Source organism: Eulemur rufifrons, chromosome 18, assembly GCF_041146395.1.
Source record: "Eulemur rufifrons isolate Redbay chromosome 18, OSU_ERuf_1, whole genome shotgun sequence".
In the NCBI taxonomy this organism is placed as follows: Eukaryota; Metazoa; Chordata; class Mammalia; order Primates; family Lemuridae; genus Eulemur; species Eulemur rufifrons.
Window position 1 is genome coordinate 4,707,968 of NC_091000.1, and position 288,358 is coordinate 4,996,325.

Below are 288,358 nucleotides of genomic sequence, written 5' to 3' on the forward strand. Positions count from 1 at the left end.
TATGATGATGCCACTGCTCTCTAGTCCCAGCAAGAGTGATAACCTGTCTCAAAAAAAAAAAAAAAAAGAAAGAAAGAAAAAAGAAAAAGAAAAAATACCTATTTTTTTTCCTGTTCATTTAATATAAATAAATAAATGCAGAAGAATGCATAATAAGCTGCCGACATGGCCAGCATTGTTTCAGCTACTGTGTATTATTATACGCAACATCTGTCCTACTGCACTAAACACATCTTTGCAGTATGCAAATTAAGTGATAGGAATTGGGGTATCTTTCTCATAGCAACTACTAGTGGTTCTTTTGATAAAGCAAAACAGAACTGAGACCGAGAATCTGTCTTCACGTAACACTTGATGATGATGTCCAAGGATCGAACGATTCGGGTATACTCACGCACATGGCACTGTGGCAGGATTGGCCAGGTTGTGACAAAGTGACAAACTCCAAAATATCAGTGGCTTAAAGCACAAATTTTACTTATTTCTTGCTGTGCTATGTTTCTATGGCAAGTTGGAAGCAGGCCCCTGCCTTTGGTGATCGCGCAGGGACCCTGGCTGGTTGAGCAGCTGCCAACTTAAATATTGTCAATCACAGAGCCAGGGGGAAAACAGAGGCAGTGAAGGAGACATTGCCTCGTAAAGCTTTCGCTTCCTCCAGCCAGAGAAATTAATTGCCGCACCTAAGTCCAAGCGCACAGGGCAGTACAATCCTACCATGTGCTGAGAAAGAGAGACAGTCTAGGATTCGTAAACGGCCATGATCACTACCACAGGAGCTCTGTTTACTAATTGTTTTCTTCCTTCCCAAAGTAATACGACTTTCAGGTGTTCAGAATCTTACTCTGACAATTATGCTAATATGATCCATTGGTGCAATTTATAAAGTGCATTAAATTTAGGAAGTTGTTATATTAACTGTCATCATAAATGATACATCATAATACATCTGGAATGTAATCTCTAATTAGATATTTCACTTCTTTTAATGTCAAAGAAGTAAATCATTTTATACTTTCATAATAGAGTGACACTGATATAAAATACTTACGTCTCTGCGAGGTATGAATAAGTCTAGAATGATGTGGGACGTTCATGGTTTTTCAGTATATTAGGATTTAGGAATTTATCAACTGTGGACGATTTTGGTTGGCCTGAACAGTGAGGAGTGACAGGACGTTTTTGTGAACTCTTCTGCTTGGCATTGGATACGGGATATTGGAGTCCTTATAAAGTGAACCACTCTCTGGAACTCACTTTGTAAAGAAGCGTCTGGCCAATAGTCTCCTCAGGCTTGTCTTTCTTTTATAAAAATTCTGTTGTAAATAACATTGTATTTTCTTGATACTGTTCCTCTCTAATGAACCTGCTTTTGATCTTCCTTTCCTGGACTCCTGCAGGCTTTATGGCTAGTGCCTGCTTTGTTTGTGTGGATGCTCTATTGCTCACACGCTGGATAGAAGTGAGTATTTTTCCCTTATTCTTTGTTTAATACAGAAGGCTGCAGTGTGCACTCTCCTCTGTTACTTGAATGCATTTCAAACAGTCTTTCAGAGCTCCCACATGAGGACGACAATGAAAATAGTCAGTAATTGTTGATGAAAGCTTTGCAACTTCTGCATCATACAACAAAATTGAATCGTTAAGAACAAAAGCTGGTCTCTTAACCTCTTTTGTATTCTGGGAAGGTTTACAGGAAACTCAGGTGTAGTCAAGTTATGTTATTCTTCCAATTTAGCAAATGTAATATAAGACAGAACTTGATAAAAATTAACAAGATAATGTGACAAATTTGATCTTCATATGACCAGAAAATACTACCTCTTACTGGTAGGTTGTTGAGATTATATGGTGTTCAGATATTCCAGAACTGAATTAGTTGAAGATTTACCCGTCTTTGCATTCATTACTGCCATAAAGTCTCCATAAATTACCCATTGTTTATTATGAAATTTTTACATATATTTGAAGCCTTGAGTTATAAACACTTAATTGTTGGGAGCATATACTAACTCTAATGGTTTGCCCAGCTTATTTATTTATTACATTTCCCATTCATTGAAAATACTACAGTAGATACAAAAAGAAAACAATAATTGAGAAAATACAGGATATAAGAAAAATATGAGTGAGAAAAATAAGGCTATGACAATCATTAAACCAAGAATGAAAAACTTAACCTGGCCCTAGATCTCTGACTCTCTGTGTTACTAAGTTTTGTACTAACACTTCAAAAATAATGACCTTTATCAAATCACATTTCTCTCACTAAAAATTCTTGTTAATACTATATTTAAGAGCAAAAATATCTTTGTTATTAATAAATACTATAAAATAATTAGTATCATATCTTTACTATATTCTTTTAAATATTTAAAAATAAGTATAATACGATAGCAAGGTAGCACTTGTACATAATAAATACATCTGGAGGGTACGGCTAGTAGAATATGCTGATAGCACTGGTAACAGCTGGGGGAGAGCTAGACCACGAACTTTTGTTCTGAACAGTGAGGGTCGGGCCATGATTACATTTACGTTATGGTGGCTGCATGGAAGACAGATCTAAGAGGAAGACCAGCTAGAAAGTAACTACAGTAGCCCAGATGAGAAATGATAAGGGCATGGGGTGAAGAGCAAACAAAAAAGGAGGGCGGGGCAAGTTTAAGAAATATTTAGGAGGGAAAATCAATGGTTTACTAGATACAGGAATTGTCTTACTTTTGCAAGCCTTATCCAGGCTAAATCCCCAATGTGTAGACTCCAAACACGGTTCTAAAATATTTTGTTGTCAAATATATCACACACGAAAAGGGTTTATAATATATATGCACAGCTTAAAGAATAACAATAACATGAAAACCCTTTCTTCTCTACCACCCAACTTAAGTGAGGGAACATTACCAGAAGCTTGGAAGCCCCTGACTGCCCCTCACCAGTCAGAGCTCCTGTTCTACTTTTAGAACTAACCGCTGTGCTGAACCTCGTGTTAAGCATTCTTTTGCTTTTCCTCAGGGGAAAAGCATGTGATTATACCATGTGTATTACAGAAATGGTATCTCTGAACAATGTATTGTTTAATTTTGCCTTCTTTTGTTTCACGACGACAGATATACAGATACAACTGTACTGTGTGCATTACTGTGACTTGTGTCTCTTGTTCTGCCTGAGATTCCTGAGAGCCATCCGTGTTGACACATGTGATTGCACTGGAGCAATTTTTGCTACTTAATGCTTTCCATTGTATGATTATACCACAGATTATTTATCCATTCTCCTGTTGATAGTTGTTTTTAGCTTTCTGCTTTTAAGAATAATACCCTATCTTCCAGTTAACAGTGGTTGTAAAAAAGAAAAAAAAAATAAAAGAAGAAGAAGAATGCCCCATCAACATGCTCCTGGTCCGTTTGTGTGTGATAGGGTGCACCTAAATGTAAAATTAGTGGGTCATGGGCTATGCACACATACGACTTTACTAGGCAACACAAAATTGCTTTACAAAGAGAATGTACTAGTTTAGACTTCTACCAGTAATGAGAGTTTCCATTGTTTCATAACCTCAATAACATTTAGCATTATAAAACCTTTCTGGGGGGTTTTTGTTCCCAGAATGGGTCTATCATTATCTTTCATTTGCATCTCCCTGATGACTGATGTGTCTCAGCATTTCTGTTCTATGTTTATGGGCATCTGTATTTCTTCTCCTCGGGAATGCCTATTCATATCTTTTGTCCAATTTTTTACTGGGTTGCATGTATTTGTGAGAATTCTTTCTATTCTAGATATTAATCCATTCTCAGTTATATGTGTTACAAATATCTTTTTCTAATTTGTCTTTTCACATTCATTAAACTCTATTTTGATGAGAAGTTCACAACACAGTCAGATTTTCCACTGTTTTCCTTTGCATCCATTTCACACAAGAAATAGCAACCAAAAGAAACTCCTTCAGTTTGACTTGGTGATATTTCGATTTGCTCATTCACACAGAAATATTAAGGTATGTGCAATATGGAAGATAACCTTTATATGCTAAAAGGGGGGGAAGACATATTATCTATACCCTTCACAATAACCATGACATTATACTGACCAATCATTATGTAATTTACTGAAAAAATTATGCATAAAAGGTAGCATAGGTCTCTCCAACATTAATGCAAACACATTGCCATTCCTTTTGAGGCTGGGTCCCAGGTAAAGTGATAACTATAATGAAACTTAGTCTGTCTTTTTTCAAATCTATTCTGAGATCTCAATGTTCTCCTTCAAATATTGCCACCTTAGCTTCTCCAATTTTTTCTGTTTTCACCAGGTTGCTCAGAACCAGGCTCTGATAGTGGGAATATGTAAGCCCTGCTGTGTCTGTTAGGAAGTGTGTCCCGCCTGCTCTCCCACCCTGTCCCTCTTCTTGCATTCCTCCACTTACATCACTAGGAACCTTATCCCACCAACCAACATCCTACCTCTGAGGGCGCAACTTTCCTAGTCATTCTAGTTGAGGGAAAAGGAGTGGGAAAGTAAGATTACCACCATGACCGAGATGGAGACAAGTTAGTACCATAGACAGGTTTCCAAGATCAGCGAGGCATGGAGACCACAGAGGGACACAGCTTGGAACTACCGTCTGGACCCATAATTTGAGACTTCAGCCACTCCAGTTCCCTTACGCCTAATAAAGCTTCATTACTCTGGGGCTCCACTAATCAAAAATAGTTAGAATTCACACAGGTACTCTACTGAAGTTGAATTTTACACCAAGAATAATGACAGAGATTGCAAACAATATTAGTAGTATAAAGGGGGATGTTCACAAGAAAAAACTGTCTTCAAGTACTGCCAAAGAACTTGTTTGTTTATAATATTATGCTTAAAATGTATGATAAAGTCAGTTCATCTCAGGAAATTCTACTAAGCAATTATTATGTTATTAAACAGTGCTACAAAGACATGATAGCTTTCGGACTAATTTGAAGTAGCTTTTCTACCAAAGAGTTCCAAAATTGTATTTTTCAATAAACACAAAGACACTGCAATACTGTTGAGTGGGTTTAATAAAATGGAAAATAATGCTGTAGTTACATTTTACTTGCCAGAGCTAATTGGTAATTTTTTAAATGTCCTGTTGATAATCACTCTTAATATGTTTTACTGCAGAAAGTAATTCTGAGGAAAACAATTAAGATGGAAACAGAAGTGTCCAAACTTGGTAACTTTTTGTTTATGTCTGGCACTCATGTGGTTTTGCTATTTCTATATTCATTTTCACACAAGTGATACTGAATTAGTGGCAAACTATAAAGGGAGGGTATTTGCTGTCTCATTCTCCTACCCACTACCTTCCTTTACCAACTGCATCATTCATTACATATTAACTGTGATGATAAAACAACCCAAACCCCAGGGGTATGATGCAATATAGGTCAATTTCTTGTCCACGTCACAGTCCAGTGCAAGAGCAGTGCGAGGAAGAGGGGAAAAGCCATTCCACACACTCCCTCAGCGTGCTTTTCCCGTCCCTTGGACCTCGGTCCTTCCCTGAATCCTGTGCATGTGATGGGCAGACAACACAGAACTTTGGGGACTATGTAAGATGGGTCTTAGGGGCCAGGTGTGCAAGTGTGGTACATCATTTCCATTGGTTAGAACTCAGTGACAGGACCCCGCTGAGGGCACCTGGGAAATGCATGGAAGCTGTGTGTCCAGGGAGGAAAGGAGATGGATTTTGGCAAAGGAATAGTCTCTGCATTCCACCCCGTTACTCTACCCAGAGGATGTGAATGTGGGCTCTCACGAGCCCTCTCCCACAAAACCCTAGTAATCGGTCTTTCAATTTATAATTCTCTTGTATTGCATGCTTTGGAACAGTCATTCTTCAAATTTAGAAATAAAAAGAGACTTCGCTGAATCTTAGTTAAAGCTTGCCAGTAAGCTCGGAACTGAGTGGTAGACAGCATGCTTGGAATGAAGGGAAAGGACTAGTTTGGAGCTGCTATGAGTTATTGAGTGAGTTGTGGTATTATGATTAATAAAATCACTTGTGCTCTAACACTGGGAGATCAATAAATGCAAGTTTATGACAACTCTAAATGGTAAAATTCCTCTTTTAATGTACTGATCTCAAAGCACGAGAATGCATATTTAAAATGATGTACAGTTTTTAAAATTGTCTACTTGTACTAGGCAGTGTGAATTCTTATTCATAGCAACTTCTACCTGTGCAATCAATATTTTTATAAACCTTTAAAATAAAACAATCTTCACTTTAAAATTTACATATAAAAAAATAAAATTTACATATATAACACTATGCATTCAATAAACTATCACTTGAGACTATTTGAAGAAAAATGTTATAAAAATTCGAATTTCTAATGCTGAGATTTCAAAATTAAAGAAGTTAAATAAAATCTAAAACCTGAAAAGCAACAAATTAGAACTGCTATTTTCCCCTTTGATAGATTTGCTTTTGTTATTAAGCATTAAATGACTTATGAAATCAGACATCACAATTTGCAATCATTTATTTAATTGACCTATTTCTGGGCAAGAGACATCATAGTTCTAGTCAGTTGGTTGGCTTTACATGAGCAACTGGTGGCTGAAATTCATTTAATGCTGAATTAAAGAATTGCAATAAATTATTTCTTCTGGATAACACATCTACTTCAGGATCACCTCAATCCTTAGGCTATGAAATTGAGAATTTTATTTAGATTGCACTATAAACTGTCTGTTTTCCCAACTTTGCTTAAAAATAATTGTGACTCATCATACAATTCTATCCATATTTCACTTTTACTCATTTCTGTGTTCCCTAATTGCTGTTCCTTCAAAAATTGTACTTAATTTTTCTTCTTTTCTTATTATACATCTTCCATAAAGAGCTCCAGGGATAATTATGTTAATTGGCATGTCCTTTTTTCTTTCCTTCCTTCCTGTCTTTTTTTTAAACAGAAAAACTCACCAGGATGAATCACAGCAGTGAACTTCCTGGTAATTTCATGATGTGAGCCATTATAGCATAGAACTAGATGAAAGATATCCAGAAAAAGTGTTTTCACACAATTCTAATAAAAAAAGATATATTTGGAAATACTAACAAACTATTACCTTAAATTTTTAATTAAAGGTAGTAGTGAGAAGAATGGTCAAGCAAAAGAAGTACCTTTTTTTGTAGAAATAGATTTAAAAAAAACTTTCAGCTGGACGCAGTGGCTCATGCCTGTAATCCTAGGATTCTGGGAGGCCGAGACGGGAGGATCGCTCAAGATCAGGAGTTCAAGACCAGCCTGAGCAAGAGAGAGACCCTGTCTCTACTAAAAAAAATAGAAAGAAATTAGCTGGACAACTAAAAATATATAGAAAAAATTAGCCGGGCATGGTGGCACATGCCTGTAGTCCCAGCTACTTGGGAGGCTGAGGCAGGAGGATTGCTTGAGCCCAGAAGTTTGAGGTTGCTGTGAGCTAGGCTGATGCCACGACACTCTAGCCCAGGCAACAGAGCAAGACTCTGTCTCAAAAAACAAAACAAAACAAAACAACTCCACCAACTTTCTGTAACTATTAATCATTCCATTAAGATTCTCCAGACTATAAATGCCTTAAGGGCAAAACTTTACATCCTTAGTCTGACATAGTCACTCAATATTTGTTGAATAAATATATCAATGAAATCATATATGAATGGCAAGAGTTATGATACATTTGTATGTTTCAAATAAAACCAGAAACATTTTCATGTTGTTATATGAAAATTGACATGTAGCATTTAAGAGCAAAGCTATACAAATGCTTTTACTACTACAAATAAACTTTTTTAAAAAGAAAGCAAACTGGACATTCTTATAAAGTTTCGTGGGATCTAGTCCATTGGTTGATTTTCTTTAACTTGTGCTGACAGAAAACTCTAATCACACTGAAAATGTCTCCATTTGACTAAAACAGTCTCATTTTTGGAATGCAATTTGCTGCCTGTTCCTTTTCTGATTACCAAAAGACTAATACTCCAAAGAAAAAAATGGCTCATTACTTTTATTACTTTATTAGACATCTTATTCTATTTAGAACATTTTAGAAGTAAATAGGAATGTGTTGGATTTCAATCATTTTATTTAAAAATGTGTCAACAGAAAGAAATGCAGGAAATACATTCCTCTCATTTTTGCAGTATGAGAGAATAAATGAAACAGGTTTATGAGGTTGCCCACATTAACTTCTTCTAACATTTTCTATAGCACGTCTCACATAACATATTTGTTCACATATCTGTAGTCCCCACTTGTTTGAACGCTTCTTAGAGGCCAGAATAATGTCCTCAATTTGTATCCCTGGTACAATGTCCGGCATATGATACACACTCATATTTTTAAGCAAAAAGTAATTTGCTATCTGTAACATAAAATTGAAGCTAGTTATTAATCTTTTTAAAACAATGACTTTAAAAGCCAAAAATTCTCTTATTCTTGGATATCATCCTGAGATCGACTTGGGTGTGTATTAAAACATTAAGCAGTCTGCATGATACCTGTTAATAGGCAGGTCCAGTTGTCTCATTTCATTTTGTCCCATCTTCCCGTCAGATTACTGTGAACAAGGGCTCCTGCTTCATTTATAATAGGCAAGCAGCTACTCAACAGACATTTACCTGCTCATTGGGTCTTCAATAGTGCCCAGTGCAGGGGGTACATGCCCTTGAATACATCAGATATTCCATAAATATGTTGAATAAACTGAGGAATAGCATCAAGTAAGAGAGCGCTGGCTTCTCTTGCCTCCCGTCTACTTTCAGGAATATAAATACACATGTGGTCTTAACATTATCAGCTAAAATGAGGTGAGGGACCCTAACCTGAACCAGGTGCATTCCGGGGTGTTTAGCTAATGCTAATGCTCTCTGGCTCTCAGGACACATCCACTGATAGTCTGTTTCCCTCCCTTGCCCCGTCTTTAGGATTATCTCTAAAATCCTTGCTTCAGCTTTTGCCCACCCTGGAACATGCACTCCAGACATAGGGGGCTTCTTCCGTTATGCATCTCCTCTCAGGCTTTCTGCACATTCTCTTTCCCATTCCACCCCCTTGCGTGAGTAACACCTACTCAGCTGCCAGTGTCCTCTCAAACACCACTTCTTCCAGGAGGCCTTTTTTGGATCCACTAGAATAGCTGAGATACCACCAGGTGCCTCTGGGGCACCCTATACTGGATCATAAATATCTCTTATCATAACATCCATCATATAAATTAACGTCTGCCTTCCCTCTGGGCCTGTAAGCTTCGTGGAGAGCAGAGAATTTTTCTTCCTTGTCCATCACCATATCTCTAGCACCCATGCTCAGTGTACGGTTACTTAATTAAATCAGACAAACTAATCAAACTGATCACGTCTTCAACTTGAAATAGGAGACCCAGTAAGGAGACTGGAGTCTGTAGAATTGGGTTTAGATCCCATTACCAGCATGGTGTGGCCATTTGCTTTGACCCTGGCCCCCTTCTTCCCCAATATAGCATTTGATTATGAACTCTAGCCATTATACCTCGGTGTCAAAACAACTGAAACATACATTTGTGGGTCTCTACGATTTCCATTTAAAGTCTAATGAGGTCAGTCAAAAGTGGGGCCAAATTCACCATGTATTATTTACAATTTATATCCAACTTCAAAAAAGATGAGGCAGTCCAGGGTAGTATACACACAAAACAGGCTATTTAAATCACCTAGTAAGATACTGTTAGGGGGGAGAATGGCATGTCCTCGCATGGAGCTCCACATCGCAGGAGTCAGGGCTCAAGCATGTGCGGCAAGGGGCAAACGGGGCATTTGCTACGGCCCTTGATCCAGAACATCTCATTCCCCTATTTTCTTGTTCTTTCCCTTTATCTTGTAGATGTGCACATATTTCTTTTTAGATGTCAAAAGGGGGAAAAAATCAATTCATAGCTCCTCACTAGTAGGACAATACAGAAGACAGAGATTTCTTTTTAGGTGTCCTTTCCAATTATTCATTTTTTTTTGGTTCAATAATTAAAATACACACAAAGATTGAATCTCATGATGGAAAGACTACATATAATGGAAATTCAGTCACCCATTCGTAATAATAATAAATAGCTCAGCCAATGTGTTTACGGCCATCAGTATGCAGGAAAGGGCTTATCCAAAAGTCTGGGCCCCACCATGAATGCTAATGTTCATTTGTCAGCTCTTGTTTTACGAGCTCCTCCATGGCTTTTGTAGGTAGGGTTTGTGCTGAAGGTTTTTATTTGTTTTAAAAACAGAGGAAAAGAAAATCTTATAGGTTTTCTACCATAATCTACCTAATGTAAATTCTTAAGTCATTTGGCTTGATAACTACTTGGGTACGGATCACAATGATTATATTGCTGACTTTACCCTGTCTTGCTTGCCTTGCTCCCACCTCTTTCTTAATACCTGGCTTAAAAAAAAATGAGACACTTAACCATAATAACCGCAAAGGCAGAAATAACCTAAAAACCACATCCATATTTTCAGACAACTCATAAATCATCATAAACAGGTCTCTATCATAGGGACTTCCCCAGATAGACTCCACAATTTCCTCTGTATTTTTTAAGTGTTTCAAAACCCAAAGCTTGCCTTTCTTTATCATCTTAAAAAAAAAAAAACCCTTTATCAAAGTATAAAATTAGTGAGTAACATTTTTTTCCTTTATTTTGGTTACCTATCTTTTCTGGGAACAGGATTATGATCTCAAGAAACAGTAGTCACCTCTGTATTTTACTCATCTGAGTAAAAGTTTACAAACCAAAGAATTCTGGACTTTAAAAAATGTTCCATATGTTAACCAACTTATTAAATTTTGCCATAGAAACATTCTATATTGTATCAGGGGACTTCCACTGAAAATGGGGTGGTGGGAGACAAAGAATTGATTTTTAAAAAACAAAATTGGCATGTTAAAAAAAAAGATCGCATCATAAAGCACCTATTAAAACATTCACTTTTGGGTACCTGTGTATAAACTAAATCATGAAACTAGATCATAAATCATAAAACTAGACGCTAGCTGGGAAAAACGTAGGTTATTCACAGTCCCCAAACACATAAAAGCTTGAACCTAAAACATTAAAAAGGTAAATACCACATATTATAAGTCAGTTATTCCCCAAGTGTGGGGTGTAGAAAGATGATTACGTAGAACACAATAACATATATATTTTAAATTTTGACAATTATATATTTAATATGTGCACAAAAAAGTAATACCATACTCCTGTGATTTTACTGGTATCATTGTTCAAATCAAAGCTAAATTTAGGTTTATAAAAAGTAAATGGTTTTTTATATACACACCTAATGGATGCGGTGTGCACAATCTGGGGGACAGACACACTTGAAGCTCTGACTCTGGTGGGGCAAAGGCAATATATGTAACCTAAACATTTGTACCCCCATAATATGCTGAAACAAAAAAAAATTTTTTTAAGTAAATGATTTTAATGAAAAAGATTTTTTAAATCAATAGTATATTGTTACTCCAGGTATGACTGAAAACGGCATAACTAGCACCGAGATGATAAAGTTCAGCAAACACTAACACAGGTGACTCACTAGCATTGGTGTCACACCTACAGTATGACTTAAGTGTTATAAAACTGAAATCAGGTAATCATATAAAAAAGAAAGTGTGGTTAATTTGATTCATCAGTTACCACATTTTAGATAACATCACTAGGGAAATAACAGTTCCTTAACGTCTGTTCTTAGGCTTTTTATATTTAATTATTCTATTAAATAGTACATTGATTCAATCAATGAATATTTATTAAGCATCTACTATGTATAAGTCCTCTGATAGGTAATTTCTGGAAATATAGAAATCTTTTAAAACTACACTATTTTCTTTCTTTTAAAAACTTGTTGGTAATGTTTACTTTTAAAAGTATAGTTTCACTGTTAATAATGCAGATAATATTAAGAAGTTTCCTAAGAACCTACTATTCAGATATAGATCAAAATGCTAATAGGTTATTTTTTAATAGTTTTTGAAAATGAAAATACATAAATTTCTTTTAAAAAGAGTTTGAAACAGTGTGTTTAGTTTTACATGTTTTTTTCCCCACTTAATATTTTGTTTCCTTTACTAAATTTTTTTTTTTTTTTTTTTTTGAGGCAGAGTCTCACTCTGTCACTGGGGTAGAGTGCCGTGGTGTCAGCCTAGCTCACAGCAACCTCAAACTCCTGACCTCAAGCGATCCTCCTGCCTCAGCCTCCCGAGTAGCTGGGACTACAGGCATGTGCCACCGCATCCAGCATTTTTCTATTTTTAGTAGAGATGGGGGTCTCGCTCTTGCTCACGCTGGTGTTGAACTCTTGAACTCAAGGGATCCTCCCTCCTCAGCCTCCCAGAGTGCTGGGATTACAGGTGTGAGCCACCGCGCCCGGCCTAAGACTGGCTCTTAAAACACCTCCTGGTGATCCTGCCCGGTTCTTTTTTAATTTTCAACTGCCAGCTAGTTGCAAAGTATCCAGCTGAGGACTTTGATTTCCAGGGTATGGAAGATCTACTACATGGAAAGAGTCTTTTCCCCAGCCCTCAACCAATCCACAGCAAGAAAGTAACTAGGACAAAATAAATTGTTATTGCATTAAGCCCCTAAAATTTGGGGGTTGTCATAGCAATTAGCCTACCGTAGTTCATTTATATTCTTCCTCTAAGTCTTAAAAACTTCCAAACCCCTGTCCCGTTGCTTTGTAGCACTTTTTCTGTGGGCCTTATTTTGAATTTTTTCATTTCATTTAATAACAGATGAAGTCGTCTATCTAGTGCTCTCCTGGCCGTGTGAATTCACTTGATTTCACTTACTGCCACTTCTCAAATCCAAAGCAAGACAGTAGGTTGCTGCACACATCACCTAAGACTTTTTTTTTAACCAAGGATTTATCTAATATGACCCTGCAAGATGTTCTTCTCTACCATCTGTCGAGTTTTCTAGCACTCTGTACCAACAAGTCCAAGAAAACCTGTAATCTTCACGATGTACTCCGAACAGGGCACTGACACTGCGGGGTGAGTGCTTTATTGGAGGATGCAATGAATTACCACCTTTAAGGGTGAACCATCAAAGCTTTTTGCTTCAGGAGTGATATGATTGAACTTACATTTTAGAAAAATAATTCTGGTAGTGCTAGGAATAATGGTTTTAAGAAATAGGAGGTTAGAAGGTGGGAACATGATGAAGGAAACTGCGAGGGACCCTGAATCACAGCTGTGGGAATAGATGCAAAAGGTAATAGCAATGATAGAGTCGTCCCGACGCGGTAACAACTAACGCTAAGACGAAAAAGGAGCAGAAACTATGGAATATGTCTTAGAAATTTCTTAAGTGTCCATGACCAAATCAGGAGTCTACGAAGACAGATTTGGTGGGAAAACAAATGAATTCAACTCTGGAAATGCTGACTCTGAAGCGCCAATGGAACCTCCAAGTGAGAAATATCCTGGACGTCTAATGCTTGGGAAACAAACCTTACAAAAATGTAGGTTTGGAAACTAGTAACATACTGTAGTTGAAACCTTGTGAATGGGTTAGTCCAGGAAAAGATTAAGAACTGAGGAAAATAAAAACAGCTAGAACTGACTGAATTCTAAATAATGCCTTCTTTTTAGAGATAGGAGAAGAATTAGTGAAATAGACTGCTAATGAGTGGCCTGAAAGAAAAATACAATGGAGCCCAGATGCCAAGAGATGAGGAAATTTCAATAATAACAATTCTAATGTGCAGTTTAACCCATCTGTTAACTTTTAAATTTTAAATTATATTTTTTATTTCTGGAAATTATGTCTTTTCTTAATTTTACTCATATTTTCTGAGCTCTTTTTTCACTTATTGAAATGTATTAAACATACTTATTTTATGTTCTGTCTGACAATTGCAACTGCTAGTTTTTGTATGCATCACATTTGTGGTTTATTGTTTCTGCCGGCTCTCCCGCATGGAGCCCTGGGTGTTACAGTGACTTTCAGCTGTGAGTCACTCATTTCATGGACCACATGAACAGAGTATTTTTCTAAGTGTGAGGTGAAGGGGGTTCTTTCAAAAAGGGTTTGTGTTTGTATTTGTAATGCCTTGTGACGTTATTGGCCTGGGACCACTTTTAACTAAATTCTTGGTTTAAGGTTTTCCTAGCCATCCAGGTAGTATGAATTCTGGCTGCCAACCAGAATGAGGGCCAATTTATGATGACTAATTTCTTAGATGATGCTGTGGGTGTGTGTAGAGGGACATTTCTCCTCAAAGGGGAGGAGAATGGGCTAATTTTAGTTCTCTTTCACCTTGGGGAGGAAACCTTTTGGGGAGCCTGGTTTTTGCAGTTCTATTAAACTTTCCATTTTGGGGTGGGTGCTGAATTTGTGTTTTGTTCCCAAACCCACCAACTCAGATCAGGCCTGGCCACAGCCCTTAAGGCAAAAGCCAGCTTCAGTGCTCAGCTTAGCCTCCTTTGGTCAGTCTTTGACCTTAGCATTCTTTATTTTCTTGTTGCTCATGGATGCATTCAAAAAGATTTAAAAAATATTTTACCTGCATTTTCACTTGTTTTCATCAGATCAATTGATCCTGGCACCTAAACTGCCATTGTTGCACGGGAGATTTAATCTCTAAACACAGGTTTTTGCATTTGAAAATACACTGTATTGTATGAAAATCTAAACAAAAGATGTTAAACAAATTGCCAAGTAATTGCTTGCATAGTTTCTTTAAATAATGTGTGCTGCTAGAGCATTTAGAGTTTGCTTTACAGGTTATTAATTTAACTACTTACAGAGAGTCTGGAATCAAAACAAGAAGTTAAATTATTTGGAACCATAATAGCTGGGGAATAATCAAAATATGTCCACATTCTGACCTATGCTACCCACCTACTGTTAAAAACCTAATCTATGTTACTACAGTCTTTCACCTGGATTATTAAAATAGCCTCCTAAGGAGTCCTTGCTTTTATCTTTGTTCCTTTCTGGCCCAAACCCGGAAACCGGAGGCTGCGATCCTATTTCGAGGTAAGTGACATCAGGCCATCTCTGCACCAAACCCTCCCTGGCTTCCCCTCTCACTCTAGATAAATGCCACAGTGGGACTCCGATCTCATGCTCTCCCCTGTATTTCTCAGCCACAGCTCTCCTCTGTCCTTGCTTTTCCTCAAACAGGCAGGAACACTCTTGCCTTAGGCCCTCTGCATTTGCTCCTTGTAGTTGGCACCACCCCCCCTTAGGTATCCATTTGGCTGTGCCCTCGTGCCCTTCGGGTCTTGTCCCAATGGTATCTTCTCAGTGAGATAGTCTCAGACTATTTAAAATGGAAACTTCCCTCACCCCTCTCCAGCATTCCATATTCTACTTCTTCACCGCATTTATCTTCTAATACGCTCTATACTTATAATGTACTATCTAAATAAATAAGTTAATCTTTGAAACTCTTAGAACAATGCTTGACACATAAGTGATATAGCAGTTTGTTTATTCAATAACAACATGTAATAATTTACAAATTTGGTTTATTGTCAGACTCCATGAGGACAGGGATTTACGCTCTTTTAGTTTGCTGCTATATTGCCAGCATCTAGAACAATGGCTGGCACATGATACATGCTTAAAAAAATATGTTGAATAAATAGAAATATCTAACAATATATAAGAAAATATCACAGAAAAGGATTCAATTTGTTAACAATCAAATTATATGGTTTGAATAAAGAAGCTATCCCATAAAACCAAGTCCTCAAAGACCACTCTCCAAAAAGAAATGTAATTAAAATTCAAATTTCAAAACTCTTTGCAATATGCCAAAAGGTACATTTGTCTAAATGACAGTATTTTGAGCTCCCCCTGAAGAGCAGAACTCTGGGCTCACAGCTGCTGGGTGAGGCTCTCCAAACAGTCCTTTAATACAGATCCGCATGTTCAAACAAAAGAGGAAATGTCCTTGCTCAGTTGCTAGACAATAACTAAAGAAAAGAGGAAATTTCCGGACATCAGCAAGATGCAGTATGGCATAGTTAAAAGACAAAAGCTTTGGAATTAACACATATCTAGTCCCTGGCCAGCTTCTAATTCCTGGACCATTTGGGATACTCTGTCTGCATAATCTCTCTGTAGTCTCTATCTTAGTTTCTTTATTTGCAAGCAACTCTGTTTATCTCTTCTCAAATGTCTAAAAAAGGACTGGAGGCATAGTCCATTACCAAAAATAAGCCAATCTTATTTAAATTAGTCAAAAAACAGTCAGAAGATGGTGCAAAGCACCTCTTTGTTGTCTCCATCACATTGCCTTTTGGGCTCCAGATCTTGCCTTGGACAAGCACGGGAATGCCCCTTCCTCCCTGGCCCCTGTCTCCAGGCCCACACATCTTCCCCTCCCTCCAGAGATCACTGCTAGGCCCGGTGTGGACCAGCCAAACCTCTTCATTCTACACATGGCAGGGCAGGTTCTCTGGCCCTTTTATTGACAGTTTCTTTCTATTGCACCCGTTGTGTCAAAGATATGCTCTAAGTGATTATCAATATTAAGGAGAGAGGTTAGTTTGCCTTGGTACCAGGTTCTAGGAGGAGCTGGGTAAGCAGGATCTCTGGAGAGAAGAGATGAAATGATAGCTGTTTGAAACCACCTGTCTTGCTGGTGCGGAGGTTTATGTGTACAATACCTTGACAAATAGCAGTTTTGAAGACTTTCAGGTCATTTGACTACTCTGCTGACAACTGAAGTCTTTCTTCAGTGAATGTCATACATTAATTTTATGAAATTTTAGAACTTGAAGGGAAACTAGAAATTTGAGTCTAGCCAAATTCCTCATTCTACCTATGGCAGGGAGGGTCCTCTGGCCCTTTTACTGACATAGCTTCTTCCCATTCCGCCCCTGTCACATCAGTTATGTTTTAAGAGATCATTGATAGTAAGAAGAGAGAGGCTAGTTTGTCTTAGAGGTACCAGGTTCCCACATTTTCCTTCAGTGAGCTGATAGGTAGTTTCAAATAGCCATCAGTTTCTTATCTAGGAATGACAGTACTCATTTCCGTCGGATAAAACGTAGAATAGTGTATCCTTCTTTCCTAACTCACAAATACGGGCAAAACCATCTGCCTGTGAAATACTTCTGCAAAACATTTAGATATTATTGCCTTTTAAGATATGTTAGTTCATAATTATTAAAGGATGCTTCCAAACTTATCTATGCTCAAATCAGCAAACACATGAAATATACTTTCACTGACCCACCCTCTCACATACTGAGCAACTCTTCTGCGCCAAGCACTGCCAACACCTAGAAATACAATGCCACATGAGAACACCGTCCTTGCCCTTAAGAAACTTGGCCTAATGAAGGTAACAGACAGTTGAATAACCAGTTACAAAGTAGAACTCTACATCTCCGAGAGAGAACTTACAGGGAGCTCTGAGGGCAGGAAGCAGGGGCTCCTGACCTGGGAAGGCGGTGGAGGTTTCTGGAAGAATTGATGCATAAGCTGAAATCTGAAAGGTTAACAGGAGTTTTGGTGGTGGTGGTGGGGGGATTGTTTCAGAAACTACCAAAAGAGTTTTCTAGGCAAGAGAGTAATATAAGCAAAGGTAAAGAAGTGAGAAAGAACTTGGCCTGTTCCAGAAATAGAAAGAAAATCGACGTGGCTCTAGTTTACGCTGGGCAAGGGGGCACCTGACCGGCTGCGGCGGGAAGCAGAGGGAAGCTCACAGGGTCTTCGGAATAAATCGAGGAGTCTGGGCTTAATGCAAAGATCACTAGGAAGCTGCTGAAGAGGTTTCAAACAAGAGTGGTCAGAGAGAAAATCTGTTTCAATCACCTCTTAAATAAATGGTTAAATTAGAAGAGCACTTCTGAATTATGGGAGTCCAAAAACAGTGCCAAATTATGAAGAGGTAGTGTTCTATTATACAATGTGAAATCTAAGAGGGCTTTTAAATAAGTATTTTTGCTTTCAAAACACTATAGGAGACTATTAACCTCATCAAACAGAAGTCCTTGACAACAGTCTTTTATTCCGGATGAGCACAACTCAGGAATTATCTCTCTCTTAAGCTTAGGATAGAAATAGTAATCCACATCAGAAACGAAAAGTATAAGGCAAAATTTCACTTCATAGCATCCCACATGAGAGAACAAATGTAAAAGTCTCAGCCACATATCAACATCATATGACAATCTCAGAATTTCTGTATTGGAAGGGATGTTAAAGATCATTTGGTCCGACACCTTCATTTTATAGATGAAGACAGCACACAGAGTATTTCTTTGCAAGATCATCAGAAATAGGCAATTACTGAAGACTTGGATTCTTTTTCCAAGTTTTCAGTGTCAAAATGGTAACTGAATTACCACAATAAATGAAAAGTTTAATATTCTGACCCAGACATTTGATTGCCAACACTGTTCCTTAGCCTCCAGAATGGCTCCCAGAGAGCCCACCTTTTCACATCCTGTGTGGGCCCATCTCCTCCCACCTCACACGAGACCCTGGGTTCCGTCTTGCGCTCGTCCTCCCTCAGAGCTCTCACGCTCGGGCAAGTCAGCTTGCTATGCCATGAGCAGCTCTGTGGCGAGTCCCCAATCCCACATGACAAGGATCTGAGGCCTCCCACCAACCGCCAGCCAGTGCCTGCTGGCCACCGCACTGAACTTGGAGGCAGGTTTCCCAGGCCCGGCTGAGCTGTGATTGTAGCCCCAGCTGACAGTCTGGCAAGAAGCTTGTGAGAGACCCTGAGTCAGATTCCTGACCCTCAGAAACTGTGTGAAATAAATATTTGTTGTTCTAAAGTGCTACATTTGGGGGTAATTTGTTAAGCAGTGAGAGATACCTAATAGACACTACACAAAATTACATATTCTTAAACTTAATCTACACTGTCCTTGATACCTAAATAGTAATTATTTTCTAAATGATAAAAAGAAACCTTCATTTAAAGATACTATCAATGATGTTCTTTAAAAAGACATGATTAAATCGTTTACAGAATAGGTAATAGAATATTTAGCTAGTAACTCATAGGGCACTGATTCTAATTTAACCTGAGTTCTTGGCAACCAGATATAGTTAAAATTTGGTTGCAAATAGTAATTGCTGCACATTCCCATTTCAATACTTTTTTTCCCTTAAAATCTCAGTAGATAAAAAAATATGAATTTATATTTAAATTAAAACAATCACTTTCTTCATATTTCTAAGTAGCCTTAGTAGGATGTTCAGTAAGGGGGAAACAACCCTCAATCAGTTGATGATGATCATGACATGTAAAATAATCACTTCTCTAATTAAATAAAACCTCCAAAGTTTTATCTTTGGAAGGAAAACCTCCAGGTAAGGAGGAAAAGCAGCTGAAATAACCCTGACCTCTCTTCTAAATTTCATCTGCCCTTTATGTTCTCAGTCCAATTATTCATTCAACATTCCGTCAAAAAATACTTATTGAACTCTTTCCACACTTCAGACACAGGGATACAGTAACCAATTAGATAGGCAAGGCTCCACCCTCATGTACCTTTTTATTTGGGAGCAGAAAAAAGAAATTAAGCAGTTACAAAATAATGGTAATTACTAGGGAAGGAGAAGAAGACGGTGCAGAGGAAGCACCTAGTAGGGTACCTATCCCGATACATTGGTGGGGAGGGACTTGAGGAGTAGGGTGGGATGTGGGAGAGAGTCTAGAAAAAGCTTTTTGTAACTGACATTTAAATTTAATGTTAAGGTGTCAGGAGATATTTCCAGCAACAAAAGAACTCCCGGTACAAAGGCCTGAAGGTAAGTGAGTTACATTAAGAAACTCAGAAGTTCAGCTTGGCTGCAGCACAGAGGGAGGGGACAGGCAGGCAGGCGTGTTGAGAGCCTCAGAGCGCAGCCCAAGAACAGGCACAATTCCGTGTGGTGGGTTCCCCTTTAAGAACTGACATGGGGAAGAATGTAAAAACAACACATCTTTACACCCTGACTACATCCTACCTGAGAACACTAATTCTATGCCCAGAAGGCTAGTCCCGTTTGACAGCGATTATGTATGTAGTGGCAAGAACTCTGAGGTTAGAAATATCTGCTTTGAATCTCAGCTTGAGAACAACAGTAATGCCAAACTCAGGTTGTATGGAGGTTAGATGAAATAATGTATGTGAAACATCCTGCATACATTAGGTGCTTAAAAAAACTCTTCCCTTCAGCCCAGTGCGGTGGCTCACGCCTGTAATCCTAACACTCTGGGAGGCCCAGGTGGGAGGATCCCTTGGGCTCAGGAGTTCAAGACCAGTCTGGGCAAGAGCGAGATATTGCCTCTACTAAAAATAGAAAAATTAGCCAGGCATGGTAGTCCACGCCTGTAGTCCCAGCTATGGGAGGCTGAGGCAGGAGGATCACTTGAGCCCAGGAGTTTGAGGTTGCAAGTGAGCTGTGGTGACACCACTACACTTCAGCTGGGCTGACAGATTGAGACTCTGTCTCAAAAAAACCACAAAACACACAAAAACCCTCTCAGTTACTTTGTTTCTGAGCCCTCAGCTGGCCTCTGAGTGGAAGGGCACCATGTCACCATCCATGTGTGACCCCATAACCTGGCAGAGGACAACCCTTCTCTTGGCCATCCCCTATGTCCCTCCCATTCACTTCTAGTCTCTACCCTCTTTCTCAGATAACATTACCTTGGGTTTGCACAACAATCCCTGTCAAACAGCAATAACTGCAGCACTTATAAAACAAGAGTCACCCCCATAAATAACTGAGACTTGCCCCATTACATCATCTGTACTTTATATTTTCATATGTACTTGACCTCACTTATTCCTTCTGATGATACGGTAAGGTTGAGAATCGTAATCACTATTTGGCAGATAAAAGCCCTAGGTTCAGGGAGGTTATATGACTTACCCTGACCTAGGCTTTGAACTTAGTTTCTCATTTTCTAAAGAGTTCTATCAACTCTACAAAGGCTGCCTCCCAGCAAAGGTTATAATGGACACATATTTTAAGGTTTACTTGCGGTTTCTTTTTAACATTGTTAGGACTAGAGAAACATGGGCTTTTATAAATGCATACCCATTCATCAGTAAACAAATATATGACCTTTCACGCATATTTTAAGTTCTCTACATGCAAAACTAAAGGGGGTGGTGGTGGTAGGATGTTCGTATAATGATGACTGCCAAAGAACCCTCCCATCACTTCAGTGATAAGTATGCTTTCCATTTGCCTCCCTGCCCAGCTGTGGTCATAATAGTAAAAATAAAGCTTCCTATTGCCTTCATAATAAAAAAAAACCTGCCTTCTTTAACTGCGAAAATAAGAGTACAAATGAAAGGTTTAATTACTCAAGTAGACGTTAGCTGTTTATTTAAAATGGAATTATTCCCTCATGTGATCAGAATAAGATACCTTGTAGGTCACCTGTTCCAAGCCTAGTATTTACCTAGGGTGCTGTCTCCTTTGCAAAGGCATCAACTTCACTTCTGAACAGCTCAAGTTGGGTCCACAAATGAGCCTATTTCTGCCTTCCAAAGTCTTTCCCAACCCCTCACCTTCCTTTCGGTGTTCCTCCTCAGGTGATGCACAGATTAACTGTATCAAAATTACCTAGCTACTTATTAACAGGAGATTCCTGGGTCCCAATATTGACCTGAATCATCACCAGTGAAGGGGCAGTAGCTTTTTAGCATCACATTACCCAGCAGATTCATGCTCTGTCAATCACGTATTCTGTCTTTCTCACCAACAAGAAAAAAAATGGTTTTGGGTGAGGTCCTCCTTATCTTATGCGTAAAAGAACTGGTTTTTAACCTAAGTGGCTGATAAAAATGCTAAGTCAAACAGTGATTTAGGTTTGACACCTGATGCCCCCTCTTCCAAGCATTCTATACAGTGGGCTTTTACACAATACTGTGTACAACTATTTAGCCAACCAAGAATACTCTTAATTAAAAGCCATTCTACATGTCTGAAACCACGTTGTTCACAAGGATAGCACTTCAAATATTTTGCAGAAATTCTGAAATTATGGCATCTATAGAATCCTCTAATATACGAGCTATTGTAACCCAAACCTGAAGTACATGAAGTTAGTTTGGTACAATTCTTTATCTTGATGATTCAAATTCTGTTTCAATCTAAAATGTTAAATAGTTGGGTTTTTTTCTTGTTTTAAAGCAAAAAAAATTACATATATGAGAAAATATTAGGGAAAAGAATCAACTTTCACCATCATAAAACCCAGGATAAAATCTTAAACATCCTGTTCCCCTTAAACTAGGTAGCCTAGGGCATGACACACTGATAATGTAATTACATAATTACACACACTCCGTGATATAAAGGGATTGAGATCTTCACTGGGAGATGTGGGTGCAAAAGTTATTTCCTTAGGGTGGGGTATTTGGTTAAAGTCCACATTTGCCAATGTCTTTTCCTGTATAATTTAAGTAACACAGGCAGAAAAGGCGTTTGAAAAATCAACTGGCAAAAATCAGGTCTGAGGGAGGCAAGGAGGATGCAATACTGTTTTAAAAACCCGAAATCCTTGCTCCTCCGAATTGAAACTTACAGCCCGTGAACAAGGCTTTAGCCTGACAGACTGGCTTTCCGCTCTGTAGCTGGAGAGAAAGAAACACTGGCTTTGCAAGTGAGCTCCTCCAGTTCAGTGCTATTTGCACATCTCACCTGGGCCTACCGGTAACAACTATAACCCCTTAAGGAGCCGTGTGAGAAAGCAAGAACAATCAATAAAAAAAAAAAAAAATCCTGCCAGCTATAAATCAGCCACGTGGAGCTGCTGCTGCCGCAACGGTAGCCCCAACTTCCTGGTTCGCTTCCTGCAGGAGGCTCGGGGGGCTCAGGGCGGAGGGGGTGAGGCAGGGGGTAGCAGCCGAGCCGCTCCAGGTCCGGAGGGGGCGGCTGGCCGGGTGGGGGGTCTGGAGGGCACAGGCGCTAAGGACAGAGTTATGGTCTGTAATTACAATAAAAGTTTGGGGATCTGGAGGCTTTGAGGAGCTTAGCTGCGGGGCGAGGGCTGGGGCCAGACCTGGGGAAAGTGTGAGTTAGAGCAAGGCGACGGGGCTGCCAGGGGGCCCGCGTGCACGCGGAGGGCCGGGGACTGCGGATCCGCAGGGCAGGTAGAGGGGAGCGAGCTCGGAGGACCGGGCACGCGGGCCGGCCGAGCTCTGCGGAGGCCGCGCAGGGGAGGGGAGGGGGCGGCGGGGAGGGGCGGGGAAGGTACGGCCGAGGGGAGTTCCGGAGCCGGCGCTGGAAAGGGCAGGCGGCAGAGAGGGCGGCAGCCGGAGCGGCCGGGCGGGGGCAGGAGGAGGAGAGCCGAGGAGGGGGAAGGAGGGAGGGAGCGCTGTGGCGGCGGCTGCGCCGGGCTGTGTGTCTCTCGCCGCCGGAGGAAGATGAGGCTGAAGATCGGGTTCATCTTACGCAGTTTGCTGGTGGTGGGAAGCTTCCTGGGGCTCGTGGTCCTCTGGTCTTCCCTGTCCCCGCGGCCGGACGACCCGAGCCCGCTGAGCAGGATGAGGGTGAGTGACCCGCCCGGCCCCCTCCGGCGGCTGCAACCTACAACTTGTTTTGTTCGCGCGCGCGAGTAGCGGGAGCCCGGGCGGCGGGGTCGCGGCTCGGCTTGGGCGCTGCTCCGCAGGTGGTGCGGGCGCGGCGCGGGCGAGGGGGCGCCGAGCCCCACGCTCCGGTCCCGCTGGGCGCCGCCGGCCCGCCCCCTCGCCGCCCCTTCCTCCCGCTCCTCCCCGCCCGGCCCCGCCGCCGACACCCGCGCTGCGGCGGCTGGGCGGCCGCTCTCTTGCCGGGACCGCGGGCGAGGCGGGCGGAGGGCCGGGCCCGGGGATCCCGGCCGAGCAGCGCCCGACTCTGTGCTGCCGGGACCGCCGCTTTCGCGGCCGGGGGCCGCGGGGTTGGTCCAGGCTGCGGCCTGTGGCGCGTGCAGGCCTGAAGGAGGCGAGATGCCGCCGCCGCCACAGCGGGGTCGGTGGGCCTGGCCCTCGGTCCAGCCTTCCCTCCCGCCACCGCCCGTCCGGGGGCGTTCGCAGCCGGGGCTCCCCCGGCCCGCCCGCCGGGGAGTGGGAGGGCGATGGCGCCCCGCCTCCAGCTCCTGGAGAGCGCCGCCTCCCCTCCGCCCGGGGCCGGGAGACGGGGCGCGAGGTGCGGCCGAGGCCTCGCACTCACCGGCCGTGGCCTCGCACTCACCGGCCGTGGCCTCGCACTCACCGGCCGTCCCCCGCTTCCACGGACAGGCAGGGCGGTTGGCGGGCGATGGCGGAGGGACGTCCGTGGCCGGGGGGCTGCGCCCCGGCCCCCCGCGCCTGGGGAAGCCCCTTCGCCGGCGGCGCTCGGCACTGTCTGGGGGTCGGGACCCTGTTCCTCCTCCCGGGCTGCGGCAGGGCTGCTTGGGCCGGAAAACTAACTTGAGCCGGCGCTCGGCCACCCCGCGCCCGCTGCCCGCGCGCCCGCTCGGGCCAGCGCCCCCGGCTCCGCTGGGACGCATCAGTCTGCCGCTCGAGGCGCGCGTGTCAGCTCTGACACTCCCTGGCTCCGGAGGGTTTAGTCAGGCGCCTCGGAACATTAGTTACCGGAGCCGCGCAGCACAGCGAGGGGCCGCGGCGACCGCGGCTTCGGTGAGCCGGCAGTTGGCTGCGCGCACCCGCCTCGTCCCAGCCCGACTTGCTTCCCCGGGACGAACCGTCGCTCCCGCTCCGCCCTCACCTCGAGCCTGGGCAGCCCCTGGGCAGGGGAGGGCGCGAGGGCTCAGGACCCCAAAGGCGACGGGCGGGGGAAGGAGTCGCCGTCTGCTGCAAAGTGCCTTTTTACAAATACAAATAGGATCGGCACTGCATCTATGTAATCCTTATTAACTTTCCTTCTGCAAAGTTAGCATCAGGAAGTTGGGTGAAAAGGCTTGTGGCGTCTTCTCACGAGAATCTCCGGAGGAGATTTTGTTTTTTTTAATCAGCTCTTGCCTGTATCATGAAATTAGATTTAATGTGCATATTTTAATATTTAGAGTCTTCACTGCAGTGGAATCCCTTTGTAATATCTGGGGTGGATTCCCATCTAAGTCATCTAAATTGACGATAATAAAAAGTATCAAATTTTCCTTTTCAGTTTGTTCTCAGTTCCACTGGAGTGATAGGGACTTTTTCTTGTGATTTTGCTCGTAAAATGATTTATTGACAAAGAATAACTGAATATTGCAGTTGTCTGAGAGTATTTGTTTTACGTCATCAAATGCCCTTTTACATAGAGCTAGAAATGTTAACCCCCCATTTTCTGGTAGAGAAATTGAGGAGAAACTGACAAAGCTAGCCACGTTCAGAACGTCCTGCAGTTCACATGGTCAGGCTTTTCAAGAGGTGGTGGAACATCATCACCACTTTCCAACTCTTGAAACATTTTATTAGTGCAGAGACAGGGTAGGCCATAATGTCCATTTAATAACTCTAGGGTGATGGTGCAGAAGGTGGTGGTATCTTGATTTTTGGTCCAGTATATTTGCTAAAGCTTGTTGGTGGATCCAGTATGATTTCTATTACTTGTCAAAGACAGAAGCTAGATGTTAAAGACTTACCAACTTATTTAACATTAAAAAGAACGTTTGAGTATCAGGAGAGGAAGACCTTTTTATTGGCTTGCCAGGCAAATAGTAATCTAAGCAATTTAAGGTTTAGTTTAAGAGTAATAAGAGTGTAAATAAGAGACTACTGCCTCACTTAAATAGAAACTAACCTGAGAACTTTTGAGATACAGCGCTGGAAGAACATCGTCCTTAGGGAGGATTCTGATCAAGTCCTGAGATTCTGAGTCCTCCCCTTTGCGGTTCTTTTTTTCTTTCAAGATGCATTTTGCTCTGTTGCCCAGGATGGCGAATGGTGGTGTGATCATAGCTCACTGTAGCCTTGAACTCAAGTGATCCTTCTTCCTCAGCCTTCTGAGTAGTTAGCTAATTTTTATTTATTTATTTAGAGATGGAGTCTTCCTATGTTGCCCAGGCTGGTCTCCAAGTCCTGGCTTCAGGCAATCCTCCTGCCTCAGCCTCCCGAGTAGGGTTCTTTTACTTTGACTGTGATTGCAGACACTTCCACCCATTCATTGTGAGCGCCCTGCTTCTCTTTAAAGCTCATCCACCCATGGACTTCTTTGGATCCTTTTAAATGGCTTGAGACAGGCTAGAACAATCCAGTTTACCAAATATGGGTTCTGCCTCTACTCCAGCAAGCTTATGCTTGTGGCTCTGTCCTCCCTGTGCCCCTTTTTGCTTTGTCTTATCCATATTGCGGATATTAAAGTCTGTTACGACCTGGTCCTTCCTTACCTGGACTATTTCTTTGCTTTAGATCTGCCCACCTTTGAAGTCAAGACAGGAGAAACATGTTTCTTACCTCCTTCTTGTCTCTGGGCCTCTTGCCCTTTCTCTGAGGTGGATGATGTGAAAAATCACCTTATTCCAATCATTCTGTTGTGTAATTTTTTTTATTGATTTGCTCAAACATTTTTGAGTGCTTACTGTGTGCCAAGCACAGTGTAGGTTGTTAAGGAAACACTCCATGCTCTTAACCTCATGGATCTTGCAGTCTAGTGTGAAAAACACATTAATCAAACCTCCACAAGAGCGGTAGAATGATGCTACAAAGGTAAGTATGGGACTTACAGACCCTGCTAAGGTTTAGGTCTTAAGAGCAGTGAGGAGCCATTGAAGGATTTTAAGTAGGAGAGAGACATGATCAGATTTCGGTTTGAAAAGATCACTCTGGTTGCCTGCAGGAAGTATATACTTGTCTGTAGAGCAGATAGGAGGAGTCCTGTTGGCAGTTACAATAAATAGTTAATGTGGGACGCGACATTGCTTGGGTTGGCAGGGTCGTAGTAGAGAAGGGAAAACATAAATTGATTCAAGAGCTATTAAAGATGGAAAGGCATCAAGATTTGGTGATTGGATGAGGTAGTGAAGGTGTCGGGAAGCTGAGGATGATAGACTATTGGTTATATTATGGAAAGTTCTCAAGACAAATGTACAGCTTTTTTTTTTTTTTTTTTTGGAGATAAGGTCTTGCTCTGTCACCCAGGCTGCAGTGCAGTGCTGTGAACATAGCTCACTGCAGCCTCAAACTCCCAGGCTCAAGCCATCCTCCTGCCTCGGCCTCTCGAGTAGCTAGGACTATAAGCACACACAACCATGCCCAGCTAATTTTCATACACACTCTTATATTGTGTTTCTTTTGGTGATAAGAAAGCTTTTTTGGCCTTTGTCCCCTGGATATTTTAAGGTCAGCATTTATTAAGACCATCTGTTTAATCTTACAAAGTGCAAAAGTTCATTTAATTAAATAAATTGTATTAATAGTATGTTTCATACAGACACCATTTATCCCAGGTTTTAGCCCTGAGTGACTGTTTCAAGTTGAATCATAAATCTCTGAAAATAAAGGTTTATAATGGAAATGTTGGCAGATCTTTGGCTTCAGTGGTTCTATTAAGACTCTCAGTACTGGTGAGACACTTTGTGTAAAGTGATGGTTCTCTGTATGTGCAAATGCTACTTTAGTCAAACCATTAGTGCCCCTTAGGTTAGGGCACATATAGTAGAAACTAATTCAGGAGCTATCCTCGGCCACCAGGTTTTATGTGATAAGCAAACTGACAGGTTTGAAAGGAATCTGGCTTAAAGGAGGACTGTGGCTGGATTGCTTACCATGTATGTGCACAGTCAGGTTCCACCTTCCCAGAGCCATTGTAGCTCAGCGATGATCTGTTGTAACCTGAAAATTCTGCCCTTGACCATAAGATTTTATTTCAAATGGAAGCTCCGTTTATGCTATTAGGGATGGAGCTATCACTTAGTGAAAGCATGTTGTCTTAAGTGGTCACTGTTCTGTTTCCCAGGCTACGTGCCTCAGGATTGCTTTTTGTTTTCTTAGCTGTTCTCCATCTCCCATCCTCCCCCACCCTACACACACAATAGAAACAAAACAAAACAAAAATCCAACATCACCAAATCTAAGAAATCTGGGGTTTATAGACCTCCTGAAATTAATGCAGACTTTTATGTACATGTGCATTTTTTTCTCGGTTGAGAATCAGAAGCTTTCATGTTTCCTAAAGTTTCCTGTAAACCAAACAAGGCCTCACACCACTGACTCTGAGCTCTTTGGAGGCAGGGTTCATGTTTCCCGCTCACTGAATACTCCCCCCAGCTCTCCTGGTGCTGAGTTCACGGAAGGCACGTATTAAATTTTTGTCAAGTAAAATAAGGTACATCCATTTATGTCTGCCCCATTGGTCTGGACACTCTGGAAATGTTTGAATTCTGAGGAATTACTGTATTCGTCAATTCTGTGGCAGTGCTTCCCGTCTGGTGGTCTTAATCCAGTGACAATATAAGGAGATAACGAGAACTATCATGAGGATATGTTTTGTTAATAATCAAACTAGTAGGTGGAGAAGGTTTACAATAGCCTTTTGGGGAGTGCACATTACTAAAGAGAGAATGAAAACTTGAATAGTGGTGGAAATTGGATCATTACTTTGTAATTTAGGCTGGCTGCACAGAATGGGAGAGATGATGAGGGATACATCTTATACAGAAATTTGGGTTTCTGTGTAACCTGCATTAGATCAGTCAATAGTAAACTGGAGAAAGAGGGAGAGAGAAAATAATGCGTCATGAATGAAAAGTAAAATTCTGAGCTTGAGCCATTTGTAAACAGAATGTTTGTAAATTCTGACTTCAGCATTTATAGAAAAAAGAGTTGGTCAGCAAGATTTGAGTAGCTATTGAATGCAGGAAAATGATTGTGATTACTCAAATTTAAACTAGATAATTGTTCATATTTTGAATTCTTACTCTCATTCCTGAAGAATGGATGTACAATTTGATAAGTAGCTAAATTAAGGTTTTCAAATTTCTAGAACACGATACAGAAGGCTATGAAAGGAATGATTTTATAGTTATTTTGTATAAGGTGGAAGAGGGGCAGGGATGAGAAGGTGAAATATATATTAACAATGTGGACAGAATTCTTTGTAGGAATTGGGAGATATATTTATAAGCATGACACTCATTCACTCAACAGATATTGCAAATTTTTTTGTTTACTAAGTGCCATCCATCCCTGTAGGCACTGGAGATAGGTACTGTGCAAGAGGTCAAAAGTTTTGACATAGTGAAGATGTTACTCAGGTCTTGACCCAAATAGGTACACAGTAGCTGCTGTGTCCATAACAATAGTAATTTTCTTTTGATATAGCTTCTCTTGATACGTTAAGTCAGGCCTTTTTCTAACAACTCTCTACCCCCAACCTTCCATTTGCTCAAAATAATGAGCTGAGAGTTTCTTCCCACAAGGCACTGGGCTGGGCACTAGGGATGGAAAGATACCAAGGATGTAGACTCTGATCTCTTCTCTTGAGCGATTAAGCTGTGTGAATATGTAACAGTCACAGAAAGGAGGTTCTTACAGAGCTGTCGGAGGTCGGTGTTCAGAGGGAAAAGAGCAGAGCGTGGCGTTTGGCTCGACCTGGAATGTCAGTGGGATTTGACCATGTGGAGATGCAGGGAAGAACATTCTAGACTACAGGAGTGTGGTGAGACCAGAAAGAAGTCCAGTTTTACTGGTGAAAAGTGGTGGAATTCAAGATTGGAAAAGTAAGTTTGGGCCACATTTTGAAGGGAATTAAATGGTAGGCTAAGGAATTGAATTGGAGTTTTATTAATTTAGTGGTCAGAGAAGCTTTTTGGAGGCTTTGAAGTGGGATTGAGGGAGTGGTGACATTCATTTACCTAACTCTTGAGTCAGTCATCACTCAACAAATATTCAAATATTTATGCAGCATCTTCTAAGGGCCGTTGCTCTAGGCATCGGGGATGCCATGGAGTAGTAAACAATAACAACAATAGCTTACGTGTATTGAATGCCTCCTCTGGGCAGGCGAGTACTCTCTGGGTGTATGTTGCTGAATTGTAACATACACTTGCGTCTAACGCAAGTCTGATCTAATCCCCACTCCATAGATGAGGCCACTGTAGTACAGAGAGGTGAACTCTTTGTCCAAGGTAATTCACTTAGTAAGTGGTCAGGATTCAGTCTCAGGTGCCCTAACTTCACAGCTGTGCTCTCTCACCTTACACTAAAGTTTTAACAACACAGACAAGTTCGTATGGACTACATCGAAAGATGGATATATAGACACTAGCAGTATAACATTAGAGAAATACTGAAGACAATACAGATGGTCCCTGACTTAGGATGGTTCAACTTAGAATTTTTTGGTTTAGGGTGGGTTTATCAGGAGTCAAAGAGCATCTCAACTTGAGATGGTACAACTTACATTTTCAACTTTTACGATTGGTTTATCTGCATGTAATCCTACTGTAAACTGAGGAGCAGCCGTACAGGATAGTATGAAAGAGAATGGGGCAGAGGGGACCGCTCAGGGAAGGTCAGTGAAGGTGAATGAGTATAAGCCTGTCATGCAAATCTAAGGGAAGAGCATTCCAGGCAGAAGGAACAGGAAGTGCAAAATCCCTGAGGTTGGAATGAGGCTGGTGTGTTTGAGAAACAGAAGACCAGTATGGCTAGAGCATGTTCAGTTTGCAGGGAGTACAGTACTTGATGAGCTTGAAGATGTAGTCAGAACTTAGATGATGGAAGTATAGTTTTTGTGGTCTGTTATTAGGGTGATAATTTATTTTAGTTTACATTCGTTATCCTTTACATTCGTTATCCTTTAGCTATTATTATCTTTTTACTCTCAAAAGTATTCTGGGTTGGACGTTAAATTATATGGTCGTCTCACTTAATACGCATGGTCCTAGATAAACAAAATGAGTAATAACCTTTTTTGGCCACAGGCTTTTGGGCCAGACACACAGATAAACAATTGCAGTGGGTAAGACAAGAACTGTATTTGAAATCCACCGGGTCCTGTGGGATCACAGAGCGGCCTCTAGTCTACAGAGCTGGTGCTGTCAAAGAGCTTGTCTTAGAAAGGGACGTGTTGGAGAGATGAGGACATGAGAACAGAGAAAACTCCAGACGCATGAAAGATTGTGGCCAGTCCTGGGGCCTGCGTGGCTGGAAGATTGGGTTGGGAAGGGGAGCAATGGAAGAGAGGACCCCAAAGGTACAAGCTGAGCCACGAAAAACTTTGAATGATGTGAAAAATAGAGCTAGGCTAAAAGGAATAATCTGGAGACAGAGTGCAGGCTAGATTTCAGTGAGGAGAGAATTGTCTCTGTAGGATATAATGAGACCTGAACTAGGAGAGGGACATAGAAACTGAATACAGAGGAGAGATTATAGAAGTTGCCCAGTGGGAGGGAGAATCATGCCTGATGGAATGGGGAAGGAACATCACTGTCTCAGGCAATGGTCCTCAAACTTTTGCAGGCATCAGAATCACTAGAGAGTGTATTAACACAGGTTAAAAAAAATTGGTTTGGGCATATAGCATTTTATAGACCAAGGTAAGTCAAACGAAGGTGTCTAACAAGTAGGTAGAGGTCAGAATAGAAATCAGAAATGGATGCAGAGTGCAGAGCATTGGCAGGGGCACAATATCTGAATCTCAGGGAGCAGATTGGTATATTCAGGGAGCAGATTGGTATATTAAGGGAGCATGTGTGGATGAGGAGAAAAATGTGGGTAGAAAAGACCTTGGAAAATACCTCCTTTACGGCACCAGGAGGAGGAGAGATGAGTTAATGCGTAGGCATTAAGAAGTAAAATGATTTAGAGAATGTTGACCTACATAAAACGTGGACAAAAATAATTTAAGGGCAGGACCGTCAAAAAATATTTGAGAAAGAACTAATTAGAATTAAGGATAGAGCAAGTGGCTGGGGAAGTGTTACCTGTCTACTAAACTAACCACGTGTACTCTGGTCTAGAGAGGGACTGCAGTAGTGTCTGCATTGGCATCTCCGTTAATATTATGGCCCAGAAAAACTGGCTCAGATGATAAAGAAGTTCAGGTGGTGAACAGTTATCTTTACTCTGTGAAAAATACAAATAGAAGAGAAAGAGTTTTATTAGAGAACCATAAGTGTCAAAGAGGAACTTAACCCATTTTTGGTTATATTTGTGCTACCATAATTAGGTACCTCTCCCCCTCTCCTTCCCTACCACTGTTGTCTGTGAGACACATATGTATGTATATTTCAAATTGAATCCTAATCATGTAGTTGTGATAATATATGATACTGTATATGCTAGATATTGTAATATGTTTATAATACATATCAGGCATTTTTGTGCACTTTTGGTCTGAAATCCAGTGATTTGTAAAGCTGCAAATGGAGAAACAGCTTAACATTTGAAGTTGGAAAAGAAATTTTATCCTGAGAATATTAGGCAATTTTTAGTTTTTAATACATTAATTTGGCTGATGTGTAAAGAAAAAACAGAATGGCAAAACTGTATGCTCAGCATTTCAATTATCTTAGTTGTTAAAAACGAGGTTTACCATTTAATTCTAGTTCAGCCCTGTGATCTGAAAGCAACACTAACACAGCTTGAGCTGCAGTTACTCAGGGCTTGGGTCTTTCTGGAGAGGAAGAACTAACTTTCAGTTGCTTTGTTTGCTAAGAATCCTTAATATTTCAAGATGAGAAATGTTCTCATTTCTGGGCCATTACGAATTCCCTTCTGGGCTCCCCAGCCTGCACAGCATTTCCCAGCTTTGCGCCTGAGAAGCATTTAAACGTGCTGATAGGGAGACCTGATTCAGTCCACTGAATGCAAGAACTGGTACACTGAAACTTGAGGAAAAAATTAACTTTATATTATCTAATTAGGTTTATAGAATTGCTGCAGAGCAGCCTGGTTTCCCAAATCTAGAAGGTACAATTAACTGCAGTATTCTGTCAATACCAACTAGTCTGCTAATAGGCTTCTAAGCAAAGCAATTGGAATTTGTTATTACCAAGAATATTTTAAACTGGATGAATTAAAATTAAGTCACACACTATTGGGAGCCATTCTGTATGAGAATAAAATAGATAACCTAATCCTTCTTTTTCATCTTTAATTTTTATTGATTCCCAGGGTTTAGGAATACATTTGGGCCTCAAAAGGTATGCTGCTCTCTTCAGTGGTCAACTTACATGCTTAATGATCCTCTGGCTTAAGGGTGATTTGGTATTTGTAGTTCTAAACTTTATGAAATTATTTTATGTGCTTTAGTGCTTAAGTATTGAGTTACTTACTGTGAAAATTATGTATTCACTGTTAATGTGTGTACCTTATAAAAAAAAGTATTAAAGAATATGTCTTAAATAGGCATTAACTAAGAAACTCACAAAACTTTTTGTGGGGGAGGATCACTTTTAAGAGAAGGTGGGTGTGTCTGCATTTCCATTTATCAAACTGTTTATAATTTTCCTTTGACTTCTGATTTTCCTTTTAATAAAAACACCAAAGGAAAAAAGCCTGATAAGATACTGTCCTTAACGTGAGCAAGATTTGCAAGTAGCCTTTACAATTGTGCAAATGCCTAACTCCTCCTCCAGCTGGAAGCCTTGATTCAAAACCAACCCATTGAAACAATCAGGTACAATTGTACATTGCAAAAGTGAAGTCCCTATGTCTTGATGCTCGAGGTGCTCTAGAGGTTCTTTACTTGTCAGCATGTACTGTTGCACCTTTAAAGTTTTTATTCTGTTGAATTTGAAGTGAATATTTTATATTCATTTTTATTAACATCTATTATTGCAAAAATAGTTCTCTTATAGCCCTAATGTAAAACAAAACTGTGAATATACTTAAGTGAATAATGCAAGTGTCATTTTGCCAGAATATATCAAAGATACCTGGGGTAAAGATGTTCAAGTATAGAAAATGGGAAGGGAGGAGTGTGGTAGGAAGATTCCCATTCAGTGGAGTAATTGTGTAAACATTTCAGAAATGACTCAGGAACAACCTAGTGAGCTTAAATCAATTAAGATATTTTATTTGCTTGATTATTTAATATTGCTATGAAAAATACGTATTTATGAGGGAAATTGTTTGCCTAGAAAAATTTGCCATGCACTATATTGTACTGTATACTAGAGTTCTTTGTCAGTAACAACCCTGTACATACGAAATCAAAGGTACGCTTTGCATAGCCATTTCAAAACTTGTCTTAGCCATTTTCTAAGATATTTATTTTATTAGGTATAGGGTTTTGTATTTTATTTTATTTTATTTATTTATTTTTCATTTGTTGCTTCGTTCAATGAAATAGGTATAGGTCTTAATTATGCTCACTTGGGATGACTTACATTCTTACCCTTCCCCTGCAAATTTTTCCTGTGGCAATTCAGTACTTTGCCATGCAATTCTTATTAGACAATTTGATCTTTATGTTTCTTAACGTTTAACTGATCTAACAGATTTCGTCTTTAACCTTTAATATGACAACGTGTGCCACATAAGTCTCAGTATTTGTTACTCTTACAATCTGTTTGCAGGGTTTTACATCTTCCTTTTGAAAGGGAGTGTTTAAAACCCCCTCTTCAAAGGTCTGTAATTCTTGCCGGAATGATTTAAAATGAATAAAAAAATCCATTAGATTTTTGGCAAATAAGCTCTCAATTATGATATAGAATAAATGACTACAAAGTGCTTTTTAGAGTAATGGAATAAAAATAACTGAAATCTTATTACTTTATACATGCATATTTTTCTACTGTGGTAGATGTTTAGTTTTTAAACTAAAAGATCATTGTCAAGATTGGAAAGTTTGATCACTTAACATATATAATTATATTTTCACATTGCTAGATTGAGGAAATACAGGCATGCAGTTTCATTAACTGTTGCTCTTGTGTAATGGTGATCAATTAAAATAAATTTGCTTACAGTCCAGGGAGATCATGGTAGTAAAGAAAAAAAATACTTTTAGCAAACAATTTTCTAAGCTTCTCTATTCTAAAAATGTACTAGCAGAGGATGATTTCCAAATACCTTAATATTTTAAAGAAATTCATTTTCTGTGTGAAATTAAGGTAACTCTTACTTCTCTTCTTGTAGCTAACATTTAGACTCTAAATCACTGCACATACAACACTTCTTTTTAAAATAAATGTAGGGTATGTGAAAACACATTTGTTAACTTTGAAAATTTTATAGAGTGGTATCGACCTACAAACATAATACCGCCTAAAATACCCTTCCTTTTCCCAGGTCCTGCTGTTTTCTTAGCTTGAGATAGGAGCTGCTGGCCATCTGTCAAGATACATATGCCCTACCTAGTCACTCTCGGATTATTTCTCACAGTGTCCTATTTGAAAATCTGAGGAAGGTTTTGGTGAATGTGACTTATTTCACTTTCCATTAGTTACTGCTGCAGGAAGAGTGCCAGCCACTCATCTCACCAGCCTATACCTCTGACTACAGCGCAGCAAATCGTGGCCTGAGTATCAGAAACAGCCTCATGGTGGGACAGTCATGTTTCCTAAGAGGCAGTTATCGTCTTTGACGGGAGGGAAAAGTAAATGTTAAAAATCTTTGTTGTACTTTGGCAAAAAATCACTTCCTAAAGATGAAGGAAATGGCTTGAGACGTTCTGATTTGCATCTGCTTCTTTAGCTTTAGTGACAGGTACTTGTGTTTAAAAGTAAACATGTCTTATGTAATGATTTAAGATTTAGAAGGGCTGATAAAATGCAGAAAGAGTAAAAGGAAGTTGTAAGTGACAACTAAGGAATAGATGATTTTTCAAAATACAGAAAATCAGAAAACTTAAGGTAATAGCAAAAGTAATATATATTCAGTATTTTTGTTTTCTAATGAATTGAGATAGTTTTCCTACCATTCCTTAATTCTTTGTGAAAGTAACTATAATCTGTTTAGCTGTTTTCTTCTCCCTGGGGAAAGAGGATTCCTTTTTCTGATTATGAGGCCTGGCATTTGTTGAGTGATTGGTTGGTCAGTTTCTTCGGGTCCTAGGGAATACTTAAATGTGAGAGTGATTCCTTTAAGATTAAAAATGTCAGTTGTTTGGGAGGCTGAGGCAGGAGGATCACTTGAGCCCAGGAGTTTGAGGTTGCAGTGAGCTATGATGATGCCACTGGACTCTAGCCCTGGCAATAGAGCAAGACTGCCTTAAAAAAAAAAAAAAAAAAAAAGGTCAGTTGTCTATTTTATCAACTACAAGGTAGCTGGGAAAACCAAGCCTGACATTTGGGCACACAGCGTGTTGCCCCTGAATGATGAGGCTAGCAGGTTACTCATAATTCTCATACAAACACATGGAGAAACTGCTTTTTCTGAAAATACTGATTCTTTTTAATTAAAGATAACCGAACCTTATAACTCTTGTGATGAGCCAGTGCTAACAAGGAAATAAAATTTCATTTCTAAAATTAGAGATAATGAACCGTTAAAAAAATTTGTGCTCTGTGTAATCTCTGTGCACCCCCTCCCCAGGACTCCTCTCACAGGCCTCACTTTTTGTTTTTTTAAAAAGCTGCCTTAAGAGGCTGTTGCATCCCACGAAATACCACAGATCTTGAGAGGGATGAATAATGAAAATTAAAGACCCGGTGATTGATGAGGGATTGGGGAAGACTGGGCATGTGGTTTTCTGGCATGAGACTCCTTTCTGTCAAAGGACTGCAGATTTTCCTGGGTTGTCGTGGGCTTAATTTAAAACTGCCTCATGTATGCAGTGATGAAAATCAAATTTAAATTACCAAGTGGAACATCTTCTCGATAATGTTAAGAAAAACTGTTTTAGAACAGTGGTGTTGATACTTTGAATTATTAATATTCTGAAAGTTGAACGCTGATGTCTCAATCTACTTCTCTCCATGCCCGCTCCCTCTGTCAGCTGACTGTAAGCATTGGGCCGCTTGTCACAGTTTTAGGCAGTGACTATTTTCAAGTGGTAAAAAATGATCAGAAAATGTAGAGTGCCTTATTAATGAAGTTTCTGATTTATTTTTAGTGCTTTACATTTAGCTATATATCTGATTTACTTATTTCATAGATCCGTGGGCCGGTACTAACATTAATGTGTCCTTATTTAGGATTTCACATGCGAACGTTTAAAAACATTGGTAATAGATGACTGACACTCAAAAGTGAAAAAACAGAAACCACCACGCTTTAACTGTTTTGTGGTGAAGCAAATGCATGAGAAATTTGCTATTTCACTTTGCTTATTATCTGTCAGAAATCACCTTTGTGATTTCTGCCTTGTTCGCCTTGTTCGGAGAAGACTTAGATTGGCTGCGTCCTCCAGCACTCTGTGAAGTGTGCGCTGCTTAAACGTGTGTACAGAGTGCATAGTGCACTAAGTGGCACCTGGAACTTGAAAGGACAGTGTTTCTTAGATGCTTAACTTACCACTGCAGTGAAGAAGATTAATAAATCTAAAAAAAAAGGTGGAAAAATTCACGTTGGGAGAGGAAGTTAGTATAATCCAGGATTTTGATTACTGCAATTCCTTCATTAAGAGAAATTTCCTGATCTTATAAGAATAAAGATACTGCATTTCTATGATTTTATAATACTGCTCCAGTGCTTCCTGTCCCAGGCAGTGTAATGAATTAAAATGTGTTGGCTATTTAGCACAAGCAAAAGGAACCTACAGCTCAGGAACACTAAATTTAGAATTTTGTATTGTGGTTAGTTACCAGGAAGTAGTGGGGATGAGATCTGTGCTGCTGGGAAAGTTTTTCATTTCCTTATATAATAGGCCTCAGAGCCTACCCATCTTCTGCTGTTGCTGTTGTGTGAACCGTGCTCTAGTGAAGTAAGAGACACAAGCACTATTTAGGTTCAGGAGCTTTAGCGGATCTCATGCTTTTAGGATAAGCTGATATTCTAGCGGTATTTTCTCGTCACTATCTTATTGGGATTTTGAAAATCCCAAATATGTACATAATTTATTCAAAAGATTGCTAGGGAAATTACATTCCACTTCATTAGAATATTGCTTACTAGAGCCTGGGCGTAGGGCAGGGAGAATGAGCTTTAAGATGCAGGAAGAAGATAAGCACAGGCCACCTAAAGGGACTAGGGACTTTGCTATATAGTTCAAAGTCATGGGTTAGGCCAGGCATTTGTATTGGGGTTGAGGAGTAGGAAGAAAGAGAAAGTCTAAACCACATACATGTTTTTTCTTTTTTTAAAAATATAATCAGGCCAATAACCATGAATATTAATCCGCATGAACACTAAATATTCTGGAGAAATTATATGAATGTGTAATTTTCTTTACTGTGTAATATGTAGCTCCCAAGGACAAGGTGGAAGCTCGCAGATTAAAAATAAAAGCTAACATCATTATATGGTAAAAGTACACGTGTCTCTGATGTGGGTTAAAATCCTGGTGCAGTGACTGTCAATAGCTTTAGTGAGCTTGGCCTAATGACTGACTTTCTCCAAACTTCCTTTTCCTTATCTGTAAAGTAGACATAAAACCAACTTCATGGCAATGTTCTTTTGCTTTCATTAGGTAAGTTTTCAAGCTTCTAGGACAGGGTTTAACTTTCAGTTTTACACATACTGTTTTTCCTTTCTTCTTTCTCTTCCTTCTTGGATAAGCATAATAATTTGTATATAGTTTCAAGGGTACTTAACAGAGTGAAAATACTTCTGCAAATTTGTTATGAATTCATTATTTTGAATTGCAAGTGAAAAGGGCTGAGTATTGTCTTTTATCCTGGACTTTTAAACTTTTGACTTAAAAGTTATATCACAGTGTTCTAAAATGGGAAAAGAGGAAAATATTACCATTTATTTACTTTTAAAATACATTTACATTGAGAAAGAAAGAATGTGTGTTCACTGTAGAAACTATAAAGTGAAAGTAAGAAACTAAAAGTTACCTATAATCCATCTTACCCAAAGATAATTATCATTAGCTATTTAGTGTATTTGTTGCCCAAATTTAAGTACTATATGTAAACATAGATCACGGTATATATATATATATATATATATATATATATATGTATATATATATATATATACACACACACTACTTTGTGAATTGCCCTTTTGACTTCACTGTAGAAATATTTTAATTGTTTTTGGGATACATAACTATTTTATAAGCTAATCTCATTTTACTAACTGGTCATTTTAACATTGAGATAGTTTAAGGAAAGAGGACATTAGAAAAAAAATACCTGTGTGCTGGGAATTACAGGTCTGAAATTGTCATGCATACCACACTTGCAAAATTTTTTTAACGTACCCTTCGAAAAAAGCTCAGGCAGGATTCTGAGTTATATAAGATGGTTTATAAGATTTTCTGCTTAAACTTTGAGTGCTTTCTGGCTAAACCAACAATCAAATGAAAAAAAACAACTATTTTATGGGAACAAGAGCAACTATTTTATGGGAGTTATTTGTTTCACTATCTCTTTCTTATTCTTCACCCCAACATAAACCTCAATATAATTTTGAGCTATGGTTGCTTAATACTTTAAAAGCTTTTAAACTTCTGCCTTGGAGGCCGGGCACGGTGGCTCACGCCTGTAATCCTAGCACTCTGGGAGTACGAGGCGGGTGGATCGCTCGAGGTCAGGAGTTCGAGACTAGCCTGAGCAAGAACGAGACCCCGTCTCTACTAAAAATAGAAAGAAATTATCTGGCCAACTAAAATATATATAGAAAAAAAATTAGCCGGGCATGGTGGCACATGCCTGTAGTCCCAGCTACTCAGGAGGCTGAGGCAGGAGGATCCCTTGAGCCCAGGAGTTTGAGGTTGCTGTGAGCTAGGCTGACGCCACGGCACTCACTCTAGCCCGGGCAACAAAGCAAGACTCTGTCTCAAAAAAACAAAACAAAACAAAGAAAAACAAACAAACAAACAAACAAAAAAACTTCTGCCTAGTGAGTTAGGTACTGCCGTGGGTTAATTATGAGGTTTAGTAAATATATTGTTTTCTGAATTTACTTATTAGTCTTATTCCTGTTGTCTCTGCTGTGAAGAATGCTTTCTCTTTTCTTTCTGCTGATTCAACTCAGCCACTTGAGGATTTTCCCAAATATTTTTCTCCATATTATGAATATTTAAAGATTAAAATGAGGTCGTTTTAGTCATTGCGTAGCTGGACTACACCTATTTCGTGGTGCAGTAATAGGGCTCTTATTTTCTATGGGCTTGAATCCTATTTTAGATACATGTCTTTATTTACATTTAATCATAGTAATGCAACAGATCAGCGCAGTCACTCCCCGGCCATGAGGGGAGCCAGACTCTAGTCTGGAAATGGATGGAGCATCACACAGTAATAAGTAACTTTCATTGACTCTTACTGCGCCCTCTGCTAGGCATGCTTACACTCTCCGTTTAACCTTCTGACATTTTACAGATGACGAAATTTGTGGCTTGGAGAAGTTAACTGCCTTGCCCAAGTTCACTTGGCCTTGTAGGTAATGGAACCAGAGTTCAAACCCAGGCTGACTGCAGAGCCCGCCCTCTCAGGTGGGATTCGGTACCACCGGGTAGCACTTTCTGAACTGCGTTCTGGGAACCAACATGTATTAGCAGGCATTACTTTAAAAAGGGGTCTGGGGCCAATAAACTTGAGAAATATTGCATATTGTATCACCTCCTTAAAGATTCAGCACACATCGGTATGTTAAAAGTCCTACAGAAAAGGAGCTTTTAGCATTTTGGCACATGTTTTATAAACTGACCTGGTTACTGATCCGCTTTTTAAAAAACATCTATTTTTCTTTAAAGAACTTTAGCATCCTGGTAGAACAGTTTGCTGATAGCTGAATCAAAGTCGTGAGTTACCTGGGTGATATTATTGGCCAGTGCTCTGTGAACAGACGTACTTGTCTCCAGGGGAGGAATCTAGCTGCCTGGGCTTGCTGAATTGTGCCTTGAGGCATACACGTTCGTGTGTGACGTGGCATCATCCAACTGTCTAAATCTTACCATCTTTCAAGATCAGTTCCGAATCTACCTGTTCTCTGCAGCTTTCCCTGACTACTTTAGTCCACACTGATGTATCTGATCTCAGAAAGGCTCCTCATGTTGGTACATGATTATGACTGACTGTAATCCTCTTTAGCATGTGACTGTTTCCCAGTTGGTCCCTAAACTCCTTGAGGGCAGGCATAGCCTGCTACTCCCTTGGTTCCTTGCTGATTGGCCCCTGGTCCAGGTGCTCTGCTGGCTTTTGCTCATCTAAAAAATACTCATCATCTCCCTGGTCATGAGTCCCACTGAGGCCTGCAGTTCATTTTTAATCCTCAAACTTGAGCTGCTCATGTAATCACCTTACACTGGTCTCAGCAGGTGTGCTCCCTGTGTTGCTTTCCATGGGAACACAACTCACTGATCTTGCCCTGTTACTTATCAAAAGTGATTTCAGTTCTGTTGTAGGTTTTTATATACAGTGTATTTTACAATTACAGAAAAATTCTACTCATCAGTTAAGATAGATTTCCTTAGAAAACTCCTGGTTGCCAGTGACTTCTGTCTTGCTACATTGCCACAGCAGTGTGACGAATCTGCTAAGTATCTGTATTTAGGAATTTCTTTTATACAGGGAACCCCAACATAAGTGATTCCTCAACTTTGGTTGTGAGTCACATGGTTTTAAGTATAAATCATATTAGATTCTTATTCATATAGAGATAGATGTTCAATGTATAAATTATGTTTCAGTTATTGAAAACTCATTTATATGATGGAAATATCAAAATGGATCCCCCAAACCAAATAAATGCTTTCCATAAACATTTTGCCAGCATGTAAAATCAAAGCCATATCGTGTATATTACATGGATGAATTTTTCTGCATAAGCAAGACTGAAGTGTCTTAAAATATTAGTCTAATAAAGTTTGCACTGAAAGCACCACCTTTTGTTTTGGAAACTCCCTGCAGTTATTGTGGTTATTCTTCCCTTGCTCCAAGGAACTCTGTGTTCAAAATTAACATCATCTGTCTTGAACGTTTTTATTCCCTATTCAGTGTGCACAAATGCCTCTGGAAGTGTTTGAATGGTACCTGCTGGGAAGCATTATTTCTACCACATCCTAACCTACCTTGTGGAAATATGGGAAGCTGGACCATCAGTTACAGTTGGCGCTATTGACTGTGTGAACTTAAGGGATGATAACTAGGTATTTGGGGTTTATGTTAAGTAGAATATGGATTTGGCTACTGTAACAGAAATCCAAAAAGTTAGATGTTTTTTTGGGTTAAAGACCCACACTGATAATGGCAACGCTTCGTAGTCCTATAGGATATCTTCAGGGGGCCGTGCCCCTTCTCTCTTGCTCCTCTGTCATTCCTAGAGAGTTGCTCTCATCTACCTGGCCTGAGATTTTACTACCTTGTCCACATTCTAGCAGTAGGAAGGAAGGAACAGATTGGGGAGTTTGCTTTTTCAACTGTACATATCACTTTCAGCCACATCCCATTGGCCAAAATGTAGTCAGTCACTCTGAGGGAAGTCAGAGATGTGTTTTTATTCTAGATGGCCATGTGTGTAGCTAAAAACGGGAGGTTAGAGGGTTGGTGATTAATGAAGTAGGATGGGAGAAAGGATATTGGAAGGAATAGCTGTCTTTGCCACAAGCTAATAGCACAGAATTTTTTAATGATGAAGTTGTAAAAGCAAGAGTCAAAAGTCACTTGTAGCTCAGCTTCTAGTTCTTCCTAACATCTCTTGCCTAGAAAGGTTAACATGGTTTTGGTATTTACTGTAGGTTTGATCTTAGTACCCAAACATTAAAATTTGTCACTTTTTGTATTACTTGATTAACTGTAGATTCCAGGTCTCTTTTCAGACTTGTGTCCTAATCTCACACCAGCAGGGCCAGGTTTTAAGGTTTTTAATACACTCATTTTCACTAAGTTTTTTAACATAGGTATTCAACAGATTATGTCACATTGAATTGTGATGGTTCATTAAAATTCTACTCCTTTTTTTTTTTGGTTGTTAAGAGATTAAATGGTCTCTCATCTTTTTTTCTGTCAACTGGAACAATCCCTACTCCCTGTATCAGATGCTGTATCCACTATCAGAAACATTGGGGTGTGGAACTCAGAGATACTACGTTACCACAAAGTCATCATCAGGCCCCTTTGCCGTTGGCTGTCAGGGGGCCATGGAAAGGGTTATGGGTCATTAGAGGGATAAACAAATTCTGTGGATTCGCACAGCAGCATTGAGAGGTAGGTCTTACAGTGGGCAAGGTATACTGGAGCACTGAAAAAATGAAATATTGAGGAAACACAGATGATTCCAAGAAGAATTACCACCTCTAGGGCTGGGGGAATAAAAAGAGGAGATTGGGATTATCAAAATTCAGAAGCTCTCAACAGGGCTCTGCAAATTGGGTGTCAGATCTCTGGGGGTGGGCTGGGGAGTGCTGGCTGGCTGTTGTATATCTAGAAAATAATGAGGCTGGTTTGTGGGGTGAATAAATGCTGAAGATTGGGACCACTCCAGCTGACACGGTGGGTTGCCTTTGAGCAGCAAGCCGAAGAACAATGTCTTCCGCCAGCCTTTCTGCTTCTCTGTGGTGCTCCCTGTTGAAACCTAACAGGGAGACAGTTGAAAGGAGAAATTTTTACAAATTTCCAGGCTCAGTTTCACAAAGCAGAATATAGAAGGGTGGGTTTGGAGCTGAAAGATAATAGTTTAATAACTGGCGCAGCACTGGATGTAAAGTCTTCCTTTGGGAGGTTCATGCTGGAAGATTTGGGACCAAACAGGACTGAGAGCAATTAGAGAGGTGGATCTGGGCTGGACGTGACATGAACGAGAGACACTCCCCTTCCAAGGGCCACCTGTTTGCATACCGAGTAGAACAGTGGTCCGCTCAGTCTTGTGTTCTGTCTTACGTCCCTTCCAGGCCACTTGTGTGTGTGAAATCATGCCTCCTGTCCCACGTCCTCGCAGGCTAAGAATGCAGCCTGAAGTTGCCTTTCTTTCCTTTAGAAATCCATTATGAAACAATTATTCATACATTTCCATGAGCCTTTCTTGGACTTGTTTGTTTTTAGTGTCTATGACTCGTCAAAACTATTTAGTGAGTTTTTTTAGGTTTCTTGTGTTATATTGGGCCTTGAGGATACAGAGATGACAGACACAGTCTCTGTCCTCGGGGAAGCCATGACCTAGTTTGTGGTACAAGGTGAATGTGAAGAAACGAATATTATATATTAAGTGTTAAAATAGAATGAATCATACCCGGGAAGTGGAACAGGGCAGGTCTGTGGGGGAATATTAACTTCCGAGCTCATCCTCCACAGTGGGACTTTGCCAGGCTGTGCGAGGGCGTGTGCGGGGTGTGCTGTGGGCGCGGGCGGCAAGTTGACACGTGCCACGTGTTTGCCAGTTGCTGGGTGAAGAAGTGTCATTCGTTTGCCATGAAAACTTCCTTGTTTTGGCTTCAAGGATTCTCCTTGTTTAAGAATTTTGAATTTGACTCACGGCTTCACCCTGTCCATTAGGATTTTTTGTACTTTAGCCACATTCTTGCTGAGATACTCACCTTTATAAGCAAAAAAGTCCCATTTTTTCACTTGATCTTCAAATCGAAGCTGTCTCATCCCTGTATTTATATTAGTTGCTCCTGCGGAACAATTCCTAGGTTTTGTATGTGGGGCCTCCCTACTTCTGAAAGGTTGCCTTTCAAACAGTGAAACATGCCCCAGCTGCCATGCCACCAGCAGGGTGCATATGATGTCACCTTTATCTGTACTGTTGAGTTCTTGAATTATCATTGTTGCCTTGACATGCTGTAGAATTAAATTGTTGGGAAAGAATCAAAACACACCTGCCTGAGCCTTTCTCCCTCCATCTTCCTGTTTGTGTTCAGTGGCTAATGTTATCCTCTGCATAACATTTGACTTCAGAGGGACCTTGTAACACAGATGCCTGTTTCATTTTGAGCTATGTCTCATGCTCATGTCTCTGTCCCTGTCTGTGGTTTGGAAGAGACGACCCTGTGCCATGGACACTGTTGACTGGAACCAGGAGTATTGAAGCTAGATCAATTATATTCTTTGTCCTGGGATATTTGAGTCACGTGTTGGTGTCCACTAGAGATGGTGCCGAGTTGGTCTGTAGACACAGCACCAGGGTCAGCTCCTTAAACATTAAAGTCACATACAAGGCAAAATTATGGGGGAGGAAAACCTAAAAATCTTACCAAGGAAGCTAGTCTGCAGAGAAAGGAATGAGGTAGATTTTCTTTCCAGAAGCAGAGGTGAAAGATGATCTGGAGAGGGACAGACAGAAAAAAAGATTCTGCCTCTGCCTGAGAATCTTCTAATTCCCATGAGACCTACTGTTCTTCCTGCTGATTAGGTTCTATAGCATTTGCCTGAATCCTCATAATCAATACCATTTACTTAAGCTGGCTTAGACGGGTTTCTGTAACTTGTACACAGATCATTCTAGAGTAACATGCACCTCATACAGCAATTATCTCCTGCTTTAACCTAAAGGAATTTACTGTTAGGGAACTTCCTATGACAGCCAGAAAGGGAGACTGTTGAGCAGGACGCCCCAGTCAGATACCTGAGGCTGATGCTCAGCCGCCTCATGCCTCCTGTGGCTACTGCTGTCTTCTCTCTCCCCACACCCCACCACTTTTTTTGAGGTGTCACGGTCAAGGAAGATGAAGCCTGTTTTCGTACAAGTGTAGAACTTGTTTTTCTATAATTTTAAAATGACGCCTGGCTTTTTGTTGATCTTCTTTGACAACAAAGAATCATTAACTGTGATACATCGTATGATATTTGTAGAAATTTTGGTGTAAATGAGTGATAAATCAGAAGGTAACAAAAGACAAAAAGGGATTTAGTGAATTTCTAGATTGTTGCCTTTATTTAATGTAGTTAATGAGTAATGCATTTGCTTTAACCAGAATCCCAAAACTTTTATATTTTGAGAGGATTAAGATTTTTATTTTTTAACTTCTTTTCTAAAGAGTATTAATGTAATGAGTTTGAAAATTACTAGGGAGCTATCTGAATGGCGTATAAAATAGATGATTGTACCAAAAACTATAAATTAAGTTTTAAAAGGAGGCCAAATATATTCATTTGTTGACAGTACTAATTTACTCCTTTATTTACTGAGGTTTTTAGCTAATGTAAATTTTGTTAATATGCCTAGGTAGTTACAGATAGTGAAAGCAATTAGACTTTAGTTTTCAACTTTCCTATTTGTAAATGGATTTAAGGTCCTTTTGATCGTCTAAGAACCAATTAAATATTTCTTTAATGATTCAACTAATTGCTTCATAACTATTATTTATTTTACTGTGTTTGCTTAGGGTACAGAGAGTTAAAAGCATTAAGAGATAATAGAAGGTTAAAGAGACTAATGATGTAAATTAATTGGGTTTCTTATTGTCAGATTTAATATAACAAGATTGAAATTATATTTTAATATGTGGCATTTATACAGAGACATGTTTTGTACATACCTTAGGTTGTTTAAATGGGTAATTTAAATTTAAAGTAGGCAATTTACTTATCAACTTGGAAAGTCTGTCTTAGTGCCCAAGGGCTAGTATACACCATATTGCAACTTTTAAAAAATGTTTGGAAAGCTGTTGGGAACTTTTTTTTGTCACAGGTCCACATATATAGTAATATTCTATGGCTTTGAATGTAAATTCAGGAATTCACTGTGTTCACAAATATGGGAGAGGTGATATTTACTGATAAAATGAAACTAGTTTTGAATCCAAGCACTTGTTTTGGAGGTGGTTTCACATGAGTCTTTGATTGGGATTTTATCTTATTGAAGGTAAACTTAATCTGGTTTTCAGCCATAGGAACATTCAGACTAAATCTTGAAAACATCCTCTGTACTTTTTGTTGCTATTGAAGAGATTGATGAAGGATTTTGCAAACGTGAGAACTCTTAGATTTCCTTAGCTAAATTTCAACCTAGAATCAGTGGGTAAGTAGCAGATGATAATTTTTAGTGCTAGTTTAATAATAATTTGTTTATATGATTTGGTTTCACATGCACATAAAGTATTTATAAAGCCATTTATTTCCTTTAATTTCAAGACCAAAATACAAAGTCTGCCTTTGGGATTTGGAATTAATATTCAGTGTTTTGGGCTTGATGAAGTGTCCTCAAACAAACCTGTCATGGCTCTTATACTTTTATTATTTTTATTTCTTTATCCTCTTCTCTAAGTATTTGTGACTACTTCCCTTGTGGCTATTTTAGTTATTTCTTAAAAGGTGATGAAATGATCTATAAAAGCAGGAGGCACAATCTTCCAAAGATTGAAGGGGACCTGAGCAATTGGCTCTAGGCTAACTTTGAAATGCCTTTCATATTTGAAACAGTTCTCTGAACCTAGTACCTTTCCATCCAAAAGATGTTTAAATGCTTGAGTTGGCATTCCATCTTGTCTGGAGCAAACTTGACTGTATAATTTCTCCAGGATCTTAGTGTCTTTCTGCAAAGAAATAAAGATGACATAAACCCCCCCCTCTACTTCCTCGTGCCTTCAATACCTGAGTGTAAGCCAGAAGCATATTTTCTTCTCTAGGAACAGTGGATCCTGAAGATAATCTCAGGTAGGAGCAGAGTTGTCCTCACTTGGCTATTCTCTTTGGACAGTCTGCAATTACTGTCAAGAACTCTGTTCCATTCCATGCTTACGATGACTCAGATGAGATGACTTAGATGAGATAGGTAAAGGAACATATGTTTGGTTTACTTATGTGTCGTTGTATAGTGAAGATACTAGATCTAGCATGTGGGATTTAATAATGAGGACATAGAGAGTGCATACCACCATGTGGTTTCTACTGACATTTTAATTGAAGCTCTGAAACTAAAACATGCCTCTTACTAATGTTTATAGTCAAAAGAATAGCTACCGTCAAGTAAATATGGACATGACTAATAACCTCAACTACTTAACTTTACTTGCTTTTAGATGTGGATGAGATGCTTAAAGTTATTTGATAATTCTCTATTAATGGGGAAAAATATCTAACTCTTAGACAGTACAAACTTATATTACAGTTTCCTAGTTCATATTTTAATAGTGAAGGGACTCCGAAGTTAGAATGTATTTAGTTGTTTAAAATGGAAGCATTTTATGTGTTAAGACCTTCTAAAAGGAACTTGGAATTTGGAGCAGAGATAAGGCACTATTATCCATATTGGATTTTGCTTTGCTTCCTGAATATTATTTTCATTCATTCCTGTTGCTTAAAGAGCAGGTTTATGCATATAAAAGTTGGGTTCTTTGCCCAGACATCCAGAGGTACATTTGAAAGGTACATGTGTCTCAGAGAAGGTGAAATTTTTAGATCCTCTTTTTTTTTTTTTTCCTGGCAGGGAAACAGAAGAAACTATATCATTTGGGGTTGTCATGATGTGGGTAGCAGAGATCTAATTCCATGAATGCCTTCTCTATGCAAATTCTTAAAAGTAACCCCAGAGTTTCAGACTCTTCACTGAAATTATATTCCTTTCTTAAGCAAAATAGTGCTGCTATGCAGGCTTTCTGTAACCTAAATTTTTTAAAAAAATAAGTTTATATTGCATCAAGATGGTAGTATCTAGAGCCTATCATAATATGTTCTTTAAAAGGGTAAAGACATTTCATGTATATGAAGGAAAAGAGAAGGATAAGTTTGATTAAACCCTGGACTAGACTTTTGTGATAAAATTAATTCATTTCTTAATGAACTTAACAATTCAGCAATAGTTAGATAAAGACCTTTCTTTTCTGTCTCAGATAGTAAAGGGATGAAAAATGGTTGTACTACCGGTAATCAGAGGTGTTCCTAGTTTGTTCTGATGTGTAGATTCCATAGTCCCTAATGTTGTTGAATATTAAGAAAAAGTTTCTCCATTGTTAGTTTGTTCTTGCCTAGGAACTGTACAAGCAGCAGGTAAACACGTGTAGCGGAGGGTGAGATGCTCTCCTCTATACCTGCTCTAGCTTGACTAGCTGCACCTCACTTGGTCATCCCAGAGCTCAGACCCGGGAATGTCCAGGCTATGGTGGGAGAGAAGTGGGGGTTGAAGAGGTGGAGTGCGCAATAGTGGGAGGATGGGCTTTGGAACCAGAGAGTTCTGAATTTCAGTCCTGATCTATCCTCTGGATACCTGGGTGAATTGGGGCGTATTACTTCATCAGTCAGGCCTCACTCTCCTGACCTGTGAAACGGAGATTGTGCCACCCTCCCAGGGCTGCCCTAAGGGGTGGACAGGCCAGTAATTACAACCTGGAAGCCCTGCAGTGCGCCACCTTTCGTCCTCACCTCACGGCGGCCCTGTGAGGGGGACGCAGCTTGCTCTGTTTGCTCTCACTGGACCTGTTTCTCCGCTGCGGAAAAGACTGTGGAGAAGGGCACTGCTTAAACCAAGGTCCACAGTCTCTCACGTAATTAATCCATCTTCATGTGGCTCTTCCCAGAGTGCCCTCCTGTGAAGAGATCCATTAAAAACACAAAAAATTCCAATGGCCAAATAAATTCCAATGGCCGAATAAGTTCTGTGACCAGACAAGTTTGGCAAAATCTGTTTATTACACTTGCCTCTTAAAAATTCACAAGCCTGGGAAGTCTTGAAGGAATTTAGCTTTCTCTAACCCAGAATTTCACAAACTTACATGAAAACAAACTATTTAGTGTGATAACCTATTAACAGCAATTCATTTGTTATTTCAGTGAATAATGTTTGAGAACTTGCCGTGGGCCACAGACATAGCCGTGGGCGCCCAGGGAGGGCGGGAGGTAGAGGGAGAGGTAAAGAGAGCGAAATGATGATTCCAGGTAACGATACTGAGAACATGATACATCAGTGTGTGGGTACCGTGGGTGAGAAGTGAGAGCTGTTTTAAACCAGATGGCCATAAAAGGCCTCTCAAAAAGGTTATATTTGAGCTGGAATCTGAATAATTCAAGTGAACTGGTCTTGCAAAAATCTTGGAGGGTAGAACCTTCTAGGCAGAGAGAAAAACAACAAAGGAATTTGTGTTCTTGGGAGTACACTTTGAGGACAGCTGTTACAATAAGGGCAAGGAGCATGTGCTTAAGAAATATTTCCTAAGAAAATGTTTATATATACAGTATTTGTGAATGTAATTTGTTCAGCATTATGTGCTAGATATTGTGTGCTTCGGACACAGAGAAGACATCTTGTTACATTTAAAGAGTAGAGCAATCCAGAGGAGAAAGTAATTCAGGTGACCAGGGGGCAATAAGTTGTGTGATGGAGGTAACGTGTAGTGGCTGAGGCTAGGGCCAGACTGCCCAGGTTCAAATGCCAGATCTGTCACTTACTTTATAACCTTGCTTAAATAACCCCTATGTCTGCGCATTAGGGACATTAATAGTGCCTCTTTCAGTAGATTGTTAGTATATACAGAGTTCTTAGAACAGTGCTTGGAACATAGGAATGAACCGCTTGCTAAAATAGAAGATGATGGTGGTGATATTGATATCCTAATGTAATCATTGTCATTTTTATGGTTAGCATCACTGTAATCTTTTACCTAGTGCCGTGGCCCAGCCCAGATGCCTAGATATTCTTTATCCCTCCTAAGGGGACCTGGGTCTGCGCATGAGCGTCCTGTACAGTATCTTCCACCACGTAGGCACGATCCTTACTCAGCAAAGAAGAGATTAAAACTTGCTTCATCTGTTTTCTACTCAAGTTGACTTCGTTCAGTACCCCTACCGAAAGCAAAACAAAACAAACCGCAGAGTTTCTTGAGGATTTATAAGTCTGGTTGTTTTCTATTTTGGGCAGGGTGATAGTGGGTAGTGGTGGTGGTTGGGTTCAGGGTAGGATGGAACAAATCAGAATCTGCAATGAGCTACTTGCTGGAAGAATTGGGTTAAGTGAGAACCACAGTTCTGTAATAATAGTGGATTATCATCAGCGGTGGCACTAAAAGATTCACCGTGTTCCTTCTGAACCAATGAAAGTTAAAATTTTCCTGGAATAGTTTAGTACATTATTGGTTTCTAATTCTTAGAAAATTGGCAATCTATGTATAGAATAAGAAGTCTCTATTGCTGCAAAAATTCATAACCTGAAGAACCCATTCCCAAACCATTTTAGATAAATGAGAGTTTTTTTTAATGAAGCTAAAGAAATTATTAAAATTCTATTTGTGTGTGGAAGAAGCCATTTAGCTAACCCATTATATACCTAACTTCTGTAGCAGCCCTTTGGAATTAATCTAATTGCATGCTATTCAAAGTCAGTCACCTTTTGCAACATGACAATTTTATGCCAAGGGAATGAAAATGTCAGGGCTTTCCATTACAGAGAGCCACGTTTTTCCTTGATTGTTTAAGGCAGAAAGAAAGCCACTCAGATTAATCTGTTTAGGACTATTTTCAGTTGTCTGTATATGTCATATGTGCTGTCATGTTCTAATACCACTTTGTTCTTGGATACTGCTTTCCAAATCCATGGGATTCTACTCTTAAAAAAACAAAATCTCACTTGACATATCATTTGATTCTGGGAAGCCTAATTAGCACGCTAATATCAGAGAGCTGACAACCTCCTACATATTATTTTAGGATTCAATGTACAAGACCATGTTATTCTAGTTATTTGAATAGCATATATTCTCCACAGCTTGCTAACAGCAGTTTTATCTGTCTTTTTAAATGTATGCCTCTCTGGTCTTCAGGGTATGCTGAGGAGTGGGAAGTGAATTTGTAATCCTAAAGAATGTTGCGGCAAATATATCTTTTCAGGATACAGCTATTTCCATTTTTTTTTTTTTTAGTACAAAAATCCTATAATCTTGAAATTCTGTATTTTAGATTTTTGTGTTATGTGTTGCTTTTTATTTCAGTGAGACAAAAGTAATACTCTGAATGAGAAAAGAATGAGGGTGGCATTTCTCAAATGTCACTCTTGAACCTCAGATTAAAAAGAGAGATTCATCACAGAAGAGATTAAGAGAAAAGAAAGAAATATTTATGGAATAGCTAATGTGTGCTAGGGATTCTACTAGGTGCTTTCATAGAGGTATTTAATTCTTACAATAAACCTTCAAGATTTGTAATATCTATCACAAATAATGTGTTCAGATTAAGTGTATGGCCTAATGACATTGTATATTACTGTTTTTGACTTGGCTTTGAACATCTGTGAAGTTCAGACCTAATATTTTATACCTACTTTTAGCAATTATATGGGACCTTTAAGAATAAATTTTGTGCTTATCTTTTTTTCTCCTGATTTTCTTGCCTTCATTTTTCTTTTCTGCCTGATATTTTAAAAATTATATTTTACTATAGATTTTTAGATAAGCTACCTCATGTCCTTTTCAATATAAGGTATGGTTATTTAATGAATTAACTAATTACAGACTTGGCCAAAGTCAAACAAGTAGGAAATAGTAGATCTAAATATTAATATAAACCCAAATATGGTAAATTTCAAAGTTCCCATTGCATCTTGCTGCCTTATGGAATCAAGATAAAAATAAAGAAAAAATTTAAGTGCTTTGAAAGGGTTCACAGCTATTTGTATGACTAGAATATAATCTATTTTAAGAAAAGAGAATTGGGTTATATGCTGTATCTAGATTGAGCCAAACCGGTAAGTCATTTTCAGTCTGTAGGATTCAATTTAACATTGTATTAACATTTGTGAAAATGCCAACTCCCATTCAGAGCAGATGACCAGCAGGCAATAGCAGAGAGGAAGGACATCTTAGAAAAAGGACCCTTTTTCTAGTAACTGCTGATTGCATCCTACAGCCTTCTGTGTTAATTAGCTTGTAGTGTCTCGGTAACGTTTCCGCCAGGCTGCCTAGAACACTGCAAACATCTTTTCCTCAGCCTCTGTTACGGTGCCTTGTTGTGGCCTTTCCTTAATAAGAAGGCAGAGAACTTTTGGACCCTTCTGTCTGTTAGTAGATTTAAAAAGTGATGGCCTTTTTGTAAGTAGATACCTGGGTCTTATGAAGAGGGGAAATTCTTACCAAAAGAAAACACAGAAGATTTTATTTTTATTAATTGTTTATTAGGAAGTCTGGTTTTGTTTAAGGCAGCTGTGTGCTGGTCTAGAAAGTTCATTATATATTTTTTTTTCTTCTTATGATTATTATTGCTATTTTGTAACAATATTGATATTGTATAATAGAAATTGTTTTATTTTGCCACAGGGTTTTACCCTGTATTTCTGAAAACTAAAAAGCAAACAGTATTTAAAGTGCTTTTTTTGGTTCATCCCCGGTGTCTGGCACACGACATGGTTCTGACAAAGTCCTCTCAGATATCCAGGGTGAATGAGAATTCTCCGAAAGAGAAGCACAGATCCCTGTGGGCCCAGCTCTATGCCAGGCATTAGAGAAGGTGGACACCACTGCTACCTAAGCTTGCAGGACACTGGAGGGAGGAGAGTTTGTGAAGGTGGTTTGCTAGTGCAGATCTGCAGTAGCCATGGAGCTGAGAAATCACCGGAAGGCAGGGAGAGGGATCTGCCTGCCTAGCTTTGGTCATGCTGTTGCCTGTTCTTAGATTCCTCTCTCCATCCTTTTCTGCCTCTTCAGTCTTTATCTATCTGTCAGTGTCTAGCTCATTCCTACCTCCTCCAGGAAACCTTATCTGCTCACCTCACGTCAAAATTATTTCTTCTTTTTCTGGCCATTTACAGCATTTGCTTGACCACACAATCTATCCCGTAATACTGGTATTTCCTAATAAAAGCTATCATTTTGTTGAATGCGGACTATGTGCTTGTTTTTATTTCACAGCAGCCCCATGAAGTACATACTGTCATTGTCCTGCATTTCAGCCCGTCTCTCCCTTCAGGTCTATAGATACTTGCTTCATGTATTTGGTGCTCTGATGTTGGGTGCATGTGTATTTACGATTTTATGTTCTCCTGATGAACATTATATCTTTATATAATGACCTTCTTTGTCTCATTTGACAGTATTTTACTTAAAGCATATTTTATCTAAGTATAGCTACCTTCAAAGTATGGCTTTTCATTTGTTTGTTTATTTCCATTTGCATGGAATATCTTTCCATCCCTTCCCTTTTAGTCTGTGTGTGTCCTTACAGGTAAAGTGAATCTGTTGTAGACAGCATATAGTTGGGCCTTTTTTTTTTTTTTATCCATTCAATCACTTTACATCTTTTTATTGGAGAATTTAATCTGTTTACATTCAAGTTAATTATTAATAGGTAAGGACTTACTACTGCCATTTTGTTAATTATTTTTTAGTTGTTTTGTAAATCTTTCATTCCTTTCTTCCTCTCTTCCTTTGTGATTAGGTGATTTTCCCTAGTAGTATGCTTTGATTCTTATACATTTTTGCTTTGTGTTATGAGGTTTACATAAAACATCTTATGGTTATAACAGGCTATTTTAAAGTAATAGCAGCTTAACTTTGATTGCATTAAAAATACTCTACATTTTTTATTCTACTTGCTCCCACATCTTCGTATTTTTGATGTTATGGTTCACATCTTTGTATATTTCACTATTGCAGTATTAGAGTATTCTGAACTTGACTGTGTACTTACTTTGACCAGTGAGTTTTATTCTTTCTTATGTTTTCATATTACCAATTAGCATCCTTTTCTTCCAGCCTGAAGTACTCCCTTAAGTATTTCTTGTAAGCAAATGTGGTAGAGATGAATTCCCTCAACTTTTGTTTGTCTGATAAAGTCTTTATCTTTCCATTTTTGAGGGCAACTTAGCAAGTAGAGTATTCTTGGTTGGCAATTTATTTTTTCCTTCAGCACTTCAAATATATCATTCCACTCTTTCTTGGCTTATAAGATTTCTGCCCAAGGAGTCTGCTGCTAGCTTTCCTGGAAATCTCCTTAATGTTATTTGCTTCTTTTCTCTTGCTATTTTCAGTATCCTCTCTTTGTCTTTGACTTTTGACAGTTTGATTATAATATGTCTTTGTGTAGTCTTGTTTGGATTGAATCTGATTGGAGACCTTTGACCTTCCTGTACTTGGATATTTATATCTTTCCCCAGATTTGGAAAGTTTTCTGCTTTTTTTTTTTTTTTTTTTAATAGGCTTTCTCCCCCTTTGTTTCTTCTTCTCCTTCATGAATTCTTAGGACTGAATTCTTTGCTCTTTTGATGCAGTCCTGTTAATCTCATAAGCTTTCTTTATCCCTTTTCTTTATTTTTTCTCTTCTGACTGTATGTTTTCAAATAACCTGTCTTCAAGGTCACAGATTCTTAAATCTACTTGATCAATTCTGTTTTTGATACTGTCTATTGTATTTTTCATTTAATTCATTATGTTTTTCAGCTTCAGAATTTCCATTTGATTTTTAAAATTTCTGTCTCTGTTAAATGACCAAAATGAGAAATTTATTATTTTCTAGATTTTACTGAATTATTTCTCTGTATTTTATTGAAGTTTGCTAAACTTCCTAAAAATAATTAGTTTGAATTCTTTGTCAGGCAGTTCAAATATTTCCATTTTTGAGGAGTCAGCACTTGGGAGGTTACTGTGTTCTTTTGGTGGTGTTATATCTCTTGGTTTTTCATGTTTCTTTTTCCCTTATGTTGGTATCTGCACATTTGAAGAAGTAGGGACTTATTCCAGTCTTCGCAGACTGGCTTTGTCTAGGAAAGCCATTACCAGTCAGCTCATCCAGAGATTCTGGGCAGACCACCTGATGTGATTTTCCAGCAGGCTAGCTGCTGGAGTCCTTGGGCAAGTTGGCCTGTGCCTGGGTCAGCAGATGGGTGGTCCTGGTGCCTGGGTTTATGGGGTTGTGCCCAGAGCCTGGATCCCCTGTGTTGAACCTATTCATTGGGTATGCAAGGGCAGGTATGGAGCCTGGGACTATAGGGGCTAACCTGGTGCTTGAGTGGGCCTTGAGCTTGAGTCTGCAGGTGGTGACCAGGTAGTAGGATGGGCCAAGCCCCTGGGTCCACTGTAGTGGACCTAGGGTCTGAGTCTGTGGGGGCAGGGCTCGGTCTTGGGTCTGCAGAGGTGGTCTTGGAGCCATGGGGGCCAGAATGGCAGTGGGGTCTACTGGGATGGGCCTGGACCCTGGGTCTGCTGGAGCACAGGGCTGCAGGGACCAGATTGGCACTGGGCAATCTTGAAGCCTGTTCCCACAGATGCCAGCCTCATGCCTGAGGTCAGAAGTGCTGACATATTGTCGGGCTGGTCCAAAGCCTGGGGCTGTATAGGCAAATCTGGCTTTGGGATGATCTGAAACCTGGGGTGGACATGGAGTGTGGGGCTTTAGAGGCTGGCCTGGTGCTGGATGGGCCCAGAGCCTATACCTACAGGGATTGACCTGGCCAGTTGTTTGGTTGTTGGCCTGATGACTAGGGCTGCAGGGCCAGACTGGCACTTGGGTGGGCCTGAAGCCTAGTGTTACTGGAGCCGGTCCTGTGGTAGGGTGGGCCCAGAGACCGAATCTGCCAGACTTCCCTGGAGCCTGGGGCTGCAGGGTCCCGCTTAATGCTGGAGCAGACTTGAAGGCTTAGTCTGCAGGTACTAACCTGGAACCTGGGGTCACAGAGGCTGGCCTGGTGCTGGGTGGGCCTGGATCCTGTGTCTGTAGCCTGGAGGCTGGGTCTGTGGGTGCTGGCTTGATGACTAGGGCTGCAGGGCCCAGCCTTGTACTGGGTTTTATTGGGGCAGGCCTGGTTTTCCTGGGCAGATCCAAGGCAAAGTCCAGTGCTTACCTCCTTCTCCTTCCTTCAGTGGAGGGTATCTCTCTCCATGCTGTGCTGCTTGGGGTGGGGGGAGGGGTGATATACGGGATGTAAAACTGTCCTTCCTACCTTCTTCAATGCATCTGTACTTACTTTTGTGTTACACCTAGGTACTGTAATCTCTCACTTGGTTTCCTTAGCTCTTGGGAAGGTATGTTCCTTTGTGGATAGTTGTTCAAATTGATGTTTCTCCAGGAGGACATGTGCTGGAAAGCCCTGTTCTGCTATCTTGCTGACATCAGATTTGCAGATGAAGTAACCGAGGTTCAGGAAATTTAAACCTTTTGCCAAAGACACAGAACTAGTTAGTAGAGCCAAGGCTCCAACTTTGGTCTTCGTGACTTCAGAAGCTGCTTGCTTCCACTGTGGGGATCTGAACTCTAAAACAAGGCTTTAGGTTCTTCAAGATTTTTTTCCCTCTCTTATGTTCCAAGAAATAGGAAGTAGCAAAGAACAGTGAAGGATGAGGGAGAATTGTCCCTGAGTCTGCACCATGCCCAGGAGTTCTGTTGCTGAGGGAAGGGGCGCGAGGGAGGTTGTGCCCAGCTGAAAGTCTTTCTCCCACTGGAGTGGTTTCGGGTTTGGTGGACTGTACTTGCAGCCAAGGTGTGACACTGCCTCTGGCTGCCACTGCCTGCCATTGCCAGGCCTTTGGAAACTGCTGTTGTTGCTACCAAGGCCTCTGTGAAAAGGGCACTTTGCTTTCTGTCACGGTGGCCACACCAGCCTCTCCATTGACAGCTCCTGTCGGTAACGGCTGGGGTTTACCATCCAGTAAGTGGACTCCACAGCGGCCATCTTTACCTATGTGGCCTCGTATGTTGGCTTGAGGCTGGGGTGGTTATTTGCCTCCCCCAGGTCTTTCTCACAGCCGTCTGGTTTACACTGTTTGCAGTTCCCAGACTCTGCAGGGGCACCGAACTTCTCCAACGGGGACTGTTGCCTTTTCGCTGGAGCTGTTTGTGTGCACTACCAAAAATGTTAGCTAGCCTCTAGCAAGAATACCCCTTCATAAGCTTTTTTAAGTCTTAATTCAAAAATAAATTTTTGTAGAAAATACAAGAAGAATAAAATAAGAATTACCACCCAAAGATAACTTGCTAAACTTTGGTATGTGTTATGCCAGTATTTTCCCACAACTATGTATATATATTTACATAAAGAAAACAAACTTTTAAAATAAAATGGCTCAGTTTTTACCTACAGCTTAACAGTCTTTTAAAACTGTCTTCCATATCATTAAATACTTTATTGTTTAGTAAAATTATTAAGCTAATCCTCTAGTGAGTTGTTTTCTACCTCTCTGGTGTTGTAAACAGTTCTGTGATAAGATTTGATGTAGCTAATTCTTTGTGCACATTCTTAAATACTGTATTTTCCCCCTTTCTTTCTGGTTCCTTTGTTTTTCAAGTAATATATGCGCACAAAGGAAGTAACTAAGTTGCTCTTTCTCCTGATTCACAGCCTCACAATTTTCCTACATTTTTGGATTTTAATTGTTGGATCAAAGGGTGTGCAAAAACTTAAATCATTTGCCTTCTAGAAAGGTTATGTAAGTTTGCTCTCTTACTAGTAACTGAAAACCCCGTCAACACTGGATATTATCACTTTAGATTTTGTCAGTTTTGTAGGTTAGGAAAGGAATTTTACAAATTGCCTATTTTTTGTTTTTTAAAAGAGATGTGTTTATTTTTTCCTATTAATTTGTAAGAGCTTTTTTAGGGGGGGCTGGGATTTAAAAATAACAAATTTGATTTCATAAATATTATAAATATTCCCCCTAGCTGTTTATGTTTTCATTTTATTTGTGATATTTTAAATTAAAACATTATTCAAGGTTACGGAAGATGTAATTGTTAAAAATGAAAAAGTGTACCATTTTCTACTTAACAGCATTAGAAAATATGCAGTTCTTCCTATTTTTTATTTAACAATAGAAAATTTCTATGTACTCTTTGATAGAAGAGATGCATATTTGACCTCTTTCCCATTCACCTCTCATCCTATCAATATTTGAGATTTTAAAAAATTCTTCTCTAGTTTATCTTTATGACTTGAAATACACCTAATTCTCATTTTTAAATTTCATTATCATTTAACAGCATCTGTTGACTCCCTTCTTTATGAAGTGAGAATATTAGCACGTTTACCCTTTCTGTCGCCTCCACCCTGCAGACGCAGCCCAGAGCATTTCCAGAAGCTTCTCCCTCCTCTGTAGTCTACACAGGACGGGCTTCCATCTCCACTGCAGCTCTTTCAGCCAGTTCATCCGCCAGCTGGCTCTCATCGGCTTCTTATCTTTCTGCTCTTTCTCTTTGCTACAGGTTTTCCTCCTTGGCTGTCTTTTTAGTTAAATGGGTTCTCAAAAGATGAAAGGCCAGTGTGTCTACCTGTCATCTTGAGCTCTGAACCTTGTGGTGGCTTTGGATGTATAGAATTTTAAAAATTTTTATGTGATCCAACCTACAAGTGATTCCTTTTGGTTTTACCTTTGATGCCATGTTTAGAAAGTCCTTCTCCAATTTAAGATTATATATCTCTAGTACTTCTATGAATTCTTTCTTTTAAATCTTTATTAATTTCCAGAAATTGTTTTGGTGGGCAGAATAGATCTTTTGTTCAAATGGTTAGCCAGTTGCCCCAGTATCTTTGATTAAATAATGCAAAGTTTTGAAGTACCACCTTTTATTAAATACTAAATTCTTACACATTCGTGTCTGTTTCTGAACTTGGCTTCATTAATCTGTCTCTGTCTACACTGGTGCCAAACTTTTAATTATTGCGATTTCAGAATTCATTTTAATATCTGGAGGGCAGGTCTTCACCTTCCCCCTCAATTGTCGTCATTCTTTTTCAGAATATTCTTAGCTCATGTTGTGTTCCCTTTTCCCTCTGCAAGAAGAAAAGCTTGCTGTAGTATACATGTTTGCATAAGGCTGCCTGCATCAGCCTGTCCCTTAGCTCTTGAGTATTTCTTTCCAGCTTGGTGGTGGGAGTAAAACTTCTACGTTATACTAGTTTTCTGTTCCACCCAGGTTTTGTTCTCACTGGCTCTCAGGTCTAGGTAGGGTTGGAAAATGCAGTACATGCCAAAAACTCTAGTGCTCTCTGATCTGTGAACATATACCTTCACTGACATTTATGTGTAGTTATGTGGAGCCAGTAGGAAAGTGGTTACCTAGCCAGATTTCACTCTCAACGCTGCAGGTGCGCTTCCACTACCTGGCACCTGCCAGTGCCTCCCAGCCACCCAGCCGATCTCCTTATCTCTGGCAATCTGACCCGGCCTCCCTCAGGAATGTGTAGATGGTCTTCAGCCGTTTGGTCAGGTTCCTCCTTTCCCACCCTATCTGCCAGCCTGCCCTTGGCCTTCCCAGCTCCCTGGGTGTCAGCACAGAGAGTTCCTGACCTCAGGTGCCTTGAACTAGACACCTAGCAATTTAGGAAATAACTAATTTAATTATGCTTACATAGAAACATTGCAGCATAAACATGACTGGCTCCAGCCAGAAGAATGAGTGCTTGTTTCCTGGCAGGAAGGATGCCAGGAAACCTGTGCTTTGGAGTCTCTGTGGGCATGGAGTCTGTTTGAGGTGGATAGAATTTCAACCGTCAGAAACTCACCTTCATTGACTCTTTTATAAACATACTTAGAGCTAAGTGAAAATGGTCACCTTTGCACAAATCCCTATCAGATGCCAAGGAGAGCAGAACACTACTATTACTACTTTTTCCTTTTATATTTTCTGTGTTAGTCCCATCCTTCTTTTTGATTCTGCAACAAAAAATTCAAATGTTAAATATTAAATATTTTCTTAGAAGATACTTTATTGAAATTCTATTTTAGTTCTATCCCGTAGAAAAAATAAATGCAAGTCACAGATATAATTTTAGATTTTCTAGTAGCCATATAAAAAAAAAAACAGTTTTAAAAACCCAGGTGAAATTTATGTAACGTAATTATCTAAAATAATGTATCAGTGTAAGTTGATATAAGGAAATATTGAAATACTTTACATTGTTTTTGTCATTTGAAAGCTGATGTGTATCTCACACTTATAGCACATCTCAGTTTGGACTAGCCACATTTTAAGTGCTCAGGAGCTACACGTGAGATCCCTTTACTTCCAACTTCTGGATTATTTTATTGTGTCTTTATATTGAAAATGACCATATCCAGGAGTTCCTAATTAGAAGTACCTGTCTGGAATCACCTGGAAGCCTTTTCTAAATATGCATCCCTATCTGCACCTCCACTGGGTCTATTGTAAAAATCTCTGCATGTGAGCCTGGACATGTGTGTTTTGAGAAAGGAACATGTTGACTTTCTGTCAGTTTGCGAAACAAACAAGAAAAAGAAACGTGATTTTGACTTTGGTGAAATCTCGGTGAATCAAATACCTTGGTGAAATCTTACCTAATGGATACAGTGCACACCATCTGGGTGACGGGCACACTTACAACTTTGACTCGAGCAGTACAAAAGCAACCCATGTAACCAAAACATTTGCATCCCTTAATATTCTGAAATTAAAAAAAATTACAGCGCCCCCACCAAAAAAAAAAAAAAAAAAACAAACAAACCCAAAAACCCCCGAGATAGTCCAGTTTCTTCATTTACCTGTGACTGAACACACCCAGTGTGATCAAACAGGTTTCCCACAGGTGGTGACGATACAGACCCGAGTCTTCTACTGACAACCCTGCCGTCCTTTCTGCTATGCCACTCTTCCATTTCTAACATACAGGATCAGAAAGTAGACGAATATTGTATGCAGATTTTCTAATAACAAGGTTGGCAACAAGCGGGATTTTCAGATTAATCTTTAGATTGTCAGGAATTAAATGTAAAGTACCCTACCAGCACCCATGTGCTTGCATGTGCACCCACACACAGGTGGCCTAAACAATCTTGTTAATTGAGGACTAATTGTGACATGACTATAGATTTCACATGTACTTCCATTCTCTTGATACCGTTCAGACCCATCTTACAGACTAATGCTTTTTTGAAACTGCTTTTAAAAATCTATATCAAAATCGCAATCGGGGGTTGTTGTCATTACTTTAATGTATCTCCAGACATCATGCCCTATCATAAAAGTTCTTCGGCCTATCAATTTTCAAAGCGTCAACTCTGGAGTTTTCAGGTTAAAATTTCATGTTTTTACTGACAAGACTGCCAGACATCAGCAGGCAGTGTGGTTGAGCATGCTGCAATTTTATGGGAATTCCTTGTAGGGTGAGTCACGATGGCTTTCTTCTCTGTCACCCAGAGCTGACGAGGGCAGCACATGTGCTACACTAAAAGGTCATCCAAAGGTAATTTGAGGCTTATTTTAGATGAGTTAAAGATATGGAGAAAAATGTTTGTTTTTTTTAACACTTTGTATGAAGTGACTAAACTTATAAGATTATCCAGTTTTGTTCCAGGGAAGTGAATTTAACAAATATTTTCATATTTCATTAATCCGTGTCCATGCTTATTAAAAATCAGTTAAGTCACAAGTCATTAACAAGGCCTATTAAATAAAATAATGGTATCCATGGTATCCTACAGATGACTACTCGATTCTGAAAAAGAATTTTAAAGTCCAAACTGTTTAAACATTATTGAACAGTAATCAGGATGGTTGTTCGGCTCCCACTTAAAGAGGCTTCCATGTAGATTGTCTAGACTGTTTTTTCAAACTGAGAATTCAGACTCGGATCCACAGAGGGCAGGGGTTAGCGCCGCTCACACACCGAGTCTCCCACTGCTGGGTCCCCACTGACTTGATCACTTGGCTGACTTTTCTTTTTCATAGCTATGATGACTTGCTTTTGCTGGAATGTAATGGCGTATTAAGGTGTGGTGATTTCCTATAACAAAATTATTAGAATATTTTGACATGCCTGTTGGACTTATCAGTACAGTGGAACAAAGACAACAGCAGCAGGACTTCAGTGCCTCAGACTTCGTGTGTATTTCCTTCTGGTTATCGGCCATAGGGCGTTAAACAGAGAAGGATCATTTCTTTAAAAATCAGTTTCTTAGGGCTGAATGCAAGAGCCAAATTTTAAAAATACCTGTTTTGGAAAATACTAAAACTTAGCACTATGATACTGTTTTTTCTCTTTTAACATGCTCACTTCTTTAAAAAATCCACTTTAGGCAAGTGTATGTAATTCTATATATGATGCACAGGAAGTACAAGTTACTATTGATTGACTTCTGATGTATTAAATATCTGAGAAAAATGTGTATATTTTATTAGTAATTTTAAGTTGACCAGATAATAGAAAACCCCTTATATGCAGTGCTCTGATGTATTCTTAGTGTTCAGAATCATTAAACAACAAAAAAATGTGAATTCTCTTTTTATAGTCTCCTATCTAGTGTTTTTTTTCTTATGTGGGACAATGATTTTTTTTTTTTTTTTGAGAAAGAGTCATCCTAGGTACAGTGCAGTGGCATCATCATAGCTCACAGCAACCTCAGACTCCTGGGCTCAAGTGATCCTCTTGCCTCAGGATCCCAAGTAGCTGGGACTACAGGTGCTCACCACGACACCCAGCTAATTTTTCTGTTAATATTTTTAAGAGAGACAGGGTCTTGCTCTTGCTCAGGCTGGTCTCCAACTCCTGAGCTCAAGCAGGCCTCCCGCTCCGGCCTCCCAGAGTGGTAGGATTACAGGCGGGCGCCACCACGCCCAGCTGACAATGATTCTTTTGTAGAATTAAAACTGATACACCTGATCCTCAACTCGGTGTACTATTCAAGTTAACCCGAGTGAGGAACTGTTCCCTATAAACTTGGGAGTTGGTTATAAGCTACTTCATTCAGGAGGTTATTAGGCTTAAGCAGTTGCCATTCAAGAGAGTTAAGGAGAATGAGGCTGGAAGCTGGCACAAAAAAAAACCAGTTGTTATTTCTATGCCAATGTTTGTAGAACCAGTCAGGCAAAGAGATGGTAGTCTTTACTATTTAAATAATAAGTGAGCTGTGCTGGACAAATATGAGTAATCATATACTGTCTTAGAAGAGTCCTGGATTGATATTTTTATTAGATATTGTACTTGCAAACAGTGGTATCCATAAAGTAAAGGAGGAACAAGTAAAGGAGTCTGTACATAGCCTAAAAGCCATAATTTGATAACCATACAGTGATTATTTCTTAGTAATTTTTGAAGGTCTGCCAACCAAAAACTTGTAAGAAAATTTAGTCTTATGAAATTAAAGATTAAATTACAAAAAACAACTGTTCAATTGGAGAAATATATATACAAGATAAATATTCAGTTACTGACAGGCATACAGTTCATCAGTTCTATTTGTTTGCTGGCCATTATATTTTTTACCAATTCAGTTTTAAAAATCCCATTTTTCTCCTTGAGTGAATTACATGAGCATCCTTTCCTATTATTACTGAAAAGGATTCCTCATAATTTTTTATACCACATTTGATTTTAGACTGAGGCCGCATAGATAAGCTTAAATAGATTCACCCACTATGCGTTTCTAAAATGTTGACTGCTGCACTTTACTGACATACATTTTACTTTATAAAGTTAATATAGGGGCTTTTCTATGGCTCCAGGCATATTTAGTAAACATCAGACAATCTGTGGTTTGTAAAAAGATCAGGATGCTTCTGGAAATAACACATGACCCAATTTTTTTTTTTTATTGGCAAGACATAACTGGACACGTGATGACTATACTGTATCCTTTGACTTCTTAGTAGAAGTTCAAGTGTTGTGTCCTTTACCAGTGGTCCCCAACCTTTTTGGCACTAGGTTTCATGGAAGACAATTTTTCCACAGACCCGGGGTTGGGTGGGGGTTTCGGGGAGAAGATGGTTTCGGGATGATTCAAGCGCATTACATTTATTGTGTACTTTATTTCTATAATTGTTACATTGTAACATACAATGAAATAATTACACAACTCACTATAATGCGGAATCTAATGCCACCGCTGTTCTGACAGGAGGCCGAGCCCACGGGGGGATGCCAGCGGTGGGGAGTGGCTGTAAGTACAGATGAAGCCTCACTTGCTCGCCTCCTGCTGTGCAGCTTGGTTCCAAACAGGCCATGGACCGGTACCGGTACCGTCCTCGGCCCAGGGGTTGGGGACTGCAGCTTTAAACAATTAAGTTCAGTTTACAAGACAGAATAAATGTAAAGCGCGTTAAAAACTCTTGAGTTCACCTTGTGTTAAGTATTTCAGCCTTTGGATTTTGATAACCTAAGAAGCTTTATTTTGAGAAGTCATTAACTTGTGGTTTGGCCCAGATCACTCTGTAAGGTCATGGTAGCTTCAGGCCTTTTACCTCTAACTAGCCTGCCTCCTGGGACCCAAAGCGTGTTTCAAAAGAAAGAGCATGATCTCAGTGTGATTAAATCAAGTCACAGGGGACTGAGAGCCTAAGAAAACACCAGATTTTAAGAAATCTTTATATCGAAAAGGAACTGACAGACCCAGATGAGCCCCAAGGAAGAGTGAAGTGCTTGGTCCAGGGATATTCTGTGTCCGTTCTCATAGAGATGTTCCAGCCACTAGTCCGAGTCCAGGTTCTCAAGCCCGGTGGGGAGTCAGATTTCTGGCGCTTGGTAGCAGAACGTTTGTAGAATGCCTTGATGGAATCAGGAAGTATCCTGTTGCCCTTGCCTTCCTTTTGCTCCCAAACTCACGCTTTATGTATTTCTTTTTTAAATTATATTCCTCCCAGCCCCAGTAGTTGGACAGCATTTTTCAAAATGTTACTCAACACTTCCCAAATACCAGAGGCAGCACCAGCACATCCTGGCGTCGGGCCCACAGTTGTACTGCAGGATACACCGGCTGCCGCGGTGCTGGCTAAATGCCAGGTGATGTAGCCAAGTTGTGGTTTGGACGCGTGGACCCATTCCCTTCTGTAACCCTATCATAATCACCTGCTTGCTTTCTCACCCGCCAGAATCTAAGCGCCTGGAAGGCAGATGCTGTGACTTTTACTCTCTGGTATCTCTGGAGCCAGGTCTGCTAGAAACGTGGTGGGTGCACATAGAAAGTTAGTGGAAGGAGCACATCCAGCTGTCCAGAGGGTTCTGAATAACCCCTCACACATCCACGTTTCTCCCTTTGATACGTCCAGGTCCTGGGGGAACTGGACTAGGGACCAGAGCTGCCAGCTGGCGGAGGGTCCCTTGTGACCCTAGTTCTGACCTGACCTGGGAAGTCCGGGGTGTGGAGCCTCAGCAGGCTCAGCAACCCCTTCACGGAGCAGTGGTTTCTGACAACGGAACCATCTAAAACACACAGTTCTTTTTGTCAAGTAGTTTGAAACTGGCTTTAAAGTGAACTAGTAATGATATCTGTATGTTGTTTCTACAGGAGATATTTCAATATGTTCACTCTTCTGTCTTTTAATATTGTTTGAACCACTGATTTACTTTAGCAGAGACTTTCTAAAGGTAAACTTAAGCCTTGTAAATAATTCTAAATCAGTAGAATCTAAATGATTTAATACCAAAATAAATGCTTAAAATAGATAAGTACGTTCTTCCGTGTTGTGGAAATTGTAAGGAGGTAATGTGTTGCTAGAGAAAGTGTGGGACTTTTGACATCCAAGATGCCTGTATTCAAATCCTGGTGTTGTCATTTATTAATATTAGTTATAGTGACTTGGACAAATCACTTTACCATTCGAAGCCTCAGTGTTGTCTTTTATAAAAACTATGGTTGTCAAGAGGATTTTGTGAGATGATTATCTGTGAAAGCACCTACTAGAATGTGTTCTTTAATAAACATCAGTATTTGGTTCCTTTATCTGGCAGGTGCGTGATGAGTGTGTCCCCCAGGGTACAGGCGTGAGGGTTCCTGAGTTGCAGTTACTGTGTCTCATGGTTTCAGCGATTTGGTTTCTTGTGTACTAGTCTTATTATATTTTATATGTAATAAGTTTAGGAAATTTAATCTGTGGGAAATCTGGTTCTCATTTTTGGGCCACATTTTCGACCTGTCATTCATCCACTGTGAAGACACTGAGAGGAATACATGGCCAGTGAGCCCAGTTAACCAAGGAATGGTACCATTAAGGAAAAAATAAATGCTTGTCAACGGGTGGGCACGATCCTCATGTGGATTACTTTGTTAGCCCCACGGTTGTAGATCAAATCCTGAGCCATCATCCTTCTTACAAATGTTACCCTGGCTATAGTGGCGACAAGTTTGTCAGTGAGGATAGCATGATTGTAATAAACTGTTACTACCACTGGAAAAATTTCAAAATATAAAATTATGCATCCTACTTATATAAGTCAAAAGGTATCATTTAAAAAAATATCATTTTAATATCATATGCTAATAGTCTATTAATTTACCCTAATAAGATTGGGAGATTTTTTGACATCTACTAGAACATAAGGTTGAAGTGAAAAGCATGTTTAAGTTTGTTCATTTTTAAACAATTTTCTGCAAAGTAAAAATAACCAGAATTACCTTACGTGGTCTTCTTATTTAAGGTAGACTTAATATCTGTATTGCCTGAAGATTCAACTGTTGGAATCTTCCACATTCCTTTGCCTAAGTCATAGGAGATGGTGGTTTTGCCATTCATAATTTTTATTAAACCTTCACGCCCACGTTTATTCGTGTGCCCTTTAAGGCACACAGTGCGGGTGGAATTTGATACACAGCAAGCTCTGTGCAGATTTGGGGAGACACATATTTTGCACCTGCCGTTCCTCTGCTGGTCACTAAGCAGTGGGCTGATGAACTTGCAATCTTGCTTGTGGAAGATTGTGCCTATCATAAGACACTTCCTCTAAAAGGAAAAAAATGCTAAGGGTGCTGACAGTTGTTTATAAAATACAATCATAAAACCCTCAGGCTCCAGAGAATTCTCTGATTAAATTTCCTAACAACTTTAGTTTTTCTGACTGAATCAGTTCGTTAAATTTCCTCCTGGCTTCTGGAGACAGAGCAGGGAGACAGATTAAATTTTAGTGCCTCCTGCTCGTTATTGGGCTTGGCAGAGTTTCTTTAAAAGCTTACATGATAATAAAGATAGATTAGAGACTCTGGTTTATCCTCAAATCTTGGCATAGACATTTTCTGTAGATTAGAAGTCATTTCATTTGTGAATGAAATATGCTTTTTTATATAAAAAGAAAAATGAATCTTATTCAGTGTCCCCAGGATTAGAAGACATTGTTGGAATTTGGGGGTTGGGTAGTAGTTTTATTATAACTACTACTCTAATTGAATAAACATGAGGTTTTCTAAAAAAAAAACTAAAAAGCTCTAAAAGTAGAAAGGATTTTTTTTATGATGTAGAACATGATAGTATCATACTTACCTAAAATTCTCCCTCAATATTTTGTTTTGTTTGCTTTAGAAACAACATCCAGCAGTGGCCACTGAAAAGAGCGTGTGTGTGTGACTGGAGGTTGTTTGAAGGAAATGCTACACATGTACTCTAAAAAGAGCAACTCAGGCAGGCTTCTCAGCCACTCAGATTTCCTGTTTCTTTTTAGTCTGAGCATTACTATTCTCACTGCATCGACTGTAGAAGGATTGATAGTGTCTAGTACAAACAATAACAGTAAAATAAAATTTCTGCTTAGAGTTAGTTTTAGAGTAAATATTAAAATATCTTAAATAAAGAGTGATAAGCATATGCATTCTTTTACATTTTGGCAGTTGCCCAGTACTCCCATTCGTTTATCACTTGTTGATTTCATTCAACAAGCGTTTATTGACACCCTACTGTTTATAGCACACCCATCGGTACTGTGCTGGGGGCTTGGTATACAAAGACAAATGAGTCATGGCCCCTCACCTCAAGCTACCAAATGCCGGTCATTTTAGTTGTTCTATTTTTTATTTCTTTTCATAAATATTCTGTCTTCCAGGAGATCTGCTAGGTGGTAGGGATATAACAGGAAAAATATAGAAATAGTCTCTTCCCTTATGGAGTTACTCTCTAGCCCAGAAATAAAAGTCAACATGAATAAAATACAGAAGCAATCAATACTGAGCTAGCTTTTTAAAATAGGGTAGAGCTAATAATCATATTAGTATAGAGATACAATTCTCTGATAAGAAGCTAATTAATATATGAAATAAAATACGAGGGATTTTTTTTTTTTTTTTTAAGAGACCAATTGAAGTTAAGGAACTACCAAGAGAAACCAAGAGAAAGAACGAAACCGTATTCCATAATTGCGGTTTCTAGAGTCAGACTTGGAAGATTCTAAGTTAACTTAGCAATTGATTTATCAAGAACTTTAATATTTCAATAGTATTAACTATTAAATAGTTACTAAATTAACTATTTTAACTTTGAAAAAGTTAAAAGACAATATCACAGTTCTAAAATACAGCTCTGACTAAAACATTGGTAAGTTTTATTGTCACATCCAGATTTTATTATACAGGCAAAGATTTAAATTATTGACAGTTACTTCAATGGTGTAATTCAGGTTTATTCAACCCTACTCACTCTTTAATTACTATTGCTCAGAGAGGTTGATCTAACATGAGATATACTTAAATTCTAGCATGACTCATACAAGGGGCCAGAAACTTTGTTTTCATTACTTCATGCTCCATAGTAGTGTTCTCCAATTATTAGCGGCAAAAGACCACGTGTGGTTTCTTGTTTGTTTTTTAATTTCCATCCAGCCACAAACCAGTACAATAAAATAAAAGTGAATTAATAGAAAAATGAAAATTTTAAAAGCATGCAAAATACAGGCCCAAATTAGATTCAGAAGACATAAAATTAAGTTATCAAATGCTTTAAAGCTTCTCGGTGCTGATTTTTACTGTCTGTACGTACCCCTGCGTGGACCCGGAGCAGTTCCCGCAGAGTCGTGCTGGTCTGCAGCTCCGACACGTGCTCAGCAGACCCTCAGTAAACTTTCGCACGAATGCAGCATTGGTTTCACAGAGAAGATCTCAACATTATTTTAATAATATACACTCCGTACTTATGTTTGGTATTGGTTTGTTTTTAGATCAATGTTTTAAAATTATAAGTTTGAGACAATGAAGATTTATACATTCCAAACACTTCTTTAGAAATTTTAAATTATACCCGCCCATCCCTAATCTGTTGTGTTTAGATAGGACTTGTAGGTAAAGTGCTCTCCCACGTTGGACAGTTACTGTCCCCGTTTTACCAGTGGGTTAATTGCTGTTTACCTGCGATTATGTACCTAATCAATAGAAGACATTGCCTGGTAGCTAGGATGTGTGACTCCTACTTTAGAGCTGAGATCAATCCCCTCCTATCATCAACCTCCATCAGTGTTTTAAATAAAAATTCCTGCTAAGGTGAAAGCGTCAGACTGCTAGTTTCCGCCTCCAGATTGTTTTTTGCCAACAGTAGTAGTATGTTTCTTCTCAGTGAGAATCTTCCTTAAAAACAAGCCAGCCAACCCATCTTAGCCTCCACATCAATTCCAGGAATCACTTGCACTTAGGTGGACCTTCCTAAGAATAAGCAATTGTTTTAGCAAAGATGAGCCCTTGAGAAGCTGCCTAATGAGTGAGTGTGAAAGTTGCGACTGTTGATACTCTAAGCATCAAAAAGTCAATCACACAGTCTCTGCATTCTGCATAGGACTCCATTCATCGAGTTTTAAATGCGGTAGACTTCCCCACCCCTTTTTTATACCAATCCTGCCTTGTTCTAACCCATATTAAGTGTTCAATAAATTTAGTGAATAAATTAAGTAGTAGAGTTTTTAATTAGAAAAGCAAGATTTCTAAGCTTGAGTTATATTGGTATTTCACTTTAAGAGAAGCAGATCATACTAGCTCTTATATAAAACAATTCTGTAATGGCAAAGGAACTCTATTAAGTAATAAAAACATTAATATTGAATTAAAACTTCACAATACATTCTGTTTTGTATGTTTTCTTTAGGAATTCTTTTACTTCACTTTTGGAATAAACCAAACTCTGTCTCATAAATGAGACCCATTCCAGTCCAAAATTTGTCAAGCTAAATGATTAAAATCACTTTCAGAATTTTTGAAATGTTATTTTCTTAAGCTTTTTATAATTAAAATTTTCTTTACAAAAAGTTGAAAATCTAGATTCAACATTTAAGTATCTCCTAGATTCAACAATTGTTAATATTTTGACAAATTTGCTTTCTTACTTTCCCTTCCTCTCCCTCTCTGTGTATATACATAGACCTGTCTATGTAAGTCCTGGCTTCATATGAGTTTAGATAAAGAATTATTGATAAAGACATTTCTTCATTGATAAGTATACATCAAGTGGCAAATGATGTCAGATTGTCTCATTATTAGTGATGCCGTTTAATCACTTCTTTATGGTGGTAACTACCAGATCTCTTTTTGTAAAAAAACACATGTGCCTGAGTGATACTTTGATACCTTGTGAATATCCCATTCCCCAACATTTCACTTAAAGGTTTCAACATCCTTTGGTGGCTGCCAGAATCTGTTATTCCATCAGACTCTATTGTTCTGTCCACATTGGTTAGCTGGCATTCTTCTGTACAGGTGAGCATTTCCTCATGCACTGTGGATGACCTACAGTTCCTTCTAAAAAGTTAGGGTTCATGCCTAAGTCTTCTCCTTTGGTTACCATGTTTTGAGTGGATCTCACCAAGTCAAATTTCTCCCTTTTTTGTGTGTGTTATTAATACTTATCTTTCTGATACAAGTAAATTTGCTCACCTTCTAATTTTCTGCCTCAGACCTAAAATCAGCCATTTCTTCCAGGAGCCCCCATTCCTTTTAGCGGGAGGTGGCATTTAGAAATCAGGATCTAGGTGTTGGGCACACCTATCGCACTGTGTCATTGCTTCCAGACCCTTTCAGTGTACAGGGCAAGGAGATATGTTTACTTTTACTTATGAGTTCATACTGATATTTCTAATTTAAATTCAATGTTAATTTTAAAATCATATTTGTATCTCATTGAAAATCTTGGTTCTTATTAATATATTTGATTCACATATACATATGTATGTAATTTAAAATTATAGTAACATTCTGAGTGAAGTTTAAGATTTCTTTACAGTTCTTTTTGTACCTGGGGATTTTTTTAAAATACAAATATTTGTGTCCATTTCCCCCAGATCTTCTGAATCAGAATCTTGGGGAGAGAACTGTGTCAGCTTACAGGTTTGTATTTTTAAACTGACAAATCAATGATCTCTTGCCCTCGTCAGTCTCAGGACTGCTGGGATATGTAAGCTTTGTTTTGCTTTGTGTAGTCTCTCTCTACCCTCCCACCCCCTTTTTGCCTTCTAAGACATTTTTATAATTTTGTCGTAATTGTTGAATAACTGGCACAGGGAGAAGGGTGTGAGGAAATGGGAAAAGGATTGACAGGTAAGCAAAAGGATGCATCAGGAATTTGCAAGGAAGTGGTAGAGGGAGCTTAGCTCTGCCATCAACGGTAATTTTTTATATTTTCTGAATCCCATTGTCCTCAGCATCTTCTTTATAGTTTTTCAGAGGATTTTAAATAGTAATCCTGTTTTGAAAAACATTGTAGGATTTATTTAATAATGGCCTAACATTTATTGCATATTTAGTGTTGCTAGGCACTCAACGTGTTTTATATATTACCTCATTTCATCCTTGCAAGGAACCTTACTGTGCTCACATATTAATATTCCAATTTTGTAAATGAGGAAATTGACTTAAATATATGTACTCTTGTGCTTATTGAGCTACTTTTCAAGGAAAACGCATTTTATCTTCTGCCACAGGTTGGGTTATGCAGGAAGCAGACCCCTGAGGTGAGGATTTGGGTGCCCGGTTCTGTTAGAGGGGCTTGGGGATCAACGCCTTTGGAACAGAGAGACACATGCACAGCTGCGTGGAGAAGTCGAGCTGCGAAGTGCGCTCTACCGAGACCTCAGCCGGCCCCCCAGAGCGCTCTGAGCTAGGATGGTCCTCAGTTCCAATGTGGGGCGCGAGGACCGGGCCTTCCCGCCTCTGGCCCGTGTGTGCAGACTGCCCCGGGAGGGAGGCTCGGCCTGGGATGGGGCCGGCTCTCAGCAGCCGCGGGGAAGCGGGGGTCCTTCAATCTTGAAGGGATTCTGGGGTGGTCGTCACAGTGGCCACCACATCTCCAGTAAACGTGCTATAGTTTCTCCAAAACAAACTGTTCCTGACAAAGTCTTTTTTTTTCCGTATTGTCTATCCTTTTCATGTTTCCTGTTGAGGAGGGTGTGTTCAAAGAAGTTTGCCCTTAAGTCATTCACCATAAACTGAAGTCTTTCTTTTAACCCAGTTTATCAGCTTTTAACTCCTTGCCTTGCACTGTATTGGCTGAGTCAAAATGTCTACATTGAGATAATTTTTGCTGTTTTCTATTTTAAACATCAGCTGTTGAGCATCCTCATCCAGTCCTCAAAATCTCAGCCTGCTCGTCTTTGTAGCCACGTTTAAGGTCCTCAAAGAGGTCAGTGCAAGAAAGTTCTTACACTAACCCACGCGCGGGCGCCTCTGACTCTCAAACCCTGCTTAGTGAAAAGCACCGTCCTTGGCACTCAGCACCTGCCCTTCCTCCCGTGACTGTCTGACGGAGAAAGTCGCTCGCTTTCTCGGCCTGCTCCCCTCCTGTCCCAGCAGTCTGTCCTCAGTGTGGACGTGGTGGCAGCAGTGCTGTGTGCTCTGTCACCCCCTGGTGCAGAGGGGACCGCTGCCACCTGCTCCTGAACGTGGGGACGCAGGGGCTGAGCAGGGCCGCTGCTTCCCGCACGCCGCCTGCTGGTCTACCTTGTCCCTTGTGTGTGGAATCATGTGCTCTCAGCTAAAGAGATGCCTGGTTTTTTTCCTTTGAGTTAGGTCAGACTGTAGATTATAAATGTGCTATTTGTTATCTTCTTGCTTTTAGAGTATATGTGCTCTTCACTGTTATTTGAGGATCTCAAAATATTTAAATATGTTTGTTCTGTAGTTTTTAAAAATAAATCATTCCTGAGTATATTGAAATTCACTATCCAGCAACATAATTTCTTTGCTTAACAATTTTTTCGAAACTGGAATTGAAATGCTTTAGAATTATGCATCTGCCAAATATACTTTAATATGTGGTTGAAGGCCAATCTATTGAGATTACATAACTTAAAAATTAATGTTAGAATCCAACCACTCCTTTTAATTCTTTTTTTCCTAATTTACTATATATGCCTGTCACTTTGGAGGAAATTAAGATAAACACTATTAACTTCACTTCTTAATTTTTAATTTAATTTTTAAGTTTAACTCCATTTAAAGAAGAATCTTGAGGCAGATTGAACTGGGAGCAGGTAAGTAGGAGAGATCGGTAAAGAGCAAAGGGTAATGGAAAGCATCTGCTTTCTTTTTTAAAAAATGTGTGCATTTTCACAGAAAGTACTGTGCTGAGCAGGACTTGGCTTCTCTGAATGTCCCATTTTAGAAGATATCATAGCACAAAATTCTCTTTGCTTTTAAGCAAAGAGATACTTGATTGAATATTTAATCAATCAATCAAGTTGACACTTGATTGAATATTTAATAATTGACTTCACTGCATTCTCTGATTTTATGCCTTTAAAAAAATAAGCTGGATTTTTTACTTTTGAATTTTTAATGCTACTTACAGTTTGGTTGTATTCTCAAATGAAAAATATTCCTAGCTGTGCCCTGTGTGTGAACTTTCAGCCTAATCCTTTTGTGGTCCTAAGTATTGTTTCTCTGAGCCCTCTGTCAACTGTACTAGCCATGTGCTTTCTGTTTGGTCTTTAAATAATGTCAAATGACCTCTTTAGCAATCAATAAATTTTATAGCTTGCTGTGATAAAGAACTTCCTATGCGAGAAAAATCTCCATTATTATATAAACCGTTTTCTAACAGGTCAATTTTTTTCTGAATAAATGCTTTTTAAAACAAATTCAATAGGAAGCTTAACAATTTTTTAAAAATGTATATAAATGTGCTCAATATAGGAAATAAGGAAAATCAAAAGATAAAAAAACTAACTCCTAAAAGTTTACCACCAGAGACAGCTACTGTTAACTTTCTTCTAGTCATGTCTGTGCCTTTATTTATTTTTTGCATATTTGAGGTCAGTAAGCAGTATGTATATTCAATGTGTATATTCTACTTTGTAAAAACTAACATCATATTGTAAAGGTTTTGCACAAAAATTATTTTTCTTAAACATTTTATAGTTATATACTGTTCAGTTATGTTAAGTGTACCATAATTTTCTTGACGATTCTCTCATTATAGAGTATTCTGTTTGTTTCTACTATATTTGCTGCAGTGAACATTTATGCATAATGTCTTTTTGGTAATTAAAATTATCTCCCTAGAATATACTCCCAGGTCTGAAGTTTTGCAGTCAGGAGGAATGAATACTGTTAAGGATTTTGATACATACAGCCAGATGGCTTTGCAAAGAACTCTACCAGCATTATACTGTCTATGCTTTTTTTTTCTTCCTTAAAAGAGGGCCTAAGATCTTTGTGATCCTAAAAAGGTTAAGAGCCACTGATACGTGTTTATAACAAGAGGTTTTATGCTTCTTGAAGACATCACTGCCTTTTAATTCTGGAAGCCTAGCACTTCAGGTGTACCCTGAAGTAGATGTATAAGAAATTTGTCGAAAATACGAGACCTGCATGTGCCCAAAATTGAGGATGCCTTTTAGGAATACTAACAGGAAGTGGAAATGGTGGCAACTCTTCCTTGGTGTCAATTTGCAAACTTTATTTTCTTTACTTCATATTTGTCAGTGGCAGACAAATGATAGATTTTTGAAAACCATTCTATGTTTCTGTGAAATCAGAATATTAATCAAAATAGCTCAGTTTAATGGTTCTATGTGCCAAAGTGACTAGCTGAAAATAATTTCTTTTTTCTCTGTATGAATCAAATCACATGAGTATATCATCCTCAGCATATTACATTTTATTATATCTTGATATTCACCTAGGCTAGTGGGCATCATAGTAAATTATTACCAGCTTTTGAAATACTAATTGGATTTTCAGAAGTTTACTTCTATTAAACTGTCCCTTTCTGAACTATTTTATTATCAATTCTAGTTAATTCTAATTCAGTTAATTCTAATTCATTGTATTGGTTTGAAAATAAAGGAAATTTTTATGGAAATTAAAAGTGATTCTAAGGAACATATTTAGGTTTGGGGATTTTAAAAATCTTAAAAGATATCTACCAACTTATTTAGCTAAAAGTTCCCTAAAAATTCTGGTTTAGGGTATGAAAAACGTGAGTGCCTTTCTCCCTGGAGAGGGTAAAATAGTTAAGATGGTCTGGAGGCAGACCTTGGGTTTGAATCCTACCTTTACTGCCTCCTTGGTAAAGTTACTTAAACTCTGAGCCTCAGGTTTCTCAGCTGTACAATGGGATAATAACAAGGGTTATTGCAAAGACTAAGAGAGATGGGAGTAATGTGCTTGGAACAGAGCTTGTTACCTTGGATGGGTTCTTCTACCTCCTTCTCATCCCATTATCATCTTTGTAGTAGTCATCATGATGGAAATCAGTGTTCAATAAAGCACTTTCACTGATAAATTGATTTACCTCTGTTTTTTCCTTTTGTTTTTGTCTCTTCCATTTTTCTCGTCAAGCCATTGGAGGCTCTGTGTTAAGCTGACGGTGCTCTGACTGACGCGTTGGCAGGCTGTCTTCAGCGTGTGCTGTGGTAACAGTGTGCTGCTTTTTTCATGCGTTGGTTGGCACCAGGATAAAGTGTTGCTTAACTTCATTATTCTAGGTAAAGAAGGGAATATTGTTAATAGAAAACAAATAAACAAAAAAACTCTGGAGGACTTAGAGTCATCAGAAGATTGTGGCAAAATAAAAGTGAGATATTTAGCTAGACTTGGTCATTCCAGTGTTATGCATGTTATTTGCATAATTTCACCTTCAGTTGCAAAGGGATGGTAGATTTCAGTTGTACCATGTCGACAGCATATGTATGACCAACTGAGGTTGGTTGGAATGTGTCAGACCTGCTAAATTTGGGCATATGTGATCGACTGGCTTCTTTCAGCTGATTGGTAGAGTTGCTTCCTGTTGCTCAACAGCTGCTGTGTCCTTCCTTCAAAGTGCCAAAAAGAAGCTCTGATTGTTTATTGTTCTAGAAATAAGTATAAATCTTATGAACATTGTCATGATAGAATATTCTAACATTTAAAAAGTGGTGGTTAGCAAGATTAAGAAATATAAATAGAAAGAAATGGAAAGTTAATATAAAGTTAACTGTATTGTATTTTTAATGTTCTAATATAAGTGTAATCTGTGTAGTACATAATCAGTCAGAGATTGAATTAGGAAAACATCCTGTATTATTCGCCATGAGTGTGGTGTCTTGATATACTACTTGGATTCCATGGTGAGCATCCTCATGTATCCTAGAAAACAGGCTATTGATTGTGTATCCGGGTAAGTTCTCTATAAAGGTTTTCCCCTAATCTCTTACTTTCTTTAATTGGTACCTTTTACACTGTGGGAGGGAAAAAAAATGGAACTCTGATCTTGTATGCGGTTAGCATGTCCTGAGAAATATAGTAAGATCTTCTGTGATGGTGTAATTATCTTCTGCTGTCTTTATGGGACCAAGTATTATATTTGATAAAATTTTTGGTTAGAGTAGAATATCAAAGCAACCATAATCATGGGTTCAAATCTTGAATAATTTGGTTTTCTTCCATAGCCACAGCAATACTTTTGGTCACAAAAAGGCAAGAATATTCTTTAGCAATGGTTTGAATAGCTCATAATTCACAGTATTACGTCAGTCAGAACAGTCAGCTTAACACGGGATGAAAACCACTTTAGTCCTTACTTATGGGAGAGGCTGATTTAATTCTTTGTGTAAAATTGTTCGAATGTTTTCCCTTTTATTTCACTTGCTGTCAGGGGAAATCATAACCTAACACAATGAAAGAGCAAAAAAAACCTTTGACAAGGCAGATCTCATTGTGCAGAGTGTCAGAACTGGCCACTTTGGTGTAAGTAGTTGCCAAAGACAAGCTTTATAATGTGGTTAAAAAGCAGCATAAAGAGACATTAGAGGCCGGGCGCGGTGGCTCACGCCTGTAATCCTAGCACTCTGGGAGGCCGAGGTGGGCGGATCGTTGGAGCTCAGGAGTTCGAGACCAGCCTGAGCAAGAGCGAGACCCCATCTCTACTAAAAATAGAAAGAAATTATATGGACAGCTAAAAAATATATATATAGAAAAAAAAAAAAAAAATTAGCCGGGCATGGTGGTGCATGCCTGTAGTCCCAGCTACTCGGGAGGCTGAGACAGTAGGATCGCTTGAGCTCAGGAGTTTGAGGTTGCTGTGAGCTAGGCTGATGCCACGGCACTCACTCTAGCCTGGGCAACAGAGTGAGACTCTGTCTCAAAAAAAAAAAAAAAAAAAAAGAGACATTAGAGAGTGTATTCTAATTGGACATCAAGTTAATTATTTTTGTAAATTTCTGGGTTTCTAGAAAGTAGAAACCATCATCAGGAAGTCTTTTTGAAGTGGTTTAGCATTGTGGCTAAATACACAGACCAGGGTTCAAATCCTAGATCACTTACTAATTATATGACATTGGACATGGTATTTAATCTCTCTAATCTTTGGCTTCCTCAACTATAAAATGTGAGAGTAAAATTACAGGACCTATCTCACTGGATAGTTGTGAGGATTGGAATATGTAACATACTTCACAGTGTCTGATTATTTGACTCTTAAAAATCAAACTTTGCATTGCTGTCCCCCCTCCAAATGCATCTAAACAACATAAGGCATACACCTTCCTTTAGAGATATGGAGGCCAGGAAACATCGTGTTTCCTATTGTATAGGTGTTATTTTTTTTATGTGAGAGTAGGAATAAGGAAAATATAAATGGCAGATGATTTAGGAGAAAAGAAGATACATGATAGAAATTCTTACTGTGCAAAAAGAGCAAAAGACTGCATGACTCTCTTCAATTAGAGCTTTGTAGTCTGGTTGGGGAGGAAAACCCAACATATAGGACAGTGAGAGAATTATAAAGTATTGAGTAGAAATTCCTAAGAGGGAAAAATATCACTGGAACTAGAGCAGATGGTGGGGGCTGAATCTTTCTAAGTGGAGTTGGAACTGAACCGAGAAAGAGGAGGAGGAAAGCAGGACAGCGCTGCAGGCTAAGGTGGCTAACATGAGCCAAACCCTAGAGGCAGGACTGAAGGTGGGTTTTTTATATGATCTCTAAAGGAACATGACTGACTAATGAATATGGGGACAGCTTGAGCGAGCATGCAGTGGGTGACATCGGAATGCTAGGCAAGAGAGTTTGAGCCTGATGTGTTAGGAAAAGATGGGGAGCCTTTCAGTCCCTTAAAAAATACCTAACATACACTAGGAATCAGTGGTTTTTTTTTTTTAATTTTTATTGATACATAATAGCTGTACGTATTTTGGGGGATAGGTGATATTTTCATACATGCATACAATGTGTAATGATCCAATCAGGGTAATTAGGATATCCAGTACCTCAAACATGGATCTTTGTGTTGGGAACATGTCATATGTTTTCTTCTAGCTATTTTGAAATACACAATAAATTGTTGTTAACTATAGTCACTCTGCTGTGCTTTTGAACACTAGAACTTTTTCCTTCTATCTAACTGTATGTTTGTACCCATTAACCAACCTCTCTTCATCCCCACCCTCCCTTCCCAGCCTTTGGTAACTGTCATTCTACTCTCTACCTCCATGAGATCAACTTTTCTTAGCTCCCACATATGACTGAGAACATGTGGTATTTGTCTTTCTGTGCCTGGCTTATTTCAGTTAACATGAAATAAGCCAGTTCCATCCGTGTTGCTGCAAATGGCAGGATCTCATTCTTTTTTATGGCTGAATAGTATTCCATTGTGTATACATACCTCATTTTCTTTTTTCATTCATCTGTTCATGGACACTTAGGTTAATTCCGTATCTTTGCTATTGTGAATGATGCTGTAATAAACATGGAGGTGCAAGTATCCCTTTGATATACTGATTTCCTTTTCTTCGTTTTTTGCTTTTTGTTTTAAGACAGGGTCTCACTCTGTCTTCCAGGCTGGGATGCAGTGGTGTGATCATAGCTCACTGCAGCCTCCAACTGCAGGGCTCAAGTGATCTTCTCGCCTCAGCCTCCTGAGTAGCTGGGACTACAGCACATACCACCACGCCCAGCTAATGATTTTCTTTTCTTTGGATAAATACCCAGTGGTGGGATTGCTGGATCCTATGATAGTTCTGTTTTTAGTTTCCTGAAAAACCTCCATAGTGTTTTTCCATAGTGGCTGTACTAATTTACACTCCCACCAACGGTGTGTGAAAGTTCCCTTTTCTCTACATCATTGCTAGCGTCTTTTTTTTTTTTTTCTTTTTGATAGTAGCCATTCTAATTTGGGTGAGACGATGCCTCATTGTGGTTTTGATTTGCATCTCCTTGAAGATGAGTGATGTTGAGCATCTTTTCATATACCTGAAGTGTTTAACAGGCAGGTCTGAGTGCAGTATGCAGACTAGATTGAAAAGAGGCGGCTGTTGGAGTGATTCGGACAGCAGTGGTGAGGGTTTGGAAAGGAAAAATGCCGGTGTCTGCTCCGATCCCATCCTTGTGTTGCAGCAGAGGGACTGTCCCCCTGACCAGGCCCCGCGGACCCCGCACAGCTTTGGCTCCACCCCTTCTATGTTCTCAGAAACTTTCTACTCTCGGCCCCTTCTCTCATGTATTTAGTATCTCACCCTTGCCTTTGCTTTTAAAAGTGCTCAAGACTTTCCCATTGAAAACAAAACAAACCAAAATCTCTTACTGCACCTCCTATTTCTTCCAGCTACCTCTTCGTCTCTGTTCTTCCCTTAACAGGCAAATTTTTCATGAATGTCTGTTCGTGCTTGCGCTGTTTCTACACAGCCCAGCTCCACACTTCCACCCACTCCAGCTGGGGTCTTGACACCATTACTCTGCCAAGAAAGCTCTCACCAAGTTATCGTTCAACGTCAGCTTCATGTTACCAAAAGCAATCCTCACCGTACTTGGCTTCTACACAGCGTTTAACACTGTTGGCTGTGCCCTCTGTCTTGAACACAGTCTTGGTTTTGGGTTTTCTGCCTACATACTGGGATCGTCCTCTAGCTCTTTGGTCCCCTAGCTCACCCTCTTCCATCAGTCTTTTAAGGGTTGGATCCTCATGGCAGGATCCAAGGCCCTCTCCTTTTCTCACTTTATGATCTCTCCATCATTTGTTTTATCCAGGTTTTTGTGTCAGTTATTATCTGCATAAAGATGTCTGCCAAATTATATTCTCTAGACCTCTTCACTGAGCTACAAATTCTATTTCCATCTCCTCTTGAATGTTTCAGAAGCACTTCTAACTCAGCATATCTAAAAAGGAACTCATCATCTTTAATTCTGGTCTATTTCCGTGTTTCCTCTCTCAGCGAATAGCATCTACTTGTATAAGATAGAAATCTTAAACTCATCCTTTATACCTCTCTCTTCTTCGCCACCCATATCCAATCCATTATCAGATTTGTTCATTTTACTTCCTACTTACTATAGTTTGAATGTCTGACTCCCCCAACCTCATGTTGAAATTTGACCCCCCCGTGTTGGAGGTGGGGCCTAATAGAGGGTGTTCAGGTCGTGAGGGTGGTCTCCTCCTGGACCACGTGGTCCTGTCTCGCTGTAATGAGTGAGTTCTCATTCTTCCTGTGAGAGCTGTTAAAAAGTCTGGCATCTCCCCTCTTGCTCTCTTGCTTCCTGTCCCACCATGTGACCTCCGTACCCACTGGCGCCCGTTCACCTCCTGCAGTGGGTGGAAGCAGCCCGAGGCCCTCACCAGGAGCAGATGCTGGCACCATGCCTCTCCTACAGCTTGCAGAATCGTGAGGCAAACAATCCTCTTACCCAGCCTCACGTGTTCCTTTATAGCAACACAAAGACACTACTGATGCCTCGAATCTGCCCAACTTTAGGGTTTACTACCACCTCTTCCTTTATCTATCCTCATCCACCCTGGCCTGCTTTTAGTCTGTTCTCTTATGCCTCAGCCAGAGGACTCTTTTCAAAGTGCTCCTGTCCCTTTCAAGGTGCATTGAAACCATTAAATTGCTTTTGACTGCTCTCAGAGTAAGACTGAAGTCGTTGCCATGGCCACCAGTCCCCGCTTGGTCAGGCTCCTGCTATCTTTAGCCTCACCTGGCCCCGGGCCCTTCACTCTGTGCTCCAGCCCCAGTTAGTCCTTCTTGCCATGGGCCTCGCTGCTACAGGGACTTTGCACAACATGTTCCCTATTTGGGATACTCTGCCCTCCTCTCTTCACCTAATTAACTTCTCATCTTTCGGATCTCTGCTCAGTGGTGTGCTCATTCTCAAGGAAGCCTGTCCTAACTTCCTAGATTGGATCAACCATCTGTAAAGGCTCCTACAGCACCATATTGATGTGATTATTTGATTTTCTGTCTCCCCCACTGGACAGAAAGCTCCGCAAGAGTAGGAATGTATTTGCTTGTCTTTGCATCCTTGTAACCTGGTACATAGTAGGTACTCAATACCTACTTGTTAATCCATCACTTAGGCATCTAAAGGAGTGTCTAGGGCAGACAAGAGGATCACAGAAATGCCTCTTGTCTTCTAGATGAGAGAAAATAGTACGATACTTCCACCTGTGGCTGGGGAGGAGGAAACCAAGGAGTCCTGAGGCCTCTCTGGGTCTGTGCTCCTGGGCCCAGGCCACCGCGGTGCGTCAGGAGCCAGTGATGCTGCATAGCTGCCACCAACATGCGTCTCCAGCCCGTACCTTCAGGCTCTGCAACTGTTCATTCAACATCGTAACTGCAGTGTTTAGCCCTGTTGACCGCTCCCTTCTTGAAATTCTCCCTACATTGCCTTCTCTAGTATTTTATTTTTAAATTTTTTCTATCTTTCTGGAAGCATCTTGGCTTCTCTTCCCATTCATTTGCTTCATCAGAGCTCATTCCAAGATTCAGCTTTGCTCTGGCAAGCCTCCCTCTCATGGCTTCCATTTCTGAGAGGATAAAGTCTGAACGAACCTCTTGGCAGTTCTGAAGACGCCCCCTGCGGCACTTCCAGTATCTCAAGTCCCATGTCCTGCCCCTCCCCAGCTGTCCCTGCACTCCCTATACCGAGTGATTGGGAGTTCCCTGCACCCTCCGTGCCCTTATGCTTTGCGCCTTTGCCTCAGCCTAGAGGGGTGCCACTCTCCGTCCCCACCTCCTTACCCCCCCCCAGTCACCCGCCTTGTGTCCTGGAGCCCCTCCTGTTTTCATCATGTATTCCCTTCCCCCGGGCTGAGACTCCCTTGCAGGTAAGGCCTGGCATAGAGTAGGCCTGTAATAAATATTTAGATAACTAAAAGGATAGTTCTTTTATCTTTTCATGATGCCTATATATACTAACCTGAATGCCAAATAACACTCCTGATAAACTGGAGGATCACTGGAGAAGCATTCCCTCTTGAGATCATGCCTGCTGATAGTTGAAACGTAAAATGTCACAAAGTTTATTACAGAAATAACCTTGATCTACTCTGAATCTATTTTTCTGTCTCACATAATTATGTTAGCTTGTCACACCCTCCTAAAATGGGTTTCTAGTCCTGACATGGTAGTAAAATGTTGTTCTGTGCTCCAAAATGACATATCTGCCATGACAACTTTGAAGTATTTTCTTTCTTGGAGTGATTTTTTTTTTTTATCAGATTTGCAAGAGAAGGTTATCATATACCGGTGAAAGTATACATATTGTAAAGCCGCACATTGCTGTACTTTTTTTATGAGCTGTTAGAAAGCCACGCTCTAGGGCAAAGCAAGGAAGCAGGAGAGGAAAAGCTGTTTTATGCATTTCCAGCTGCAGAAAGTAGTGACACTTCATGTGGGAGAGCTGTATTCATTCCCGGATTCTCCCCTAGAGGGATAATAGGACATTGCTTTTTTGGCTTTCGAAAGGGTATTATATTCATTCTCTCCTGACACAAATGCCACATTTGACCTCATTCTGCTCTTACTCGGTACAAAGTTTTCCTTAATGTCATAAGAATTATTGATGATTCTGTTGGTGACATAATTTCCTATCAGGTTTTCAGGAAGATTTGGAAATCATTATGTGGTTTCACTGGGTGTGCCAGATGTGGAGGAGGATTAAGAATTAAACCGTCTGCTTGGCTTTGGCTAGTATTAGGTTATAAAATGCGCTGTGATACTGAAAACAGGAATCAAAAGGATAGGACTAAATAAGCACTTCCCTGGATTAAAAAAAAAAGTGTTGCGAGTGGGTCCCAGGGGTTGATATTGGGAGTGCTTTTTAAAAATATTTTGAAGATGATCTAGAAAAGAGAAGAAAAAAGAGAATCTTAGCACTTCTCGGTAAGAAAGTAGGGTTGATTGGCACAAGCTGAAAGTTCCAAAACATTATGTGAGTGGGCAGGAGAAGAGCAGATGTGACCTCATTTCCAATCAGTTCAGCCTTTAAGTAGCTCCTCTTTCCCCACCTGATGAAATGGTGAGATTGTTCTTTTGAAGGGTGCGTTCAACAGAGTTAATTTCTTATCCCACTAAATCATTTGGTTTTTAAAGTACATTTCCTTTCCCCATTGCATACTTAATATATATATGCATACATAAATATTCATGTGTTTAAAAATCTTCACAGATTTTATTTTGCAATCTTTCTCTCATTACTGTGCTTTCATTTTTTTCCCCCCTTTCCTGATAGCTTTCTTACTTTTAGGTCATTTTGTAGGAATAATACGGTCAAGAAATTTATTGAAAAAGATTGACAATGAAACTAACTTATTATATGTTATTTTTAGAATAAAAATGCTATTTAGGAGCTTTCTTTTTAAAATTCAGGAATTGCTTAGCTCCCAAACATGGAGAGTTAAAAATCTACCCACTATAGTCTCTTATGATTTCTAAGAAGTATTATAATTGGCCTTTTACTACCTGTGGGAGATGGGGCTTTTAAATGGCATTGGTATGCCTGGTATTTTTAGCCCTGTGTTGACATATGTGCTCTTACCAACAGAATGATGGCATAAACTTTGACAAATACAGCTTTATCACCTTTTGAAATATACCACAAAACAATGTACTGATCATTTGTTTAATACTCATGTTTGACTCTTAAAGTGCAGTTCAAATCAGCTAAGGAGTTAAATAGTCACGATAAGAAATATTTTTTAAGACTGTAGTGTATATTTATGATTCAGTTCATGAGCTAAAGCATGAATTTTTATAAGGTCTCTAAAAGAACTTATTTAGATTTTTAGAAATATTTTTCAATTTTATGTGTTCCATAGACTTCTTGATTAGTTGTCTTATGATAATAACTGTGATCTGGGCCAATTAAATAGTCTTATGAATAAAAGTTTTTTTTTTTGTAAAAGGATAATCAATTTGCTGTTTGTTATTTCCCTGTTGTAAAAATTAACCTGTATTTTGGTCCTTTAATTTCCCGTTTCTTCTTTTAATTTATTCCCCCTTGAGTATTACCTAATATTTTTCTGACCTGATTTAGCAGGAATCTGTTTGCAAGATAAGTCGGCCTAGAGAGCTAAGACCAACATCAGCGGATTTACTTTCTCATGTTTAAATAAGGTACTCATTTTCCATGAAGTACCAAATTTTACTTGCAGACACGATTTATCCAAATCTGAAAAAGAGAAGAAACTAAAAAAAGGATTATTCAAATTTTAGATTTGTAGGGAAAGTAATGTTTTCAGTTATGTCATTTGGATTCCCAAAATGCTATCTTAAACCAAGCCAAGCAGTAGCATAAGATAATAGGTCTAAAGTCAATTTATATTCCAGCAGGATAATAGTAGACGACCCACAGCTAGATGTTCTCTGTTTACTTGGTCCATGAACAAACGTGCACTGAGTACCCACTGTCTGCTGGGTGCTTGGGACACACAGATAAATAAGATACACTATCTGTCCTCAAAGAGCCCTGAGTCTGGGGAGAAACATGCAAGGCAGTGCAGGAAGAGCAATGTTAGAAATATTCACAGCACTGTGGGAGGAGGGAGGGGGCGGTTTCCAGGAGCTGGTTCCTGAGTTTAAAGTTGTTGGTTTGAACTATTGTGTGCTTAATGGTAATTTCACATTTAGAAATAATAGTGTTTCATGTTAGACATAATAGCGTTAATACAAAGAAAGATTTTGTGTGAAATTTCTTTTTCCAGTTTTAATTTATATGTAGACAGTTGAAAGTTTTTATTACTAAGAAATTTGCAGTTTACCCTGATACCTTTAAAATATGCAATGCATTGACATGGTTTTTTAAAAGTAAATTTTAGGATAATTTTAATAAATTTGATCACCTATTTTGGATGAACTAAATTTTGTTTAAAATTATACTATATACTTCTGAGTACATATAGTGGATTTATTACCCATGTTTACTGATATCACTGCCAAAACCACTTCTTTACTATACCTAATCACTAGAATAATCTAGAGTTCCAAAAGATCAAACTTAGAATATTTTTATATTTCTGAAGTTTTTCTTTTTATTAATAACATAACCTCTTATCTCTGAAGCACTTTAAATAAAGGTATATCCTATAAAGAAATTCATACTTGTCCATTAAGATGGGGTTCTGGTAAAATGAAGTTAATATTTCTGGTCAGTTGAAGAGTGATTTTCCTAAAATCACACACACACGCACAAGTGTACTCACTTGCAGTGTCCAAGGCTATGTGTGGGATTAAATTTTAAAAACTTACTGAAGTATCTACTTGAAATAGAGATGGCCATGGAAATTAGGCACTGGCTAATTTAAAACTGGGGATATGATCAGTGGATAATTATTATCCAAAGAGAGAACATATGGTACTGATGTGTCAATACTTTTTTATATCCTAAATTGAAGTGTTAGCCTGGTAGGAAGAAACTTGTTCAACCCTTGTTTGGTTTCCTAGATGATTTTACATGCTCAGAAGGGATAAAAGTTTCCCACTGTGAGCATCCAGGTCTTACCATTTACCTGGAGGAAGAAGCCTTGCGTGGATCATGAGAAACAGCTGGGATGACTATACCTGCCTTTGTCTTCTGCTTAAAAAGGGAATTCACAGCCTCCAAAGGGAGCAGACTGGAATGGATGCTTGGACCAGGCATCAGAAAATCTGGATGGTTTTAGATAACCTTCCTGAGGTTATTGTCAATAACTCAAAATAGTTGATCGCCAAAACAATTGTTGATATCTTTCTACTGAGCATATAGTATATTTAGCACATTTAGTTTTGGCATTAAATCTGGCAAATCACAAAGTTATCCTAATGATGGGGAAGAAATTTTGTTAAAACTGGGGAAGAGAGCTCAAGACTTAAAACTTGCCATATCTAGATATTCTATAGTTGACCATGATTATCGTATAGGATGCACAGAGATCTTCAGAAAATTGTGTGCCAATGCAGATGGATATCTCTTAAGAATACTAAATAGTATGTATGAAAATCCAAAGATTGGTTAACTATTTGGATAGCTATAAGATTTATTGGGAGGTTCTTATGTAATGGCAATCTTCCTTTTATTCAGATGACTAAATGTTCAAAAATGTGATACAGCCAACTTTTTAGGAAGACACCTATTAATTTCAGTACTATTCACTATAGTACAGGATAGATCTATATTATATACTGCATTTTATTTGCTTATTTGGTTAAGGGGGTGGTTAGCATTTACTTCAAAATGCCCCCTTATAAACCTGATAAAATCTTTCTAGTAGGTGATTAAAAGTGTAGCACTAACTTACACACTTGTAACTGTGGTTGCCATAGAGTGTCAGAAGTCTTGAGAGAAAAATAAAAGAAATAACCATTAGCTATTATATAACAGGCAGCTCTCCATAGTCAAGAGTCTGATGTTCCCATCTCCAGGGTAAGTTTGGGTTGAACTATAATAGTTTACTGTACCGTACTCCGCCCGGCTACCCTGCTAAAGTCTAACATGCAGCGTTAGAGTTGCTGACCTGGATTTCTGTTGGTGAGGCAGTCACATGATGTTGATCTTGCTGTTTTCTCCATTCTGTTACCTTTGATTTATATCCTGGCCTGCTACTTAAAAAAGTCAGAAAGAAAAGGAATCCCTCCTAAGCGAGTCTGCTTCTTTGAGCAGATAATTTTTCTCAGAATGTCATACTTTATCTTATTAAACCATACCCGGAGCTTGTATAGAACTTTTATATTTATATAAAGTTACCTAAAAGCACACTTTCTCCATTTTCAGGTCTGCCCTAGTTGCTAACAGAGGCATTGCCCTTGGAAAGTGGCCTTAAATCTCTTCCTAGTTTAGGGGTATTAAAATATCCTTGGAATAGGGCCCTTTCCTGTAAGGGATGACACCCTGGATATTCAAGGACTGGTGAAGTCTCTGTCAGACAAATTCCTTGGCCCCTGCCCCTCCCCAGCCCCAGCAGGGCCCCAACTCCCAGTGCAGTCAGCTCTCAGTGCTCTGAAAGGAGCAAGACTCGAAGGTCTTCTGTCAGCCCCAACGTCAGGTGGAGTAGCTTGCGTTCCAGCAGGAGCTAAGCGGAGGGAAACGAGGCACCGAGGCTGGAGGGCCGCACCGTCCCACCCACATCCTGCCACGCGTTGCTAGGAGTCTTGGAGCGCAGCCCACTAGCACGCCTGGTTCCCTCTGAACTGCAGCCTGTTTATTTTTACCACACCTGCCTGCTCTCTGAGCCTGTTTCTTCTGCTCCTTCTAAGTGAGTAAGTGCCTCTAGAGAAAGGATGCTGATGGGATTTTTCTAATTAAAGGTGTTTTTGATTGAGAGTTTTTAAATTCAGAATGAAATTTGGCTTGTTATACTTTTAAATTCTGTGGCTCATGACGAATGATAACCAAATAGTGTGCATATTGTTCAGCAGTGCCCACTTCCTAAAGCTAAGTCGTCATTTCTCAAGAGATCATGTGACTGCATAAGCTCATCATAAAGGCTTTAGTTTTGCATGGTCCACCGATGATTTCAAATCCAAACAAGCCCATGTTACTGCCATTTGCTCTAATGACCATTTTTTAAATCCCTTTGGATTTATGTAATTTCTTCCAAGGTATGACTATCTTGGAAAATATCACACATAGTAGAGTTTGGGGGTTGGGGTAGGGGGGCTTTGTCAATTATAAGGTGGATAGTGACTAGTATGACTTTATTTATGGTAATCCATATTGCTATCTGGTGATAGTGATTATATTTTTCAGTCCATTTCTATCTTTATGAACACACTGATCTTGGAAAATTATCTACTAGTCCTCTTTTCCATTTCTAGTCAGCAGCGACTCATTGATTTTGGCTGTACAGTAAAACAGCTGGTGGTTATGAAGGTATCATAGTACCAGTGAGTCACAAAGGCATCTGCTGATTCTCATTCACTCTCAGGAAGAAGGAGTGTGTAGAAGGATCTCAGGGGAGTGAAGTATGACTCTGCTTTTAGCCATTCTTTGAGTCATACGGTATTAAGATTTGACATGATTATTCTTAATTGACTTGGAGTTAGACAGTTCTCATACTTGGTTTTGCCTTCAGATTAACGACATGCAAATTTTGAGAAGGAGCAAGTTCAATTTTTCTGGCCTCATATAGCATTATTAAGAGTGTAATGCACAGAGAATACAGAGGTATCATTGGTGGATTCAGTAAGTGTTGCCAGTAGGGTCTGTCTGATCCGAGCTCCCCTCTCCCATTTCATATCCTCCATTCTCTAACTGTCCCTTTTCTTCTCAGTGTCTCTCTCACTACTAAAACAGAAATTTTAGGTTTCATTCATTTGTTCAGTAACTATTTGTTGAGAATGATGTGCCAGGATAAGCACCGGCGATGCAGTGGTGTGTTTGGTAGACAAAGCCTCTGTACTTGCACAGAGTTTAGTCTAGTGCAGAGATCCAGGGACTGGATCCAGCCCACACCTGTCTTTGTAAATAAAGATTCACTGGAACACTTCTATACCCATTCATTACATGATGACTGCTTTCACACTACAAAGGCAGACTTGAATAATTGCACAGAGACCCGTGGTCTGTGAAGCCAAAAATGCTTAGTACTTGACCCTTCACCAAAGAAGTTAGCTGATTCCTGCTCTCACGGGTGATGACGGAGATGTTACGTAAATGCAGGCTGGAGCCTGAAAAGCCCCGTCCGCCCTATCAAAGAGTGTAAACTCTCCTCAGGGCAGTGGGCCTGGTGGCATGTTGTGAGCAGGGAAGGTAACGTGTTCATATTTGAGTGTTAGGAAAGTCCCTGTGGCTGTTGTGTGGGGTGTTCATGCATTAGGATGAGAAGCACTGAGTTGTGGTGGCTGAGAGTATGGACTCTTGAGCCAGGCTGTTGGGACTGAAATTTTGTGTACCAGGTATTGATTCTGATCTTGGGCAACTTCTCTGTTAGGATTTCTGTCTATAAAATAGTGATGGTAATCAGAGTACCTAATTCATGGGATTAAAAAAGTTAATATCTGTGAAGCACTGAGAATACAGTGTTCACAATCGTGACAGTTGCAGTAGTGCTGCTTAGAGGTGACAGTGGCCCGAGGCAGTGGCAGTGAGGAGATGAGAAGTGGCCAGGCTCAGGGGTTATACAGGTGATGGAATTAACAGGGATTCCTGATTGATTGGTGTCAGTGAGGCAGATAAAAGAGAACAAGAAGCTGAGGGTGAGTTGTGGGTTTTGGGTGTACTCAGTCGAGTGAATGGTGGTTCCAGTCCCTGAAGAAAGGACGACAGTAAGTGAAACGGGTTTGTGATGTGAGGCGAATGGCAGGTTCAGTTTGGGGCACGTCAAGTTTAGGTGCCAGAGGGCTACGCATAGAAATGTTCAGGAAGCAGCTGACTGTGAGGTCGGCCATCAGAGGGGTGGTGTACGCTGGGGAAGTGGATGTAGGAGTGGTCAGTGTAAAACTTGTCACCCAGCTTGGAAGAGAACGACATAACCCAGAATGAGGATGGAATGACAAGTAGATTTCTAACGGGACCTTAAAGAAACTGACAGTTTAAGATCACACAAGGAGCCATTAAGTCAAAGAAAAGATCAAAACAGTTTTTGGAGGAAGAGAAGCATGGAGCTTGAACCCATTAAAACTTACTTCTCTTGTTGAAGTGTGTGAATTTCAAAAATATTTAAATTTGCAGTTTTTATATTAGTACCGTCATGTTCCATATTCTTCTAAGACACGGTTTCCCCCGTGGAGCAGTAAGTACCCGAGTGGATGCCGTGGCTGTGGATGTCGGCATCTGATGGGCGGTTCAAACTGCTCTTCTGTTTGTAGGGACATTTCCTTTCTTTCATTTTTTGCCTCCCATTTACCAATTACTGGAGCTGTGACGTGAAAAATTGAAGTGGAGGAGAATGTCTTTCTCTTTTTTGTTGTTTTTGTACTTGGTTTAGCATCAGCAACTTGGGTTTGGTGTCTGACAGCATTTTATAATGATTTCTCTATTTTAATTTACTTACAATACTGCCATAAGTGAGTGGCATTTTGGAAAGATCCAGGAGACAAATTGAAGAAACAAACACTTTTTCCATAATCAGAGTCACCCCTCAGCCTCAATGCTCATCTCTCTGTTAAAGGCTCCTGCTCACCTTACACTTGTCTTGGCATTAGTTAGTTCCCAAGAACCCTCAGTCCTTCGTGAATGTAAGATTTCTGGCAAGACAGCCTTCTACCTTTTTACTTCTGACTCATAGTGGAGCTCACAGGTTAGACTCAAGCTGAGTCCCTGCTACTTAGGTGTGTGGCAATAGGAGCCTGATCCAGAGGTTTTATTGACCTATTCCGCATATCCCTGAAGAAAGTTACCGCATTTATCTGGTCAGGCTGTGTTGCTTTTCATATTTAGTATTGTATTGTAGGGGAAAATTGTGGAAAACTTTGAAACGCGGTCTTCTTTTGGGACTCAACTTCCCAGGTTACCTCACCCTTTCCTCCTTGAGCTATTTTACAATCTTGTATGTTGTAGAAAACAGACAGTACTGCAGAGGCTTCTTGACCATTGAGACGGGGGTTGTGTCTGGTGGGACGCAGCTGATTATCGCCCTGTGCGTGCTGACCAGCTTAACTAGTTTGGCATCTGTTTGTAAGTTCTTTGCAGTGTTCTTGATGTTTATGTGTTTGTTCTTTGGCTTTATCTTTGAACCAGTTATACATCTTATGGGTTCTCTTTTTAATGCATTAATTAAACTCTATGCCTCATCCTCAAAAAAATTGTGTTACATATACACATGTATGTTGAACACATGCGTGTACCATCTCCAGGAAGGTTCAGAGGAAACTGCCGCTGTGGGCGCCCCTGCAGAAGGGAACGGGAAAGCTCGCTCTTCACTACACGCTTCTGAATCTGGTGTCGTATCTTATGTTACCTAATTGAACAAATAGATAATTTTTTAAAATCCCTTTTTAACTCCCCAGAATCATCCTTTGTCATCCCTTACCTGCTAAATTCATATCTGAAATAATTTTCTGTAGAGATTTTTGCCTCTAAATAAACTATCGGCAGACAGCAACCTACACATCAACATCGTACCTAGAGCCTTACCTCTGTGTTCCTGTGTTCTTTAGAGCAAAGTTTTCAACCTTTTCAAGGTAGTTCTAACGCTGTGGAAAAATTTTGGTCAGATGGTGCTAATTGTATGATTAACATCTTAAGGAATCGCACAGTCGTGGGTGGAGGGAGGGCAGACCTGTCAGCCTGCTTTGCCGTGTTCCAGGTGCGCCCTGCCTCGTTGCCAGCCGTGCGCTGTGGCCGCCTGTCTAGTTGCAGTGAGCAGCTCTCCCTTAAGCTAGTGATTCCCAGGCTCAGGTGCGTAGTAAAATCACCAGGGTGCTTTTTAAAAACCCAAATGCCCAGACCAATTAAATCATAGTGTCTGAGGGTGGAACACAGATACTAGTATTTAAAAACTGCTGACGTGATGCCAGCATTGAGAAACAACTGCTTTGTGCAAAGACTGGTCCTGGATTAGCAAAAACTTAACATATGATACTTCAGAAGCAAAAGCACTCAGGATTTAGGCCTGAAAGAGGTGCATAGGTAATGAAGGGTCCAAACAGAAAAGAGAGGCACCGTTACTGTGAGTATCTTTGTATGCGGAGTCTACTTTTACCTGCCCACCTCTGGAATGGGGCATATTAGGTGTTGGGTGTGGCCTAAAAGCCCAAGCTGACTTGGCTACAGTTCTTAGAGGATTTGTTTTAATAGTTCTGAATGAGGAAAAACTCTAAGTAGAAAATACTGAATCGGGACTGTTGAAAACATATCCCCACCTTGTTGCTCCGTCATGGGCCTTGCGAGGGGTGACATCCATCTCACACCACTGCCACCATATGGCCGTGTTGCTGACAAAAGGTTATATTTATCATACACCCGATGACTGGGAAAACCGCATGCTGTACAACATGACCTATCAAGTGTCTGTTTTAATCAAAGATTCTAGAACCTCATTGCGCCATCCCTTAACAATATGCTTTATGAATAGGTCTTTGATAGAGTTAGGTTTATAAAGGGAGAAGTAAACAATGTACCCATTCACTTATTTTGGAATAGTAAGATGAGGAAACAGCCTATTTCTTGGTATTTCCTTTCTACCCTGAAAGATATCCTTTAATGGGAAGTCCTGATTAATGGCTTGCTCATATTTCACATTTTAAACTGTTTTGTTGCCTCAGCCTATTTTAAAACATGAAAATTGGTATCATGAACTCTACTGTGGTGGTTTGCCTTCATGTACTCATTGTATATCCCCTCCCTTTTGTATAGGAAGACAGAGATGTCAATAACCCCATGCCTAACCGAGGAGGCAATGGACTAGCTCCCGGGGATGACAGATTCAAACCTGTGGTACCATGGCCTCATGTTGAAGGAGTAGAAGTGGACTTAGAGTCTATTAGAAGAAAAAACAAGGCTAAAAACGAACAAGAGCACCATGCTGGAGGAGACTCCCAGAAAGACATAATGCAGAGGCAGTATCTCACTTTTAAGCCTCAGACATTTACCTACCGTGATCCTGTGCTACGCCCAGGGATCCTTGGTAACTTTGAACCCAAAGAACCTGAGCCTCATGGAGTGGTTGGTGGCCCTGGAGAGAATGCCAAGCCATTGGTTTTGGGACCAGAATTCAAACATGCAGTTCAAGCCAGCATTAAAGAGTTTGGATTTAACATGGTGGCAAGTGACATGATCTCACTGGACCGCAGCGTCAATGACTTACGTCAAGAAGAGTAAGCACACATCCTCTTCCTTCTAAAATTGGGGCAGCTACGGTTTTGATAGATGTGGAGGTTTAGTTAGAGTGTTAGAATGGAGAGATTATTTATGCCTTAATTTCAAGGAAATAAAAGGTTCTTTGATCAGCAAAATGGCCAGAAGGAGGAGGTACCTCCATTTATACCATCTTACTGAAGGTATGGTATATAAAATTCTGGGGTCTTCTGCATCAGTGGTCCCCAAACAGGTACGTTCTATCAGTTTTTTGTTACCAGTCCACAATGAGAAAATGAGCTGGCACCAGGGTGTAAATCAACTACACTATTAAATACTTTGTTTAGTTCAGCTGACAATTTTTTAATAGCAAAACTCCCTTGATGTGTTGGTTTTCATTCTGGAGCAAGCTGCTTATCTTGCTGTGGAACAATAGCAAATAGTAACAGTGCTCTGCATGTCTCATGTCATGCACTAGGTTTATGTTTGCTGTAATGTTTCTCTCGGTACTGAAACTGGGAATTGAAATACTTGAATGTATGCAAAAGGAACACTCAGGTAAAACTGTGGCCTAAACTTTCAAATTCTTTTCACATAGTAAGATTTTAAAATGAGGATTTCTAGCTCTTACCTTTTAATAGACACTGATTATTGAATGAACTCGAAGCTTTTCTCTTTCAGGTGGTTCGATAACCAATTCTACTGCTATAGGATCTAAATAGCTTTCATCAATGTGGATGCAAATTTAATTCACTGCTGTTAAAGAAAACACTCAAAATGTATTTCTGATGATGTACCGTTAGCATCGTCTTCATTTTAAAAGGTTAACACAGCAGGTGCACACATGCCCACACCCAGCCGTGTACACACACATACATGCATACACGTGTGTATTCACTAGCATTCTTTATGACCACTAAGTAAAATTCCGTGTCTAATACAGTGCCACCCAATAGACTGTGGACGTTCCTATACATTTATTGGTAAGTGAGAGGGATGAATGAGATTTGCAAAGGAAGTAGGGGTGGGAGTATAGCACCATGCTGGTGATGGTGAGAGATCTAACCTCTAATACGGAGAAGAGTTAGAGCATCTCAAGGGGCGGTGACAGAAGAATCTTGGAGCAATTTATTCCCAATAAAGTAGAGACTTGCCTGGTTGTAGGGTTGCCAGATTTAGCAAATAAAAATACAAGACACCTAATTAAATTTGAGTTTCAGATAAACAGTGAAAAAAATTAGTACAAGTTATATCCCAAATATTTCATGGAATGAATGTACTTAAAAAAATTTGGTATCTGAACTCCATATTTCACTGGGTGTCCTGTATGTTCTGGTAACACTCCTAGTGAGGAGTGAGGGTGATTGTTGCCGAGTAACAGTTCCTGCCACCGAAATACAGCCGGGGGCATTTCTGAGGTTCATGTCTTCAGTCTCTGCTGCCACCGCTTGAGTCCATGTAACCATCTATTCTCCTAGAATCCTACAAAGTCTCCTTATTAGTCTCTCCATTTCTACTACTGCCCCTTACAGAAACCAGTGTGGTCTTTTAGAAACCCAGACACAGCCCACTAAAACCACCCTACGCTTCCATTGCACTTAAAGTGAAGCCCAGACTCCTAACCTGCTGCAGCCCCATGCTGTGACCCTCCCTGCCTGCGGACCTCCTTGCTGCACCACTTGCCCACGTCCCTGCAGCTGTGTGGGTCTGTCTCAGGCTGGTCCCGCGTCCGTGAGCGCTTGCCCCCTTCGTCCTGTGCCTGGCTCCTTCCCATCCCTTATTCCCATTTGGACCTCTCTGTCCAGGCTATGTGATGGGGTCGTGCCCCGCTTTACTCTCTAGCACCGCTCTCTGCTGTTTCGTTCATATTGTTTGTTGACCTTCCCCTGAGAGCCAAGACTGTGTCTGTTGCGCATTCCCAGCAGCACACACAGGAGCTCAGCAGTAGCCGGTCGGTGAGTGTGTGTTGAGAGGGGGAATGGGTACATGGACGGGTGGAGTCTGCCAGAGTCCAAGCCTTAGCTCCCTTACAGGCTGTCAGATCTTTGACCAGCCACTTACCCTTTCTCAGCATCAGTTACCTAATCCTTAAAACGGGTCTGACAATACCAATCTTTCAGGACTGGCATTAGAATTAAGTGACATAATAGACCAGAAGACTTTTATTACAGGCCTGTTGGTTAGAAACTTAAGTATTAGCTGTTTTTACTCCTGTTACTGTTTTCAGTATCTTCTTGTCAACATTTGAATATTTTCAGTTACTGTTTAACTTTGATACTCTCTGTTGCTTTTTGGAAAACATAAATGTCACACACTGTCTTATCCACATCATCTTCTTGTACCTTCTGTGATGGCAAAGCCTCCACCTTTCCTTCGAAAATTTCAGACACAATTGTCATCTGAACCTCCCATTTCTCTGAGTCCTCACTGCTCCCTGCAGTTCTCTTCCTGTCATTTTTCCTTTCCTTTTTTCCTTTCTTTCTCTCTTTTTCTTCGTTCTCTCTCTTTTTCTTTGTTTCCTCCTTTCCTTTTTAAAATTTATTTTTATTTTTTAGAGACTGGGTCTTGCTGTGTTGTCTAGGTTGGCCTTGAACTCCTGGTCCCAGCATCTTCCCGCCCCGGCCTCCTGAGTAGCGGGGACTATAGGCCTGTGCCACTGTGCCTGGCTCCTCCCTTCCTTCTTCCCTTTGTTTTCTTTTCTGCTCTCCTTCCCTTCCTTTCTTCCTTTCTCTTCTCTTCTCTTTCTTTTCTCCTTCCTTCCTGCCTCCCCGCCTTGCCTTGCACAGGCCACTTGTTTCCCTTGTTCTTTTCTCTTAACACAACTGGATCAGTACCTAGAAATAGGAATTTGCCTGTTTTGTGTGTCATTTCTGTAAGTATTGTATCTCCAGTCGAATAAAAGACTCAAGACTTTCTTTGAAATTCTATCCTAGTGATAAAACTCATTTAATATTTCAAAATACTCAAATATAAATAACCCCCTGAAAAATTTTTTAACTGAATCCAAATTATTTTTTAAATTGGACTCTTTCAGACACTTTTTAAAAAGTGAGATAGGCTTCATTCCTCTTTGTACACTTAAAATTCGATGTAGAGTATACAAATAATTTTTAAGTAAAGTTATTCATGATTCAGAATGTGGATAATCTTAGGATTTTCTCTAAGAAAACCAACAATGAATAAACCTCCCTTAAGTTTTGCATGTTATCTAATAATGCATTTTAGCACTTTTCTGCTTTTATTGGTAACATTGAAAACAAGCCGTACATCTGTATCACGCACATGCACCCCTCCCACCCTCATGTGCTCTGGAGCCCCTTCCGCCACTGGCGTGGTCTGGCTGCTTTTTGCAGCTTTGGAATCTAGGCCTTTACAGCCTGTTCTCCTGCCTCTGTCAATCATATAAATGAGCCACCTGCCAAGCTTTGAAACCAAGCTTTGCGCTGTTTGTCCAGCTGCGACATCTGACACCGTGGTTAACTTGTTCGTTCTTGTGGCTGTTCTGTAGTCTTTTCAGATGAATGTTCTCTACCCGAGGAGCAGGAAAGAGCTGCCCAGCTGCTGGTGTGACTCATACTTCTGTATGTGATAGCTTTGAATTACACTCACTCACTGAGTAATTTACTGGCTGTTGATTGCTTGTTAAGAGAGTGAGTAACAGTATTTTGAGTGAACTGGAGGCCTACTTCTTTTTTAAAGACTGGAGCCAAGCATGACTTCACCTGACTTCACACTTCTTTCTATAAAAAACAAATATGATTTTCTTCACAGTTCAACAGATACTGAGTATCTCTGTCTGCAAGGCACCGTGCTAGCCGCCAGAGGATGCAACAGTGAGAAAACTTCGTCCTGCCTTCAAAGGGCTCAGGGTCTATCCTGGGGAGAAAGGCAGGAATGCCGGAGTGGAAGGCAGAGTATAATGGCCGTAGGAAAAGTCTGAGCAAAATGACATGGTTCTGTGGAGTGAGAGGCCATGTCAAGTTACAGGGAGTATCAGACTAGTGGGGAGAGGTATCTAGAATGGATTAGGGGTGAAGAACTGTTAAGGGGCTAGTGGCATTAGAGCAGGAACTTGAGTGGAGTTTAGAGAAGCAGGAAAAGGAGACTCAGTGTAAGAGAACAGAAGAGTTAGAACCAGTGGGCTTTGGCAGGCGAACCGGTGGAAGGAGGAATCAAAGATAGAGCCAAGGATTTGAAGCTCAGTCGCACACAGAAGAACGGTGCCAGGAACAGACGGGGTGGTTCGCATAGAACTGCCCAGGCTCCTTTACTTAACCAGTTTGCTCCTTGGCTTCAAGTGAACTCATGCGGAGACAGTGAGGATAAGGAGCTTGTTTATAGGAAGAGGCAGAAAGTTCTATTTCTGGATATGTTAGATTTTCTTCTGATAAAGTTTGGGATTTTATTTCCTTTAATGTGAACTACAGATACAAACACATGGAAATTATTCTTACCCTTTTTCTGCCCAAGAAGGCAGACAATCAGAGGTATATCATCCAAGCTATTTTGTTTCAAACAAATGCATTAAATATTTTGACTTGTTGAGCAAATCCATCTGCTTCTAATATTTAACCTTTTTTCACACCTACACACCTTTTGCATTTCTGTTTTGTAGAAAGCTATCTTAGTTGCATTTACAGAGTGAAATAATAGATGTAAAATGCTTTGAAAATTCTGAGAGCTATACAAATATTAATATGATCGTTAATATCTTTCTTAAGCTTGTCTGTGTGAAATAGTTTTTTAAAAGATATTTTATATTTATACTCATGCCTTATACACCATATAATTTTTTTTCTTACCTGATGCCAAAATAAATACTTAGTTTTAGACTCTTATTTAAGGTGAATCGTGGTTGTGAGCTTTTCTCATTCTCTATCTATGTTAAAGGCTCTCATTGATATCTAACAAGTTGTTTAGAACATAGTGCTATAATTTATAAAATGTTTGCTGTTTTTAAAACATTGATTTAGTTGAAATGCTATAGCTTTCCTTTTCAGTTTTTACACATCATGACCCATAGCTGTTAGTTAGGCTAACTACAACTTTAAAGTAACTCACAGAGGTTAAAACAGATATTTAGAATAATATATAAATCATATACACACATATATATGTGAATCATGAATATATGTGTGTATTTCAGGACTTTAGCCCCATTTCTGTGATCAGAGTATATGTTGGTTCTTTATGACCACCCAGCCTCCGCCAATGACAGTTTTTAACACACAATCTTTTTCTCTCATAGACTGCTCCAAATATTTTTCATTTCTGAGACTGCAATTCGGCAACTTTTTCAGACTACAGTTTGGCAACTTTAGATCTAATCTGCAGGAAGCACATTTGAAAGTGGTTTCCGATGACCCATGATGGACATGTTGCTTCTTTAGGTACAAAAAATACTTTCTAACTGGCCTGAAAATGTTTACTCTTGGAAACTGGGGTACTTTGTGATTTTCAGGGGTTTTCCAGATTAACTTCAAAAATAAATTGCATTCTGATGCCTAGTTTCTTTTCTTCTTATAGGTACACAGATACAAACACAAAAACATATATGTACGTTGCACTTTGGAATTTTCTCAATTATGGTAGCAGAGCTGATTTTTGCTTAAGGTCCTGGGTGACAACAGATGTATTTAGGCAAACTGAAATTATTATGGAGATCGGGGGTAACTATATCACCCCAAATTTCTGCAGCAGTTTTGAGGGGTACCATGTTCATGGAGTGAGGCTAAAAAACTGGACATAATGTGATGCTCTAAGCTGCCATTCGTAGAGAGCAGCAATCTTGGATCCTTCTGTCTCTGAAGTGCCATCTTTCCCTGGGTAGGATTCTGGGAAGGCTCACTTCCCTCAGTGGGATCATTCTCCTGCTCAGACTTCATTTGTTTGGGAAGGACCTTCCCATTCTCTGGTCCTTGTCCAAGTTAGCTTCATTTCCCCTCCCTTCCTCCGCCCGACCCCTGCCACCAACGTTACAAATCATAAAATGTGCCTGATAAAATGTTATAAACTCACATTGCATTTATTGTTTTTTCATGGCCCTCTATCCCCAACCAGGAACTTAGAATAAATTCCTCGGGGAATAGTTTGAAAAATATTTATGGTGGCACCACTAGATATCCTATCACATCCCACCCCAATGACAGACAATTTCAGGAAAATCTTGATTTTTTTTTTTTTTTTTCTTCAGAATAAATTTCCTTCCAATGGGGAACACTGACACGGACATTAAGGGATGTTTTTTGTACCGTTTCTTCCTCCTGGAGCATCTCAGTTTTGGAGCTAACAGTGTTTTCAATGTCCTCTACTAAAAGGTTATCAGTTCCTCTGAAAAGAGAGCCTCTGCCAATAGACCCGGACGTGCTGAGTGCCGTGTGGCTGGCAGAACCGAGCCCCTTCCGTCCGTGGGTCAGCAAGGTCCGTCTGGTGGTTTAGCAGTTTAGACTGTTAGATGTAGCCAGAACCGTCAGATACAGCCTGTTTATGGCAGTGTGTGTTTCTTTAATGCATAGTGGCTCTTGTGTTTGGTAAATAGGGAAATGGTATCAGTTCAGTGTAGAAGTCCTGGTGGTTTATAAATTTCCTCTTGCATGTTAATGTTTGGAAGTGATCAAGGGGCCAGGTTGCTCACAGCTAGAGAGACAGGCATAACAGTGTACTTATGAAGAGCTTATGGGGAAAAGTATCAGTTCTGCAGAAGTGTCTCTCTTTAGTGCAAGAAGTGGAGGAGTTTAGTGGCTTCAAGACCCATTACGCTTGCCACTGTGTTAAACTGTCTGGGGAGGCTGCAAGTGCATCCGAAGGAGCTGAGAAGGAAATTGATGGATGAAGAAGGCCATTCTTGGATTACACTTTTAATGTTGGTGAAATTGCTCTGTATTAGAAGTGAATGCCTCCAAAGACCCACAGAAAGGAAAACCCAAGCTCCTGGGTTTCAAGGCTGTGAAGGGTGGACTGTGATGTGCATCGCAAACTCAATGGCGATTTCACTGTGCTGATTGCTTTTGTTCTCCTTGCGGCCCTGGTCCCAACTTCTATCCTATTTTCCCCGTGAGTCCTATTTTTTTTAATGTGTGATTTTGCCAAACAAAGAGTTTACCAGGAATATATTACATATATGGCATTGTAGAAGCACCTGTATTGTGCCTAAAGGACAGTCAAAGCCAAACCGCTGGATATAGGGCCATAGTATGACTGCAAACCACACTAAAAGAGGAAGAAGGGGAGAGATTTTTCACACTTAAGATGAATAATTTACAGGATACTGGCTAGCTGGTTAACCAAGCATAAATCAACATTTAAGGAAAAGGAAGATCCCCTATCTTTCCATTTATTCTAGAAACACAGCAACTACTCAAAAAAAAAAAAAAAAAAAATAGCTCTCAGTGAGCAAGTATTCACATTGGGCCACACACTTGGGGAAACTTGGACCAGTTTAGAGCCAGGACTCGCTATTGCTGTGATAGATGTAAAATCGCGAGATGGCAACCTCACCGCGTTCACAGTTAGGTGTGGGGCTCTTACCTCTGGAATGTTGGGGAGGAGACACTCTTTAAAATTAGTTGAACCAGGCCTGAGGCAATTAGGAAAACCACCTTCTGGAATCTCAGAATGAGTTTCACGCTCCATGGTCTGTGGGGACAATTTGTGACAGCTTCCGTGGTAAAGGCAAGGTGTTAGAGAGCTGTCAGGCAGGAGCATCAGCATCAATTTTTTTTCTTCAGCAAGGATTTTGGAAGTAATAATATGAATAATTTGTTGTATAACTTCTTGGATGCACCTTTGAGTAAATTAATCATCTTTGCTCAGTTTAAGCTAAATATGTAAAAGATACACATGGTATATTATAAATAGTATTGTTCTTTCATCATTCTTGCAATATATAAGGTGACTGTGCTAAAAAGTAAAAAGAGCCTAGCACCAAAGCCAAGCTAATTACATGAGTTAAAATTATATAAATAATATGATTCGATTACATTCAGTAAACTTTTAGTGCATCCCTGGGAAAGGGCCCATGGCCTTGCTTTCCTCTTCCCTGAATCCTGAGAGAGATTCCACATTTCAAAACGTAGCTAATGTGTAGGAGGAAAATCACATTTTTGATAACCTAGGACCTTATTTCAGAATGACGCCCGCCATTTTAATCAAGTGGAAAATATTCACGCGCCCTCCAGAACAGGAAGGCCCAGTGAGCAAATCAAGAACCAGGATAAAGGGCTCTGGAGGAAGATTTGAGAATCTAAACTACCCTGGAAATGCACAGCCGTCACTTTACAGGAAAGAGTTGTAAAGTCTTCGGTGAAAGATGTGGGCGACAGTGTGCCTCGTCTTTTGTGAGGCAGGAGCTCCCTCCAGAGCCAGACACGCCAAGCCGCGGCCTGCGGGAGTGGGCCCATGGGGAAGGTTCTTAAGGTTGATTTCTTCTCTGAGTGAGAGGGCACGGGCAGGAGCATAAAGGACAGAAAAAGTCTGTCCTGAAGTCTGTGTAAACCACAGCTATTTAGGAAGCAGCACCGGGTGCTCTTACTCAAATCAAGTGCAAAGGAGAAGCTCTGGTCCCAGCAGACAACAGCACAGTAGATTAGGGTTTGGCCGGTTCTTGACCTCGTATCTATCTTTTGTTGGGTGGCGCTAGTCTCTGTCTCTGCAGTCGTATGCCGGGCGTTGGGGCCGGGCAAGGGAAGGGCTGGAATGAATGTTTAGTGGTAGTGTACTAGGGGCATGCACTGCAGGTGTAAAATGGCACAGAAAGGCAAGCTCCAGCCCCAGGGTATGTATTCCACGTGTTGATATGGTTTTCAGGAATATTTTTCATTTCAAACGAAGTATAAGCTGTGTCTTCCACTTCCACCTCCACGTAATTCACTATGTTGCTGTGACTGCTTCTTTCCCTTATTTCTCTATTACAGCAGCTAATGACAGAGGCTGTTCAGTAAGTGACAGTAAGGATTGACAGCATTGATGTCCATGTATTGGTCACCTGCTGTATACCTGGCAGTGTGCTAGGTTTTTTTGATACACTATCCAATCCTTATAACTATACTGAAACAGTATATCTTTATTTTGACTATATTTTTAGATGATGGAAATGAGGCTCAAAGAAGTAGATAACTTGAAGGTTACACAACTAAAAGATGGAATTCCTGGGACTCAGCTTCTGGCTCATGCACCATGTTACCTTGATAGTGATGCTAAACTAACGGCCAAGGGCTTATGGTCCAGTATGCTACAGGATGTTAACTTTTTAGAGAGAAAAACAGAGGAAGTTATTAATAGAAAAAGGTAAAAGGCAAAGGCTTTGTGTCTCATTGTGCAGAATTTTTTCTTGTCTCCAAGACGGTTTCTCGCTCTCTGCACTGTTGACATTGGGCTGGATCATTCTTTGCTGGGGGCCGTCCTGTGTGTCCCGCAGCATCTCTGGCATCTACCCACTGGGTGCCGGGAGCACACACATGTACCCGCTTCCTCATCCTGAGTTGTGACAATGAAATCTCCAGACTTTGCCACATGTCCTCTGGAGGGTACAGTCGCCCCTGATTAAGAATCACGGTCTTAAGGGGTCAGTCAAGGTAATGTGTGGGAGGGGGATGACACAATGAAATGTACAGGGATGGGATTTATGGCATCGAGGGGAAGAGTCAGGTCAGCCTGGTGGAATGGGACGTACGGAGAAGGAGGCTTAGTCCTGGGTGACGTGACATTAGTTGTTAGACGTGGAGGGTCTCGTGAAGGCTCACAGGCTACATTGTGGCAGGAGAGCTGAATATTATCAGTTGTAATGCAGTGATCATTGGACTTTTTTACTTTTTTTTTTTTTTTTTAATTTCATCTTGTTATGGGGGATACAGAATTGCAGGTTACATAGGTTGCTCCTGTACCACCTTTCCCCCCAAGTCAGAGCTCCAGGCGTGTCTGTTCCCCAGGTCGTGCGCGTTGCACCCATCGTGTAGGTATATATCCCTCACTTTTTTACTTTTTTAATGACAAATACTGGGGGTAGAGTGGAGGGAGCTGCCCTTTTTTCCACTATTAAAAAAAATACCAAAAGACTCAATCTTTCCTGCCTTTTATCTAGTTCCACCTCTCAGTCAGTGGTGGCCACTGATGGTTTCAGAATTTGGTGCATATTTGTCCAGACCTTATCCTAGGTTATTAAACCCATTCTCCTCTTGAATTATTCCGCTTATTTCCATTTCTTTTCTTTTTAATTGTAAGAATTGCTAATACTTGTGGGGGGAAATTATTCTAAGTAACAAGAAAAATATTGATAATGCTTAACGTATTAACCTTTGAAGATAATTTTACAATATACTTATCAGCACCATTGTGAGAAATTGACTCATAAATATTGTGGATACATATCAGCAAGGGCCAGAATTGATTATATAAGGTAAAATGTAACAATACAGTAAGTCTTCTCAGTGTCGTCAATAGGTTTTTGGAAACTTTGACTTTAAGCCAAATGACATACAACGAAACCAATTTTACCATAAGCTAATTGATGTAAATAAGAGTTAAGTTCCTATGGCATATTTCTGGCCACAAAAACATCACCAAACTTCTAAATAAAGACCAAACACTTTTGATATTAAATATTTAAATAAATATGACATACATACATTTAAGAAAGATGAATAAAAACCAGATTTTCCTAAAATCAGACCCCCTTTTACATGCTTAAAAACTACTGAAAGCCCCAAGTTATTAAGCTTTTGTTTATGTGGGTTAACTATCAAAATTTACCATATTGAAATTAAAACAGAAAATTTTAATTGCTTACTAATTGATTTTTAAAATAATACATTCATTACATGCTAACATATTTTATGAAAATTAAATTTTCCAAAACAAAAAAATTTTAAGAGTGGCATTATCTTGGATTTTAATCAATTTCTTTAATGTCTTGCTTGTAGAAGAAAGCTGAATTTTAGTATCCACCTCTGTATTTGGTCTTTGCCCTTACATTGTTTTGGTTGAAGTATATGAAGAAAATCTGGCCTCACATAGATATGTTATTGGAAAAGGGAGGAGTATTTTAATAGCTTTTTAAGGTAATTGTGGATATTCTTTTTTGATGCTATACTAAAATTCAACAAATGGGAGTTTTTAAAAAAGTAGTAGCAACATTCAATCTGAAACTGTATAAATTAACCTTTTATGCCCTGTCATTAGACTATCTTGCACTCTTACAGGGTATTTTATCCTTATATGACATTATAATATCATGTGTTGGTCATCTGGGAAATACTGGTTTCCCAAGTAATGCAGATCTTTCAAATATTGACAATTTCATTACATAATGATAGCAACAACACAATATCACCATCAATCTCATCAGAAAAGTATTAATTCCCAGAAGGCTATCATATTTCCAGATTTCTAAGTTTTGCCTGAAAGCTTAAGTTTTATCATTGGCAACAATTATGTCAGCTGTTTTCCTTGGAGTGACAGACCCCCTTCATTCATGTTCAAAAACATGCTGGATAACCAACGCTCAATGACTATAGTTTGTCCATTGATTCTTTCAAGTAAAAAATGCCATTTTATGGAAAAAAATCATAGAAGCTTTTTCAGCTTGAAACTCAGTCTCTCAGGAGCTTTTCCATGAAATGACCATCACATTTCAATACGTAACAGAAGTGCTTTATGCATACTTGCCATTTTGTTTCAGAACTTTAAAAAGGCATGTACTCAAGGAATTTAATAAAATTAATAAATCTTCAAGAAGACTTACTGTTTCATCAAGGACATTCAGTATAAGTGGTATTTGTTTTACTTTTCGTGTGTGGCAGTGAAGAATACCATAAACACAAGTACCCTTTGGTGTCATTGCCTTCATTTGTGCAAAGGCATCAGCAGTTTTACCCAGCTTTGCTTTGGAAATATCAACATAGTGAAAAAGGTAATTAGGTCTTTGTATTATCATTAAAATAATTTTGACTTAACCAAACTCCTGAAAGGGTCTTGGGAACCCCAAGAATCTGTGGCTCATACTTTGAAAAGTACTGCTATAGATTTTAGAATGAACTAGATGAATGATAATGAAACTCTTCAGAAAAAGAAAAAAATTATCTTCAGTCTTATAATTTGATCATTGACAAATACAATGTTATTTTTTATAAAATTAAATTAGATCTCTTATACATGATTCATTGGTAATTTCACTAGATTCCCTGGTTAGCAATGATTTAGATAATTAAGATGCTTAATCCAAAATTATATGGAGCCCTATTTTTTAATTAATTGATAAAGAAGAACTTGATTTTATATTACAAAAGTGCAAGAACATCTGCAAAAGGGTAGATGACCTGATATTAGGAAATCCTATCTCTATACTAATTACTTAGGACTTATGGATGAAATAATAGCAAAACTTGCCCAGTTTTTTTTTTTTGTCCTGGGACAGAAATGGTTTCAAATGGTACAATGCAACCAGCCTCCAAATTGGAAGGAGTACTTTACTGTTGTCATAATAATTAAAATTAAAGGAATTCATGAGCGCAAACAGGAATTCAAACCCAGAGATTCAAAGTTCAACAATATATGAGTTGGGTACTTTATTATACTATCGATATTTTGTAGTGGTTGTATTTGGAATTTCAGGAATTCATAACAAGGAGCCCAAAAATTGTCCATATTTCCTGTAGTACAGAGATGGTGCTAGGAGAAGCAGCAATACGTTACATAAACACATCATAAAATAAGATCAATAGTATTTACATGATGAAAACCTTTGGTCAGATGTTATTATGATGACTTAAGTTCTAAACTGCTAGCTCATTTGTCCAGGACATCTGCAAAGCTATTCCATGCAAGACCTTCCCCTTTAACAAATTACTAGACATAAAAGGGGATTTTATCATAGGTAGTGTTTATATAGACAAGTTTTGAAGTTAAAGTTAGTCTTGGGACCAAATTCTCAGTAGGAAAATATAGAAACTTGAGGGTATATTTCGATTTTTCCACCCCACCCATCCTTCCATTTTTAAAAGAAAAATATCTGCTATATGATACCCTGTATGACACCTGAGTAGTCGGAAGGAGCTTATTATTTCTATTCTAATGACTGTAAAACTAAGCACATACACAATGGAGTAAGAAGAATGCACCCAAAGCCAGGGTAACTAAGACATGAGTAGTTCTGATACCAGACAGAGTGTTACCAGACAAAGCCAACCCTACAAGATGGTGAATTAAGTCTTCTTTTCCCCATCAGTCTCCATTGTAAAGTACAGCGTGTGGCATGTACACCTTTGGTGCAGATTCTTGTGGTTTTCTCCTAACGTGGCGTGAGTTCTCTGGACGCAGTAGGATCTAGTCTGAATCTCAATGTCCTTATCTGTAAAAAGGGGGAGTTGCGTTTTTAATTTATTTTAGCCACAGAATCCTTCTCCAAATGACTTCCTAGGCAACTGTGTACTTTTGTTCTTGGCCCCTGCTTACATCCCGTGGGCTCCTCCAACCAGTTTGGAAACCACTGGCCTAGATATCTTCCAAGGTCTCTCCCACTTTAAAATTGATTTTGTTCTGTGTTTCTACATTCTTCCCTGGGTGTCCCGCAATGTTCCTCTAGATAGAAAAGCTGAATAGACCCCGCCAGCAAGCAGCTGGTGTGCAGCTGTTATCACTCGAGCGTAGCCGCGTGCTTTCTGTTTTGGTATTGCCTCGTCCCGCATCCTGGATGGGCTGAGGTGCCTGCCAGCCTCTGGGCCACTGCCAAGTGTGACGGCTCTTTTTGGAAAGTAACAATAGATGCAGCATCTACTAACTTGGCTATGCAGTGTTCGTGCAGAAGCTAGCGCTGCTCTGATTCCAGCACAGCAGTTTGTACTGTCTGGCTAACCTTGCTCTTGGTGTCCAGCCACTTGACACTGTGCCCCACCTAGCAGAGAGGGCATCAGACTGGCAGCCAGCGTGCCAGGCTCATCCTCCTCAGTGTCTCCAGAAGCAGGCAGGGGACCGGTACGGATTAGCTAGAAAACAATCAGCCATTTTATATTGCCAAGCTCAACCCTGCTAGCATTTCCAGGATATGATCCTGTTGTGGGAATGTCTCCTAAGAGGAGCCTTTGTTGTGCCAGCTCCAGGGGTGGAGGAAACCCACGTTGTCACGTAGACCAAGAAGGGAAAGTCCTCTTTTTCCCTTTCCAGAGGCAGCTACTGTTTGGTGAATTTTTGTCCTGTTCTTTTCCCATACATCTATACACATTCATGATTTTTAGATCAGAATTCTCATCACTCCCCTATGCTTCCTTATGCTTCAGCCTCACCAGCCTTCTCTACGTGGCATCAGGCTTGTGACATGGTCACCATACTGCCTGGCACGTGGCTGAGCAGCAAGTCCATGCTAGCCATTTATAGTAGTAGTGATGGTGGGGTAAGCACTTCTCTCTCTCCCTTCTCCTTCTCTCCAGCAGTCTGGGATTGCCTTGAGTGTCTTCTACATTCCTGTCCTTAGTTTTTGCCTTTTCCATCTCCTTCCTCCAAGTCTAGGTATCTGCTTTCATCTTACCCCTCAAATGGCCCAGATAAACTGCTGCTCAGAACGGGTGGCAGCCTGGTGCACAAGGTTGCACTTTTGGAGTCACGTGGTAGCTTGTAAAGGGAATTAATTCCTTGAGCACTTCAAGAACTTTGCTCATGATAGATTAAATATGTTATAGACTCAGAATTTTAGAGCTGAAGGGGGCCAGAGAAGTGCCTTGGTGTGCTATGAGAGATCCTTCATTTATGGATAAGGAATCCCAAGTCCAAACAGTAAGTGACCATCCAGGATTACGTGGCTGCCAGGAGTGAATCCCAGTTTTCTAGGACCTTTCACCATACCAGACAAAAGATCAGGAAAGTCTGTTTATCAGAGCAGTAGTTTTAAATGTAGTAGTTGTGGTGCATTCATGAAACATTTTTATAGTAATAAAAATTTTTGCTCAGCAGCAAAAGAACTATGTTACCAACCCCAAAGTGACTCTCTCTTTAAATGAAATCCCAATTATGTGTAGAAGGGCCTCTGCTTAAATCTAAGTTGGAAGGAGTCATATTAAGAAGAGAGCAGGCATGAAAAAATGAAGTCTTGTCATTTGCAGCAACATGGATGAGCCTGGAGGACGTTCTGTTAATTGAAATAAGCCAGGCACAGACAGCCAAGTATCACAGGTTCTCATGCACATGTGAGAGCTACAGAAGGTGGTCTAACAGAGGTAGAGAACAGGGAATGGATGGTCATTACCGGAGGCCGGGAAGGGCGTGTGGGTGGGAAGGGGGAAGTTGGTTAATGGGCGCAAACACACAGTTAGCTAGAAGGAGTAAGTTCTAGTGTTTGATAGCACCATAGGGTGACTATAGTTAACAACAATTTACTGTATATTTCAAAATAACTAGAAGAGAAGATTTGGAATGTTCCCAACATGATGATAAATGTTTGAGGTGATGAATATCCCACATACCCTGATTTGATCATTACATATTATGAAAACATGTATGAAAATATCACGTGGACCTCATAAATATGTATAGTCACTAGGTGTCAATTTAAGAAAGCAGGAAGTCGCCTTGGTAGGGCCCAAGGGCAGAGGATCAGTACTGAGGGCATGGGCAGGTTTTCCCAATGTGCCATGCGTGTCACTTAGATCAAGCCTGAGTGCCAGGGAGATGCCATGGAAGAGCTTTTCACTAAAACGTCTGTCAAGCTCTAGGATGGCAAATTTCCACGCTTGAGCGTGTGTTGAAGCTGTGGGCAGGTCGTTAGCCGGTGGGTTCTGCAGTGGCGGGAAACCGTGGCCAGGGCACAGACTGGCCTTGCCTCAGCGTAGGCCCAGCAGGGGCGTCACAGGAGCAGAGGCCGCCTGGCAGCTGAGCCCCCTCTCTGCAAGCCCGGGCTCCAGGAAAGCGAGGGGTGCTGCGCGTCACCTGAGAGTGCTGGTTCCTGAGGACAGGTGAGGTACACCTGGGGGGATGCCACAGAGCCTTGCGAGAGTTACAAGCGAGATAACCAGCATTTAGTGAGCTTTTCTGTCCTCTTCTGGCAAATGTGGAAAATAATACTTGGCTCCTAAAGTTACCGTGAGGAACAAACGTGATAAAGAGCGTAAAGGCCTATCACACGGCAGGCGACGTGGACCCCTCGTGTGGTGTGGAGAGACCCAGGGAAGCTTTCTTCTGCCGTCTCTCTTCGCGCCAGGCATGTGGCATCCAGCCTTACCGTTAGAGTGTCTTACCTGAGCATTGTCGTTCATCCCGCCTCCTACCGCAAGAGAGAGGAGGAGTCCTAAAGAAAGTGAGAAAATACAAAGCCTTCTTAATACCAACATAAGATAAAGAAATACTTGCTTGTAGGTACCGGGTGATTGAATCTATAATTTGTATCAAGGGAAGTGAAGACAAACATGTCACAGCTGTAGGGTTTAATATTTAAAATAAACACTTCGTAATAATGAACACCTTTGTCATTTCTGAAAACATACGTCTGTTTCCAATTTAACCCTATAATTCTTCTAACTCTCGGCATCTTTGTAGCCTGGACCGTCATTTAAACAAGAGACCACATTGTCCTTTGAAGGGCAGGTTTGTCTTAAAACAGGTTCATTTCTCTGTGGGTGGGGCCTGGTTACGACTGCTGCTAAGTGGTGCAGACCTATCTCCCTCTCTCCCTCTCCCCCTCCCCCTCCCTCTCCCCCTCCCCCTCTTTCCCTCCCTCTCCCTCTCCCTCTCTCCCTCCCTCTCTCTCTCTTACTGTTTGCAGCTTCCTGCAGTTTTCAGGGCACAGTTTTATACAAAGCATCACTGAACATTTTACAGAATATTCCTGGCTTACCCTGATTTTTAATGACCCTATTGATTAAAGTCTTATTCTCTAGCATAGTAATTGTCTGCAAAGGATACATTTAATTTTAATTAAGAGGATGTGATTCAGTCTGTTTCACTTACATCTTGCAGGTAATTTTAGCAGCCAGAAGCATTTGCCCATAGAATTGAAATATATCCACCTGTCATGCTTCCCCTTTATGGTGGGCAGTCCAAAAGAGTGACAAACATTATAGCTGACCTTTTGTAACTGTCCTTACTATGAAATGTAATTTCTGGGCATCTACATGTCGATATACAGTGAATTCTCATTCTTGGTAGTTATGTTCTATAAAGTCATTGTGAACACGGTATCAGGATTACTGAACCTCTGTTTCTAGGAGAAAGACAGGGTTAGGTTCCTGCAAGCCTTTGGTTACATTTTCAGCTGATCATGTTTCCATTTAAAGATACCTTATCTGACGTTGTATTGGTTGATTAACATTGAACTGCGGGCCAACGGCACTGTAACTCCTGTCTGCACAAAGCTTATCTAACACAGATTTTCCCCCGAGGCCCAGCACAGCCTTCTTGTGCTCAGGAATGCCAGGCAGTATTGGCACTACACCTGGGGGCTGTTTTAAACTGCAAAATCACCAAGGAAAAGCACAAAAATGAGAAAGGTGTAACAGCACATAGACTGCAGAAAGGACGCGTGAGCAGAAGCAAGAAGCAGGAAGTCATCCTGGGAGGGCCCGCTGGGCGGCCCCAACTACAGTCCACGTTTGTGGACACAGAGTCCGCAAATGATAGGGATCCACTGTGTTTTTATATATTTGAGTATGGAACTCAGGTTAATCACAGAAATAGTCAGTATATAGTTAAAGGGAAAAATGCCCAATATTACATTATAGAAAATTCAAATTTCAGTAATGCTGAAAATGGTAATTCTAATACAGCAAATATTTTTTAATTCATACTGAAAATAAAATCCTATAATGGCTTTTAGAAATGTCAAGACCAAAAAGCATAGAATATTAAGCTTTTCTGTCAAGTTTGAGTCTAAAATGTTGGTTCTTGACATGCTCATGGCTGAAGAATGACCAGAAACGCCAAAGTAAGGCAAGCACGAAAATGCGGTTTATTGAGGAGAGAAAGGTAGGATTGTAGGGCAGGAGCCAGGAATAGGTTTCCAGGGCATGGTGCACACGCCACAGATGACGACTGGACCCACGGCCACAGCAAAGGGAGAGCAGAGGAAGGGCACACAAAAAGGGGCTGGTTATGGTTTGCGTCTTGTCTTATAGTGCCCGGATTGGGACCTCCCTGTGGCTCAGACGTCACCATGGAGCCACTTTGATGGGACAGTTGGGAGCTGCATGACCTAAGTCTTCCTGCACATGTGGGTCTCCTGTCAGCCTCCCTGAAAGCCCATTTGGGGGGTGAATCGCAGCAGCACCCACTTCGTCCCTAGGAGACCCGGAATCCCTCGGTATCCACCTAACATTTCCATTCCAGGAGCAGAAGTAAACAGGGCTAGTTACTATGATTGTACCCCCATAATTCATCTCTCTTTCCTCCTCCCCACCTTATCCCCCACCTCTTTTTGTGGATGTCTTACTGCTAACGTGGGCTCGGGCGGAAGGTTGGAATCGGGCCAAGATGTGCTCAAGGGAGGCCGCTGCAGTCGGTGGCACGAGTGAGGGACACCGGAGGTTTCCACACTGTTTGGAATATTTATTAGATTTAGTGCTGCAATAAATAGTCTCTGTGATTAGCAGGCCTGAGCTGAAACTCAGAGGTGCTGAGGGCCGTGTAAATGTGACAGTCTCATACTCTCAGGCCCCAAGTGCGTCACCCTTCCTAAATGGTTAGATGCTGTCTTCAATCTTTAATTTCCTGATAACTGGCCCTGACTTTTATCAGGAATATTTATTAATTTTAGATTTTATCTCCTCACCCCCCCCCAAGAGAAGTAATTTAAATTCTTTCCAGGTAGCAATTGCACCTTTTTCTTACTTCAGTCTTGGTCTCAAGCATACAACAAAATCCTATGGGCGTGGCTGTGGCCATAGCATCCAATTGCAATAATGCAGTTAAAGAAAGGAATGTTTTCGGAGGATCAAAGGTCGCAGCACGGTGCGAGGGGGTGTCGCATGCAGTAAAACCAGAGATACCGTCCCATACCCCACCGCAGCCCAGGTGGTTGTGGGGAAGTTGTTTGCGAAAATCATGTGAAGAAAGCAAGGTGATACAGATCTGTATATTTCTAGAACGTGAAAATGTAAAATGCTAATAAAGTGTACTTTGAAGTACGGCCGCCAGTTCTAACAGTTCTGCAGCAGCACAGAGGAACTGTTGTTGGCAATATGTAACATTGGATGATTTCATGGGGAAATCTTGGAAATTAAGACGGGAATAATCTGGAAGTAAATACAGGGCAAACTTTTTTCCCCTTTAACTGTGACAATAATCCTTATAACTGCCTGTGCTCCCAAGAATTAAAGTTTACCAGATTGACGTCAGTTTCAGAAAACAAAACATTACGTATCCAAGGGATTCGATCCAGTGGCTCCTGTGAAGTCTTGAGCCGTCGAAGGTTGAAAAAAGAATGTTTTCTTTGTGACAAGTGTTTTGGGGAATAAGATTCTAGGGGAAAAACTGATGTTCTGCATTCTAATACCTAATGAGGAAGCTGCAGAAATAGCTTCCGTTCTTGAAGGCAGTGCTGTGACGCTAGTCTCCGGCGGTCAAATGTTGCCGCAAGCAAGCTGTCAGGAGCATTCAGACGGCAGCAGAGGCGCTGAGAAGTCAGTTAAATGCATTTAAATAAATACTGTTCTTTAGATATCTGTGAAGTGATGTCTACTTACAGCTATTTAAAGGAATTTGAAAGTCAAACTTTTTTACACTTGAGAATCATAATTGAACCCATCTCCATTGTTGCTTCAGAATATCTAGGATTTCTAAGGCACTATTTGATGGATTTTTCCATCAAAAGATACAATTTTTCCACCACATGAAATACTTTATTTTTAAAATGGTGATAATTAGACATATTTACTAGTAATATTTGGGACTTTATATTGGAACTCAGGAAGAGCTGGCTTTCCTATTTGGGTTTATAAACCACCAAAAGTTGGCAACTGGCCCTTGTAAAAGATACTTCCAGCAGAGCTCTTATATCTTTGTTTGTGTTTTCCTTTCCCACTTAAGCACGTTTATCTTTGCTTCTAGCGGCTCCAGGCCTCTGAGACACAGTAGTCTTCTTGGCAGCTCGGTCTGTGGAGGCTCCTGCTCCGTCAATAGGACGACTGTCTGTTTGGAAGGGCTGTGTAATTAGAGGGAGTAGCCAGCTAGTAAGAGAATGGAAAAAACTGGCATAAATTAAGTACAGATGTACCTTAAGCATAATTTGCAAATCTTCCAATTATCTTATTATTGAATAAAAATGAGAATGGGTATAAATAGGAATGTTTTCTAAAATGTGCCTTTGCTTCTTACACTAGATGCATCCATCCAGCAAAGCCAATTGCAGGGTGAATACCAAAGTTTACTCTAATTCTGTTAGTAAAGTGGTGCTCTTGTTCTGAAGAAAGCCTTAATGCAATAATTTTTATGAGAAAAGAGGTACTGAGATTAGCTCTCTTGCCTAAGGGTTTGCTGCTGTTTACAAAGCTGCCAGAGTAATGTTCTGTTTGCTCGTAGTGGTCTTAAGTAGCAATTTTATTTTTAAACATTTTGAAAAAAGGTAAGAAATACATACGTTTAATAGAAAATTTTAAAGAATAAAGTAAAAATCACCTGTAAGCCAACCACCTAGGTAGTATTTTTTTTTTTTTTTTTTTTTTTTTAAAGATGAGGTCAGGGCTGGGCATGGTGGCTCACGCCTATAATCTTAGCACTTTGGGAGGCCGAGGTGGGAGGATTGCTTGAGGCCAGGAGTTCAAGACCAGCCTGAGCAATAACGAGACCGCATCTCTACAAAAAATTTTTGAAAATGAGCCAGGCATGGTGTTATGTGCCTATAGTCCCAGCTACTCAGGAGGCTGGGGCAGGAGGATCAATTGAGCCCGGGAGTTTAGGTTGTAGTGAGCTGTGATGATGCCACTGCACTTTTTAAAAAAAAAAATTTTACACATTTTTATGTCTTTAAATGTTTTTCCCACCCACGACACCATTTGCTAGCTGTGTGGTCCACTGCATGAAGAACCACATTTATTTCACCAGTCCTTTATTTTGGAACATTTGGGTTGTTTCCAGTTTTTTACTATTATAAATAATCTTGTGATGAACATGCTTGTGGCTCAGCCTTTGTGCCCATCATTGATTATTTCAATAGGACAAATTCCTAGTGGAATCACTAGATCAAAGGATTAATAACTCTTACTTGGTAGTATTTCTTCAACTCTAGAGTTCTCTGCTGCCACCGTATCCCTGGTCTACACTGCTTCCACCTCGCACAGAACAGATTCGTGTCGCTCTTTCCTTTATTCTTTCTCCCCTCTTTTGATGATGGTCTCCCCGTGCATATGGACTTATCTGTAGACTATTAGACATCCAGGGACTCTGAGGAGGGAGCAAACTGGTACTGTTTTAAGATGACAGTTCATGTAGCTCACTTGTAATGTTCACATATGTTAAGTCCTTGGGTTCCCTGCCAGATTTTAAGTGAACTAAAATGTTTTCCAAAATTTTGGATTGAGATTTTTCTGGCATTTCCCTTCTTCAGGGTGAAAATTAACATACCCTCTCAGTTCTTACTTCATAATTCCATCTTTGAGCCATGAACTAACTAACTGATAACTAACTTCAGCTCACTCCTGGTGACTCATTAGCCTCAAAAGGATTTGATTTTCTGGAAAATTATAATGAAATAAACATGTAAGAGAGAAGTAAAAACTCAATTAATGCCAGAAAAGAGGTAGACTAATGATTTTTTGAAATAGTATAAATAAATTTTCTGCTCTACAATATTTGTTGCACATCTCATATGTATCAATTATATTATCTGCTAAATGAACTACTTGGTTTTCTAATACCTTTAACAAGATAAATTACTAAATATAGCCAATTAGAAATTGCCTATTCTATGAATTAATAAATGCTAACTCTTATATATTGTATACTCTTTTCCACATTTGTAATTGGAGTTTTATAGTTGAGCAAGTCTTCGAAAATGATCTATGCATCTCCTCATTTTGGTACTTACATTGATTAATATGAATCAATGTTCAAGGCTTCCATAAGTAAATATTATACAACTTGCCTTGATAACTCCTACAATATCTAACAATTTTCTATTGGGAAATTATTTACTAACCCCAACCTAAAGTTATACAACTACTGTAAGCTTATACTTCTTCTTCAGTTATTAACAGTGTTGAAATTTACTTTTGGAAATGAATGTCCTCATGTGGTTATTATAATTAGAGAACATTGGGAAGGCATATAATCACTCACCGAGTGATGAAACGTGGACTAGAAGATGACTCAATAAACATTTTAAGGAATGTTTGTAAAGTGTGATTTTCAAATCTGTGTTGAACTTAAATTCCCCACTTGTTCTCTGCGCAACTGTTTTTACTGACTTGCACTTTGGTACGATGCCATCGGTCTCCACAGAAGCCTTCATGAAAAACAGTCCAGCAAAACTCATTACTGCGTTTACCATAAGGAGGCCCCCTATTAAAAAGAAAAAAATCCCATCTGGTCTTCACACCAAGAATATTGTACTTCTTCTGAACAACTGATTTGTTAAACACAGACCTGACCAGGTTTTCTTGCTAGAAAATTCAAGCCAAACTATGGCTCCCTGCACAAAAAGTATCTGGGGACGGTAGGGGGGTGCCCAGCCCACCATGCTGCACAACTCAGGTGGCGCCATTCATCCTGTTCACTATGGATGGTGCCCCAGGGTTGTGCACACAGGAGCCCAGCGCCCTCTGGTGTACACTTCTAAACCCGCATTCTTAATTCCTCCTTTTTCCCCTCCTTCATTCTTTATCCATCTTTTTTTCCTCCTCCTCTTTTAACTGTTGTAATATTGTTTCATTTCATGTGTAAGCTGCCCACAGTCCTTTGTGGAATAAATTGCAGCATCGATTGTTAACTAAGTCAAAGACGCAAACCTGTATTTCCTCATGCTGTTATAACGTCTTTACGTGCATGCTGGCACCCAGTGTGGCTCCTTACTCCTGTTGTTTCGTGTTTGATAAGCTGTACTTCTGTAGCACCGAGTGTGGTATGTAAGTCATATTGACATGAGAGTCCAAGATAGCTATAAACATATGGCTCACACTGTGAAATGTTCTTTTTTCCTTTCCCAGTGAGTTTTGAAGAAACATACAAGAACATATGTCCATTCCTAGGACTCCCTGCCAGATTTTTTTTCTAAATTGTGGTTTGAGATGTCAAATAATTAACTGGACACATCTGTCAGAGCTTGCTTTCCTTTTCAAAAAAAGGAAATTTGAAAACAGCTACCCAAAAGACATAATTCAGCATTCTTAATTTTCCTTAACATATTTAGTGTCCACAACCCTTAAAATCAAGCAGAAATCCTCTGAGCTGCGTGCAGTCATTTTGTTAGTGGCCATACGTTCCCTGGGGATGGGGTGAGAGCAAGGAATCCATTTTCCTGTTTGTTTTTTAAGCATTTATTTATATTTAATTCTTAGTAAACCTGTGGTTTAGAGAAAGAAACTTGAAGTTAGAGTCAAAGGATTCATTTCTAAATCTCGTCTGTCACCGTGTGACTTTGAACAGTCATATAACCTAACAATGTCCGTTTCCTTATGTAGAAAATGAAATAATAATAGTAATGCCTGCCCTCTCTACCTCACAGGGTCACTGTGAAACTCAGATGGACTAATACGTATGAAAGTGCTTTGGAGAAACAAGAGCTGTTAGAACTGCATTTCCCCAGTCTGGGATAAAATGAGATCACAATAACTAATAGCAAAATCACCATTTATTTGGCTCAAACACTGTCTACTCTGCAAGAATTTCAGCTCTTTCAAATTCTTCACAACTAGTTCTGGGAGTCAACTCAGGGTGTTGAACACATGCTTGGGTACGAACCCACGCCTGGGTTCCCACCAGGAGCTTGTGTTCTCTCTGGCTCACCGCGGTGGTCTCTCCACTCTGCTCATGCAGCCAGTGTGCGCTGACCCGTGGCCTGAGCCCCCGATGCCACCGACATCCTCACCAAAGGGAACTAGAGTCATCCCCTGTAACTGCTCTTAACATCTGTCACCTGTGACATTCTCGCCTACATCTTCTCTCACAGTGTCTCGGCCTGGAGGACACACCCTTCTCACCTGGATGGGCTCCTTAGGACTGTTTTGGGAAAATTCTCAAACCATGTTTTTTTCTCTGTTTTCACACTGCAACAATCAACACAGAAGACTTCTGTGACCAGATGTGAGGGTTTTTCCCCACACACCAGCGGACCTCAGCTGGACATGTCTAACTCAATTCCAACACTACCTACCTGGAGATGGCATCAGATCCCACAGGGCAAGGGCTCAGGCCCCAAAACTGCCACTCCCTTCAGATACCAGTTGTAATCCACCGCCCTTCAAGTTGGACTTCCCATGACCCCCTCTTTGGGTTCAGTTAATTTGCTGGAACAGCCCACAGAACTTGGGACAACACATTTACTGGTTTATTTTAAAGGATATTACAAAGGATACAGATGAAGGGATGTGTAGGGTGAGGCATGGGGCGGGAGGCAGAGCCTCCGGGCACCCCACCCCCTAGGAAGCTCCGTGTGTTCAGCTATCCAGAAGCTCTCTGAACCCAGTCTTTCTGGGTTTTTATGGAGGCTTCATTACATGGGCATGATTGACTAAACCATTGGATCAACTTGACCTTCAACCCCTCTCCCCCCAACTAAGAAGTTGGGGGGGGGCTGAAAGTCCCAGCCCTCTAATCATGCCTGTGTTTTTTGGGTGGTCAGCCTGTCCAGAAGCTGTCAGTCAGCATTCGCATATAAAAAGATAGCACTTGGGAGATCCCAAGGATTTTAGGAGTTGTATGCCAAGAAACAGGGATGGTGACCAAATATATATTTCACAATACCACAAGGACACTAAATAAGGAGGAGCATCAGCGGGTGGTAGAGACCAAGGTGTTCTCTAAAGCTGTGCTGGAAGGTTTCTGCCTGAGAGTTTGTGCACCTTATTTAAAGCTGGGGCAGAGACTGCAGGCTGAGTGGTCCAACGACAGTGTAACAAAGCCTCTGGCTGTTTTGCAACTGTGAATTCTGACCATACCATGAGTTTGTTCCCATACCGTGATTTTGTTTGAGGATCCTTGGCAGCTGAGTTCTGGATGGGAACTGAGGGAAGAAGGGTGACATCATTCATGACTAATGGCTGGACAGCTGTATCCCACTTAAGGGGTGGGGCGGTCAGGGGAGTGTGAGCCAGGAAACCAGCTACCTCAGGGACTAATGTTAGAGAAAATGGAAATAAATACAAATACAAGCTTTTCAGTGAGCCCCTATCAGAGGAGGCCGCAGTGGTGCGGGGAGATAATGGCGCTGCTCTTTGTTACATAAGCTACATAGAGCGATAGTTTTTACAACTCTTTCTGTAGCTTTCCAGCCTTAGGGTTCAGCTGCGGTGAACTTGCGAGTTTCTGGTCCTAGTCGTGCTGCTCTGCTGGACACGGCCCCTTCCCTCCAGCCCACTGATTGTTTGGACATGAAATAAATCTGTGCATCTCAACTCTGTTTCAGAAAATGAAATCTGTCTGGGAAAAGTTTCGACGTAGCAAACTGGTTGGAACTGGGGACATTTGTCTTAAAGCTCTGTCAACCAAAGAAATGACAAGGTTCATAAATTTGGCAAGGAGAGCTTTATTTCTCATAAAGGGTTGCAGCCTGTAGGTGGCCATTCTGACAGGCTGGGAGGCAGAGCCTCCAGCCAGAAGCTAGAAACACATGCCTGGAGGGAACAGTATAGGAAACCGGAATTTATGCTGAGCTGGGTGGCCGTATAGTCACATTTGATAAGCTTTGGGGGGAGTCATGAATATTTATGAAATGAGATGCGTGCACATGTACAACTGAGCTTCACGCCCCTTCATGGGGTCCATATTCAGAAAATGGTGGCCTTAGCATGATCCGAGGGTGGAGATTTTGACCCTCTGATAGCAAAAGATGAAGCAGAGGACATGAAACCTTTACTGTGCATACTCCATAGACTGGTTGGAACCACTCTGTGGTTGGTGGCCTCCTACCAGCAGAGAACTGTGTTCAGCTGTTGGAGGAGTGGATCAGGAGATTGGTTTCTGTTTAGCCCTCAGGGAAGAAAGCCCGGTGGCTGTCAGTGAGGGAGGGAGTATAATGGCGCATGTCTGACCTCCCCTCCCGTCATGGCTTGGAACTCAGGTTAAAGGTATTTCTGGGGCCTCCTTGGCCAAAAGGGGTCTGTTCAGTTGGTGGAGGGCTTAGGATTTTATTTAAACTTACAACCCTGCACATGTGGCAAACGTGTGTTTTATTTAGGTTGAGCTCATTAGGAGAGGTGGGCCTGGTAGGGATTCTGGACCTGGTGAGTTAAAGCCACCACGGGCCCCACCTTCATACTTGCTCTGGTCTCCTGCCTTCCAACTGTGGCATCAGAAGTTCCTTCCAGAGAAAGGATTATAGCTAACAACCATGCTTTCTTACGTACCTAGTTTCATCCTGAAAGTTGATATATTTGAAAAACTTCTGCAAGACCAACCAACCATTAATTCTGTGTTTGTTCATTTTGACCTTCAACCTTAAATAGTAGAGCAGAAGTTAAAAATGTATTATTCTCCTTTTAACTAATATTTAATTCATTAATGAATAAAAATGGGGATGGTCCTCGATATAGTACAACATTGAAGAAAGAAATATTCCCTGAAAAAATTTTGAAATCAAATCAACAACTGTGTATTGAGTATTGACATAATATGTGAAAATGCTGTTCTAAGAGCAGAACTTCTGATGATTAGCTTTGCTGACATTTTCGTCTTGCAGATGATAAGGAAGAATGAGTTTTGCTATTCTAGACTGACTTAATGTTGACCTTGAAGGGAGGTCTGATTGATAAGAACATTAGGGAAAAGTAACTAGGTCATCTTAGAGTTTTAATAGTCAAGGAAAAGAATACAAGCAAGTATTCATAGAATACTGAGAATCAAGGTAGAGTTTGAGAAAACGATTAAATAAAAACAAACTAACCTCAATTTCATTGTGCCTAGTCAAAAGAAAGAATATGCAGTATTATCAAGAAGGGATAGTCTACATGGGGGTTAGAATAAGGGAGCCAAAGAAAAGATATGATCACTGTACCCTAGCTGTCCACTGGAGAGGGGGCCTGAGTTGGCCAGGATGAATTTAGTCTGTGCAGCAAACCCTGCTGTGGAGGAAGGTGTGTGGAGCTTTCAAAACTGCAAGGCACCAGCCATTAAAACAGATTCTGTGCTCACCAAGCAACCTTCTGATTATAACCAGAATTTGCAGGTAGTTTCTAGCGATGACTAGGTTACATGAAAATTTGTTTTATTTTTTCTCATTTCAAATAAATATTTTGTATATCAGTTTCTTGTTTGGTTAGCATATGTAATTCTCTTAAGCTTAAGCAATTTTGTGCATTCATAAAAATTATTTTTGGGACCTGCCAAGTAATACCATCTAGTGCAGCCATCTCTAATTCATCTTTTTGTACTTTCACCAATGACCATAGAGAAGGATATTCAATAATCTCAAATTTTAAAAGAAGATAGATTGTTTGATTAAAAGTTAGTGGAAAGCTCTATGTTTAATTATTATTTGAAGACATATACACAATGAACTAAAATTTACACAGATCTCCAGAGTAGCATCTTAGGCATGGATTATTTGCCCAGAAACAAATCTATTTAACTAGCTTAAACTAAAAATGGGGGAGGAGGGGCAAGCTACTAATTGAAAGGATGTAGGAGTATCTTATAGAACCCAAGGCCAGGAAGTACACGTGACAGCCCTGGGAGACTCCAAAGCAGGAATTGAAAGTTGAAAATTGAAAAATCGAGAACCAAAGTCACATGCTCTCTCTGAGAATTCATGAGCTCTCATCTCCACTTCTCTCTTTCTCTGCTTCTCCATGCAAATAGCTGCCCAACCCTTGCCTAGAGCCTAATAGAAACCAGCTGGAATCTCAGAAGCTCAAAATTCAGAGAGTGGGACTCTGATTGGCCGAGCTCAAAGAGGTGTTCACTTCTAGTCCATTCTGTTGGCCCAGGGATGACATGATATGGTCTCTTCTACTCAGGAACTGCCCTTTAAGGGGTTCTGAAGAGAAGGGGACCTCCACAGGGTTGAGTGATGGGCAGCTTTCAGAAAAGTAGATGTTCCAGATATACATGCCAAGTGGTATCTGCAGAGATAATAAAAAAATTGTTTTAAAATTCAATTTGGAGTAAAATAATGAAAAAGCAAAGGGAAGGCAGATTATTAAGGCATATTATATGATTTTAATATATGAGAAAAAAACAGACGTGTAATACTTTTTTATTGCCTTCTTAGTTATCTGCAGAAGTGGTTTCCATATTGAAAGTTTTATAACATCTTTAGAGGGCATTAGATTTGCTGAGGCCTTTAAAGCCTCTTACAGCACCAGATATTAAGGAATTTGCCAGATGAGTTTCAGAGGAAGTGCTGTCAGTAATCCAGAGGTATTAGGGAGAAAAAGAGAGATTTTTAGGAAACTGGCGGTGGGAGAATATTGGCTTTTATTTTCCAAAGGGGAGAGAAAAAATTTAGTTCTGAAAACTTGACATTGATGTGCAGTAAGATCCTAAGGGAAATCATTTAGGCGTATGTAAAAAGTAGCCATTAGGCCGGGCATGGTGGCTCACACCTGTAATTCCAGCACTTTGGGAGGCTGGGGTGGGAGGATCATTTGAGGCTGGGAGTTCATAGCAAGACTGGACAACATAGCAAGACTCCCCCAACTCTACAAAAAAAACCAAAAACAAAAAACCTTAAAAAATTAGCCAGGCACAGTGGTGCGTGCCTATAGTCCTAGCTATTGGGGAAGCTGAGGCAGGAGGATTGCTTGAGCCCAGGAGTTCAAGGTTACAGTGAACTTGATTGTGCCACTGCACCCCAGCCTGGGCAATAGAATGAGACCCTGGCTCTAAAAAAAGAAGATAGAAAAAAGTAGCTGTCACTAGGTGCCAGCATGGGTGTATGAAAATGAGTCAGATCAAACTCATAACTGTATCTAAAAGAAGACATGAGCTTACCCTAGTAACCAGGAGACTGTGTGATACCTAATGCGTCTTGATTTAGTAGGATATTTAAGTAGTCTTAAGATTCCTGTGGACAAGAGAAAAAGATGTAGTTTGAGAGGCAGTGCAATTAGGTAGATTGATGAATGGAGTGATATCAGTCTCTCAGGAATAACGCCTAGCTTTAAAACACAATATTTGACCTCATATTCATCCATATAAATAGTAGATGAAGTGAAATTTTAATATCCCAGTTTTTCAAAATTGAAAACTGGAAGGGGTGGTTATATACAACAAATGACAGATATCATCAAAGAGAGCAGAAGCTGCTGAAGCATGCACCTAAACCAACAGTATAAAATACAATTAAGTGCAAATATGGTATTTTATACCAAGTTCAACTGCAAAAACACAAAATGGAAAACACTGGGCTTCCAGTAATTTGGAGAGAAAAATTCTAGGGATTTGTGAGCTAGCAATACGATATGGTGGGAAAAAAATGCAGTGCCAATATAATTTTGGATTATGCTTATACAGGAATTACATCCTTACAAAGTGCTATAGGTATTACCCCCTTATATCAGCTAGTCCCAGCCTTCCCTGGGAAATACAAAAATGGGGCATTTCCAGAGAGTGACGATGAAAAGGTTTAACCTATCAATTTCTTTTGATGCTTAGATTTACTCTGCTTGTGTAATGCACTGTGGGGAGTAAACCCTGCCATACCCTGTTCTCAAGGGGCTTACTTTGTATGGTTCCAATCACAGTGCATAGAAACTTAGCACTTAGCTAAAACCCACTCCCCCTCCGCTGTTGAGTTCGAGCAATTCGGTTTAACAGGTGGTAATTCTCCTTTTGTTGAAAATGTATATTGATTTCTGAATGCTAAGTTAAACTTTGGATTCTACATGAGCAACTTACTCAGCCATTGGATGTCAACACTGTTTCATGTAAATTGTAAACATTTTTCCACTTCCTTTTATCATGGGAATGAGCAAAAGAGATTTTAGATGAAGGTAGGAAAGGTTCTCAATTTATTTAAAAATAAAAGTGGACAGTTAAAAATCAGTTTCCCAAATTGAGGATTTGTTTCCTATTCCTAAAGAATCTTCCCTATTATATTTAGGTGGCTTACAGAATTAAGGGAAGAGAATCCAAAATGACTGTTTTTATTGAGACTGTGAGTGAATGATCTGGAAGTAAGGTGCAACCCTTTAAATGGGGCGAGACGAATGACTTCCACACACAGGTACAAGTGCACACATACACACATTACTGTAGATTCGTGATAGTACATATGGATGGCACACAGGCTGAAAATGTTAAGTTTTTCATGTCTGCTGAATTAGATATTATTTAGTGATAAAGTCTAAATACAACAAGGCTCTATATCAAACTACAGATGTTAAAAATATAGCTGATATGGAGAAAATGCAAGTAAATTTTTCCTAGGCATTTCATTTTGGGTTTTAAAATCTACGTTTTTAAGTTATTGAAAAGTCACAAAATTTCTTAATTCTCTTTTCTTCTGATACCAAGCACCTGGCCCATGTAGCTTCCATGAAAATGCTCTGCAGAATTACTCTGACTCTATAGCTTTAACCATTGCAAGCCTATAATCTGAATGTGAATATTTGCGATCAGAGCAGTTTTACAGTGAAGCTGAACCGCTACTGTCCTCCACATTAGAGGATTTAAAAGCTCTCTTGGAAAATGAGATGCTGGAGAGTAGAAATTAGTCTAAAAATGTGTAACAAGACCCATCAATCTAAATGTGGCATTCTTGTTTCAGTTGGCCTCCCTTCTTATTAGAACTTATTACAAATTCTACCCCAATAAAGTGAGAAAAGTGGAATGGGGAGTTTTGCCTCAATGCCAGGGGAGCATCTTTCATTTCTGAGGCCTAGTATCAAGGCTCTGTGTATCATGAGCGCTGCTTCTATGTGCTGCACCCCGTGGCAAACCGTCTCACCGTGGCACACCAGAAAAGCTGCCAAAAAGCTAAACTTTTTCGAGACCCTTCATTCAGGCCGATGGTGGCAAATGAAAGCCTGTGATTAAAGGTGACAATGAGTATAAGAAAAGTAATAAAAATATACACCAAGAGTTGTTACTGGCACACAATCTAGTTTACATTTTTTGAATTATTATTTCTAAACTGCACAGGAGAGAGGAGATGGAAAACACCCCTGTTCCAGCTCTCTCGACCCCATCCTCTGTAAGGTGCACGGCCTTCAGGTGGTCTCCGCCTGGCGATCCCTGGGACAGTGAAGTGTCCCTCATGGGCCTGGGCTTTTGTCTTCAGCCTGCCTTCTTCCTCTCTCTTTCAGTCCCTCTATGTTGTCAACTCCCCTTCGTCTCCCATTCAAAGTTCCTACCTTGCCTGTTTCCCCAAGTTGCATCTCCTATCTTAGAAATCAGCAAGTCCCAAATCTCCTTCATGTTTTAAATATTTTCACCTATTCTGGTGTTTGTTATAAATCAAAATTGCTGTCCTTCCCACCCAGTTCTGCTACTGTAAGTGCAGTGGTTAGAATCAGATGAAGAAAAATATTGCCTGAGTCTCTATCTGGGTCACAATATGTGTTTGGGGATTATTACCGCTACCTATCCAAAATTAGACACACCTTGCTCTGCCTGTGCTGGTTTCTCTCCGGAAACGCTTATCGCATCTTCCTATAATATCTACATTTCTCCACTCTTACATATTTAAACTTACTATTCCGAGAGAGCTTTTGGCCCCTTGTAACTTTGGGTTACACTTTAGGGCCCTCTTTCAGCATCTTTCTTCTGTGAAACTCACTGAGCCTTCCCTGGCTTCTTGAGTCTTTATTGGGCCCTGTTTTTGGTTTCTTCTGGTTAAGAAGAGCTTTCTCTTAGGCAGGAGGATCGCTTGAGCCCAGGAGTTTGAGATTGCAGTGAGCTGTGATTGCGCCACTGTACTAAAGCCCCAGCCAGCTAGACCCTGTCTCAAAAAAAAAAAAAAAAAAAAAAAAAAAAGGCTTCTGACAACTTTATTCCTGCTACAGTTGTTTCAAATAGCTGAAACAAATAGTTGTACAATAGCTGAAGATCTGTCTTTAGCCAATCTAATAGCTCTAAGCAATATCAGAACTTTGTTTATTCATCCAACAGTAAATATTTGAGTGCTTGCTATATGCCTTAAGTTAACCTGTTTAATTTTTTTTCTGAATATTTTAGCCATATAGAACAGGATAGCTTTCAAACACAGTAATATAGTGGTTTATTTACAGCAAACGAAATGAATCTCTTGCACCAATAGCTCAAGTTTCAAAAAGAAAAATAAACTTGAGATCTAAGTCATGAAAAAAAATCCATCCTGATAGCTGTAAATACTATCTTAAGCGTCCTTGGCATAAAGTCACAAATTAATTCTTTTTATCACACACTAAGTGTTGGTTATGAAGTAGCTTTATGTAGGAGCAACTTTATCTCATAGCAGCTCCTCTCTTCTATCTTGTGTTTCTGTTAAAATTTTAAGGGTTGTGTTTCATTCATTTACCTTAGTTAAGTCAATAATATTTAATTTAATCAGAAAATATAACCATGGCAAGGTTGGAGCCAAGCATTATAGATTGCCTCTAAATAAACATGCTGAAATTTTCTTTTTGCAGATGCAAGTATTGGCATTATGATGAAAATCTGCTCACTTCGAGTGTTGTCATTGTGTTCCATAATGAAGGCTGGTCAACCCTCATGAGAACAGTCCACAGTGTGATTAAAAGGACTCCAAGAAAATATTTAGCAGAAATTGTGTTAATCGATGATTTCAGTAACAAAGGTAATGGCTATAGAAGTAACATTTTGTCTATAAAATGAGTTAATTATGAGTAACTGCAAAAATGTAACTACAAAAATGAAATCTCAAAATAGTTTTTTAAAACTTATCATCCATTGATAGCATCTATTAGCAACAAATTGACACCATGCCAAGCATCATATTAATATATGAATTGTTTCATTTAATACAATAATTTTTGCAGTAAAAATTATTATTATCTCCATTTTACACATGAGGCTCAGAAACATTAAGTAACTTGCCAAGTCACAAAGGTAGTAATTAGCATCTAAATCCATAGGCTCATAAGTCTGTATCTTTAACCACTATCTTAGACTGTACCAATTCTTTGGGGCTTGGATTTTGCAAAAGTTTAATCATAGAGGTCATTCATTGAAAGACTGAAAAAATGCAATTGCATGTGTATTGCAGTTTACAATATACAAAATGTATATTGAGCTGCCACGTGAAGCTCCATCGGTAGTTTTCCAACTGAAATCCCTATACCTATTTCATAGTCTAAATTTTGCATTTGAATGATGATGCAAATATTGAATTTGACCAGAACTGGGGACTATTTTTATTTGTAATAGAAAGCATCTTCTAAACCTTATTTTGTTCTATATTTGATTTAGAATTTTGAATAAAAGGAAATTATGGTTTTTATTCTTTATTAGGAGCCAGTTATTACAGCATTTAGGGAGGCATCGGTTAGTATTGGTTCAACTTGGCAAGAGAGTGGCTGAGCAGTGATTTTTCCAGATACATGGGTTTTTAAAGTTATTATAACTTTAAATTTTTTCTTTAAATACATAATTAGTAGTTAAGTTTATCTTCTTAATGATATAAATATGAAAAGGTGGATAATGCTATAGCTCAGATGCTAAGTCAGCATGTTAAAAATGTAATTATGCTACCGAAACCCAAATCTGGATACTTATTTATTCCTCTTTGCTTGTCACAAAACTGAACTGAAGCCTTTGAAAATTGACCAAAGAGCTCAGACTATTCAATGACAACAGGTTGTTTGCATTTTTGCATAGAATTTTTGTGTACAAGTAGCGACACCACTGAATATAAGGTTATACATGAAGACGGAACATGGGAAGCACGAAAATACCTTTTTATAATGCTTCATAAAAAAGCCTCCACCCACACTGTGGCCACGGCAAGTCAGGCGACTCAGCCTGACATCGGTGGATCAGGGCGAGATGGTCTGCTCCCAGGAAGGGCAGTGAGTATTGTGGGCCCTAATCCAGTCTGCTGCTGCAGTGCAAGATCCCAGAGAAGCCAGTAGTCACTGGATTCACCATTTCCCCTTTTGGGCCATAATAATCAAGAATCTAAATTTGAAGAACAGGCCATCAACTCATTTCTGTCCATAAAAATTTATTCAAAGTTTGTTTAGGTCGCATATCCAAAAAAGGTCCTAAGGGAATTCAGAAAGGCTTTTAAAAAAATAATTTAAGACTGTACTAGGCTTAAAAAAGAAGAAAAAGATGATAAAGGCTTTTTATTTATTTATTTTTTTATTGATACATAATAATTGTACCTATTCATGGATTACATGTTACATCTTGAAACAAGCACACAACATACAATGATCAAATCAGGGTAACTGGGACAAGATTCACCTGAAACATCCATCATTGCTTTATGTTAGGAGCATTTGAAAACTTCTAGCTATTCTGAAATACAGGAACCTATCGTCAACTATAGTTGCCCCATTGTACCACTGGATAAAGGCTTTTTAAAAAATAAAAAACTTGAAGGGAAAATTACCTGGGTTTTCTGGGGAAAAAACATGATTAAGCAAAAGCATTTAATTTTTTAATGCTTAACTAAAACTGGGTGCCAGAATAAAAAGAGGGAAATGTTTTTTCTCAATTCCAAATACCCATGTGTGGGTGTCTTGCTAATAATAAATTCCCTAAAATGAGTAAACTACTAAGTGTATAATCTGATTTGCCCATTTAACCACTAGCTCGTCTCTAAATACAGCAATTTTTTTTTTTGTGATTGTGTATTCATGGGCCAAATTTTTAAATAATTTTAAAACAATTTTTGTGTCCGCAAGAAGCTTCTTTAAAGGATCCAGGAGCTTGTTTTGGCCATGGTGAGACAACTTCATGGACTCAGAGTGATACAAACAAAAGCTGGTCTCTTACAGTGGGAAGCCAAAATGGGAACTTTGCCAAATGTGTGTGGTTTTTATAACACAAAATTTCCTCTATTAAATTAGAAGCATATGTTATACACATGTAATTATAACCTAACATAATTATGTACACTTGTTGATGCTTACGATATGGTGAAAATGGAGATTTTTATTTTTTTATTTGTAAAACTTTAAGGGGTACAAGTGTGGTTTTGTACATAGATATTGCGTAGCAGTGAAGTCTGTGCTTTTAGCACATCTGTTGCCCAGATAATGTACTTTGTACCCATTAAGTAATTTCCCATCGTCCCCCCCACCCTCCTTTTGTTGTCATTTGCCAGCTTGGTGGGGACCATATTCGTCACACCAAGATGGCAGCTTTCAGCCCTGACTGTGGCTGGAGAAAGATGGTCCAGAAACAAGTGTTAATAACCTGCAGCCCGTGCGGATTCCAGTGAGGCTGCATAATTTCATTAGCGGCCAGCGCATCCTCAGAAATCCAGGGCCGGTGCTTTTGCTAATAGCAAACAAAACGTTGTGTCTGCAAGCTTTCAGATTTGGCATTAACGTGTAAACTTAAAAAAAATGTTATAATGTATCTCAACTGTCAATTGCCATGATCATTATTTAATGTTTAGAGGGATGTTTGATAGTTCTCAGGCTGACCAGTTTTCTCTGTAGACATAGTCAGCTCAAAACTTAAATAATGCACTTCACCTTCCTTCTTTTTTTTTTTTTTTTTTTTTTTTTTTGTTGTTGAGACAGAGTCTCACTTTGTTGCCCAGGCTAGAGTGAGTGCCGTGGCGTCAGCTTAGCTCACAGCAACCTCAGACTCCTGGGCTTAAGCGATCCTACTGCCTCAGCCTCCCGAGTAGCTGGGACTACAGGCATGCGCCACTATGCCCGGCTAATTTTTTCTATATAGATTTTTAGTTGTCCATATAATGTCTTTCTATTTTTAGTAGAGACGGGGTCTCGCTCAGGCTGGTCTCGAACTCCTGACCTTGAGCAATCCACCCGCCTCGGCCTCCCAGAGTGCTAGGATTACAGGCGTGAGCCACCGCGCCCGGCCTCACCTTCCTTCTTAATAAACTTTCAATCTGGTCCATGCAAAGTTACTGTCTACCCAGTGCACCTATTTCCTATCCTTATTGCTTGAGAAAAACAATAATTAATTGGTTTCTATACATAAGTCTAACTTATAATACTGATTGAATTTTCTTTATTCATAGAACACTTAAAAGAGAAACTGGATGAATATATTAAGCTGTGGAATGGCCTCGTAAAGGTATTTCGAAATGAGAGAAGAGAAGGTTTAATTCAAGCACGAAGTATTGGTGCTCAGAAGGCTAAACTCGGACAGGTAGGAAACATTTGATCTCCACAATGTCAACATTTTGGATTTGGTAACTAAATCATATACATTTTTAATCACCCTGTCTTTTTTTTTTTTTTAATTTAAAATGAGAATGCTGGCTTAAACAGATAACTTGTGTGTCAAATTGACTATAAGGCTAATTTTTATTAGCATCTAATTTTAAATTGTGTGTAATATATGATGTGCCATACGAGGAGCATTCTTTCACCCTGCCTCTTTTTTTTAAGGTTTTGATATACCTTGATGCCCACTGTGAGGTGGCAGTTAACTGGTATGCACCACTTGTAGCTCCCATATCTAAGGACAGGTAACATTGCCTTGCTTTTTTTTCTTTCCTGGTTGAAAAGTAAACCTTGTCCTGGAAGGGCAAATATTCTCATTCTTTGATTCAGTTCTATTAGTGCATCAAGTGTTAAGTTTTAAGCGTTATCCCTCAGTTAGTTGTTTCCTTGGGTGGAGCTAGAATGATTATACTTTGAGCTGATTCAAATGTAGGCAGTCTGGCATTTGAGAGAGAGAAACCTAGGGTTTCTCACAGGAGAATCGTCTCGTGGTTGGGTGATTGAGACTTCCTCTATCTTCAAGAAACTTCTCTAAGAGCTATTTTAGTTGCTCTAGCTAAACTGGGGTAAGAGGGCTAAAGACTTGAGGACAAATGCTTTAAAATTATACCTGCCAATTTTTATGCCCTTTTAAATTGTTACTTTAGATAGTAAGTATCAACTATTACTTGTGCCTAGGCTTTGAGTTCCTACAGAAACTTTAAAGTTTAGAAATAGACAACTATACCATGAAAATGTGGCAATCACCATTAAGTTTCCAGAAATGTCTGAAATAACAGAAGGCACCATGAGTTCCTAGGTCTGAAAGCCTTCCTTCTAGTCCAGAATTCTGACTATTTCAGAATCTAGGAAAGTAGGTCATGTCCCTGTGGCAAATGGTATGAGTCAAAGAAAGACTTTGGAGGATTTAATCATGAGTGGATTTATTTATTTATTTATTTTTATTTCTTTTTGAGACAGAGTCACTCTGTCGCACAGGCTGGAGTATGGTGGCATGATCGTAGCTCCTTTGTAACCTCAAACTCCTGGGCTCAAGCGATCCTCCTGCATCAGCCTCCCAAGTAGCTGGGACTGCAGACACATGACACCATGCCCGGCTAATTTTTAAAATTGTTTTATAGAGATGGAGGGAGGCCGTGCTACGTTGCCCAGGCTGGTCTCAGACTCCTGGCCTCAAGCGATCCTCTCACCTTGGCCTCTCAAAGGGCTGGGATTACAGGCATGAGCCACCATGCCTGGCCTCATGTGCAGATTTAATGTGAGAGCCTATCATAAACATGTTTCACATGCTGTCTGATTCAGTCCTCACGGCAACCCTGCAAGATAGAGATTATTATCTCCATTTGACTGAAGAGAATACTGAGGCTTAGAGAAATTAAATAACTAGCCCTAAATCAGATAGCTAAGAAACTGTCAAACTGAGATCTCTCTAGAACCCTTTGCACTGCACCATGTATTTAAAAGTGTGAAAGTCATGAGAAGTAGGGAAAGATCACTGAGCAGGTATCAGGTAACTCTTCCCAGGTGAATTCTAGCAGTCCTCTGGGCGGGAGGAAGTAGTTTCCACAGATTCCAGTGGCAGCCCCTCGAATCCCACGGTGAACCTCTGAGAGTTCACACTCTGCAGGGAATGAAGCACATTTCTAGAATCCACACCTCCCATATTAAAGCTTGAGGCCACACAGGTTTTTCCCTTTTCTTTGGTGTCTAAACATCTACAAAGTACCTTGACCTGCTTATGAAAAGCTATAGTCTCCATTTTAGGAAAATACATTTTAAAATCCTTTATTATGAGATGAGCATTGAAAGGAGCAGAGTACCAGGTTATCTTTGTCACGTCGCCTCGACGTCTGTGGTGATATAGCACTAACATTTGTGTGACGCCTAAGTATAAGAGATTTTTTTGCTCTAAATTCTCAGATCACTTCCTAAGTTCTTCAGCAGATTTCGAGGGACTTTTTTGCTTGTTTTTTTAAAAAGCAACAATATAGTACAGTAGAATTTTTTTTTTTTTTTTTTTTTTTTGGTTTTTGGTATTTGGTCTTTTGTGATAAAAGCTGTTTTTTAAAGTCAAAGGAGTGGGGAAGAAGATCAAGTGAAAATACAGAAATACATTTTCATAATAACTGTATGCAAAGAAGTAGAAAGCAACAGAGTTGGGAGAACTGCTAAGAATGTGGCAAGTACCATCTGTGCACACACACACACACACACACACACATTTTTTAATGAGGAATAAGTGAGGAAAATGACAGGCAGGAATATCTTGTAAATAATGCAAAATTGCCAAGAGATAGTTGCCTGTGGGACCAAAGGGAGGAGAAAACACTATTAAGCTCAATGAAATGGCTTTGTCCCTGGCATCTGTCTGAAAGCCTAGGGGGAGGTCTCCTGTCTCCTGCCCTTACACAAACAGGCTCTTTGGCTTTTATGGGACTTTCATTTACTCTATTTTCCATTAGAGTTTAAAGTCCCCTAGTGCAAAAACAAATCAACAACAAAAAGGCATGCTAAACCAGTCAGTTTGGGGTTCTTAAATGCTTTTTTATTTTCTGTAAATGTTTCAGAACTACATGTACTGTGCCTCTAATAGATTACATAGATGGGAATGATTATTCCATTGAACCACAGCAAGGTGGGGATGAAGATGGTTTTGCCAGAGGGGCCTGGGACTGGAGTTTACTATGGAAACGTATTCCCCTAAGCCACAAGGAAAAGGCCAAAAGAAAACATAAAACTGAACCTTATCGGTAAAGATTATTACTTTTATTTTCTTTTGTTGAATGTTTACCTAAGTACTTTTTTTTTCCTTCCGCATGAACTCGTATAAATATGTGTGTCCGTACGTACGCTTCCATTCGATCATTGCTGCCATCATCAACACAATGCAGAACCATTTGCACTGTGCCGCTTATAGATGTCATAAATGGCAACACATATGAAATTGTACCCCAAGGGGGTGGTGATGAAGATGGGTTTGCCCGAGGAGCATGGGATTGGAGTATGCTCTGGAAACGGGTGCCTCTGACCCTTCAAGAGAAGAGACTGAGAAAGACAAAAACTGAACCGTATCGGTAATCACTAAATCACTTACATATTTTTCTTTTCTCCAGTTGCTGCTAACCTGTTAACCTCTTGCCAAGCTAAAAATTTGTTACTAAAACTGTACATGCTGTCTCAGATTCTGAAAGGGCATCTTTCCTTATACTGTTTCAGAGCTTTGAATTCACATTTGCTCCATTAAAATTGCTTTTACCCTAAATGAAATCTCTACTACTGGGAATTACACTCTTTCATTGAAAAAAAAAAAAATAATGTAAATAACATTAATTCCAAGTATGAATGAAAAAAGGAAAATCTTTGCTCTCCTGTCCTACACTAGACATCAAATTTTATTCTTTTGATGATGTCATTCTAGAAATTTAAAATATATTAAATTGCTTGTTATCCAAGACTGTTACTTCCTCTTTGATGCCTTCGGTATAACGTTAACAATGAAAGGCACTAGTAGAACATTTTGGGTTTTTCTCCCTTTTGTTTTTATGCCAGCTCTCAAGGACTAATTTTGTAGCAGTTAAATCTGATGAATAAAATACATAACTTTAGAAAATGTTATGTAGAATCCTTCATTGTTTCATTCTCAGAAGAATGTTTGATTAAAGGAAAACTATTCTAAAATCAGCTTTTGTTCCTTCTTATGGTTCTTCAAGTAGAACAATTTATGTTACTATCTTCTTTTGATCTTTCTTTTTTTTTTAAGAGACAGGGTCTCACTCAGTCGCCCAGGCGGGAGTGTAGTGGCACGATCATGGATCACTGCAGCCTCCAACTCCTGAACTCCAACCATCCTCCCACCTCAGCTTCCTGAGTAGCTGGGACTACAGGTGTCCACCACCACACCTGGCTAATTTTTTAAATTTTTTGTAGAGATAGGGTCTCACTACATTGCCCAGGCTGGTCTTGAACTCCTGACCTCAAGTGATCCTCCTGCCTTGGCCTCCCCAAATGCCAGGATTATTATTTTTTTTTTTTTTTTTGTGAAAATGCCAGGATTAGAGGTGTGAACCACCTCGCCCGTCTGCTTCTTTTGATCTTTTAATTGGAACATTTTACTGTCTTTCAAAAAGTGATCCCAAATGAAATGTTTGCTCAAATATTAGTGTAGCCTTCTCCCAAATGTGTTGCTTTTATTTTTCTGATCCTGTGGTTCTGCCTTTGGTCTTGCTCCTGTTACGCTGCTGACAATGTTAGAACTCTGTTTTGGGAAGGTGCTTCCAGTGTCATGGAAATGCTGGTAGGGCTGGGCATGCCATGATATCAGATACTGAGTGGCAAACATCAGGAAATTATAGAACTTTAAGCTTCATTTCATTCAAATTTAAGCTAAATTTTCATTTGTAAATTTCTTACTCAAAATAGTCCAGAAATCTATTGCTTACCTGCTTAACCTAACAGATAATTCTGGAGGAAGAAAAGAAAGGGTGCTGAGTACATTTATATTTCTGTTACTTCCATGGGCTGGCTAGTAAAGAAATGTTTAAAATGAGCTAGAAAAATTTAGGGGAGGTTTCCATTTAATTAACTCGCTAGCTTCCACATTAAAGTGCATTTTCAAATATATACAGCATTGAATGAGAGTATATTTAAAGATCAAAAAGACACAGTTATAATGGAGTAATTTTAAATGGTGGTTAAATAAATGTCATCAAAAACGTAATGGTGCTATTCAGTGAGTCAGGTAGTGTACTTTAAGAAGAAAAGGCATGAGAGAGTGACTTTCTCCTGACATGATTGTCCTTTCCTACTGAAAATGTTACTTGACTCATTATTTATCCACTCAACAAATATTTACTGAGTGCTTACTGTGTTGCCAGGCACTATTTTCTGGAGATAAATTTAAAAAGATTTGTTCCGTCATTGAACTTAAAATAGTATGAGTCAGACAGAAATTACCCAGGTAACTACATAAATGACTGAAACAGCCGCGGTGATCAGTAGTAGGCAGAAAAGTCCCACGGTGCACGAGCTCATGGAAAGGGAAACCTAATCCAGCCTGGAGGACCGGAAGGGCCTCTGACAAAGCATCACTGAGGCTGAGACCTGAAGGGTGAGGAGTCAGCCTTCGAGAAAAGGAGAAAGCACATTTCAGAAGCATGAATAGTGTAAGTGAAGGCCTGAGACAGAAGGGAGTTTGGCACGTTCCAGGCGAGAGCAGAGCAGTGACGAACTCACAGGAAGAGCCTGCAGAGCAGGAGGGGCTGGCCTCACCTGGGCCCACACTGAGTCTGCTCTGGCTGCTGTGTGCTTGGACTTGGGCGGGGTGGGATAGAATAAAGGACGTATGTTCGGGAGACACCGCACAGTCTGAGCAGCATGGGCTTGATCTTGGATGGAGACAGTGAAATTAGAAGTGGACAGACTTAAGATATATTTTCGAGGTAGAAGTAATAGGACTCAGCGATAGATTGAACATTAGGTGTGACGATGAGGAAGGGACCCTGACAGTGTTTACATACCCTAACATGGAAGAATCACGATGCATTAATAATTAATTGCTCAGGGGTGAGGGGCAGGGAGCTGGATGGAAACTATTCTGTTATCATTTCTCCCAATGGTGGGAGTGACTTGTCCCTAAAAAGCTACCAAATCTTTATTCTCTTGCCCCTAAAAAGTACCCAATTTAAGATCATTCAAGAAGTCCCACAGAGCACCTGTTTGCATTCATACCTCCTAGCACAGTAAACAGCCATGTCTGATTCTCCTGTGTGATTTCTGTGCTACATTTGCAAACTCTGAATGAACTGTGGCTGTTCTACAATGATTTACACCCTTATTTGGCAAGCCCCTGAGCTATAAAATTAAAAAATGACAGACTGCTTCCATGGTGTATGGTTTCATTCATCCCAGAATGACTCATAAATCATTGCAGGAGCAGTTAGCAGACCACGGCTGTACGGCTCAATGTTTTTAAGAGTGAAAGAAAATTCTATTTTAGCCAGAACTAAGGCTTAATTTTTAAATCAACGAAGGAACCAAGGCGCCCTCTAATGGCGGAATAACACAGTGCTCTACTTTGTAATGAACTGTAATTTGGTTTCTCTTAGAAACTGGTAAATTTATTACAGAATTATGAACAGGCTGTTTTGTAAAGGCTTTATAATTTCTTAATGTTTGTCCATCAGTTTTGTCTGTTCTGTGCATTATTTAGGCTGCATTCTAAAAGGCTTCTTGTCTGTTGGTGAAGGGATATTGGGGATTTGTCTTTAATGGTTATTGCCGTATTTCTTTTTCTTAGGTCCCCAGCTATGGCTGGGGGATTATTTGCCATCGAACGAGAGTTCTTCTTTGAACTGGGTCTCTATGATCCAGGTCTCCAGATTTGGGGTGGTGAAAACTTTGAGATCTCATACAAGGTAACATTTTGTTTAAACAGATACAGTTTTCCAAGTAGTTACTGACTTTTGTAACTTTCAGATAAAGTTGATTTCTTGTTGAAAAAAAAAAGTAAAATAAATTTCTCCAAATTCCAAGGAATAACTAAACAAAAATATATGGCTTTTGGGAAAAATACAACAAAATTCAAGCTTCAAACTTACCACATATTTACAGGGCTCAGCTCAAAATTGTGGCCAAGAAACTTCAGAAGTGAAAATACTCCCCCCTTCCATGCTTTCTGTACACTGGAGCCTTTTATTCTAGACGCCCTTTGGAGAATCTGCATATCTTAGGGCCACAGTTGACCCTCCACTGACTAGTCACCCTTGTCTATAGGACATGATGACTCAAGACAGAAGCAGACCCCCACAGTGACTGTGCCTCCTCAGGCTGACACTGGAGCTGTGTTCCTGCAGCACCTCCCCTGTCCCCCTGTCGCTGAGGCAGTCCTTGAGCAGTACTCCCTTCTGTGCTCACCCCACCTCAACCCCCACTCCCACCCCCATTCCAAAAAAAAAGAGAGAGAGAACTATGTCACAGCTTGAGTTAAACAGGTATTCGTTACCTCTTGTCTTAAATGTCCTGTGCTTGGCACTGTAAGGGATAGAAGAGGAGTGACCCAGTCTCTGGTCTCAAGGATCTGACAGTCAGTAAGAAGAGATTAGAATTATGCTTAAATTTGTAATAGAACAAGAAGGCAGAGTGGCATTCAGTGGGTGTGACTAACAAACGGCCTGGTGCTGGAGGCAGAATTTGAGGCAGAACTAGAAAGATGGGATGCTGTCAATAAGCAGAGATAAAGGGAGGGGAGGGGATTCTAAGCAAAAAGAACATATTCAGGAAACAGCAGGGAGCACAGTCTAGCAGAAAAAGGCAGCGTGAATAAGAAAGACATCTATCTAAGAAGGTAAAGTGGACAGAATTGTTAGGACCATATTGAAGAGAGCCTTTAATGCTGAGTTAACAGATTTTTACTTGATTTGATAAGCTGTGGAGAACCATCAAAGGTATTCAGCAAGGGAGTAACACGACCCAAAGCTGCCCTTCAGCTATAATAATCTCTTGCTATAAATAAGGATAGAGTTAAGCAGAGAGAAGCTGAAGGGGAAGAAGCCAGTTAGGAGGTTATTATAGTAATCACCCAGGTAGGAAATATTTTAGCAGTGGGAATGACGGATGAGCTGGAAATGAAGAATCTGCGTGGCTTGCAAGGCTGCTGTGGGAAAAAGTTGCTAGGGGCTACGACTCTGCAGGAAGAGGCCCCTTAGTAACAGTTCATTGCCGTATTTCCTGTTGCCTTCTTTGTTATTATCTGAGTTTTTAAGCAAGAACATTATTTTAGAATTTATTTAGTTTGTGAATTCCATGTGAACATTGCACCTAATTTAGATTATAGATTTATATTTACAAGACAATTTTTCAGTTAAAATTTATTTTTTTTGAAACAACTTCCTCAACATGTGTTTTCCTTTGGTAGATATGGCAGTGTGGTGGCAAATTATTGTTTGTCCCTTGTTCTCGTGTTGGACACATCTACCGTCTTGAGGGCTGGCAAGGAAACCCTCCACCTATTTCTGTTGGTTCTTCTCCAACTCTAAAGGTGAGTTTTTTGGCTAAAAAGAGGAGAAGGATAGGGAACTAACACTTACGTACCACACACTGTAGTAGTCGCTTAAATGTCAGCTTAGGGAATGAACAGATTTGATGCCAGTTCTCACCTTCAACTTAGGCGAGACTTATTCATGAGATGTCGTGTTCTTTTTTTTTTTTTTTTAGAGACAGATTCTCATTCTGTGGCCCAGGCTGGAGTGCAGTAGCACGATCATAGCTCATTGTAACCTCGAATTCCTGGGTTCAAGTGATCCTCCTACCTCAGCCTCCTAAGTCGGTGGAACTACAGGCACATGCCACCATGCCTGGCTAATTTTTTTATTTTTTTGTAGAGACAGGGTCTTGCTATGTCACTCAGGCTGATCTCAAACTCTTGGCCTCAAGTGATCCTCCTTTCCTGGCCTCCCAAAATGCTGGGCTTACAAGCATGAGCCACCACACCCAGCCTAATATCATGTAGTTCTTTAAGATTATTCATTGTACCCCATTTTTTAACTTATTTTTTTAATTGACAAGTAAATATTATATATATTTATAGTTTACAGCATAATGTTTTGATACATGTATACATTCTTGAATGGCTAAATCAAACTATTTAACATATGCATTATATTATATATGTTTTATGGTGAGAACACTAGAAATCTACTCTCTTAGCAATATTCATATATACAGTATATTATTAACTGTAGTCACCATGATGTATAATAAATCTGTTCACTTTATTCTTCCTGTCAACTGAAGTTTTGTGTCCTTTGACCAAAATCTCTCCAATCTTCCCAACCCCCAGCTTCTGTCAACGACCATTTTATTCTTTGTTTTTGTGGGTTCGACTTTTTTACACTCCACACGTGTGAGATCACGCAGTATCTGTCTTTCTGTGCCTGGTTTATTCCACTTAACATAATGTGCTCCAGGTTTATTCATGTTGTGGAAAATGACAGGATTTCCTTCTTTTTTGTGTGAGACTGAAAAGTATTTCATTGGTGTATATACCACATTTTCTTTGCCCATTCATCTGTTGATGGACGCTTAGGTTAATTCCACATCTTGGCAGTTGTGAATAATGCTTCAATGAGCGTGGGAGTGCAGACACCTCTTCAACATACTGATTTCACATCCTTTGGATCTATACCTATTAGTGGGATTTCTAGATCATACAGTACTTCTATTTTTAATTTTTTGAGGCGCCTCCATACTGTTATCCATAGTAGCTGCACCATTCTGCATTCCTACCAACAGTGTACAAAAGCTCCAATTTCTCCACATTGACATCAACACTTGTTATCTTTTATCTTTTTGATAATGGCCATTCTAACATGTGTGAGGTAATGTCTTGTGGTTTTAATTTGCATTTCTCTGATGAATAGTGATGTTGAGCATTTTTTCATGTACCTGTTGGCCTATTTGTATGTTTTCAGGAATGTCTGTTCAGGTCCTTGGCCTATTTTTAAATCAGGATGTTTCCTTACTATTGAGTTGTTTGAGTTCCTTATATATTTTGGATATTAACCCCTTATCAGATATATGTTTTGCAGATATGTTCTCTATGCCTAGATTGTCTCTTTGTTGATTGTTTACTTTGCTATGCAGAAGCTTTTTAGTTTGATACAATTCCTTTTGTCTATTTATGCTTTTGTTGCCTGTGCTTTTGGCATTGCTACCCCTGCTCTCTTTTGGCTTCCATTTGCATGGAGTATCTTTTTCCATATTTTTACTTTCAATTTATGGTGTCTTTAAAAATAAAGTGAATCTATTGTAGGCAGCAGATAGTTGGGTCTTGTTTATTTCTTTTTATCCATTCAGCCACTTTATGTGTTTTGATTGGGGAATTCAATCCATTTACATTCAATGTAATTATTGATAGGTAAGGATTAATAATGCCATTTTGTTAATTGTTTTTGGTTGTTTTGTAGATTCTTTCTTCCCTTCTTGCTGTCTTCATTTGTGGTTAGGTGATTTTTCTCTAATGGTATGCTTTGATTCCTTCCTTTTTATCATTTGTGTATCTACTGTATGTTTCTGCTTTGTGGTTACCATGGTGCTTACATAAATCATCTTATAACAGGCTATTTTAAGTTGATAACAACTTAACTTTGATTATGTACAAAAACGCTACAATTTTATTTCATGCTCCCAAAACATTTTATGTTTTTGAATTCACAATTTCTATCTTTTTATGTTGTATATCACTTAACAAATTATTGTAGGTATTATTATTTTAACGGTTTTGTCTTGAACCTTTATACTAAAGATATAAGTGATTTATACACCACCATTATAGTATTAGAGTATTCTGAATTTGACTGTGCACTTATTTTTACTAGTGAGTTTTATACTTTCATATGTTTTCACGTTACTAATTAGCATCCTTTTCTTTGAGTTTGAAGAGCTCGCATTAGCACTTCTTGTAGAACAGATCTAGTAGTGATGAACTCCTTCAGCTTTTGTTTGTCTATGAGTCTTTATATCTCCTTCATTCTAAAGGACAGCTTTGCTGGGAACAGTATCTTGGCTGTCAGTTTCTTTTCTTCAGCACTTTAAATATATCATCCTACTGTCCCCTGGCCTATAAGGTTTCTGCTGAGAAATCTGCTGCTTGCTGTACTGAAACTCCCTTATATGTTATGTGCTTCTTTTCTCTTGCTGCTTTTAGTATCTTCCTTTTGTCTTTGATTTTTGACAGTTTGATTATAATATGTCTTGGTGTAGTCTTCGGATTAAATCTGATTGGAGATCTTTGACCTTCCTGTACCTGGATATTTATATCTTTCCCCAGATTTGGAAAGTTTTCTGCTATTATTTAAATGAGCTTTTCCCACCTTTGTCTCTCACGTCTCTTTATTGCATTCCTATGTCTTAAATATTTGCTTTTCTGATGCTGTCCCGTAAATTCTGTAAGCTTTTTATATTCCTTTTTATTTTATTGTCCTCTGACTGTATTTTTTCAAATAATCTGTCTTCAAGTTCACAGATTCTTTCTTCTGCTTAGTCAATTTTGCTATTAATACCTGTGTTGCATTTTTTATTTCATTCATTGTTTTTTTCAGCTCCAGAATTTGTTTGATTTTTTTTTTTTAAATAATTTCAATCTCTCTTGTAAATTTCTCGTTTTGGTTGTTTATTGTTTTTCTGATTTCATTCAGTTGTTTCTCTGTATTTTATCAAAGTTCATTGAGCTTCCTTAAAACAATTATTTTGAATTCTTTGTTAGGCAGTTCATATATCTCAATTGGGGGGTGGTCTGCTACTGGGAGATTATTGTGTTCTTTTAGTGGTGTTATACCTTCTTGGTTTTTCTTGTTTCTTGTTGCCTTATGTTGATGTCTGTGTATTTGGTGGACCAGTCATTTCTTGCAGACTTTTAGTTTCAGTGTGGAAAGACTTTCCCCTACGTGGGGGGTGGTGTGAGGCACTTGGTGGGTGGAGTGCAGTAGTTCTGGCACCAGTGAAGATGCCAGCTGTGCATTCTCTGTGTAGCTGTGCTTGCTGAGGTCAGTGCTGACAAAGATTGCAGGAATCCTGTATGACTAAAGCTGTGGATGTCTGTAGTGGCTCTGAAGAATATTGGGGTATTCGGTTGATATGGTTGCCAAGGCCAACCATATCTATTTTTCTCTCACTAGGAGAGTTTTGGCTGAGGGGATCCATCTCTGCACTGAGTCTGACTTGTTGGCTCACTTGCAGTGGTGGTGGCACTGATGTCCCACAAGTGGGGCCTGTGGAGTGGCCATGTTGCTGAGACCCGAAGCATGAGCACAAGTGGAGGGACGGTGGCTCTAGGATCTGAGGTGCTAATAGCCCTGGTAGCTGGGGTATAGGCACCCTGCTGCCACATTGGTAACAGCATGTAAGGTGCCAGATGCTTCTGGAAAGCCAGGGTAGCTGAGAATATGAGCACAGGCATGCTCAGAGTTAGAGCAGCCCTGGGGTCAGAGTGGGACCTAGCTTGCTATGGTGGCTGAGCTGGTGCTTGGGGGACAGGTACTTCGCTGCCGCATTGGTAGTAGTTTTCAAGGCTCAGATGCTTGTAAAGCAGCTGGGGAGCCAAGAATGGTGGGAGCACAGGTGTATGTAGATTACAGCAGCTGCTGGGTTGGGGTGAGCTCTAACTCTCCTTGGTGGCTGAGCTGGTCCTCGAGTTGGGGCATGTGCAGTGAGGGCTTGACTCTGGGGCCCAGCATGCAAACTAGCTCACCAGGGCTATGGCTCCAGTGTCTGAGATGTGGGCAGGCCCATTGCAGCCACAGAGCCCAGGTCTGCAGTGTGGCACTAGCAGAGTGGCCACGGCTTCCGGGTCAGGACTCGCGGGGGCATGGGAGATGTGCAGATCCTTTCCTAAATTGGCTTAAGAGCACCTGCTTCTTGGGTGGTGCAGGGGTGTGCAGCTGCCTGCCCCTCTCTGGGGTTCCATAGGGGAATGGCTGTTGCTACTCCAGTGGGAGAGGTGCCGATGTCCTCTGTGGAGCAGCCTCTGCAAACCATGGTGCTTCCCCCTGTGTGGCTGATAGCGATAGCGCCTGCCTTTCGTTTCCATTCCTAGCTGTGTCCTGGTGTCTCCAGCATGCAGATCTCACCAGCGACCCTTCCTGTGTGCGTGTTTCTTTCGCTTCACTTTGTTGCTGCAGATTCTTTAATGGGCCCTGGAGCTCTCTCTGGGCTATTTTGGTTTGTGAACATCTGTCTGCAGTTGGGGTTTTCTGTTGGGGGAATGAAAGCTGCTGTCTCCTACTCTGCCATCTTGGGGACCTCACCTCCCATTGCACCCCATTCTTACCGAGTTTCCTATATTGAATGTTCTTCATGAATGTATCTCGAATAAATTCAAAAAGGACTGACACATGTGTTGGGATGTAGTTAAAAGGAAATACCAGCTTCTGTTTTTTACACATGAGTAAAATGTTTGTTTGGTTTTTAAAAATTAAGGTAATCATAGGAGTTTGTTTTGTAAACAAAATCAAATTTTTGAACAGTATGTATAAAAGATTAATATCTCTTGTCCCTCAATGATTTATAAATTAATGTGAATATCCTTTTTTTTTATTGCATTGTCTCCAAATTCTCCATCTCTCTCACATAAAATAGAGGAAATTTCCACTATGACACTTTTAATTGGGACATCCAAATTGTTTATTTTAATAACTATTTCACTATGATTATTTAATTAAAATCTTACCTCCGGCCTATACCAGAGATGTAGAACTAGGATGGATAATCTGTATTTTATCAAAAATCATGGACCTATAGACAAAAATATTAGTTTTTAGAAAATTTTTTAAATTAAAAAAAATTGTACTTATAAATAAAATGCAAGTTTCACTTAAACTGCACAGGACTGCTTCAGTGGGATGAGCGTCCTCCCCGATTTCTTTCCCACTGACAGTTATTAGAAAATAAATCATAATTCTAGTTCCTTCTATTGTTTCCCACCATTCTCTGCATTGTGGTTCTCTCTTCCTGGTTCCTGAAACAGAATGTGGCGCAGCCGTGTTTGGCCAGGGAGGGCAGTATTAGAAGCAGATACTGATCTGGCGATGGTCCAGTGTGGCCGGGTCACCCAGTTCTTCAGCATTTCTTCGCAGACTAGTCACTCTCAGGGCTGACATTTATTTCTGGAACAAACCAAGGAAGCTTCTTACAGAAGGCCAAACGTCCCACTCCTTGGAGGATGAAGGCCTCTATCCCTGGCAAAGCAGCTGGGAAGTTCCTTTTGGTTGGGCAGCTTTCATAAATTCTAAGAGGTGTGTGACTCTGATGCCCCTCACTTTCTGGAGCCCTTAAAAGCAGAAGGAAGTTTATTATTGGCTGCAGATGCAACTTAGGACAGTTCACAAAAGGGAACTGGGTAACGGAAGCAGAGACAGGAAGGCTTTAGGAACCAACACAGCTTTCTAGTTGGCCACGTGGAGGCGCAGCTACAGCAGGAGACGAGATTTGAATGTCTGTGATGGACAAAGGTAGCACTATGTCAACATCAGGCGTGGCTGGCATTGCAGGAAACTCCCTTGGAGTTGGACCTACGGTCACAAAGAACTGTTGAACAGCCAACTTGATTCAAGTTCTGTCCTGCAGGGAAAAGGAAAAGAGCTGAGAGGAAAATATTTGTGCACTCTAAAAATGTTAGATACCATAAAAACTTCTCAATAAATGTGAAATTAACATACACTTAATGAGCGCCTACCAGGTGTTTTGTTTTCTCCAGTTCAACACCGTCCACTTGAGCCACCAGGGTGCCAGGAGCTGGGTCTGTTTATCCGGCCCGTATGTCTCCTCTCAGCCCCAGGCCTCTATAGCCAGTTGCCTTCTAGAATTATCCTCTTGGATGTCCCTCAGTGTTTCACTCAACACAGTCAAAGCTGAACTTTAACTTTTCCTCAAAAGCAATTCCTTTCCCTGTATGCTGTGTTTGCCCAGGAATGAAACTTTAGGGGGCATGTTAGGGTTGTTCCCTCACCCGCCGTTCACCAAGCCCTCACCGTGGCTCTTCCATCCACACCGTTGTCCCTGTGCCCACTGTCAGTCCACCCTCCACACACCGCCAGTGCCACTCACCTGCAAATTCACTCTAATGTCAGCTATTGCTTAAAACTTCTTCATGGCTGTTACCTCAAGGATAAAATTCACAGTTCTTAAATTACATTAATAATAGCTAACGCTGATCGAGTGCTTAGTATGTAACAGGCATAAATCTAAATGCTGTATATAGATTAACTCCTTAATTTTCACAACACACTGTGAGGTAAGGGCTCTAATTATTCTCATCTTAAAATGAAGAAAGTGAGGCAAGTTTTCTCTCAGTGAATCCTGCATTCCAGTTATTACAAACTGCCTGCAGGACTGCACGTGCTCTATGACTTGCCATACTTCATTTGCTTTTCTCTTCTCCCCGAATACCGTTCCCACCTCACTTACCGCTCCCTCAGTACCGAGCAAAACACAGCGCCACCCCGGCCCTCTCCCTCTCAAACCATTCATTGCTCCTTCCTTTTGGTGCCGTAATCTTACGTGTGTACACACGACTCTTCAGGTTTGCTAGTGTCTAGAGGACATGGCCTGTGTCTAATTTTGTATGGATTTGCAAGGATTCAGAATACTTAGCAGTAATATCATGTGTTCTTTTGGGATACTGCTACTTAAAAAAAACTTCTGTTTAAACTCTTGGGCTTTTGCAACAATATACATCTGAGGGCATGTTCATCCTTTGATAGTTATCTTGTAGCCTAGAAAAAGCTTAATCTGTATGCTAGGTATTCCTGCTCCATATGTAAAACAGGGGTCAGAAACCGTGGCCAACAGGCCAAATCCAGCCATTTTCAGTAAAGTTGTTTTGGAGCATCGCCACACTCATCTGTTTGCATATTGTCTAGAGCTGCCTTCTCGCTACAACCGCAGAGTTGTATATAGTTGCCGCAACTATATAGTTGCGCAGAGAGAATAGTTGCCGCAGAGACTTTATGGCCCAAGAAGCCAAAGATACTTAACCATCTGGCCCTTTACAGAGAAACTTTGCGGATGCGTGATGTAGAAGATCAAGGGACTGGATTGAGTACTGTTTTAGTCCATTTAGTGTTGCTACAACAACATTTGAGGCTAGGTCATTTATAAAGAAAAGAGGTTTCGTTGGCTCACACTTCTGGTGGTTGGAAAGTTCAAGATTGGGCAGCTCCACCTGGTGAGGCCTCAAGCTGCTGCAACTCTTGGCAGAAAGTAGAAGGGGAGTGAGTATGAGCAAGAGATCACATGGCAAGAGAGGAAGCGAGGGAGAGAAATCAAGGAACCCAGGCTCTTTTTAACAACCCATTCTCATGAGAATGAACCCAGTCCTGTGAGGGGAAGAACTCACCTCCTCATCTCCACAGGAGGGATCTGCCCCCCAAAAACCTCCCACCAGGCGCCACCTGCCAGCACTGCCACATTGGGGAGCAAATTTTAACATGATTTTGGTCAGGACAAGCCACATCCCAACAATAGCAAGTAAGTATACATTGATGTAATCACATATATATATTTGTAACAAGATCAACAAAGTCACCTGCAAAAATGTGTTTTATTAAACAGAGCTATTGTTTTTCGTGGTTTCAGAAATGAGGTTTTTTTCCCCCTAAACATACCGGTAGTTTGGTTCTAATAGAAAGAGATTGTTCTAGGAGAAACAGCACCAGTGTCCAGCCAGGCTCTTACAAACCCTCTCTGGGCTTCAGTTTCTTCTTCTATTAGCAGAATAGAATATATTATCTTAGAATATATGACCTTCCAGTTCAGGAGTATCAGATTCTGTGTTCATACTGTTTAGTTGAGCATACATGACATTTTTCTCCTTGGCAGGTAACATATTCGAGTCATTAGCTCACTTGCATTTGTTGTTTAATTAAAGGCCAGTTCCTTTTGCAATGAGTTTGCTATACGTTGCTCATAAGTCATGCGTCTAACATAGGCTGTTTATGGCGTTACATTTATTCATATTTTTCATAATGCTATTAATTTCCTTTTTCACAGAATTATGTTAGAGTTGTCGAGGTCTGGTGGGATGAATACAAAGACTACTTCTACGCCAGTCGTCCTGAATCAAAGGCATTACCATACGGGGATATATCGGAGCTGAAAAAATTTCGAGAAGATCACAACTGCAAAAGCTTCAAGTGGTTTATGGAAGAAATAGCTTATGATATCCCCTCACACTACCCTTTGCCACCCAAAAATGTGGAATGGGGAGAAGTAAGTACCAGCGGATCTTCACATCTCAAAGTGTATGTGTTTGGAGTCTGAGTTTGGGAGAAGGCAGAGAGAGGTGGAAATGTGTGAGTGAAAGAGAATTCTTGGGGAAACGTTTGGGTAAACCCCGGCTGGTAGCATCCACTGCCCTCCACCAGACAACCACAGCTGCCTGCCCAGCCTTTGCACATGTGGCTTTCTGGCCTGTCGCACGTCCCCTCCCTCCTCCAGCACCTGCCACTTCCCTGCCCTCGACAGCTAGAGCCAGTGTCAGTTATTTTTGTGGTTAGGTAGCTGTACTTTATTCGCTTCTCATTCACATGAATTATCACAATTCTGAAATCGTATCATTCTATTTTTTCTTCTGTGGTATTTTATGGAAATCTATAGGCCAGTGCCCTTAGTTGGAATGAGCCCATTCTAAGGTTGACTTCAAGACCATAAATAATTTCAAAGATGACTAAAAACTTCTCAGAAAGTATGCTCGAAACTACTTAAAGACTGGCAATACAGTCATAACCTGGCACTGTACATACCCAGATTTTCCCTGTGAACTGCAGTATTTAACATGAAACTTCTACTCTTATGTTAGAGTTTATTAAACATTAAACTGTTGCCTGCTTTTTGCTTCTTTGTTCTTTTTTTTCTTTTCTTTTCTTTTTTTTAGATCAGAGGCTTTGAAACTGCTTACTGCATCGATAGCATGGGGAGAACAAATGGAGGCTTTGTTGAACTAGGACCCTGCCACAGGATGGGAGGGAATCAGGTAAATCACCTTCCTATCACCTTACTTTTCTGTTTAAATTGGTCTGTGTTGAAAGCTGCCAGGTTTATTGATCACACGGTTTAGTTTGGTTTTCAATTTGGTAAGTTTGTTTTGATAAAGTAAAACATTCTCTGAAATATTGACAGTGTTAAAACATTCACTTAAATGATGGATACAATAGCAGCATTGGTTTTCACATAAGCAATCAGAATCTAGAATTGATGTCTACCTAATAGAAGAAATTGAAATATATTCTGGTGGGAGCATATATTTGTCACTACCCTAACTATGAAGCCTAGCTCCCAAACAACAATTTTTGCAAATATTATTTAGATTGTGAAACATTATCAGATCTGTTTCTGCTTTTCATTTTCTCACCTTGTTGGTACATAAAAATGTGTTAATGACCCATTCTGTATCTTAGAGGCTAAAGAACATAATCATTTAATAGAGGCCTTCACTAACATCAAAATAAATATAAGTCCTGTCTGTGGACTTATAGTTCCACACAGAAAAATTATAGAGAAATAAATTAGTCATCCAGTTTAATTATAGGAGTTAACTAACTTCCTCACTTCCTCCCGCCCTCCTTTTTTTTGTAGCTTTTCAGAATCAATGAGGCAAATCAACTCATGCAGTATGACCAGTGTTTGACAAAGGGGACTGATGGATCAAAAGTTATGATTACACACTGTAATCTAAATGGATTTAAGGAATGGCAGTACTTCAAGGTATTCTGCATTTTAGCGCCTGAAATAATATTATGTGCTATTTCATTTTCAGTAACACCTAGCACGTAGAATTTAGAAGAGTAAATCTTAAAACTTGCATTCACATTGGCTTGAGTTTTCCTCTCCTTTAGTCATTTGTATAGGTTTTTCCAAGCACTGAATGACTCTGTTCCATAATGAAGCATCACTTTTGTTCTGCAGTATAATATTGTCATGTAATGGGGTCACAAAGATGTCCATGAAGACCCACTGCAATTTCAGAAACACAGGAAAATTGGTGTTCTGTGAGGCAGTCATCCCCATTGTTCTTGTATCAAAATCTGATTTTTAAAATTTAAGTGAACCATTCATTAAAGTAAAATATATTTGGTTAATATTTCTTGTCGTCCAGCAGGTGGAGATAGAGACAAACTAATAAAACTTGGAAAGGAAGCCTTTCATAACTTCTTTATCATTGCTGGTTGCTAAATACAACAGGATACATGTAGCCAGTTTCTTGCTTTAAAGGTCAAATTTAGTTATTCACTTGACCATGCTGGGACGGTTTTTCTGTTCCACCTCTGAGTATTTACAGCTCTGTGGCAAGTTGAGGATTACAATGGATTTATGTATGGTCTTCAAAGCCTAAAATTTGGCTAAAATAAATCAAATTTTTATGAAACAATAAGCTGGGAAAGCTGCCTCAAATCGAAAGAACGTGGCAACTCTTAATTTTATTTACTCACCTAGTATTTGTTACCATTTCCCATCTGTGAGGCAAGCACTTGTTTGCTTTGAAGTACTGTTACGACCCAGCTTAATATTCCCTGCTGTCGTCACTTGTGGATAATTACCATAAAGTGGTAAGCATGTTATCAACTACTGATTTTTTTTCCTGTAACAAGTTAGGAAGGATAAGATTAATATAAACCCTGAAGAATAGAACATGTATTTTCACAAAGAATAATGAATAATAGCAATAAATGTAGGAGTCAGTGATAACAGTATTAGTAAATTAGTAAAAGAAGGTTAGCAGCCCAGAAACTAATGGATAAAAGCTGGGCGTGGTGGCACATGCCCATAATCCCAGCTACTTGAGAGGCTGAGGCAGGAGGATCACTTGAGCTCAGCAAGACCCAGTCTTTAAAAAAAGAAGAAGAAGAAGAAGAAGAAGTAATGGACAAAAAATGGAAAGAACATGTTTTAGATATTTTAGAGAACACAGCACTGAAAATACATTTATGTATTAGACATTCCTAAATGTGTGCTGAAGCCCAATGATGTGGTGCAGTGTGTGACGTTTCAAAAAATAGGTTAAAGTGCACTATAGTACAATGGCAGAGAAGACAAAGATGCAAAAATAAAAATAAACAAGATGCCATAGGACAGCAAAAAGGAAAATAGGAGGAATTATTTCATTGCACTAGGTCCTGAAATATAAAAAAGCTTTCCTTGGATGATAAATAAGAAAACTGAAGGCATGGCATCAAAATGCATAGGAAATTCTAAGAATCACATTTAGTCCGGTATCCCTGAATTGTGTTCCATAGGAAAGAAATTGAACTTCATTTTGTAAGTTTTGGAAAGCGATTGACATTATTTGAGGAAGGTGGTGATCAGAAACAATGGGTACTGTTAGGAAAATAATTCTGAAAACACGTAAAGTATAGACTGATGAAGCCAGGAGATCAGCTTAAGCAGCAGTTTTCAAACTTTCTGGCCTCTGGATTCCCTTTATGCTCTTAACAATTAATGAAACTTGCCCAAACAGCTTTTGTTTATGTAGGTTATCACCAACAATATTTCCAGAATTAGAAGTTAAAAGCTGAGAAATTTGTTAAATTTTTATATATTAATTCATGCAAAAGTAACTAATAATCCTATCACATTTTAATCTAAATAACATTTTTAATGAAAAATAACAATATTTTTCCATAAAAATAGTGAGAAGAATGACATTATTCTATATTTTTGCAAATCTCTTTAATGTCTGGTTTAATATAGAAGACAGCCAGATTCTCATACTGTTTCTGCCTTCATTCTGATGCAGTATATTGTTTTAGTTGATGTATATGAGAAAATCCAGCTTCACTCCAATATGTGGTTGGAAAAGAAAGGGGTAATGGAATAGCCTTTTCAGATCACTGTGGCAATTATTCTTTGGTTCTGCACAACTTAGTAAGTGGTAGCAATGTATGGTATCCTCAAGCATTGCACTTCATTATGTGGAAGTACTTTATACATATTTCCTGTTCCACCTCATAGAGTATTTTAAAAAGTATACTCAAAGGTCAAAACTAAATAAAATTAATAAGTGTTGCTACTTCATCAAGGACATCCTTAAGTGAAACCGGCATTTTCTTTTTTAACTGTGTGTGGCAGTGAAGAATCCAACTACAGGTACCAGCATAGTTTGGTGTCACTGCTTGATTCATGCTAAGGCCCCAGCGGTTTTCCTTACCGTTGGTTTTGCACCATCAGTATGAATGTCAAAATAAATAGTAAAAAGGGCGAATGGGGTCTTTGTATTATTATGAAAATAGTTTCAGCCTTACAGACCCAATGAGGACCACACTTGGAGAAGCCCCAAACTATAATTGAAGAAACCTACAACATATGATGAGAGCTAACCTAGGGCATCTGCAGTGGGGATGAGAAGGGACATAAACCAGAGATGTTGCAAATATCATTCTTCAGTGGCTGTTGTAATATGAATGAATGAGGGAAAGTACAATATTTCCTGAGGACTGGAAAACTGGTATCGTCATTAGCCAAGATAGGAACCAGAGAAGTATGTTTGGAGGGGAAGATAATGAATTTAGGTTTGTATACATTGAATTTGAGGTACCAGCAGTATATTGTGACTTAATAAAAGAACTTAGGACTACTTAGAAGACTGACAATCACAAGAAATGCAAAGTCCGAGGTATGGTTGGTATAAGCTTGTCCATTTGTTTGAATTGTCTTCTTTGGAAAGTTAGGTAGCAGCTTCTTTTAATGTCAGTGATATCAAGAGTCCAAATTTTAAAACTTCTTTTTCCTTACTCTGTTTTCCAGAACCTGCACAGATTTACTCACATTCCTTCAGGAAAGTGCTTAGATCGCTCAGAGGTCCTACATCAAGTATTCATCTCCAATTGTGACTCCAATAAAATGACTCAAAAGTGGGAAATGAATAACATTCATAGTGTTTAGAAAGAATAAAAGAAACCAATAACCTACCTACTGACAAGTAAATTTATACAGGACTGAAAACCGCCTGAAACCTGCTGCAACTATTATTATTAACTCTGTACAGCTCCGAACCCAGAACCTCCTGATCAGTTTGAAGGACATTGATAAACTGTGATTTTACAATAACATTATCATCTGCAGTTACTGTTTACAAAACTGCTTTTACCTTAAACTTTGTAGATGTTTACATCTTTTTTGTTTTGTTTTTAGATGATGTTGGTAATTTGTGCCTTTAGCTCTGTTTTATTAGAATAGAGTTAAAAGCATGTTGTCTTTTTTGGGATTACACTCAGGGGTCTGAAAGGCAGTTTGATTTTTTTTTTTTTTTTAAACACACTTGAAAAAAGGTTGGAGTAACCAGACTTTCATATATGAATTGGTAATTATCAACCTGTTGTGTCTTTATTTAATTTTACATCTTTTTGAAGCACTGCCACAGGTTATTAGCCAAGGTGGCCTTCCTTCACAGTCATGCTGCTTTTTTGAAAGGTGAATTTCAACACATTTAGTGCCTCTTTCATTTCTCAGTATATATTTCAAGAGCTTTTGATGAAATTTATAGGATGGTAATGATGGAATTGTCACCTGTATGGGTAATACTTTTACTACTCAGAAATGAATTTATGTGCTGCCGTTTGCTATGAAGTTGAATGTTGTTTAGCTTAAAAAAGAAATAATATGGAACATCCCAAGGCTATTCCAGAGGGTTTGAAGTTGTGTGGCATTATCTTCCTTACCTGCTGGCATTCCCAGTGCCCTCTGTCCATGCCAACACACCTAGGATTGCAAAGGAGTCTTCTAACTAGAGAAACTGTCCACTAACATTTGGGATTTACTTTTCTTCAGTATCTGTCACTATAGAAAACTATAAATAATTCTCAATTTTGAAACTTGAAAGGGGAGTAACAAAAAACGACAAAACACCACTATAAACATGTCAAAGGTTCATTCTGACTGAAGAATTTCCAAGCCCTTATTAGATTAAGCCTTATAAAATTCCTGTGCATTGTAACCTAGCTGTGCAACCTATGAATCCAAGAGTGAATTGATGTTTCATTTTTATCTTCATCCAAATGAAATTCCCTGCATGTTTTTAAAATTTAAAAAAAAAGTCTAAGAATATAGTTCATTAACAAATGTTTAAATACTTAATGTTAGATTGGGTGTTAGTTCCCTAGTGTTTCTTAATTTCTTTTTAGGAATCATATTTTTATTAGTACTTTTCCTGTGAAAAGATTTATTTGGATTTAAACATTTATTAAGATAGTACCTACTATAGGAGAACCAAATACTACAAATGGTTAATTAGATTTTAATTTCTAAATAAATATCTTTTATCATCCAAAAGATTAAAATGCCTAAATTGAGTGCTTAATAAAACAATGTGATAAGGTGGGGAATGGCAAGTAAATTAAGCATTATTGATCTTGCAATCATGATGTCATTACAATGAAAGGAATTCACAAACTACTGCCAGAGGGAAATATATATATTTTTTAATTTAAGAGGGAAATGTTTTTAATTAAAGCTTAAAAAAGAAAAAACTTACATTTATGTAACAGAAAAGCCTACAAATTTGTTTCTTCCAAGCTTAGCTCTTAAATTTGGAGAGTCAAAATTAAACATCCTCAACAGAGTTTTATTTATAATTTCGAATTGTCAATTTGTATTTTGCTACTGATGTGTGACCAACCATTTTAACTTTCCTCTCTAAAGATGTTTAAAAGGAATACATTTATATGCTTATGTAATTGCAAAATAAATCAACCATAAAAAAGAAACTAAGAGAGAATTGATACTTTACTTGTGTGTTTGCAAGCAGGCTCCATTTTGCAAGTTGAGTAGATTATAATCTTGTTAACTATGCATAGGCCCAAGAAAGGTGGCAATGAACTGTGCATGTAAATTTTAAATGGGTATTTTGTGCAATTCATTAAGATACTCTATGAATATGATTCTATGTACTGAAATCAGAAACCTTACCAAACAAGAAACATCAGAAGCTGCTGCCATGATGACTATTTTCTACGGTAGGCTGCTTTGGAAATAATTCCCATATCCTTGCTTTGTAAGTTGATAATATCACTATGCATTTCTACACATTTTATAAATTTGATTTATGCAGATTTTGATACACTGTACGTTTCTGTAGAAATTGTATAAATATTCAAAATTTTATTAGGGTAAATTTGAGAAGTTTATGTATATCTTAATCTGGGTTGCTTGTTTTTTAGGTGAGAAAAAATAAAATATTGTATTTTAATCCTTGAGTTTTTTCATTACTTGTAATTATTTCTAAATTTAAACACTGCACATTTGAAAGAATTACTTGATTTTATTGTTTACAAGATACACTTAATAGCTAAAATATTATAAACCATAGTTGAGTATGTATATGCTGGAGTGTTAGAATTCTGTTACACATGCTTAGAATACTCAGATCTTACATATCTGTAGGAAGGAAACATAGTTTATCTTTACCTGTTTGCCTATGTATAGGAATTTTTTAAAGTCACCTATCCAATTATTAAAAAATAACCCTAGCAACATATATCTTTCTTAGCAGTGGATTATACTATGTAATTTCCTACTAGAAGCAAAAATATCTTTAAATCAAAATTCTTTACAACCTGACAGAATAAGTGAGTAGAGAGAAGAGAAATGAAATTAGACATAGTCCATAGGACCTGTGGTACAAAACACAACATGTCAAGAGAAGATGTGACTGCTAACAGATTCAAGTAAGTGGCTGTGTTGAGTTGTCTCAACTGACTTAATGTCATGTCTCCCAATGCTTAAGTGCTGTAGAGGTAGGCTAAGAAAATTGAAAGTGACAGCACCAGACTAAATAGGGGCTCACTTATTTCTTAAGATAGTCTCTTACAGGGATCTTGAAATATATTTCATTTCTGGACAGAATGTAATTGAAAAGAAAAAACACTCCATATATAATTCAATGGAAAACATGGCAGGTACCTAACAAGACCAGAGCCAGATATCTAGTAGGCCAATAGTTTAGATATATGCAAATTATTCCATGTGAGAGCCACCAAAAAGTATTAAGCACTATGAAAATGTATACTATTCATTAGAAACAATCTGCTGTAAGAAATTGGACAGAAGAGAGAATTGTTTTGGAGGACCACTATACCTGGAACTTGAGATGAAAAAGACGCTCTCTTTAGAGCCTCTTTAGATCCAACAATTGCTTTCTAATTCTGATTTTTAAGGTTATAAAATGCTCATAATAGAGCATGGGTAGATTTGTTTTCTGAATGAATCGGGCCTCAGGCCTATATCTGAGCAGAGGTAGATGGAGGGCTCCTTAATTTTCGTAATAGAATATTAAAATCTGCTCATCTGAATGGCAGTATATACAGTATGGTGGACTCTGAAGTCTGTAGTCGAATCCCTGTTCCACTATAAATTATCTGTATGACCTTGGGTATGAATTATTTAACCTCTTATACCTCAGTTTCCTCATTTGTAGAATGGGGGAAATAATAGTGCCTATTTTATAGGGCTGTCATTAGGATTTAAACAGTTAACATATCTAAAGTGCTTAGAATAGTTCCTGGCACATAGTCAAGGTAATATAAATGTTAACTATTATTCAAGTTTCAAAGTCTTAAAATCTGTCTTTAATCAGAAGAGTAAGACAGCTATGTTGCAGACCTCCATAAATACTATGTGTGTGTGCATGTGTTTCATATATCAGATATCATTCCCCCCCCAACTTTACAAGTGAAGAAATGAAGACCAGAAGTTAAAGAAACTGGGGGTGAAATGATTACCTTAAGGGAAAAAATTATCTCCACCTCATGCCAATCACATACCCTGTGTAGAATGTAGTTTTCAGTTCAATTCTTGGATAGAACTAAGCGCATCTTGAAGAATATCTCAGATAGTGCATCCTTTAAATTATCTTTAAATTTCTCTTGGAGCAAATAAACTCCAGCTATATTAAGGATTAAAAGCCCAAAACAAAACTAGAACTTCTAGTAGAAAATAGAGATGAATAGACTTATACTTCTGGCTATGACGTAGTAATTGGTATTGGACTTATCCTATCCTAAACTATAAAACGACAAAATATATGAAGCAACTGTTTTCAGGAATTGGGTAACAGCCAAAGCAGACTGATATTTAAAAGAAGGGAAATACACGGGTAAACCTCAGGTTCACCATGTCTGTTTTTTGGGGATAATGTTCCCGACTATGATACAAGGAGTAGAGCTGAGTGGTGATATCACTGAGCTGAGGAGGCAGAGAGGGAGTTTGGGGCTTCTAAAACAGCTGGAATTTACAAGGCAGGTTAGTGGAGGGGAGTGCACTTGAGTACCAGATCTATACAGCAATTTTTATAGCACTACCATTTGCAATAGCACACACCCTGGCAACAACCTTAAATGCCCATCAACAGAAGAATGAATGAATTGTGATATGAATGAACTAGTTATAAACGTTTCAGTAATATAGGGTTAAGTGAAAAAGACAATTTCCAAAAGACTTTACTCAGAACCTTTTATAAATATCAAAAGCAACTAAAAGTAAATATACGTCAAGTTGCACTTTTATACAGGAGAGGTTAAATAACTTGTCCAAGTCCACAAATTCAGTATTGGGGTCAAAGACAATCAACTCCAGTACTCAATATGCCTAGAACCCTGTGGGATGAATTTACATTTGGTGCTAGGAAAAACTCTCCTAAAAACATGTGTTTCCCATGTTAACTTAATTTTCTTCTCCACCTAGACTGTCAAGAATCTCAGAACTGAATCTGATACTCTATCAGCACCTGTATCAACTCATATACCTTGGTATGTATATGCTTTTAGCTAATATTTATTGAGCATTTACTATTTCTTGCCAATAGGATAAATGTATTACCTCACTTAATCCTCAAAAAAATTTCAAATTTTACAGATGAGAAAACAGAGGTTATAAGTTGTCTGGTATGACCAAACCAGTAAGAAAAACAGAGCCTTATTCAAACTGATTCACCACCTCACTTTTAATTTTTCATAATCTTGTTTTTTCCCTTTGTATTTTTACGTTTTTTGTTTTTTTTTTTTGCATAAACTATGTAATTTTTTGGAAAAATGTGAAGAACTAAATTATATAAGTGTGAATGAGTTTTACTATCTCTTACCTGCCCTAGGACAATGTCCAAGTTGGTTGCCATTTCTTTCTAAAGAAAGGAGACTGGACTAAATGATATGAAGGCCATTTCCAGTTCTGAAATGTAAGCTACATACTGCTTAAAAGTTATTTTTCTTTCCTTTAAATGTGACAGTCTAGTTGTGCTCCTAAGTCACTATTCTATAGATGTAGTAACACCTAGGATGAGCCTCGTTAAAAGAAGTCTGCATTGTTAAATTCTGAAGAATAAAGGCCCAGTAACACAATGAAGTTCCATTGAAACTTCTGCTAGATCTTTTTGTAGTTCATAAGCATGATTGGGTTTTCATGCACATGCGTGAGATGTGCCTCCATCAATCTTTGTTAAGACCTCGGCACATAACCCATCTGACATGAAGAAGAAAAAAAAGAAACCTGTCTATATTTACCTTTACTGCAGGATAAAAAGCTGAATTTCTTATCAGGGCAAGAAGGGTTTCTTAATTATAAAAACAATGCTTAGCTATAAGGTTTACATAAACTTTATCAACAGACCTGATTCAAGTAAATTTACTATTAATAATCTTTTATTTACCTACACAATTTTTATAGATGTGGCAAACTGATGACATTTGGGCAGAATCTCTACCATAAACATTTGTTCTTTGACCTGAAATTTTGAATTCACTGCCAATGCTGTATTTAAAATTCAGATTTCACAATTTTTTAAATATAGATTTCTGGTTCCACTTGAAAATTTGGGAGATCTGAGAATCCTACACTTCCATCGAGTAACAGGACTAAGCTGTTCCCTTTATCCCGAGTATTTGTATGTTTATCAATATACATAGAACACTATGTTTTTGGCACTAAGGGTACAAGAGTATACAAAAACAAATTTCACCGCCCTCACATTTTTTTTTTTTTTGAGACAGGATCTTCCTGTTGCCCAGGCTGGAGTGCAGTGGTGTCATCATAGCTCACTGCAGCCTCAAACTCCTGGGGAGCTTACTTTCCCATATGCTCCTTCACTTCACCACAACCAGCCCTTTTCCCTGTCTAGTCTCTATAGGTCTCTGCATTTCCTAATGTCAATAAATATCCTAAAAATGTCAATAGTCTCTTAGTAAGAGTATCATGAAGAACTAATCCTCAAATACCTATTTCTAGAAAGGTATGGAGTTCCATTTTTAAAGGACTAAATCTTATGCAATGGCTAACAGCCCCTTTAGCTTTCTTCTTGCTATTCTCCAAGAAATAAAATCACTACTGCTTTGTAAAACATTTTTAGTGATATATGTAGCAAATAAAAGTCAGGTTTAAGATGTTGTACTATTCTCAGACAAGCTTATGATTTACTGTTTAAAGTAAACAATGCTGTGAAAAGGCTAAATACTTACCAAAATGCATACTGTCATCTATTGGCCAAGTTTGCAGTGAGTGCTTTGCTACCTAAGGGACTTTAGGATCTTCTAACCCATCCCTGCTTTTATAGATGAAAAAACAAAAGTAGTGACTGATACTAGGAAAGAAATTTGAGCCCCCACCTTAGTTTTTGCACCAAAATAAATTCCAGAAGGATCAAAGATTTAATTAAATTTTTTAAAAAAGAAACCAAAGTACAATTGTTTATATGGTCTTTCAGTTTTATAATCTTTGAGTGGGAAAGGCCTCCCAAAAAAACGTACCAGGGAAAGAACTGATAAATTTGCCTACATAAAAATAAGAAACCTCTGCACAAAAAAAGCATCATAAAGTCAAAAGACAAATGACAGAGAAAAATATTTACATGTCACAAAGGGTCATTTTCCTTAATACACATGAATTATTAATAAACAGACCAATGAGAAAAGACCACAGGAAAGAACACAAATGGCTCTTAAACATAAAAAATAACTAAACTCCTAATAGGAAAAACAATTTACATATATATCAGAATTAACAAAGACTAAGTTTGAGAACTACTATGTTGCTGAGATGAGGAAACAGGAACTACAAAACCTGCATTGCTGTGGAGCATTAGTCCAACTTCTGTTGACAGCAATTTTAGCAGAACAAGAGCAAGTTTTTGGTATATATTAATTACAAGTTTTAGCTATTTTAACTAGCAAATTTTTAAATGTGCATGCCCGTTGGCCCAGGTACTCCACTTACAGGACTTTTTTCATGTGTGACATCACATACAAGGATATTCACACCAACATTTTTCTTTAAGGAAAAAAATGCATACATAATTATCCTTAGGGAACTGGTTAAATTATGATCTATTCAATGGGATACTATACAGGTAACTAAAAGAATGCGACAGCTGTTGTATTGAGATCTCCAAAATGATGAGATTAAGGAGAAAAATATACTTGTATATATTAATAGTAAGCTTTCACGTGTGTAATACCAATAAGCACACACACATTATGATTACGTCTTTCTTGAAGGATAAATGATTGCATTGTTCAGGTTGCCCCCTGAGAGAACAAGGTATCCAGGAATCAATAAAAAACACAAACTATCCACTACATATTCTTTAAAAAGGTTTTCACACACACCTCCTAATAGTGGCTGATCTGGGATAGGACTTAATTCTTACCTTCATTTCAGTGTTTTCCAACATATTCACTCCTTGAAGTCACCAAGTCTTGATTATTGAGAATTTCCTGGTTTAGTCTTTCAAGATTTGGAATTTTGATCCACTCTTACAGAATATCAAACATGAGCCAGGCAGGACCCATCTCAAATCCTGAGGTTATTCTGGAGCAGCTCTTGATTAAAAGAATGAGTTGTTCTTAGCTTAGAAACTTAAGATATAGAGAACAGAATGAAGGAAGTCACAAAGACTCTCAAAAAGAAAGGTGATAAGGAACCCACAGGTCTGCCTCTTGGGTCTAATTTATGTACTTAGAAATTCTTAAGGTAACAGACTATTACTCTATTTCAATTTTAGAAACTCTTATTTAACATCTCTTCTGTGCACTGGGTACCATTTCAAAATACTTTAACATTCTTATCATTAAAACACTGTGAAGACTCTCCAGTCTGGCTGTCAGAACACGAGACTCTTGAAACACCATGAAGTAGCTATTGACCCCATGGGAGAATTAACCTCAGAGGTAAAGTTCATACTGCTAGCATTTATTTGGTAGAGCTAAGGGGCTGGGATCCTGACCTAGATATGTCTCTAATATACCTTACCCCAATGTTTCAGAGTATTAAGTCATTTAACACTAGAAAACACTGAAAATTAGTTTTCATTTTGTGATCAGTGAAAATCCCAAGTTTGAATGTAGAGATTTCTTATTTTTTATATAGGCAAACTTAACAGTTCTTTCATGGCTTTGGGAGGCCTATCCCAATCAAAGTTTGGGATTACATTAATAGAGGGAAATCATAAAGATGTCAAAGACTTTACTTGAGTCCATTTGCTCTGGTAATTATGCTAATACTTCTGAATTCTATTGAACAAAACTTTGGTTAATATTTCCTGTTTAAGAAATAAAATCATCCTTTTCAAATATGACATAAGTGACAACCAAAACTTCCATTGTTGGGTAATATTGACTTCTATTTTAAAACCTGGTATGTAACTAAGATTGTTTGTCAAGTTTAACTATAAAATTGTCAACAAATAGGTTGCTTCTATACGCAGTTAGCCAACAGATTGCCAAGTTTCACTAATAACCTAATAATTATTTCTAATAGTTTTAGCAACTTCTTCCTCAACCAAGCATTCCTTAATAACTGCCCTCCCCTGTAAATACAAACCCTAGTGAAATTCAGTTAAATTAGTCATAAGATATCATAACCATCTCAAATGCTTTCTTAGGCTATACAGAATTTCAAAGCTTAAGACCAATCTGATTTTTAAAAGATATACAGCAATCTTCCCTTGCTGTAGTTTCACTTTCTGTGGTTTTAGTTACCAGCAGTACAGTAAAAATATTTTGAGACCACATTCACGTATTACAGTATATTGCTACAACTGTTCTATTTTATTTTTGTTAATCTCTTACTGTGCTTGATTTATAAATTAAACTTTATCACAGCTATGCACATATAAGAAAAAACAGTACATATAGTTTGGTACTAAGGGCGGTTTCAGGCATCCACTGGGGGTCTTATAACCCACAGACAAGGGGTGACTAATTCAAAATCTACTCTGGTATTCTTGAACTAGTTCAACTTAAAAGAAAATTTAAACTTGTTGGTGATTCTTCTTTAAAGTTCATGTGCTTTTAGGTACGGATTCACATCCTTGTCCTTCTTAAAGAGAAATTTCCCCCAAAAACAAAGTGTTAGGTTAAAAAGAAAACACCAAAACCCTGAGGAACAAGTTAGCTAATGAACAAACAGAAGAAATATCAAGAAAACTTAAAATCCTTCTGTAGAACTACATAGATTGATTTTTAAAGTTCACTGAATTCCAGATTGATTTTTAAAGAACACGCTGGAATATAGGCATGTTTGGTTTTCTTTTTAAGCCTCAAAACACTTTTTAAATCAACTGTGTCTAAGAACTACAGGCAGAAACATAAAAAAGTTGACACTGCTCCAGTCCTTGTTTTTTGTTTTAAAGTGAAAGTTAATTTAGCATATTAAGAAAAAGACAATAGAAATAATATACATAATTTTATTACAAAATTTTTTTTAAAAAACAAAATGCAACATCCTAAAAAACCCAAAATTTACTATTGATACTAATTCCTATCAGTTTGCTGTGCTACCATACACAAGTCAAGAAATTAAAGAAACCATTAAATATTTAGGAACATTCAACAATCAGAAGCTTTAAAATCTAACTGTATGTAGTAGCCCCTCAAAAAGCTACAACCTGTATTTTTTGTAAAAGTATTTTCTCTACAAAGAATCTTATCAGCTATACAAAAAATCTGTACAGTTTTTATACTGAGCTAATATTGAGCTGCACTTGAATTCACATTCTTAGCAAAACAATTGCCTGAGCATACACACACACTTCATACGCATCATTACAGGATAGCCATTTATTCTTCATCTTCCTCCTCCTCATCATCGTCCTCGTCTTCTTCCTCCTCTTCCTCTTCTTCCTCATCTTCTGGTTCATTCTTCTTCTTTGAGCCTGTTGGCCTGCCAGGGCCCTTCTTTCCTGCTTCACTTTTGCCCTTGGCACGGTATGCAGCAATATCCTGAAATATTGTCAAAAAAATAAAAATCAGCATCCGGTATCATTACTCAACTGTGAAAACCACTTTGCTGTAAACAATCTAAGATTATTGACCAATAACCCTAACTACTGTCTAAAAAGGTAATCAGTTTTAAGAGTATTTGTTCCCTCTAGGCTTTAAAAAGTTTATGATGTAAACTTTCAGGAGTAACATTAGATCAGTTATCAGTACTTTCACTAACTTCCCTTTACCTCACAGGTAGTCAGTCCCCCCCCCACCACTTCACATTTTAGACACAATTCTACATATTTGGCGCTCCATTTTTAAAAAACAGACTTACAATAACTATAGTAACTACAAATGAGTCTACACGCAAGAATCTACCAGTGCTACAAACTCTGGTTTCCATCAAAAGAAAAGGTTTCAATTACGCTGTGTTGCCTTCAGTGTACAATTTTCATTAGACCCTTTCACAACATAACTGACAACCATTAATATAAGATTAACTAAATTTCCCAACTTTCTACATTTCATACCTATTTCCAACATGCTTCTTTAGAAAATATCCACTTAATTTTAATCTCAGCTTTTAAAACGGAAAAGGACAATGTACCTTTTCATATTTCTCCTTTAGCTTAGCTGCCTTCTGTTCATATGGCTGTTTATCTTTGGCTGACTGTTCAGACCACATTTCACCCAGTTTTTTTGCAGTATCCCCAATGGATAGGCCTGGGTGTTCATTTTTGATCTTTGGGCGATGTTCAGAGCAAAACAGGAAGAAGGCAGATCTAAAAGGAAACAGCAGAGTTAATAAACTGAAGGAAAAAATTCAAGGGGCAATTTGGTTGATGAAGAAAAAAAAAAACCTACGGTGGCCTTTTAGGAGCATTGGGATCCTTTTTCTTTCCTTTCTTATCACCTTTGGGAGGAACATAATTTTTCATCTCCCTGTCATAGCGAGCTTTGTCACTTTTCGCCATATCTTCAAACTTCGACTTTTCCTTTGCAGACATGGTCTGTGGGCATAAAATAATCAGAAGAAATACAGCAAACTTGTAAGTTATACAAATCCAAACACCAAGATCCTCCTTAAGGACCACATTTCCCTTAGTTAACAGCTTATGCAGTCTTAAGCAAAAACCTAAAATAGTCTACTTAAATCTCTTAAGAAATTTGGGTAAGTCATCAACAAAGTTTAAACTCACAAGTTAGCTGCCCGCTTAAGGCCCCAGCCAAGAGCACACCTGAGAACCCTTGGCTCTACCCGCATTCCGGTCTCACCTTCCATCTCTCCGAACATTTCTTGGAGAATTCGGCGAAATTCACGGAAGAGTCCGGGTGTTTCTTCTTGTGCTCTTCCCGGCAGGTCTGCACGAAGAAGGCGTAGGAGGACATTTTGCCCCTCGGCTTGTTGGGGTCTCCTTTGCCCATGGTGGCAGAACGGCGTCTACCTGGCGGGGAGAGAGCCGGACCGTCGGCGCGGAGCCCGCGACTGCCAGGGCGGGCACCCGCGGGGCGCAGCTTCCCGCCCAAACCCGCGCCCGCCCCGCCCGCGCCGCCGCCGCCGCCCAGGCCGCCCGCGCGGTCGCCGCCCCCCGGCCGGCCCGGCCCGCACCGCCGCGGCCGAGCACCCCGCACGCGGGCTCCGCAAGTTTCTCCCGGGGCCCGAGACGCCGCGGCCGGGGACGCCGCGTGCGCCCTCGAAACCCGCTCCCTGACAGAAATGCCCCCCGGCTTCCATGTCGCGAGCCGCACTCGGAGACTAAGCTAATCGCCTCGCGACCGACATTCAAAAAACTCCTGGAACCGGGCCCGGCGAGCTTCCCGCCTTCCGCCCGCCCCCCACAGCCCCGGCCCTCGCCAGCCCGCACCCCAACTCCGCTCGCCGCCCGCCGGGCCGAGCCCCGAAAGCGGAGACCGCGGAGGGGGCTCTGAGGGAAGGGGGACAGCAAGCCCACGAGCCCGAGGGTTCGGAGGGGATTCTTGCCTGCTCGAGCTTCTCCTCAGAGTCCCGCACAGCAGCCGGAGACCACAGGGACGCTCCCTCCCCGAGCTCCGGCGAGAACTGGTTTATCTCTAACGCAATCCTCAGCCTCTTGTTTTGCAGAGTTCTCCGCGCCACGGTAACTTGACGAGCCGGCCACAGGCCACACCCCCACCTCTTTGATTGGTTCCGAGGAGTATTCAAACCTGAAGAGTCCCCGCCCCCTCACCATGGAGGCTTACGATTGGTCGGTGTCTCGCTGGGCTCGGCCCTCCAGCCCCAGCCTAGCAGGTTCGGTGGGTCGCCCAGGTCGTTAACTCCCAGACCCGTTAGAACCGGTCAGGAGAGGAATGTACTGCTCGATCCTGATTGGCGGCAGGAAAAAGGTTTGAAAAATGGCGGGCCTCACGCTGACTGGCTAGGGCCGTAGACGGTGGGAGTGGTTGGCTCCAGGGGGAAAGTCCCGCCAGATTTAAAAATACGGAGTCGGGGAGCTGGGGGGTTGTTCTCCCGGGCTGGGCTACCGCGGCGGCTCGGTTTGCGGGCGGTAAGGTAACCGAGAAGCCTGCCCTGACTCCATCCGACCGCTGTTAGGCCTGTCTCTCCTCCGCGCCAGCTCGGCCCGCAGCGCTGGCTCCTGGGAGCTGTAGTCGCTGCGCTGAGGCCCTGCGGGGTCTCCCCGCGCCGTCCGGAGAATAATACCTGGTGCGGGGAGACTGAGAAATTTGCTTGGCGGAGCGAGTGCCCAGCTCCCCCTCTTGTCGCTGAGGCTGGCTGAGGACCTGAGGGAGACGAGGCCCGGGGCCTCGGAAAGGGGCGGAGGCAGCGGTTCCCGCCTCTCGTGAGGTGCTACAAAACCGTCTTAAAGCGGGACCCTTCCCGCCCGGGGAGTTTAACTCGGGATCCCTCCTCCCTTCCCTCTTTGTCTCGGATGCCAAATGCTGGGAGGTAAACAAGGGAGCCCTTGGGTCCCGAAGGGGCGGCGGCGGCCTCTCCCCAGCCCCGCCCCCCAGCGGAGTCGGGAATTCCAGGCCCGGAGCGCCGGGGACCCCACACCCCGGCCGGGCGCTGCGCGGGAGCCCCGGGCCCTGGCGGCTGCCTGCCTCTGGCTGGCTTAGCCTTCGCCTGGGTATTCACGGTCCCTTCCCTCCAACGTGATAGTTTTTAAGGATTGAGGATCCCACGAAAGCAACAGATGCTCCCCATCCCACCCCCAGTTGCATATGTTGGCCAAACTGCCTACAGCCACATTTTACAGCGTTTAGAACCTGTTTTAAAATCTAGTGAGAGCGCACCAAAGCTACCTTACCTTACAGCTTACCAGCTTCACATGCTGCTTGTTCCAAGGTAGGAGGATTTTAACTGACATATTAGTATGCTATTTCTGTGTTGTATTTAGTTTTAAGGGGTTTTCCCCACCTTATTATTGGCCTATAGGTTGCACTGACTGTTTCGACAGATTTTAAGTATTCCGTCTTAATTTTTCAGTAAGTTTGCTGGCCTTTGTTAGACTATGCTCCTGTTTGGTTTGTATGTGATAATCATACTCAATAGTACTTAAGAACCAACAGTTCTTTATCTAGATTTATTAATAAAAACGAGATTTTAAAAAATGTATTTTCCTTAGAAATGGGTAGTAGTTGCTAAACATTGTGAATGTACTTAATGCCAGTGAACTGTACACTTAAGAATGGTTAAAATGGTAACTTGATTTACCACAATAAAATAAATAATGAAGTGGCAGTTTTTCAGAAAGAAAAGAAGTATTTTCTTGTATTTAAGGGGCCCAGAATTTTATTAATCATAATCTTTGGTTTATAACATTCTTATGTCTGCCTGAATCTTCTATATATCTACAAAATCACAGTTATAAAAATGCTACAAAAGGACACAAAAATCCAAATTAACAAAATAAATCATACTACTTTATTCAATAACAATAAACAGATCACTAATGCATTATACTTTTAAAATGTATTAAATTTTATATTTTTAAAATATATTCTTTTAAAAAAAAACTGCAGCATAAATAAGTTGTGCTTAAATAAAAACTCAGCATTCGAGAACTGTTTACTAATTATGCCAAGCATTGAGCTTAGCAATAGAAATAGAAAGATGAAAAGTCATAGTCAATACCCTCAGAAAATCTAAGATGTGGAGGAAGACAAAAATAGGGAACAACAGTACACATAATAATTAAAATTTTTCAATAATGGGAGCATAAGACAATCACCTGAGACTATAGGGAAGTAGAGAAAGCATTCTATGAAAGTAACATTTGAGTAGAATTGAAATGGAGAATGTAGAGCAGAGGAGATAAAAAAACAAAACAAAACAAAACAGAAAGGCCTTCGAGAGAGCCTGACTTGTTTAGGGATCAACTAGTAGTTCAGTATTGTAGAAGCTTAGTGATGATGCTGGACTGGCAGCTTACAAAGGAATTTAGTCTTTATCCTATAGGCAAAGGAACCACTGACAAACATCGGGGAGAGGGAAGTAATTAGATTTCTGTGTTAGATGGCAGTGTCTATGGCATGGTATAAATGAGGTCAGGTTTATAAGTTAGAAATCAATTCACTGTGTTCTTTGATTTTTTTTCTTTTTTTTGATACAGAGTCTCACTCTGTTGCCAGGGCTAGAGTGCTGTGGTGTCAGCCTAGCTCACAGCAACCTCAAACTCCTGGGCTCAAGCGATCCTCCTGCCTCAGCCTCCCGAGTAGCTGGGAATACAGGCAGTGCCACCCTGCCCAGCTAATTTTTTTTTTCTATTTTTTCAGTTGTCCGGCATATTTCTTTCTATTTTTTTAGTATAGACGGGGTCTCGCTTTTGCTCATGCTGGTCTCGAACTCCTGAGCTTAAGCGCTCCTCCTCTGGCATAGGCCTCCCAGAGTGCTAGGATTACAGATGTGAGCCACCAAGCCTGGCCTACTGTGTTCTTCTCTATGATTGCAAAGTTAGAGGGAGATTGGTACTTATTTACATGCATAATCTCACTACAAATTAACTAACTTTTTAATGTTCACTAAAGTTTTACTTCACTTGAGAAATTTTGCATTGTTTATGTAATTTAATAGAATGGTTTCACAACCTGCTTTTTTTATGTCACTATAATGCAAGTAGTGGATTTGTTCAAAATCAGAGCTACTAACTAAATTCTACATTCTATTCTAACCCTTCTATTTTCTAAGCATCATGATCTTTGGACTTTCTATTCTATCACTTGCACTAGCAATTGATTGGATTTGGCATGCTATTTTTCAGAAAGGTTTTTAAATCACTTCCCAATTGTTGATGCCTAGGAGAGGCAAAGGACCATACGTCAAGCCAAGGGTAAATGCTAGGCTCACTTAAGGGTTGTTGGTTGAATTGTGTTCCTTGCCTCCAACTTCACATATTGAGTTCCTAACTAACACCCTGTACCTCAGAAAATGATCTTATTTGGGAATAGGGTCAGTGTAGATATAATTTGTTAAGGTGAGCTCATACCAGAGTAGAGTAAACCCCTAATCCCAAATGACTGGTGTCCTTATAAAAAGGGGAAATTTGGACACAGAGATAGCCATAGAGATAAGACACAGGAAGAAGATGGCCATCTACAAGTCAAGGAGAAAGGCCTAGAACAGATCTTTCCTTTACCTTCCCTCAGAAGGAACCAACCCTCCTGATTCCAGTTTCCATTGTTTTCTCTATCGCAACAGAAAAAAGGAAAACATTTCTATATTTAATCTGCCTTTTCCATCACTGCCAAGACTTCACTCTAATACAATATATCCTTACCTAAAAGTAAGCACAGTAAAGTGATAAATGAAAGTTTAGCTGAGATCTATATAGTTGTTGGTTACAGAACAACCTTATTTTTTGTGAAAAATATATACAAAATCTGGTAGCACAGAAAAACTCCTAAACCTAATTCTGAAAAGATGGGTTAAATATATACCAAAAAATGAGACCTGATTCACTACCATATGAATTATTTGGCATACTATTATGACTTTATCAGAAAACTAAAATGTGCCAGGAAGATGTAATAATAAAGGTCTTTCTCATTGTATTTCAAATCTTGTTGTCCTAAATGGGAAAATAAGATTCTATTTCTAAAACAGCTTTAAAGCTGTTTTTTTTAAGAATATATCAATTTTCTATCTTCTAAAAATAATTACACAAATTTGTTTCTATTAAAATCATGCATCTTTCTGAAAGATAAGGAGGAAAACGTTAATGTTCTTCATTGAAAAAAATGAGTAAATGAAAAGCCAGTAAGAGCTTATGGTTTTGAATAGTTCACTTAGCATTTCTAGGCCTTTGATTAACAAACTGTACATTGAAGTTTGGGGGATAATCTCTAAGATACCATTTGGCTCTTAAATCATATGATCTATAATTCTGTGAATATGTGATCATAGTATGGGAAAATAAATATATTTTAACTTATGTAGTCAGGAGATTATAATTAAATTAAAAAATATAAGTGACTTAGGTCCTAGGAAATCCTTTGGCTGTGAGAACATCAATTAGCTGTGAGTCCATTTACTCCAAAACAGTGTTTGATGAAATAAGAGTTGATAACTACCCAATATAAACTATGTAGATTAAATTTTAATTATATACTATTGCTCAGTCATCTTATTCTTTCATTAAGATGATATTACCAACTTTTTACCCTCAGATATCAGTGTATCACTTTATTTGCTAAATTTTGCCTAAGTTCAGCATCTCATAAATTATAAAACACGCATTTAGCAATAACCTAATTATGAATTAGAGAAGCTATTTCCAAAGTAGTCCCCTATCCTATACTTATAAATAGCTATTCTATTGATAAACTGAAATTTATCTACAGCAATGTCAATCTGGTAGGATTATATAGAAATGATCAGTGTTATGCTAGTTATTGAAATTTCTGTCATTTATACAATCAGTTTTCCCCAAAATTTGGACTTTTCGTAATCTGTGGATATCAAGCCAAACTGGAAAACACTGATGGAAAAAGAAAAAGACTATCATATACATTTTTTGGTAAACCCTTTCCCTGCAAAGCAATAAATAATAAATTCTAAATAATTATTATTTATTAACTCATAGTTAAACAAAATTAAGTATACTTTATATAAAGTTAGTTGCATATAATTATTTTGTTGAGTTGCATAGTTAGTGTAAAAAACTGAAAACCATTACTCTGCACATAGTTTCTCAAAGATGAATCTTAGATTAGAGCTTAAACATTTCAGGTTGTTTGAAAGGTGATGAGAGTGGAAGGATAAGCATACTGAAGTCTTATCAAACAGGCACATCCACTTGTGGGTGGATCACTGATTCTGAGGCCTAACTGTATATTCACTCCAGAAATTCAATTTAGTGATACAGTTCAACATGATATTTCTGAAGAACTGGAAGTGCAAGTTAAGAAAAATGAAAACCCTTCGTTCTGCTGCTAATATTGAATGAAAAATTGTAAGAAAATCGTCAAAGTTATTTTGTTTTTCTTTTTTAGAAACCTATTTTTGTGAATCAAGGTAAACTAAATGTCTACAAAAAAAAAAAAAAAGTTATTTACTTCTAAAAGCCTCCAGTGCTACAATTAGAAAAAAACAAAAGACAAGCTACAAAAATCATGTTTTTAAATACACTGGAGATCTGTTGAAGCAATCAGAAAATAACTCAAATTAAGATTCCAGACAGGGAAGAGCCCTTCCTAGATGTGCTAATGACTTCTGAAAACATTTTGTAGATTTTATGTGTGGAACCGAGGATCGATCTGACTTGGCCTGGGTAGAAGGACTTTGACTAAGGGAAAAAGAGAATCCAGCAGGCATTTGGCAGTTGTGTGGGATTAACTCAATCAGCTGGAAACTAGAGGTCCCCTGAATATACATAATGGCCTATCTTCCACAGCATGGCTGAATTCTGAGGTGGTATGGGAGACTAGAGAGTTGTGCCAGAACCTTCTAAGACACAGTGGAATCTCCCAGAATTTCATGGTGCTTAGTAAACCAAAGTCTAGCTGGAGAGAGGGGTCTGTCACAAACACATGACTGTCTCTTCCTGAAGATATCTGCCATATTTTGAAGCTGTGTAGGCAGGAATGTAGAGACACAAGCTCAAACCCCCAAAGAACAAAAATGAATTTTTCATAGTCTTTCAGAGCTAAGGAGACAGAGACCATCAAGCCATCAATCAAAGAGGGCCATGTGACAATGTCCAAGGAACAGAAGTGAGCCACAGGTGGACTAGGTCTTACTAAAACTTTACAGCCCAGACTGGACACAGCTCAATTCCTCATTGGATTGAGATAATCAACCCCTAATTCTTCTACCTATTAGCAATAGGTAGAATATAGCAAAGGTCAAACCCTCTCTAGTGGAAGATATTTGGAGCACAACATAATAAAAATTGCTGAAAAGTAAAAGCAGAAAATCTTAAAGGGAACTAGAGGGGGAAAAAAAACCACAGTAAATTCAAAAAGGCAACAATAAGTCTGAACACTGACTCTTCAACAGAACCATGAAAACCAGAAGACCATAGAATGACATCTTTAAATTGCTGAAGGAAAAAAAAAATGCTAACCTTGAGTTCTATTATATATTTAGGAGAAGAGGTTTTAAGAATTCAGACAAAATAAAGATTTTTCTGGATGAACAAAAGCTGAGTGAATTTACTTCCAGGAAGCCTGCTTAAAGAAAATGATCTTAAATCCTTAGGAGGAGGAAAAAAGGCATAGACAAGGTTAATTATGTAAATTTTTAAAGAGTACTGCTTGCTTAAAACAGCAATGATAATGTCTTATGGGTTCTTCTAACGTGGAAGTAGAATGTATGACAATAGCAAAAAAGGTTAGAGGAATAAGTGGAGTTAAATAGTTGTAAGGGTCTTTCATTGTTCAGAAAGTGGTAAAAGTAATAATTTGTGTTAAACTGTAAGAGGCCAAGCATGCTATACCCTGATGAAGTGCTAGTTACATAGGTATGTGTATATATACATACGTACTAGATATGTATGTGTGCAAAATTTCATTGTCCTGCATATGGGATACCAGTTCTTAGTCTATGCTAAAAAATTAATGACCTTGGCTACTAAGCACATGAAATGTATTTAACATCATTAGTCATTAGGGAAATTCAAAGTAAAGCCACAGTAAGATATCACTTCTCATTCACTAGGATGGCTATAATCAAAAAGATAATAGAAATCTTGGTGAAGATGGTGAAAAATTGGAACACTTATATGACACTAATAGGAATGTAAAATGGCAGTCACTATGGAAACTGTGTGGCAGTTTCTCAAAATTTAAACATTTACGGCCATCTGCCTAAGAGAAGTGAAAACCTATGTCCACAAAAAAATTGTACACAAAGTTCATAGTAGCTTTATTTATAATAGCCAAAAACTGGAAACAATCTAACCGTCCACAACTGGGGAATGAATAAACAAAAATATGGTATATCCATATACTGGAATACTATTCATTGATAAAAAGGAATAGGGAAAAAAAGGATTAAACATTGTTACAAGCTGTAACATAGATGAACCTTAAAAACATTATGCTGAGTAAAAGAAGCCAGGCAAAAAAACATTGTATGATTGTGTCTATATGAAATTCTAGAAAAGGCAAACATATAGAAGCAGAAAGCAGAAGAATGGTTGCCATAGGGCTCGAGGTGGAAGCAGGGATTGACTGCAGAATGGTATGAAGTAACTTTTTCAGGTGATAGAAATGTTCTAAAACTAGATTATGATGATGGTTGCACAACTGTATAAATTTACTCAAAATCATTGAACCAACACAATGGGTAAAATTTGTAATATGTAAATTATCCTTTAAAAAAGTTGTTTAAAAAAAGGCCAATTACTTCTTGTATTTCCACTTACAGAGCACTGCATTCAAAATAGTCAAGGATAATTTAGACTTTAACAATGAGAGCTTCAAAATACAGGGTGAAAAAATAGGGATTATTTGAAAGAAAGTGAATACAGCTAATCTAGTTTAGGAAATAGTAACTAAGAGTGTCAGTGGCTCAAATTGTTAATTTGGCACATATTCAGCTGATTTTCATACACTAGGAAAATAATTATTTTGTGATTTCATTTGAAAATACCTTTTAATCTGCTTTTATGTAGGTGTTTCCAGTTAAAGTAAATTTGTGAGATGTTAATATTATGTTGATCTTATATCAAGCCAGTGATTGTTTGATAATGACTTAAAATTGCATGGTATAAATACTCATATAAATGTAAAGGAGACATATTTACAACTTTGTTCTCCTAAGTAATTTTGTTCCTGAGCTTAGTAGTTTGTATTTAAACAAGCAATACAAAATTTTCAGATGTAGTTTTCAAAATATCCATCTAATTTTAAAGCCTAGAATTCTAATTAGACTGAAAGATATACTTATGCATAGTTGAAGATTGGACTAATAGAAAATATTCTGTGTCTAGTAGGATTAGCTGAAATTTTAAAGGACAATAAAAATTGAAGAAGTGATCTTACTTTGTTGAAAACTTCAACAGTCATTCTAGGAATTTCCATAACCAATTATCTGGACAATGAGCCAACCCTTGCACAGACACAGCAGAATTTATTCAGTAAGCTTTAGGCCTATCCCATGCCCACATTTTTTTGTTTGTTTGTTTTGGGGTTTTTGGTCTCAAGGAGCTTGAGAATGAGGTAAATGTAACCCTAGAATCTGAGTCTGCTGAATATGAGATCCAAAACCAATCTATTCTCAAAATCCAAACACAGAAGTCAGTGAAATAACTTCATACAAATGTAAAATAATCTTAATGTGGACAAGATTGAATCACAAGAATCTGTATTTCTCAGGCCTTTCTCCCACAAGAGGTCCTGACATCCTACTTGGAAGAGTCTGGATTCATCCTCAGGATCTAATATAACCTATTGTCTCCCACTGCCAGGGCTGCTTTCCGCCTCACATGCCTTCTCACCACTGCAGCCTCCCAAAATACAGCAGCTCATAAGAACTTTAAACCTTTGGACCTCCAGAATGTCTATTTTATACCTGAAGTGAATGAGAGAAAGACTGTGAAAAGCATGCATGCTGACTTAGGACAGGAGAAAGAGATGAGCAAGGGAGAAGACTGAGGCATGAGAGGACACAGGTAGAGAAGTGATGTTGATAAACATTAATGACAAGGGAGGATGGGGGCTGATTGCACAAGGTGATAAACTTATGCAGAGAGATGTTAGATTTTATAAACTTTATGGCTCAGACCACATATATTTGTGCATCATATAGAATATGATGCAAAATATCATTTATTCAACAGTGTCTGCTTCATACCAGGAACTATTCTTAGTGCTTTAAAAATATTAACTTGTTTAATCCTCATAATAATACACTGAGATAGGTATTTATTATCCTTGTTTCATAGAAGTAACTGAGGTAAAGAGAGAGTAAGTTACTTGCCCAAGATCACAGTGTCAGTGTTCAATCAGGAAAACAAAAATCACTTTGAGCATTTCAGAGAGAATGTTATTACCTTGATTATCAAGGGAATTGTTACAAAAGTGCTAGAAAGGCTGGAGGAGCAAAAAGGGAAAGGTGTTATTATCTAACTTTTTAATTATTGATATTAATATTGAACAAGAAGAGCTATCAGCCTAGACGGGGAGAGCAAAAGGGAAGTAGTATTATCCAAAGCCCACAAATGCAGCACTTCTGAAGCTTTTGGAACATAACTGTTGTGTTATTAGAACTATCTGTGCTAGCTATTTTGCAGGAAGCTAGAAGCCTTCACCCCACTCTGGCCACTCCTGGAACCAGGGTAGAAGAGCACTGCCAAGGCTACTAGAGCCAGAAGAAAAGAAAAAATGCCTTCCATCCTCCTCTTGCCGTTAAATCTCCCTCCCATTAGTAGAACTGAACTGGAAACTGACTGGCCAGTGAATCTGGGAAGTGTGTTTTAGGATTGCAGTACCCTGTGATATAGAGGAGAGAGTAAAAGAATGAGAATGGAACTGAGAGACTAGAGACAAATAACCAGCACAAACAACTGGCAATTGGCAGAGTTCACATCTCAAGCAACCTGGCTCCTGAGTCCGTGCTCTTAACTACTGTAGCATGCTGTGACACATGATATGCTTTAACCACAGTATTTCATACATTTTTAAATTAATGGTTAATGACCAATCCAGGCTGGCAGCAAAGAAATTGAAGGAATTGGATTCATTAAATATCTTACAAATATTAAGTTTCTACTTAGTGCCATACACTTCCACGGGAAATAGAATGATACTCAAACAAAATGAAACATAAAAGAGGGAAGAGAGCTCTTTTCTCCCTGTTTCAGATTGGATAAAATTCCCTGGGAAGGATTCTAACTGGCTTGAATCATGTGCCCACCCATGGAACCAAGCACTTTAGCTGAGGGGCAGGTATTTGGGGAAATAACTTAGTGGAAATGCCCACTAGAACCCTGAGACAAGGATTTTAGTGCAAATAGTTTATCTAAGGGATGCAGGAAACACCAGTAGGAGGTGGGGAAGTGAGACAAAGAAGGGAAAACAGTCTATAAAGGGTGGGGTGTCAAGCCAGCTGCCACTGCTAATGACTGGAGCATAGTCCCACAGGAAAACTGGGAAGCTGTGTAAAGCACAGGCCTCAAAGTTATCCCATCTGAGGGCCAAGAGAGCTGGGGTATCCATATAACAAATCCTGCCAGTCACGGGGTGAAGGCTGCTGGGGTGGGAGGTTGTTAATTCCCAGGCATTTCCAAAGTGCCCTGGCCACATAGGGACAGAGAAATGAATACTGAAGTGGTAAAGGCCAGAGGGGCTGGGGTCAACAGAGTCTGCTACCCTCAACCTCTTCATCAGATAAAAATTTCCTCTGCCTAATGCACAGTTATGAATTTCAAAAGAAATAATAGCTGCGAGAGAGTTTTATAAAGCAGAAAGTGTAATGCGAAGAATCACTGTTTAGAAGTTTCTTGAAGGCAGGGAATGTGTGTCACATCTTTATATGTCTCATATGGCCCAACATAGTGCTATCCATATGGCACAGGTTCAAGTATTTACTAGGTGGATTTTTTAATTAATACCTGAACATATTATTTTTCTTGGTTAACAGGTGGAATTATTTTTAAACTTGTAATTAAGATCAATAACTCATTTCTAACTTCTTAAAGTTTTTCACCTGTATGAAAAATTTAAAGTAGCATGGTCCTCTATTCCTTTGTCTAATATTCTTCTTAAATTTAGGTGTTGTGGTGAACTCTGTTAATTACCCCCACACCATTCCCTCCTTTCTTCATATGTCAAAAAATACCTTGATTACAAATAAAGTGTTGATAGATTATTGCTAGTTCAAACCAATCATGAGACTTCTATTCTCAATAACATGAGAGATAGGTAAGAAAGTCATAGATACCAACCCTGACATTATTGAATTCTACTGAACCAATACCAGTAGCCATTTTCTCTCAGTCTTCTTACCATGTCAGAAAAATAAATTCATACTGTTAGACAAGCATTTTGTTATATGAAGCTAGTGATTCATAATTTTTTTTTTAAATTTTAAGCAAGACCACTTCAGAAACATAACTTTTTAAATAGCATTTTTTTCTTCTTTTGCATAGCAACCCCAAAATGAATCATTTATTTCTGGATTATATTATTTTATTATAGTAACTCATGAGAAAACTAAAATGAACAGTGTTTGGCCACACTAGTTTTAATCCATCTGTATTCCTCTCTGACTAAAGAAAAACCAGTTTTCCCCATAGCTCTCCACCTGTGCTTTCTTCTTCAATATTCCATTCGATATTTTAAAACTTACATCTAAAGAAGCTCAGGAAAGTGATAGAAGAAGCTCTATCACCAAGAAAGTTGTAGTGAAACGATGACCTATCAGATGCAAGTTAAAGTAGCATCTCCAGTCATGCATGATCTCCTCCTGCACAGCCACTTTGCTTGGCACAGCCACATTCAAAAAAACACATCCTTTGTTCTCCCTCCAGAATGTATTTTGAAACTCTACTTATCTCCATCGCTGCTATCATCATACAAGTTCAAGCCATGATAATTTTTTACCCAGAATACAGCAATAGACTCTAAATTGGTCTACCTAATTTGAGGACTCTGGGCCTTAACAGTCCATCCTCCACAGACAGAATAGCCAGAGTGAACTTCAGAGAAATCACTTCCCAGCATAAAAATCTTTAAATGGTTTCCCATTCCACATAAAATCCAACACCTTATCATTGCACACAATGCCCTGGGTGATCTGCCATCTTCCTGTCTCTTTGACCACATCTCCTACCACTTTCCCTCTCATTCCCTCTGCTATAACTATATAGAACCATCTTTCAGTTCCTCAAGCACACCAAAATCTTTTTTGCCTCAAGGAATTGGCACATAGTATTCTTTCTGTCTACAGAGTTCAGACCTCTCTCATCAAGGGCAGCTCCTTCACTTTAGATTTAAGCTTAAATATGACTTCACTACCCAACTTTCTCTCATATCACTTATAACATGCATCACTATTATAATAATGTATATATTTTTTGCATGTTAGTTTAGTACCTGTGTCCTCAACTAGGCCCCAAGAGGGTGGAAACATGCTTCCTTTCTTCTCCTTTAACAAAGTGTTGGGTGCATAAGTCCCTGTAAATTTGCATTGAACAAATGAATGAATGAATGGCAGTGATTTTATTTTACAGCAATCCTAAAATTCCAAGCTGGATTTTTTTTTTCTGTGTTTCCATGTAAAAGAGGGATGTTTGATTGCAGTTTTCATCACTCTGATTAACTAGATACTCAGGTATGTTTATGTATCCCTCAAAATTAGTACCTGAATAGATTAATGCATTACTGGGATACAGAAAATAAGGAATTTCCCCTGCCATCAAAATAAGGGTGGATAGGGACACTGATAATGATCTAGCTCAGACAGGGTAGTTTCGAGGGGTAAGTAAACCTGAGGAGCAAGGTGGCCATGAGAGCAAATGCCCAAAGCAGAAGTTTGATTTGTAATCCTTTGCCTATAGGCCCACGACAAGGAAATGAAACCGAAATGGGTACTATCTAAAGCTGGGACCCTTTAAAGAAACTAAAATGGTAGCATGTTGGCAAGCACACTTTGTCTTTTGGCAGAAACAGATGGAAATCCTATGTGAAAGCATCTTAATTTAATGTTACAAAAATATCACAGATGGATCAAATAAGCATAGGTATACAATTAGAGATGACCAAGCACATGAAGAAGCAAGCTACTGTTGAACACCCAAAGAATTCAAATATTTGCAATTGTTAGATTCAGAATATAAAAATCTTTAATAAGAAAAAGGATGAAATTACAAAGGTGAGGAAACAACAGGTATCATGAATGTCAAAAAGATCTGAAAAGAACCGATGAGTCTTTGAGAAATAAAAAACATAATTGTTGAAATCTTAATGGACTAAACAGACTACATAAATCTGGAAACAAAATTAACATAGTTTGCTGAATAAAGTATCTATAATGATGCACAGAAGAATGAGATGAAAAATATAAAAAAATGAAGCTGAGAAACTTTGAAAACCGATTGAAACCAAACTCTAAATCAAATAGACCTAGCAGACATTTACAGAAAATTCTACCCAAAAACTATAGAATACACATTTCTTCTCAGCACATATGAGACATTCTCCAAGATTGATCATATCTTAGGCCACAAAACAGGTCTCAACAAATTTAAAAAAGTCAAAATCATACCATGTGCCTTCTTAGACCACAACAGAATAAAACTAGAAATCAATCACAAGAGAAACATTAAAACCTACACAAAGTCATGGAAATTAAACAACCTGCTGCTTGAACAGTTATTGGGTCAAGAATGAAATTATGATGGAAATCAAAAAATTCTTTAAGCTGAATGACAAAAGGAACAAAAGGTATGAAAATTTGGGGGGGCACAGTAAAAGCATTCCTCAGGAGAAAATTCATAACCTAAAATGCCTACATCAAAAAGACAGAAAGATCACAAATTAACAACCTAATGCAACACCTTAAGGAACTAGGAAAGGAAGAACAAACCAAACCAAAAGCCAGCAAAAGAAACGAAATAACAAAGGTCAGAGCAGCACCAAATGAATTGGGAAATAAAAAAACGATACAAAGGATTAACAGAATAAAAAGTTGGTTCTTTGAAAAGATAAACAAAATCAACAGACCTCTTGCTAGATCAATCAAAACAGAAGAGAAAGGACCCAAATAAACTCAATCAGAAATGAAAAAGATAACATTACAACTGATACTGCAAAAATGCAAAGCATCATCCATGAATACTACATAAATCTCTATGTGCATAAACTAGAGAATGTAGAGGAAATGAACAAGTTCCTGGAGACACACAACCTCCCCAGACTCAGCCAGGAAGAAATAGAACTAGGGAGCAGACCAATAACGAGCAGTGAAATTGAATTAGTACTAAAAACCCAACAAATAAAAGCCCTGGATCAGATGGATTCACAGCTGAATTCTATCTTCAAAGAAGACCTGGTACTCATAATACAGAAATTATTCCACAACACTGAGAAGGAGGGAATCCTCCCCTCCTCATTCTATGAAGCCAGTATCACCTTGATACCAAAGCCAGGAAAGGACACAACAAAAAAAGAAAACTACAGACCAATATCCCTTATGAATGCAAATGTAAAAATTCTCAATAAAATGCTAGCAAACAGAATTAAATAGCACATAAAAAAAAATAATCCACCAGGACCAAGTGGGCTTCATCCCAGGGATGCAAAGATGGCTGAGCACACATAAATCAATAAATATGGTTCATTCACCACATAAACAAAAGCAAAAACAAAGACCATGTGATGGTCTCAATAGATGCAGAAAAAGATGGATAAAAGACTTAGATCTAAGGCATGAAACCATAAAAATTCTAGAGGAAAATGTAGGAAAAACTCTACTAGATAAGGGTTCAGGCAAATAATTTAATGAAAAGACCCCAATGGCAATCATGGCAACAACAAAAATTAATAAATGGGATTTTATTAAACTAAAAAGCTTCTGCACGGCTAAGGAAACAATCAACAGAGCAAATAGACAACATACGGAATGGGGGAGAATATTCTCAAACTACACATCCAATAAAGAGCTAATAACCAGAAGTTACAAAGAACTCAAGCAAATCAGCAAGAAAAAAAACCAAACAAAGCTATTAAAAAGTGAGCAAAAACATGAACAGAAGCTTCTCAAAAGAAGAAAGACAAATGGCCAATAAACATGAAAAAAATGCTCAACATCACTAACCATGAGATAAATGCAAATTAAAACCACAATGAGATATCCCCTTACCCCTGTTAGAATGGCATTTATTTAAAAATCCAAAAACAATAGATGCTGGCATGGATGCAGAGAGAAAGGAACGCTTATACACTGTTAGTGGTACTGCAAATTAGTACAACCTCTATGGAAAACAGTATGGAGATTCTTCAAAGTAGACCTACCATTTGATCCATCAATCCCACTACTAGGTATTTACCCAAAGGAAAATAAATCATTTTATCAAAAAGACACCTGCACTCTAATGTTTATTGCAGCACAATTCGCAATTGCAAAGACATGGAATCAACCTAAGTGCCCATCAATTCATGAGTGGATTAATAAAATGTGGTATATATACACCATGTTATACTACTTGGCCATAAAAAAGATGAATTAATACTTTTTGCAACAATATGGATGGAACTGGAGATGATTCTCCTAAGTGAAGTATCTCAAGAATGGAAAAACAAACACCACATGTACTCACTATTAAATTAGAACTAACTAATGAGCATATAAGTGCACAGAGGGAAATAAAACTCAGTGGAAAGCAACCAGGGAGAAGAGGTAGCGGGGAGGGGAATAAACCAACCTAATGGGTATTATGAACATTATTTGTGTTCAGGCACACATATAGCCAGGACTCAAGCATTACAAAAATGTAACCTAAAATATTTGTACCTTCTTAATATTTTGAAATAAAAAAAAAAAACACTAACCAAAGAATGCTGATATAACTTCTCTAATAGCAGACAAAGTCAAATTTGTTTCAATAATACTGCTAGAGACAGAACATTTCATAAAAGAATCAACATATCAAGAGCCAATAACTAGAGATCTTACATCTTAAAAATATAAGAAATATGAGCCAGGTGCTGTGGCATGTACTTGTGTTCCCAGCTATTGGGAGGCTGAAGCAGGAGGATCACTTGAGCCCAGGAGTCCATGGCTAGCCTGGGCAACATAGCAAGACCCCCTCCTCTAAAATAAAAAAAAAAAAAAGAAATATCATGGTCATTCAACTTGAAAATTTAGATGAAATAAATTCCTTGAAAACGAATCTTAACAAAACAGACAGATGTGGAAATAGAAAACTCAAATATTCCTATGTCAATTAATAAATTGAGTCTGTAGTTAACCTTTCCACAGGGAAAATTCTTGGCACATATTGCCTCAGCAATAAATTCTAGCAAGCATTTAAGAAGCTCATAAACCTCAATACAAAATTGGAAATACAAAAGAGGAAAAATATTTGAACTTGTTTTATAAAGTAAGCAAAACCTTTGTAACTAGGGTTACCTAGTTAACCCTAGAACTTTAGATAAACAATGAATAATTTTGTAGTATAAAATATTTCACAGGATATACTAAAAAGTACGCATTATTTATCTGAAATTCAGATTTAATTGAGTGTCCCATATTTTTATTTTCTAAATCTAGCAACTGTATTGGTAACAATATGTGACAAGTTACTTTACAAGAAAAGTAAATTACAGGCAAATCTCTCTTATGAATATACATGCAACAATCCTGAACAAATTATTGATAAATTAAGTCCAGCAACATAAAAAAGATATTCTTGCATTCAAGAAATGCAAGATTAGTTTAACATTTAAAAATCAGTTTTAAAAAATCAAATATGATTTGCTATGTTAATGGAATGACAAAAAAGAAATCATACTATTGTCTCAAGATGCAGAAGCATTTGACAAAATTCAACACCCGTTTATGATTTTTAGAACTTACTAGCAAAGTATTGAAAGGGAACATCCTTAATCTTATAAAAAGATATATCAAAAATCCTACAGCAAACATCCTGTTTAATATGAAGTGTTGAAAATAAATTTTCTCCTTAGATTGGGATTGAGACAAAGAGATCCACTATCACATTTCTATTCAGCCTTGTGGTTCTAGCCAGTATAATAAAGCCGTCCAAGTCCCCTACCCAAAAAAGGACTGGAAATAAAAAACAAATGTAAATATGTAAAGTAATGTGTATGTAAACTATAAAGTAAAATTAAAAACTTTTAAAAAATCCAAATTGATTGCATTCCCAAAATAATTTCTACCAGGTTTTTAAGGAATTTGACAAACTGATACTAAAATATATGTAGAAATGCCTTGGGCCAAGAAAAACTGATAATCTTGAAGAAGAACAAAGTTATTAATAGAAGACCAGATATCAAGATTATTATAATGTGGCAATAGTGAAGCAGGAATAGTATTGGTGAGAAGATAGACATGTAGGCCAGTGGAACAGAAAAGACTCACAAAAAGAAAGTCACATGATTTATGACAGAGGTCTCACTACAGTGCACAGTTGGAACAGGATGATATTTTTTAATAAGTGGTGCTAGGTTCATTGGGTATTTACACAGACAAAATTAAATTGGACTGCTACTTCACCTCATATACAAATATCAGTTCTAGATGTATTATAGTCCTAAATGTAAAAAGCAAAACACTAACGCTTCTAAAAGATAACAGAGGAAAATATCTTCATGACCTTTCAGTAGGCAAAATTTTCTTAAACAAGACACAAAAGCACTAACCAAAAAGAAAAACATTGATAAATTAGACTTTGTTAAAGAGAACTTATGTTCATCAAAGGATTTGATTATGGGTGTGAAAAGGCCAACCCCAGAGTGGGAGAAGGTATTTGCAATATATATGTCCAACAAAGATCTCATACCTAGAAAATATGAGGAACTTCCTGCAAATCAATAAGAAAAAGACATCATTTTTTAAAAATGGTCAAAAAGACTTGAGCAAACATTTCACAAGAAGGATATACAAATGGCCAATAAGCATATGAAAATATGTTTAACATCAATAATCAGAGAAGTGTAAATTAAAACCATGATGAGATACTTCTACACACCACCAGGATGTATAAAATTTTAAAAACTGATCATATCAAAGTGTTGGTGAGGATGTTGAGCATCTAACTCTCATACACTGTTGGTGGGAGTCTAAATTGTTACAACTACTTTTGGGGAAAATCATTTAACTGCATGTACTAAAGCTGGTCATAGACATACAACCCTGCAATTCTATTCCTAGGTCTACATACACAGAAAGGTGTGTGTAAGTGTAAACATAGTCCAATAAACATATGCTGGAATGTTTATAACAGTTTTGTAATAGCTAAAAGTTCACAAGGGAGTTGGAGTGAATTATCTAAGGGGTGAGTTTAAGAAAAGAAATTGGATATATGTAGCCTGGCCATTTCTTTTCCCCTTTTCTGTTAGGAGCAAGCTGCCTTCAGGAATCACACATTCTTTTCTCTTCCTCTATTCCTTATTTTTCGAAGTCTTGTGTGGGTGTGGCCTCTGGTTGAAAGATTATCTAACTCTGCGATTTAGTATTAGGAAGTTCACTTCCTGCTGAATAAGTCAATTCTCTAATATCTATTTTATCAGTAATGGGATATTTAGTCTTTATATGTGAAGTCTTTCGTCTAATTTCCCAATTCATGTTATTTAATGGGCCTCTTTAAGGTCCTAACATCTGGTGCACTGGCCAAAATCATTAAGAAATAAAACAAAAAGGAGGTGAATGGCAGATAAAATACACAGAGGGATTGAGACTTCTGGAGTGAACTAGGTAAGTAGCATTAAATTTTTATAGTGCTTTAATAAGCACAAACCATGTGAATTCTTGACCTTGGTCTTTGAGGCTTCTATTCTGCAATGTGGCAGATTGCTACAGTTATACAGTTTACTTTTTACTGCTGTGCCCTTCTGAGGATGTCTTTAAATCTTAGGTTTGTAGGTCTTTCACTCTGGTGGATGCTGAAATTTATGGTAATAGGCAAACAGCTGTTTTTAGAGGGCCCTGCTAGCCCTAAGCAAACATGCATGAATCTCAGCAAAGAGAAAGCCTCTAAAAAGCAGACCAGCTCCAGAAAACACAGGTGGGCCTTGCTGCCTGGCCTAACAAGCAAAACCCCTGCTTCTTAGGTCAACTAGGCTCAACAAACCTACAAGGCCTTCAGAGACCTCAGTGAATAGACATCAAGGAGGACCTGAGCAGACACAAGCCTTACAGAGGAGACAGCAGCACCTTGCCCCTCTGGTGGCTGGGTAGTGCCTTCAACAGGAGATTTCTGCAAGCTATAAAAATAAAAAAAGTATGATCACAGAGAAAAGAGTCTTTACTTGTACAGACCCATCAGTCATCGGAGGCAGGTCGATTATTTGCGGCTTTTACTCTATTCTTCAGGTAGGTCTGCAGGTGAGGACTAATTCCATACCCAAGTTTCATGTGTTTTACAAAGCACTAATGTTTGACCTTTTAGCTTTAAATTGTTACTGCCAGGCCTAGCTAGACAGTGTGGATAAGCTAAATCCTATCCATTTGTATATATTTTTTGTCTACCTATAGTGCCAGAAGAGGAAACTATGTAAGTGCTCTATTAGCCTCTTGGATTCATGTGGCTTGTCCACAGACACTTGAGGGTCACTCCACATCAGGTTGTTTTAATTTGTTAATTTCATATGTTCTGACCAGATTAAGATCTATCATGTCATACTCAAATTCTAGCTTTATTTATAGAAGCAGAGTGGATTTTTTATTAACAAATAATGGGGATTCTTATTTTAAAGATTATGACATCTTTTGAGGTTGTAGAAGAGAAACAACTCGATGAAATTACTGCAAATCCAAAGGCTAAGAAGACAATTTAAAAGACTATGCTTGTGGCCGGGCGCGGTGGCTCACGCCTGTAATCCTAGCACTCTGGGAGGCCGAGGTGGGCGGATCGTTTGAGCTCAGGAGTTCGAGACCAGCCTGAGCAAGAGCGAGACCCCATCTCTACCAAAAATAGAAAGAAATTATATGGACAGCTAAAAATATATATAGAAAAAATTAGCTGGGCATGGTGGCGCATGCCTGTAGTCCCAGCTACTCGGGAGGCTGAGACAGGAGGATCGCTTGAGCTCAGGAGTTTGAGGTTGCTGTGAGCTAGGCTGACGCCACGGCACTCACTCTAGCCTGGGCAACAGAGTGAGACTCTGTCTCAAAAAAAAAAAAAAAAAAAAGACTATGCTTGGAATATTATCTCTAGAAATCAGGTCTGCTCAAGAAATCAAGGAGAAGCTAAGGTGGCTTAAAAAATGTGCTTCAGTCTTATTTTCAGAACAGGAGTAATAGAATAAAAAGACATAAAGAATGACAGTCTTATTGCACCTGAGGAGGAGGGAGGTTTCCTTAAGAGAATATCTGACCCCTTGGAGGAGAGAGCTTTTTGGGGGACAGATAAGAAAGGTGTGAAATGGCAAATGAGATCTTAAAGTCCAATATAGACAGGTATAACAGAGAAATGGACACGTACCTATATCTAAATGTGCTCAAATAAAGCATTAGAAAAATGGGAAAAATCTTCATTGTTACTATATTAATAATATATCAGAAAAATGATTGAGGCCCAAGGAAATCTAACAGAAGAAGATGAGCAAGATCTTCAGTGTCAATGTCTATAAGAGTTTTTCCAACATTTTCTTCTAGAATTCTTACAGTTTCATGCCTTAGGTTTAAGTCTATTATCCACTGTGAGTTGATTTTTGTGAGAGGTGATAGGTGTGGATCCTGTCTCAGTCTTCTGGAAAATTTATGAAGAAGACCCCAAAGGCAATCACAACAACAACAAAAATAAATAAATGGGACCTAATCAAATTAAAAAGCTTCTGCACAGCCAAGGAAACTGTCACGAGAGCAAACAGACAACCTACAGAATGGGAGAAAATATTGGCATTCTACACATCCAATAAAGGGCTGATAACTAGAATCTATATAGAACTCAGGAAAATCAGCAAGAAAAAAATCAAACAACCCTATCAAAAAGTGGGCAAAGAACATGAACAGAAACTTTTCAAAAGAAGATAGACTAATGGCCAACAAACATATGAAAAAATGCTCAACATCTCTAATCATCAGGGAAATGCAAATCAAAACCACAATGAGATATCCCTTATCTCCAGTGAAAATGGCCTTTATCAAAAAGTCCCCAAACAATAAATGTTGGCATGGATACAGAGAAATAGGAACATTCATACACTGCTGGTGGGACTGCAAACTAGTACAACCTCTGTAGAAAGCAATATGGAGACACCTCAAAGAACCACAAGTAGAACTACCATTTGACCCAGCAATCCCATTACTGGGCATCTACCTAAAGGAACAAAAGACATTCATAAAAAAGACATCTGCACTGGAATGTTTATAGCAACACAATTCACAATTGCAAAGATGTGGAAACAACCCAAGTGCCCATCAATACATGAGTGGATTAATAGAATGTGGTATATGTATACCATGGAGTTCTACTCAGCCACAAAAAACAGTGGTGATCTAGCACCTCCTGTATTATCCTGGATAGAGCTGGAGCCCATTCTACTAAGTGAAGTATCACAAGAATAGGAAAACAAGCACCACATGTACTCACTATCAAATTGATATTAACTGATCAACACTTATATGCACATATAGTAATAACTTTCATCCGGTGTCAGGCAGGTGGGACGGGGGAGATGGGGATGGGCATATACACACCTAATGGGTGCAGTGAGCACCATCTGGGGGATGGACACGCTTGAAGCTCTGACTTGGGTGGGGCAAAAGCAATATATGTAACCTAAACATTTGTATCCCCGTAATATGCTGAAACAAAAAAATTAAAAATTAAAAAAAAAAAAGATCTCCAGTGTCAGACTTAGAATGACTCCTCAAAAGGAATCAAGATCTATGAAAGTATTAAGAGAAAAATCTCTAAAGGCATAGATTGACTTTGTAAGGGCAATTACAGAACTACCTCTTAAAGACTGGGGCTTGACTTGCAGGGGATTTAAACTGTTGCACTTTAATTTTTCCTTGAGAATCTGATAATGGGAGGTGGTTTGTATTTAAATGTGACAGGTATGTGTATTGTTAGTAGTTTGTTATTGAAATAATCTTATACATTTTATTATTGAAATATCTTTTATGTTTTAATTTGAAGTCATCAAAGGATTTCTGTTTACTATGTTGCACAACATGACCAGATATCATTTGAGGTAGGAAGTAGAATCAAGAGTGGATTTTCAGCCTTGAGTACAGAGTGGCTTTGGAATTGATTCAATTAATGTCCTATTATGATCCATTTCAGAGCCTTCTAGGGGAACAGAGATATACCACATACTTTATTCACAAAAGAATGATGATTAGGATTGGAGGAGGGCAGACTTCTGAAAGTGGGAGCAAAATTTTCCTGTTCAACTGCTGAGCTCCTCCCAAAGAGGATAACTACATCCTGGAAGGACTCTGGGCTTCATGTTTAAGCACGGGGGGCTTATAGAAGAAAACGTACAGAATAGGGAGTCAGGGTGGTGAAATACTTCTTTACCTTACTCAGTTCCCTCACTCCTGCCCTGAAGAAGTGGGGTGACCTATCTGATTGGTGAACTTGGAAAGAAAACAGGCATTCCTCTTCCAGAGCCCTCCTATCTCCCGGGAGTCAGTCTGCTCTTCTACAGCACAGGTTCTGCTCTGTTCTGTTCTGTGACCTGGGACAAAGGAGAGGTGGTCCATGGCTTTCTAGCTCTGCCTGTGCTTTAGTGGTAGATCTGCTTATTTCCAAGTTTCATTATTATTGCCTAAAGAGAGGAGCTGCATCCCCAACAGCAGCTTTATCAGTAATAAAGGAGATGCTTGGGTCTCCACCTGCCTTATTCTTTAATCTTATGTAAAAAGTGATTCAAAACTTATTAATAAATGAGGAGTACTAGTGCTATTTATGTGGTCCCCTCAAATTTCCAAGAGGTTGCTTTCAGAAATAAGGTGATTCCAGAGTAGGGTTTGAAGGATGAATAGAGTGGATAGTGTGAGCAGAAGGAATGAGTGCAGAGTGAAGGAAGAGCATGCACAAAAGCACAGATACCATAAACAGTGTGGTGTGTTCTGGATGGCTCAGCAATGCAGAAATAGAGTCAAGGTGAGGAGTGGCAGCAAATAGGATATCAAGGTAGGCAGGAGCCAATTTATAAAGGGCTCAGAATTTATCCTGCAGGTGATGGGAAGCAATCGAGGCAGAGAGACGATGAGAGAAGAGTTTTAAGCATGGGAATTGATGGGAGGTAAAGAAGTGAAAATAATAAGTGTAAACCAGCCTTTTAAGGAGCTTGACTATTAAGGGAATCTGAGAACTTAGATAAAAAAAATCTAGAGGGCCTCCTAGAGTTAAGAAAGGGTATTAGTTTATGTGAGGTGTTAGTTTTAACATGGGAGAAACTTGAGCAATTTGTAGGTTGTAGGAAGAGACTGAAGATAGAGGAGGGAGGGAGGATAATCAATGGAACAAAAAACTCAGGGTGATGAGAAGTAACAAAATCCAGGATATGAATAAAAGGATTCTTCCCTCTTCCACTGAAGAGGCAAAGATTTGTGAGAAAGCACATCATTTTGTTTTTAGGCACTAAGACAACTAAGGAATTTCTAAATGTTAGCTTCAGTTTTCTGTAAGTTGCATGTTGGTCTTTGGTGAAAATGGGGGATAGATGGTGGAATGGGAGGTCAGGAAAAGTATTGATTCAAAACTAGTTAGGGATGGACAGAAGGACCCACAGTGAAGCTCTATGGAGGAAGGAGCCATCAACTAAGATTGGATTGAACCGGAGCTGAGTTTTGCTAAGCAAGTGAGAAGGAAGGGCAATGAAGTTTAATGGAACAGAAGATATTGAGAGTGGCTGAAGTGACAGAACATAAGCTATGAATGGAAAAATAATGTTAATTCCTCATTATATCCATATCCTAAAGTCCTCATATTTGAATGAGTTGAATTTTCCTATACTATTAACAGGAGATGGAAAGAAGAGTCAGGATAGCTTCACAGAATTCATCTCTTGTGAAATCCGTCCTCTGTTTCTATAGCAGAAACTAATTTCCTTAAAATATGGCAACTCTGTGGAGCTATTCTAACCTGATTCTGAAGGGCTTCTACACACAGTCCTGGGCTTCCTGCAGGGACACAGGTCTTGCCTTCCAAGATGTTGTTGCTTTTAGAAAGTTATTTCACAGGTGCTTTCTAAGATCTGCTTTCTCTGGGCACTTTCTCTCTCCCTCCCCAGTGTTTGAACCCTATTCAATCTCAGCCTTGTTCACAGCAATTTGTTCTTTGGGTACAGCCACCACTAGGCTACGCCCACTTTCAGTTCTTTCCTATGTTCTCTTGACTTCCTACATGGGCTTGCTATCTAGTACTTCTAGTCTCAACTGCCTATTATAGCACTCACATATAATTTTAGAGTTCTGGGATTTTCTTAGTCAGTTATTTGTTGAAAATTCAGTTTCTGTGAATTTATTTTCATTTTTCTTGTTGCTCTGGATAGATTTTAGGAGAAGGAATGAAAAGTTTCAGAACTAAGCAGATCCCATGTTCTTACAGAATGCTAATATAATTCATTTTTGTTCCATATTTTCAAAAGATATGAAGAAATTCTCTGAAAGGTACTCTGATTATTGGCTTCAGATAATGAATAAGAATGTTATAGTTGTCAGTAGCCTAATTAGAGTCAATTATATAGATGTTCACACCTGCCGTGACATTAAGGCTATGTCTAGAAGATAATATCCCAAAGTAATTTATAGAAAATCATTTGCAGCATACAGTATAGATTTTTTAAATTAAAATGAAAGCATCTCAGTGAGAAGCAATATTTTATTCTGGTATATAAAAAGAAGATTGTTAGTCAAAATGTTTCTCCTAAACTCAAGCAACTGGAAGACTATACATAAATGTTTGAGAGGATCTCATTCCAATCCAGTTGGATTATGGGTGAGGAGATGTCCCAAGAATTCTTGTTTTGGTGCTGGGGATTTTAAGCCATGTTCAATTTCTTTTTAAAACTTAATACCATTCTGTCATGGTAGTCAGCCACAGATAATTTTATACCCAGAGCAAGTTCCATCATTACCTGGGAACTGCCTCTGGTTTTTGGATGCCTCGCATTCCAGTGAGAACAAAATCAAGGTAGAAGCCACAGCGATAAGCTGAGCAAAATTTTAGCCCATGGATAATATCATAATGCAGATGTTATTTGTAACCAGGAAACTTAGGAAGTAAGAGGAGCTGAGCATTTGGCAGTCACTTGAATCTAGAGTTGGAGTCCAGTATGCATTAAGAGTGGTAAGCCCAGTGAAACACCTCCCACTCCCCAGGAAGCATAGCCCAGAAGTGAGGATATAGACTAGAATCATCTTGTCGGCTCAGAATTCCGCAAGTATTGGTTCAGGACTATTGCCACCCTTTTGCACCTGATAGAAGCAAATGAAGTTCCTCTCTGCAGGAACCTAACACAATGCTTCAAAGTATTTATATAATTAATTTTTCAAATACAATGAATATTGAACAAAGAGAAGGAATGCAAGAGGGATCAAGCATGAGTCAGTACCAGCAGAAACAATTGACAAAAGAAAGAGACTTAGTCTTAAAACCATGATGCTTACTATATTTAGGTGAGAAAATATCAAACTTATAAACTTTGTCAGGGAAATGAAAACCATAAAAAGTGACATTTAAGATTTGCAAAAGAATCAAATAGGAATTATAAAACTAAAAAATACTTGAAAGTACAAAAACTACGGGTGAATTTTAAAGCAGATCAGGCACATGTAAAGAGAGACTTAGTGATTGGAATATAAAAGAAATAACTCAAAATAAGGGAAGGGGAGATAAAATTAAAAATATTAATGATATATCAAGAGACATGAAGGATATAGTGGGAAGACCTAATGCATATTGAATTTGGGTCTCAGAAATTGAAGACAAAGAATAAGGGCAGAAATGGTATGTGAAGACATAGTGGCTGAGAATTTCTAAGAATTGATTAAAGATATTAATCTATAACTTAAGAAACCCAATGAAATGAAGTACAAGCAAGATTTTGAAAAAATAAAAGGCATATTATTTGACGTGAAACCATAAAAAATCAAAGACAAAGAGAAAAATTTAGAAGAAGCCAGAGAAAAAAGACAGATGACCCTCAAAGAAAACTTGCATTTTCTGGAAAGAGGGCAAAATAAAGATTAACATTGGACTTAAGCAAATAAAGGACACATGTGGTAAGTTTTAGCATCAAAAGAATTGAAAGAGAGTGTATATCTTCCAAAATAATTGGGGGATAGATGGAACTATAAAAAACCATCCAAAAGAAAGCAAAGAAAAAAAAAAAGAGTTAAAAAAACATAGATCAGGAATGACAAATATAAAGCACAAAAGACAATAGATGGTAGTTTGAAAGCCAAATATATTAGTAATTACAGAACTATAGACTAAATGCTCTAGTTAAAACACTAAGATTTTTGGACTAGATTATAAAAAACAAAAACATGCAAAACCACGTGCTCCAGAGACACATCTAAACCATCAAGATATAGAAAGGCTGAGAGTAAAAGGATGAAAAATGTATCTGAACAGTCAGTAAGCATATAAAAAATGAAATGGGATCTCTACCTCTACGACTATCCACAAATATCAATCATAATCCTAAATGGGAAAGGCAAAACAATGAAACTTTTAGGAGATAATGTAGAAAAATATCTTCATGACTTTGGGATAAGGAACAATTAAGTCAGAAAATCACCAGCCATAAAAGAAAAGATAGATATATTTTTTCCACATTAAAAGACATTAATCGTAAGTTGCTACTATGGAGTCAAAGGGCAAGTTATAAAGTAGGAGATATTTGCAATATATAAAATTGTCAAAGGGCTGTTATTTGGAATATATATAAAGAACTACTACAAATCAGCAGAAAAAGACACAAATTCAATAGTAAAATAGGCAAAAGACCCAAATAGAAACTTCCAAAGAGAAAATCCAGAAGACTAATTTAAATATATAACCTAGTTAGTAATTAGGAATATTTAAATGAAAACTACAATGAGATACCATACATAACCATTAGATCTTTTAAAAAAGTATAAAATCAAATGGCAGGGAAAGATATGGAACTAATACACTGCTTGTAGAAGTATAAAAGTATCTAGTAAATTTGAAGGCATGCCTACCTTTTGACGTGGCAATTCTCTTCATATATGTACACAAATATATGTATTACTGAACTGCAAGCTTACATATGTATCAGGGTACATGTACAAGAATGTTCATGGCAACATTACTTTTAATAGCCCTAAACTGGAAACAACCCATAAGTCTATCAACAATAAAATAGATAAATTGTAGTTTATTCATACCATAATGAAGAGAATTAAACTACACACAAGTAGATCAAACAAAACAGAATATAGAATAAGTACATAATTCCACTTATATAAAGTTCAAAAACAAGAAAAACTAAAAAAAATATTTTTAGAGTTGAATATATGGTAAATGATAATGAAAATTGAAGTAGCGAATACCTTAAAAGTCAGGATAGCTGCTACTACTAGATGGGAGATGGGGTTTATGATCAAGGGGCACTTGGGAACTTTCTGGCATGTTGTCAGTCAGGGCCAGCTACATAATTTGTACATAATTTGTGGAGCCTAGAGCAGAAATAATTTTTCTTTCTTTTTTTTTCTCTCTCACTCCCCCACAACCCTTCTTCCATGGTATTGCTATTTTTTTTTTTTTTTTTTTTAGAGACAGGGTCTTATTCTGTTGTCCAGGCTGAAGTGCAGTGGTGTGATCGTAGCTCACTGTAACCTTGAGTTCCTGGGCTAAAGCGATCCTCCCACCTTAGCCTCCCAAAGCACTGTTATTTGCTATTTGCATTCCTTAGGGCACGGGTGGAAAGCTGACCCTCACAGGAGCCAGGGCTGACTCAGCCTGAGGACAGGTGGAAGAGCCTGTGCACCAACCAGACATGTCTGCACTGTGTCTCCTGCTCAGCCTGGGAGCAGTGGAGGGTGGGGAGGAGAATGAGCAGCCAGAATGCATCTGGGTAGGAGGGGAGGTGGCAGGAGGCTCAGTTTGCCTGAGCCAATTATCCCATTGATACATCACTTATAAAACACAAATTTAAAAATAAATTATTAAGAATTTCATGATGGTGATTGCAGAGCATTAAACCTCAAGCAGGGTGGAGGGAACTGGAGGGTGGAGAGGGGAGGCTTCTGAGCTTGGGGCCCTGTGACATTGCACATCCATGAAGCTAGCCTTGTTGGCAGTGTTTCTTGATCTGGATAGCATGTATATAGATGTCTATTTTATTATAAGAGTTTGTCTCAGTCCATTTGTGCTGCTATAACAAAATACCTGAGAATGGGTAAGTTATAAAAAACAGAAATTTATTTTCTCATGGTTCTGGAGACCAGGAAGTCCAAGATTAAGATGCCTGTAGATTTGGTGTCCAGTGAGGGCTGCTCTCTGCTTCCAAGGTGGTGCCGCTTGCTGCATCCTCACATGGTGGAAGAGATGGAAGGGGCAAACCTGTCCTCTCAAGCCCTTGTAAGGCCCTAATCCCTTACATGAGGGTGGAACTCTGATGGCCTAATCACCTCCTAAAGGCCCCATCTCTTAATACTGTTGAATTGAGAATTAAGTTTCAGCATGAATTTTGGAAGGGACACAAACATTCAAACCATAGCACTGCTTAAACTGGATATTTATGTTTTATACACTCTTCTGTGTGTTTGCTGTTTTTAAAACTAGGTAAAAGAAACATGGTGTAAAACAGAGTGACAGAGTGATCTTTGCTGTAAAAAAAAAAAAATTATTCACAAAGAGATGTATATACTAGTATATGCATATAATTTTTTTTCTAGACTGAAACACAAGAAACTGTTAACATTGGTTGCTTTTAAGGACAGGAATTTGGGGAGATGAAAGGAAACAGGCTTTTGTTTTTCATATAAACCTTTTTGTATTATTTGAATTTTCTAATGTGTTCATGTTGGGATTATGGGCCAATTTATATATTTTTGTAAATTACATAAAATTATTTGCTTATTTTAAAATAAAACCAGAAAAATTCAGTCATGTTAAAAGCCCTACAGGGAAGGAAGGCAGGAAAAAATACTTTTTAAAGAGTCACATTTTGAACCTTTTCAGAAAGCAAAGAATATTTTGATGATGTGAACAACCCCCCTCCCCTATAACTTAGTTTCATAAATCTATGTTGTCATATCTGAGGTAGATTTACCATAGAGCTAATGAATTTAAGCTTCAGAGTCCCTCATTTGGACAGGCCCTTATAAAGGCATGTACCTAATTTTGCATTCATAATTTTATATATTCTTTTTTTAAAGAAGACCTCAAATTGTATAAGCATGGAGCCCCCCAAACCTGATTCCAGCCTTGACTGTGAATTACACTTAAAGCAAGGAATTTTTAATCTGCCCTAATTATGAAGATTTGTAGAAATAATGAACCATGGTTGTTATAAAAATTTGTCTAAACAAATAGGTTCACTGAAGGGACACTTTAAATCTGGCAGTGAGAATTAACATGTCCCCTACTCCAGGAATCCTTTCTACTTCCCAGAGATGAATCATTTCCTCCTGTGTGATACATCTCTACTTTTCTCTAATTTTATTGAGGCACCTATCATGTACTTGTTAAGCTACCTGTCTGCCCTACTAGACAGTAAACTCCAAAATGGCCAGGAACCCTCTCTCAATTATTTTTGTATCCCTAGGGCCTAGAAAATATCCTAGTATGCAAAAAATGAGTGCTCAATTGGATCTTTTTAAAAACACTGTATTGTGTGTAAAGGATTTTACACACAATTTTTACTTCATATTGGCCGGGCGCGATGGCTCACGCCTGTAATCCTAGCACTCTGGGAGGCCGAGGCGGGTGGATCGCTCGAGGTCAGGAGTTCGAGACCAGCCTGAGCAAGAGTGAGATCTCGTCTCTACTAAAAATAGAAAGAAATTATCTGGCAAACTAAAATATATGTAGAAAAAATTAGCCGGGCATGGTGGCGCATGCCTGTAGTCCCAGCTACTCGGGAGGCTGAGGCAGTAGGATCGCTTAAGCCCAGGAGTTTGAGGTTGCTGTGAGCTAGGCTGACACCATGGCACTCACTCTAGCCTGGGCAACAGAGCAAGACTCTGTCTCAAAAAAAAAAAAAAAAAAAAAATTTTACTTCATATGAAACTGATAAATAACTAAGCCATACATACATAAACTGATTTGGTCACATGTTGCAGAAGATAGATTATAAGCTTTTAAGGGCAAGAACCTAACAATATCATGAATTATTTTAAAAATACATAAAACTACAAATAAAAACATGAAAATCCAACATCCCACTATCATGTTTCAGATTTTTAAAAAAATAAATAAAAGCTTAAAGGTACAGTAGAAACCACCTTTAAGCCATTCCCAGTGTGACAGTTGATTATACAAACTGGGTCATTCTTGTCATACTCAACTAAATCAGAGTGAAAGGACCAGGGCAGGGTGGGGGAAAGCACTCTGGGTACATAGCTCCTACTCCAAGAATTAAATTTTTTACAAGCCCAGCTGCTGAAAAGGGCTGCTGTAACCCAAAGACCAGTTTTACCTAGTAACTGTTGAAAAGATCTGTCATGACTCTTGAGATGGGTTTTCCCTACTACTGTCACCAGTCAGTGCTTGCCAACTCCCAAAAACTTTATTAGTGCTGGTGAGCTTTCTTTCAAAACAGTACATAGCATTTCTTTTTCCAATAAAACTCCCAACCTTTTCTTTGTTCTTCGGACTTACCGTAGACCACCTGGTCTGTGTGTACGTCCTGAATTCCAATTCTTGCTTCTCAGATAAAATGTAAAATTTAGAGATTTGTCTCCATATTTTATTTTGACTTCAACACCAGATCCAATTCCTTGGCCTCCCTCCTAAGAAATGACCATCACCCTGAAGTTGGGGTGTACCCATCTCATCCATATGTACTCATTTTTTACCACTTAAGAAAACATATCCATAAATAATATATAGTATAATTATTCTGTTTTAATAATTTAAGCCATTATTATCTAATACAAACAAGCACATTTTAATGTTATACTTTAACCCAGTATATCCAAAATATTATCATTTAAACATGTAATCAACATAAGATTTATTAATGTGCTACTCAACATTTTTTTAAAATTTCTAGTACTGAGACTAGTTCTAGAATTAAAAATCCAGCTGGTATATACTTACAGCACATCTCAATTAAGATGCTAATGTTAGTTCCATAAAATTTAATTGGAAAAAATAGATTCATATACTCAAGTGGTTCCAAACATAAAAGTTTTCTTTTTTTTTTTTTTTTTTTTTTTTTTTTTGAGACAGAGTCTCACTCTGTTGCCCAGGCTAGAGTGAGTGCCGTGGCGTCAGCCTAGCTCACAGCAACCTCAAACTCCTGAGCTCAAGCAATCCTCCTGTCTCAGCCTCCCGAGTAGCTGGGACTACAGGCATGCACCACCATGCCCGGCTAATTTTTTCTATATATATTTTTAGCTGTCTATATAATTTCTTTCTATTTTTAGTAGAGGTGGGGTCTCGCTCTTGCTCAGGCTGGTCTCGAACTCCTGAGCTCCAACGATCCGCCCACCTCGGCCTCCCAGAGTGCTAGGATTACAGGCGTGAGCCACCGCGCCCGGCCAAAAGTTTTCAAATAAGCAAATCAAGCATCAGATTTTTTTAGTTTAATTAAAATTCAATTAACGATTCAGTTTTTCAGTCTCAATAACCACATTTCAAGTGCTGTATAGCCACAAACGGCTAGAGGACATCCTACTGGACAGTGCAGCTTAAGAAGATACACAAATACTTATGAGCCAGCACCTTTATTTTTCCTACCCAATTTATGAAATATTTAAATTCTTTTTTTCTTTGACACATCCTAGAACCCAAATGCACAGATGAATAGCTTTGAATTTCAGCCTAGATGGCATTTTACATTTAAAAAAAAATCATCTATCACTCAGTTTACTCATTATAGCTAAAAGAACTTTCAAAAAAACCTACTGCCTGAAATATGTAAAAAATGTATTTTTTACTTAAATTGTGAGAGTGTTACAGAGTGTATCTTCTGACAAATAACGAACGACGCGCCAGCAGGGGTGCAGCCAGCAAAGGTGCAGCCCACGCCCATCCCCCTCCCCGCCCTCCACCCGCACCTACCCGCCCGCACGAACACACACGCTGACGCGCGCACACGTGCACACACAGACACGCACGCGCGCGCGGACTCAGGAAACGCTCCTGCTGCCCTCCTCGCTCCCCGCGCTGCCGCGGGGAAGTTTCCGGAGCAGTCGAGTGGACATCGCATTGGTGGGCCTCCGGACCCCTTTCGAGCGACGCTGGACTCCGCCCTTCTCCAGATCCGCTGGAGGAGAAAGTGGAAAGGTGGCCACGGAAGCGGAGAGTAGCCCTGTTGCTGACAGCTGGTCAGTAGCCCCACCTCAGGAGGCGGGGGACTTCGTGAGCCCAGGAGCAGAACATGCTTTTCGCAGGAACAGGCCGAGGTTTGGAAACGCCCTCAACGAGGCATGTGTGCGGCGGCTCTGCCGCGGTCGAGGGGTCGGGGCGGGCTTCCCCCGCCCCAGCAGGCGCCCGGTGAATCTGGTGCCTCCATGGTCGGTCAAGCCGTGCTGTTAGCCGGGCCATTCGGGACCCGAGGAGCGCCATTTTCCTGAGTTCTCTTTGGTTTGGGTTTCCCACAAAAGCGTGGTCACAACAAAACTGTCTTTCCACAAACGCGAAACGGCCCCGAAACTTTTCCCATACGCTCACTTACTCTGAGCCCCCCACCCCCTTTAGGCTTAGCCCCAGGAGTCGGGTGACCTGTCCGAACACCGACTCCGCGAAATCCCGGGAGCCAAACACGGCCCAACGCCGCGGGAGAGCAGAGAAGAGAGAAAACTCTGTGAACCCCAACCACACTCTCCTGTTTTCCCGGCCCTAGAAAGGAAAAAATAAAAAGGCAGTCCGTCGGCGCGCTATGCATGCTAGGATGAGTAGTTCCTTCACGCCGCGGGGCGCGGGGTCAGGTGGGAGCTCGGGCTGACTCCGCGGCAGAGAACTACAATTCCCGCCGCGCCCCGCGGCAGAGTGAGAGGGGCGGTCCGGGAGGGCGTGCGCCGTGCTTGCGCAAGTCAGGGAACCGGAGGGAGGCGGAGGTGCAGCGGTCCAACTGCTGAAGTCTCCATGTGACAGAGAGCGGGGTCCCCACCTCCAGGCGCCGCTCGCCTCTGTCCCGGCCCCTAGAACTACACGTTTCGGCGCCAACAGATAGCAGCAGGCCGGGGACCCTGGGTGTGCGGCCGTGCCGCCGGCGAACTTGGTGTGCAGAGCAAATTGCCGCCGCCGGGCGGGTGCGGAGAGACCCGGCGGCGAGAGGCGGAGCGGCGGGGTGAGCGCGGATTTCTGTCAGCGCCGGCGCCCCGGAGCGCGGAGACATGAACGGCTTCACGCCTGAGGAGATGAGCCGCGGTGGAGACGCGGCCGCCGCAGTGGCCGCCGTGGTCGCCGCAGCGGCCGCCGCCGCCTCGGCCGGGAACGGGACCGGCGCGGGCTCCGGGGCTGAGGTGCCCGGCTCCGGGGCGGTCTCTGCAGCCGGGCCCCCGGGAGCTGCGGGGCCGGGCCCCGGGCAGCTGTGCTGCCTGCGGGAGGACGGCGAGCGGTGCGGCCGGGCGGCGGGTAACGCCAGCTTCAGCAAGAGGATCCAGAAGAGCATCTCCCAGAAGAAGGTGAAGATCGAGTTGGACAAGAGCGTAAGTGACGGCGAGACCGCCGGGCCCCGGGGGCCCCGGGAGCCGGGTAGAGGCGCGGGTTGCTGGCGGGGTCTTCCAGACCTGGCTGAAGGGTGGGCTCGTCGTGAGGTCTCTGGTAGTCAGCAAACAACAAAGTCGCTGCAACTCCGACCGCCACCCGCAACGCGCACACACTAACACACCCGCTGCCGTTCCCCTCCTCCCCGGCCCCTGCACTCCGGCTGCCTGCGTCCCTCCCGCGCTGTCCTCCCTCTTCCTCCTCCGCTGCGATCAGGAAGCGAAACAAAGGGGACCACCACACCGAGGGCCCGGAGTAGTTTTCTTGCAGCCCGGCAGCCCCTTCTGGAATAGAGGCGCCTTTGTTTTGCTGCCCAAGCTTGCGTTTGGCCCCAGGGAGTAGGGGCTCCCCTTGCCTGGGGAGAGGGGAGTCCTGCGGGACCTTACACCGCAGTTCCAGAAGATCCTGTTCGTTCCTGTGTTCCATCTCCTCCTCTGGAACGCAGAGTGGGAGGGAAGCCAGGCCCACCGCCGCCTGGCGAGGAGCAGGGGTTGCAGCGGCGTTGGCGCTGTCAGCTGCTGGGGCAGCTTTCCGAAGGTGGGGAGCAAGTAACCCAGCCGCTTGGCAGCCATCGGGACTTCTTTTTCCGTCCTTTTGAACGTCTGTTCTTTTGACCATCTATAAGGTGTGTAGAAACAACCATACTTTTCAGAGATCTGGCTAGCGGTAAATGAATAATAAGGCATCAGAACCTAGCACGAGTCCTGCATATTTTTAACTTGCGCTTAGCTTAGAAATAAATGTAAAAGCCTGTTAGCTCAGTCCTTGTTTTGTTTTGTTTTTTAAGGCATTAACTGTCAATATACGAAGCCCAATATTTCAAATGTTACTATACAGCTCTCAAGAGTGTAAGTCATTAAAGTTTTTGAAAAGTTTATTTGTGACACTTTCCGCCTGTTGAAACAGTTCTTCAGTGGTGTTCCTGAAAAACTTTTCAGGGAACTTGCGTAATTTCAGATTGCTTTGATTGGAAAAACGCATTAGAGACAAACACATCCATTTAATACTCAGAAAAGTTTGTAATTGAAATTTAAATGTAGTTAGGATACCAAATCGATAGCTCATTTGTAAAAAGGGATAGTTTTGTATCTGTAATATAATACTTTGGGTATTAAGTTAGACTAGAAAGCTTACATTGTGCTATTTAAATATGCTCTTTAAGTAGAGAAAATTAATATCAAGCAGGAAAATTGTGGGCAACATCATCTTTCCCCTTGTTATTTAGCTCCAGCATGAACTAACTAATTTGGGTCACCCTCACTTCAATTTGATGACAAAACACACAGGGTTGGAATTTCTCATCTCCTCTGCCTGCCTCTCTTCCCCAACAGGCACCACCCCTCCTTGCCTCATCCTTTTAAGAGTATTGCCAGACATCTTATATTTAACAGGGTACAGGGTTTAAGAGTAGAAAGAAACATGCCATTGTCTTAACAATGGCTTGTTTTGACGGTCTTTATTTTTAATAATACACTGTGGACTATGCATTTTACTAATATGTAGACACATTTTTACTGTAATCATATGCAGTCTGTGAAACTTTTCTGTTTCAGGCAAGGCATCTTTATATATGTGATTATCATAAAAACTTAATTCAGAGTGTTCGAAACAGAAGAAAGAGAAAAGGGAGTGATGATGATGGAGGTGATTCACCTGTTCAAGATATTGACACTCCAGAGGTAGATTAAAGTTTATGTATGTTTAATGTAAATCGTAAGTAGTACATTTTGAAACTTACATAAAAAGATACAAACATTTTAAAAAATGTTTAAAGCATTTGAGAAATCTGAAAATGAAAGCAAAATTAAAAACAGCCAGTTAACATGCATTTACACAATCTGAATTGTTATATTTTCAATTGACAATTCTTACAGCTCTGTTGTCATACCACTTTTTTTGCCCCAGTTTATAATATTTACCCCCCAAAAAGTAAAGTGTTTAATAATTTCTAGTTTTCATTATATAAAAGGCTTGTTTGACAATAGAATTCAATTTTTATTGTGCTGAAGTTGAAATGTTTGTTATTATACATGATAATGGTAAGTTTCAAAAAAATTGTATGAACTAATTCATGTATGTTAATTTTTTCTAGGTTGATTTATACCAGTTACAAGTAAATACACTTAGGCGTTACAAAAGACACTTCAAGCTACCAACCAGACCAGGACTTAATAAAGCACAACTTGTTGAGGTATATATGAGTTTTAAGCTATTTAAACTAGAGCTCATTTTCACAAACAAGGGGTGATTAAATGCTAATGAAATTATTGATGTAGTGTATGTAACAGTACATTTTAGTTCAAAAGATCAAAGTTAATAAAAAAAAACCTATTGTGGAAGAATCTAGTTTCCTAGAAATGTTTGTCTGCCACTTAGGAAATTTGTTTATGTAATGACTACTCAATGGATTGTGTATAGCATCGTCTAATACTGGCTTTCAAAATCTTATATGAGAATTTTTTTAATCCTCATTTTAGAAATCAGTTAGCTTTAAAATTCCATTTAACCAGTGAACATTTGAACACTTAACTGAGTCACGATAAAATTAATAAGCTTTAATATCTTTGTTAGAATTAATTTTTTGAAGTTTCTGGTAGAATACATCTACAGATAAGCCCCTAAACAATATTCTTATAACTTGCTGATTTAACTATTTCAGAATTTGTCCTTGTTGATGTTAGTTTGTTTTATTGGAAATATCCATGTTTTCTTCACATACAGAAGAGGCAAAGACTTTAATCTCTCACATGCAGTTTGCTTCAATACAGGACTGCTAGTCCTTCAGTGAGTTTTGAAAAGTTGGCTGAGTATGTGTGTTCTCAGGAAGTTAATAGAATCAAGAAATCTGTACATCCTATTAAGATGCTTATAGATTTATATATTTATAATTTAATTATATTTAAAATAAAAAATTTTAGTTCCAGCTATTCTGGAGGCTGAGGCAGGAGGATCACTTGAGCCCAGGAGTGTGAGGTTGCACTGAGCTATGATGATGCCACTGCACTCTAGCCTGGGTGACAGAGAGAGATGCTGTCTCAAAAAAGAAAAAAAAAAAAAAGAAAACAAAACAAAAGAATTAGCTGTGAATATTATACTTCAGTCAGAAATGCAGATATTAACAGATTAAGGAATGTACAAATGTAGCACATTTATTTTAAGGGATTCCAGTGTTGGATTGCTATCCTCCTTCACTCCCTTAATTACTGTATGAATAAACTTTTTCTTTAAGAAGTTTTTTCTTCTAGAATCTAGGTATGCATGTCAGCACCCCAATATTATTCTATTGATAGTTGCAATGTACATGTTGTATTAGCACAATAAAAAGGCAAGGAAGCAGGTAAATATCCTTCATTGAACATTCCTCTTTCTTCTCTTATTTTCCATCCATAATTTTTATTCAGAAAAATTTTCAAGATACCTTAAAAAAGAATATTGCCAATGAATGAATAAGTAAATATGAGTTGTAGCAAACATATTTGTTAAGATACTTTGTGGTTTGCTTCTCTAGTACCAAAAATTTTTCAACTTCGTATTTATCCTTTCTCCATCAAAAGAGTGTAAACCATTACAGATTTAATGATGCATGTGGATTCTTCTGTTTTATTTCATTGATACTTAAAGTTTACCAAAGTAAAAATATTTACTTCCTAATCTAGATTCCAATTATAAAACTTAAAATATATAAAAAGAAATATACTGCCTAATCAATATATATTGAATTGAGTGGGCTAAGGGTCCTTTGAAATCACACTATCTCTTGTTCATAACATCTTTTTCTTATATGCTTTTCATCCTATTGGTATTTTGTTAAATACAATATAATTTTTAAAGGAAATAGCTCTTATCATCACATAGCACCATTTCTTTTGATGAAACAATATTTTTATCTAGTTTGTGAAATCTGTTAATATCTAAAATTTAATATCCTCAATTTTTTTTCTTTCTAGATAGTTGGTTGCCACTTTAGGTCTATTCCAGTGAATGAAAAAGACACCTTAACATATTTCATCTACTCAGTGAAGAATGACAAGAACAAATCAGATCTCAAGGTTGATAGTGGTGTTCACTAGGAGAGATGGAATTGAGACTAATACTTGGATGCTAACACCGTTTACTGTTTTTTCACATGTAGAAATGTTCCTTGTGTATTTTTTCTACAGAGGATTTTCTCTGGTTTTATTTTCTTTGTTTCTGACTCTAATGATTAGTTGGAAACTCATATAAAATGAGCTTTCCTAGATTAAAAACTATTTTAAATAAAGGTTATTACTATTATAGTTGCTCCAGTGTATTTATTCTGTGAAACTTGATTTTTCTTTTAAATTTTAGAGATCAGTATTGAGATTTTAATGTAAAGTCCTTTATTTTATAACCTGTTTTTTAAGTTCCAAGAAATTAGCGAGTTAAGGAGAAGTAACAAATGTGGCACATTTGCTTTCTTTGATACAATCTGATTTGGAATTAAAGATATCCTAAATAGCATTATTTTTTAAAATGTTTTATAGTGCTAGCAGATTTGAAAGATAAACTTCTATTGGGATGCAAGTTCTTTTTTATTTCCTTTTTTTGTTATTATTACTTGATGAAGTATCAGGAAGAAAAAATAGTTTATATGTCCACCCCCTTCCAAAAGATTTAATATGCTAGCAAAGATAAACACAATCCTGAAAGTTGAAATAAGAAAGTAAAATTAAATAGTTGTTTCTTAAAATTTTGTCTTATAGAAAAGACATTTATATGACATGAATGTAGAACGTACCTCTGCAGTGCCTCTTAATTTTTGGTCATACCCTGTACTGTTTACATTGCAAATTAAAACGAATAAGTTGGAGAGATCTAGATATCTAACAAGATCTTTATTTAAATTTTGGTTATGTATAGCTCTGACTTGATTTATAACTCTTTTATGTTTCATTCTGGGTGAGTTTTCTATCAAACATTTTTAACCTCTGCTTTTTCTGAGATTGTATTGCTTAGCTAAATTCTTACCATTAAAAATCAAATTTATAGCTTGTGACATGGAAAAAAAAAGAAAAACAGCTTCAGTGGTGTTCTGAGATTGTGCTGCAGAGTTTAGGCTGGAAATGGATGAGACCATTAATATAGCTCCTGATTTCTCAAGGTTGACATTTGGACCTGGTAATTCTTTGTTGTAGGAGGCTGTCTTGTGTGTTGTAGGAGGATTAGCAGCATCCCTGGAGTCCACTCACTGGATGTCGGTAGCTCCCCCAAAGTGAGACAACCAAAAATACCTCTAGACACTGCCAAACATCCCCTGGGGGACAAAATGACCCCTGGTTGAGAACCACTGAGGTAGCCTAAAGTACTATATCTCATGTCCATTAGAAGGTGAATCTGCATGTTTTCAAGTGTTTTGAGTGTATTGATAGCTGGAAAATATAGGAACAATAAAGCAACTGGCCTTTGTTTTTGCTATGACCAGTTAAAGATTTACTTCCTGCTTTATTGGTAAGCAGAGGCTGTGATAATTGGTACTATAGAAGCCTCATTCCTAGTATTCCGAAAATCTCTTTGAGAAGATTTCTTAGCTATATGAAAATACACCACATAGCTACAGGACAAGGTGATTTATTTGGAGAACGTATTACTTCTATATTTTATATTTGTCTAAATTTATAGATTTAATTTTTAAATAAAATCTTGACTCTAGGTTTATTTTTTCCTATAAAAACATATTACGTTCTTGTGAAAAAAGCTTGAAGTTATTAGCTTACATTAAACTGTTTATGAACATAACTTTTGACTGGCAATGTTAGTTTCATATCATTTGTATGATAAAATGTAGTTGTATAAAAAGCGAAAGAATAAGAGTTCTGTATGATCATTATCCAGTGAAATTAAATCCTTGTTAAAGCAATTTAATTAAACATGAAAAATGAGATCTTATAAGTTGGGAAATTCTAGAACCTCACCAAAGCTGAGTATCTCAAGCTACAGTGTAAAAGTCAGTTTTATGTAAAAATTACAATTCTTTGTTGTTGGGTTTTAAAAATGATGAATTCACTAGAACCCTTTTTACTTACCTATATCTGAACAGAAAGTGAATGGAAACATATCTCTATAAGGGTATAGATTACTTTTAATGTTAGAGCTTCAAGAGAAGAATCCAAATTTGACTACCATTGGAGTGGGGGATGGAAGCATACTGAATGCGTTGCAGGGCCTCAAAAATTAGTTATTTGGTAACTGGCAACTGACTTTAAAGAATAATTTAGTAAAAGGCAAAAGATTAATGCCTGAAACACATTTCTTTATAAGAAATTTCTATATTATTTCTACATAAATTTTTGATTGAGAAATTTATGTTATATACAATTAACTATATTAAAGTATACAATTTGGTGATATTTAGTACATTTACAATATTGTATAAACACCAGCTCTAATTTCAAAACTTTTTCCATCACCCCACAAAAACCATATGTAGTAAGTACCCATTCCTCTCCCGTCTGCTAACCTCTAATCTGCTTCTTGTCTGTATTGATTTGCATATTCTGGATATATCATATAAAGAGAATCATACACTATTTGTCCTTTTATGGCAGTTTCTTTTGCTTAGCATAATGTTTTTGAGGTTCATTCAAGTTGCAGCATGTATCAGTACTTCATTCTTTTTTATGGCTGAATAGTATTTCAGTGTATCTGTGTACCACAGTTTGTTTATTCATTCATTTGTTGATGAATGTTGGGTTTTTACCTTTGGCTATAATGAGTAATCCTGCTATAAACATTCATGTACAAATTTTTCTGGGGACATATGTTTTCATTTCTCTTGGATATATACCTAGCAATAGAATTGCCGAGTCATGATAATTCTATATTTAACTTTCTGAGGAACTTCTGAACTTTCCAAGTGGCTGCATCATTTTACATTTCTACCAACAATGTATGAGGCCTCCTATTCCTCCAGTTCTCCAACACTTGTGTTATTTGTTTATTGATTGATTGATTGTCAGGATCTTACTCTAATCCAGCGTAGAGTGCAGTGGCATCATAGCTCACTACAACCTCAAACTCCTGGGCTCAAGTGATCCTCCTGCCTCAGCCTTCTGAGTAGCCTCAACCTTCTTGTCTGAACTCCTGAGCTCAAGCAATCTTCCTGCCTCGGCCTCCCAGAGTGCTAGGATTAAAGATGTGAGCCACCGTGCATGGCTGTGTTAACTTTTTTAAATACGTGTATTAAAACCATCCTCCTGTGTATGAAGTATATTCAATTTGTATTCCCTTGATGATCAATGATATTGAACATCTTTTCAGGTGCTTATTGGCCACTTGTATATCTTCTTTGGAGAAATGTTTATTCAAGTCTTTTTTATTCATTTTTTAATTGGGTTGTCTTTTTGTTGTTGAGTTGTATGAGTTCTTTATTTATTCTGGGTATTAATCCCTTATCAGATATATGATTAGCAAAGGTTTTCTCCCATTCTGTAAGTTGCCTTTTCACATTTTTGGTAATGTTCTTTGATGCACAAAAGTTTTAAATTTTTATATAATCCAATTTATCTGTTTTTTCCTTTGTTGCTCATACTTTTAATGTCAAATCTAAGCATCCATTGCCAAATCTAATGTCACAAAGATTAATGCATCTGGTTTTTCTTCCCCCCAGGAGTTCTACAGTTTTAGCTCCTAAATTTAGATTGCTGAACCATTGTGAGTCAATTTTCATATGTAAGTGAGATAGGGACCCAGCTTCATTCTTTTGAATGTGGTTAGCCAGTTGTCCCAACACCAATTGTTGTAGAGACTATTCTTTCTCTACTGAATGGTCTCGACAACCTTGTTGAAAACTGGCCATAGATGTTTGGGTTTATTTCTATACTCTCAATTCTATTCCACTGGTCAATGTATTAATTCTTACACCAGTGCTATGCTCTTTGACTATTGTAGCCTTATAATAAGAATTGAAACCAGGACATGTGAGTCCTTCTACTTTGTTTTTCTTTTTCAATATTGTTTTGCCTATTCAGTACCCCTTGCACTTCCATATGTTTTGAGGATTGGTTTTTCCATTTTTTCCCAAAAAGCCATTAGAATTTTGATGGGGATTGCATTGAATCTGTGGACTGCTTTCAGATTGTCATCTTAACAGTATTAAACATTCCAACCATGAATATGGGATGTCTTTCCATTTATTATAGGTCTTCTTTAATTTCTTTCTGCAATGTTTTATAGTTTCTAGTGTACAAGTCTTTCATCTCCTTTGTTAAATGTGTTCTTAGGTATTTTATTCTTTTTGATGCTTTTGTAAATAGAATTGTTTCTTAATTTCTTTCTTGGATTATTCATTACTGGTGTGTGTTGACCCTGCAACTGTGCTGAATTTATTAGCTCTAGTAGTTTTTTTGTGGATTCCATGAGATTTTTTATGTAGAGAATCATGTTATCTGTAAATAAAGGTAGTTTTGCATCTTTCAAATTTGGATGCCTTTTATTTCTTTTTCTTGACAAATTGCTCTGACTGGCACTTGCAGTACAATGTTAAATAGTAGTGATGAAAGAAAGCAGGCATCCTTGTCTTACTCGTTTTCTTAGGAGTAAAACGTTCAATCTTTCACCATTCAGTATGATGTTTACTGTGGGTTTTCATAAATGTTCTTTATCATGTTAAGAAGTTCTGTTCCTAATTTGCTGAACTTTTTATCATGAAAAGGTATTGACTGTAGTATTGAGATGATCTTTTTTTTTTCTTAATGTATATTACTTTGACTTCCTTATGTTGAACTACCCTTGCATTCCTGGGATAAATCCCACTTGGTCTTGCATATAATCTTTTTAGTGTGCCGTGGTAGTTGGTTTGTTAGTATTTTGTTAAGGGGTTTTGCATCTATATTCATAAGGAATATTGTTCTGTAGTTTTCTTGTGGTATCTTTATCTGACTTGGAACTCAGGATAATAGGATAATGCTGGCCTCATAGAATGTGTTAGGAAGTATTCCCTCCTCTTCTATTTTTTGGAAGAATTTGAGTAGGATTGCTGTTAATTCATCTTTAAGTGTTTGGTAGAATTCACCAGTGAAGCCATCTGGTCTAGGGCATTTTTTTGATGGAAAGGTTTTGATTACTGATTTAATCTCTTGTTATAGGTCTGTTGAGATTTTCTATTTTCTTTTGAGTCAGCTTTGGTAATTCACTCATTTCTAGGAATTTGTTCATGTCACCTAGATTGTCTGATTTGTTACTATACAATTGTTCATATAATGCTCTTGTAATATTTTAAATTTTTGTAAGCTCAGCAATAATATCCCTGCCTTTATTTCTGATTTTAGATATTTGCATCTTCTCTCTTTTTTCCCTAGTAGTCTGGGTAAAATTTGTCAAATATGTTGATATTTTCTTTGATTTCAAGAATTCTATTTTTTTCCCTATTATTTATTTCATTTATCTCTTTTCTAATCTTTTTATTTTATTTATTCTGCTGGTTTTGGATTTAGTTTGTTCTTCTTTGTCTATTTTCTTAATGTGTAGAATTAGGTTGATTTGCAATCTTTATTCTTTTTTAATGTAGGTATTTGCACCTATGAATTTCCCTCTGCATAGTGCTTTTCCTGCATCCCATAAGTTTTGGTATGTTTGTTTTTGTTTTCAGTCATTTCAAAGTATTTTCTAATTTCCCTAGTGATTTCTTCTTTAAATCACTGGTTGTTAAAGGGTGTATTGTTTAGTTCTAGGTATTTGTGAATTTTCAGTTTTCCTTCTGTATTGACTTCTAACTTGTTTCCATTGTGGTTTGAGAAGATAGTTTGTGTAATTTCAGTCTTTTAAAGTTTATAGATAATTGTTTTACGGACTAACATACAGTCTCTCCTGGAGAATGTTCCATGTATATTTGAGAAGAATATGTATTCTGCTGTTGTTGGGTGGAATGTTCTGTGTATGTGTAATAGGTCTAGTCGGTTTTATGGTATTCTTCAAGTCCTCTATTTTCTTATTGATCTTCTTTCTAGATGTCTATCCTTATGGAAAGTGGGGCATTGAGGTCTCCACCTATTATTATAGAACTATGTATTTCTCCTTTCAGTTCTCTCAATGTCTGTTTCACATATTTTTCTGGCTCTGTCATTTGGTGCATATATATTTATACTTGTTATATCTTCTTGATGAATTGAACCTTTTAACAGTATAAAATATTTTTCTTTGTCTCTTCTAACAGTTTTTTACTTAAAATTTAATTTGTCTGCTATTAGTATAGTCACCCCAGCTCCTTATTGGTTACTATTTTCATGGATTTACATAAAGTTTTGATATTGAAATTCAGATTATGATATCTAGGCAAGTGATGGTGGTTCAAAAATAAATTTTTGTCATGTTATTGTTTACTCATGTAATGGAGGTTTTTAAAATGCCAAGCAAGCTCTTACTTATAAGTTAAAACAGCTTATTTTCCTGTTTTTATTCTGATTTTTTTTCAAGGGTGAGTATTGTTTACTATAGAATTCATTCCCGTGGGATTATGAATTTCCTGTATTTCTTTCTAAGAGCTAATGATTGGTATACACTTGAATTTATTGTATGTATTTTGTCCTACCTGGTCATATGTAGTCTACATGATCAACTATAGTTCTCAAATAAGTCCCATTAATTGCTACCAGATTATCATATATATAAGTATATATTTTACATGTGTATATGTATGTATATATGTGTGTATATATATTTTAATGATACTAAATATAGATAGCAAGTCAGATTTTTATGCATTATATCCAATAAATTTATCATTTCACTTTTAAACCTCTGAAAATATAGATCACATAAACTCTTACTGAAAATTTACTATGGCTTTTATTTATAAAATTCTTGAAATATATCAGCTATGTATATCCCACACATTTGTCTCCATGAGCATCTTATGGTGATACCATTCTATAAAATTATATTGAGGAAACGAATTCAGTGTCAATATACTATAATTTGCTACTATCAGTTTCTCTCCAAATCTTTGAGAGAAAAATTTAAGCTTAGACTATCAATGCAAGATTGATTTAGAAATGCATGAATTTGATTATTTTACCTTTTATAAAAATTATTTTAAAGCCTGTAGTGCCTTACTTATTGAGTTTATTACATTTAAAAAGTACCTGCCATTAATATTTTCCAAAAGTCATTTATGATGGAAAGAACTCGTGTACTTTTTGACAACTATAAGGAAGTTAAAGTTACAAAATGATTTGTGAATGTTCCTACCTGTCCTTCCCTTCCTCCAGTAGTTGTTGCTCATTGTTTTTGTTCTCCATATTGCTTTCAATTCTCTAATAATCCTTTGGGATCAGTGTCTAATCTCAGCAAACAAAAATATCCAAGCAGTCCCTATGAATTATGATGAGGAAAAGAAGAATTTATCAAAAAGAGATGAGCTGTTGGTAAGTATTACTGACAACTTTGTGCTCAGCAATGTGGGACTCATAGTAAGAATAAGGATATAGAAAGTCAAAGATAAAAATACAGAAATTGTTATTCAGTAAGCATTTAGAATATATGAGCTATCTGAAATGCACGATTGTGTACCCTATCCAAGTAAAAATTTGCATTCCTAAAAAGAAAATAGATTTGATGGTGCTATTAAACAATGTAGTGGTTAAGACTCAAAATACTGGAGTGAGACTGGCCATATTCAAAATCTGGCTCACTGATAATATAACCTTAGACAAACTACTTGCTTTGCTTAAACCTTGGAATTTTTGTCCATAGAACAGTGATAATGTCAGTAACTACCTCATTCAGTTGTTGCAAGAGACAGTGTTTAGAACAATAGTAAATTTTTAATAAAAACTTAGTTGTCTTTTTTGTTACTAAAATCTATTGGAAAATAAAGATCTATTTGTTAATATGATTGAATGAAATGTTTGCTTTTAAAAACGTGCTCACCAAGTCAGAAGAAAAGTTGCATAAGTTGTGTGAGCATTCATGTTTTACATTTGTTTGGTGATATAAGAAAGAATGTATGCTTCTGTAATGCATTCATTTCTAAAAGAATATAATTGAATTTCATATTACAGTTATTTCCAGAAAGGAGAGAATAGGATGAAGAATAATCTACAGGCAGTCTCTGGTTACAGACAACCCGACTCACGGTGCTCTGTACTTACGACAGGCTCCCAAGGCTCTCTATAAGGATAATCTATAATTGAATAATTAAATTAATAGCTGGGCAACTAGTTTCTTCCATGCATGTAAACAAATCCACATGGTGTAAGTAGTTCATTGGTGGAACATCTTTATGCTAGAGGCTAGTCGCTGTTGATATGGTTGCTTACGCACAGCATCACTTTCATCTTAACTTTTTTATTCAGTTTTGTAGTCTATATTTATCCTTATGACTGTGCCTCCAAAGTGAAAGTCCACTGCAAGTCCAGGTGAGCCTGCAGCAAAGAGGAAGGTGATTACAATGGAACAAAAGTAGAAATAATTAAATGTTCAGAGATAGGCCAGACAGATGCCATCATTCATTGGGAAAGTATTAGGCCTTCGTCCACTTAACTATTGGAACATTTTTAAAGGATAAAGTGAGAATAATGTAACATATGAAAGGCAGTGCTCCAATGAAAGCATCATTTATTACTATGCAGCATACTGGATTAATTATTGACATGGAAAAGTTATTACTGACTTGGTTAGAAGATCAAAATAAGCATAACATTCCTATTGGCCTAGTGTTGATGCAACATTAGGTGAGTGTTAACCTTTAATATTCTTTTTTGAAATTTCTCCTATCGCCTATCTAAACTTTTTGTATGAGTTTATGTTCTGTTTGCTTGAATTTAAAAGAAAAAGCACAATAGTTTCTGTAACTTACTATTATACAGGGATTTTATTATTGCAGTATTACACTATAGTATTATTACCACATATGAGCCATTATAGTATTGTTATTATTATTATTATCATCATCATATATACGCTGTTCATCAGGGATCCGAGTTACATACACTCTGACCCAAAGATGTTCCCAGGAACGTAACTCATCCATGACCTGGGGACCACTTGTATAAATCTATAATAATCTATATAATTCTATTTATTAAATATTTAGCTTTTTTCAAATAGTATTTTTTCACAGGTTTGATTACAGTAATAAGGGAATACTTATTAAAAAGCCATTGTTGCCTCACATATGCCCTCATGCTGATGTGTCATTTGTGAATAGAGATACTAGATCTTTAATGCTTTTCTTGCCCTGCCCCAAGGAGAGTCTAGAAAATAAAACAGATTTACTTATGGTTTTCTTTATTTACCTATTCTATTCACTGGAGAAAGAAAGGCCAATCAAATTGCATGCTACCTTGATAAAACAACTAATTTGATTTTTTTTTTTTTTTTTACAATTCCACTTCATATGTTTTGTAGGATTTCATACTATTTGAAAACATGTTCTGACTTGTATTTGTGCACACTTTAAAAGCAACTGAATTGATTACCTGCAAATTGTTTGCTCTAGCCCAGTAGCACTCTGAACACACCAGATGCCAGATACTGTTCTATGCTATTCTGGGTGTGGTCTTCAGAAACAGATCAGGGACCTCCAAGGTTGTATTTCAATGAGATAATGTCACTTTTATTCTCATACTTTCCCCACAATACTTTATATAGCACCCTATACTTCTCTGTAGCAGGCTTCACATTTATAAATAACTATTTGTTTATAATGATTGCACCTTTGTTAGAGCACAAGTTCCAAAAAGGTAAGTCCATCTCATTCATTACTATATCCCCAGATCTTAATAACAACTGGGCCGGGTGTGGTATCTCATGCCTGTAATCCTAGCACTCTGGGAGGCTGAGGCAGGAGGATCACTCGAGGTCAGGATTTTGAGACCAGCCTGAGCAAGAGTGAGGCCCTGTCTCTACTAAAAAATAGAAAGAAAATTAGCTGGACAACTACAAATATATAGAAAAAATTATCTGGGCATGGTGGCACATGCCTGTAGTCCCAGCTACTTGGGAGGCTGAGGCAGAAGAATTGCTTGAGTCCAGGAGTTTGAGGTTGCTGTGAGCTAGGCTGACGCTACGGCCCTCTAGCCTGGGCAACAGAGTGAGACTCTGTCTCAAAAAATAAAAAATAAAATGACTGGCATATAGCAAGCATTTAATATAGTTTTATAAGACAAAAGACTCTCTGAAAGGACCTCTGATGGCCACTATGAGTCAACACATGCCTCTTAAGATGTAGTCATAATCCAAAGCTGTCTCCTCTAACAATCAGATAACATCTTTAAAGGCACCTGTTTCATTTACTTCTAAAATTCATGTGACTTTTAAATTCTCATCTATTATCTGTTTCTTTTAATGTGTATTTTGTTATTCTCAGGAAAAATTGATACTTCAGGGATATGTATCATGGGATATAGTCGTGTGTGTGTGGGGGGGTATGTGGGCTTTGGAATTGGAACTCTGTTCAAATTCTGCTTTGATTTTTAGCAAACACCTTAAACTTGAGTTAACATCTGGAAAATGAGGCTGAAAATATTCACCTTGAAGGTTTTTGTTGTTGTTTATAAGAGAGTAAAATAAAATGTACTTAAAGTACTTGACATACATAATATATGCTCAAATATTGGTTACCTTTTTCTTCATACTAGAAAACTTCTAGTTTTCCTACAGAATTATTTTACTGAGTGTAGTGAGCATCTCATAGATGAAATTTGCTAGCCAAAATTTTTAACCAGTACCAACAATGTCCACAGAGAAAAATTAAATTGAATTAACTTTTATTACTGCTTGTTTAACACAGGTACACTCATCTTAGACAAGTAAGGATTTATAGAACCTGTGCTTTATTGCACTGGATAGAAACTAGAAATGCAGTTATACTGATATATATAGTGAAGTTTGTGGGAGATCAGGGGTGGTATTCTCCAGAACACGTGAAGATTCTCAGGGATTGTTGCAAGGAATCACAAAAGAGATCTTTGGTCCAAAGAAGATATCTCTGAAAGAAAGGAGAACAACAATTAAATTCAGCTGAAAACTAAGATACTTGTTAGTGTTTTCTGGGTTAAAAACGGACAGTGATTTCCAGGATTCCAGATGTGACTGTTCTTTTTAGGTGAATAACGTATCAAGAGATGAGTGGGAAGACTTGCTACAGGAGCAACAAAGACCAAGAAGGGGATCAATTCTACTCCACCCCCCCTCACTGATGTTATGATATCATTTATCTATCAAGAAAAGGATTAGGCAATTTCTAAACTTTACAATTATGCATAAAATTCTGTTTCTCTTATATGGGGATAGGCCATGAAGTTTAAATCTACAGGTAAGAAACAGCAGATTAAAAATTTCTTAGAAAGTCATTAAATAAATTTCTAGGTTTTACAGGGAAAGAAGAAATGTTAAAAAGCTACTCAGCATTCCCTGGTTAGAAAGAACACATAAGGTAATGTATTACAATGCATGAAATAATACAAAATTGTATATATATGCAAGGTGGTATTATGATTCTGGCTTATTAAAAATATACTTAGTAAGGTAAATCTATTGCTGCTGGGAAAAGAATATCCCAAAATCAGAGAGAAATTACTTATGTATGTCCACACTGCTGTTCTCATTCATTAACACAGATAATCACAAAATTATACCATAAAATAAATATAAGTCCATTTCAGTAAATTCCTTTCAAGTCATACAATAACAAAAAAGCAATCACAGTATTTTAATATTAGTTGGCATTTCATTTATATAGTCCAGGGAAAATTAAGTCATTTTGTGGGATTAATTAACTCAAATTCTTAGTATCATTGTTTAGTACAATGATTCTCAAATTTCATCATGCATCAGAATCAGCTGGAGGGTTTATTAAAACATAATTTCTGGGCGCCACCTCCGGTTTCTGATCCAGTAGGTCGGGGGATATGCAATTTTGACAAGAAATCAGGTCATGCTGAAGCTGCTCTTCTGAGTACCACACTTGAAAACCAATTGGCTTGGAAGCAAAAGAAACATGGTCTAAATCAGAAAATCTGAGTTCTAGTCCCAGTTGTGCTATTAACTGGTTATGTGGGACAGTGTTGGCCTTTCAACTCTCTGTACCTTTCCTTGGTAAGATGGTTATATCTGCCTTTTCTACCTCACAGTTTTCTTAGAAGAATGAAAATGTAATGGCATATGTTGAAGTAATTTGAAAAAGCTAATTGCAGTATGAAAAATTCAAGATCATAGGATTTGAAAGGTCCCTCAGTAACCAGAGAAAAATGACTTTAAAATCAAAAGCTAAAAATATAAATTGATTTTATACTTATTTGATACTTAAGTAGATAAACAATGGTAGATAAATTTTTATTTAGTTTTTTTCTGGTTAACTCACACATGGAGCTAGAAAATATTTCTTTGACCATTAGTAAATTTTCCGTCCAGTTAATTATTTGATCCCATTCATGAGGATCTTTTATCTAAAACCTTTTCTTGGTTTTCAAATTGGTTTACGATGGCAACCTGGAGGTTGACTTCTGTTACTGGTAGACTATTTTCGCTATAAAATTTGGATAGGGAATTTAGAATTTAATAGATTAAAGTGTTATTTATTTTCTGGACTTAATTAATTTTATTAAGCTCTGTCTTTAAACTTTTGTTTAAATGAAAACATTCAGTTCTTTACACAGTGGTAATACTTCTAGAAAATAGCTGGCATTTGAACAGGATTTTACTACAAAGCGTGAATAATTTCGGCAAACCCATTATGAAGATGTCTTTTTAAAAGAGTTGTTCTGCATACATTTCATAGCAATATATTTTGTGATTTCATTTCCTTACTTTGGGCAGCAGAGCAATTCGCTGAAATTGCAGTAACATATCATCTCACATCCTTTTCCATCCCAGAAATGATCCTGGACGTTTACATCAATCTGTGTCAAGTTAGGTACTCCTTCTGGAAGGTTGTGACAGTTGCGATCTTTTAGTATCTTTCTGTAGCAAGAGAGACGATTTGCAGGCATGGCTTGGACTCCCAGCAGCAATGTTAGCCCAACAATGACAGCAAGTACCGTAAATTTCATTTTGGCTTTTGGCCCTGAGGTAGGAAAAAAATCACAATGTGTCAGTGTTTGCTTTTAAAAGATGGAGTTCATCTGAACATAAAGTTCTGTAGCATTCTCATAAACCCTTGGATAGAAGGAATGGAATTTGGTCTTTTCCACACTCCTATTTGTGTTTCTCAATGTGTAGATTTATGACCATGTACAATAGAAATCATTTGGAATATTTGTTAAAAATCAAATGCCTCGGCTCCACCAAAAAAAAAAAAAAAAAAAAAAGAGAGAGAATGAGAAATGCTGAGAAAAGGGAGGAGGTGGTGCTGAGAGCCAGAATCTGCATTTAATAAATACTCAAAGCTATATTTTTCTGTACATTCAATAGAGAACAACTGCTTTTTAAGGTAGTACAAACTCAGGTAAATTTCTAAAACAAATAGCATCATCAAATACAGTGGTTCTTTACTTGCATTTCTTACATCCTAACAACATTGTCAAAGAACCTGGGTCCCACCCTGATAGAACCAAAGAACTTATTTATGCTGATATTGACAGATGATATTCTACAGATATATTCAATAGTTTGGTTGAGTTTTTTAAAACTTCCAGAATTATTTTTAGGATTCATTCCCACTGCAAATTTTCAGTCATGTTTTGAATTCTTATCCCACTTAGCCTACTTCATCTTAGCCGCAGTTGAAAACAGAGGCTTGAATTCCTCCCCCTTTATAATCATCTAGCCTGTCCTTCAACACCCACCATGGGGAACTCATTGACTAAGTCGACATATTCCATTGATACAGTTCTAACATTTCCCTTCTTATAGAATATTGTTCTGTAGCTTCCACCCACCAGTCCTAGTTTGAACCTTTGGGATTATACCAACAAATCTAATTCCTCTTGTAGGAGATAATTCTTCAAGTGTAGTATTTACATAAAACTATGGAATATTCATCACCTATTTAATCAGACTTCTCTGGCTTCTATATGAGATGTGAAGACAGTGGAGGCTATTGTAGTAAAGGAAGAACAGCAAAATAGTGGAGTAACCAGAATTAGAATACACAACCATTCAGAGTTTTATCTATGTTGACAGGTGCCAAGGTATCTTTCCTGCCGTGGAAAGAGGGAAGGACAGATGAAGATACTTCTCTTTGCATATTGTACTCTGAAAGAAAACAATATTGCTGAAAGGAAATTTTAGTATGAAGTTTTCAGTGATTTCCTACATCTTAAAAGTGAATCATTTTAGGTAAGAGAATGGGTTTTTAAATAAGTAAGTTTAGCGATTAAAAATATTCCTTCATACTCCTACGAGTTTCAGATTTTCTTTACTTCACATTCTAATTTGAGTTAGTCATTTTTGGCTTTGCTTATATATTTTTGTAGACTTATAAATATCCAACTTAATTCCTACCTTCAAACATTAGTGAAAGACAAGACAAAAATGAGATCTATTTCATTTTATATATTTTCAGATTTAATGGGGCAAGACATTACAGTGTAATAATGCATCACAATCTAGCACATATATAATAATGTCCTTCAATAGACTTTTTGCAGGCCATAGTTTAAGTTTCGTATTTTAGAAAATATAAGCCCCTGAGGTGCTCTAGTTCACAATTACTTTAATTAGGGCCTTCTTTAATACCCTTTAAGGCATGTGATGTTTTAAAAAAGGCGCATTTGCTGACATTTTTCTAGGTTGATCTTCAAGAAGGGTAAAGTTACTATTAATTGAACATTTACTATGTGGCAGGAATCACCACAAGCATTAAGCTTTAAAAAAAATTGGGGTATAAGACGGAACCCCACTATACAGACAAAGGTTTTTTTTTAAATCAGCTTCACTGAGGTAAAATTGACATACAGTAAACTACAAATATTTAAAATACACAGTTTGACAAGTTTTGGCATATGTATATTCCCATGCAACCATCACCACAATTAAGATTATGAACTTGTCTATCATCCTTAAATTTCTTCATACCCCTTTGTTGTAATCCATTCCTCTTGCCCATCCCAGTCCCCTACCCCATTCAAGCAACCGCTGACTTGCTCTCTGTCACCAGAGATTAATTCACTCATTTGAGAGTTTCACATATATGGAATCAAAAAATATGTTCTCTTTTTTTATCTGGCTTCTTTGACTCAACATACTAATTTTCAGCTTTATATATATTGTTATGTGTATCAATAGCTGATTCCTTTTTAGTGCCAAGAAGTGTTCCACTGTATGTAGTACAAATTGTTTATCTATTCACCTCCTGACAAACATTTGGGTTGTTTTCAGTTTGGGGCTATGATAAATAAAATGTTATGAACACTTGTGTGCAAGTCTTTGTAAGATCATCAGTTTCATTACTCTTGAGCAAATACATAGGAATGGAATAGCTGGTTGTATAGTAGGTATATATTTAACTTTTTAAGAAACTGCCAAACTGTTTTACAAGGTGGTTTTACCATTTTACATTCCCATCAGCAGTGTATGAGAATTCCAGTTTCCCCATATCCTCCAACACCTGGTATAGTCAGTCTTTTTAAATTTTGGCCATTTTAATAGGTGTGAATGGTATCTCATTGTGGTTTCATATAGTATTTCCTTACTGATTAATGATGTTGAGCCTCTTTTCATGGACTGATTTGTCATTGGTGTATCTTCTTTGGGGAAGTGTGTGTTCAAATCTTTTATTTATTTTAAAAAATTAGTTGCTTGTTTTCTAGAGTTTTGAGAGTTCTTCATCTATTCTGGATACAAGTTCTTTATTAGACAAATGTATTCCAAACATTTACTCTTGTCTATGGCTTTCATTTTCATTTTCTTAACAATGGTTTTCAAAAAGCAAAAGTTTTTAAAATTGATGAAGTACAGTTTATCAATTCGTTCTTTTATGGATTATGCTTTTGGTATTATATCTAAGTAATCATTGCCCTGCCCAATGTTGCAAAGATTTCCTCTTGTCGTCTTCTGCAAGTTTTATAGTTTTAGACCTTACATTTCATACTACGGTTCGTTTTAGTTAATTTTGTATTTGGTGCATAGTATGAATTGAAGTTCTTTGTGTGTGTGTGTGTGTGTGTCCAATAGTTTCAGTACCATATGTTAAAAAGACTGTTGTTTCTCCACTGAATTGCCTTTGCATCTTTGTCAAATATCAGTTTTCAATATAGGTGCAGGCCTATTTCTACACTCTCCATTCTTTTCCATTGATCTATTTGTCTATCTTTATACCAAAACTACAGTTTTGATTACTGTCGCTTTATAATAATTCTTGTAATCAGGTAGAGTCAGTCCTGCAAATTTGTTCTTCTTTTACAAAGTTGTTTTAACAATTCTAGATATTTTGCATTTCTGTATAAATTTTAGTTATCAGCTTGTCAATTCCTGTAGGAAAAGCCTGCTAGAATTTTGATTGAGATTGCATTGACTCTATAGGTAAATTTGGAGAGACATCTTATAGTATTGGATCTTCTGAGCCATGAACGTATTTTTCCATACTTTCACATTTACATATTTGTAACTTTATATGTCAAGTGTGTTTCTTTACTTTATTGTGGTAAGAATATTTAACATGAGATGTACTCTCTTAACAGATTTTTATATGAACAATATGGTATTGTTATCTATAGACAGAGTATTGTACAGCAGATCTCTAGAACTTATTCTTCCTGCATAACTGAAATTTTATACCTGTTGATTAGCAAGTCTGCATTTCTTCTTCCCCCCAGCCCCTGAGAACCACCATTCAATTCTTTGCTTTAATGAGTTTGAGTATTTCAGATACCTCATACAAGTGAAAGCATGCAATATTTGTCCTTCTGTGACTGGCTTATTTCACTTAGCATAATGTCCTCAAGGTTTATCTATATTGCTATAGATTGCAAGATATTCTTTTTATTAAAGCTGAATAATACTCTACTATATTTATAAACTATATCTTTAAAAATCTGTTCATCTGTCAATAGACAATTAGGTTGTCTCCACATCTTGGCTACTGTGAATGATGCTGCAATGCACATGGGAGTACTAATAGCTCTTCAAGATCCAGATTTCAATTCTTCTGGGTAAATAGTAATACCTAGAAGTAGAATTGCTGGATTATGTGGCAGTTCTATTTTTAATTTTTTCAGGAACCTTCATACTGTCTTCCATAGTGGCTGTGCCATTGTGCATCCTCAGCAACAGTGTACAAGTGTTTCAATTTTTCTACATCCTCACCAAAACTTGTTTTTTTTTGTTCTTGTTTTTGTGGTTTTTTTTTTATAACAGCCATCCTAAACAGGTGAGTGGTAATATCTTACTGCGGTTTTGATTTGCATTTCCGTGATGATTACTGATGTTGAGCACCTCTTTATGTATCCGTTGGCCATTTAAATGTCTTCCTTAGAGAAATGTCTATTCAGATTCTTAGCCCATTTTCAAATTGGATTATTAGGGGTTTTTTGCTATTGAGTCTTAAGAGTTCCTTATATATTTGGAAATTAACCTCTTATGAGATATGTGGTTTGCAAATATTTTCTCCAATTCTATCGGCTGCCTTTTCACTCTGGTGATTGTTTCTTTTGCTGTGCAGAAGCTTTTTAGTTTGATACAGTCCTGCTTGTCTATTTTTGCTTTTGTTGCCTATGTTTTTGTGTCATATTCATGAAATCATTGCCAAGGGCAATGTCAAGAAGCTTTTCCCTGCATTTTCTTCTAGGAGTTTTGGTTTCAGGTCTTACTTTTACATTTTTAATCTGTTTTGACTTGATTTTTGTGTTGAGTGTAAGAGTCCAATTTCATACTTTTACATGTGGACATCCAGTTTTCCCAGCATCGTTTGGAAGAGCCTATCCTTTCCACCATTGTGTGATCTTGGCAGGCTTGTCGAAGATCAGTTGGTCATAAGGTGTGGATCTATTTCTGGGCTCTCTATGCTTTTCCATTGGTCTATATGTCTGTCTTTATGCCAGTACCATACAGTTTTAATTATTGTAGTTTTATAATATATTTTGAAATCAGGAATTGTGATGCCTCCAGCTTTGTTCTTCTTCTGTTTTGTTTTGGATAGTCAGGGTCTTTGGGGGGTTTCATATGAATTTTAAAATTGTTTTTTCTATTTCTGTAAAAAAAATGTCATTAAAATTTTGATAGTGATTGCATTAAATCTGTAGATCACTTTGGGTAGTAGAGACATTTTAACAATATTAAGTCTTCTAATCCATGAACACAGGATACCTTTCTATTTGTGTATTTGTTTACTTTTTTCATTAATGTTTTGTAGTTTTTATTGTACAAGTCTTTGACCTCCTTAGTTAAGTTTATTCCTATTTATTCTTTTTGATACTATTGTAAATGGGATTGTTTTCCTAATTTCCTTTTCAGATAATTTGTTATTAGTGTATAGCAATGTAACTTGTATCCTGCAGTTTTATTGAATTTTTAAATTAGTTTTAACAGGTTTTTTGTGGAGTTTTTAGGGTTTTCTACATATAAGATCACGTCATCTGCAAACAAAAACAATTTTATTTCTTCATTTCCAGTTTGGATGCCTTTTGTTTCTTTGTCTGGCCTAGTTGCTCTGGCTTGGATTTCCACTACTTTACTGAATTAAAGTGGTGAAAGTAGGCATCTTACCCTTGTTCCTGATCTTAGTAGAAGAGCTTTCCATTTTTCACTGTGGAAGACAGTGCTAACTGTGGGCTTGTCAGATCTGGGCTTTATTATGTTGAGGTAAATTTTTTCCATACCTAGTTTCTTGAGAGTTTTTTTCATGAAAAGATGTTAAATTTTACCAAATGCTTTTTCTGCATCTATTGAGATGATCATGTGGGTTTTATTCTTCATTGTGTTAATGTGGTGTGTCACATTGATTGATTTGGATATGCTGAGCCATCCTTGCATTGCAGGGATATATACCACTTGGTCATGGTGTATAAAATCCTTTTAATGTGCTGTTGAATTTGGTTTGCTAATATTTTGCTGAGGATTTTTGCATCTTAGGGATATTGGCCTGTAGTTTTCTTTTCCTTTCTTTTTTATTTTTTTCTTTCTTGTAGTGTCTTTGTCTGGCTTTGGTGTCAGGATAATGAGTTTGGAAATTCTTTAAATGTTCACTAGAATTTGCCAGTGAAGCCATCTGGGGTTTTCTTTGTTAGGAGATTTTTAATTTCTGACTCAATCACTTTATTAGTTTTAGGTGTTTTCAGACTTTCTAGTTCTTTTTTATTAAGTCTTGGTAAGTTGAATGTGTCTAAGAATTTATCTATTTCTTTTAGTTTATACAGTTTGTTGGCATATAATTGTCCACAACAGTTTCTTATGATCTTTTTTATTTCTGTGGCATTGGTTATAATATCTTCTCTTTCATTTCTGATTCTTTTAGTTTGAGTCCTTCTCTTTTTCCTTAGTCTAGCTAAAGAGTTGTCAATTTTGTTTATCTTTTCAAAAAACCAACTCATAGTTTCACTGATTTTTTTTCTGTTTTTTTCTATTCTTTATTTTGTTTATTTCTCCTGTGATCTTTATCATTTTCTTCCTTCTGCTAACTTTGGGTTTGTTTTGTTATTCTTTTTCCAGTTCTTGATGTATAAACTTAGGTTGTTTGCTTGAGATCTTTCTTCTTTTTTAATGTGGGCATATTTTTCTATAAACTCTATTGGTGCTACTTTTGTTGCATCCCATAAGTTTTGGTATGTTATGTTTTCATTTGTCTCAATGACCTATTGGTTGTTCAAAAATGTTATTTAATCTCCACATATTTGTGACCTTTTCTAGTTTTCCTTTTACTATTGACTTCTAGTTTCATTCCATTGTGATTGGAAAAAATACTTGGTATGATTTCAGTCTTCTTAAATTTATTAAGATTTGTTTTGTGACCTAATATGTAATCTGTCCTGGAGAATGTTCTGTGTATACTTGAGAAGAATGCATATTTTTCTGCTAATGAGTTCAATGTTCTGTATATGTCTATTAGGTTTATTTGGTCTATATTGGTGTTCAACTCCACAGTTTCTTTGTTGATTTTATGTCTGATTATTCTATCCATTACAAAAAGTGAGCTGTTAAAATCTCCTACTATTATTATGTTGCTGTCAATTTCTCCCTTCAGTTTTGTCAATATTTGCTTTGTATATTTAGGTGTTCTGATAGTGAGTGCATATATATTTATAATTATTAATTATATCTTCCTGGTGGGTTGAAGCCTTTTATATTATATAACGTCCTTCTTTGTCTCTTGTGACTTTTTTTTACTTACAATCTATTTTGTCAGATAGAAAAATCTGCTCTTTTGGTTACCATTACCCACAGAAAATCTTTTTCCATTTCTTTACTTTCAGCCTGTGTGTCTTTAAATGTAAAATGAGTCTCTGTAGACATTATATAGTTAGATATTATTTTTTTAATTCACTACCTTGTATCTTTTGATTGGGGAGTTTAATCCATTTACATTTAAAGTAAGTATTGATAGGGAGGAATTTACCATTGCCATTTTGTTCGTTGTTTTCAATTTGTCTTGTAGTTAGTTCTTTTGTCCTTTTTTTTTCCTGTCTTGTTATTTTACTTTGTGTTTTTTTTTTCTTTTAAATATGCTTTGATTCCTTTCTCTTTTTCTTTTGTATAACTTATGTAGATATTTTCTTTGTGGTTACCATGGATCTTACATAAACTGTTAATAGTTTATAATTCTAACAGTCTATTTTAAGGTGATAACAACTTAAATCACATACAAAAGCTCTACACTTTTAATTCTCCCCTACCACACTTTACATTATTGATGTCACAATTTACATCTATTTATATTGTGTATCTATAAATATATTTTTAGTTATAGTTATTTTTAATACTTTTTTAACTTTTATGCTAGAATTGAAAGGAATTTACCTACCCACCATTATAGTAATATAGTAGTCTGTATTTGTATATATATTTGCCTTTATCAATGAGCTTTATACTTTCTTTTTTTTTTTTTTTTGAGACAGAGTCTCACTCTGTTGCCCAGGCTAGAGTGAGTGCCGTGGCGTCAGCCTAGCTCACAGCAACCTCAAACTCCTGAGCTCAAGGGATCCTCCTGTCTCAGCCTCCCGAGTAGCTGGGACTACAGGCATGCGCCACCATGCCCGGCTAATTTTTTCTATATATATTTTTAGCTGTCCATATAATTTCTTTCTATTTTTATTTTTTATTTTTTTTTTTTTTCTTTCTATTTTTAGTAGAGGTGGGGTCTCGCTCTTGCTCAGGCTGGTCTCGAACTCCTGAGCTCAAACGATCCGCCCACCTCGGCCTCCCAGAGTGCTAGGATTACAGGCGTGAGCCACCGCGCCCGGCCAAGCTTTATACTTTCTTATGCTCTCATGTTGCTGTTTAGCAATAAAGTTATATAAAGAGTATTTCCTTATAATTTTTCTTCCATTTTGCTCTTTTCTTAGCTGGCTTCTCAACTCTTCTAGGTCTCAGTTTAAATGTCATCCTTTCAAAGGCCTTTCAGTCTGAGATCGTTTCAACCTGACTCTCTCATGGTGCCCTTTTCTTTTTCTTAATGATTATTTAAATTACATATTTGTGAATTTACTTATTTTCTGTCTATCATTCCAATTAGACTAAAAGTTCCACAAAAGCAATCTATTTTGTTCACTACCGCACACCTGGTGGCTAAAATACAATGCTTGGCCCATATTTGTTGAATTGAAGGAATGATTCTGCAAACACACTTTTTATCCTAGGCAAGAGCCTATAGATAAAGGTTTCATATTATCTAAAGTTTCATATTATCTCAAAGTCTATGTGAACTTCTCAGGGCTAATCCTAAATTCTTCCTTCCATTTCCTCTCTGCACCTATCGTTGACTGCTGTTGAGCTAGCCAGTCAGTCTAGTCACTGCTTTCATCCTATACATGTGTCTTTTCCTTGTTGTTCCCTGTCACCTCTTCCCTTTATGTTAATTCCAGACCAAGGCATCCACTGGGACAAACCTCAAATTCACATCTTCTAAGAATCTTTCCCTGCTCCCAGACAATACCATTCTCACAGCTCCCTTGCTCTGTTTCCATAGCACTTACATATAAGCTGTACCACGAGAACTGTGACGTTTACTAAATAATGCCGTGTCATTGTCAGCATTTTTCATAAGTCAGTTAACCATGTGGAGAATATGGCTACAATTGGACATGGGGGTGAGAAATTCACCAAGAGCCAATTAACCATTTAGTGAATTGGTCATTCTGTGAATTTACCTATAGCCAGGAAGCAAGATCTGGAACAACCATAAGGGCTTTATAGGACATGATAAAAAGTTTAGATTTTATTTAGTATATTAAGAAACCACTGGAAGATTTTGACAGAAGAGTAGTATGATCTGATTTATGTCTTTAAAAAAAGAATTGCTCCAGGGCGGAAGAACCAAGTCCAAGACTGTACCATTCTGTTCCAGGGACAAAGGGTGGGTACCCAGTGAGGGGCTCCCCTCTGCCCTCAACAGGTAAAATGTGCTTTTTTTATAATTATAAAGCAGTATTTTATGTAACAGCTATTCCCATATTCTAGGAATGGCCTAAGAAATGCATGTTTCAGTGACCAGTTTATAAATATTCTCTACTGTGAATAGTTAAATAAAACAGCTATTTTCTCTGCTTCCAAAAAAAAGAAAAAAAAAAGAATCCCTGGCTGCTCTGTGACGATGTGTTGTGGAGCAAGATTGGAAGTGGAGGACAAGGGGCTTTGATGAGAACTGATGGAAGATGTGAGGCAGGAGGGAAAGAATAAAGGAGGGCTCTTGGGGTTTTGGCCTGAATGGTATTGCCATTTATTGAACTGAGGAAGAATTGGAAGGAGCCAATTTGGGGGGAATTCAAGAGTAAGTTTTTGGACAAATTAGGTTTGAGATGCCTATTAGACATCCAAATGAAGACGTTGAGTGGGCAGTTGATTATGAGTCAGGGTCAGGGCTGGAAATACAAATTTGAGAGTAATCAGGGTATTCATTGATAGTATTTATAGCTATGGATCTGGTAGAGCAGTGACTGTGGACTGAGAAGAGAAGGCCTGGGGTGATCCAATATTCAGAGCACTGGAAGAGCAGATGCCAGCATCATGAAGGCTGGGACCGTAACCTCTCCTTTTGTATCTCTCAAAGTTCCTGCTTCAATGTTGGACTCACAGTGAGTGTTCCAGAAACATTCACTGAAGGAATGAATGCACAAATAAATTGCTGGAAAAGTAAGTAGGTCTATTTCCATACCATGTACCTCTTCTGACTATGTCCATGTCCAAAATAATGTGTCTGCCACAGTCTCAGTGACATACTGCAACGGAAAGTTCCACACCTGGCAAGTACCTACTGGTAGTTTTGTGTGTGTGTGTTTTTAACACATTATAAATTACATGTTTTAACTGAAGGCTTCTGTTCTTCCTTTACAGATAAATAGCTTTAAATATTATTTAGCAAATGGAGAAATGTCTGAGCCAATATGTTCCTGGGATAGATTGGTTGTTTTTTTCATTAAAAGACACCAACCTTAATCCTTGGCAATCCATCCAAACCATATATTTTCAAGTGCCAGGCAGAATGAAATGACTTTGGCCAATTTGAAACAAATTGTTCTATTTCTTTTCCCTTTGAGTTTAGGTACATGCACTTAAAATTCCTCCTGGAGTACACCCAAATTACAAAAAGCAAACAGTTAAAAACTGAAGATGTGAAGGATAAGCAAGAGAATCTTAGGTAGTTATCCATTGTGGGTTTTGGGTTTTTTTTTTTTTTTGGATTCAATTTTGTGTAATTAACATTGTTCCTAATGTTGCATGATACCATTCATATCCCAACAGTGGTGTAATTTTTAAAAGATCAATGCAGAGGATACAGAATTAAGAGCAAGGCATTTCCAATCAAGCAATAAATCACTGCCACCATCATTTGGTACGGAATTGCATATTTTGATTTAGTGAGGGTATTTGGCATAGGCAAGCTTTTGAATGGCTGGAGTTAAATGGAGTCTTAAAAAGAAAAATTATCCCATTGAATGGCCAAAACTAACAGGGTTCTGTAGTTTAAGTATTCAGACATTTATGGTGCAACACTCGTACAGGCAGATGATGTCAGTTCTGGGAACTGGTATTGAGAGCAGTGGAATGAAACAGAGTTGATGAATTAGACAGGAAGGGCAGTCCATTTTCAGATTTTTTTCAAAAAGCAGCAAGAGAGAAGCAAGGCTGCAAAAGCAAATGAAAACTCCAGCCCAGCACTTGACATTTGAAATATCAAAATTAGAGTTGGGAGAGATTAAACTTGCTGCCCAGCCTGCAATATTTCCCATTCATGTTTCTTGGAGGCTGAAAATCACTGTTATTTTAAAAGTTCTCTTTTTCTTATTAACTGTCCTAGATCAGGCTTGTATTACAATGACCGAGTCTTGAAGTGAAATTTCACAAAGTATGTGGTATTAGAAAGTAAATAAGCCTTTTGAATATCCTTAAAACAGATATATCAGCCTAGATGCCCAAGATACCCAAGTCCGTGGAGAAACAAAGTCCACATCTTCCCTGAAGCTGATCTGCCTTCAGGCCTCTCAGAACGTGCTAGAAGATGGTATTAGTATTCAGTCTTGCATCATTCTAACCTGACCACAGTAAATCATCATCATTGGAGAAAAGCACCAGCATTTGGGAGAGTTTTTCATAGCCTGTGTAACTAAGTTCAAACGTTTCAAAGAGGGATTTTTCTAAGCCCCAAAGGAAAGAAGTGTTCTCTTTATCTTAGCAGTACAGACGCTGTGTTGTGCTCCATGGTGAGGACACCAGGGATGAATTCAATGAATTCCCTCTTTGTATCACATTTATACCAGTTTCTTTTCAGGAATCGGGGTTTTTAAAACCAAAAAACATTTGCTTACTTAGACATTGCAGTTAGCTTCATGGAGAGTAGGTAATATAAATATATACCTACTGCACTCAAAACAGTCTTACATACTCCATCACCCTCTCCGAGTTCTGAGGGGCGGGATAACAAGCCCTGTTGTGTGGACCTACATGCAGAGTGGATTTGGGCATAAAATGAGTAACAGTGAGGAATCTGCCTCTTTTTAAAATTATGATTCAATGACTTTCGTAGTCAAGGAATGTACACTTTCCATTCCGATTCTTTGCCCTTATCCTAGGAAGCATCATCTTTTTCAAAGTGCAGGCAAAGGATCTTTCTTTGTCTCTGTCTTTCTCTTCTGACTCAACGCATACATGCATTTCTGCTCTAATCTACCGCAGCAGTTTGAAGTAGAAAAAAATAAGCTAAAATGTTTTTTATAGAGAAAAAAATTACATACCCTTTTCTTCTTCTCCTTTCCTTTTGGTCTTCTTGTCAGAGGAAGCTTCTTAAATGCTTCAGCTCACTGGGTGAGTTTGGGCAAAAGGAGATGAGAGGAGGTGCTGGAAGGAGGTGCTTCACAAATGAACCTTTGTCTGCCTCGTCTCCTGCCTGGAATCGACAGACTCGCGGCTCCGGCCAGGACTGGGGGGAGGAGGGGCGTGGAAGGAGTCAGGGCTGCGAGAACTGCCTCCCTTGGATCCTTCCAAACCAGGCGAGAACAAACTGAACAGCTTCTTTACAGAGGGAAATAACTAGTCTATACAAGGACCTCAGGGAGGCAGACTCTTGCAGCAATAAAATATGAAGGCTGAGGGATTTTAAAAGAACACAGAGTGATTTTTACCTTAAGAGAAATGTGTGTGGGGAGGCAGGGGGGAGAGAGAGAAAGAAGAAGCAGGAGGAGGAGGAGGAGGAGGAGGAGGAGGAGGAGGAGGGGGAGGAATGGCTAGCTGAGCACCTCTTCCCCTTTCATAGTTTATTTATGTTTTTCCACCAAGTTTTCCTCACTATCTAGATCTCTTATAACATTTGGGTAGAAGATACATTCCAATTCATATTCCACCCCTCTAGTTTCCCACCCAAAGAGTCATTAACAGTGAATGGAAGGCAAAAATAAATGACCAAAAAGGAAATCTGTTCTGTGTCTCAGAAATGCAGGCACAAAAGGCATCTCATTCTGTTTTGAGCAAATTGTACTAGAATTCTAACATCTGTTAACTATCTCTCAGGTTTTTTAAAAAAATTCAATTAGGAGTAGTGTTCTGGGAATTAGAAATGTTATAATGGAGTAGGAATGATCTAGATAGAAATTGGAGGAAAGGGCATTCCAGGTTGTATTAACAAAGGTGCGAAGGTGAAGGAGATGGTGGCAACTTCTGGAATTATAGGTAGTTTCATGTGGCTGGAACCAAAGATCGTGGGAGATAGAAAGAAGCAAGTTGATGAATTATCTCCAATGACATGCTAAAAATTGTAGATTTTATCCCGAAGGTGAATGGAAATGATGAAAATGTATTTAAAAGGATGAAGACCTGACTGCAGTGTGGAAGAAGGATGGTCTGAGAGGACAGAGACAAGAGACAGGGAGAACATGGGCTCCTGCAGGAACCTAGAAGAGAAGATAGTTGAGAAGGAAAACTGGAAAGACTTGATGATCAAGTGAGTATTTATGTTTAGGGTGGAGGTAAAGAGACTTTATTTAAATTTTCAAAGGCTTGGGCCCTCAGATGGATGATGCTGCTATTCATCTAGAAAAAGAATATAAAAGAGCTGTCATTCATCGAGGAGAAAGAATACAAAGCTTTGGCTGGAGCAGAAGTGGGAAGATAGGGGCAAGCTGGTTGGTGAATGCTGAGTTTAAGGAGCCCTGGAGGCAACTGGGAATGACTGGCAGGCATTTGGGTAAATGCACCTGGAGCTCAGGAAAAAGTCTGATCTAGAGAATTGGAGTTTATCAACTAATCAAGCAAATATCAAATGATAGCAACTAAATAACTAATAGTGTTATCCAACTAAATGATAGTTGAAGCATAGTTGTGTGACTTAAAACTTGCTGCGCTCTTATTGTGCGCCCAGGCCCTTCCCATGTCTGAACTCATTCACTCCTCCTCCGCCCCTGTGAAACAGGTCTGTTATTAGTCCCATTTTATCCACGAGGAAACGTTAGAGATGTTAGGTAAACTGACTAAGATATCACACACAGCCAGCAAATGGTGAGCCCCTGGCAGTGTGGTTCTAGTGTCTTTGCTTTTCAGCATGATGCTGTTCTGCCTCTCGGAACAGATTTTAGGCCTGACAAGGGGGCTGAGAGCAGAGTCTTAGGTGTTTAAGGGATGGGTGGGTCACTGGGGAGGAAACTGATGAAGGGGAGCCAAAGAAGTGGTGGGAAAATTAGGAAAATGTTGTCATGGAAGTCAAAGGAGGAGCATTTCAAGAGGAATGGAGGTGAGCAGAGGCCCCTGGTGACGGCAGTTTTGGGGAAGCTGTATGTGCACACCCCAATATGGAAGTAGGTAGAGCAAAGTGAAGTTTGACAAAACCAGAAGCATTTACCAGCCCTGAGAGAGATTTAGGCTCTGCTTGGTCACCATTTTATTGAAGCTGGAGAAAGTGGCAGGAACTTCAGGAAAGGAGATGAGAGGTGTGTGTGCAATTGACTACACACGTCCTTTGCCTGTTTGTAAACAAATCTCTTGTGATCCTTGCTAAATAAAGATTATGCCACCGATGATGTTAACTTGTTTGCGTGACTTAAATGTATAGGAATATGTGGGTATGAAGAGGAAAGTGGAAACTAACCTTCCGTCCATCTTAAGAGCTACCTGCCTTGTTTACTTTGTGTAAATCTAGACCGGAAGTACAGTGCCAAGGCAAACCGATATTCTGTGTCGATGAATCCTCTTTCTCTTTGTTTTACTATTATTTCCCTGTGTGTCTAAGTCCTTTATTTTTCTTATTGTGCAGCTCATTTTGTCTCTTTTTTTGTCTGAATTCACAGCTGCTCGAAATAGTCAATTGATTTTTATACTCAGCAATACTCAAATCCATACAATATACTGGCATTGTGCTTCTTGCATGCTGGCTTCAGTGGTACACGTCAGCTCGTGCTAACAGTGTGACTGTCTCTGGACCACGTTCCAAGTCACCTAGGAAAGTTTTCCCCTAAGAAGCACATTTGGATCCTGGCTTTCTAGTCCCTGTGTGTTCGCAAGTATTTATTAGTAGCTTGGTTTGCCATTGTTTCTAGGGAGAATTATTAAACATTGATAAATTTTAGAATGCTTGCTGTTATTCCTCCTGATGTCCATTACACAGAGTTGCCCATTGGAGAAGCAATTGAATTGCAAACCAAGGCCTGCAATCAGAGAGTCTGCCCCTGTGACTTTTAATTTGCAGCTCAAATCTGAAACCACTGTTTGTTGTCTTGTACATGAAGGCTTAAGGCAATTTTGTTTTCTTTCCTAACGGGGTGACTGAGATGTCTTGTCCAAACCTGCTTTACGTTGCTCGGGAGGCCACCTGTCTCCTTAACATAGAACTTCCCAAAGTGAAACTCTTATGTGATGTAGAGCCTGTATTTTAAGTAAGGGCATCCAAATATACTGTCCAGATTTCTAGAAAATATGTCCACCTATATTTTTAACTTTTTATTGATGATATGTGTGTGTATGTTTTATTTATATAGGTACATGTTATCATTCTTAGGTCCAATCAGGTTTGTTACAAATAGAAAATCCTCACAATTTAGTGACAGAACCAATTCATGAATAGAGAAACCTTTGATACAGAGCTTAAGCAATTGCATTCAAAGTACTGGTATTAAATTTGAAAAGCAATCTAATTAGTATTTTCTAAAACACCACCAACAGCAAAATCCTTCCAACCAAATGAAGTCTCAAGAGATATCTCAGATATAAATAATTTCAGACTATGGACATCTTAAGCTTGTGAAAAAAATGGGAACACGCATAAACTCTTCCTCTGATTTCCACCTGGGAGCTCATGCATGTGCCCTGATTTAGAATCTGCTGCTCTCTTGTTCTGTAACTGACCCCTTTCTCTCATTCCCTCAGGCTCAAGTCCTTCTGGAGTCACCAGGGCTGGCGGTGTGGGGAGAAGCCGCAGCTGGTTCAGCCTTCGCAGCTCAGCCCCTCCCAGGAGAGAGGTAGGACTTGTTTTATGTGACTATCCTCTGCAAAAGGAGCTTCAAAATAATTACACTAATTAAGAACTAATTCAAAATATGTTTGTTGAAATAATAATGAACTACAGACAAAATTACCTTTTAAAATTACCTTTAAAAATCTTTCGTCAGTTAAAAAGCAACAAGCTGTTTTATTAACTTAATTATTTTTGAACTCAGTAAAAGAGTTTTCTATTTGATTCAAACTATTTAAAGTTTCCCTTAAAATTTCTGCCAAACCTGGAACATTTGTGCCTAGAATGGTTTTTGCAGCTGGGTTGAACAACATAACCTCTATTGCCCAAGCTTAGCTTTATGCCACTGCAGTAAGGCTTGTGAAAACAGACTCCACTGAGGAGTCTCCGGTGAAGTCCTTGAGGGGACAGCAAAATTACTGAGTAGCTGTCGTGTGAAACGTTGAACTGATGCTTCCACAGCTACAGAAAGAGGAACGCCTTCAGGAGGCATTCGTATGGGAATGCAATTCTGATGGCACGATGTCCTTGGGAACTGCCAGGATTGCCAGACCGGCAGCCCTGGCTATGACGGGATAGCGAGGAGAGTCTTCTTGATCAAAAGATCTTAGTCAGAATAGCAAACACAAGCCCTCTTTTACCCGGCGTAGAGAGTAAGGCACCCCCGGGAATGCTGGACTCTTTTACAGAATTTATACATGGAGGTTGTGAGTACCATCAGAAACATGAGCTTTAAATAGAATAGAAATAAAGTCGGAAAAATGACCATCAGGAGAGAAGTGTGTCAAGAAAAACTGTCCAGTTTTAGGAGCCCATGGAAATTTTAGAATGAATGATGTGAACGTAAAAATAAACTTTGGCAACAAAAGAGGCCAAGAAGGAAAGGAACTTGAAAATAACCTCTTTAGTTTCCTGGCAGTCTGCAAGGGGCATTGGACTGGTGCGTGGAATCACAGCCCAGATCCCAGCAATAATTTTGTGATTTGTTGGAGACAACCTTACTCACCAAACCTAGAAAGATGGAAAGATTGATTAAATGTGCCAAAGTGTGTTCTTTACAGGTCCTCAGTTATTGCCTTAATCTTCCCAAAGTTGTTTCATGGATTCAAGCATCTGGTGGGTTGATAATGATAATAGTAATGATACTAGCAACAATGATGCTATTAACTGCCATTGCCAAGTGTACTAAACACTTTATAAATGTTGTCTTGTTTAGTCCAAGCAACTTACTTTTACGAGGTAGTTTTCAGATGGGAGAACTGAAGTTCAAAAATGTCAGGCAGGTTGGCCAAGATCACACAGCTGATAAGTAGTGGAACACAAACTGGAAACCAGGGAAAATATCACGCCCTTACCCTAGTGCCTCAATAAACTATAAAAATAATAGAAGAAGAGACTGGAGAATCTAAAATAACTTTTTAAAAGAGCTAATTTGAGTGTGAATGAGCCACACATGCTCTCTGTGAGCCATAAAGCCATTGCTCTCTTCACGCGCCTCCTTGATCTACCTTCTGTTCGTATTTGGCTGAAATGGCTCTTCCCTGGATGCTCAGAAACTTAAATCAGCTGAATGGTGTTTTCTACAAAGTCAGATATGGAAAACTGCCAACACTCCAGTCCCTTGGTTAGAGTTTCCAAGTGTTTGTTATTCTAGGAGTAAAATTATAGTGCCAGGCACTCAGTAAAATTTGTTCAGTGAAGGATGAGTTAATGAATAAATTAGTGAATGGACTAAATGCTTGGGTAGAGGATAGGTTCTTGAGAATTAGGTGTCCACTGTGTGTCGTGAATGATGTCGCAGTGTTGCTGAAGATGAGGATCCGCAGCGGCCGCCCCCTTTCCTTGCTGCTCTCTCCAAAGTGCAGGCGACCTGGTGGGCGTGGCCACTGCGTCCTGCTGTAAACCCTCAGTTTTCTTCTTTGTAAAATATAGGGTTTAACGGATGATTTTTATGGCCCCTTCCATTCCTCACTTTCTATGAGTATAGGATTCTAAATATCTTTTTTTAAATATTAACATTTTTATTTTAGAATAGTTTTAGATTTACCAAAAATATTGCTAACTTATTACAAGGACTGCCTATATCTGCTACCCCCAGTTTCCTCTATTATTTGATTCTTACGTTAATGTGGTACATTTGTTACAATTAATGAATTGATATTGATATATTATTATTATTAACTAAAGTCCATACTGTGCTCATTTTTACTTAGTTTTTTACCTAATGTCCCTTTTTCTGTTCAGGATGCCCTCCAAAACATCGCATTGCATTTAGTCATCATGTTCCTTAGACTCCTCTTGGCTGTGACAGTTTCTCACATTCTCCTTGTTTTTGATGACTTTGACAGTTCTGAGTACTGGCTAAGTATTTTGTAGAATGTCTGTTAATTGAGATTTGTCTAATATTTGTCTTATGGTTATACTTGGGTTATATGTCTAAAACATAATGAATCTACCAAAATAACCTTTCTATAATACTGTCTTCTATCAAATGGCAAGTTAGTCTTTGCCTTTAATATTAATGTTCTAATGCAGGCTCCTTCTTTGGGTCTGAAATAACAAAAATTGCCCCCAGATTGTTACTGCCTTACAGAATTTTCATTGTATTTCCCCACTGTGTCTTAGTGACTTGTGCTGATTGGGCCAGCATGGCTCAAGTATTAATATATCTTGACCTCAGAAAGCTTTAACAGTGTTAAGTGGCTTATTTTGTGTCTTTAAGTTATTTTGTGTCTACGGTTTATTTTGTGTCTCAAGTTATTTGATGTAAAACATGTGAGAAAACGGATAAGTCCAAGTATCGATGAGAATGAGGGGTTTAAGAATATCATAGTAGTTCAATGAGCTCCTTAGAGAAATTTTGACCTTTTTAGTGTCAGAAAATTAATGAGTCTAAAGCCATCTCAGAAAATTCTGGGATTTTCTTTCCTGACCTAGAGGTTCTGAGATTTCTCCCTTAAGAGCTTGCCACACGAAGAGGTGAGGAGAGGTTTACCAAGAAGCTTGGGAGGTCTTAGGGCTCTAGTTGAGTAGAAGGAATTCAGGAGAGAATTCCTGCGAGTCTGATTCTCTCAGAAGCAGACCACACCTTATTATGCATTAGGTGGGAGTTTCATGTCCCTTTTAATATACGGAATTACAGCAGAGAAAGTCTTCCTTCTCCCTCTCCCCATGTGGCAGGGGAAGATGCTTCAGATGATCAGACACCTCCAGTATCCTGGGATCTCTTCCTATCCTTTGCTCTTTCTCTATTTTTATCTCTTTTCTCTCTCCTTGCTCCCGTGAAACTCCATATCCTTCCAGATTGTAACTACCTCTCAGTGAGGGAGAAATCTGATAAACAATCCAGGCCAAATTATTTATAACCAATGATTTTTAAGTGTTCTAATTTCCCAGAAACATTTGTAGTGATTTGAAACTGTTTCTTTTTTTAAGCTAGAGAAGCAGCAAGATAGACCAAGACATTTACCCCCTAGATCTTTGATAGTTCCCTGAATACTCTTAATTAGGTCAATATAGGGCAAGTAGATACACATGTCTCTGGGGAAAGAATATTCTGTGGCCCTACAAAGGTCGTTGTTTCCAGTATTCCCCTGACATGCCAAATTAAACTTACCTGTGGCCAAGGATCCTCCGGGAGGGAAGGAATCAAGACTCTATCCCCTTCTCATTTGACATTCAACTAAATTAAAACTTGCTAAAGAGCTGAGATAGCCCTGACTGAGATCCCCCAAGAAGAAAGAGGAAGTCTGGCTCCCTGACGGGCCCAGCAGCAGGGCCTAGAGGTTTGTGGAGGACAGCTTGTTCCGGATGCTGTGCTGGCTGTGGCTAGAAACCCAGTTAGACTCGGCCACTTTGGCAAAGCTGTCATGTTTGGGCAACAGTGGCTGATTGTGTGAGTATGAATCCAATAAGCTGGCATCTTGGGAGTCCCTGTGCACAGCTACCCCACCGCCTGCAGAGGGTTCTGCAGCAACAAGGACAACCCCACCGCAGCACCAGCACTGTCAGAGCCAGTTTTCACCAGTTACATTGTATAGAGTGACAATTAAAACCAGAACCTGTTACTGGACTGATCAGGTCTTTCTGCATGAAACACTAAAACAAGACTCCTCCCTTTAGGTTCCCAGGGTTCCTGGACCACTGAGGAAATGGGGAGTTGTCAGGGAATAGATACTGAATTACCTATAATATAGAGGAGTGGAGACTTGAGCGAGCAATTGGAAAAATGAAGAGCGATGCCCAGATTCTGGATCCTAAACTGATGGAGATCCGTGCCGATTGTATGGCCCGTCTTCCATTTGCCATGACGACCACGGCCTCCAGTTGCTCACTGGCTATGGGAGGGTAGGGATTCTCTGTTTTATTCTCTTACACATCCGTAGTGCCTAGAGCTGTGCCAGGCACCATGTAGGTACTCAATAACTATTTGTGGAATGAATGATCTTCCTGTCTAGCACTGTCCTGGCAAAGTTACCGAAAACATAAGTTAGCCATTTCTTTTGCACAGTTTGTACCTTGCTGCTGCAGGTGCCTACTGAGGATGCAGGAAGTATGAGAACAGCAATGTCCGGGAATTCTTGACTAGGTGTGGTAGGCACAAGCCTCAGCAGCAAACATGAGATAATGTTTTATTTGTAAACCAAATGAAAGCCATCTTTTCCCACGTCAGACCAACCTGGAATGGGGTGCAGGGCTGTAATGAAGCCATCTCAAACTACACCAGCTGAATCACTACTGCCCCCTCCCTCACTGCCCAGCTGAGGGTGATGTGCAACATACTTAGCAACCTGTAAGGCAGCATATGTTTTATAACTAAATGTCATGTATTTCTATAAATCAGAATGTAAATGAAAATTGAAAATATTTCTTTTCTATTCTCTAAACTATGGATCATGAAACTGCTTACAGTGTCATATAACTTACAAGGCAAAATGTTCTTTGAATCATTCTAATAACTTCTAAATCATTACTGATTATTGGAAATTACTGGTATGATCTTATGTTTGACAAGCTCTCACTGAACTCAATGCTGTTTGTGTCTAAACTACAATTTGGTGGAGGAAACTGTACCAAACCCTTTCAGTGACTTCTCCATGGTATCAGTGGTCGTTAGGTCTGGGATCAGCACTCACTTCAGCAGGAGGCTGAGGGGTGGGCTGCCCCTCATGTCCTGGATGCTAGAGCTGCCCACAGAGCCTGTCCCTGGATGGCCTTTTCTTCTGTTCCATCTGCAACAGTCCCAGCCCAGCCAGGTCCCCCAGGGGCCCTCCTGAGCTGCAACCAGGCACCGCACTGCACTCATCCCAGCTCCCACCTCGGTCTGCTCCGCTCACGCTGCCGTGTCCAGATGCACCAGTCCTAGGTCGCAAGACTGCCAATGCAGTGGCCACCGATGGTGTCATTTGGTGACATGAGATCTAATTTAAGCTACCATCGGGGCAATATTTTTATATTTCAATCTGCAGTTACACCATGCCGGTGTGTGTTGGCCGAATATCAGCAATGGCCCCATCTCTTCCGAGTGGGTCAGAAAGTCTCAAGGTGTCCCACGTGTGTCAGCACAAGGCCGTGAGTGTTGTCTTCTCGTGTCTCTGCCATTTCTTTTTCTGCTTCTCCCCACCACAAAAGGGCTCCTGTGTTTATGTTGATTCCTGGAGGCAGCTGCTGTTCTGCTTTACCTCTAATGTCATCAAAGTGATGCTGCCCGTGCTGATCTCTGAGCCGAAGCAGCAGAAAAGTCCTGTCCACTGGCCGAGTGGCCCCGGTGGCCAGGCCAAGGCGGCCATATTCTCTCTGTGACTTACTTTTGCTGTAATCCCTGTGCATGACCATCAGAAAACACCCTCAGTTTACTGTGGCCTCCCGCAGCTCGCCATCTTCTGGTTTAGGATTGTACATTTTGACGCTTTGCCCTGGGTAGTTTTTCCCTCCATAGCTTGGGAGGTTAAGAAGGGTCTTTGACCCCCAATGCCTTAGGAGGACTGTTCCCTCCCTGGCTGTGCATCAGACGCAGCCCGTTGAGCAGGGCCAAGGTGTGGAAACTGAAGACCCCATAGGGGAATTGCATTTGCGTCCTGGGTCAAGAATCTCTAGCTTAGGGGTCTCTTTTGGGTCCTAAAGCAAATACTCAATTTCCTCCATCTGTCAGGCCCGCTGCTAGATCTACCAACATGTTCAATGGGATTAATCCTTAGGAAATTCATATACGGCTCATGTTGTTGCTCTGAGACTGTGGCCTCTCTTGAATGACTCCTCTGAACACTGATGCACGATTTCCTTTAGGTTGCTCCATTAAGAAAAAAAAAAAGACCCTGACATCATAAGGAAACTACTTTTAGTTGCTCCATCTCCTGGAACCTACAGCTGGCAGAATGCCTGGGACAAAATGTATTCAGTTCAAGTGAAAGCAGAGCTGTTAGGGGAAGCAGATGGCCCACCTAAGGTGAAAAAATTACTTTCTTGCGGAGAGGGCGGGGCAGTTCGTTCGCCTCTTCCTTCAGGAAGGTGAGAGTGTGTGGAGGCAAATCAATAAAAACACATTCCCAGCGCATTCCACAGAGGAACGCAGTGCCTGGTGCTGAACAAGGCTGCGGGAGGCATCTTCCAGCCTCCAGGCGGGCTGTGGGAACTTGCCACCCATGTGTGAAAGTGTCCCCAGAACTTGCAGATCATTCCGCCAGAGGAACTAGTGAGAACCACAGTGTCGTTGAAGAGACCACCCATCAGTAACCCTCACTGGTAACAGAGAGCTGAAAAGCTTGGAGCTGACAAGTGGCTGAGTGTACAGCAAAGCAGCCAGAGTCGTGCTCCATCCGAAGGCGGCACTGGCGGGACAGGGTGTGTGGAGGTGCCCTAGGGAGGTGACTTGCGTTTATTTAGGAAAGGGGAGGCTGACCATCTAACACTTTCCAGAGGAGAGAGACACTTTTTCTGGGGGTTCCTTGTGTTCAGATCACCTAGAAAGCCCATTTTACTCAGAAAGCTTTTCTGATACCCAGATGAAACACCCTTTAAGTTTGTCCAAATGTTTGCTCTGATTTCTTGTTCACAAGTGACATTCTCATTATGAACTTGGTCTCCCAGATATCTTGATAATGGGCAGAATACGATCTAGATTGAGGAAACCAGTCTGGAGGTCCCTGGGAAGCTTTATTGTGTACCTGTTACAAATAAATACATTGTGTTTTGTTGGCTGTGGCAAGCTCTTGACAGTTCAGTTAGCAAGGATTAGTCTCACAAACTAACCACTCAGCAACACGGACAAAATCCGCTCTTGGGACCTGCACAGCTGCATGTCAGGCCCCAGAACACGGCGACCACATCTCCATCCTGCCCGCCTGTGAGGCTCCACTCACACAGCCCCCTGGCCTTCTTCCCTGGCATCTGGGCCTCTCTTTAAATTTAACACAAATCTGGGAAGGGTAGGGGGAAGTGGGAAATAGGGAAAGATTTGTTAAAGGATACAGAATTACGGCTAGACAGGGGAGGAACAAGTTCTAGTGTTCTATAGCACTGTAGGATGACTATAGTTAACAATAATATATAATTTCACATAGCTAAAAGGAGGGTATTAAATGTTCTGAACACAAAGAAATGATAAATGTTTGCGATGATTGATATGCTAATTACCCTGATCTGATCACTATATATTTATTGCAGCATCACTATGTACCCCATAAATATGTACAATTATTATGTGTCAATTAAAAACATTTTTTAAAATTCATCTCAGAAAGTCATCTCCCTGCTGGCTTCTTTATTTATTTTCTTATTCTGTTATTTTGTTTCTTAAACAAAATTATTCTCCACAGTTTGGAGATGACATTGATGATTTAACCTCTTTTTTTGTAATTTCAGAGTATTACGGGGGTACAAACGCTTTGGTTACATAAATTGCCTTTGCACCACCCGAGTCAGAGCTACAAGTGTGCCCATCCCCCAGACAGCACGCACCACATCTGTTAGGTGTGAATTTACCCATCCCCTCGTCTCCCCTCCCACCTGCCCGACACCCGATGAACATTACTACTGTATGTGCACATAAGTGTTGATCAGTTAATACCAATTTGATGGTGAGTACATGTGGTGCTTGTTTTTCCATTCTTGTGATACTTCAGTTAGTAGAATGGGGTTCCAGCTCTATCCAGGATAATACAAGAGGTGCTAGATCACCATTGTTTTTTGTATTTGAGTAGTGTTGTATGGTATACATATACCATATTTTATTAATCCACTCATGTATTGATGGGCACTTGGTTGTTTCCACATCTTTGCAATTGTGAATTGTGCTGCCATAAACATTCGAGTGCAGATGTCTTTATTATAGAATGTCTTGTTTTCCTTTGGATAGATGCCCAGTAGTGGGATTGTGGGATCAAATGGTAGTTCTAATTTTAGCTCTTTGGGGTATCTCCATAGTCCTTTCCATAGAGGTTGTACTCCTACTGGCTTCTTTAAAATCAGCAGAGGATAATTCTAAATTGTCTTCTCTGTAATGCATTCTGGTGTCTCATAGTCCTGAACCTTAGGAAACCAGTTGCACTGCACACACTGTGACCATACAGTTTCATCAAGTAGCAAACTTACAGCTTCCTGTCTCTGCCGTCCTCTTTATCTTGAGAAGCTGAGCATGGTGACGCACAGGGGTGGGAAAGGGAGGGTTACGCTGCCAAGCACAGCTCCTACCCCGAGCATTGTGCCCCTTGATCATGTCACTTGAAAATGGAATGATCTGGGTTAAGTGAAGAACGGGAAGGGTGTTCTCATCCACACGAGCAGAACTAGAATGTGCTTCCTTCTGTCAGCTGTGTTCACAGCGCTGTGGGTGAGTGTACAACTCTGCCCGTTTTCCCTCCCTCAGAGAGGACGTGTGCCTCTGTGGCTTGCCCTGGCATCATGTCCCCTGACTCTCCTGAAAGTGAAACATCATCACTGCGAGCGCTCTTTCTTAGTGGTCTCCTTCTTAGGGAGTGAACTGTTGACGTCACGCCTTCCTCCGTGGATACTCTATACTTATTTGCTACAGGGCATTTGTTCGCGGGTATTTTGGTGACCACTGGTTTTTGCCCGTCTCCAGAATAAGATGGAAGCAGCAGTGACCCAACTCTGGAAATTATCTACCAATCTCATGTCCCACAAATTTCCCTGTATCCCTGGAAAAGAGGAAATCGTTTTCCCTTTATATACAAAATAGAAACATTAATATTGTACATTAATTTCTTCTTCCCCCAGTTTGGAGAGTTGGAAGGACTAATAACAATGACTACTGTGAATATCCTCTCAAAATAGTCATTTCATAAATAAAACAGGAGAGGCATTCACTGCAACTGAGATTTATGCAGGTCTGTGAGGTGGCAAGACAGGGTTTGCAATTCGGGATTTTGGTTCTCTCAGGGGCTGTGGCTAATCTCCTGTGAAGCAAGCTTTCAGTTAAGCAGAGCTTGAGCAATTAGAACAGAGACGCATTGTGTAACTCCTTCTTCCTCTTTACTTCTTGGGGACCAGTGAGTATCCTAAGTCTCGAGCTGTATACCAGTTTACTAGATTTTATTTTTGAGCGTCTTGTATCATGAGAGCTCAGCATCTCTTGTATGGTTATATCTGTCCATTATGTCTGTCTCTGTGCTGATGCTGAATTTGTCTGACAGACTCACACTCAGGATCTGAGTAGCCTTTTCTGTAAAAGGAAAGAGAACTGGCATACACTGACTACTTATTCTGTGGCCACTACCTTTATTTCTCACAGCAGATGTGTGAGATTTGTATTACAAGGTTTCCCCCTATGTCATGGATGGGCTTGAGAAGCAGAGAAATTAAGTAACTTGCCCAAGGTAACAGGAACCTTAGAAGTGTAAAGCGGACGTGTCCTCTTGTGGGCAGTTCCACAGAGGAGCAGCGAGGTGCTAACACTGTGGAGCTGGAGTTTCAGGATTTAAACCCAGACCTATCTGACCCCAAAGCCACAGCTCCTTCCACTGCCTCCTGCTGCAGCAACAGCCCCCCCCCCCCCCCCCCCCCCCCCCCCCCGGTGTCTACGCTCACTGCCCCGCGCAGTGCAGACCAGCCCTGCAGACGCTGGCCTGTTCCCAGAGCCTCCTAGACCAGCTGTCCACAACCTGTCTGGCACCAGGGACGGGTGTCACGGAAGACAATTTTGTCACGGATGGGGGTGGCGGGGCTGGGGGGATGGTGTGGGGTTCATTCCATTTATTGTGCACTTTATTTCTATTATGATTACATTGTAATATATAATGAAATAATTATACAACTCACCATAATGAAGAATCAGTGGGAGCCCTGAGCTTGTTTTCCTGCAACTAGACAGTCCCATCTGGGGGAGGGGAGACAGAGACTGTAAACACAGATGAACCTTCTCTTGCTTGCCCGCTGCTCACCTCCTGCTGTGCGGCCCGGTTTCTAGCAGGCCATGGACTGATACCGGTCCACGGCCCAGGGGTTGGGGACTGCAGTCCTAGACGATTCTCCCCCTGGCCAGCTGCTCCTGGCGCCCATTACATGGCTGCTAGACGTGTCATCCTAAAGCACAGCTCCAGTGGTCTCATGCCTGTGTCTAGAAAAGAGAAGCTTCCACATCTCAAAGGCAAAACTAGAAAGTGCCACAGGCTCCCAGGGCCCCTCCCCAAGTGTGAGGGCCTAGACTAGAGCACTCCATTTTGGCCATTTCCTCAGAGTAGTGATTTCTGAGGGAACATCAGATGAAAAAGTTCTGCTTTATAACAATCCACATTTAAGAAGAAAATAAAAATAGCCTAGAACTGTCTGAATTTCACCACAAGCAAACAGAAAAACCAAACTTTGTCCTTTTCCATTAAGTTGTTGTCTAGCGCCACCTGGTGTTAAAACTAAACAGCGGCTCTAGAGAAAAAGCAAGAACCTACAGAAAAGGTTTTATCCCAAATTGAGGATCTTTAGCACTGGAAGAAGACTTACAGATCATTTAGACAGCCGCCCGATTCCATAGGTTAGGAATTTATGTAGGATTTAGAGTCAGAACTGAATCTATATTTTGAATCCCAGCCTCCTCAATTTTCCAACTCTTCCCCCTTGCCTCCTAAGCATCCAAAGGAACTGGGCCAGACTGACGCCCCCGTTGGAAGAAGCCAAAAAAAAAAAAAAAAAAAAAAAAATCTACTAGCATTTATTGATCCCTTATTGTAAGCCAGGTATTATGCTAAACGCATTCACAAACATGACCTCATTTATTCTTCTCAGGTAGTCTGTTCTTATTCCTGTTCCACAGATGGACAAAGGATAGTGCAGAGACCTTCAACTTAACCTTGGACCTGCAAGTACTTTTTGTCCGTAGTTGTGCGAGGACCTGTTATTCCAGATGTCTCAGTGATCAGTGTGAACTGCCGCATGAACAATGTGGCAGTGGCAATTGGGCATAGATGAGGAAAATTGCTGAAAAGTAATGAGGAACTCATTAAGGGTATATTGTATTATTTATTCACACACATTCCTTCCTTCCTTGCCTTTGCCATGCTTCTGTGTAGGCAGAATACACTTCCCTGCCCCCACTGGCTTTGGGCTTGGCCAGTGCAACTTTTTATGGTCAATAGAACAGGAGTGAAGTTGCCATGTGCCGTGTGTGGGCAGAAGCTTGCGGTGGTGTGGTTTGGTGTGACGCTCTTCAGCCTTGACCTCCTCGTGAGAGCAGCACGTGCTTTGGCCCCGGCTCCTGGAATGAGGATGAGGGACGCATGCTGAGCTGAATCCAGCTGAGCGGAGCCATCAGAGTCACAGTTGGCCTTCAGTCAACCTGCAGCCCTCATGAAATGTGAGCAAGGAATAAATCTTTGGTTTTTGAGCCACTGAGAATTTGGTGTTGTTTGTTGCTGTAGCAAAAACTGATGCAACGTTTGAACACAAGTCTGACTGACTCCAAAGCCTCTACAAACTCTCAGTGAAAATGAACAATGTCTAATTGAATTTGAAAACCTACTATGCATTCAATCTTCAGTTGCTGAGGCTCTCACTTCTTTCAAGACTTTGCTCAGTTCCTCTCTCTCACTGCTGTTTGTACTGAGCACCCGGTTTCCTTCCACAACCTGCTTTTCCAGCTCTGCCTCCCCAGGACTTCCGATTCCCTTTACCTGGATCTATGTTTTCTCTTTTTAAAAGTATGTGTTACCTTCTAAAATACTCTACAATGAACTTATCTATAATGTTTCTAGTTTGTCTCCCCTGCCAAATTTTAAGAGGGAAGGGTTTTGTCTGGTGTTTTTTTGTTTTTTGTATTTTTTTTTTATTGTAATCCTTAAACAGTGCCTGGCACAAGGCACGTGCTAAAAAATATTTGCTAAATAAATGAATGAAAATACGGAAACGCTTCTGAAAGAATGGTAGCTGTTGTATTTTGGTAACATGGCCAGTAGAGGTCATAGGTGAGTCTTTAAAATATCTTCGACCTGCAACGACATTTATGTTGTGTTTATAGAAGGATCTGCTCCTTCGGATGTCTCCGTGGTCAGCGTGGACTGCCACACGGACAACTTGGTGGTGGCAGTTAGCTCAGATCATGAAATCTGCTGAAAGATACAAACTGATGATACCTCAGATTGGTTTCCCCTTCTTATCTGACCTAGTCTTGGGAGCCAAGCCAAAATAAATAAATAAATGAATAAAACAAAAAACAAACAAACAAAAAAGCAAATAGAAACTAGGATGCAAGGTAAGGCTGAAAACATTGGCTTTAAGGCTATGTCTGTCTGTATAAATTACTTGCAAAGGAAAATTAAATTCTGTCAAACGACCAGAGAAGACAGTACATGCTTATTTCCAATTGCAAAGATAATAAATGATGATTAAGAAGGATCTATTTCTTTGTTTTCTTTTGGTTTGGTTTGTTTGAGGGGGGTTGATTTGTTGTACTCCCTTGCGTTTATGTTCAGTGCTCTATTCATTACAGGTGTTCATCTCCTGGGCGCTGAAAAGCATACATAGAACGTAGTCCCTGCCACAAGACACTGAATGGTGGGCGTGGATGGAGAGATAGGACAAGGGGATGTTAGTTCTGGTCCAGACCTGGCAAGTAACCTTTCTCTTTCATTCCGTACAATAGAAATAATAATTACGTCATTCCTACCTTCTCTACTTCACAACATGTCATGAGATAAATATAAGATGCCATATTTATAGGTTTTGGGGCCACTAAGTGGAAAAGTTAGTCAATAAATGGGAATTTAATGAAATTTTTTTTTATGATGCTCATTGGGGAGGGAATGTGTCTAAGTCACAAATTCCACCCGGTATCACACCTGCCCTGGCTGGCCTTGTCTAGTGAGTGGATGAGCAAAACTCAACAGTAACCTCCATATCACGCACTACCTGCGCCTACACTGCCTCTCTGCATGGCGTGGATTTCCAGGCTAAAGAGCTGCATGTGCTGGAATGTTAGAGATGATGATTTTCTTGAGCTTAGTGTTGGTGAGGAGCCAGATAACATAGTTTTTACTCTATTATGAGGCTTGTAGACAGATAAATGCAAGGGTAGATCTTCTTATGGGATGGTGTGAAAGAGAATATGCCAACTGCTCAAAACATTTTTAGTGTGGGGCAGGCGGGGAGGGGGCAGGGTAGGGAAGATCTGGGAGAGCTCCCTCTAGGAGCTCATGGAAGTTCATGCTCACACTATTAGAAGTAAAATAGATTTCTTTCTTTCTCTTCTCTCTCTTTTCCTCCCTTACCAGCACTTGGAGCTTAGTTGGCTGTCAGGCACATGATATATAAATTGCGAGAATAATGATCATGCATGATGTAAAGATAGCAAGTGCACATGAACAATTTAGAGATTTCTTAGTCAAATCCAAACAAATATGTACCTGATAATGGCTTTGGCTGACGTATATTTTTGTATTTTATAGCATGTTCACATTTGCCAGTGGTTAGCAAAGATTAAGCTTGCCAAACTTTAATGTGGTACAAATGCCATGTTCAAGGCAAAGTAAGTGGACTGTTACAGGATCTGGCAAATCAAAAACATTATCAACAGCTGTGGTTTTCAAATGGTTTGTGAGACTGGAATAATAAAGTCATGTGCATTTGGAGTGAGCATTAATTTTCTCATTAATTTTTTAAAATATAACTTATGATCATTGGTAGCTTCACATGGTGTTATAATTACAATCAACTTTTGACTAGATGTGATAATAACCAGAAGGAAAATAATGTACTAAGTCCGTAATTAATTAATGAAGAATTTACCGAGTGACTGCTACGTTCAGGGTCATGTACTTGGTGCTAATTGCAGCCGATCACTTCACACCCTTCCCCATCTATGCTTTTGCCAGAACTGCTGTAAGTGTTAATTCGAATTTCACCTATTTCCCTTTATTATCACTAGTGGACACATCTTTAGAAATGAAAACGTCAAAATTGTTAAACAATTCACCTCTATAGAGTCGAATTCAATATTATGGTTCTGGTTAACTGATGTCAAAAACCGTTTGAAAAGTGACAGAAGATTGACATTTTGTTTTATCTAGTAACTTGATAAAGTTTTACCAAGAATATGACCATAGATGACATCAATTATTATTTATTAATATCTTGGATTTTCATTTTATATTTTAATTACTATAATTACAACCCTAAATAATCAACTAAAATTGCCTCCTCAATATAGCTGAAATAAAAAATTGCCTGTCAGAGAAACCAAAAGTGCAAATTTTCTGCGTAGGGTCAGAATTTACTCTGTTTTATAAAGAACAGTCTCTGAGGATTCTGTTTGGCCTTTGGTGCTGCCGTTGGTTTCAGCTACTTTCAGGAAGCCCTGAGTGGTCCATGATGCATGTGGTTCACCTCACAAAACCTTTGTGGAGAAACTGCTATGAACCTCATGATGTTTAATTATTCAGAAAAAAAATAATAATCTGCATTATTAGTGTACTAATTGTGTACTTTAAAAAAGTGACTTCAATAGTTTCAAATAGTTTTAAAAACACACTTGATAGTTATAAAGTTGATTTATCCCCAACATTGTAGCCTAGTGAATGTCCTTTGAAGAGGTTTTTAATGCAAAAATAAGACTTGATCCAAGATTTATAAATATAAGTTCCTACATGGTCTAGATGATCAAATCATCATTGTTCTTCTACAGGATGATGACTTAGTTGGCCCCATGACTTTTTTTAAAAAAAATTGAAATAAATAATGTTCCCAAGAAGTGGTTAACCCTTTTAGTACTTTATCTAGTCTTCCCTAATCAGTTTAGCACATTAACTTGTATGGTTGATAAAGAAGATGTTTACTAAGAAACTCATTATTAAATTTTAGGTAATCTGGAGAAGTTATTCTAAGTTTGAAATTTAGTTCAAATTATTAATAACAAGAAAACCTTATATTTATCTCTTCTGTACTGTGGATAAAATACTTTTACATACTGTACTTCTCTTTATTTCTCTTTTGGTAGCATTTTTCTTATAGTGTTTTGCTGTGACTATAATCTGTCTCATGGAACCTGGCTAAGTCCATTTCTGCTGCTACAACAGAACACCACAGACTGGGTAATTTATAAGCAAAAGACATTTATTTGGCTTCGGGTTCTGGAGGCTGGGAAGTCCGAGGGCGTGGTGCCAGCATCTGCTCGGCCATCTGGTGAGGGCCTTCTTGTTGTGTCATCCCATGGCAGAAAGCAGAAAGGCAAGTGATGAGTGCGAGAGACGGAGAGGGAACAGGGCTGAACTTATCTTGAGTAAGTTCACTGCTGTGATAACTACCCCATTCCCACACTGACATCGTGAATCCACTCATGAGGGCAGCCCTCCTGACCTAATCATCTCTTAAAGGTCCCACCTCTCAACACTATGACAATGGCAATTAAATCTCAGCATGAGTTTTGGAGAGGACATTCAAACCATAGCAGAACCCTAACACGCCATTAGTTCAGACTGGGGGAGGCTCTTAGGGAAAAACTTGAATAGACCACAAAAATTTTAGGTATCTGAGGACAACATAAATGGCTTACTTGGCTATGCTCTGTGGTGTTTCATACTCTTAGCATTTTGCTATTTGGGTTAGTCTAATTTCTTAGCAAAATAGAAATTGTATCTATTTCTCAAAAGGGCAAAACAGTAAGGGTTTACAAGACAATTCACCCTATTACAAATAGATACCTCTATTTTGTGTCAACATGCTGCTAAAAAAAATAAGAAATAATATTAGCTGCTTCTTCTAGTAACCAACAGTAGCTTCATTAAAAGTAAATAATGTAAACCCTGGATGTGCCAAGCCAGGATGTGTTTGATTGGCACAAAGTGTTGCTCTAAAGAGCAGCAGATACAGGGCCAACCTTCTGGTCTGTCAATAGACAAGGCTATTTTCTGCATATACTGAGCCTAAAAACTGTGCGAAGCCCATCACACTGAATGATTTTACAAACCTAAGCAGGCAAGATGCTATGTAGAAATCATCAGTCACTATCTATTCTGCCAATATTCCAAGTTCCTGTGCCAATCATCAGCAAGAAAATTACATATATGCTATACGACTTCTCAACTGACAAGAATTTGCTCCTGTGGAAATACTTTCACAGTTCTGTAGCATCATCTGAAAATTTTAAGGCTGAGGAACCCAGAGGTAAGAGCACATTTTGACTTTTTAATTTGGTTTTAGGACATTTCTTTTCATTTTTCAGAAGATTTCTCGTTACTAATTAGGAGGATTTAACCATAAACTCAGAAGGCAAAGCTGTTCAAAATGATCGATGTGTGCTTTTCTTGAGTCTGATTCAACTGCAAGGAATTTTCTGGCTGTTTTAATTGGTGGCTGGCTTTCCCGCAGTTTTCCGATGCAGTAATACTGCTTCACTCCACTTACCTAAGAGACTCCCACTCTGTGCCTCTCACACTTCTGCCGGACCTCTTCCGCTTTCGCCTGGGGGGAGGTATTGTGGCCACCTTATGTCCAGGCTGTCGTCCTTTGTGCTGTTAGAGCTCTGCATTCTTCTATCACCCTGGCCCAGGGCCCAGTGAGACTCTGGGCAGGATTCTGAACATAAGCCCCTGAGTCCAGCATGCCTCGCCAATCTTGTCTAACAGAAGCCTTGCCAGTGCCAATCCGCGCCTCGATCAATACTATTGGCTCCATTTCTTCTATTCTTGCCTGCTGTACCCCCCTCCTTCCCCTGCCCCCACATTCCAGGGCCCAAGAGGGTGTTTCGCCCTCATCATTGTAGCTATAATGATAGTAATAGTTGATATTTATTGAGCACTTACTACGGTCCAGACAACCCAAGGACTTTTCATGTGGAGCGAGCATGCTTTCTGAGGCCTAGTTATCAACACACCCATGCCAGGCGGGCTGAGGCCCCAGGCTAAAGGTTCTCCCGGGGTAGGGTTACTGGATTTAGCAAATAAAAATAGAGGAACTCCAGTTAAATTTGAATTTCAGATAAGCAATGGAAAAATGTAGGGTATGTCCCAAATATTGCATACGAGGTACTTACATTAAAAATTATTGGTTGTTTATTGGAAATTCAAATGTAACGGGGCCTCCTGTTGTTTGTCTGGGGGCCCTACCTGGTCGTCCTTCTGTGCCACACCTGTGAAGGAACCATAAGCCCCAGCCTGCTCAGGCTTCTCCACATCCACGCAGAGGGTTGAGGCTGGGCCCGAGGAAATGGGGTAGAACAAAAATACCGTCTGCCTGCCTCTGCTCCTCCCTTCCCCACGCCCTGGACTTCCAGCGGCCTCCACCCCATAGCTTCCTCTCTACTCCAGGTATAAGTAGACTCCGGGGGTACCTAAAACTCTGTGATCTAGTTATCTAGTCAACCAGTCTTCTTGATAGCGTTTGCTCAAAAATTCCACATTTCAAGGATTATTAATATTATCTTGCTGTTGACTTAGAAATCCTATTTGGATGTCAGAAACTAAATCTTAAGTCTTTAAGTAATTTTGCATTTGTATTGTATTACTATACTCTCTTCCCCCTGCAGATGGATGGCTCTAATAGGATAGCAAGAAATGCAAAAGAGAAATGCATATTGATATATTTGGGAGGAGGAGGATTTTGCCCATTAAATTATCTGCCTATTTTAGCTTGTTGCTTGTGTCTCCCCTTTCCTACCACCCCAATGTAGAATGTAATCTCCATGAGGACATGGGCCTTGCCCTGGGAATACTAAAACAGTCCTAGGCACACAGTCGCTGCCTGGTAAAGATTTGTTGGGTGAATGTTGGGTAAATTTTTGTTGGACGAATTTTACAGTGAGGAAAATGAGACTTAGGAAGCTACTTTGCCCGAGGTGCACAGCAGAGCTGGACTTCACGTGTCGGTCTAACTCCCTGCACATCACTATGGTGTTTCTGCCTGTCTGCCGTCTAGCAGCGCATTTGGCCCTTCTGCTGTGTTTTTTCTCTTGCAACTTTGATTTCAATGTGGAAAAAGCAAAAACAAGAATTGCATTGCTTTTTTTAGCTCAACAAAAGCGGCTTTCCAACAATAGCAACAAAAAGTAAAGAAAAACCTTAAAGGAAACAAAGAAAATCTCAAAAGCGTAGACCCATGATGCTTGTAAAGTACCGCGTTCTGATCCGACAGTAACCGGTGCGCTCTCTTCTCTCCCACATCCTGTCTGAGAGTCCAGTGCAAGAGCCTCGATCTTGAGACAATGATCTCTTGCATGGGGCAGCTTATGGGATGCCTCTGTGTGAATCAGAAAAAGGCACCTTCTGCTGCTCAGGTAGTGCGGCGCCCAGGCCCGCAGCTGGGCAGAAGGACCTTGTAGGAATTCTGGTTTCCACCTGCCGCCTTGCCAGGCACCCTCATGGAGTGAACAGTCCAGACCTCCTCAGTTGACAGCCCCTTTCTTCCCATGTCTGGCCCTTGGACCAGAGTGTTGGCTGCCGTAGCCGTTAGAAATGGAGAAATCTTTCCTTTCCTCCTAGGTTCTTGTCTGTCTTTAACCACCTGCTCTCCAGGTATTTTTCTGCCTCCCTCCAACCTGTGCTGTCCTGCCACCGTCGCATCCTCTTCCGGGAAAGTTACCCCGTTCCCACCCATCCCCTGTGCCCAGCCTCCCTCAGGCAGTCACCCCCGACTCCCCCGACGTCCTAACGCCCTCTGACCACACCTGGTGTCGTCTTTCTGAGCCCCACTGGTTTCCCGGGAAGGTGGCTGACACCCTTCGGCCCCAGCGAAGACCTTGCCTTTCCCGGACCAGGCCAGTGGCTGTACGTACACACAAACCTCTGGAACTTTCTGCGATAACTCATCCCCAAACGTGGGGAAGTGATCTTCAGAAAGTTCTGCTCAGAAGAAAGAACATAAAATACCCCGACTGTACAACCCTGGGCGTATTCCGCAGGCCCACATGCAGTGAGCGTTCTCTCAGATACAGAGAGGAACGAGGAGCTAACAGCTTCAGGCCGTATAAAATCAGTCTGGAGGCAGCGTGATGCAGCGGGAAGAACACAGGCTTCAGGACGGATCGGGTCTGGGTTAACTATGGCCCCACCAGCTATGGCCCATGGGACTCGGGGCAAGGTCCATAATCTTTGTATGCCTCAGTTTCCTTGTTTATAAAAAGAGAACAAGACTTCAACTGTAGGGTTGCACGCTAGTTTTCTGCAGTTGCTGTAATAGAGTACCACAAACTGAGTCGCTTCAACAACAGAAATGCCTTGTCTCACAGTCCTAGAGGCAGGACATTTGAAATCACGGGGTCTGCAGGCTCCTTCTGAGGGGTCTGAGGGAGAATTTGCTCCGGGCCTCTCTCCTTGGCCTGCAGACGTCTGTGGTCATGTTCCCACGGCGTCCTCACCACACACGTGCCTCTGTGCCCAAAGTTTTCCTTCCTATATGAACACCAGCCATATTGGACTAGGTCCCACCCTGATGACCCCACTTTAACTCAGTTATCTCTGGAAAGACTCTCTCTCCAGATAAGGTCCCCCTCTGAGGTACCGGGAGTTGGGACTCCAACACATCTTTTTGCAGGGACATAATTCAACCCTTAGCAGGCGGCTAAATGGGTTAAGAATAGTAACTTCTCTAAAGCACCTCACAGAAATCCTGGGACTTTAAAAGTACTTGATAGTTAGCAGGTATTATAGTTATTCATGTTTTTTTCCTCTGGTCTGTTGGAATGATCTTATGAATACATGGTTACCCTCTGGGATTAGTGGACATATCCAGAGAGAGCCTTTGTGGGAAAAATGAAGTGGAAAACGTATAAATACCAGAAAATATCAGACACAGGAATCAATTATTGAAGATAAAGACTTTATGTAGGAGTTTGGGCGGGAGACGAGGGAACGAGCAGGGATACAGAATAGATGATGAATAGAGGTGACAAAATTAATTTTCCAGATTATTTTGAATTAACACTTCATTTGACTTTACTTTGGACACAGGTCAACGAAAGACAGAGATGGAATCAAAGTTTACCCTTGAACAATATAAGTAGTGCCAGAAAGAATCAGAATTGTTTTTTAGAGCAAAAGGGGCCTTGGAGAATCAGCCATTTGATTCTGATGACAGAAAAACTCAAATTACAATTATTCAATAAACAGCATTACTTGGAAAATGTTTATTAGAGTAACATTTTCAAGCCTCTGTAGGGTATAAAAATGATACAGTTCCTGTGGCACCTTTGGCTTCAATGTGTTACTTGAAGAGAAATTGTCACTGTTAATAAAACTAGAAAGAAGAAAATTATACTTGTTAGTTCATGAAGAGAGACATCTCATTTGATCTTGAACTTTCCCTTTCAGGATATCCTCTGTGGAGGTTGGGTAACCAAGACGATGAAATGGAATGCGAGGCTGAGAGGGTGAGTCTTCAAGAAGATGAAGGTTATTTGTAAGAATCTGGTCTCCATTAACAATAGAACAAGGGGAAATACATTTGAATTTCAGAAGGAAGAGTTTAGGCCAAATTCAAATACTCTCTGACTGTGTTGCTAACCAGTAAAATAGTTGTCCAAGAGAAGCCAAACAATATCATTTCTTTTCTTTCTTTCTTTCTTTTTTTTTTTTTTTTTTTTTTTTTTTTTTTGAGACAGAGTCTCACTCTGTTGCCCAGGCTAGAGTGAGTGCCATGGCGTCAGCCTAGCTCACAGCAACCTCAAACTCCTAGGCTCAAGCGATCCTCCTGTCTCAGCCTCCCGAGTAGCTGGGACTACAGGCATGCACCACCATGCCCGGCTAATTTTTTCCTATATATATTTTTAGCTGTCCATATAATTTCTTTCTATTTTTAGTAGAGATGGGGTCTCGCTCTTGCTCAGGCTGGTCTCGAACTCCTGAGCTCAAATGATCCGCCCACCTCGGCCTCCCAGAGAGCTAGGATTACAGGCGTGAGCCACCGCGCCCGGCCTTTTTTTTTTTTTTTGAGACAGAGTCTCACTCAGTTGCCCTGGGTAGAGTGCAGTGGCGTCATCATAGCTCACAGCAACCTCAAACTCCTGGGCTCAAACGATCCTCCTCCTTCAGCCCCCTGAGTTGCTGGGACTACAGGCATGTGCCAGGATACCCGGCTAATTTTTCTGTTTTTAGTAGAGACAGGGTGTCATTCTTGCTCAGGCTGGTCTCAAACTTCTGAGTTCAAGTGATCCTCCCGCCTGGACTTCCTGGAGTGCTAGGATTACAAACGTGAGCCACTGCTCTTGACCTAACAATACCGTTTCTAAGAAGATCTGTAATATTATGGTAGAAATTGCATTGCTGGCTGTTTTCAAAAATCCTAAGGCCTTCTGCATATTCTATCCAGCATTTGAAATTTGCATTGCCCTACCCACTTTTCCGGTATCACTCTTACTTTTTTTTTAAAATACTTACTCTAATTATTACTCAATCCAATAAAACAGTATGTTTTTAAAAAAACAGATTATTTATTTGATTAAATTGATCAAATTGAAAGTTAATTTGGGTGTCGTAAAGACAGGGTCTTATAATATTCCCACTCAAATATTTCTATTAAAGTCAAGCCAAAGAAAAATAGAACATGGAAAGAGTTTCAAATATTAGATTTAAGGTCTAAATCCTGATTTTCCCAGAGAGAATTAGATTTCGAGAGTGGGACTGTTCCCCTCTTTTGTTTTTCAAAGCTGATTCCAAGGAACTTTTCTGAGAAGAGAGCATTCACACTCTGTTTTGTTTTGGAGAGTGTGAGACAACTTTGGAGCCACGTTTTTGAGGTTAAGCAGAAAGAAGAGCAGTACTTGCCACATGGATTGTTTCTGTTGGTTGAGGAGGGGCAGATAACTGCACAAATCTTTTTTACACTTTGCCTAAGAAAGTATTTTCAATCTAAGTCTCTGCAGGTTCAAACGTGGCTACCAAACAAATTCATTTTCAGAAATGACTTAGTATCTAAAGGAATCTTGACAGATAACAAGAACAGAAATGTTCAAAGTATAAATATGTGAAAAATAACAACATAAGACTTTGATTTCTAGCAATATTGCTGACTAGATAATCTGAAAACTCTTTTACTACAAATCACTTAGACACGCTGGGCAAAAATATAACAAGCACGATTTTGAATACTGATATGAACATAAGGAAAACACCCTGGAAACTTATCTTTTGACTGCTCTGGATTCATTTTCTGCTAGAGTGGTTCACAATGGGTTTGAGTTTTAGTAGATATGAAAGTACAGGATATAAACCCTTGGGCTCATGAGGGGCAGAAATTTGGACCTAAGACCTTTAAGTAAAGAACCTTTGAATGACTATAGATCTATGGAAAGGGGGAACTGAAAACATGTATGCCCTTCCAGAGGGAGACTTAAAGGAGACTTTTGTGCTTGGCCTGACTACTGGGGAAAGTGGAAGAGAAGGAAAACCCCGAGAATATGAGAAACCTGAGACTCTCAGGCTACCCTCACTCAGGTTTAGGGTTTGAATTTACACAGTCTGGAGGGCCTAGATTCTCCAAGAAAATAATACAATAAACAGTCTCTGGCTTATTATGTTATAACAATACTGGTGCACCCAACAAGAGTAATTCAAAGCCTTTTCTAGAAAGACATACTTTCAACCTAGGCTGCACAGGATTCCTATAGAAAAAGTCCCATCAGGCCTGGTGCAGTGGCTCAGGCCTGTAATCCTAGCACTCTGGGAAGTCTGGGATGGGGGGGGGGGAGGATCGCTTGCAGCCAGTAGTTTGAGACCAGCCTGAGCAAGAGCGAGACCCTGTTTCTATAAAAACAGAAAAATTAGCTGGGTGTGGTGGTGGCGCCTGTGGTCCCAGCTACTTGAGAGGCTGAAGCAAGAGGATTGCTTGAGCCCAGGAGTTCAAGATTGCAGTGAGCTGTGGTGAGGCCACTGCACTCCAGCCTGGTGATAGAGATAGATAAAAACAAAAACAAAAAGGAAAAAGAAAAAGTCCCACCAAACATGAGCTCGCAATTCTAAATTACAAAATACAGGAAGAAACAATCCAGAATTGTCAGAAATAGCAGCCAATATAATTAGATACTCATTCACAAAGATACTATAAAATAAATATTTTTAAATTGTTAAAGAAAAAAGGCAAACACTGCTGAAATATTTGGTGGGGATAATTTTTCAGGCCTACAAAGGGGTTCATTTGTGTGCTGTCCCGGAGGTAGCGTTACTTATGAAGTCAGTCGGGGCCAGAGTTCTGCTTGTGGGCAAGAGGCTCATGCCTGCGGGTGTGGTCTGCCTCCTCCTGCAAGGCTGGGGTTCCAGCCGCAGAGCCGAGCCTGGGACTGGGTAGGGCGGCTGCCTTCGTCTGTGGGCGCTTGAGCAAAGGAAAGTTGCAATCTGTATTCCAGCTGAAACTGAGTTTAGAAAGCACATGGATTAATTCCAAAAGGGAGGAAAGAACAAGAAGCAAATGAAAGAGAAGATAAAGCCAGAGAATGTAGAAGGTGGAGGATGATGTTCCCTGAGGCAAAACACCCATTCGTAGGTCACCTTTAGAGGAGCCTGCGGGCGGGGACTGGCTGGGCCATGTCCAGCTGCATTGCCTGTAAAGTGCGGCCACGTCCAGTGAGAGCAACCTAATCTCAGAGACAGTCTATGTCTGCTGGGCTGTTAATAGGGGGTTAACAGGAGGTTTAATCACCGCAACTGTAGATGTTTAACTGTGCTTGGTCTCTCCTGCCTCTGCCTGAGGAACCTCTGTCATTGCTGTGTGGGTGGAGGAGACAGAACTTCCAGAGTCTTCTGTCTCTACTGACCACCTTCCAGATGGATGGGACAGAAGGTTTCTCAGCACTAGAATCGGGCCTTGACATTTTGTCTGGGCATGAATGTAGTGTCACATCAGGTCATAGATAGCACATCCGGATTCAAGGAGATGTGCTGACGTCATGTTTTAGCTACTTGTACCCACATTTGTCTGTTTGGAACTTTCTGCTACCTGTTTTTAGGATAAGGAATAGAACAGCCAATTAAAAAAATAAAATCAATTCAAATTGCTTTTACTTAAGAAACTTACAGGAATCGGTTGTCTTTATGAACAAAATACAACTCAGAGGTCAAAGCCAGATTAGCATAACTTGATGGGGACACTTGTATCAGTTGGACATTGTGCTGTTGTAAAATGAAACATTCTAGTTGAATAGGAAAATTTAGAGCCAATCCTCACTGGATCTGGAAAATCATCTAGCAGTTATTTTCTCCTTCCCTCCCTCCCTCCCTTCCTCTTTCATGTTTCCTGACGTCTATAAAAGGGAGATCCCCCCCCTCCTCCTCTTCCGCCCTCCCCACCTCCTCCTCCTTCTGCGCTCTCCCCCTCTCTCCTCCCATCCTGGCCATTCCTTTTCCCTCAGCATCTGTCTTCGCAGATAACCTTTTTCACCAACTCACCTGCATCTGCCAAATGGTGGCCTCAGACCCTGTGTCTCCATGGCCTTCCAGCTCAGCCCCCCAGAGTTCTCTGCAGGCTGCCTGTGTGTTCCGGTCCTGTCTGTGTCGGATGTTACCATCGGGTGCCTCTGCCAGCCTAAGGCAGGCGTGGAGTGGGTAGAAGTAACCATAGAGAGTAGAGTTTGTTTTTATGTTCTTGAGTAGAAATAGAACCACTCTTTGCCCTGCAGGATAACTTTTCAAGCCACCCTGTGTGTCTGAAGCAGCTGGGCGTCAGGGTGCTTTGTGACGATTTGTCCAGTTTCATGTAACACTGCCTGTTCCCTCAGATTTTGGTGAAGCTGGTGGTCTTTGTTATAGCTTGTGGTTAGGGATTCTTCTGGGGATTAAGTAAGGAATTTTTGCCCCTAACAGCATGGTAAAGTGCAAAGGAGGATGTTCCTTTTACAGATGCCAGAAAGCACGTGAGAGAAATAGTTATACTTAATACTTTGCAGATAGAATTCTATTTTTCTTCCCAATTCTTTGATTTCACTTGTATCTATACATTCTTTTCTCCTTTTTTCCAGCTTTAGAAGCTAATAGATTTAAAAAGCACTTTGAACTTAAGTAGTACCTTTTTTTATTTTTTATTGTCTTTATTTGGAGAGTAAAGTACCCCTTTTTAGAACAGCATTTACAACACACTTTGTATGTTCAGAGTAGTATCATATTTGAAGGAAAAAAAAGAATTCACACTAAATAAATTTTAGAAATAATTAAACAAAGTTAAGGCAGGTTCCTTTACTGCAAGACTCCTTAGATCCTTTAATACTGTGGTCCTTGACCCCCGGGCTGTGGACCAGTACCGTTTTGTGGCCTGTTAGGAACTGGGCCACACAGCAGGAGGTGAGCAGTGGGCTGGCGAAGCTTCATCTGTATTTACAGCTGCTCCCATCACCTCATCACCGCCTGAGCTCTGAGCTCCGCCCCCCTATCCCCCAGTCTATGGAAAAATTGTCTTCCATGAAACTGGTCCCTGGTGCCAAAAAGGTTGTGGACAGCTGCTGTAATACATTAATGGGCTTTACTTACGACACTCCAAGAGTGGATTATAAAAATAGTTTTCTCAAATTTATTTGATCATCAAAAAAGTGCAGTCATGAAAACAAAAGCTGTTAACCTTGTTGTTCCTACCAATGCGAATTCCACTGCTGTTCTGACCCAAGACATAGTCCCATCTTATGCTTGATTAAGACATCGTCTCTTAGCTCCAAAGGCTCCTCTGTATACTCTGCTGTGTGATGCAGGGGCTGAGACTCTGGAAAGCACATTTCGCTTTGGGCAGCTGGCTTCCTCTTAGGATGGCCTGCTGGGTAGCAGGAGGAGAGGGGGATTTTCCTTCTTCCTGCTCGCTTGCTGTTTCTAGGTGTTACCCTGCCAATGGCCTTTCCCTGGGCAGCAACAGTCACTTCCTGTCTTCAGCATCTTTCCTTGCTCTTAGAACCTTATGCATTCTGTCTGAGGTAGCAGTGGCCTCCAGGCAGTGGAGGTCAGAATCCCAGATCCAAGAGGCCTGTCCTGCAAGCTCCTAGGGAACCAGCAGTGGCTTGGCAGTGCCCCCACCCTGAGATCTGGGTCCTCGCTCCATGAGGCCCTCGTCCAACTTCTAGTTCTGGTAACTCCCACCTTTTCCCTAAGAGTGGAAGCCACGTCCTACCTATCTCTGTCCTCTTTGTGTTCCTTTTTGCTTTTTTAGTTCCCCAAAATCTCTCATAAATTCCTCATATTAAATTCCCTCTGTTAAAATACCTAGTGCAGTGCCCATTTTCCTGGTTGGACCTCAGTGGAAAAATAACGCCCTCCACCACTGAGTGGTTCTGGAGATGGAGGGAGAGTGGGAGAGGGACAGAGGAGACAGGGCAGGAGGAGCCTTGAATCCTTCCCTTGAATCTAAAGCAGTGTTTTTCAAACTTTAGAAATTTAAATGAACCCAGAGGAATTTCATTTCAAAAATTTCACAACATCCCTTGAGATAACAGGAGATAATCTGGGGTGTCATAAAGATAGGATTATGAATTCCTTTTTGACTTAAGTTACCTAGCAAGTTTAGTAAACATGGAACTACATGTATCCTTTTGCACGGCTCTATTGGCCATTTGAAGATGTGGGAGGAGATAGTGTGACTCAGGAAACTATTGGAACTGAAAGTGGAGTGCAAGCAATCTGTTCTAAAAGGAATCTCCAAAGATACATTCAACTTTTTTGATTTAAAAAATAACTAAACTGAGTCCCTCGTTCTCAAATAAGGGTGATTGTTGGAATCAGCTGAAGTACAGACTGCGGAGTGTGACCCCAGGCCCAGGCAGCTCGAGTCTCCCAGGTTGGGACCCTACAACTGGTAGTTTTGCAAAACCTCCTCATGTGATAAAGGGATTCTGATGATGAACAGATTTCGGATCCACTGTTATATAGAATAAAAATCTTTTAATTATGTGTATGTGTGTGTGTACTTAAAGAACATAAATTCATAATTCAGCTTTTTTTTTCCATTTAAAATATGAGCTAGGAGCCACCGTGTTGACAGTTCCTGTCTTGGCAGGGGGTGGAGGGAAATCACTGGGCTAGAAAAGACAAAAGACAGTGGAGCTTCCCCAGGAGGCTGATTTTTGAAGGGCTTTTGATCATCCTGCTTCCAGTGTCAAAGCCAATCACGGATCCTCAGAGCCGAGGCAACTCTGGCAAGTTCTGTTTCCAAGCTGTGCCGTGGCACATCTCTGCGTGGGTGCTGGGGCTCCCGGGGCGCCCTGCTGTCAGGATGCTGTGGTCCTAGGTGGGCCTTTCCCTCATTGGTGCAAAGCTTTTTGCAGGTTGTTACCTTTGTGTGGATCTAAGATATAGTGACCAGGCAGCTGATTTCTTAGAACAGCCAACTAAGTCCACAGATACAGCCAGGAGCTTATCAAGAGAATAGAAATGAAATACACGAAAAAACAGCCAAGCTAAGCAGCAAGAAAGAGTCTCATTTCACTTTAGCCTGGGTCTGTTTTCTTGCTTTGTGACTTTGAGATGAAATACAGAGCAAAGGAGAGCCTCAGCATTTTTTAAATGCTGTGTGGAAAGGGTGTGAAAGGGTGTCTCTCTGGCAGTGCCGATCCAGGACTTTCTGCTCGCAGCCAGGCAAGAGGATGCCAAACCTGTCAGGCTCGAAAGATGCAAGGATAACATGAAATTAAACGCTTGGGGCAGCAGACACCTTCATACCTTGGTCATCACAGACAAAGCCAGCAGAGAAACTGAAGGTCCCTGCCCCGGGTTTGGCAGTGAAGGCGCTGAAATGATCCAGATATGCTGATGGAAGTGTGCTAAAAATTGTTTAAATTCAAACAAACATAAATAATTAATTAATTATTTTTATTAAAAGAGTGCAAAAGCTGCTTGTTTTCTAATTGATCCAATCTCCCTGTGGAGTCTGGTTTGGGTAATATCGTTGGGTTAGTCAGTGTTACTTACTGCTCTGGATTTGATCAGGAAATTCACCAGGCATGCGGCTTTTCAACAGTGGAATCCACTGGCAGGAAAAATCTTCTGCACGTCGGGTGATTCGAGTGTGCTTTCATAGTTTGCTCTGCTTTACCCCCTTTGTTATTTCCACATTCCACAGGAATCCGTCACTGCTGGCTGAGTTATGTGGTGCTCAGGACTGACGCTCGTACCACCCACCCGGTGAGGGCAACCTCCGCTCTGCGAGCTCACAGAACCTATTGTTCTGCCCCCTTCTTACCCAGCGCTGTCTCTGCCGCCCTCCACCTCCAACCGGGAGGGCAGGGAAATGACTCCCCAGAGAGCCATTTCTCATGGTAATAAATGTTCTGTGTTTTACTAAGTTCCATCAAAGTTCACCTCCACGCCGAAGCAAAACAATCATTCTCTATGTGCTCCTTTTCTGTAGAAACACGTATACTGCCCATAAAGTGTGCAAACTACTTGTGTGTGCGGGATGGGTAAACTGGAAGCCACGTCAGCTTCTACACTCAAATCGTGAGTAGGTTTGTTTTTTGGTAAACGTGTGCATCTGTCCCTATGCCACCGTGTAAGACACCGTGATGCCTCGCTGACCACCAGCGTCACAGGCTCCATTTAGATACCACAACTGCTTGTATGTTTGGGTTTCCATTAATTACTCTTCTCCACTTTTCTTCCCGGGTCCCAGCTGGGTTGATTTTAATTGCTTCACTCATTTAAGCATCTCCCAAGACTGTAAGAGATTAGTTAGTGGTCCAAGCAGCTTTGGCTTCTCCCCACGCACCCAAATTAAGCAGAAACATTCATTGCTCAGTAATGAGGTGGGGATTCTTCTCAGTGGAATCCAGGACAACATAAAAGAGAGTTTGTCTTCATGTTGACATCAACTCTTGCTTTCGTTGTCTTTGTTCTATGTGTTCTGCTGACTTTAGAAGGGAACCAAGCGTTATCCCAGCTTCCCAGAGCATGAAGTCATGTTACTGAGCAGTCTTAGAACGGTTCAGTATGCATGTGAGACGCCCAAAACAAAATAAAACACACACACACACACACACACACACACACACAAGGTACGTCAAAACAAAACAGTTTGGGCATCTTTTCTTTGTATTAAGACCTCATTTGCTTAATAGCATATTTAATATAGCACACATGGCTCATTTTGCCTGACAGTACTTAATGCACTAACTTACACACAAAGGAAGGTCCAAACATTCAGCCACAGATGTCATCAAATAAGGGAAGATTTGTAAAAATGGCTTGTAATTTACATTTAGATTTTAAGAGATGCCTTGTTAAGAAAAACAAAAGGGCTTATTACCCATTTGCTCTCCTTAATAACTCTATTTTTGAATTCACTGAGCAAACACACAATTAGAGGGATAATTTATTAGGGTTATACATTAGCTGAAAAGACAAAAAAGAAAAGTTATAGCAGAAGCTAGGAATTACCAAAGACTTACCTTGTTTAAGTTACTGTATGTTATCTTTTAAGAAGGCTGATGACAATCTGTCCCTTTGTATATTAAAGATAAACAATTTAGACATAGTCTCTGCCTGGCTACCTTAATTATAATTGCGGAAAAAGACAATGTAGAAGCACAGATTTAAAAACAACAACAACAAAACAAAAACCACAGGCTGTGCCAACAGGCATAAACAAACAACAGTGCCAACATTGTGCTGAACTTAACTTTCCCCTAATGGATCCATAAGGCCGGCTGTGCCATATCATTCTGAGAAACAACAAGCCTTTGTGGGGTTTTGCTATGGGTGATATCAGAAAGACAAATTGGTTTGATCAAAATTGTGGTTGTATAGACTCAGCCATTTTCAAGGCAAAAATTGGTAACAAAACATTGACAACTAAGCTTTTTGTAAGGGAATCTGCAGTTTACAACTAAATCTCACATTAAAATAGCTATCATTTGTCATATTTACATTATTTTAAATTCTAAACTTTGATTTGAGATATTTTTTGATAAAATAATGGGATCTGGAAAATATGTTGATTAATTAATGACTAATATATTAATCACAAGCTTCTTAATCATAAAACATCCAGAAGAAAACTTAGAAAAACACCATCTAAATGTTTGGTTGGTGGGATTCTAAATATTTATAGGTCTTGTTTTTATCAGAGTTCACATTTTTCAATAAATCTTTTATTTTTTTAAGCCAGTTTTTTTTTCCTTTCAGCTATTAATGTAGGGACTTAATAGATTTACCTGATTCCTGCAGGCTTTGGTCATGGTATTTTGTTTCTTTTGATTTAAGACTTCTTAAAATTTTTGAGATGTTGCAGTGGACAATAATTGTTGAGACTGTTGGCTGTTGACCAAACCAGATCCCTTTTCTTCCTGGGCACAGACATGGTTTCCAAGGCAATTGGAAGTGGCCATGAGACTGAGTCCTAGTCAATGGAGTGTGTGCGGAGTGAGTAGACACTTCTGGGCTTGTCCCCCTAAAAGCCTTCATGCTCTCTGTCTCCTTCTTCCAGATTAATGCAAATAAGTTCAGGGCCCTTGGAAACCATGAGTGGAAAATGGCAGAGTCACAAGATGGAAGGAACCTGGGTTCCCAAAATTACTGCTTGAAAGGAATACCCATTTATGTGATCAAGGAATGAACTACCTGTGTGTTAAAGATTTTTGTATATGTGTATGTACATATACATATATATATATATACACACACTAAATATAATATATAATTATATATCCAAAAACCTTTAACACCAAAAATATGTATATATAAAATTATATATGTAATTACAAAATTATCTATATAATTACAAAAATACAGGAAGCTCTCCATCATATGAAGGCCACCTTATTTGGGGCCAATATGTGAAAACAGGTCCTCACCTACCACCACTATAGCTAGAGGTGGACAGATAATCCTTGTCTGTCCCCCCTGGTGGAAGAGCATGGGCGTGGGGCTGCCTCAACCAATCAGATGTTCTTGCCACGGCCTTTGACCCTTGAGGCAGTGACATGCTTAGTTATTCTTATTTCTTTGTTTTGAACAAGGACTCATGACATGGTCTTCACAGAAATGATTGTTCTCTTAGGTTGGAATATGGATACTTCTTTTGTTGCTTATTCCAATGAATCAACATGTGGACATCTCTAGGCAAAGTTTCAGAAAAGTACTTCTGAGATGTTAGCTGAATTTCTGCAGAAATATCATACTATGTCTGTCCAAATTAGGAGGTTCAGGTTTGTGGCATGTTTAATTAAACTTCCCAGTTTCTATTTTCACTGCCTGACAAATGGTAAACCCTACCGTTTTCATTTTTTTAGCACACATTGGCTTAGGATAGTGGTTTTCAGCATGTTTACCACAAAGAATTCCATTTCTAACTTTCACCCTCTGCAGAATCAATGTAGATTGGAAGATTTTAATCTTTAATCCACTAACGCCTTCTATGAAGTAGTAATAAGTTTGCTGTTTCATATTTTGTTACTTCTCTCCTACTCCTCCGCCTGGTACCCGTGGCAGGGTGGGGTGGGCTGTTTTTAGGGGAGTGGGCACGGCCTCGGCCTGGGGCGGTGGGAGTTTGGCATTTGGGCCGGCAATGGCAAATTCGAATACCGTTGCACATTTAGAAGTGTGAACCCTGTCCCAGTTAGTTTACTTTAATAACGTTTATTTTGACAGCTAGCATGTTAGGCGCTGAGGACACAGAAATGAATAAGATATGCTGTCATCTCCAAGAAGCCACCGTCTGGGAGGGGCTGTATGCACTAACACACAGCCAGCATGGCGCGGCGGCGTTGAGCGTGGGGGCTGTGGAAGGGACAGGGCTCTACAGCCCTCTCTCTAAGGCTGCTGTCACAAACCACCACAAGCTGAGTAGTCTGAAACAACGGAGACTTATTTGCTTACAGTTCTGGAGACTAGAAGTTCAAAATAAAGGTGTCGCCCAAGCCGTGCTCCCTCTGAAGGCTTTAGGGACGCGTCCTTCCTCACTCTGCTAGCTTCTGGGGGTTCCTGATGATCTCTGGCATTTCTCGGGCCACAGATGCATCATTCCAATCTCTGTCTTCACCTTCGTACGGCTTCTCTCCTGTGTGTGCCCAGAGTTCTCTCTCTGTATAAGGACACCAGTCACATTGAATTTGGTGCCCACCTTAATCCACTATAACCTCGTCTTAACTTGATTACGTCTGAAAGAACCTATTTCCAAATAAGGTCACCTCCCCAGGTTCCAAGTAGATGTGAATTTTGTGGGGGACACTATTCAAGCCAGTTTAGACATCTAGCCCAGATGAGGGCAAATCAGAAAGAGGATCAAAGGATATTTCCTAGAGGAGAAGACGGTAGCTGAGCTCCATCTTGAAGGGTGAATGGAATTTAAAATAGAAATGAGACGGTTATTGCCTGAACATGTGTGAGAAATGAAAGTAGGGTAAAACGCCTCTACACAGATAATTTTATTGTGTCACTTATTTTAGTCAAGAGCAGGTTCAGTCTCAAATATTTTGTCTTTTTCCTATAGCAAAGTCTCTGTCACTGCTGTAATCCACGCAATCCTACTATATATTCTCAGCTGTGAAATATTTAGAGCCCATGTGCTAAATGTATATCCCATTAACACTTCCTGATGCAAAAGTCTCTCTGTAATCCCAGTGCCCCTGGCCTGATTCCAACGGTGAACATGGAACACCTGTAGGCCTCTCAGTTTTCTCCGATTTTGGGTCTAGGACTATTCTTGCTCATAAAGAAGTATGAAAGATCACTGCATTAGGATCAGAGCTGACTTCAGTCAGTCAGTCAAGTCATTCATTCATTCCATAAGTTTTTTGAGGATTAGTTATGTGTGAGGAGATTAAGGAGATAAATACAGTGTAAGTCCCGTCCTCAGACAGTCACAGGCTAATGGGGAGAGAGAAAGCAGAAGCAATGTACATGGCAGACCATAAACCCCCGGTGAAAGAGACCACGCTGTTCACGGCCCTTTCTGCACACGTTGTTCAATTCCTGGCACACAATAATTACTCAAGAAATTGTTACTGAATTGAATAAAAAGATTTAAACATCGTTAAGCAGAAGATATTTCTGATCTGAAACTCACCCAAAGCAGGACTCTGGCCTCCCCTCTGCCTAGGTCTTTAAAATGTACTTAATTCTTCAAGCCTTTGATTTACCGTCAGCTTTGGGATGCAGTATCCAACCTTGTTAGGATCCTGCCAGCCTGCCTTCTTTCCACTGTGATTCTCATCTGCATTTCAGGTGTAGAGTGAAGACGTGCAACTTCCTGGGAGCACCCATGTCTCGGACCTGCCTCTCAGAGCATCCTGCTAACGGCTCGACAGTCCCTGCTGGGGAAGGTACATCCTTGATTACGTGATGGGACAGATGACCCATGACCTTCCTCTTTCCTCAAAGTCCTACAACTGCTTCCCGTCTCGCTCTCATCTCATGAAACTCACAAGACATCAGAAGTCATCACCTAACTTCAAACTCAGTGTTCTGGGGAGTCCTGTAGGGCAGATGGGATAGGAATTTGAAGAGTATTTCTCCATATTCTTACACTCATTTATCTTAGTCTGTTTTCTGATGCTGCAACAGAAGACCACAGACTGGGTAATTTGTAAGGAATAGAAGTTTATTTGACCCACAGTTCTGGAGGCTGGAAAGTCCAAGGTCAAAGGACCACATCTGGCCAGGGCCTTCTTGTGGCCACAGCATGACAGAGGCAAGGCAAGCGCGGAAGACAGCTAGAGGAGTGGGGCCAAGCCATGTCCTGTGGTCAGGAGCCCACTCCCAAGATAGCTAACCTCCCTCAGTAACAGCGTTCATCTATTTGTGGGGACAGAGTCCTCAGGACCTACTCATCTCCTAAAAACCCCTCCTCCCAATAACGTTACAAGAGCGATCGGATTTCACCATGAGTTTTGGAGGGGACGTTCAGACCACAGCACCATCCAATGTTTACCTTGTATTTAGTACAACGTGTAACTGCACATTAGAAGTATCAGGTTAGGAAAGTTGCATAAAAGTGGTATTTTTGAGGATGAAAAGAAGTAGACACAGTTTTTTTTTTTTTTTTTTTTTTTTTTGTAGTTAACTCAAGGATTTTCTAATGTTTTTCAATGTACATCCTCTTGACGGAAGTGAAGCTTCTAGTTTTACCATGAGTGCTTTTCAGACCTTAGAAGACATTCTGTGTAAGAATTCCTAAAGGTGGGAAAGAAAGAAAAATACCACGGAAGGGAGATGATACAGGACTTGTATCAGCAGAGCTGGACAACAAAGATAACATCTGCACATTTTTATCGAGAACGAGCCCTGGTGTTATGTAATGATTAAGGCTGAAGAAGACATAAGGGAGCCTGGGGGACACGGGGCTGTACTGCCAGTGTCTGTGAGCGAGAGATGCCAGACTCGTCCTCACGCCGCTCACCTGCCTGCAAACGCGAGGAAGCTAAGTCAGAACGGTGGTCTGCTCGGAACAGAGTGGGCTCCCAGGGATGAATGTCAGGGTCTGTTTCCTCTGTCTAGGCATCTCATGAAACATTGTAGGGGAGAATTTGTGTACTTAGAAAATATTTTTGCTTTGCCTTTATTGATCACTTTCTCATTTGAATTCTTACAGCACTTCCAACTTTTGACACATAATTTATCTGTTTAGTACTATGCTGTACATATTCCATGAGCTTTATCTCCACATTTCAATGGCAGAGAGCTTGGTTTTAGAGCCACTCTATTTTGTAGTGGTCATTGTGATTGACTTGTCATCTCTTCTGCCCTGAATAATTCCCTACACCAGGGGTCAGCAAACATTTTCTATAAAGGACCATACAGCATGTATTTTAGACTTTGCAGGCCTCATGGTCTCTGTTATAACAAATCTACTGGCTGATGCCTGAGAAACAGCCATAGATACCATATAAGCGAATGAGTACAGCTGTTACAATAAAACTTTATTTGCAAAAATAGGCTACGGGCCAGAGTTGGCCCTTGGCCATAGTTTTCTGATTTCTGGTCTAAATCAACACTGGTCATATCACTTCCCTTGACAGTGACTGGGTCAGGAATGGCATGTGCCTGTGACCCACCCCTGATCAAGGAGACACAAGGGGAAATCTGGCGGGGACCTCTAGGCAAGGTGTCTTGGATTCTAGACAGGCACAATAAGAGCCTGTCCCTTGTTTTCCTCTGGACCTTGTTAGGGGTGGGGGGCAGCCATCATACTGGTTGCTGAGGAGGATCCAACACTGGGAGGACAGGCCGAGTCAGAGAGGAGAGAGACCCTAACACACACCTGGAGCCCGCTCTGCCCTGGTTTCCAAACTGTGCAAATTAAGAAATGCCCTTCTTGTGTAAGCCAGTTAGTCTTTTCTCTTACAAGAAAGCATCCTAATTGGTGCAGTCACATTCCTGAAAGAAGATGTTAAAATGATGACAAAATGATGTGAGTTGAGTCTGGCTTCTCTATGAGGGAAAAGTGATATAGTTTGTATTACATTTCTTTCTTTTTTTTTTTTTTGAGACAGAGTCTCACTCTGTTGCCCAGGCTAGAGTGTCATTGGTGTCAGCCTAGCTCACAGCAACCTCAAACTCCTGGGCTCAAGCAATCCTTCTGCCTCAGCCTCCCGAGTAGCTGGGACTACAGGCATGTTCCACCATGCCCGGCTAATTTTTTCTATATATATTTTTAGTTGGTCAGATAATTTCTTTCTATTTTTAGTAGAGATGGGGTCTCGCTCTTGCTCAGGCTGGTCTCAAACTCCTGAACTCAAACGATCCACCCGCCTCAGCCTCCCAGAGTGTTAGGATTATAGGCGTGAGCCACCACACCCGGCTTGCATTACATGTCTGATACAGAACACAGTGTCCAACTTTTTACTGAATTCATAAAAAACATCATGTCAAATTAACTCTCAATGATATATTTAAATAAATTTTTTACAACGCATAAAAACTGATGATTTAGCGCAGTACAGAATTGGTTGCTTCAAGTTCAAATTAACATGCATATTGTATTAATATTATACAAAGTCCTTATCTTACATCTTCATCATTCTCATGTTGTTTTTTTTTTTCACATAATGAAATTATTTTAATAGACAACTAAGCTAATAATGGCGTACCAGAGAGGATAATATTCTATGTTTCTTTTTTTTTTTTTTTAGATGCAGTGTTTCTGTTTATTATTTTTTTTTTTCAATTTAATTTTACAGAATCAAAGAGTCTAACAGTATATCTTGTTAGATACAGTATGTCCTCATAATGTATACATTATTTCTTGTACAATGATATGAAATAATATGGGAAATATTCATGATAAATTATTAAGTGGACAGTGCAAGTTAAAAACAATAGTTTCATATTTTTTTCCCCACCCCCCCTTTCCCGAGTCAGCACCTTCAAGTGTTACCCCTCCCCAAACGGTGCGCAATGCACTCATTGTTTTGACTATAGAAAATATAGAATATACTCATTTAAGTCACTGAATCCATTAGGAGTTTTAGGGGATATTTTCACAAGACTCTTTTGGGAGACTTTTAAGGAGATTTTGGTCCACATGATAAATTCTTGAGACGCTTCCCTTTTTTCACTGGAGATACTTCCAGGTCCATTCATTTATTCCTTTTTTTAAACTACAAAAGTCATACAGGATCATCTTTTGAAATTCAGATGATGCAGAGGTATAAAGTAGTGATTCCCCTTTAATCCCCTGAGGATATTAATATTTATTTTGTTCTTTATGATTACCCTGTAGCCAGTATAAGCATAAAGTTTCAGGGAATCTAGGAGGTCAAGACCATTTTTGTAAATAATACTAAGACACTATGTATTTGCCTTTTTCACCGGGTTGATGTTTGCATTGCTGGTGCAAAAGCAATTGTGGGTAAAACCGCTGGCACCTGAGCACGAAGCCAGGCAGTGGCACCCAACTGCGCCAACAGTCATTGTGTTCCACACCGTGCATTCGCAGGGGAAAAAAGCCAATTTTAATTAAGAATGGTCTTTAAAGAATCAGTAAAAATTATGACTTTTATTAAATCTGAACCTTGAGTATCTATATATTTTTTTGTTTTTGGAGGAACTGGGGGTAGGATTTGAAGCTCAGAGGCCCCTCAGTTAGGCACTCATCAGAGCCTCAGTTTCGCTACGCATAAACATTAGAAAAGGAAAGCAACATATGGAACTCCACACAAATTTGCATGTCATCGTTGTGCAGGGCCATGCTCACCTTGTCCGTGTTGTTCCAATTTTAGTAGAAGTGCTGCTGAAGTGAGCACAGCATACTCCGTGACACAGACCGGGAAGCACAGATAAAGTTCTTCTGCTGCAAACCCAAGTATGACAGTTGTCTGGGGGATAAGAACTTCTGTAGTTATTTATGTTGTGAACTTAACTAGCCTCTTTGTTCATAGAATGCCATTTTTACTTGAAGAATGACTGGCAGACTATGGTTATTCAAATTGAGTTTTGGCAGATATATTCTCTAAAATGAACCAAGTGAGCCAGTCACTTCAAGGAATGTTGCCAATGATAACATTTGAGCTTTCAAGTGAAATTTAAATTTTGGGTAATTTGTATCTGCCACTGTGAGTTTGATAGCTTTTATCTTAGGCAGTTCAGGCTGCCACAACAGATCGCCACAGGTCAGGTGGCTTAAACAATAGACATTTATTTCTCACAGTTCTGGAGACGGAAGTCCAAGATCAGGGTGTCAGCATGGTCTGGTTCTTGATGAGGGCTCTCTTGCTGGTTTACAGATGGCCACCTTCTTGCTGTGCCCTCACGTGGTGGAAAGAGAGCTAGCTAGCTTTCTGGCCTCTTTTTAAGGGCATTATTCCCATTTATGAGAGCTCCACCTCAAGACCTAGCTATCCACCTCCAAATACCATCATGCTGGGATTAGGATTTGAATATATGAATTTGGGGGGAACACAAACATTCAGTCTATTGCAGCTTCCCAATACTTAGAGATATTTCTGATGAGATCAGTGATAGTGTGATTTTTTTAATATTGTATCATGAAATATGTCAACATTTGAAAGACTAATACAATTTAATTAATATTTTTCACATGACCCATGGCTTATGTTATGAAATTGTGCATGACTAAGAGATCCATTAAAAGCACAGATGGATCAATGGATTTTAATGAAACAGGAACACAAAGCTCATCTATTTGGCCTTAGATACCACATTGTGAATGACCCTTACCTGCCACTTATAGTTTGAATTGCGGTATAGTATCAAAGAAAAATAGCTTCAATTATCTGAAAAGGCTATTAAAATACTCCTCTCTTCCCAACTACATATTTGTTTGAGGCTGGATTTTCTTCACATATCTCAACCAAAACAACATATCATTACAGAATGATGGCAGAAGAGAATCTGACTATCTTCTATTAAGCCAGACATTGAAAATGGAACAATTTGAAAATTTTAACAAGTTGCAAAGTTGTTAAAACAATGTCACTTTTATTCCTATTTTTTCTATTTTTCATAAAGAATGTTATTCACATAAAATAATATGTATACATTTTTAAATGTTTTAACTTCTAATATGGTTAATATCAATAGATATAACTAACATAAATAATACCTCTTTGGGGTACTCAATAATTTTTAAGAAGATAAAAGAGTCCTGAGATCAAATGCGGTTTTAGGAGAATACTCACTGATGTGTGGAACACTGAAAATATGATGGCAAAGGGTTCAGAAGCAGAATATTGAAATAGATACACAGTGACCCCAATTATATGAAAGAAATACATGCACAGAAGAGGAATAGGATGAAACACTACAAAGTAATAATTTGGGTAATTCAAGTTTTCTTTTATTTTCATTAATTTTTCAAGTATTCTATGATAAAAAATGTTCTGCTTTTATAATCAATAAGAGTAAAATTCCAGTTCCAACCTTAGGGCCTACATTTGCCTCGTGACAGTGGCAGCCGTCGTGTTTTCCTTTTGCTCACCATGGAGAAGGATTTCATTGTCTGATTATAAGTAAATTAAATGAGTGTATTTCTTCCTAGTGGTTCCCTTAGGAGACTATATACTTATTCAAATAATGGTTTGTTTCCTGGAACCCTGACGGAAGACTGTCTTCAGAGAGAATCAGCTACAGAAGAAATGAATCTTACATCTTCACAGAGGCAGAGCCTTCTCTCTCCCTCCCTCCCCCGCCAGCTTAAGCTGTCAGCTGTGTGGTGTTGGTGCTGACCTGGCGCCCCCTTGAGCGCAACGGGGGCAGTGTTGTGGGGCCACAACCGAAGGAGGAGCCCAGAAGAGCTCCCCCCCACCACCCAGTCTCCAAACAAAAGCAAGTCTATTCGTGTAGTGCAAGCGTAGATTTGCTTGGCTGTACGCCTTAAAAGTGAATTTTTAAAAAATTGAGGAATTAATTGCATTTTCATTTTTATCCCTCCTGAGCACATAGCACAATGTTGAGCACATAGTTAAGGCTCAATGAATAGATGTTCTACGTAATGGTGATTGGAGCCTGGATTGCTAATATTGATTTGTCATTCAGCTGAGAGTTATCAGCTTGTTGAGAATAACTCAGGTTTCCTAAAAAACCTAAAAATTGGTTTCCTACTAGAGTGACCTGGTCTGCCTAGAACTTTTCCGGTTTCAGCACTAACCCTCCTGCATCCCAGAAACCCTCTCAGATCCAAGCCACCAGGATGGTTGGTCACCCTGTCCTACAGTGACCCAACTTACAATAATGTAACTTCTCTCCATTTCAGTGTGTCCTGGCTTCTCCAGCCACGCCTGTACCCCCAGGGCCCAGCGAAGCTGCATGGAGGCATCTGTTGGCCTGGCCATCGGCCCTGCTCTTCAGCATCTTTGTGCTGCAGATGAACAAGCCAGATCAAAGGGGCTAGCTGCACAGTGCCCCAAACCCCTAACATGGCTGTCCTTTTCCCAGGAAAGCCTTGGGATCCTAGCATACCCACCCACTCCCTTTTAAGAACGACGTTTTTCAGGTAAAGTCGTCACTTCTGTTTTGCACTAATGCTTATAGAATGACAAACCAATGAGCCTGAAATGACCCTCCCGAGAACAAGGTTTTATGCCAGGATTTGATAAGCAGGAAAAGTGGTGTTGCCAGAAAAGAAACATTAGCCTTAACATTGGAAAAATGAGGATTTATTTTTATTTGTATTTATTTTTTGTATTCAGAGAGGGATGTCATCCATGTCCTTAGACACGTCTTAATTTGTGGATTTTTTTCTTGTTTAACTCTCTTAATTGGATGAAAGTAGGCAGCTGATGATTTATGGATCTCCAGTTGTGCCAGGCATCGTTTTAAACGTGCACAGCTGCTCGGCAGTCGTTTAACTTGGCAGATAGTACTAAACCATTGAATTGTGTCATTTATTTGTATATGCATACAATAGCCTCCTTGTGCAGGTTCCTCAAAAATGGTTTAGAACTGTGCATTTCAGGAGTCTCAGAGAGTGACTTATTCTTTTGGAAGATTTTCAGAGTTTCTAGAATGAAGAATGAGACAGCATTTTGTGCCATTGCTCAGTTCCCAAGGGAATCACGGACAGGCTGAAGTGGAGAGGTTAACAGAGTGAGAGGTCTCGAGAGCACGTTTGGGAACTCCGGTTTCAGCGGTTGTTTAGGCAATGTAGGACGTGTTGCTGCTGACAACACTCTCACTTTCATTATGATACCTCTTAGGGAAGCAGCTAAAACCGGGGTGATCTAACACAAGTCGTTGCAGGCATAAATAACTCAGAAGCTCTGTTGACAATAAAAAGTCTGGCATTCACAGGAGTTAACAAAGCTATCTTCAAATGCAAAGGGGCCTGAGGTTTGTCACTGTTGTCCTTTGTAGTCAAGGATGACACTGTGGTTATCCCTGCATGCAAGTGTGGCTGAAAATACCCAAACGTGACAAATGATAAGGCCTTTCTGCAGAGTATGCGTGGAAATCTTTTTTTGGTTTGTGTCCGTTGGCCTCCCAGGGCACAGCCAGCCTTGTCACAAAGTTATCGTGTGTGTTTCTGCAGTGGCTCTGCTGCTCTGGCTCTAGCTCTTGGCTCTAGGGGTCCACAAATGTCTCCATTGCTTGGGTGTCTCTCCCCTGTGCTCTTGTGAAGGTTACACCTCCTACCTGGGCTGCTTACTGTCTCCCGGGCCAAAGCCGGCCCGGCAGGCCAGGGCCCGGCAGGCCAGGGCCCGGCCTCCGTCCTATCCTTGTATTAGGTCACCCCCCTGTTCTGTGAGAGAGTTGCTCTAGGGGGGCTGTGTTCCTCAGTACACAGAAACACCAATTCATTGCTGACCTTGCTGACTTTATCCTGCCACGTGAAATTTTTGAGTGTTTTCAGCTGGAAAGATCTTAGGTGCTGAGAGAATTTCCCTTCCTTTCTCAGTTGGGCCTGTCTTAGAGCAGAAAGAAGGCAGAGGAAATGCTTTTGGCCGAGATAGGCCTCTCCTGTAGGTAGAGTAGTTGAACATTACCCAGAAATGTTTCCACACCAGCTTGTACTAAAAAAAATATTTTAAGGCTGGAAATCCCCAAAGGGTCATCTCTGAAGCCTGATCACGGGTGCTCAGGAGCCACTGTCAGCATCTTCTCCGCGCTAGCCGCTCAGCCACGCGCGCCGGGCAGCAGGTAGGTGAGGTCGGGGTGCGGCACCCACATCCCGTGCTGACAGCAAACACTGTCGGGCAGTTGGTTACTTTGCTGCCTTGGCAAATAAAAATCTTTTTACGTGTGGGTTCAGGATGGAGGTTAAAAAGGGTAGTAAAAGGATTCCTGAATGGTGCCTTAGCCTTAAAGCCTCCTGCAGAAGGAATTGCAGATTCTCTCCAATGGAGGAACTCAAAAAACATTATTAGCTATTGAACCTCTGAATTGCCTTATCAGCTTTTCTTCGAGAACACTCTGACATGAGGGCAGCTTCACGCACAAGAAAGTGGTGGTGAGGACAGCTGAGAGGGAGAGGGGTGCGAACTGAGACCCAGCCTGGGCCACGGGGCTCCCCCCGAGAGGAAAGGTCCAACCCGAGCATCCATGAGCAGCACAGGGACACTGGGTGTCCAAGCAGGAGGCCTGGGCAAGCTGGTCACCCTAGCAGGAGACCAATTTTTAGGTTATTTAGGAAACCTGAATTATTCTAAACAAGCTTGTCAGGAGAGAGAAGCAACTTGAAGTTGGGAGGGAGGAACTGAAACATACTTTGCCCACTTTACAGTTTTGCCCCTTTGGTTTGAGGTCGTCTGATATCATCCCACCTGGCATAAGTTTTGAAGTTGTTCCTCCAAGAATGTCTCTGAATCAGCTTTGAGCTCTCGTTGGTCTTCCAAGGACTCCAGAAGTGAGGCACGGATCCCCCAAGACTCCGGTGCATGTATCAGCAGTCTCTGATCTGCTTGTTATCCTGGGTTTTTTTTTTTTAAAAGAACTAAGAAGAAAGGGATCAAGATTAATTGAGCATCTAGTATGGGAATGTTTTGTTACTCCCATTTTATAGATGAGGAAACGGAAGTTTAGTGACTGGACCAGGACCATGTAAGAGCTAAGTGGCAAAGCTGAAATTGCAACTGAGATCCACCTGCCAGGGTGAGCAGGGCCCAAGTTAGCTCAATTCAGAGAACTCCCTGGATTTTGCTTCTCCAGTTCTGTCTGGGAACTTCGGGGCTATTCTCAAAGTTCTGACCAAAATCTTCATCCAGGAGATAGCAAGTTCTCCTCATGAAGTTTGACAGACCACCAACTAAAGAATGGGCCTCAACTGTGTCCCTGCTGACCCATTAAAACCGTAAATAGTAGTTTTGCTACAATGGTGACCATTTAAAACGCCACCTGTCTCCCTTGGTCATTTTGAAGGTACTATGCAAAATTTGCTGTCCTAAGACTAATACCTAAATTATTTTAATTAATAAACCTTATTTGATTGGTGAGTCAAAGTAATGCCCACAACCTCTGCTCTGTGTGTTGAACAAGAGGTGCTCTGAGACAACTCTCGCAAGAAGATCTTAACAAACTTGGGCTGACACATTCAAGATGTTGCTGATTATCCCTGTCCTCCCTCTGACAACACTCCCCCTAGGCTTATCCCTTATAGCTTCCTTGCGTTTCCTGGGATTCCTAAGTGTCAGGATCACCATCTTCATGACATGTGACATAGTGGGGCCCTTTCTAGTTTAAAAAGCTCTTCCTCACGAATTCTGTTATGAAATCTCAGGGAAGCCCAGGGCAAGACTCAAAGCCTGAGCCCGGCTTCCTTTCCTCCCAGGTGGAGACGCTGAGACAAGAGAGCACGTGCTCTCCTGAGGGTGCCAGAGCTAGACAGTGGGAGAGCTGGACTAGACTCCAGAATCCCAGTGTACTAGCACCGCCCCACCTTGCTCCCTTCTCCACGTCACACAAAAGGTGCTACTAAGAATCATACTTTTGCACATAGCAGCCTAATGAGCACAATGGTCATTTGAAGCTGAGGTCTCAGACAGTGGAGGATTTAAATCATGGCTGAATGTATGACTGGGGTACAAGAGTGAGATGCCGAGGAGGCAAGCGAGGTCCAGCCTGACTTTTGGCAGTGCAGGTGTGCTATGGTTTGAATGTATGCGTCCCTCCAAAATTCCTATGTTGGAACCTAATACCCAATACAATAGTATCAGGCCCTGTGAGAAGTCATGAGTGCTCCATTCTCATAAATGGCATTAATGTGCTTATAAAACAGGCTTCAGAGAGCTGCCGGGCCCTTTTCTCCTTCCAGGCCTTCCTCCATGCGAGGACCCAGCAAGGCGCCGTCCTGGAAGCAGACAGCAAGGCCCTGACCAGACACCGAATCTGCTGGCACCTTGACCTCGGACTTCCCAGCCTGCAGAATTGTGAGTAATAAGTTCTACAATTTATACATCACCAGCAAGAGGTATTTTGATATAGCAGCACAAAAGGCCTGAAACAGGTAGCATTCAATGCTATGAAGCATTTTTGAAGGACCTGTGAAACATTTTTTGAGATGATAAAACCTTTATGTTGGAACTGTCAGAAAATATTTTAAAAAGCTGTTCTTCACTATATTGATACAAATATTCCTAAGACATACTACACACCTGTAAGTTTGATTAAATTCTTCATAAAACAGACCTGAATTGTTTGAAATGGGTTTTCTTTTGGACTACACAGTCACTCATAGGGGACTGATCATAGCTCTCACTTTTCAATGTTTGTAAGTGTCAAAAGGACATAGGATTGCACTTCTCTTAGGAAATGTGATTTATAATATCCTCCACACTCAGTGAAAATTGAGTTTGTGTATTAGTTGTGTATTAAGTTCACTATGTACAGAAAATTCAAAATAACAGTGGTTTAAAGAAAATAGAAGTTATTTATTTTTCTCTCACGTAAAAGAGGTCAGGAGATAGTCTGTTCAAGGCACGTATGGGGGGCTTCATGGTGTCAGGGGCTGATGTCCCTCCTAACTTGTTCCTCCACTATGCATGGATTCTATCTCCAAATTCACTTCATGGTCCAACACGATTGCCAGAGCTCCAACAATTGTATCTGCAATCCAGGCAGTAGAAAAGGGGCAAGAAGAAGGGAATGCTCTCCCTTCCACTTCCACTGCTATCTCATTGGCTAGAACCCAGGGATATGGCCTACAAGGTAGGCTGAGAAGCATACAGTTGACCCTTGAACAATATGGGGCTTGGGGTGCCAAATTCCCATGCAGTCAAATATCCTCATACAGCTTTACACTCCCCTCAAAACTTAAATATGGGCTAGAAACCTTATCAATAACATAAACAGTCAATTAAAACATATTTTGTATGTCATATGTATTATATGCCGTATTCTTACAATAAAGTAAGCTAGAACAAAGAAATGTTATTAAGAAAATCATAAGGGAGAGAAAATACATTTACTATTCTTTAAGTGGAAGTGGATCATTGTAAAGGTCTTCATCCTCGTCGTCTTCACGTTGAGTAGGCTGAGGAGGAGGAGGAGGAGGAGGAGGGGTTGGTCTTGCCGTCTCAGGGGTGGCAGAGGTGGAGGAAAACTGCATAGAAGTGGACTGTACAGTTTGGACCTATGTTGCTCAAGGGTCAGCTTTATTATTTTAGCTAGCCATAATGTTCTCAGCTAAAAAAATAAGGTTCTTTTTACAAAGGAAAAAAGATAGACGATACTTTGAGGCAACTATGCGTCTCTGGCACAGCTTGGTGCTCAAACCTATTCCCATCCCCATGTTCCCTGTGCTCTCCACATTCGCTCCCTTCCCACTGCCTCTTGCACACATGTGTTTTGTACAAAAGATGCTACTGCTTGAAAGCCAGGGCCATGCAAAGCAGAAAATATGAGTATGAGTTGAAACTGAGTCAAACTAGGGAGTTTGTTGCTATGACGATTTTGCCTTATCAACATCATTAGTAACATCATCAATAAAACATATTGTGTACTTAGCATGGGGGAAATATCAGAGAGGTTAAGAAATATAATACAGATTCCTATCGCTAATCTCTGACTTTCTCAGTTAGGGGAGATGAGGTTCCCATTGAAAGACAGTGTCAAGAACGGTGACAGGTCTGAGATTTTACGCTATAGTGTCATGGATGCTAGCAGAAGACACCAGAGTCCCGGGTCAGAGATAAAGGACTTTATTATAGCCATAGCAGTAGAGTTTCAACTTTTTCTTGTACCAGTTCTCCAGGTCCCAATTCCCACAAGGTAACACAGATAGCCAGGTGACGCCTACACATGCGGTGGGTGGCATTATAGGAGAGGAACCCTGAACTTAAGGAACCCACGTCTTAATGGGTAGTAGGCATGCCTGCCCTCTTCTCCAGAGGGAGACATTATCTTTATATTTTAAGGCTACTTCCTATATAAATATCCTTATGAGGACAGTCCAAACAAAGGCAGTCAATGTCTCTGCTTGCAAGACGTGCAGAAACATAGGAGACCCATGGAGAATTGTCTCCAGCAGATATGAGGCAGTACGGTCATGTGTCACTTAAGGATGTGGTTACATTCTTCTGAGAAATACATTGCTAGGCAATTTCATCACTGTGCAAACATTGTAGAGTGTAGCACAGCCTACTACACTTCTAGGCTATATGGTACAGCCTAGTGCTCCTAGGCTACAAACCTGTGCAGCATGTTACTGTACTGAATACTGTAGGCAATTGTAATACAGTGGGAAGTATTTGTGTTATATATGTCTAAACATAGAAAACGTACAGGAAAAATACGGTATCATAATCTTATGGGACCATCATTGACTGAAACTTTGTTATGCCGTGCATGACTGTATATGACAAGTGCTAAACAAGTAGCAAAAACACTAAAATATTAAGAAATGAGCACTGGAGGCTGAGTAATCTGAGAAAGTAGCGGAACTCTGAAGGAAGGGAGAACCTGGACCCAGAGGGACAAAGACAGCTTTTACTGATGCATGTAGGTGTGGAGACAGGAATGTGACGACGCAGTTGAAAACAAAAGTCCAGTGTGGCGGAAACTTTACTTAGGAAGCTGCGGGAAATTGGGACTGGTGTTTGGAGGGCCCAGAATGCCTGAGAAACTGTCCTACAGTGATGAGGAGGGACAGTGACAATGCCCACTGGCAAGGTGGCGGGGGCATGGGCCAGAGCGGAGAGCAGAGGCACAGGAAGGAGACGGAGAGAAGGTCTTCGCAGTGGTCTGGGCATGAAGTGCAGAACACTTGGATTTTTTTCCACATGAGAAACATACCTGTATTTACTCAATTTTGTTTTCTTTACTATAGAGCACCAAGGCAAACTTTGTAGGTAATTTTGTATGTTTGATGATTGATTTATAGCATCATTAATACATCTCTTACCTAAAGTGGCACTTTCACTTTCATAGACTTTTTCATTCAAGAAGGTGTCATCCAAGTGTGTTTAGCGCTGGATCATCTCACACATCTGGCGGTCAGGCCCTTCCCTGAAGGTGTTCGGGGTCAGGTCTAAAGGACCTCAGGGGGTCCTTCCTGGCCAGGATGAGGGAGGTAGTATAAAGGATATGTCCCCAAGGAAACCCAGGGTGCTCACAAGCAAATGGCTTGACCAGGGGGATCCCTTGATAAAGTCTGTGCCGAATAGCTGTGTCTTTACCCTTAAGACTGGAGATTGGAATTCTGTATTCTATGGTGGTTTCTTATTATTCTGATGTAATAGTCTTGGCTCCTTGTTGCAAGAAATGTGGGCAACCCTCACACCTGCCTCTCCACAGACGAATGAAGTGACATCGTACATGTCCCTAGGCTTGCATCATCCTCCGGGGGCCTCCTGCAGCCCGAGGTCCTCCGCAGTTCTGCGGTGAGACCACTAGATCATCACCGAAGACTGTGGCAGACCACCATGTAGGCAAACCCTTACATACTTGCAACAGAGTCCGAAGCTGACAGGAGTCAAACTTTATATATTAAGGGGTTATAAAAAAACCCAGCCATTTCTAATAATTTATTATGCACGTGGCCATAAACACATTACACTTGTCACAGAACATATACCTGTAGTAGGCCTTCCGGAGGGGAATACATAACACTTACCTAATGAGAAGGCTGATGTTGTTTTGTGATGTCAAGTACACGGAGGTTCCAGCATCGAAGCAGAGTCACAACTGTCACCCTCTGTAAACGGGCGGGCAGTCCTGCCCACGCTGTGTGGCTCACAGGGTGGGAGCCGCTGCACTTGGTGAAGGAGCAGTGACCTCTACGGCCTCACTCAGATCCATCATCAGACTGTTCCCTGAAGGTGAGCCTGGAAGTTTTCGCGGAGACCAGCGTAAGCCTCCGGGGGGAGTTCGCGTGACACTGAGGGCTCCCGTGGGGACAAGCAGCCCAGCGTAAGTGAAAAGAGCACGTGTCAGTACGCTCTGACACCCAGAGCCTTGTGTATGATTGTGGACACCACACTTAACAAGGAATGTATTTTTTTTAAAGTGTACATTCAGAGGAGAGATACTTTCAGACTAGGTTAGTAAGGGGACCCAAAACCATGTCACATCGGGAACAAAGAAACGATGCCTGTGGAAAGAAGGCCTGGGAGGCCGTGAGAGCTATCTTCAAATACTCTGGGGGTCGTCAAGAGGAAGATTTCCCCTGGGGCAGGGAAGGCAGAAATCAGCTATCAAGGGTGGAGACACAAAACCAGCTTTAAACTAGGGGAAAAACAGAGAGGGCGGTTGGGAAGGGGGAGCCTTTCTAATAACAGTCTTCAAAAATGGAACAGCTAACGCGGGAGGTGCTCAGTTCGCCGTTTGAGACGTTTGAGCCTTGACTGCACGACCACATTGGAAGAACATTGCAGAAGGACTCAGGCAGCTGATCACTGAACTAAGTGACTTTGATTTTCACCCCCTGGATCCTGTGATTCTACATAGAGAGAACTCAAACCTGAAGCAGAGTGTCCTTGTGAAACCTTCACAGCTTTGACTTATGGTATGTACTGAATTAAAACCTGTAAGGCAATGAATTTCACTTTATTGAGTCGGAAACATCCCAAAGTCCATTTTGACATTCAGTTGTAGAAATTATGTTGGCCGATTTTGTGTCAAATTCGTGGATTTGATCTCAATAAATCACACCACACGCCAAGCCAGAATCCTCCTGGGAAGGCACATTTCTAGTTGCAGCATTTCATGGGATTGGCTGCCACCCCCTAGAACACGTGTGTGCATCCACATACAAACACTACTGTAATTAACATTTTCGGTTACTTTATCACAGTTTTAAAAAACCCCAAACTTTTTGGGTTGTATACTGTCCACCCACTTTTAAGCTTCTCTTATTGGCAATTACAGAGGTGACAGGTAGAAACACCACATTTCCAGCACTAGTAAGGCCAAAGTATGTATAGCGAACAGTTGAGAATATGTACAAAATTAGGTAGGAATTAGAGAAAACAGCTGTCAGGGTTTAGGAAAAAGTGGAAGGCGTAGGAAAGGTTGCACTGCTCCAAAGAGATAGAATTGAGAGGTTCTTGCTTGGTGTCCTAGAAGATAACTTCCCTTCCACCGGCTTTCCCAGGGTGGAGATGATGGCAGGAGCAGGTGTCAGCGTCCCTGCCTCCCAGGGCTCTCGGCATCGAGGTTGGTTCACTGCCCTTGGTTGCTCGTGGCCGACAGCTGAGCCTGCGTCTCAGAGGAGCTATGAAAGGGCTCCAGGAGGTTCTTTTCCTTCTCTACACCAAAGGCCAGAGAAGGGCGGAACAGAATGGGAAGCCAGGGCATTTGTTTCTGTCACCCAGACTGGCAGCTAAATGTGCTGACGGCCATGGTGGCCTGGGTGCCGCCGTTATCCGTGGTCCTCAGAATAACAGCAGAGGAGGGGGTCCCAGGGTAGGGGGCTCACCCACTAGCCACGCCCCACAACTACTGAGGAGTGAAGACTTTAGAACTCCTATGGGAAAGCTTAGCAAATTCTGAAGACAGAGAGACACAAAATGCATGGTGTTCTGTTAGGGTGCTGATAATGCTGATGATGACACTTAGTAGTGATGAAAAGAGGATTTTCTCACATTCCAGAAGACTCAGGGAGCAGAGCCAATTCCTTGTGTTTTTTGTTGCTATGAAAAGAAAAAAAAAATTTTTTTTTTTTTTTTTTGCTTTTGTCTTGAGCTGGTCTCTGTTTTCCACATACAGTCAAAGAATTAGGTAACCGTCCTTACTCATCAAAAGCATAATTGACTCTCCAGGCCTGGCCATCCTGCAAACAGTCTCCCACTCACTTCCCCGTGAGGCGTCTGTCCTCCCAGATGGGGGACAGCAAGGCTGGAGCTCGGTGACTGTGAGATCACTTGCCTTGAAATCTGTAACTAGGTGTTGTTTTGTTACGCCACTTTTAACTCAGGTTTGTTCTAGAAGACCTTGCCATTTTTAGTGTTTTGGGCATATCTGCATGCTACCAATAGTAATTATAATATTAGAGCTAGCTATGGAGTGTGTGACGGTTGTACCTACGATACCTGGAGAGCTTGATTCGTACGTGCTGCTCACCCTCTATCTGTGTCCTGTTGTCCTTCTTCCCTATGCCCTGCACCACCTGCAGCGTCCTCTCCTTAGTTCCCTGAAGGAACCACAGTGTTCCCTTGTGCCCTGAGCGAGAGCATCCACTGATATAAGGTGTGTCGGTCTCTCAATTCAGGGGGACTGTGGGTTGCTGTGGATCCCAGAGTGCCTTGCAGGCATGAGGTGTCTCAGGGACAGGCCCTTGCTGGGCTCTGAATGGGATGGGATGGGAATCCCAATATGCCAGGGCTGACTGAAATGGTCTGAGCTCAGGAGTTGAATGTGAACCCAAAGGGGCCCTTAGGGGCCTGGGGCAAGACAGAGTGAGTCCACCCATCCCGATGATGTTGGAGGGGAATTTAAGAGCATAAAAATTGGTTCAGTCAGTGAAAACAAAAATCAGACTACCAATGACTAATTGTTTAGTCTTGTATTTGCCCTACAAAAATATAATGCAAGTCACATATGTAACTTTAAATGTTCTAGTAGCCACAGCAAAAATAATAAAAAGAAAGAGATAAAGTTAATTTTAATATTATATCTTATTTAACCCCACATATCTAAAATAGTATCATTTCATCCCAAAGAAACAAAAATTGAAGGAATTCGTCACCACTAGACTATAGCCTTATAAGAAATGCTCAAGAGAGTTCTGCATCTAGAAGATGAAAAGCGATAATCACCATCATGAAAATATGCATAAGTATAAAACTCACTGGTAGAGCAAATTCACAAAGGAGAAAGAGAAAAGAACCAAACCTTATTACCGCAGAAAACCACCAAATCACAATGATAAACAATACTGGAAGAAGAAGGAAATATGGATATGCAAAGATATGCAAAACACCAGAAAGCAATTAATATTGGCAAGAGTAAGTCCTCACCAATCAATAATAACCCTGAGAGCAAACAGATTAAATCCCCCACTTAAAAGATAGAGACTGGCTGAATGGATTTTTAAAGAAAGGACCCAATTATATACTATGCACAAGAAATTCACTTCATCTGTAAAGACACAAATAGACAGGAAGTGAAAGGACAGAAAAAGATATTCCATGCAAATATAAAACAAAAGTGAGCAGAAGTAGCTATACCTGTATCAGGTAAAACAGGCTTTAAGTCAAAAACTGTAAAAAGAGACAAAGCAGGTTGTTATATAATGATAAAGGGATCAATTTAGCAAGAGGACATGACAATTATAAATATATATGTACCCAACACAGGAGCATCCAGATATATAAAGCAAATGTTATTAGATATAAAGGGAGATATAGACTCCAATACAATAATAGTTGGGGACTTGAGCACCCTGCTGTCAACATTGGACAGATCATCTAGACAGAAGATCAAGAAAGAAACATTGTATTTAAACTGATTTTTAGACCAAATGGACCTAACAGACGTTTACAGAGCATTTCACCCAACAGCTGCAGAATACATATTCTTTTCACCAGCACGGAAAACATTTTCCAGAATAGACCATATGTTAGGCCACAAAACAAGTCTCAACAAATTTAAAAGAATGGGAATCATATTAAGTATCTTTTCTGACCACAGTGGAATAAAACTAGAAGCCAGTAACAAGAGGAACTTTGGAAATTATACACATACGTGGAAAATAAACAACATGCTCCTGAGCAACCAATGGGTTGATTAAGAAATTAAGAAGAAAAGTTTTAAAATTTCTTGAAATGAATGAAAATAGAAACACAACATACCCAAACCTATGAAACCCAAAAAAAGCAGTTCTAAGAGGGAAGTTTATAGCAATAAATGCCTATATTGAAAAAGTGGAAAGATTTCAAATAAACAGCCTAATGATGCATCTCAAGGAACTAGAAAAGCAAGAACAAACTAAACCAAAATTAATAGAAGGAAAAAAATAAATATCAGAGGAGAAATGAATGAAATTGAGAGTTAAAAAACCATACAAAACATCTGAATAGACATTTCTTAAAAGAAGACATACAAATGGCCAACAGGCATATGAAAAATACTCAACATTAGTAATCACCAGGGAAATACAAATCAAAATCACAATTAGATATCTCACCCCAGTTAAAATGGCTAGTATCAAAAAAACAAAAAAATAGCAGTTGCTGGCGAGGATGCAGAGAAAGGGGGACGCTGCTGGTGGGAAGGTAAATTAGCACAGCCACTACAGAAAACAGAATGGAGGCTCCTACAAAAACCTAAAAGTAGATCTAACATATGACCCAGAAATCCTACTACTGGGTATAAATCCAAAAGAAAGGAAATCAGTATATTAAAGAGACATCTGCACTCCTATGTTTATTGCAGCACTATTCACAATAGCTAAGATACGGAATCAACCTAAGTGTCCCTCAACGATGAACGGAGAAAGAAAATGTAGTACGTGTGCACAATGGAATATTGTTCAGCCATAAAAAGGAATGAAATCCTGTCATTTGCAGCACCATGGATGGAACTGAAGGTCATTATGTTAAGTGAAATAAGCAAGGCACAGGAAGACATATGTTGCATGTTCTTACTCATTTGGGAACTTAAAAAGTTGATCTCTGAGAGGGAGAGAGTAGAATGACGGTTCCCTGAGGCTGGAAAGGAGGTTGGGGGGGGTGAAAGAGGTTGGCTAATGGGTACAAAAATACAGCTAGACAGAAGGGATAAGTTCAAGTGTTCGACAGCACAGTAGGGTGATTATGTTATATTATAGTGAACAATAATTTATTGTGTATTTCAAAATAGCTAGAAAAGAATATTTGAAATGTTTACAACACAAAGAAAGGACAAATATTTGAGGCCAAAGATAACCTAATCACCTTGATTTTATCATTACACATTATATGCATGTATCAATATATCATATGTACCCCATAAATATGTACGATTATTGTCAATTAAAAAACAAAAGTATTATCATTTTAATATGTAAACAATATAAAATTACTCATGAAATAGTTTACATTTTTATACTAGATCTTCAAAATCTGGTGTGTGTTTTACACTTACAGCACATCTCTTCTCAGACTAGCCATGTTTAAGTACTTAATAACCACACGAGGCTATGGCTACCATATTAGAGAGTGAAGGTTCAGGCAAAGACTCAATCTGTCTATTCTGTGGTCTGTATGTCCTCCATAAAGTTGTTATTATCAGTTTATTAATGTGTTGCCCTGGAGTCATGTGGAGTACACACTCTATTCACAATTTTTCATTCAAGCAACATTGTTTCAGATACTTGAGATACAGTGTCCATGACCTTCACAAACAAGATCTCTACTCTCCAGGAGTTTACATTCTAGTGTCTGGCATAGGCAGTAAATTAGTAGCCAAATAAGGATATAAAATAATTGCCATTAGTAAGAAGTGATGCAGAGACAATAAACAGGCTATGGAATAAACATTTTCTGTCAGGCTGTATTAATTCTTGGCAAGGCTGAATTTGCCTTTTGCTTTGACAGGTTCTACGCTCTGCTCTGAGGAAGGCACATGTGTTAGTGTGGGGTATAGGCATGGGGGAGAGGACCCTTCCTGGGTTCTGGGAGTTTCCACAAACTCCCACTCCTGGAATACAGGCTCTTAACGGTTATGTCGGTATCAGTAATCGGAACGGGCCCTCTGCGATGAAAGGATGTACGGTGGAGGAAAGGGACCTGCGCGGAGAGGCAGCGGGCGCGGATTCTCATCTCTGGTCTGGAGCTCATTAGCTGCAGACAGGCCCTTTAGCCTGCCTGGGTTGCACCCTCCTCTGTGAGCCCTGAGTTCTCACATTTTATTATTATTTTATTATATTTTTTATTATTATTTTATTTTATAGTGATTCTATGTTTATACCAATGGAACCTTTGTGGCTTGTGGGCAGTGTGAAATGCCAATGATGCTGAACAACGAGGATTCGGGAAGGTGGGGAGAAGGAGCTGGGTGGCTTAGCATGCAGCACCGGGAGCGCCCGCTGGCAGTCCGGCCAGCAGGGCCACGAAGAAGCAAGCAACGGATCTGAGCCCGAGCAACAGCAGCTGAGCCGGAATAAACGGGCAGAGGGGAAAGAAATGTTGACTCAAGCAGTGGTCAAGCAACACGTACAACCAGATTTCAAAATTGTTGAAAGAGTTTGTGGTCAAGTGAATTCACCACCCTTCAGTCCGGGTGGTGGGGAGTGGGGCTTTCAAACGATGTTGGAAGGATCTCAAACCATTGTTCCACCTGGACTGCGTCTGAACACATACAGTAAAGTAGAAAACTGACATTACCTGGAGAATGAAATAAAAATCACTTTTATCCCAACCAATCTTTTATTAAAAATATCTGGAGATGTTCCAGTTCACTTTTTAATATTACTGGCTAATCTCAAGGAGTAAAATGAATTTGAATGCACAGAGAGAGCCACAGGTCTTGGCTAGCCATGAAACAGAAATAGAAAGTGTTTTCAGGAAGTTTGGTTGATGGATTCAGTTGGAAGTACTATTTATTGTGCTGTCTCAATGAACAAAATAACTTTCAAATTAGCCAAAAATTGTGGCTATAAAGAAACTCTACCAGAGTAGTATTTTTCCTCTGTCAAAGTATCATTGTCAACATGTTAAAAAAAAATATGGACGGGCATGCACCACATAGGATGGCTCATATTTTGAAAATAAAACCAGGAAACAGAAAATAACAAGTGTTGGTGAGGACATGGAGAAATCAGAAACCTTGTGCTTTCTTTATGGGAATGTGAAATGGTGCAGCTGCTGTGGAAAACAGTGTGGCCATTTCTCAAAAAGTTAAACATGGAAGCACTACATGATTCAGCAGTTCTACTCCTAAGGATATGCCCACGAGGATGGACAGCGGGGACTTGCAGAGAGATTTATTTGCACACCAATGTCCACAACGGCTAAAAGGTGGAAACAACCCAAACTTCCATCCACAGATGAATGGATAGACAGAACATGATACGTATGTACAATGGAGTATTATTCAGCCTTAAATAGAAAGGAAATTCCGACACATGCTTCTTCAACATGGACAAATCTTGAAGCAATCCTGTTAAGTGAAATAAGCCAGTAGTAAAAGGGCAGATATTGTACAATTCCATTTATATGAAGTACCTAGAATAATCAAATTCATAGAGGCAGAAAGTAGAATGATGATTACCAGAGGCTTAGGGGAGAAGGAAGGGGGAAACATTTTTTAATGGGTATAAAGTTTCAGTTTGGGAAGGTAAAAATGTTCTGGAAATAGATAGAGGTGATGGTTAAATAACAATGTGAATGTACTTAATGCCACTAAACTCTACACTCAAAAATGGTGAAAATGGTAAATATGTATATTGTACCACAATTTGTGTAAGTGTGTGTTTGTGTGCACTGACAACACGCACACAGTGCTGACCTTCCCTCTTTGTGCGCAGGGCAAGTGGTCTGTCTTGTCAGGTGTGAAAGGAGTGTCATTTTCTCTTCCTCCAAACCTTCCTTTCCACAGAGAGGAAAATTCCCAGCAACAGGGTAAACATGGCCCTAGCTTAGAGCCAGGCCCACCTCTCTTTGGTTTGAAGACAATGTTTGGATGAAATGGCCAATCTGATGTTAAAAAAAGAAAGAAAGAGGAAGACACAGGTTAAAAAGAAAAAGAAGAAGAAAAATCTTGTGACACTTCAGAGTGTTTATACTTTTACACCTCTGGTCAAATGGAACAAGTTTCTTTTTTATTTGGTACATAAATTTGTCCTAAGCAATGTGCTCAAAGAGAAAATTCCCAAGCAGCAGTGCTGGGTTTAGAGTCATTTGTCAAATTAATCATGATATATTTTCCTGCCCTGAATAGCATCAGCTGGAATACTTTACATTCCATCCTAGGAAGGGAATCCAAGTGAACAACTCCCAACAAACAATTGTTAGGTCTACAGAAGAGTGAAAACCTCCAAGTCCTTTCATTACTGTTTATGACATTTTTCCATGATCTTCCCGTTAGGGAGATACAGTCAAATGGCAGAAGGAGGATTGAAACCTTACACAGAGTTTTGAAACCAACACAGCGTCGGTGTTAAGGGAGGCCAGGATTCTAATCAGAAGGCAGTGCTGGGTTTGGTACAAGATAATCATTTAGGGAGGATGGAAAAAATAATAGGCCAGGGCTGATAAATATTTGACACAAACTTGAAGAAAGAGTCCAAATGCTTAATGCATTCTCTTTTCCCGGTACTGTGTCTGAAATAAGTGGATTGTCTAACAAGCGATGTACTTCATACCCAAAGCTGCAAAAGTGTAGCAAATTATAATATTGGATATCAATTTGAAGACTACACCATTTTTAAAATGTAAAATTTTGTAATTCTGAAATGTTATGCTCATTTACTTCATTTTAAGTAAAATATGCCAATATTCTATCTGACTCAACAAACTTGATATAATCACCTTACCCATGAATGTCCATAGGAAAAAAAATAAATTTGTCTATAAGCTAATTTCTCTAGATTCTGAATACTATTAGTTATGAGTTTTTCTTCCCCTTTTCCAAATTTGGGCCTAATGTTAGTGAGACAGGAGACACGTACGTGTATCTATTCATGAAATGTAGAAAGCTGAAAATTTTGTGGATCATTTGGATTTTAAACACATTCCCCACAGGATATACAACCAATTGAAGTAATATTTTTAAGAAAATGTACTTTTCTTAATTTACCATGTTAATTTCCTATATTCTTTTCTTGTTTGAATATGAGTAAATAGTCTGTTTAAAATAAGTATTTTCCTATTATAGTAAAGAATCACGTCATCTAGTTTTTTGGCATAGGTTTAAAATCTAGATATCCTTTATATTATGCAAATAGAATAACTAGAATTTAGCCTAAGTGACTACTCAGTGCACTAGATTAAAAGTGAATGAATACACCCACAATACAGCAAAACAGGGTGAAGCGGTTGGTTCTGGGCATGCTGACCGCTGCCTCTGGGCTCATGTGAGCATGGGAAGGGCAGAAAAGACTGATTTGTTGACAAAAATTGCTAGTCACCCAGGGCCAGATTTTTGTCTTAGATTGTTTTGGGAGAACTTTGCCAACAATTTAGAAAAATGATAACTTGGACATTTGCTGTAATTCTTATA

At 39.5% G+C, this 288,358-nt stretch overlaps 4 protein-coding genes and 2 non-coding genes across 11 annotated transcripts; 3 read left to right on the forward strand and 3 right to left on the reverse strand.

The window, feature by feature from the left end:
• The first annotated feature begins 23,398 nt into the window (after positions 1-23,398).
• On the forward strand, positions 23,399-151,740 carry GALNT7 (polypeptide N-acetylgalactosaminyltransferase 7). Of its 4 annotated transcripts, none has more exons than XM_069493337.1 (12): positions 23,399-23,528; positions 93,437-93,897; positions 126,550-126,716; positions 130,104-130,234; positions 130,477-130,556; positions 132,879-133,061; positions 136,607-136,724; positions 138,224-138,346; positions 146,854-147,072; positions 147,737-147,835; positions 148,438-148,566; positions 151,603-151,740. In XM_069493337.1, exons 1-12 carry the CDS (start codon positions 23,403-23,405, stop codon positions 151,738-151,740), a joined length of 1,974 nt encoding a protein of 657 aa, XP_069349438.1. In that variant the 5' UTR covers positions 23,399-23,402. The 4 variants fall into 4 exon arrangements, with proteins under 4 accessions (XP_069349438.1, XP_069349437.1, XP_069349439.1 ...); XM_069493336.1 differs by lacking the exon at positions 132,879-133,061 and adding an exon at positions 133,203-133,385; XM_069493338.1 differs by lacking the exons at positions 132,879-133,061; positions 147,737-147,835 and adding an exon at positions 133,203-133,385.
• Positions 151,741-157,213: 5,473 nt separating this feature from the next.
• On the forward strand, positions 157,214-157,314 carry LOC138399257 (small nucleolar RNA U13). Its single transcript, XR_011236145.1, has one exon. It is a non-coding gene; the product is annotated as a small nucleolar RNA U13 (small nucleolar RNA).
• Positions 157,315-161,215: 3,901 nt separating this feature from the next.
• Positions 161,216-164,110, reverse strand: HMGB2 (high mobility group box 2). Of its 2 annotated transcripts, none has more exons than XM_069493180.1 (5): positions 164,001-164,110; positions 163,320-163,489; positions 162,909-163,054; positions 162,652-162,826; positions 161,216-162,059 (listed from the first exon to the last, which is right to left on the reverse strand). In XM_069493180.1, exons 2-5 carry the CDS (start codon positions 163,467-163,469, stop codon positions 161,898-161,900), a joined length of 633 nt encoding a protein of 210 aa, XP_069349281.1. In that variant the 5' UTR covers positions 163,470-163,489; positions 164,001-164,110; the 3' UTR covers positions 161,216-161,897. The 2 variants fall into 2 exon arrangements, with proteins under 2 accessions (XP_069349281.1, XP_069349280.1); XM_069493179.1 differs by having other exon boundaries at positions 161,579-162,059; positions 164,026-164,108.
• Positions 164,111-196,235: 32,125 nt separating this feature from the next.
• Positions 196,236-202,297, forward strand: SAP30 (Sin3A associated protein 30). 2 transcript variants are annotated; one of them, XM_069493218.1, is made up of 5 exons: positions 196,236-197,683; positions 197,807-197,964; positions 199,576-199,701; positions 200,115-200,213; positions 201,970-202,130. In XM_069493218.1, the coding sequence occupies exons 1-5, from the start codon at positions 197,650-197,652 to the stop codon at positions 202,090-202,092; spliced, it is 540 nt and encodes a 179-aa protein (XP_069349319.1). In that variant the 5' UTR covers positions 196,236-197,649; the 3' UTR covers positions 202,093-202,130. The 2 variants fall into 2 exon arrangements, with proteins under 2 accessions (XP_069349319.1, XP_069349318.1); XM_069493217.1 differs by having other exon boundaries at positions 196,236-197,964; positions 201,970-202,297.
• Positions 202,298-212,914: 10,617 nt separating this feature from the next.
• On the reverse strand, positions 212,915-215,031 carry SCRG1 (stimulator of chondrogenesis 1). Its single transcript, XM_069493695.1, has 2 exons — positions 214,790-215,031; positions 212,915-212,969 (listed from the first exon to the last, which is right to left on the reverse strand). The coding sequence occupies exons 1-2, from the start codon at positions 215,029-215,031 to the stop codon at positions 212,915-212,917; spliced, it is 297 nt and encodes a 98-aa protein (XP_069349796.1).
• Positions 215,032-268,466: 53,435 nt separating this feature from the next.
• Positions 268,467-268,572, reverse strand: LOC138399216 (U6 spliceosomal RNA). Its single transcript, XR_011236113.1, has one exon. It is a non-coding gene; the product is annotated as a U6 spliceosomal RNA (small nuclear RNA).
• Positions 268,573-288,358: the final 19,786 nt, after the last annotated feature.

Bases quoted from the DNA above. Each gene is read 5' to 3' on its own strand.
- SCRG1 (XM_069493695.1), bottom strand. From the start codon at position 215,031: ATGAAATTTACGGTACTTGCTGTCATTGTTGGGCTAACATTGCTGCTG. The intron at 212,970-214,789 runs GTAAGGAAATGA...CCTTTCTTTCAG, and splicing joins GAATTGCTCTGCTGCCCAAA to AGATATCTTCTTTGGACCAA.
- GALNT7 (XM_069493337.1), top strand. From the start codon at position 23,403: ATGAGGCTGAAGATCGGGTTCATCTTACGCAGTTTGCTGGTGGTGGGA. The intron at 136,725-138,223 runs GTAACATTTTGT...TTCCTTTGGTAG, and splicing joins ACTTTGAGATCTCATACAAG to ATATGGCAGTGTGGTGGCAA. The intron at 138,347-146,853 runs GTGAGTTTTTTG...CCTTTTTCACAG, and splicing joins GTTCTTCTCCAACTCTAAAG to AATTATGTTAGAGTTGTCGA.
- HMGB2 (XM_069493180.1), bottom strand. From the start codon at position 163,469: ATGGGCAAAGGAGACCCCAACAAGCCGAGGGGCAAAATGTCCTCCTAC. The intron at 163,055-163,319 runs GTGAGACCGGAA...TTATGCCCACAG, and splicing joins AATGTTCGGAGAGATGGAAG to ACCATGTCTGCAAAGGAAAA. The intron at 162,060-162,651 runs GTACATTGTCCT...ACAATATTTCAG, and splicing joins TAAAGGAGAAATATGAAAAG to GATATTGCTGCATACCGTGC.
- SAP30 (XM_069493217.1), top strand. From the start codon at position 197,650: ATGAACGGCTTCACGCCTGAGGAGATGAGCCGCGGTGGAGACGCGGCC. The intron at 197,965-199,575 runs GTAAGTGACGGC...TTTCTGTTTCAG, and splicing joins AGATCGAGTTGGACAAGAGC to GCAAGGCATCTTTATATATG. The intron at 200,214-201,969 runs GTATATATGAGT...TTTTCTTTCTAG, and splicing joins ATAAAGCACAACTTGTTGAG to ATAGTTGGTTGCCACTTTAG.